The 249,956-nt window shown below is 37.7% G+C and overlaps 4 protein-coding genes across 7 annotated transcripts in view; 2 read left to right on the top strand and 2 right to left on the bottom strand.

Annotated features, from left to right (window-relative positions):
* Positions 1–25,602: 25,602 nt before the first annotated feature.
* Positions 25,603–142,201, bottom strand: UPF2 (UPF2 regulator of nonsense mediated mRNA decay). 2 transcript variants are annotated; one of them, XM_090266543.1, is made up of 22 exons: positions 142,142–142,201; positions 136,806–137,182; positions 133,311–134,090; positions 121,019–121,179; positions 109,504–109,701; positions 100,521–100,673; positions 99,141–99,244; positions 90,645–90,730; positions 75,494–75,602; positions 63,358–63,471; positions 61,105–61,221; positions 57,861–58,046; positions 55,584–55,787; positions 54,603–54,878; positions 51,727–51,910; positions 46,860–46,999; positions 45,219–45,314; positions 44,625–44,723; positions 40,741–40,908; positions 33,431–33,572; positions 32,216–32,336; positions 25,603–26,893 (listed from the first exon to the last, which is right to left on the bottom strand). In XM_090266543.1, the coding sequence occupies exons 2-22, from the start codon at positions 137,162–137,164 to the stop codon at positions 26,884–26,886; spliced, it is 3,807 nt and encodes a 1,268-aa protein (XP_090122669.1). In that variant the 5' UTR covers positions 137,165–137,182; positions 142,142–142,201; the 3' UTR covers positions 25,603–26,883. The 2 variants fall into 2 exon arrangements, with proteins under 2 accessions (XP_090122669.1, XP_090122670.1); XM_090266544.1 differs by lacking the exon at positions 25,603–26,893 and having other exon boundaries at positions 32,212–32,336; positions 100,521–100,670.
* Positions 142,202–157,241: 15,040 nt separating this feature from the next.
* DHTKD1 (dehydrogenase E1 and transketolase domain containing 1) lies at positions 157,242–204,956 on the top strand. Its single transcript, XM_090266542.1, has 17 exons — positions 157,242–157,489; positions 170,667–170,822; positions 171,905–172,116; positions 172,941–173,135; positions 174,802–175,071; positions 180,594–180,765; positions 185,659–185,857; positions 187,453–187,765; positions 188,728–188,812; positions 189,299–189,438; positions 195,398–195,548; positions 196,665–196,771; positions 197,593–197,757; positions 200,925–201,007; positions 201,356–201,525; positions 203,243–203,328; positions 204,142–204,956. The coding sequence occupies exons 1-17, from the start codon at positions 157,333–157,335 to the stop codon at positions 204,241–204,243; spliced, it is 2,763 nt and encodes a 920-aa protein (XP_090122668.1). The 5' UTR covers positions 157,242–157,332; the 3' UTR covers positions 204,244–204,956.
* Positions 204,957–214,370: 9,414 nt separating this feature from the next.
* Positions 214,371–249,956, top strand: part of SEC61A2 (SEC61 translocon subunit alpha 2) — a 38,844-nt gene continuing 3,258 nt past the window's right edge. The window contains exons 1-12 of one of the 3 annotated variants that reach the window (XR_016509073.1): positions 214,371–214,508; positions 216,529–216,596; positions 217,921–217,986; positions 224,033–224,111; positions 226,953–227,084; positions 227,207–227,316; positions 231,868–232,021; positions 232,980–233,140; positions 233,454–233,651; positions 235,633–235,824; positions 236,313–236,389; positions 248,023–248,117. Coding sequence is in view for 2 of the 3 variants with exons in the window: in XM_090266537.1 (XP_090122663.1) it covers positions 214,502–214,508; positions 216,529–216,596; positions 217,921–217,986; positions 224,033–224,111; positions 226,953–227,084; positions 227,207–227,316; positions 231,868–232,021; positions 232,980–233,140; positions 233,454–233,651; positions 235,633–235,824; positions 236,313–236,389; positions 238,479–238,665 (1,431 nt within the window). In the remaining variant the exon portion in view is untranslated. Of the gene's footprint in view, positions 214,509–216,528; positions 216,597–217,920; positions 217,987–224,032; positions 224,112–226,952; positions 227,085–227,206; positions 227,317–231,867; positions 232,022–232,979; positions 233,141–233,453; positions 233,652–235,632; positions 235,825–236,312; positions 236,390–238,478; positions 239,566–248,022; positions 248,250–249,956 lie in introns of those variants that run through there. The other 2 variants (XM_090266538.1, XM_090266537.1) reach the window with 2 other exon arrangements.
* The window catches only part of NUDT5 (nudix hydrolase 5), a 27,772-nt gene continuing 19,534 nt past the window's right edge, over positions 241,719–249,956 (bottom strand). Inside the window, exons 5-11 of the mRNA XM_090266541.1 lie at positions 249,945–249,956; positions 248,903–249,010; positions 247,518–247,613; positions 246,834–246,935; positions 244,442–244,450; positions 244,254–244,307; positions 241,719–241,958 (exon numbers count right to left, since the gene is read on the bottom strand). The exon at positions 249,945–249,956 is cut by the window's right edge and continues 38 nt beyond it. Coding sequence (XP_090122667.1) covers positions 241,849–241,958; positions 244,254–244,307; positions 244,442–244,450; positions 246,834–246,935; positions 247,518–247,613; positions 248,903–249,010; positions 249,945–249,956 — 491 coding nt within the window. The 3' untranslated portion in view covers positions 241,719–241,848. The remainder of the gene's footprint in view (positions 241,959–244,253; positions 244,308–244,441; positions 244,451–246,833; positions 246,936–247,517; positions 247,614–248,902; positions 249,011–249,944) is intronic.

Raw genomic sequence — 249,956 nt, 5'->3', positions numbered from 1 at the left:
CTAAGAGAGCTGTTGTGGAACAGGTGGCCTATGCCCGGGTCTCAGAGCCTGGCAGGGAAGGTGCAGGGATGGCATCCTCGTGGAGGAGGGAGCAGCATAATGAGAAGCTGGTCACATGCAGAGGGAGAGACCAAATAAGTCGACATATTAAGGATGACGGGAACCAGCTTTCCTCATACTTGAGTGGGGGCTACGCCATGGCAGGGAGAGAGCCAAGATGACCTCTTTGATGTCAGGTGGAAATGGAGATGTGGATATCCACTCAAGGTTTCAATCTACATCAACAAAAGTGGAAATAAACATAGTTGTAAATGGGTGTAGATGCATGTTCTCAAGCTCAGTCCACCAGCACCCCTGGCGCCCAGATACGGGCTTCGGAATACCACTGTGAAAGAAGAAATGATTCATGACACCTGTTAGGGACAGTGAGGCAGACCTTTCTGGGAGAGCTCCTGCAATGGGGTTTATGAAAGGGGAGAGAGATCAGACTCAAGCCTGACTCCAACAAGGACAAGTGGGGTTTATAACCCAGGAGCAGAGTTGGGGTCAAAGGATGGAAAATTCCTAATGAAAACAGCAGGAGGAGGGGTCATTCCTGCTGAACCAACTCAATAGAGTTCTTGCTGAAGGCAGGCCAGGTAATAAGGGAGGAGGAATCTGATCAGATAGTGAGGGTGGTCAGATACCACAGGGGGACTTTCGATGTAGCAGGGTTCTTGCTCAAACTGCATTCTACAAGGGCAGAGTAGGAAGTCCAAGCCAGGCCGAGAGCTGGGCAGGAGCCTGATTAAAGTCAGACCACTCCATCTCCACTAAAAAGAACCAGCGCTTCTGAGAGGGATGGCCAGTTCCAGAGCTTGGGCAGGGAAACTACAAGATGAGCCGAGGACATATTTTTGTGCCAGAAAGTCAGGAATTACTCAAAGAATGATAGGGACATGTCAAAAGGACACAGAAGCCAGCTTGAATGGGCTCCCACTGACTAAATCTGGGACAATTTAAGCACCAAGATAAATAATGATAATAATGAGTCATAACCCTTGGGATGAAATAGGAAACAAATCCACACATATGTAAATTGATTATGTTAATTAGTTACATTTACATATATTTAGAATTAATGAACGGTACTTATTTGATGAGTAAATGTATATCACAGACTTTCAAAGTAACCCCCCACAAGATACTTAATAATTACAAACAAAAATTCACTTCATTTGAGAACCTGGCAGACAGATTTGAATCGAGGGTTCAGTTACATCAGTGATGGGACTATGGAAATGTGTGCTGCCGGATAAGATCCAGTGAGAGCCCAGCATCACATCCCCGCTTATTCCTACCCAAGAGTCATAACCTGACTAACCGCAGCGTCAGAAAGCTCTAACTCCAGGAACCACTGAGTCTGCTGTGCTCAAAAGCATTAAGATGAGTAACTTTCAATCAATAAAAGACCAAGGAATACATCCCAGATTGAAGGACACTAAAGAAATGTGACAACTAAATGGGGCACATGATACTGCACTGTATCCTTTTGCTAAAAAGGACACAAGTGAGAAGATGGGAGACTTGAGTGGGAGATGATGATCACGTGGTAGGAAAGGAGCAGCACTGACTTTTCCACTGACGGCTGTGCTGTGGTCATGTGGTAGAACGACCTTATGTATAGAAAATACACGCCGAAATAGTCAAGGGTCATGGGGCATCACATCAACAGTGAACAGTAGTCCCTCGCTAGATTGTGGTTCACTTATCGCAGCCTCACTGTATCGCGGAATTTTTAAAAATATTATATTTAATTATTTATCGTGGATTTTTTACTATATCGCAGGATTTTGCGGTACTGTATACGTATGTTGTTATGTAGGTTTAAGAGTGTAGAATATGTTTGAGCACATAAGTAATGTTTATAAAGGTGTGGAAAAGGTTAATAAGGGAGTGAGAAAGGTTAATAAGGCACTAGGAATGGTTTATAAGTGTGTGGGAAGGGTTTATAAAGCCTTAAAATATATATAAATACTAAAATAAACATAAGGTTCCTACTTCGTGGATTTTCACCTATCGCGGGGTGGGGGTGGGGCGTCTAGAACGTAATACCCGTGATAAGTGAGGGAATACTGTATTCCCAAATGGCTCTGGAAAAATACTTATTCCCTACATGCAACTTTTCTGTAGAAGTTTGAGGCTATTTCCAACAGAAGAAGCCAGGAGAACCGCAGTCCTCAGATGGCAGGGTTTTCAAGGATCCAACAGCCTGGAAGGATTTTATGATGCCCCTTGCACAGAAGAGGGAATTGAACAGAGCAGCTGGTGAAATGGGCCTTTGCTCTCTTCTTTCATACATGGGGCAGAGAAGGAGATAGTGAGGATCCTGTTCCTTCTGCCCTGATTCTTTCTTGATCAGGAAATTCCACAATGAAAGCAGAAAAGAAAAAGTAATAGGATTTTGGCATGCACTTGATGGTCAGGGCTAAAACCTGGTGACTGGGAGCCCTCCACCTACATTTCAAGCCCTCTGGGCAAGAAAGGCCCCCTGTGCAGCCTGTTTGGGCACCAGTAGCACACAGGGGTCGGGGCTGGGCGGTGGGGAGTCAGATGTAGAAGGAACTCACCAGGGAAATCCTCCTCCTGGAGAGAGGTAGATATTACTTACAAAAGGACAAGGAGACAAAGACATGTATTGTGAGGCGCGGGTGGGGTGGGGGTGGGGGTGTCTGTCCGAGAAGCTAACCTGAAGAGAGAGGAGGCAAGGCCACCCACACTGAAATGCAGGAGGAGACACATGTGGCTGTCAGAGGGAGGTCGCCCGCTCTGCTCTTGACCATGAGAGATTGTCTTTCCTGTGGCTGGAGGGGTCAGGCCCCACGAGACCAACTTCCCCTCACACAACATGGTCCAGACAGAGCTAGACGCCAGAGTACCCTGCTTGTCTCTTAAAATGGGAAACAATCAAAGCTGCTGTGGTCCCATGGCTGGAACGTGACAGCCCCAGACTGAGCACAGGCAGGCTCGCTCCAGGAGCACAGAAGTGACATGACACCAGGCTGGAAATTCTTAGGCCAGCAGCAGCAGGGGGTTTCTTCCCCTTCAATCATGAGATGAGACATCAAATAAAAGATAGCAATCATCTTGGGAAAATACAATCCGCCGTAGAAATGAATAAAAAGTTTTCCTGGGATCCTGAGGACACATCATCGTGACAAGGTCCTGTGGAAGCAGCTGTTGTCATTTCTGTTTTTACATATGGAGGAACTGGTCCAGGGTCACTCTGCAACCTGGTAAGCACAGTATCTGAACGAGAACACAATCTCTTCCCCTGTCAACAGGGTTTTCTTCCTTCGTCAGCTGTTTTTACCAAGAGACCCTTCGTTTGAATAAAACAGAACCAGAGCTGGCCCCATTTTTCTAGAAGCACTGGCCAGTCAGCCAGCAAACAGGAAAGGAAGCTACCTGGAAAGATCTTTTCTTCTGTTTTCTTACAAACTCACCCCCAAATTTACTCCCCACTGTGATTTTGGACAGATGGAGTCTGGTATGTGCCGAGCCCTGATGGCATGGTGTTTATTACACACGAAGCCTTACAACCCGAAGGGTACTTGGGGAGTCTGAGGTTTGAGAGGCATTATTAGTAAGATACTAACTTGCCTGCTGTAACAAAGAGACCCAAATAATATTGGCTTAAACAAGATAAAAAAAATCTGTACCTCCATAATATAAAAGTCTAAATGGGTGGGCAGAGCCAGCCTGGTAGCTACACAACCATCAGGGATCCTGGACCCTTTGACTATTTGCTCTGCTGCTCTCAACATGTGCCTCCATCTTGTGGCCCAGAGCGGCTGCTCCACTTCCTGCCATCATGTCTGCATTCCAGCCACAAGGAAGGCAGCACGGGGAAAGGCAAGGGCACACTGCTTCATTTTAAGGACATGACCCAGATTTTACACACACCTCATTTTCATGCATATTTGGTTAGCCAGAATTTTGTCACATGGTCACAGTCAGTTAAAAATGAGGTTAAGAAACTGGCTCTAAAAACAAAGGAAAAGGACCTAGTACTATGAAAAGAGAATGCATATTGGGGCATCAGCAAGCAATTCTGCTGCACCTGCAGTGCATTTTAGCTGCTCAGAATGAACAGGAAAGTTTTTTTCCTCTGCCCTAGAACTTTCAGGTCTCAACTGGACCCAATTTTCTCTGCTCAACAGTGCATAATGGATCTGAGCAAGACTGGACCAGTGTCTACCCCCAGCCTCTCTCAGAAATCTGGCCTAACGTTCCACACGCTCCCTGTTGTCTAGTTCAGATCTGTTATGCTTTGGGCTCGGTCCCTGGAGCCTTCTGCTCTGCCATCTGGGAGAAATGCTGATGGGGCACCCCCCTCTGCACACTGATATGCTGCCTATCCCCATCTGGCTGGTTGGGGTGGGGGGGCGGTGATGACAGAGGGGTGGCTTCCCAGGAGAACCAAGCCTCCCTTGGCCAAGGGTGCTTCTCACACTCATCGACCAGCCCTCAGGGCAGCCTGGGCTGTAGGCAGGACCTGAGCCAGCCCCACGAGCAGGTAGAGAGGTAAAAACCCCACCTGCTCAGTTGTGGATCCAGTGTCAGTGGGAGATGCCCAAGAACAGTGGGAACACCACCCTCAGAGGCCAGGCTGAGGAGCCAGCTGCACACGTGGCTGGCAGCTTCACCCATGGGTTTTGTTTTTTGTTTCAGTGCAGTTGGGAGCATCCTTCCAGACTGAGGGAGGCCCCATCTGGCCTCAGATCTTGGTCGTTCAGTACTGTGTCAGCAGAGGAAAGACAGGGAAAGTTGGAGGCCTGTGTTTATCGACTCCATGCCCTGCAGGGCAGTATAGCATGGCAGTGAAATACATGGGCTTTGGAGTCAAGAGTTCCTAGATTCCAGTCCCGGCTCCATTGTTGGTTACCTTGGGACTATGGGTGAGTTCCCGGGTGTCTTCTGTCTTGGTTTCCCATCTATAGGACGGTGATCACTGTGCTTCTGTGATGGGACAGGTGAGTAATAAATGGGCTAACACATGTCACTATCTGGGCTGTAGCAAGCCCTTGATGAACATTAGCCACTCCTTTCCTTAATCCCTCTGAACTTCAGATTCCTCATGATAGAAATAAGGAACTACTTCTGTGATCAGAGCAGGACATAAATAATTAATTCTTGCATCTAGAGAAGATGCTCTGTATATGCATGTTTTCCTTCTTTTTTTCTTCTCTGCTTTCCTGGGTCTGGCTTCTCTATAAACAAGGGGAAGACAAAGAATTATCCCCACATGCTCCCCAGAGAATTCACCCTGGCACTCAACCCAGAGAGAGGTCCTGCGAGTACCTGGTTGGTCTGGTTTGCTTTTCTGTCAATCATGCTATGTCCTGGCCAATTTGTGGCCACGTGAGTGACAGAGCACAGCCAGAGCCAGAGGGCAGAGGAAGGTCGGCAGCGCCACTGTACGTGCTGGAATCAGAGGCTCCTCGCAGTCAGTGGGCCAGGAAGCCCTTTAGGCATCACAGGGATTGTTGTCACCATTAGCCCTGGAGCCTGGGGTGCGGAGGGGACGCTGGATGGGGGCAGATAAGGGGATTTCAGGAGGAAAAAGGATGATTCAAAAGGATGATTCCAGTCACTGTGCAGGGGGTGATTCTATCCTTGTTCCAGTTCCAGGAATAGGGCTCCCAGGACACGTGAGACTGGAGGGAGTCCTTAACAAGACCTTAGTGTATTTTTATTTACTTATTCACATCTCACCATAAATGCAATTAATCTCATTCTTCCAATGTCTACTTATTAATTATACTATTGGAAATCTTGAGAGTAATACATAGTCATCTGAGAGTAAATAGAAGCTTTGGGAAATAAAAGCAGATTCTGTCAAAAGTCAGTCTCTGTGGCTTTGACTTGGAGACAGTGGGAACTTTCTCCTTGCAAAGACGCAAGGCAGGTTTGTAGCAGACGGGGGTGCAGAATGCGGACAGGGTCCTGGGCCACCAGGGAGCCTCCCCCACCCACACCTGGCTCCCGGCAACCATGAGTACAGCTTCCTGATCCTTCGTGCCCAGGTCTCTGTTCACCCTGGCTGGTGCTGGCCCTCTCTCCTGGTTTCCAAGTATTCTTCTTTTTCTTTAATATTTTTAGTCCATCTTTGTGATCCTTGTCGTGTTATTTTGTTCTTGTAGCCTGTGCTCTCCACTCAGGGTTCATTGACAGTTTTTCACTGTGATTTCTCAGAGTTTTACACCTGGCTCAGTCATGTTTGCACTTCTTGAATCTTCTAAGTCCCTAAGAAAACACATGCTCAGAAATGCAGAATATTCTTGTGACTGCCCTTTAATTTCTGTGTTAGGTTCAGAATGGGTAGAGAATGTCTAACCTTAATTTCTAAAATGTTATGTAAATATTTGGAAAAGCATATCTGTATACCAGTAAGTCACTTTGAACCCATCATCTGTCAATAAGATTATCAGGACTTCCGGCCAAGATGGAGGCATAGACAGACACACTGCAGCTCCCTCCACATCTAAAAAAGAATACAACTACCTCAAAACTAGAAACAACCAGAAGTTCCAGAAAATCAAGCTTCATGGAAGTCCAACAAACAAAGATATAAAGAAGAAATACTCACCCAGACAGGTAAGAGGGGCGAAGCCAGGGTGGAGCGGACGCGGTGTGGTGGTGGCAGCCGCAGTGGCAGTGGCAGGCTGGTGGAAAGCACAGTTACATATTTTAAAAAGTGGGAAAGAACACCCGGGAAGTGCTCCCAGCTCCTTACCAGACCGCGCAGCTCATGGTCCCAGCACCAGGGAAAATCAAGCCTCATTGCTTCCGACTGTGCAGACCAGTGGGGGTTGGGGCGGAGGCAGAAACTGCCAATCTCTCAGCAGAGTCTACTTGTTTAAAGGGCCCCCATGGTCCTAGAATATTCACAGAACCACCCACTCCGGGAACGACGGCCAGGGCAGCAGCTAGAGGGGCGCCAGTCCCATACAGAAGTGGGAGAAGAGCATGGAAAAGGGTCGAGTGCTGGGCAAGCAGCATTGTTCCCTCTCAGATCCCTCCCCCACATACAATCCCACAATGTGGTGAAATGCATCACCTGTACTGATGAATCCCTAAGGCTCCGCCCCTTACAACGTAACAGGAGTGACAGCTCTATCTAAGACACAGAGGCAAACAAACACAGTAGCCTGTCAAGATGAGGAGACAGAGAAGTATGGCCCAAAAGAGGGAACGGATCAAGGTTCCAGTAGGAGAACTAAGTGACGGGGAGATAGCCAACCTAACAGATGAGGAGATAGACAACCTAACAGATGCAGAATTCCAAACACTGGTGATAAAGATGCTCACAGGCTTGACAGATATGCTTGAGTATGGTAAATGCATAAGAGAATAAGTGAAGGCTATGCTAAGTGAAGCAAAGGAAAATCCACACATAACCAATGGTGAAGAGAAGAAAACTGGGGTTCAGATCAATGATTTGGAACATAATGAAGAAATAAATAGTCAACCAGTACAGAATGAGGAAACAAGAATTGAAAAAAATGAGGAAAGGCTCGGGAACCTCTGGGACAACTTTAAATGTACCAACATCCAAATCACAGGGGTGCCAGAAGGAGAAGAGGAAGAGCAAGAAATTGAAAACTTATGTGAAAAATAATAGAGGAAAACTTCCCAAATTTTGCAAAGGAAATAGACATACAAGTCCAGGAAGCACGGAGAGTCCTGGGCAAGCTGGACCCAGAGGTGACCACATCAAGATACATCATGATTAAAATGCCAGAGGTGAAAAATAAAGAGAGAATACTAAAAGCAGCAAGAGAGAAGTGGAGAGTTGCCTACAAAGGGGTGCCTATAAGACTATCAGCTGATTTCTCAAAAGACACTTTGCGGGCAAGAAGAGATTGGCAAGCAGTATTCAATGTGATGAAAAGCAAGGACCACAACCAAGATTACTCTATCCAGCAAAGCTATCATTTAGAATGGAAGGGCAGATGAAGTGCTTCCCAGACAAGGTAAAGCTAAAAAGCTCATCATGACCAAGCCATTATTATATGAAATGTCAAAGGGACTTAAGATAAAGAAGATCAAAACTATGAACACTAAAATGACAACAAATTCACAACTATCAACAACCGAATCTAAAAAATAGAAACAAAATCCAACTAAGCAAACCAAAATAGGAACAGAATCATAGGTATGGGGACCATTTGGAGGGTTATCAGCTGGGAGGGGGAAGGAGGAGAAATGGGGAAATGGTGCAGGGAGTAAGAAGCATAATCGGTTGGTACAAAATAGACAGGGGGAAATTAAGAATAATATAGGAAAGGGTGAAGCCAAAGAACTTATATGCACAACCCATGAACATAAACTAAGGGGGGGTGGGATAGCTTGAGGGAAGTGGGGTATTGGGCAGAGGGGAGCAAAAGGGGAAAAAATTGGAACTACTGTAACAACATAATAAAATATACTTAAAAAAATAAAAATTAAATTAAAAAAAGATTATTAACGACCAGAGGGGGCTGGCTTGCCATCATAGAATGTTTTCATAGTCAGTGGCTGGGGTAATCAAGTGGGAAGTATGCTTCTTTGAGTCCTGGGAAATAAATTTAACTGGTGTATATGGAGAGAAGACTTTTTGTCTTTAAAGTTCAGGCACCTTTTTTCTACTCTACAACATACTTGTGTTTACTTCAATAGGTAATTATTTTCTCATCTAATAAAACTGATGTTCAGGAAGGTGTACCAGGCTATCCTATGGCTTTGTTTATCCCCTGGCACATCACCAATATCCCCAGAGATTCATGATTCCAGTGTCAGGAGCCCAAGACTAAGGTTATGTCAAGCTTGCAAAAAAGACAGAAAGGGGGAAGGAAAACACTGAAGTGTTGCCAGTCATTTACACTATAGTCTAAATGCACCCCCATTCCTGAGGAAATGTATTAAGGTCAAGAGAGAGGAGAAAGAAGGAGGATCATGATGGGTAAGGGCAGTAGAAGGGACAAAGAGGAGGAAGGGAAGCTGGGATTAGCAAAGTCTGCCTTCACCTCTGCATCTGGCCCAGGGCCAGCCCTGATCCTCTGACATCACTGAGCAAGCATTTGTTACACACCTGCTGGTCCCAGAACATTCCATTCTGAGGCCCCTAGCCAGGAGAAGGCTGCATGGAAGCCCCAGGGAGACCAAGGCCCAGCGGACACCTGATTGGGAGTCCAGGCCACAGTAATTATCAGCTTGGGTGGCTTCCCCTGGACATCCTTTCATCTCCAGGCACCTCTCCCCCTCATTAAGTCTCAGCTCCTGGGCTGCCTGGGCCGCACCCTCCCTCAGAAAGAAAGAGGCCCTGGAAGAAGGTGGCTAGACCCACCCAAAAGGTGACTTACCGGCCAGGCCAGAAACGCATCACAGCTCCTGGCCTTGTGAATTTATCCACAGGACCCAGAGGACGGGTGCTGGAATGTCTTCCTGCCCCCTGCGCTATCTTCACTCTGGCTGCTGCCCTGGCTGTCGGCTGCCTGCCTATCCATTTCTCAGGGCTCTGGGAAGGAGACCAGGCTGAAATCAGAGCAGCCTGTCCAGAGTGTCACCAGGACCACAAGAGCCCTTTCAGTTCAAGATGTCTTCTGGTCTGTTGGGAAGTGATGGGTTCTTATTAACGCCCCTGAGCCTCAGTCTCCAAGGAAGACAGGCAAAGCGTCCACTTATTGAAGGCAAGTTTATTGTTTAGGGCCAACAAAGCCCTTCTGAGGTAAGACTGTGACAAAGCCAAGTGCCTGAGACTCCATCAGACAAGGCCCTCCTGACTGCCCCACCTTCAGATGTAGACTTGCTGTTTTCACTACCATGTGATGCGGCAGATATCTTGGACTCAGTCCTGGGTCCACCTCAGGCGGGCAACACTCATGATTAAGAGGAGTACAGGGGCACTGGGTGTTTCTGTGCCTGGCATTGTGCTAAGGGCTTTATGCGGATCACCTTAATTCCTTCCCATGACAAATATGTGACATTGGTTCCATTATTATCTCCACTGAAAAATGAGGAAGCTGAATGTTGGAGAGCCCAAGGTCCAAGGTCACAGAGTCAGCAAGTAACCAAGTAGGGCTGGTCACAGAACCAGAAGTCTGACACCAGCTGACCCCAAGCCACCCAGCACCTGGTGGGTGGGGATCAGAACCTCCCGGGGGACAAAATGGGCTGCTGAGGCTTCATTTACACATCTAAGGTCAAAGGGCTGGGTCAGGGGCACCATGCAGATACCCTGCCCCAGGTGAGTAGCATGTTGGCCAAAGGCATAAAATAACTCATTCAAAGAGGTTACATTCTCCATTCTCACAGCTCCGAGATCTAAGTCACACACGGGACAGGACCTGAGGCAGGGGCGGAGGAGGGGGAGGCCAAGTCACAGCTGTGCTTGCAGGGGCACAGGGATTCCGGTTAGCAAGGCTGCCCTAAGAATGGAAACCTTCTACCACGTCAGCAGGAAGATGGCCTGCCTCTGCAGAGGCTGTTCTGCTCCTCACTGCACTCACTCCTTTAGTCAACCAAAGCCGGTGGAATGAGCACTATGCACCCTTGACCCCATTTCCCAAATCAACAGTCTCTTCCTGGAGCTGCCTCCGGGGATAGTGAGGTTGTTTGAAATCCAAAATCTGGGTCCTGCAGTCCCTGGACGTCATGCCTCCCCTACTCCCTCATGGTGGCGGCTCCTCATCAGTCAGCGGTGAAAGGCAACACTTCCATTGAAGGTGTAGGGTTGAGTGTGGGGTCCCACAGAATGTGGCCTTCTCTCAACCCCGTATGCAGGTTCCAAGAGAACTGATTTGTGTTCTGCAAAGTCTTTTTGGATATCTTTATAAAAAGAGGATGTGACCTATGTTAGCTGTGCCCTCACAGACATGGGATGAGTGAGGACCTGGGTGGCAAGCAGCCATCCAGAGCTCCCCTTCCTGACTTCTCCTGTCTTTCCTAGTCTTCTCAAGGGGCACAATAGCTTTGTTACGCTAAGTCATCAAAACTGAGCACAGGTCATGATAAGGCTGTACTGAGAACAGGCAGCTTGCTTCTTACTTCTTGATGTGACCTCTCCATAGCCCATGTTCTTATTCGGGGTGATGGTGCTCAAAGTGGCACCTGCTCTCATTACCCCAAAAAACAGGTCTCAGCTAGACTGCGGCCACTCCTCCCTCCTCACCCCTGGCCCCAACAGAGGGCCCTGATGCGGTGCCAGCCTCTCACAGCTCCTCCTGCCTGCTCTGGCCTGACCTTGCCCACCCAAACGCTAGCCCCATCTGCAAACACAAACAGGACAACTTATCTGCATTGCCTAACCAAAGTAAACAGCCCTGCACATGCCTGGTTCCTGCCTTCACCCTGAAGGTCAGCTGCTGGGCCAAAGGTATGCACAGGGATATTTTTTTTGTGACTATTTCCTCCTGGCAAGACTTCTGGATTCAGCTGCTTCAGTTGAGTAGTTACCTAATGTCATCATAGAAACCTAAGTATTGGAGGATCTTGAAGTGGTTATAAAGTCCATTCCCTGCCCCTTTCCCAAACTTTCTACCATTTTCAGAAACCCCATAATTGCCGTGGGCCATACACTGACTCACAACTTTTTCAAACAGGAAGTCTTCCTGAGGTCTAAGTTAAATCCTTCAAGTTTCAGGGTAGCCTGTTCCCCTCTGCTCTTGTCCCTCACATAAACAGAGCCACTGAAGGGGACGCCCATGGCAGGCCTCACCACATAGTCATAGTCATATAGCTAGAAGACACCGTCCTCTCCTCCACGTGTCCGGAAGATGCTGGGCCTGACTTCCCATTCTGACTGTGCCACTAACCAGCTATGTGACCTTGAGCAAATGGCTGAAACTCTCTGAGTCTCAGTTTCCTCATTAGTAAAATGAGGAGGCTAGACTAGAGGGGTTCTTAGGCCCTGTTATAAAGTGAATTGTATCCTATCCAAATTCATATGTTGAAGCCCTAAATAACCTCCCAATCAGACTGTATTTGGAGATAGGGCCTCTAAAAAGGTAAAGTTAAATGAAGTCATTTGGGTGGGGTTCTACTTCATTGGCTAGGATCCTTATAAGAGGAAGAAACACCAGGTCTCCCCCCCCGCCACACACACACACAGAGGAGAAGCCATCTGCAAGCCAAGGAAACAGGCCTCTCCAGGGCTTAACCTGCCAGCATCTTGATCCTGGACTTACAGCCTCCAAAACCGTGAGAACTAATTGTCTGTGAGACTCGATTATGGCACCCCAGGCAGACAGGTCCTTTCCCTGTGCCATCCTGGAGGCGTTTAGATGGCTTAAACCCTGGTGGGAAAATCAGTAACCCCCAATCCCTCCAGAGATTCTGAGCAGAAGCTCTATTTCTGATATCATCTCTGCAGTGAGTTTCTGCTTCTGCAGAGTGTGTTCAGGTATAGATCAATTGGCGTCCTTCACCAACCCCTGCGCATCATCCCTATCTCTACTGACAAAGGGCCCCTGACCCAGAGCCATGAAGAGTAGAAGGGCTAGGGCAACAGAGGCAGAAAGGTAGAATAGTGTACATGTTGTGTGTAGGGGTGGTTTGCTGCATGCTTCTCCTGGGGGCCTTTCCTGTCCCCTCGCTCATCCCTACCTCTAAGTCATCTCTATGACGAGCACTACTAACCCCTTTGAAGTCATGTTTCCTCATCCTGAAGTAGCATCCCCCTCCCAAGGTGACTGGGAGGGTTCCCTACAATGACATGTAAAGCGCTTAGTGTGTGCTTGGGTACATCAATGTTGCATAGATCCCAGTTACCATTATGACTTTCCAAAATGAGCAATGTGGTTTTGGCTGGCCACACCCTACTCAGAGACAATCCTCAGGACATGGGGACAGGGCCTGACCTTGGGTGCCTGCCTAAGCTGAGTTCTCCAACCTTCCAATCAGTTCTGTGAGTCACCAGTACATGACACAACCTGAGCTGGTCCTCATTCTTCGTGACCAGGGACCCAACTACACCCCTGGAGACCCTACTGGCCTATAACCCTTCAGCCCCAACTTCCAGCAGCTCCCCACACACCCTGCACTGCCGCCCCTGGCTTCTGCTCAGGCAGACGTAGCTGTGCTCTTGATCCAAATGACTCCAGCTGCTCCAGGAAGCCCTTTGTTTACCCCCTTCCTCTGCACACACAATATGGGTCCATCAATGCCACTAGGCTCTGGGATCCCTGAGAGGGGGTGGAATCGGATTTTCTTCATCCTTCCCCAGGGTCTGGAGGACAATATGTACCTAACAAATGTTAGTGGATGGTGGACAGACAATGGATGGATGGATGGATGGAAGGATGGATGGACTGAAAGATAATAAAGTACTGTATCTCTGGTTGCCCCTGCTTTCTCTCTCCTTTGAATGATTTTCAGGCTAATTTGCCTAAAGTCTGATTTGGATCACTGCATGACCCAAATAACTTCAGAGGTTGTGCTCTACCTGCCAAATACAGTTCAAACTCTTCAATCTGGAATCTGGCCCCTAACTACTTTTCCAGTTCTTCTCTCCTACTATTCTCCAGCCAAATCATATGAGCTGTTCTCTACACCCTTGTTACTAAGAGTGACCTTCTGTTCTGCAGCATCAGCTTTACCTGGGAGCTTGTCAAAACACTCAAACCCCATCCCAGACCCACCGAATCAGAACCTGCATTTTATCAAGACCTCAGGTGCCTCATGCTCAATGAGAGTTTGAGAATCACTGCTCTAAGGTGTCCCCAAAGCTCCTGCCAGTCATCTGTCAAATCCTGTACAACCTTTAGAGCTCAGCTGGCCTGTGCTCTACTACATGTAATTCCACCCCAGCCCATTTGCCCTAACCAAGCCCACCTAAACACACATACACACACACACACTCGCTGCTTCCTTCCTTGGAATGACCACAGCACTTAGTTTATGCCTCTCTTATTGCAGAGTTCCCATTGTTCCTGAGGTCTAAGCATTTGAAACTCAACCCTCTGTTGTATATTACAAAGATCTGGCGAATAAGGACCTTATTAGTCTATTTCATCCCATACTGTGTCTCAAAAGATGCCTTGCACCTAGCTAGCACTGGATAAATGCATTTAAAGATGAACAGATTATTAGAGGAAGGAACAAATGAAGGTCAGGTTCTTAACACAGGATGGTCCACAGAGTCGCCAGTGGTGGCAGCTGCCCCCGGCACCCCAGATTAAGAGTTCTACATGCTTGTTCCTGGCTTTCTTCCCTGGAACAGTGGAGAGTTTTTCCAGCCTCCCACCCCACCCCACTCCACATCCTGGAGTGACAGGAAGTGAGACACAGCCTGTGGTGGCACAGGACCCTTTGGAGGCTGCCTGGCTTCTCACCCATGGGTATGCTGGGAAGGAGAGGAGATCTAACTTGTTGGAGAAGCACAGCAAAGCCTGAGCTGTATCAGCAGTACTGAGTCCAACCTCTTTGGCAGTCAGTTCCAGTACTGGAATGTCAGGACACACTCAGACTTCTGACCTCAGTGAACTCATGCTCAATCTCCTTGGGAAGCCTTTCTGGATGCCCTGACCCAACTACCCCTTTCTCAAGCCCCTCGCACTTAGTACTTGGGTCTTCTCTGTATTATGTTGCATGGTGAAAAACAGAATGCTGTCTCTTAAGATCAGGAACAAGGCATGGACATCCTCTCCCACCACTTCTACTGATTATTGTTCTTGAGATTCTAAGCAGTGCAGTTAGGTATGAAAAGGAAATTCAAGAGTCCTGACAGGTGGTTCAGTTGACTGGGTATCACCCCATAAAGCAAAAGGTCGCCAGTTTAATTTCTGGTCAGGGCACATGCCTGTGTTGCAGGTTCGGTCCCTGGTCAGGGTGCATGCAACAGGCAACAGATCGATGTTTCTCTCTCACATCAATGTTTACCTCCCTCTGTTTCACCTTTCCTTAGCCTAGCTCTAAAAATAAATAAAGAAAATCTTGAAAACAAAAGAAAAGGAAATTCAAGACATCCAGATTGGAAAGCAAGAAGTAAAACTGTGTTTACAGGTGACATTATCCTGTAAGATGAAAAATCCTCAGGAATTCACAAAACAACTACTAAAACTAATTAAAGGGCTGAGTAATGTCAATGAAAAAAAAATTGCATTTCTATATATTAGCAATGAACAATCTGAAAACAAAATTAAAAAATAATTTCATTCACAATAGCTCACAAATAATAATGAAATTCCTATCGAAATCCCAGCAAAAGATTTTTAGACATGGATAAGCTTATTCTAAAATTTATATGAAAAGACAAAGGAACTAGATTAACTAAAACAATCTTGACAAAGAAGAATAAAGTGAGAGGAATCCCTACCTGGTATCAAGGCTTACTATAGAGCTACAGTAATCAAGACAGTGTGGTATTAGTGGAGAGAGAGACACAGAGATCAGTGGAATGGAACACGGAACCCAGAAAAAGACCCATGCAGTATGTTGTGTGGTTTTTCGAAAAAGCAGAAAAAGCAAGCCCATGGAAAATGACAGCCTCTTTAACAAATGGCACTGGAGCAACTGAACATCCATAGGCAAAAAAAAAACAAAAAAAAACTTCAACGTACACCTCACATCTTACACCAAAATTAACTCAAAATGGATCACAGACTTAAATGTAAAATGTAAAATTATAGGACTTCCAGTCAAGATGGCAGCATAGGTAAACGTGGCTCGCCTCCTTACACAACCACATCAAAATTACAACTAAATTATAGAACTACTATCATTCAGAACTGTCAGAAATCAATTTGAATGGAAGTCTGACAACTATGGAATTAAAGAAACCACATCCATTCAGACTGGTAGGAAAGGTGGATATGCAGAATGGGCTGGTCCCATACCCACATGTGGTGGATAAAAATTAGGGAGGGTTATCTCAGGAGTGAGGAGTCTCAGCTAAATAACAGGCCCATCAGCCCAGGATTCCACTGACAGGAAGATAAGCCCCCACAACTTCTGGCTGCAAAACCCAGCTGGGATTGAATCAGTGCAAGAAACTTTTTGAGTCCCAAGCAGTTCCTTTTAAAGAACTCACACATGAACTTACTCAGACTCACCCCCTCTGAGCTCCAGCACCAGGGTAGCAGCTTGAAAGGCACCAGTGGCACACAGGGAGGACCTGAAGTATCTGGCATCAAGGCGAAAGCTGAGGGATGGCTTTCTCCCAGACAGAAAGGTGGGCAGAGCCGCAGAGCCACAGAGCCAGCAGGCAGGTGCCACACCTGAGATTCCATCAGCCTGGCTAACACTGTTTGCCCTGCCCTGGCAATCCTGTGAGGCTCCATCCCACCTAACTTATAGCTGTCAACAGTACCTTTTCCATACGAATGGCTGGTCTTGGCTCAAGCTTCACAGCTTCCTAAATCCTCTCAAATAAGCAACAGCTGGCCTCAGCGAGCTCCAGACCCAGCACTAGCAGCAGCCAGCCTGGATTCACAGCTTGGCTTCGCCTGGGAATCTCAAAGCCCAGCACAAGTAGCAGCCAGAAGCAAGCATCTCCAAAGAGACTTGCAAATGAACACATGAAAAGATGTTTAATACACTAGCCATTCGTGACATGTAAATTAAAACTACAAGGAGATGCACAACTATACAGTAGCTAAAATAAAAAACAGTAATAAGACCAAATGCTGGCAATGGTGTGGACAAACAGGGTCTCTCCTACACTGCTGGGGGGCATGGAAGATGGTGCAGCTGTCTCGTGGGAAACTAATATCCACTTACCATGTGGCACTCAGGTATTGACCGGGCCCTGAGAAATGAAACTGTACATTCACACAAAAACCTGTACATACACTAAACTGTACACTTAAAAATGGTTACAATGATAAATTTTATGTATATTTTACCACAATTTAAAAATGGTACAAATATTCATAGCAGTCTTGCTCAGAACAGCTGAACACTGGAAACAACCTACATGTCCTTGAGGGGGCGAATAATTAAACAAACTGGTACATCCATACAATGGAATATTACTCAGCAATCAAGAGGAAATAGCTACTGACATGTGTACTAACTTGGATGGCTATCAAGGGTATCACAGATCCATACTTCATGATTCCACTTATATAGCATTCTCAAAATGACAAGACTATAGAGATGAAGCCAGATTAGCAGTTTCTAGGTGTGATGGTTAATTTTATACATCAACCGGACTCGGCTAAGGAATGCCCAGATCACTGGTACCCATTATTTCAGGCGCATCTTTGAGGGCGTTTCTAAAAGAGGTAAGCGCTGGAATTGATAAGAGTAAAGAAGATCACTTTTCCCAATGTGGGCCTCATCCAATTTGTTGAAGGACTGAATAGATCAAAACAGTGGAGAAATGGCAAATTTGTTCTCTTTGCTTGACCTGCAATATTCATCTTCTCCTGCCCTCAGACATGGTGCTCCTAGTTCCAGGGCCTTCAGATTCAGGCTGAAATATACCACTGGTTTTCCGGCTCCTCCGATTTTCAGAAGGCAGATTGTGGGATTTCTTGGCCTTCATCATGCTATAAACCAATTCTTATATTAAGTCTCCTCATATGTATCTACATATATATCCTATTGGTTCTGTTTCTCTGGGAACTCTAACTAATACATCAGGTGACAAAAGGTAAGACATCAGAGCTCCTCTGTGGCAATGGCACAGTTCTGTATCTTGATTGTCATACGGTTACGTGATTCTATATGTGGGATCACATTGTATAGAACTACACACACACACACACACACGTATATTTAAAAACTAGTGGAAACTGAATACAGTCTATAGCCTAATTATCACTACTGAATCAATGTCCTTTTCCTATATTTGATATTGTATGATAGTCATATAAGATATCACCATTGGCAGAGAAGGCTGAGGGTTTACATGACTGTACTATTTTTGCAACCTCTGGTGAGCCTATATTATTTCCAGATAAAAAGTTCTTAAAAAGTAAAACAAAATTAGGGATTCTTGTACTTATTTTAATTTCCCCCTCCAGTAATGCAAGAGTGTTGCCTAGCTTGTGCATTTGACCTCCATATTTGTTTTCCCATTGGAGGCAGCAGGAACTAACACTGGGAGCCAGGTGGAAACACTGGATGACTACGGAAGGGGTGAGAATACCAAAGTCACAGAGCTGGCAGTAGGGACCTAAACACTCTTCCACCAGCCATAGATCTCTCCCACCTTCCGACTCTCTCCCCACAGGCTCTGAGGGAGTGACCAGAAGCCTCTCTCCCATGGGGGCTGTGTTGGCCAATGGCACCTTCCTTTGGCTCCCTCTGCAGTGGGCAGTGAAACGGAGGGGAAGAGAGTGAACAAAGGCCTGGGTTGGGTGAGCTTTGCTGGGTGCTGAGCCTTTGGGAAGTCGTGGGGTTGCTGAGTGAGGCCTGTGCCCCTGGGAGGGGCAGTGGCAGGATGCAGTTGGAAAGGGAGGCTTCTAGCCTGATCCAGGGGAGCAAGGATCATGGGCATCTTCCACCTGGGCTACCTCAGTTATGTCTCCTGAGTCTCTCAGAAACAATGCGAAGCACACAAACAACAGTGAAATTACTGTACAGGGAAAGGAAAATCCAGGTCAGGCTGGAGAGAGAGAGAGATATCAGTTGACAGCCCCTTTCTCACCAGTGACACAGGGCCCCGCAGGGAGCACTGCCCTCACTCCTCAGCCCGGCCCAGGCCGGAGAGTTCTGGGAGGACAGAGCTCCAGAGTTTTCACATTGAACAATAGTTCTAGAAGGGCACCCCAACCCCCAGCCTGTGCCTCCTTTCCTTCTCCCAGGGCAATGTCATCTCAGCTCTCTGTCAAGATCTTTGCCTGGCTACCTATAGACTAAGAAGTCTCCAGAAACCTGGTCCATTTGGCCATGGCCATTTTTACTGGGAGCTTGTGAAAGCATGCGGTAGGCATGGAGCCGGGCTATGCAAACTGCTCGAATGGAGTGAGTGGGAACCTACTGACAGCCCACCCTCTCAGTGAATGCCTGCACCTGGGGACTGCCTGCGGGCACAGCCTCTCAATACCCCACCCACCCAATTTCTCAGGCCAGGAGCTCAACATTTCCTTCATACCACCCTTCCTGCAGAGCCTCCATCATCAAGTCCTCTCAGCTCTCCTTGGGAAATTTATCTTTAGTCTGTCTCCTCTCAACCATTACCCCCATCACCTCTCGTCCAGGCTCTTGCTGTCCCCTCTTCACAGCTCTCCCCAATCCTACTTTAGCCCATTCAGTCTCTCTCTCCACTCAGCAGTCAGTGACCCTTTAAAATTAGACCAAATCAATCTTATCACACCTAGAAGAAAATCTGACTTTCTCCCTCTGGCAGACAGTCTTCACCGATATGGGCCCTGCTCCTCACCGCTTTTTCCCTCAGGCACACGATTAGCCATGCTCATCCTTTCCTCCCTCATCTTGTCGGGGACATGCTTCCCCATCTTCAAGGGTCTGACCCTTGTCATCAGGTCTTGGCTGAGCCGCCTATCTTTGCAAGGAGGACTCTCTCCAGGCCCAATCTCAAGAGGCCAGGCAGTCACAGCACCTCACCCGGCACAGCATGTGGGTTGCAGTGTGGGCTTCAGGCAAGCAGCCCCTGAGAGAGAGGTGAGAGCACGGGGCATTCGTTAGGGAACGCCCTTGGGATCAACAGGTGTGGAAGAGGGGCAGGAAGGACAGGCAGAGGGGCAAGCTGGCTGTGATGCACGCTCAACTCCTGTGCGGAGCTCTGCAGTTGGAATGACCCTTGACTTGGATCCGGACAGGGGTCAAGGATGGCCATGCCTTTTACTCCTGCACTGATTGGTCTTTGCATGTGGGTCTCCCTGGGCCACCTCCAGCAACACCTGCGGCTGAGCCCATCCCAGAGGAGCTGACAGCGCAAGGCTGCCTGCTGCAAGTGCTCCCAGAGCAAGTCCTCCAGAGAAGGCAGTCTGGGCGGCGCATCACAGTACCCATCACAGTGATATTTTCTGAATTTTTCTTCATTATGTGTCTCTCTCTCCTCGAGGGTAAGCTCCACTGAAGAATTTTGCCTTGCGTATCACTGTGGCCTCAGCCTAGCACATGAGTGTTGAATGAACACTTTCCATTTAATTTTTACAACCACCCTGGAAGATCCATAATTTGATTCTCATGGTACAAATGAGTTAAATGAGGCTCGGGTTAAGAAACTTACCCAGGGTAAGTGACAGGACCAGGGTTCCAGTTGGCTTTTACTAGCTCACAGCTAGTACCCCTCCACCACAGTGGAATCATAGGGCAAGGCAGTGAGGTAGCTGGTCCGGTGCTGACGTGGGAGGCTGCACATTCCATGTGTGGCTTTAAACAAGATTATAAATTACTGAAGGATTTGGGTCATTCCCTACAATTCCTCCTAGTCTCAATGTTTAATCAATGCCCCCTGTGCACACAGAACTAATAAATGTGGGCTCACTGATTTGAAAACCAACCCCCACAGGCCCTGTGCTACACACAAGCAGGGGGTCAAGCTGATTAAACTAAAAAACAATTCTGCTTTCTCATTTCAAAACTACTTCCTGATTGGCTCCTTTCACTTCCTGTTCTTTGCCAATGCTCCCCCAGGAAGCCCAGCAAAAATCTGTCTTGACCTGGCCTGTTCTATCTGCTAAAGAAAAGTCAGCAGCCTGTGTGATTTTGAGTATCTCCATCTCTTCCAAAGAGCAACCTGGAATTTTGTCAGTCTGACACCCATCCATGATATAGCTCAGAAAATCACTTGAGGTGGATTGACCCAATTTAGCCCACTTTGTTGGGAACACTGAACTCAGAAGCTGCCGTGATACTTTTGGGCTCATGTGAACTAGGACCACCATGTATTTCTCCTTAATATTCAAGTCAACCACACACCTGTTATTAGAGAAGACAAACATAAGAAAGTTCATGAGAAAATAAAAGGTTTATGCCTGAATCTAAGTGACCAGTGATCTCTGGGGAAGAGAGACATTATTTGTCTCTTTGGCAAGGACACAGGACTTTGTCCAGGCCAGAGTGGCCTGAAGGGTGGCATCCCTACTGCTGTTCAGGCACATTTTCCTGTGGGCAATAAAGTGTAGTTTACTGTAAATACTGTGATTTTAGCCACTGAGGTTTGAACTTCATATTCACTCTCTGTACACTTGAAGGATTTATGAATAGAGTTCTTCAAGGGCAAAGTCAGCACAAAGGAGCTGTGGTAGTACTACCACCAGTTAACCTTTACTGAGCATTCACTATAACAGCCACTGTATTAGGACCTTTATGTCCATTATCCCCTGATTCCTCATACAACCCTAATAACTTACCTTCATTTTACAGAAGAGAAAACTGAGGTCTAGAGGTTAATAACTACCCAAGGTCATACAGGTAGAAAGTACCAGAGCTAGTACTCAATAAACATCTAATGAGTAAGTGACCAGTAGTCAGCCTGGTGCCTTCACTGCCCCTCAGAACATAGCATACATACTAAGGTATCTCTTGCCTCTGGGCCTCTACTGAAAAAATGTTCCACACTGAGTGCTCCCTAATGGAAAGTATATACAGGTGCACATAGCTCTCAGGGGAATACATGAAGCCCATCTGCTCACATCTTTGATTACAAACATTCACGGAACTAGAATGACATTCTCTGCCTATCAGTCCAGATGAGCAATCTTCTGCCAGTACCAACCCCAAAGTTACCATGTCACCATCTGAAGTCAGTGTGAACCGGGGAAATGGCAGAGTAGTGGGACCTGTTTCCACTTTCCAAATTCCTGAGCTCAACTGGTCAAGCCAGACAAGGCAAATCAAGCAGAATTTGGGTCAAGTGCATTAAGTCCTGTTCTGAATGTGGCAGGGCCAGGTGGTTTGAAACATGGCCACACATACTTACTGGGGGCTGAGCAGTTACCCTCAGAATTCCCATAGTCTGGAGGGAAGCAGTTGTTGAGCACTTCACAGGGGTCCCCCATTCCTAGCCTTGTACTCCTAGGTTTCCCAGAGGAGGCAAAGCCCAAACTAAATCTTGAGAGGCCAGTAGCACGAGCCAAGTAGGTAGTCAAGGACAGGATATTCCTGGTAGAGAAAACAGCAGATGCAAAGGTGTAATAACACTAGCTATCATCAAACAAATCCTTCCTATGCGCCACTTGTTGCCATAAGGGCTTTTCAGATAACATCACTAATTCCACTGAGTTCTTCACGTCCTGTCTGACCCTACTAGAAAGTAGTCAGTCCATGAGGACTGAATCTCCAGTGATTAGCTCAGTCCCTGATATAGAATGGGGTTAATAAGTATTTGCCAACAAATCTTTCTCTTCCAATGGTTACCAAGTATTTATATAATTATTTTCAAGTGTATATTTCTATGAGACATGATCTGTATATTGCACTGTGTGCCCATGAATCCAAAATAAAACTGACTATACAGTATCATGTAGGAAGCCAAAAAAAAGGGTAAAAACATGAGTACTTATACACATACATGCATGCACTCAATAGAATTTGAAATGCTTTTCCCAGTAATTATAAAATTAGAGCCACTTCCAAGGAACCAAACATTTGAGTAATAATCCAATTTTCAGTTACTCCCCAAGAAAGATGGGTATCTATTCAGATAACAGAAGGTGACTGAATTTCCTTTGGATTTCCACAACACACACACACACGCGTGCGCGCGCCTTAAACAAGATTTTACTTGTAACATGGTAAGGATTTCTAAATGTATTTTAAATAGCCTCCATTTCCATTTCGTATTCATTCAAAATGAGTCTGAGAACTGGGACAGCTATACCCAGGGGCCAGCCATAGAGTAAAAGTTTTAATTAGAGCTTATATGGATAAAGCATTAGAAATTCTTTAAAAACCAACTTTTGGAAATCCAGCCCTGACCGGTGTGGCTCAGTTGGTTGGGCATCATCCCACAAAGCAAAGGGTCACCGGTTTGAGTCTGAGGGTACATGCCTGGGTTCAGTCCCTGGTCAGGGCATGACTGAGGTAACCTATCTACATTTCTCTCTAACATTGATGTTTCTCTCCCTGACTCCCTCCTTTCCCCTCTCTAAAACTAAATAGATAAAATCTTTTTAAAAATACACTTAAGAGCTATATGGAAAATCACACATTTAAAATCTGAGAGAATCTCAATTTTGCATAATTGAATAGGTAGTGGCCTTCCCTCAGGTAATTATGAAGGATCCTGGAGAGTGCCATGATTTCACAGGACCCACCTCCTTGACCAGATCACTGGTCCAAGGATGGACACCTGTGCCAAACAGGACCAGCAGTTCTGTGGGTATGCAGATTTGGCTGCAGAGTCCATGCCATTTTTGTAGCTGCAAGACATAAAACTAGGACACTCCTGGCAGCCGCTTACAGTTAGTGTTACACTTGGAAACAGAACTGTGTCCCGCCCCTCGCCCCTCAAATTAAGATTGAGGCCCCAATCCCCAGAGGCCTTTAAGGAAGTAACTGAAGTTAAATGAGGTCTTATGGGTGGGTCCCTAACCCGATGGGACTGGTGTTCTTATAAGAGGAAGACACTAGGGATGCATAGAAGGCCATGTGAGGACAGTGAGAAGGCAGCCAATGCAAGCCAAGGCTTCACCAGAAACTGACAATGCTGGCATCTTGATCTTCGGCTTCTTGCCTCCAAAACTGTGAGAAATAAATGCCTGCTGTTTATTGTGGGATTCTGTTATGGCAGCCAGAGCAGACTAAAACAGTGAAGAAGGATAAAGCCGAGGAGGAGAGAGCACACATGAAGAGTTCAGACTGCATTTAGTTATTTCTACAGCCCAACAATATTCTTGTCTTGATTTGAAACTTTAGGATCCTTACAATAATCTCCTGTGAGTTAAAGACAATTTAAATTCGGTATCTATCACTTGCAACTAAATAACACATTGATTTCTGGGTAGTTGGAAGTTTAACCCTGAATGTAAAAAACTTTAAAGCCATTTTAGAAGGGAACCTGAGATATATTTCATCTCTGCCTTTTTTAAGAAAATATTTTGTTTTTTAAAAAAGCCATCACCTTAGGGTTTCCAATATGAGTATTATAAAGGTATTTTATGAATATGGCTGTAGTAATTAAGATATGAGTTCTGCCTTTCTTTGCTGTTGGCCTCACCACTCCAGACCTATTTCCTTCCTATAATGAAGCTATTTCTGCTCATTACAAAAACTCTGATACTACCAATGACTGATCTCACAGCACTGAAAGGAGTTAAGCCCCTGCACTTCTCAGGATGATCCCTCATCTGCAAACTAAGGGTTTCTTCTGATAGTAACATTCCACATGTTCCAGCATCACCACCCCAGGGCCTCCCAGGAATCGGGGCCATGCTCTCTCCTCTTTGGTGTTTCTGTGTCTTGCTTATGTGGTGTTTACTTTTCTAGTCTTGCTTCTTGTTTGGCTCTTCCAGATACTGTGTGCTATCTGTATCCTTTCTTCTTTCTGGCCACTGGTTTTCCCATGGGTCAAGTCTGTAATGACTATATGGAGACTAAGAGCATGCAAGGGCCTGGGCAGCTCTCACCCAGACAGACTCTTAGGTTTCCAGAAGCCTTTTTAGCTTATTAATCCCCTGAAGAGGAAACAAAGTATTAAAGGGCAAAATCCGCTGGCTAACATCTGGTTTGTTAACATCTGCTTCCTTTGATGGATCACAAGGTAGAAAGAGAGGTCCATAAAAACTGAAAAAAATTATAAGCATAACAGTATTTTCCAAAAATCAGGAGGCTTTACCCCTCATTTATTTCTTAAAAATATAAGCAAACTTCTTGGTTGTTAACACAGAACTTATCTTCTATATCACTAATCTTTAGGTCACCTTTGTTACAGTAATCTAACTGAATAAAGTACCTAAAACATGTTACACCTGTTAGTGATCGACTTTATTCTTTCTAGGTGACATATGAAAAGTGAATGAAGTTGTGCCTTGTGCGTGATATACAGGATAATGTTCCCTGGCTTCCCCTAGTCATTTAAAACCTAGAAAAAACATGAAAGTGACAAAACTTGTAAACCATTCTCCCCAAGAGGAGATGGTGAGGAGGGTTGGAAAACAGCGTTAACACAATTAAGGACTTTTGAAACTTGCTTTTTAAGTTAAAATTATATTTCTTTTCAAATTCTAATGACTCTCAGATGAATTTTAGATATCTGAGCAATAGTAGTTACCGGTATTCCTTTGGACTGGTTAAGTCAGCCTTGGAATGAATGCCTAGAAAAAAACAGAAAACAATGATTCCTGCGATTTGTTTCTGAGTTGCCTGTCTTAAAGAAGCTTTTATCACCCGTTACACACATTCTGGTAAAACCATGCACACTACTCATGTTAGGCTGTGCTGTGTCAACATTTTCCATCTTAACCACCTTTAAGCCTATTTATTCCACTGGACTCCACAGGCTACATTTTGTACTGACCCAAAGGCAGCTAATAACTCAGGCACCCAGGAAAACCATGCAAATACAGAATGCTGACGTGAGAGCAACACTACTAATGACATGCTAAAGAAACTGTCCCTGAGAGACTACCTTATAAAGGATGAAAATGACTTTGGAAGATATTGTTGTATCCATTTAACAGGTTTCCAAAACCCAAACCAAATAAAACGCAACCACAGCAGATCTAAATTACAACACTTTATTGCAGCATCGGCAAAGGTCAGATTTCTGAAGCTGGTGAAGATCGGGCAGCATTTCCATGTGAAATGTTACAACTTTACAAATTTTGTTTTTTATTTAATCCTACATGCAGAAACTAAAACATGGTAAAAGAAAAAAAAAAAAACCAAAATAGCTAGAAAAAAGATGTAATCAAGTTGCAGCATACAGATGTGTTCTTTAACTAAATTTACTATGCCTATTGAAAAGCAAACGAAAGACAACTATCCTAATAAATTAACAGATTGCCAGAAAGAGACTAAGAACCTTCACTTCTATTTAATGAAGGGGGGATGGGGGGGGGGGGGACAAAACAAAACGAAACAAAAGCAAAACAAAAGCTCTACTACTTCCATATTTTGTTTAGAGACAAGCTGTAAACCCATGAAGGTCAACAAAATCGTCTGATCCTCTTCTTGTCCTTTGTCCATTTTCTGTGACATGCTGACTGGCACGTTGTTTGTTTTCAATGATACTTACAATGGGCTCAGTACCCCTCCTTCTCAGGCTGGTGTGACTTCCCTAAACCATCTGAATCCATGCTCTTTGTTATACTAACAGTCTTTCACATTTTCTTTTACCCTAATAGGCAATTTTATATCACTTACTCTGATGGATAAAAATTGATTTTTCTCCCTCATCCCTTGTTCCTTTTGAAACAGATTCCTAAACAAAAGCCTTCCTGGTGGATTATCTGGTATTTGGATATCTTTCATCATTTTGTTGTCCTGCATGTAAGTTTTTACTAGAAGATTTTACTGCTTGTGCTATACTTTTCTACTGTAGTCCTGGAGCCCCCAAATGTTATCTTCTTCCAACATGGGATGTTCAATTCAGAGACACTGTAACTCAAATCAAGTTTAAAACTCAAGTTCATTTCCCCCATACCATTACCATTACAACTGTTTCTTCTCCGGCTCAGTCATCTCACTGACGCTCTTCTGGGTGTAACTGCTCAGTAGTCAAGTTAACCATCTCATTTCTTGACTGCCATTCTCAAGAGAAGATTAACCCTCACGTGATTTCCATTACAAAAGGCCATTTACGCCTTGTCTGGAAGCGGCTTGTTCCGGTGTTGGCAGAGGCTGCTGTTTCTGCCTCATGGCCCCAGCCTGTCCCAGGTTCAGATTCGCAACTCTCTAGACCGACATGCTGAGATGTGTCCACTGCTCTCGTTCAATTGCTGGAGGACTCCACTATCCACAACATCAGATACAGGACCTAATGAAATGACACGTGCTGCTGGGTCAACGTCTCCTAGGGGCACAAACAGGGCAACGTTAAAGAACTAGTACTGAGGACAAACCTCCAGCAAGAAAAGAACCCCTTTAATACCACCAGCCACTGTTTACTGATCTCCAGATTAATCAGTGCTTTTTAAAGAGCACACAAACCCCTACTGGACTAAGACAATAAGAGGCTGAAAAGGAGCACTAAAAAAAGCAAGTCTGACAGTGATCCAGGTGTCTTTCCTACAAATACTTTCTAAGATGCTGAGAATTCATGGTTTGTGTTGTGTATCCCAAAATTCATGTTAAAGTCTAACTGCTGGTACCTCAGCATGTGACCTTCTTTGGAAATCAGGTCACTGCAGATGTAATTAGTCAAGATGAGGCCACATCAGAGCAGGACGGGCCCCTGATCCAGTACAACCGTGTCCTTAGAGGAAGGGGCGGTTTGGACACAGACACACGCAGGCAGAATGCCATTATTAAGATGAAGGCAGAGGCTGGACGAGACTGCAAAGGCCAAGGGACACCACAGACTGCTGGCAAGCCATCAGAAGCCAGGAGAGAGGCATGGAGCAGATTTTCCCTCTCGGCCCTCAGAAGGAACCAACTGTGCAGATACCCTGACTGTGGATTTCTGGCCTCCAGAACTGGGAGGCTAACAGTTCTGTTAAGTTACCCAGCTTGTGGTACTTTTCTATGGCAGCTCTAGCAAACTAATAGTTTGTTTTTCACAAGGCAAGTACATTGGCAAGAAACTTTCAAAGAATAAAAATGCAAATATGAAATATTCAACTGTATATGCCCATAACTCATGCAGAACTGAACTAAATGGAAAAAAAGTCAGTTAACACAAGTATTCTTTCAGAGAAAGAGAAGGTAAGTCTTCTGAAATCAAGAGAAAGGAACGGTCTAAAACAGAATACTTTAAATAAGTGCAATGAATGATAGGAAAGAAATATTCATAGTCTTTGGTAAGACACATGCATCACTAGTTATAGTGTGGGGGGTTGTCACTTGACTTGTTTATAAGCAAACAATGATTCTAAGAGATTTAAAAATCTAAGAGCCCAAAAAGTACTTAGAATTTACATTCTGGATTAAATGTTATTCTAAAGGGTCCTCTATAACAAAACTATCATTTACTTAACCTTACAATAAGGACATAAACAGACTATCTAATTAATAACTGAACACTCTCCTTAAGATGGGTTTTAAAAAGTCTGATGGTATATAACCCATTGCTACTCAGAGTGTGGTCCACAACTTCAGCAGCTTTGGCATCACCTGGGAGCTTATTAGAAACGAATCAGAACTACAAGGTACTGATAAAAGTCAAGGTGAGTAAAATACATACTTTAAAGTTTGAGAAGCATGAGTGTAATCCATATGAATTTGCAGCATATAACCCATCTTAGTACTACCACCTGCCAAACACGCTAAGCTGCAGTTATTTTAACACTAGCAGAGTGGAAAACAACCTGGATAATTATTTACTTAGAGCACTACTGCTATTTTAACATATCTATAAGCAAATGTTTATCCTTTGTTAGAGCATTACTGACTGGTGAGAAGGGCGGAAATTTTAACTTCCAGCCCTATTTCAATCCTCATTAGGAAATGAAAAAAAGACATACTGACTGGTAAGAAAAACATTAAACTTCTTTGATAACTAGTTTCCAAATAAATTTCCCTTTACTGTATAATGTCAATAATATTAATACTATTTTTTTTTTAAAAAAAGCAATATCCAAGTTAAGAGTCAAATTAAAAAGAGTTTTTGAGACCGCAGTCACAGAATTTTCTTTTCACTCCTTTGTACAGGAATTTCCCACTCAGCATGTTCTCCTGAAGATATCTGGTGAACCACTGCTCTACGTACACATCTTCCTACTAAGTCTGGCCCAGCGTTAAAAATAGAAGAAAATAAAAAGAAGCCAAACCACCAGGAGACTCCACCCCATCAGTTATGTTCTTTCAAATGACTACACTTATTCACTGAAAAACCAGTTTAAAAAATGGCAAAAAAAATTTGGTGCTCAACAGACTCAAAAACTCATAGTTACACATCTGCTTCTTCCTCTACACTGAGATCCACAAGTGCACTGTAACAGCACTGGCTTTAAAAATATCACAATAGTTTGCACAGGGCCATTTTCAAGAGTGATGGACAAGTTAGGATTTTTTTTTTTCGAGTTACAATTTTAAGAAGAGATTTAAAACAGACAGGATAGCTCAAGAGTTGGGATTCTCACAAAATCAGAAAACAAGAGGGAGAAGAGCTAGGGAGCAGAACACAGGGGAAAAGATTATTAAATGACTACACATAGATCTGTAAAAGGCTCTTTGTCTATTCAACAAATATTTATTGAGTATTTGCTACATGTCGGGCACCAAGAGCTACGGAGGAGCTGAAATGGCTTTGTCTCTACCCTCATTCTTCAACCCCATGGGGAGCAGAGACAAGCCAGGTCATTTGCAGTGTCTGTGGAAAGACTGTGAGCCAGGGCAATAAATACACACTGACCTATCAGACTTTAGAATACCAAGGTGAGAGCTGCTGGAGGAGCAGGACTTATCCAGAGGAAAAGTACAAGGGCTCTAAACAGAGGAGGCAAAAGAATGATAAAAAGAACTAAAAGGCCAGCTTAGTTAGGCGTATGGGAAAAAACAGCAAGAGATAAAGCTAATAAAGTGAGTATACCTTCAACATGTTAACCACACTGAAAAGTTTGGACTTCGTCCTACAAGCCATGAGGACCCCCTGAAGAGCTCACAGAATCAGACAGCAGATTTCATTTTAGAAAAAACACTGTGAGTACAGCAGACAGAAATGAAACAGAAGGAGTTGAAATTGAAGACTGAGAAGTAAGTAGGTCAGGAGGCTGCTGGCAATAATGCAATAAGAGGTGATGGTAGCTGGATCTAGGATCTTACAGTAGAGGTAGAATAAAATAAGGAAGTGTGAGAGCCATACAGCAGAATACAGAGAATTTGTTAATTAACTACATATGGAAATTGAGGGAGACAGGAATCTAAACTAAAAATCTCCACTTTTAGTCTACACAACTGAGTGGGCAGTGTTTCCATTCACTGAGCCAGAGAACAGGGAAAGAGAGTGGCTTGGGGTCGGGGACACACTGAGGTTTATGTTCCTCTGAGACGTCTAGTGGTTTTTTAGAAGACAGCTAAGTATATAGTCAGAAACTGAGACCTGAGCATCTCCAGGCAGAGGCAAGTCCAGAAAAGAGTTAGGAGACCAGAGTAGGGGAAGTCAGGGAGGGAAGAGAAAGACCAGAAGTCAGTAGAGCTGAGTCAGGAAAGAGAGTGCCAAGGAGAAAAGGGAGGTCCACATGCTAAGTGCTCTGAGAGCTGAAGAGGTTCCTGAATGAAGCATTAGGAGGCAGCCTGGTGGCTCATGCAGTTTCAGTGAAACAGCAGGGAAGGTTAGCAGACCAGTTAGCCACACAGTGCGATAAAGAACAAATGTGGCCAATTCTTCCCAGTTTGCGTAATGGGGGGAGGGGAGGAGGAAAGGAAAAGAATGTTAACAAAGGATTTTTAAAAATGATTGAAAAACTGGCCACAAACTAAGAAAGGCGCACCTTTGTGTTCACATACACATCCATTACAGCATATAAGTTTATTATACATCTATTTCCCCATATTTTTGTTCCCTACTGCCTAAGAAATACTTGGTGCTTATTAAACTCTCAATCAATAATTTTAAAAGAAATATATGTCTAGGGCAGAATTAGCTCTTTCAAGTTACCTGTACTTGTTTTGCCCACTTGACTGTAAGATTGTTTTTTCCTGCTTTTCAATTTTCCATAGCACAGGACCGAAACCATGATACATGGATACATGTAAGCTGAGAGGAGCAAATCCTACTGCAGATATCAATTATGTATCAAACATCATACCTACTAATTCTGTAAAGTCACTCAATACTTAGAAATTAAGAAAAGGTGCTAATTTGCAATATCTGACTCTAGAAGGAATTAAGACATTAATAGAAACAATGCTGTTAAGACATGTTAAGCTGCAATAGGAACAGGTAAACTTGATAGAAAACATCAAGATAAAAATATTCTAATAGTTCTGTCTGCCATCAAAAGACAGAAAGAAGAAACAGAGATTATCAAGAACACTATGGTATACCTTTAAGGCCGCTCTAAAAAAAAATAAAAGCAGGAAACTAATATTTTCATGGCCTGTTAACCTCGCTCGCTGCTTCTACATTTTGGCAGCAATAAAAAGTTTCATTAAAGGATTTTAAGAAAGTTTGGATAATTAAATATAACCTAATATCTTATTATGCCTAATTAGATGTGATTGTAAAGCATTTCTCCCTCCCTCCCTCAACATTTCTGACTTGGATTTCTAAAAACACTACACTCAACAGATGTTAAAAAACAGATCCCTAAACTGTCATAGCAAACCAATTTTCTAAATTTCAATTTGATTCAAGTTGTCTGAGCATATAGTTAAAAAAAAATTATCAGGAACACACAAATATATTCAGTGAGTAAAAGACATAAGGTCTAACAACATCTGTATTATCCCTAACGCTGTTCTCCTCAACAATAAACTACTCCTGCTACTATTCCCAGCACACTCCCTTGTACATCTGCTCGCCTGTGCCCAATGACAAGGTGACATCTTGGGGCTATTGTATATCCTCAGTCTAAACACTAATACCTGGAGGGAGATCAGTAAGAGCAGCAAAGCCAATATCACTTTTGATCATACCTGACGACAAGACAAAAAACTGAGTTGATGATGAGTCTTTAGATCAGGTCCCAGAAAAACTGTGAATAATTTCATTCTTTAAAAACAGATGAACGAGGCCTTGTGAGTGAACATGTTCTCTGTGAAATTACTTATAGTTTTAATTTTTTTCATAATGAACAATTCAAGTTCAAGTAGAAATGGCAGGAATTTAAAAAACAAACAAAATACCTCAAAACAAACTCAACCTGCATGCTTGAAAGTCTAGGAAATAGATTTTAATTTTATAAATTATAAGATGATTTAACACTAATCTGAGAGATCCTAACACACACAATCTCTTGTGATTTCTCTTAAAGTAATCTATAATCAGACTTCTCTATAAATGCAAAAGAGAAAAGCCAAAATCAGCATGGCTAAAAATCAAGACTTAAAAAACAAAAAACCCTGTAACTTTTATAAATGTTTTCTTTTCTCAAATACCTACAATGCAAAGACTTACCTATTTTGTTAATAATTAAGCCTTCATCATTAAGTATAACCCAGAACTACCAAATTTATTCACATGGACATCATGAAAACTGAAGAGCTAAGGGAGAGATGAGAGAGACGGTCCTACCTCCCACCAGTCTTAAAGATTAGATCCGCATTAGGTGCTCCCTTTGGATGTTGGTAACGAGGCCGCCGCTCCCGATTGGTGTTTGCTGGAGCTGGGCGCTGGGCAAGAGACTGTAGCATTTCTGTCATGAGGAGCAAAACAGAAAGGGTAGTGAGCTCTGGTAAATGCCCTCCTCCCATGAAGCAAATAAAACCCTAAGGAGATCAACTTTATCAGTTCTGTCAGGTTGCTGACTAAAGAAATATATCCATTAAACAGACTAAAATGATTAAGAAGTACACACCAAGAGATGAGATGTGCTCTTTAAGATCCAATGGCTCCCTTATTGTCAATTTGGCCTCGATATAAGTGTCTTATGAGTCAGTAGAACAGTATGAGAAGCGGTACAGTATAAGCACAGTGTTTGAAACAGAATATTGGTTCAAATCCCAGCTCTGTCACTTGTTGTGGGACTTTGGATTCAGTTTCCCTAAATGTAAAATGTGGATCATATAATTTACAGATCTGTTGTGAAGGTTAAATGCTTTGAAAAAGTATATAAAGACAGTGTCTGGCCCATAGTAACTAAGCATTTATACCGATTGTTAGCTATTATTATTTATTATTAAAAAAATAAAAAAGATTGCTATCAGCAGGAAGAGGAGATTCTAGAATTGAGATTTAAACACAGAAAACCAGGTATTTATTTACATAACAATCTCTTGCACAAAAAGCAGTTTGTCATTACAGCATTATGTAAATAACCATGTTACTGCTCTAAAATGTAGGTACCATAGAAATGACAAAACGCTAACTTATGAAGTTATCCATTGGACATAAGGTTCCAGTTAATCCAAGAATGGTAAGTATGTCTGCATAAAACTAGAGCCCTAATTTCAGGATACCCTTAAATATGAAGAAACATAGGTTCTTCAAGATCAGGATTCCCAAAGAGACAAAATGAGATAATATTTGTTGAGTTAATTTGTTCACAGTTGACTGACATGATTAAAAATTGATTATTATCTCACTTGCAAATTATGACAATTACATTCTTGTTATTTTACAAATAAAAGAAAAAAGAAGATAGGATGGAATATAAAAAATCAACTTCTCAGACTAAATATATACAAACATGGCATGAAAAAATCGAGAATAACAACTTTAATAGTCTACATTTAAAAAGCCCAAAAGCCATAAAAAATTTCCGTTCCTGTCCTACAAATGATTTTATACCTTGATAATCTTCTTGTTCTTGCCGTTCATTGATATCTAGTGTGAGCTTTTTCATTCTCATCCTTTCTTCTTGTTCTGCTTGTTGCTGGTTCCAATGATTTGCAGCAAGTTGGGAAGACATGGGCACATTAAGGATCTTAAACTGGGGTGGGGGGGAGGGGGCATGAGAAAAAGAAATCACAAATGACTTGAGAAAATTAAGAGAAAAAAAATTTCAAATAAAATAGTAAGTAGAATTAAATGAGTTAAGAAAAATAATAATGCCTTCCTTTTTCTATAAATCAATAAAGACAGTAAAATCTAAGAACATAAACAGATAATACTACTACTACTCAACTAGAGACAAACTCATTAGGGTTGGATGGGAAGTGGGTGTCATCAAGCTCAACCTCCATGAAAAGCTCCTCTTTCCTGCACCCTGTTTGGAAGCATACACCTAGCAATGAGATCACTTTCATCCTGTAGACCCCAGAATGTGTAAGTAATTGTCAGAAAGGCTTTATATGGCAAGTTGTAATCTGCATCCTTTACATTTCTATTCTCTGGAACCAGTTCTGCCCTCCTGAACCAAACTGAACAAATCTAGTCCATCTTCAGTATTAACAGATCTTCATATTTCTAAAGATAGCAATGATGTTGGAAAGGAGGAAGAATTAAGCAAGTGACATACAAGATCTATTTCTGTTATGGGAGACTGTCCTTATCTATGGATTGTTTTTGATTTTAGAATGTTCTTGGGTTTAGAATTGTGCAAGGTAAACAAAACGAGATAGAATCTATGAATTTATGGGCTCTCTGGAAATTGTTGACTAAGCTATGTAACTATCTGAGCCATCAATAAAGATGTTTCATAACCTAAATTCTCTCTGCTGTGTATAACTTACACCCCTCACTTAAGAGACTTCCTTTAATACCTTGGACTAAAGTCATGTCTGATGCAGAAAGGAAGGATGTGGGAAACTGTGCTCAGGATCCTGGACCTCTCTCTGCATAATCTAAGCCTTTTGAATGCCTGCATCCTTGAAATTATTAGTAAAGCTTAACACTGCATAAGATCTCTGATTCATCTGAGTCTAATTTGACAATTTTATTCTTTGTATTATCTCGATGTCCTTTCTTGATGTTTATTCTCTTTTATAATGCACACAGTCAATGTTCTTAAAATGTTAAAACCAGAACACTAAGGAAAGAGACACTGAAGTGAAAAATATCATGTGTGGGTGTAAAAGTATCTACAAACCCAACTAACTACATTTCATTTTCATTACAATACATATAATTAAATATCTCACATATCAAAACAAAAATATATTTAAAGTAGTCCATTTAGCTACCAGCATAGTAGACCTCATCCCTTCTCTTCAAGGAACTAAGTTTGATATAACCTGCTCTTAGTGGTCTAGTACGAACACTTTGCAACCATCACTTTCTATTAGGAGCTCAAAACCATTTTTTAAAAAAAGAACAACTTTAGTGAGGTATATTTAACACATAGTATACTGCACATATTTTAAATGTACAATTTGATGAATTTTGACACATGCATACAAATGAGATGATGAGCTATCCATCACCTCCTCAGGTTCCTCTTGTCCCTCTTTGTTATCCATCTCTTCCTCTACCCTATCGCCAAGCAACTGCTGACTTGCTTTCTGTCACTATTGATTAGTTTGCATTTTCTAAAATTTTATATACATTGAACCATACAGTCCTGTTTTATCCAGCTTCTCTTACTTAGCACAATGATTCTGAGATGCATCTGTGCTGTTGCATGTATCAACGGTTCATTCCTTTTTACTGTAGAGTAGTAAGTATTCCCTAGTATAAATACACCATAATTTGTTTATCTAATTTGCTTATTGATAGCATTTGGTGTTTCTAGTTTTTGTACAAATGTTTGTGTGGACACACGTTTTCATTTCTTTTAAATAAAAAATGCTGGGAATATGTAGTGTGTTCTACCTTTTAAGAAGCTGTAAAAATATTTTCCAAGTGCTGGCTGGTGTGGCTGAGTGGACTGAGCACTGGCCTGTGAATCAAAGGGTCACTGGTTGGATTCCCAGTCAGGGCACATGCCTGGGTTGCAGGCCAGGTCCCCAGTTGGGGGCGTTTGAGAGGCAACCACACATTGATATTTCTCTCCCTCTCTTTCTCCCTCCCTTCCCCTCTCTAAAAATAAATAAATAAAATCTTTAAAAAGGGGGGGGGGAAATATATATATATATATATCTCCCCAAAGTGGTTTCACCATTTTACATTCTACTTGTAGTGTATGAGGGTTCTGGTTCCTTCACATCTGAATATTTTTACTTCCATTTTAATTTTCTTTTCCTAATGACCAAAACCATCTATTTTAAAACTCAATCTAGAATTATGCTAAAAGTTGACATCAAGTTTACTAGATTATATAGTATCAGAATTTTTTTTCTTGCTCTTTGAAAAAGGAAATATTTGCCCTCTATGAGTCTTTTGACTACTGTTCCATTCTGTAAGACTTTTCTAAGTTTAATGACAACTACTCTAGAATTACTTATAGAAGTTCTTTCAGTCCTTGAGGATATAATTTGTTTATGCCTGAAACTGAAACTCATTTAAAGTAAATAAATTATCCCTTTTGACACTATCTAATTTTACTCAATCTTTAATTTACTCTTTCAGGTAGAAATCTTTCTCCTTGATAAAAATGAAAGTGAATGGTGGTTTCTTCAGCCTCTCCAGAGCAGTGGGGTTTACCCTTACTTGTTTTCATGATCTTGAATATGGTCTTTTAAAAAAGCACCTCATATTCTTGAATCACATCTCCTTTAAAAATTGCTGATTGTGCTGTTTATTTCTAAATTCTAGTGTATATGGCTTGATCATGATCAATTTTTCCTTCTTCCACAAATATGAAATCTATACTATCTTTCTTCCTGCCCCTCCCCCAAGTTTCCTTTCATATCCACATTACAATCAGTTCTTTCATGAAATACATACTTGCCATGTAGTGCTGCACAGAATTTAAGAACATGGATTTTTGTAGTCAGGTAGATTAGGTTTATACCTCATCCCTTTCATTTACTAATATGACCTGGCTTATCAGTTAAGAACTCTCTTTCTCATAGGTAAAATGAGGAGAACATACGGTACTACCTTTTAGGATTGTTGTGAGAATTAAATGAGTATGTAAAAAATATGTAAAGTACACAAGATAGTGCCTAGCACACAGTAGGTACTTCATAAATATTACCTATTAGTAATGCATTTTAAAGTATTAAAGTTCAGAATAACAGTCTCACTTATTATCTCCTATACATTCTGAAAATAAAACTACTAGTAAAATAAAATCACAAGTCAATTTTTAAAAATCACCTTCTTAGCAAAATGAGACTAACAACCAATAGGTAGAAACTAAAATCCTTAACTACTACTGTACACCTGTCCTTACGCCTGTGTAGTAATCTACATCAGAATGTGTCTACATCCAATGCAACTTGCCCCAACTTTCTTATTTCCACTAACAAAAACAATTGAAACAAAGTCAAATAAAATGGCCATCATTCTCTATAATAAACCTTTTATTTTTCAAAATTCAGGAAGACACACAAAAAATAAATTAACGAAAAAGTTCAGCTCAAAATCAATTTATATGCATCTAATACGTGAAAAAAACATAATAAATTTATGCTTATTAAACAGTAGTTATTGTAGGGTGTCATGATAATTCATAATGAAATTATTTTCAGCACTATTTACATAGAAAGCATTCTGTTCTACTTGTATTTGAGATGGTAAGGGTAAATATATGCAAACACAGAGGGAGTGGCATATTACTCAATTAAACTAGCTCAGTAAGAAATGTAGGTAGATAACTTCTTGATCACCATGAAATTACAGCTGCGATTATAAGCTCTGTTTATCTGTCACATTAACACACTCAGAAAGAAAACAGGGCAGCTATTTTTTTCCATTAGGCTCCTGATAACAACATATGAAATTTCCTCCATAAACCAGTAATGTCAAGCTTAATGATAATGATATGAATTATTCTAATAAAACAGTATAAAATATTACAAAGAAAATTTCAGAATGATCTGATCAAAAATATGAAAAATATAGGATTTCTATTCATTTCTAAGACTAACAATTTCTTCTAGAAGGTTAAACATCTTCTAGAGAGAAATAATTACAAATAAAAGACAAAAACACTTTATAACCCAAGACAAGTTTTACGAATGATAAAGTTCTCAAGTATTTTGTGTTTTTTAAAAAATAGAAGAGATAGTAATAAATACAGAAAGTACAAGAGTCAAACTTCCTGATGTCACCCTCACCAAGTGTCTTTACCATAAAGCTGCTAAGATCTCTTAAAAGAGAGGAACTACTTTATAGCAAGCTAGACGGCAAAAAATTAGTAAGTCAAACTAGACTTCCTGGAATATAATGGGTAAAGGTGATTTACACTGTATTTAAAGCTACTTCACAACTAGCTAAAATTGGAAAAAGAAATTTATGTATGCAAATACATATATAAAACCCCAAGTTACAATGATAAACACAATCAATTACTCCAGTCAAAAGATATGTAAAACAAATCATGATTCCTTATAACTATTAACTGAAAGAAATGGTTAAGAAGTATTAAACTATAATAAATATATTGTGCATTTGTTTAAAACAATCAGATAGCTTTAAAACATCATATAATGGTTCCATTAATTTAAAATGTTTTGATAATAAAAACATTTTATTTCAATTTATTATTCTAATTCATAAATATCTGAATTTAGAATTATCAGCATTATCCTTTCTTTTCAACTATTGATTTTATTGGTGCAAATTTTCCTAATGACTACAGGAGAACATTATTTCTGAGCACAAATTTGTGCACAAAGAGGTCTTTCACTTAAGAACTAAAGATTCATATAAAGGCAACATATTTCACATTTCTAGAAAAACCGTTGCACCAAAAGGGCAAACACCCAAAAGTCAAATAAAGAAATAAATATCAGAACAAAATAATTTTCTTTTTCAGACCATGAAATACCAGTGATGTTTCTTCAAGTAATGTTCCTAAAATTGAACATTTTCCAAAATTCCAAATAAAATTTGAGTTGAAAACTTACTTAATAACCATGTATTCTGAATTCTCACTTCATGTTTGCTAATGTTAAATAAAGTTCAGTAAAAATGTTTCCTTAAAAATTAAACATTTCACATTTTAAGAAGAACTTGTACTTATTTTGTAGTTATGTCAGTGACACAGTATATAATCTACCCACTTTAAACTAAAAATACTCCTTCTAAGAAATAAGCACATAGTCTTATTTCAAACCATAGAAGTCAGAATTTAGAGCTGTTGAAATAATTTTTTTTCAACGCTCAAGTTTTTTTGAGATAGGTTTTGATTTAATTTATGCCTACTCATTCTGAAGAGGTAATATGGGTGTACAAGTTGACAAAGGTGTAATAAATTTCTGTGTGTGCCTCACAAAAGGGAGGGATAAATAAAATAACATTATTTGCTCTCATGTAATTACATCCCTAAGCCCTCTTCTAGCTAAGGAAAAAAAAAAAAAAAAAATCAAGGCTCAAGAAGTGTGCCAATGTAATACAAATGTTCAGTAGCTTAAAGGGAATGAGAACCAATGTATGGCTATCTGAAGTTGCCATGTACTACTGCCCTTCACAGTAAAAAACCAAACTAACTTTATTTTTTTGGTGCCCCAAAAATCTGGTGTTAAGGACTGACAGCTTTTAAAGAAAATAAAAAATAAGAAGCAGACCTAAAATGTGATGATGGAAATAGAAGTCTAGCTCAGAGAAGTTAGTCCCAAGAAAAGCAAAAACTCTGAACTTTGAGTACCCTGGTAACTAACTGGTGAAGTAGCAGTTTCAAGCACTCTGAGGAGAGCAGTTGCATACAAAGATCAAGAGAAGTCCTAATTTTTCTAGGGAATGAGTGGAGGACAGGAGATTGGGGAAATGGCAGAGCTTAACCTTGACCTGAGGGTGAGACAGGAGGAAAGCCTGATGACTGGAAAGGAATTACGAGGACAGTGTCTGAAAGTTACCGCGGGCCTCTGAACCTAAATCAAAGTTAACTATTAAAATAAGTCATGATGTAAATCCTTTCCAGCCATACATTCAATATTCTAATTGGTATACAGTTTTCATTATCTCAAGACTTACACTACAGCAAAATAATGGTATACTGTACAACCTTGATCCTTTGTGTAAACAAAAAATGACATGACAAAAGCAGAGATAAAATTTAAGCATCATCTCTTTGAGCTGCACTGGTAGGAAGGGAACAGAATTTACCTTCCATGATGAGCAACATCTCATTAGAGGTCTTCCGTGACCGTCCATCTGAAACACCAGTCTCCCTCTCGGGGCCTCCTCCCCACCCCAGTTGCTTTCTATCCTTTTTATTTTGCTTTATTTTCCTTCATAGCATGTTCCCAACCTGATAGTATGTATTTTATTGTCTGCCTCCCAACACAGAATGAAAAAGCTCTCATGAGGAGAGACTGTTTGCTGCTCTATGTTCTGCACATAGAATAATGTGTGGTGCAGAGCAAGTAAACAATTAATATCTGCTAAATGACTATGGGAGCCAGGTAGTGGACTGGTCTATGCGAAGTTGTAGTAGCTACCCCATTTTACAGAATTTAAGATTCCATTTTAAGATGCACCATTATTTTACATACCACTAAAACAGGAAAATGCTGCCTATTATCCTAAGATTCCATCAACCCTAAGAGACAGCTTGATTTCTGAAATGTTTTTACAGTATTGGTAACACATGATCTATTCTAGAATTAGCTCTTTCCACTATCTGCAATATATGATGTTTGTCTATCTCCCTCAGCAGGATGAGCTGTCAATGTATAAATCCCCGATGTAATAGTTTCGTAGTCAGGGAAATGATTCTGAGAGCCATCTGTGAACTATAGGAAAGAAGAGGGAAGCAGTCCAAGGAGAATGGAAAAGGATTCAGGGTCAAAAATAATGATTTTCAAGAGAAATCTTGACAACTAAGCATTTTCTTGAGATGTATCTGTCATTATCCTCTTTTCCTTTCCCACTCTCAGCATACTTAGGAAACCTTCCTACTGAAATAAATTTCCTTTCCATTCAAAAATACCACTTGGTACAAGTCAGATGTGTCTTCTATGCATATACTAGATAAAATTATTTCTACCACTGAATATTTTAAACGTTTCCAACTCTTTCCCCCTTGTAGGCAAAAAAGAATTCAGAACCTAGAAAACAGTTACTACTTGCACTTGATAACAATCCTGAATACACAGCGGGCAGTTTCTTACCTGCTGTTTATTGCCTTTTCTTGTTAACATGACAAATGGCATCGTGTCTGCGGACTCTGCCTCTCCTTCCCCACCACCAAGTGGAGGCCCTTTCCTCAGCTGACTTTTGAGATGCAAGGGAATAGCAACATCAAGTTGGTGCACCTTAACAGATTCGCCACTTCGTTGCTTTAAGAGAGAAATGCAAAAATATAAATACTCTAAGGTACACATGGATATATGTAAATATAAATTGCAAACAATGCATTCAGTGTTATATTTCTTAAAACACAGTCATTAGAACTTGAGTAATCTCTGTGAAATGCAGATGAAACTACTGTCTTCCTGGGTTCCCAAACCCTTGCAACTGGCTTGAAAGAACTGTGATTTGGCTCCTGGTTATCACTCTAGCCCCTCTAGGCCCAGACACACAATGTTATAGACTCTACAAAATTTCCCTGTTCCTCGAATGTACTGTGCCTTTTCATTCATAATCACAGGATACATCTTCCTTCATAATTTTTGTATAGCATAATTGCCCACTTCTCTGTGAGAATCCTCCATAAGACTTGGGGGTTTCATCACTGTATACCCTTTTCCCTAGTGTTCTATAGCAATGTTTTACACACAGCAAGCATGCAATTAATATTTACAAATAAATGGAATCTATGTATATTCAGATTAACATCCTGTTTTTTATTATCAATTATTTTTAACATTTACACTAGACTTGTCAACCAATTTATTTAAACGAACCTTCACTGAAGACTTACTATGTTAGGCTTGGAGATATTAATATTTTTTTAAAAGTCTCTATTCTCAAAGAACTTAAAAAGTTGTTAAGCAAGAGAGAAACGGATTAATTAAATACGATTCACCCAAGTTATATAACCTGTTGGAGATGGAGTTGCCTGGTTGGGAATAAATTGGTGCTGAGATTTCATGAAAGCTGAATAAAAATGGGACACTTGAGAACATTAAAGACTTCATACAATTTCTTCCAAGCAGATGGGATGTGGAGGAAATTTAGGCAGGGGAGGAACAGGTGGAAAAGTAAAAACAGAAAATGGCACAGTGCATTTAGGGAACTGCAAATTATTCCCTATAATGAATGAACACAAATGAGGAAAGAGCCAGATATTTAAAGCTAGTAGATAACGCTGAAAGGCCACGAAGGTTTTTAAATGGCTTTACTATGATTTAGTCTTTTAATATAGGCTCATTATTTGCAAGAGACTTGCAAATCAAGCAAAATGCTAATAAAGGTATAACATTTTATTGTTTTTGATCTCTAAGTTGCAATTTGTTAGAATTTGTCTGAAGTTCTCTCATGGTTAAGATTTTTAAGATTTATAAAAACTTTTAACTTAATATTTCAAAGGATCATGTTAGACAAATCTTGATAGACTAATCTCCAGAGGGGTTCCTGAGTGTTCAACCCTGAATCTGTTTTTCTCCTCCCTCCATACTTTTCACCTGGGTGATTCACTTATTGTCATAGCTTTAAATATGCTCTAACAACCATTCCATTTATGTTTCTCTTCTGTTCTCCAGACATCTCCATTTAGACATCTCCACTTAGGCTGCTCAAACTTACCATGGCCAAGTGGAATGGTTGCTTACTCTGCCCTTGTTTCCTGTCAGAGAGATTAGCCAGTGGTCCAAGCTAAAAAACTGAGTGTCATCCTTGACTCTTTATCTCCCACCTCTACAACTATCTAATCAAGCACCAAATAAATCCAGTTCATTCTACCATCTAAATAGCTTTCAAATACAGACTTCTCTCCAGGTGTTCTGTCATTATCCCAGATAGATAGCCATCATGTCTCACCTGGGATTACAACAGCCTTCTATCCAGTATCTCTGCTATTAGTTTGTCCCAGGAAAACTCTGACTCCAAAAAACCTCCGCTGCCTTGCGGCATACCTCTTCAGGGGAAAGGCTAAGGGAGTAAACCCCGACAGAAAATCCGGAGTCGGAGTCCCTAAGGCGGTTTGACGTTGTAGTCAACACCGGCAACTCCTGCGGCGCACCTGAAGCCAAGCTGTATCGACTCCGTCTTTCCCTTGGACCCTTCAGCTGCGAAGAGAGGGGGGGTCTGCTGCATGGGCAACAGCAGACCCTCCATATCACCCTGCCCAGGCTCTGTAGCTTCAGCTTCACTGGAGAGGACACTCCAGCGTCATCGCAAGATGTCGATTCAACACGGGAGGAGACAGATACCGTGTCACTCCCGAGTCGGACTGCACAGCCATTCTCGGCAGTGCAGATAGACTCTTAAGAAGCTACACCATCGTCTCTTGAGACGGATGGCTGCCGACGAGTTTGTCCCAGTCTGAGCCACCTCCATATAGGACCAGGCCACTCGAAAGGTGTCACAAATTGACTAGGTCCTATTAATATTGGTCTTTTAGTTTTTCAAACATTACGAGTGCTTTTCCACCTCAGGACCTTTGACAAATCATTCCTATATTTCACCTAAATGACTCAATTTTACCTGTCTTGTCTAAAAGTCATGACCTCAGAAATGCCTTCCCTATCTTATCTGAAGAAGGCCCTTCCCTTATTCTCAGCCAAAGCACTCTGTTCTTTTAGTTCCTTAGCATTTATTATAATTTGAGAGTGTGTATTTTGTTTATTTGTTAAATATCTACCTTCCCCAATAACACTACATTTCCTGAGAGTAAAAAGCAGGTCTGTTTTTTTTTTTACTACTTTAGAGTAAACCTGTTGCACAGTGTTAGGCACAGAATAGATGCTCAATAAATACTTGCTAGACAAATAAATAAGTGGCTACTACTGACTCATGTAAAATAGAAAAAGTTTCTTTATGAAGTAAACTGTTATCTCTTCAACGGGAGTATCAATTATAATGATTGTTTTATTTGAGCTGTGCTCCTAAATCACATGAATACAAGATTTACTTCATAATTTAAGAGCTTTGAAGATATATGGAGAATTTTAATATATTTAGAAAGAAACAAATTGGCCTAACATACCTACGATGGTAATTTGTACATTATCATTGCTTTCAGCCTTAGTAGCATTAATAAAAGTAAAACCCATCGTTTCTTCTCTAAAATATTACTCCCCAGCAGCACATAAACTCTGTAATATCTTCAGTCTTAATAATAATCCTTCTCTGACCTTCTCCAGCTACCTCCCCATTTCTCTTCCCCTTCTAGTAAAACTCCTCAAGAGTTAGCTATATCCAGTATTTTCACCTCCTCCCTTCTGATTTTTCCATCAAACCCACCCCATGGAGCTTTCATCCTACCATTCCAACAAAAGCACTCTTTTCAAGTTACCAAAGTGTTTAACAATAGCTACTGTGTATAAGGCTAAAGTAAACAGTCTATGAGACTTTTACCTCTAACTATAGAAAAACATAATTACTCTAAATTACTGGAATGATGAAGCTTTTTATAAAATCCAGTGTATTAATGTCGTGAATACATTAAACAACTAACATTTCTTTAAACATCAATTAACTAATATTTCTCTAAATATCTGTATGTTATTCAAATTATAAATCAAACTTAGGAATTTACAAAATTGAAATTTCCCCAAATGTTTATCTCCTACAAAGTATGACTCTTAAACAAACTGCTTTAAGTAAAGGGTCTTAGAAAAATAAGATGATTCAGAAAGAAAAGACAGAAGTTGGTACAATGAAATTACTCTATTCCAAGTCTTACATTTAATACATTTCCCCCCATTCTCAAAGAAAACTGCAAATCAGGAAGTGAAATGCAAGTACTGGAAGGTGCAAACTGTATAAATTAAGAAAAAACTGCTGCAGAGGCACATGTTTACATAGAAGAGATGCTCCTATTAAACGGTATTGAATGCACTGCAATATCTTGCAGTGAGAAGATATTCTGGACTAGAGCAACATTTCATACCTGAAGATTTTCTAGCATCATTTTATCCAGAGCCTGAATGAAGTCCTCATCTTCTACACACGGTACATGCTTAAGTCCACCTCCTTTGATCATTACCTCCTTTTTAAAACAAGAACAAGAAATGAGACCAGAAATTTTAACTGTAGTGTTTTCCATGGCAGAGACTTGTACTGATAACTTGTTCAAGATACTTAAGAAGTGAGTAAAATATATAGTATTATTAAATGTTAAAGAAAAGTACTTAGATAGGAAACCAAATTGAAAATAAACTTAAAAAAAAAAACCATTTATTGATTTTTAGAGCGAGGGGAAGGGAGGGAGAGAAACATCAATGTGATCAGGTTGGTTCTCACAAACTCCCTAGTGGGGATCTCGCCTGCAACTGAGGCATGTGCCCTGACTGGGAATTGAACCAGTGACCTTTTGATTCACAGGTCGGCACTCAATGCACTAAGCCACACCAGCCAGGGCAAAAAATAAACTTCTAAAGAAATATTTTTCAATAATCACAAGAAACAAAACTTTAGTGGTTAAAATTAAAATACTATGAAAATGTTGCACAATTTCAAGAAGCAAGTTTTCAGCCATACATACAGTATTTTCTTCATCAGTTTCATTCTCCTTATTTGAATCTGTAAGGTAATCTGTGTTTTCTTCCTCTTCTTCATCTTCATCATTATCAGAACCCTCCTGAAATTTTTTAATATTAGAAGATTAAAACATTTTGAAAAGGGTTACTACATTTTACATACCTTAAAAAGATTCTGAAATGTCTGTATAATTCTTTATTATTCTCAATGGTAGGGCAAAGTCAGCTGGCAATAGTTACTACATACCAGTAGCTGAAACCCCATTTCACTATCTTCCACTGATTTAATAATACAAAGATCCTTTGTAGAATCTCTTCCTTGAATTACACAAGGAATGAGTTTCCTGAATCTCATGTATTTTTCTCCTAACTCACTCAAGAGACTGAATTTGTCATAATTGTTTTTAATATCCACCAACTTCGCAAAGAAAAGCAATAAATAGTTCAACTTTAACATCATTACCAGGTGAAAGCAGTGACTCAATTTTATAAAGCACTGCATTGTATAAAAATCCTCAGTTTGGAAGGTGCTCTCATACTTCAGTTTGTTTTGTTTTACCCAATTCTAAAGAAGGAAGGATAAGCTTTACTGTTCCCATTTTTATACATAAAAAACTAAGGCTCAGAAAAGTTAAAATAAGACTTCTAAATCATCACACTCTTGCTCTGGCCGGTGTGGCTCAGTGGACTGAGCATGGGCCTGTAGTACAAAAGGTTGCCAGTTTGATTCTATTAGGTCACACACAGTCAGTTTATAGTTTCTTCTATACCCCTAAACTTATTCCCCAGTCTACCTCCACATCATAAAGCAAATCTCAGACATTCTATTATTTTAGCTGGAACTTTTAAAACTTAAGCAGGTTTAGAAGAAAAAAGAAAAAAATTTAAACTGTTAGTTTGAACCATATAAAAATGAGATTTTGGTAGGTACAGAACAGTAGAAGAGCAATTTCATATGGTTTAGCCTAACAGAGTCATAAAAACAACAGGGCATGCTATCATGGTGCATAATGAACTTCAGATTTCAGAAACCATTATATCTGAGAAAAATAAAGCTAAGTTATTAATATCTAGACAGTAATTTTGTTCTTATAAAACCCACAGGTTATAAGTTCGTATTCAAAAGAGAATAAGATACACAGAAGATTAAACAATTTTTTCTTCAAATTGCTTATTAAATAGAAGTCCTAACCATAATAACAGATACATGTCATTATATATACATCCACAGATTGTGCAAAACCAAGACTGAGCCCTAACGTAAACTGTGGACTTTGGGTGACGATAATGCGTCAATATAGGCTCATTAATGTAACAAATGCATCACTCTGGTGAAAGATACTGATAACAGGAGAGGCTGTGCATGTCTGGGGGTATGGGGTACAAAGGCAATCTCTATACCTCCCCCTAATTTTATTATAAACCTAAAATTGCTCTAAAAATAGTCTTAATAAAAAACAATCCTATGATGAGTACTTACTTTTTAAAAAACAATCCAAAGATTTTTATAACAGACATATACTATTAGTTATATTTAATATAATAAAACTAAGAGGTAGAGTTTATTTTATAAAGAAAATCTTGACTCATACAATCAAAATACTCCTGTACAAATGCACCTATTTGTTATAAATAAAAGTCATCACCTCTTCCTCTGGTTCATTTACTTCACTTTCATTTCCAGATTGTTCTTCTGTTTCAGCTCCTCCTTCTTCTTCTTCTTCATCCTCTTCAAGATTGTCTCCTTCTGACATAGAATCTTTTGAATCTTTGTCATTTGCTAGGCCTTGAAATGAAGGAAAAGCAGAAAATACATTCAAAAAAGATAAAGGCAAGTTTTCAGTATTATGCCACTTCATTTAAAAGTATGTATTAAAAAAATTCAACAGCCATTTCCCCAATACAATAGTAAAATAAACAGAATTTAAAACTATTTTGAGAATCATTTAAAAAACTGAGCAGAACTTCATTTCAACTAATACATTTCTTAGTCACTAGCAAAAAGAAAAATATATATACACACATTTTTTCCCTTTTCTTAAGAGTTTCGAACTGTTTATCTCAGTCTCATAAAAACAAAGGCAAAATGTAACAGCACATAAGGTGCCACCTCATCCATGTAAGATGCACCTTGGTCCCACATTTTAATCAAACATTTCAAGAACGTCTAAAAACTCAATGATATAAAATTGTCATTTTAATGGAGAAATCACATTTGGCTATCAATTTGAATGTCTGCAAATTAAGACTGAGAGAAAGCAAAGCAATACGGTGACACACCCAGCAGCTGTGTCACCACAAAGCTTAGCTTTTTCCTTCAGTAATAGCATTCTCCTCCTAAGGGAACTCCCTGGCTTGGATTTACATCCACCTCCCCATGTTCATCCTCATTTTACTGCCTAATAAGTTCTTAGCATTTGAATCCCAAACTACTGTCTTTACTTTCAAGAGGCATATAATATGGCCTCATCTGACCTGACTCTTACCCATGGTTTCTCCCAAGCCTCCTGCTATAGTGTGGTCAGACTCTTCACGGCCATTAAAGCACACTATCTTGTGATCTTGCGCATCAATACTCTTCTTACTGTAAAATCCATTACTCTTCTGCCTACTTGCACTTGGAGATTTTATTACAGCACTTTACACTTAAGAACATACCATGTAATAATTTTTAAATGATTTCCCAAATGTCACATTATATTAGAAGACCCGTAAGGACAAAGAACTTGTTTTACACCTGTATTCAAAACTTATCCGAAGCTGTATGATGATAAACACGCAATAGGTTTTTAGTAAATACTTGTTTATTCACAGAATCTTGGACAAGTAGAACAGAAAGAAATTTTACTAATAATGTGATTTAATCCATTTTATAAGGAATATTGAAGCCCAGATTTTGAATAACCCAACTAATAAAAGTAGAATATTACTCCAGTGTCCTAAATCTAAGCAATTAACAACTGACAAAAATATGAAAGTACAGAGTGATTAGGTACATTCAAATTTGGAAATAAAAAAATTTGAGAGAAGATGGTTGAGAGATACTGATTTTAAAAGAAAAATAACACAGAAAAAAATTTGATGTCTCAGACTGAAATTCCATTAAATATATTTTACTTATTCTTTATCAGTTTTCATAGATTTTATATAAGTAAATTTTATTTATTTATAGGGGCTTTAAGAAGCAAAATACTGAACTGTTATTTCAGTTATCAAAGGTAAAAAATGGGAAGTCAGAACTGTATAAATATAAACATTCTCAGTAAAAATATCACAGTGGTGATAAACTCACATGGCCTGAGATACCATCACTTGCTTTTTATACCCACTTAAAATATGCCTCATGGGAATAACTATATTGCATAAGTAGCATTGTTTTGATAGCCATACTTCTAATTTGTAAGGAAAATACATACTATTCCTAACATTTTCATTTGCATTGCAAGTTAGTTTCAAAAACAATTTATAAATATTATATTTTGCATTTGCTAGACTATATAACTATCCAGTTGCTGATCTCTAAATCACTGTCAATGTAAAATAAATAATGCAGATAAAAATGTATATGAAACAGATGACAAAATGAAAACGGTAAAATATTGAAATGTATGTGTCAGAATTAAGTGTACTTGGGGACAGAAATCAAATACGGCTCTCTTAAATTTCAGTGGCTTGGGGCTTCAGTTTTCCTGCTCATAATACAGATGATAATAATGGTAATACTTCCTTTCAGACTGTGTTTTAATTTATATTTCTCTATCAGACATACTGAGCATTTCTCCCATATACTTAACATGTTAGAAAAAGCAGAGTCTTTGATTTCTTGCTTGACTGCTTAACCTAGTGCTTTGACTTGAACTTTACTTAATTCATCTGTCAAATACCAGTACTGTACCATGATCTTCCTCTATTGTTCTGGCAAACAGGCAGTACTCAATAAATATACCAACTCTTTCCTGTCTTCCCTTATTTGATTATGTCATGTTCATTTTTCTAGTGGGGTATTCTATTCTTTTCTCAGTTTGTCTGTGTTCTTTATGTAAACGCTACTAACCTGGCAAGTAAACTATTTTCATATTAATTTTTTATTGTATAACTTTTAAACACCCCAATCTGTCTACAGGTGTGCTTTCTTCTATCATTTTAAAATTTGGGAAAATTAAACACCTCTGCAAATATGATAATCAGATCTGTATTTAATTTTTAAACAGTAAATATTCAACTCTAATCCACCTAGAGTTTGACGATACAAAATGTAGTTTTCTATCAATTTTTCTCCTAAATGTTCACCTGCTGGTCTTATCTTTAACATTCCTAGTTCATCACATATTAAATTGTTTTGTATTTAACTGGGGCAACTTCTGGGCCTTTTATTCTATCCTACTGATTTTATTTTATGAAATACATTCTTCTGATTTACAATATAATTTATTCTTATGGCTTATTTTCTTTTTTTCACTTTTATTTCCCTCTTTTTCGTTCCTTTTATTATAATTCTACCTAGAACTCCCAAACCAGAATTCAATAACATTGCTTATTTGTTGTTAAAGAGCATTTCCTTGCCAGTAATTCTAACTATACTTAAAAAAGCAAAATGGACTCGAAAATAACACAAGAATGTTATTTATAGTGGTGCAAATTAGAAACAATCTAAGTGTCAAATAACAGAATTAAATCAATTATAGCACATTCATAAAGGAATATATCCAGTTTTTTTAAAGAATAAGGATTTGAGAAATACTTAATGTGAAAAAGAAATTCCATAATGTATTATGTGGGAAAAATCCAGTTATAAAACTGTATAAAGGTGAAAAAAAAATTAAGAAAATACATTTATTACCTTTAATAATATTAAAAATGATTTTAAACATAATTATACAGGAAGTGTTCAGTGTTTTTCCATTAACTACTATGCTAGCATTGGGTTACTATAAAACCGGATGATGAATTTGCTAAGTGAACACAAAACACTACCAAAGGCTCTTGATACTATATTATATTATGGGTTTCATCAACAGGAAATATATTTAATATACATTTAGTTTTGCAGATCTTATCTTCTTCCTGATATTTAGACTCTAAAACAGCATGAAAATGGGACTTCATAGCATAATGATTCTAGTTGCCACCATCTTTAGTTTCATGAACCAATGGTGATCTATTTTTCCCTTTCTGTATTCTAAACAAGGACAGACTCCTCAAAAACTGCTGAAGTCCTTTCATTTAAAACTTTAGTCTATAAGAATAAAGCACACTGCTCTCTTTACTGCTACTGAACTGGATGACAAATTATTATTTCCTCATGTCCGCTATATAGAGTATCATTCATAAAGGTCTTTGAGGAAAAAGACTAGGACTCAACTATTTCAAAGCATATAAAGTAAATGAAATAATTAGATAAATAAGCACTTTACTTAAAATGATCATTTTAAACAACTACAAATCTGTAAAGGAAAAGATAGTAGATATTTAGGACAAAAAGCAAAAAGAATCACATATGCCTTTATGGGTTAAGTAGTAAGAAAGATTAATGGTTGCATCATCAAATACACCTTTAAAATCAATGCTCGAGTAGATAACAGCAATCATATTCTCCAAAAGAGGATTTACCTTTGGAGAAAGAAATCCTACTAATATTCTGGATGTAGTATGAAAAAAGTAGTTTTAGAGGAAAAAAACCACAAATGCCTTCACTATGAAAACTGATTCTTCAGATATGCAATGTAGTAAATTTATACAAATAGTGTAACTATTGAAGGTAAGAAACTCCTCATGACAGACTTAAAGTCCAAAGTGCTAGCAGGAAATAAAATACTAGCATAACAGTCTAAAGACATATGTCGCTTTGAAATTACTAAAATGAAACATGCTAACAACTATCTGCAAGTAAACCAGATTAGTAAAGTTACACCTTGTTCTAGTTATTTCCAATGACAAAGTTAGTAGGCTCCTTCCCTTGTGGAAGCTATTCAAGAGCTAACTCTTCTTCCACAACACCCTCAGAAGGACATTGAGTAAGTAAATAGACCAATCTTCCTGTAGCATGTTTCTCACATTTCCTCTGGTCTTAGAAATAGACAACTCTTCCAGTGAATAAGGTCTGAAATTCTGTAGGATAGTTCCAAACTTCTAACAGGCATTCCCCTTCTATAATTTTTACTCTACACTGTCTTAGGAAATAATGCTGTAATTATATACTATAATATAAGAGGTGCTCTATTTAAAAGTAGATTTTATATTAGCAACCAAAAATTCTAAAATTAAGAAAGGCCAAAAGGATTGTGTTTATCCATCACTATCACTGGATTCAAGTCTTGCATGACTATTAACCTCCAATTTGGGATTATTAACGAAATAAAAAAGTATGTCACCCAGGTCTTAAGTAATGCTATTATGTAACACAATATCAAAATTAGAAGTATACAAAGTAAACTCTTATAACATTATAAAGCAAATTCTAAAAATAATCTGACAAATATTATCTTCATTTTCTCTCTGTAATTAATTGCTTACCTAGTTTTATTAAGAATTCTTGTTGCAAGTCGTGTACCTGCCTGATGGATTCTTCCAGAGAATTACAGAGTTTGATCTTTGGTCTTAGCAGTTCTAGTGTATCACTGATCATGTAATCTATGTCAATAGGAAATGGATGATCTTTTGTCCAAACCTCCAAACTTTTCTTCCACCAAACATAACGCTGATAACGTAACAAATAAAAAATAAATTTAGCTATATGATATTAATAACAAAAATATTTTAAATAATAATCTGTATTGTGGTGTCACCTAGTTATAGTAACTAAGCTAAAAAGTTTTATAAGACACCTATCATTTTTATTAATGGTCAACAGCAATGATCTAATTCCAATTATTTCCCTCCATCTATACAGTTTCTAAGCCATTTAGTGACATGAATCTAAATACTGTTTTATTATAACTGTATATCTTTTGAAAGGCAAGGAAAAATTATGAATAAAATACCAAATAAATTTCCAGGTAATGAAACAAGTCAGAAACCCACTTCTAAACAGGTTTAACGTACTAAACTTTACAAAAACAACCTAATTCAAAGCCATAGTTTTGATAAAGTTCATTATTTTCCCTATGCTACCTGCTTTGATTTTTAAAAAGGTCAACGGAAGTATCTGAAGATATAATTTTTTAACATAAAAAAATCATTAATCAACAATCATTTACTGAATACCTACTGTGTATATAGCACCGTTTAGATATTTTCCCTCTCTTCTCCTATCCTGGGTCCCTCATTCTGTTTTCTACTTACAATTTATAAGATGACATTAGCTAAAGAGCACAACCCAAGAATTTACTTGTATGTAACAGGTATTCATTTCTCTGAGTGCTTCACTATTCCTCCCCAGTTTGTTCTAGGTCCTTGCTACCAAAAGTGTGGACCTCAACTGGGAACTTGTTAGAAATGCAGAATCTTAGGGCTTCATCCTAGACCGAATGAATCACAATGTGCATTTTAACACTATCCCCAAGTGATATGTAAGCATATTAAAGTTTAGAAGCACTGCTACAGGGGATCTTTCTATCCTACCTTCCAATACGTGTACCTGTTCACTATACGATCTAGGCAGAATACAATGACGTCATTCCCAAGCCTCATTTCTTACTCCCATTTCCCCAGGGTCATCCCTGCTGCACATTTCTGCTTGTTAATATGGAAAACGCTTTTGTCTCTTTCTGCTCTTAGGTTGGGGTAGCTCTTCTCTCTCTAAAATAAGGATTCTCTTCTGAAAGACATTCTACTTTGGAGACTGACAATTACAGCTAATACTTTGTAGCAAAATTCTGGTTTTCAATACAGGTAGTCTCAAACCTATGACAGGACTTTGAGACAACAGGAAATCTGATTCTCAAATGTGCAATTCTCTTCCCGCTGGTAGGAGAAAGTTAACAAACTGCTCTTCCCCAAGAGTATTTACCCACACTTAACACCAGCCATTATGTGGATGTATTTTTGATACCTCGTGTTGTAGTTTTAAGTTTTTCTTCATCATCACTGGGTGAATAAAAACAACACTAACAATATAATCATATAGAACTGAATGGTATTTTGTGTACTTTATTTCAGTAACATCTGGACAATTCAATAGTGAGTTGTTCACCCTAATCAGTACTTGTAACATTGTATTTTATGGGAAATAGTGTTTGGGTTCCAAACAACCAACCTATAAAATTAACTTTTGGAACACCAACTTTATAGAAGTTGTTGTAATGCCTCTGTATTTGTATCTGAATTTAATTTATACATACTTGCTCTAAATCATAAATCTACATAATTAACTAAAATTAAGATATGGAAAGCACAACCCAAGAGTTTACCAATAAATAAATAATGCTTCCTGTGTTAAAAAATAACACTTTCCCCAGAGTGATGATTTTTTCCTTAAAAAAAAAAAAAAATTTAGAAACAAGAATTTTAGATGTAAAAGCAGAACAGATTAGTGAGAAAAATGTATACTGTACCAAATTTATAAAGTATACCAAAATAACCCCCCAAATTAATGATCAATCATAAAAATTACAATGCAATTAGAATGGTTATACGATAAAATACATCAAAATTCTAAAATCTCTAAAGCATCTTTGCAGGAAGAGTAAATCAAATCTAGTCTAATTATGAACATATCTTATACAGTAGTCCCTCTCTATACTGCGGTTCACTTTATCACACAGCCTCACTGTATCGTGGGATTTTAAAAAATATTACAGTATTCCCTCACTCACTGCGTGTATTACGTTCTAGACTACCCCCGCAAAGTAAGAACCTTACATTTATTCTACACTCTTAAACCTACGAAACTTTAACAACATACATATACAGTACTGCAAAATCCTGTGATACAGCGAAAAAGTCATGGTAAATAATTAAATATTTTAAAAAATCCCATGATACAATGAGGCTGCAGTAAATGAACCGTGATATAGAGGGACTACTATATATTTAATTACTTATTGCAAATTTTTCGCTATATCGTGGGATTTTGCGGTACTGTATACGTATGTTGTTAAAGTTATGTAGGTTTAAGAGTGTAGAATATGCTTAAGAACATAAGTAGTGTTTATAAAAATGTGGAAAAGGTTAATAAGGGAGTGGGAAAGGTTAATAAGGGACTGGGAACGGTTTATAAGTCTGTGGGAAGGATTTATAAAGCCTTAAAATATATATAAATACTAAAATAAATGTAAGGTTCCTACTTTGCGGATTTTCACCTATCGCAGGAGGGCCTAGAACGTAATACCCACGATAAATGAGGGAATACTGTATATAATATATGAATGCTACGGTGTTTCTACTTGAATATTTTTGTAAAACAAGCAATGTATTAAATGATGCCAAACCATATATTTCAGCTTATATACCTGAAAATATACAAGGAAACAATCAAGTTTTCGTTTACTGGAACCTCTGTCAAAATACTGGCCACAGGTATCCAAAATAGTGCACACTAGTCTAATTCTGAAAAGGTGCTCAGGAGGGTCCAGGGAACTTGGAGAGCCGTCAGGGTTAACACCAAATGAAGTAAAAGAATAAAGAGTTCTAAAAATAACAGCTGATTCCACCATTCGGTAATTATAAAGTTCCCCTAGGAACTTGGCACTGCTGATACGTCTCTGATTAAATTTAGGTTGATTAACCTAAAAGAAAAAGAAATTTGCATTAAAGAATAGTAGTGAGCTTAAAGAGGTAAAATTCCCCTCCTTCACTTGACAGTATCAATTACTGAAAGAACACTGAACAGAAAAAAGTTTATTTCCTTCTTTTTTTAATAAGGTGGTCACTAGTGAGTATCCTTTTTCTCTAAGAAATGGCTATCTATAAAATGTTTTAATTTAAAAAACATGTTAAATATTAAATTTAGTATTAAGCTATCATTAGATTCTATAAAACAAGATGTAATTATCCCTTATCAGCCCAGCACAACTTATTTTCTCTATAATCCATGAATTAAGAAAACAATAAGCCTACAGAAAGGATTTGCATACAGAAAGTCTTACCAAATGATTAAAAGCTCTTCTAATTAATAAGTTTATAGGTTCCTATAACTGAAGTCCCAACAGTAACCCAGAAATAATAAAAACATATTCTTCTCTTCCAAAAGAAGCTTAAACTGGACTTGAGACAAAGGCAAAATAAATCCCAGAATTATTCTGAGAGAAGCCTAAGAAATCTAGTCCAACAGGGTTTATTAAGAAACCACTAATTCTGAAGAGGAAATAGTAAACACCACCATATGGAGCAAGGAAAGTTTTCAAAATGTTATTTTCCAATAATAGGATTTAAAATTTGTTTAAATTCTTCAAAAACTCCCACTTGGCAACTACAAAGAAAGTCCTTGTTACCTCCAATCCTAAGCGAATATCTTCTAAAACTCCATCCACAACATGGATTCCAACATCCTCTTGGTAGAGCACTAGTCCTGCTAGGAGGTTAGCCACACAATGAATACTATTATACTTCACATTCCAGATGTTTATCATACAACAAATAACATAGTCTTTCACTTCTTGGTCCTGCCAGGGCAACTTTCGCATCTGCCTCAAAACCTAAACAAAGAGAATTTTGTTTAAATTACTAAGATAAGCACAAAGTAGTCCAATATACCCAATAGTAAAGATATTTTATTATGATTATACAAATAAAGACCTTTTGAAATGGAAAATACTTTAGAAATCCTCTATTAGCTTTTTGACTTTATAGCTTAAACATGACATTTTTCTAATTATTGGCAAAATGTATTCACATTTTCTATACATCTCTCCATAATGCTCCAAAATTTCCTAGCTTCTAGGTCTTCAATCAAGTTAACAGTATACACTCACATACTAAGGTCACTGAAAAAAATACCCAAAGTTCACCAAAAATAATGTTTTCTTTTGTGTATCATTTGATGTAAATAAACTTAGACACTGTTTATATATCAAAACTTTCCAGTAAATAAATAAAGCTAAGGTGAATTGGTTGAAAGATCACTTCAGATAGAGAACACAACATCAAGATTGCCATTACACAGTGTCCTGTTTCCTCATATGTAAAAGATGGGGGTAATAAAAGCACTTCATAGTTTTTTATAAAGATTAGACAAGTTAAAACATGTGCAGTATGTAGGAAGGTGTCTGGCACATTTTAAGTACCCCATAAAAGTTAGCTATTACTATTTCAAAAACTCTCCTGGTAATGAGACAATCAGCAGAGCTCTACCAGTAATCAAGTTCTTTCCGTTTTTATTCTGAAGGAAAATGAATACTATTGGCAGATTGCAAAGTATTCCTTTCATTTCTATACACACAACCCATCTTTTAAGCACTAAATATGTTCTCATATCAGCTTCATTGGAAATATTAATGTCATCTTAACTGCATAAGCATTCTATGTTTTTCAAACTTCCCATGATTCTAAACAGCTGCCAAAATCCTTATTGTCTTAAACTATTTTTCTGACTCTGAAAGTTGGTTTCAACTTCCAAAGCTGCACTATCATTCCTATTACCTTTTACCCTACCCATGTATTGTTTCATGCCTTTTATCCTCCCCATGAATTTTCTTTGTCCAGAAGTTAATTTCTTCCTAAAAAGAAAAAGGTTCTACATTGTACTGTTTCAACTTGTAGAATTAACCAAGAAATGTTTTGTTCAACGTATCTTACTTAAAAGTGAAGATTCTAACAGGTTAACTACAATAATTAAGATAACAGATCAGTGGTTCCTAAACTTTTCTGGTAAGTGACCCCTGTTGAGGATCTAAAGAAAGCTACAGACCTTGTCTCCAGAAAAATACAGACAGCCCCAGAATTCAAAATTATGAAATTTCAGACGGTCATGGGCATCCTAAAGCACATTCAAGGTTAAGATACCTCTGTTCTGAAGCAAAATATTTAAAGGCAAATTCATTACAGAATACCAGAGACAAAGTCATAGTTTGAAATATACATACTCATAAAGCATCAAAACTCAATTTATAAGAATTATCATTTTAATTATCAAAAAAGGGAAAAATACATATGTCTCATATATTATGTATCATCATATGAATTCCTTCTTAGGATGACTTGTATAGAGTCAATCATAATGGAACTTGAGATCTAATTCCACCTCTCCTAAACTTCAATGCTGGAACTTCAATAGCTCTGCTTCAATTTTTCCATTTACAAAATGTAAATAATGCAAGGTACTTGCATTTCTTATCTCTATTTTGTGGGGCACTGAAGTAATTTATAAACAAACTCCTAGAAAAACTGAAATATATGTCTCTGACCTAAAACAATTTGGTGCCCAGGCTATAAGCCCACTGCTTTTAATACTCTTATCATCTGGATGAAAAAGAATTAATTTGGTTAAATTATATAACTATCACAAATCTCAAGTTGACCATTATTCCATGATTCTATTAAGATTTACCTTCTCATCCTGACCAGGTTGCTCAGTTGGTCAGAGCATCTCCCTGATAGGCGAAGGTTGCGAGTTTCATTCCCCATCGGGGCACATACAAGAATTAACTAATGAGTGCATAAATAAGTGGAACAACAAATCGATGTCTCTCTCTCTCTTTCCTCCTCTCCCTCTTTAAAATCAGTAAATAATTAAAAACTAAAATTAAAATTAAGGAAAAAAAAAGATTAACCTTCTCAGTCGTGACCTTGGAGAGATCCTTATATAAAAGTTTTCGGACATATTCCTGGAGAGGAGGACGTTTCTTTTTCACTGTTTTTTCAGCTGGAGGTGGGTTGCAGTAGTAATACGCGTTCTCCACCATTGTGACATATCTTGCATCAAGATGCATTGCTTGTTTCTTTCTCATCATTTGTTCCTAAAATAAAGTCTACATTAGTCAAAAATACTTTCATTCTAATGTTTCTTTATTCCTGACAAAACTTCAAGTTCTCAATGATAGGATTTCAGGATAAAGAGCTAGAAAAAGAAAAAAACAAACACACACTTTTTGTTATACCACCAATCATATGTTTAGAACAAATTAGTTCATAACTGCTTGGTCTTAGGCTTTGTCCAATAAAATACTCCACAGAACTTTGCGACTAATGTAATATATAACTCTGCCAAACTACATGAACTCTAAGCATAACAAGGCCATATATATGAGTGACTGAAATTAAGGACCAAAAATATGAATAAAGGGGGAATTCTGGCTTTGCCTGTTTCACATACAATGAAGAGCAAATTTATTCTCAGAGCTTGCATCATTCAGTACTGCACCAGATAAATCTGACACATCTCTACAGACAAGAACACTAAAAGCCCTCAAGATCTTGAATCTTGTCCAGAGCCCTCAGCATCAATTCAAGAGAAAGTGATTAAAAACACAGATCTAGTCAATCATCATCTACTTTAGGCTTTCTCAACTTGACATTTTGGACTGAATAATTCTTTGCCATGGGAGGATGGGGACTCTTGATCTTGTTGCCATGTGCAACCTTGATCTTTACCCAACAGACGCCAGTTGAGACCAACTAGCTGAAGATCTTCAAACAGCACTCCTGATTCTTAGTATCATACTAAGCATTAAGGGTACTGAATTTATTCAGTCATTCAACAAACATTTTACTTGGCACTTACTACGTGCTAGGCACTATTTCATGTGTTGGAACCTAACACTGAATGAGACATGTTTCCTACCTTCATAAAGCCTAACAGTCTGGTGTAGGAAGACAGAACAAAGAAGTCAACAAATAAACAATCATTTAAATAATAATTGTGATCAGTGGTATGAAGGGAAATAATAAGGCACTCAGATGGAGTGTCATGAGAAGCCTTCTTTTAGTAGAGTAGGTTTAGGGACAGCCTCTCCATGAAAGTGACATCTAAGTTATGAGCTAAAAGATGACAAAAGGTTGAGAAGAGCCGTGGGGAAAGCATTCACAGCAGAAGCAACAGCAAGTACAGAGGTTCTGAGGAGAGAGAGTTTTATGTTACAGAAACTAAACGGCCAGTGAGATACCCACAGGAAATTGCATGTGACGAGAGTTAAGACGTAGGGAGGGCTAGGTAATACCAGACTCCGAAGGCACAGTAAGAACTTTGAGTTTTAAATGTGCAGAGGCAAACGGCTGGTGAAACACTAAGGGCTCTTTATAAACCTAGTTTGTTGCCTATCTCTTCAGTCTTGACTGCAGCTGCTTGACTTAATGTGTCTTTCTTCTCTGCCTTTAAGACTCGGATTAGTCTCTAAAATAAACACCACTTTTCCAGGAAATTTTTGCTGACAAACCAAGACTAGTTAAATGCCTCTTCTACAAATGCCCATAATACCCTATGCTTACCCGTATTATTATATTGCATTTACCACCATGTATTCCAATTGCCTATATATTCCCCTGACCTACTCGATTTCATGACAACTCGGACTATCTTTTTCATTTTTATATCCCAAGGGTCTGACATAAGAAGAATTTGTGCTCAGTGAATACTATGAAGCTGTTAGGGAAGGTATTTCCTGACTCATAAGTCTGGCTTAGGTACCCCCTCCATGAGCCCATAATATTCTCTGTATACCTATATTAAAGATCTTACAACACTGTATTAGAATTAGCACTAGATTTGGACCACTTAGAGGATGGCAACTGTATCTCATTCTCTGTACCCCGCCCTCTAAACAGCATAACATGTCTGACACACAGGACTCACAAAAATGTTAAGATAAGTAAACAAGGCTCCTATCCTAAAAGCAAGAGAATCAATAACAACAGCTAGCTTCTTTCGCTATAAGAGGGGAAAAGATCCACTGAGCAAGAAAACCAGTCAGGCAGGAAGGACTTTGGTTATCAGCAATGTGATGTTCATCCATACCATACCACCATAATTAGTAAATATTTTTCCTAGCAAAAAAATATTTAGGATTCCATGTTATAAATAAGTAGATACTAAAAAACTAAGCCTTCCTAGTATCTCTATTATACTTTTTATTTAATTAAATTTACTGGGGTAGCACTGGTTAATAACATTATATATGTTTCAACTAATGCATTTTTATATGCAGTGTCTCATTTAATCTTACCAGAATGAGCCAAAGAGTAGGAAGAATTTTCTCCTTGTTACAATAAAAATTTGAATTTGCATTAACTATTATATGATTAATGTAACACAAACCTAGAGAGAATTTGGAAATCAATTCTATTTTATGGCCTTCACATTAATATTTCTGTTTAGGATAAACAGTGACATTTCTTCATTTTTAAATATCACAGGCAGAATATTCAGGCTCACAACTAGATTCTAAAAAAATAACATATCTGAAGAAAACAACACAATCGGGCTTCTGTAACAGCAATGCTGATGTAATGATGGTGTATGCCCAGGGACTCCTAAACCAGAGCTCTCCTGAACACTAACACCGAACCACACTACCCCTGACCAAAGGCTACCAGCAAAAATGCATGGATATTATCATTAAGCATAATAACTTAATTGCTTAATAAGGCTGATGGCCATTTCGGCATCCTTAATTAACTTAAGAAATAACTTCTCCCCGCAAGGTAATTTTTTTAGGCTTATATTTTATGCTTTTTAATTTTAAAATTTAATTTTATATGTTAAGTTTATAATTTATGTACTTATGGCATATCAAACTAATGTAATAGTATTAAGAGTACTTGCTCATTTGCATCATTGTCAAAAGTTATTTCTGGTTAAACTTAATCCTCTTTCACAATATTGTTAGCTTGCTGGCAACCAAGTGAGAAAAATTCCAATGAGCCTCCAGGAATGGCAGCTCATATGTATGAAATGTTCTAGTTGAGGTAAAAATGTTTATATTTATATGGCAGAGCAAGGTAACAGGCACTGGTTAATATTTTTAACCCCCGAAGTAAATCAAGAAATTCAACCTCTTGCTAAGATTCTCAAGCCCTTACCAAAAGTACACTGGTCCTCAAGTGAGATTCTGGAGATCTGAAAAGAAACCTTCCACATGTTTCCAATAAGGTACATGCCATTTCAATATGGTGGTGGGAGAAGTCTGACAGAAGCATCTGTAATAATAATAACAATGAAAAACCACAAAGACAATACTTCAATCCCAGTAGAGAGAAAAAATTACACTTCTAATGTGTGTAACAACTTTAAAAATGTAATATAAAAAACAAAAGTCTACTTTAGTTTAACAATTTTCATTGCTGGGCATCTTTTGAGTTTTGCCATAAAAATTTGATCTAAAAACTTCAATATATTTAATGCCTTTGTTTTTAGACAGACATATGAAATTTAATATCAAAGCCACATATTTAAATACATCACATACATAGCTAACATTTTCTAATGATTTTGTTTTGGTTTAAGTAATATTTACTTTTAAAATTCTGACTACAAAAAACATATGAAGTTTATAAACACAACACATTACCCTAACATTTTAGTAGTATTTATCCTCTCAATCTTTCTCTATGCATATTTTCTAAACCAAAATAGATTCAGACATATCACATCATTTAATATCTTTTTATTTTTGGCTAACATGAATATTTTCCCATGTCCTTACTTATACTATAGCATGATTTAAAAACGTACATAGCACTGTATAATATAAACTATACTAAAACTTAATTCATTCATATTTACTGGACATTCAAATTATTTACAATTTCTTACCATTATAATCAATAATGTGACAAACATTCCTATAAACCTGTACATACATTTAAGATTATTGCCTTAAAATCAACTTACAGGAATAGAATTTCTGTCAAAGAAATGTACAGCCTTCCTATATAATTTTTAATAATTAGTCCCAATAAATATACTAATATGGTAAACTATTCCTTTCAATTACAGCATAGTGAAAGCTTTCACAATCACTCTTAAAATGCTGTAGAGTTTCCTTCAATGTACTTTGTAGTGTCCTGAGATGCTTCAAGTAGACTTAGGAAACTTAACCCCTTGAATATTTACATTGACTGTTAGTATTTTAAACATTCTTAATAAATCATACACTAAAGAAATTTAATTTGTTTAACTCAGGGTTTTCCAAATGAATTTGAATCCATGGGACCCATTTTGTATGATATACCTAGAAATATCCCAAGGAAATCATTTGATTAAAAATATTATTGTTAGTAATGACCAATTCCAAATGTAGAATTATTCCATCTATGCAGCATCAACTTATCATATATAATTAGTTACTGATTACTAGTTTAAATTTCACTGTGGACTGAAAACAATCTGAATAATTTCAATCTTCTCTAATGAGCCAAGAATTTATGGTTGATTTTGATAAATGGTCTGTGTGTATGATAAGAGACTAAATTCTGATGCTGTTGGGTACAGTGCCAATTAGACCAATATTGTTAATTGTATTATTCAATTCTGTATATACAGATGTTTACTAATTCTGTTTGTTCTTTAACCTATTGGAAGGTGTTTTCAAGTGTGTCACTATGTGGATTTGTTTATTTCTATTCCTTGTCGATTTTTGCTTTATTTTTTCATTTTTTTAATTGTTGTTCTATTACATTGTCCCATTTTCCCCCATTGCTCTCCTTTGCCCCGCCCACCTCCCTCCCATCCCAGAGTCAATCCACCCTGTTGTACATGTCCATGGGTCATTTATATTAGTTCTGGCTTTATATATTTTGCAGCTACATTAGTGGTTGCATACTTACTCAGGAAGTAACATCTTCCTGTTAAAATTACCTCATCATCACTATCAACTAACATTCTTTATTTCTAATACAGCTTCATGCCTTAAAGTCTATTTTGTCTGATAATAATGCCACCAGGTATCTTTTGAATAGTCCTTACATAGAATATTTCACCCATCTTTTAAATTTAGCCTTTCTGATCTTTATACATATTTAAGGGCATGTGTCTTATAGGCAGCATATAGTGATGCTGTTTTAATCAAATATTATAGTCCTAAGGCTTTTTTTACGTGACATACTCTATCCTTTTATATTTCATGCAACTACTGTCCCAGTTGTGTTTTTGTATCTACCATCCGATTACTTGTTGCCTATTTTGCTCGTCTTAATGTTAAATATTCCTTTTTACTGCCTTCTTGCCTTTTGTTGGATTAATAAAATATTTCTTAAGTATTTCATTTCTTCTCATATTTGTAACTATCACAAAACTCTAACTCTATTAAAAAATTCAAATAATTCAGTACTAACCTTTAAACAATGTAGGGTATCATTTTTTGTGAACATCTTAAATTTAGTTAGTTCTCCAATAAAACGAACAGTTTTGTTCTTTGTTTCAATGTTGATCTGGTCTTTTTTTCGTACCTACAAATTAAAAAAGACATTGTTTAGATAATTAACATTTTGAAATCTCTGCGATAAGAACTTTTATTTTATTAACACTGAATTCACTCCAAATATTTTAAATAAGTCTGGGCATAATTTCTTGCTATATTCGAATTGTTTTAAGTTAAGGCAAAATAAGCTCTGTAGAACATCAGTGACAGGATGTGCTTTGCAAAACAGTTTCACGGTAAAATAATTCGGTGAAATAATGCATTTTATCAGACTTAAAGGGGATCTCAAAATAAGAAATCTGTTTTGACTTAAGTCAATGTTTCTAACATTTTTTTGGCAACATAAATCCCCCTTTTGAAATGTTAACAATGACTAGTTAACATCCTATTACATTCATATTATAAGGAATACATTTAGGAGATGCTGCTTTAAAAATAATGAATGTTAAAGAGCTCACTTAAGAGAAAATACTATTAAAAGGTTCAGTTAGTATATTATAGTGACAAACTATATATTGCTTTTCTATTATAAATTCTTTATAATGAAGTTTCCAATATAATAATTACTTTTATAACACTAGTAACAGTCATATTTCAAAGTTCAAATCCTTTGCAAATATAACCCCCTACAGAGGCACATATTTCAAGAAATACTGAATATAACAAAATCCTATTACAATAGTACAATGTGAACAGACACTTTGAGATAAATGTAACTGAATTTAAGCTCAGAATTAATTTTCATCAGAAAACCAAACCTACAGTCCTGAAATTTTTTATTTGAACAATAAGAACAATAATGTGGTGGTACCTTCAACTAGTTTGTTGTTCCTTACTTTTTCAGACTACCCTATATTTGTTTCACATACTAACATTCTAAAAGGAACAATGCCTGTTACAATTCTGATTTAATAGTTAGACAACAACAAAAGAACAGAACCCTATCAAATGACTTGACCAAGGATCAGTATTAAAATTCCAGTCCTCTGTTACTTGAGAACTCTACTACATTAATATGTGCTGGCCTAACCTTGCCAGTGGCTGGACAATGATAATAATTTATTATAAACACTAAACTTTCACATAGTCAGACAGCTAACACTTAAATAAAATGTATCACCTTCATTTTTTACAGATATTTTATTTATTTATATTTAGAGAAGAGAAGGGAGGGAGAAAAGAAGAATAACATTGGTGTGCAAGAGAAACATTGATTGGTTGCCTTTCACATGCCCCCAACTGGGAACCTGGCCAACAACTCAGGCATGTGCCCTGATCAGGAATCAAACCAGCGACACGCAAGTTTGCAGGACAGCACCCAACCCACTGAGCCACACCAGTCAGGGCTATCATCTTCATTTTTAAGGACCCAGTTTCCACAGCATGCAGAGGTAGGTATTTAAGACTTTTTAGATCTTTGGGGATAATTTTTGAACAAAACTGTTTACTCATTAAAAGAAAAAATCGGAGCTTACCATAGTTGTATTTAATCTAAAGCATCAATAAAACTATCAATTAAAAATAAAAATCGCAAAAATTCAACTTACAGGACTTTATTTTAATCATAACACTTAGGCATTCAAAACAGCTTTGGAATTAAGAGATGAATAAAAAAAAGTTAACTGGATTCTAGTTTCTAACATAAAAAAATTGTATTGAATAAACTTGACTGTTTTAGCCTTGCAATTTAGAGAAGAGTACAGTCTTTATAAAGACCCTTTCACAAATATGTTTGATAAGCACTGTATATATTATAAAAAGCTTCTTGTTAACTTTTCTTATTTTGTGAATTCCTAGGATAGATGAAGAATGTGGATCCTGGACCACATTTGCTAGGTTTAAATCCCAGTCCTACCATTTACTAGCCATTACTTAAACTCTATGCCTCTATTTCCTCATCTGTGTAATGGAACTAATAGAAGTAACATGCATTGTAGGGGTGTTGTGAGTCTTAAGTGAATTGGTACATGTAAAGCACATGCAACAGTAACTACCCGGACCAGGAAAAGTCCAATGAATATTAGCTACTGTTAATTTTATCAATCTTTGTATATTTGTATCACTAATACGTGGACACTAAATAAATGTTTACTGAGTAAACAAATAAATGAAAATGCTTAACGCTTACGTATGTATTGCAGTGATGAAAGAACTAAGGATGTATGGTCAGAACATCCAAACTCTTATGGTCATTCTGTGTCATTTTTTCTAGGGCAAATGATCTTGGACAATTCATATAAATTCCCTGAACATGTTGGCTCACTTGGTAAGATAAGATAAAAACGCAGATGATGATGATGGTGGTGATGGTAATAACGACACTTCACTTGATACTAAGCAAGTAATGTACAGAACAAAAGATTATACAACCTTTAAAATGATGTTTAAGAAATGTTTCAAATGACACTGTAGAATGCTTTTGCATGAGAAATATAAAATGAAAAATGTACATACAATATAAACTCCAGAGGAATAAAGGTAAAGACAATATACTAAAATATTACCGGGATTTACTTTCAAGTGATGAAATTATGGGGTTTTCCCACCTTCTTTCTACTTTATATGTTTAATATTTCCTAAATCACCTATACTGAGCATGTATTTATTTTAGATTTAAAGCAATGCAGAAACAAAGAACATATAAGAAAGTATTTAAAAAATGGTATATGGTAAGTGAAGCTGAATATTTAGGGAGAATAAGGCTGAGAAATACATATTTTAAAAAATCTCCTTGGGTGATTCTGGATGCCCAAGCTCTTAACAACTGCTGTGGAGTATCATACAATTTTAAGTATTACTGAGCATTATAGCTTTCAAAACATGCAGTGTAGTGTATTATCCACAATTATTCTTAAACACTGAGGTTAAGGAGGTACAATCTAACATGACAAAATTATAGACTTTTTAAATGAAGTATTAGAAATCAACAATTTCACTGCCTCATTGTTAGATGAAAAACAGGCTTTTCAAAAGACTGTAACTTATTAAAAAAAGACTAACTTATTCTCATTTAATATTTTCCAGTCTCATCTGTTGACTCCTTTTGATCAAAAGGTATGTCAAAATTCTTCTGCAAAAGTAAATACAAATGATTAACAATGTGTAATTTTTATGTTTTTTAGTTGAGTAATGTTTCATAAGATTTTACTTATATAATCTATCATCTTTTAGCAAAAACGGTGCTTACAGTTCATTTATTAATGACAGCTGAGACTGAGATCAATTGAATTAATATCCATTAATAAAAACTCCTCAGATATGTGAACATGTAACAAGTAAAAATTTCCAAGTCCTACCATTCATTATTTCCCTGTAGAGAGAACCCTCCTGCCTCCAAATGTCATCCAAGGAGACATTATACTTTCTGCCCTCCATAATTTGCTCATTTTGTTTTACATAAACTTTATTCCTGCAATTATTCAACTAATTTTTTGGAAAATCTACTATAGGCTAAACACTGAGTAAGAACTAAATCTATAAATAAGTTTTCTGTCAAAAAACTTTTTCATCTGAAGTCAGGTGGGCAAGACTTTTGATTTACTGGGGTGTGGGGAAAAATAATCTTGCAACCTCTATACTTCTATTTCTATATCATGATTTTCAGTTTATTTTTGTGTTTTATAATGTACACAAAATATATAAGATACAGTAGTCCCTCTATATCGCGGTTCACTTATCGCGGCTTCATGTAATGCGGGATTTTTAAAAATATTATATTTAATTATTTATCGCGGATTTTTCGCTATATCGTGGGACTTTGCGGTACTGTATACATGTTATTAAAGTTATGTAGTTTAAGAGTGTAGAATATGTTTAAGAACATAAGTAGGGTTTATAAAAGTGTGGAAAAGGTTAATAAGGGAGTGGGAAAGGTTAATAAGAGACTGGGAATGGTTTATAAGTGTGTGGGAAGGGTTTATAAAGCCTTAAAATATATATAAATACTAAAATAAACATAAGGGTCCTACTTTGCGGATTTTCACCTATCACGATACCCGCGATAAGTGAGGGAATACTGTATTTGCAAAGGCATATAATTTGAAATATGCCTATATTGGAATATAGTTACTTATTTTACTGAGAAGTTTAGTGAAAAAGATAAAAGATCATGAATTTTAAAATTGTCTGTCAGTGAGAGTTATATGCTTATCTTTATATAAAAGTTGTTCCTTCCATTATCAAAGAAGTATACCCTGCTGAAAATGTGGAGAACAGACAATTAGAAAAGAAAACGTATTTCTCACTATTCAGACAGTCACTGCTAACATACTGATATACAATTTGTTTCTTTACACATTTAACGTAAGTTTATTATGGGTAAGATTTTATAGCTTGCTTTCCTCTTCCTAAAAGGACTTTCTCTATGATATGAAAACTCTTTGGTAAATAGCACTTTCAATGGCTCTATATCATTTTCTTAATCCATTGTTGAACTTTTCAATTATTTTCCCTTCTTTTTTGCCCTATTACAATTCATAATGTGAATAAAACTTTGGGGATATATAGGATTGTGAGAGAACAGATTCTCTGAGTTGTCCAATGTCCTGAAACATATCGCCAAATTCCTCTCCAAATTTCAGTCATGTATATGTGAATGATTTCTCATTTCTATTACCTTTACTACTGTGTCAAATGAGCAAATCTGTTGTTTAACTCGAACACTAGAATTTACTTGAGTACTATACGTGTTTAATACAGTTTTGCTAACCAGCTTTATTTCTCAGGTGAGATTCTTAAGCAGAGAACAAATAGAATCAGATTGTGACAATGCAATGGAACAAGATAGAAGGCAGAGATGCGGACACCTGGTTAAAACACTTCCTCATAATTCAAGCTATGGAAAATGAAAGGCAGTGGCACTGGGTATGAAAAGGAGGCCCTAGATTTAAGGAGGTGTTTTAGCAGATAGGATCAATAGAATTTGGTGACCAGTGGCTCCTAAATGTCAGAGGGGCAAAAAATAGAGGTATGTCTATTAGCGATCAGATAACATATATTGCAAATTTACAGGAAGAATATAGAAGTGGGTATAACAGAAGGATAAAGACATTTTTGAGAAAAAAGTTGAGGTTATGAACATATTTAACTAGAAGTACATGAGAACTTACTAAGCACCAGAAGAGGGGTTTAGACAAGAGATATGTATTGGAAGTTGCTGGGAAATAGATGTTAACTGAACCCCAGGTAAAATGTGTTCTGTCAAAAGGGAGGTGAAGAAAGAAAATCTGGGGAACATCAACACATAAACTCAGCTGGAAAAAAGAGCAACATGGATGAAATGGATAAATTCCTAGAAACATACAATCTAAATCAGGAAGAATCAGAGAATCTGAATAGACAGATTACACCTAGTGAAATTGAAGCAGTAATCAAAAAAACTCCCAACAAAGGCCCTGGATGAGATGGCTTAATGGGTGAATTTTACCAAACATTCCGAGAAACTAACACCTCTCCTTCGTAAACTATTTCAAAAACATCAAGAGGAGGGAAGGCTCCCAAGCTCATTTTATGAGATCAGCATTACCCTAATTCCAAAACTGGATAAAGACACTACGAAGAAAGAAAACTACAGGCCAATATCTCTGATGAACATAGATGCTGAAATCCTCAACAAAATATTAGCAAACTGAATATAGTAATGCATCAAAAAGATCATATACTATGATCGAGTGGAATTTATTCCAGGAATGCAAGGTTGGTGCAACATTTGCAAATCAATAAATATGATTCACCTCATAAACTAAATGAAGGATAAAAGCCACGTGATCATATCAAAAGATGCAGAAAAGCATCTGATTAAATCTGATACCCATTTATGATAAAAATCTCTCAGCAAAGTGGGATAGAGGGAACATACCTAAACATAATAAAGGCCATATGTAACAAACCCACTACCAGCATCATACTCAATGGGTAAAAACTACAAGTATTCTCCTTAAGATCAGGAGCAAGACAGGGATGTACGTTTTCACCTCTCTTATTTGACATAGAACTGGAATCCTAGCCACAGCAATCAGACAAGAAGAAGAAATAAAAGGCATCCAAATTAGAAAGAAAGACATAAAACTGTCTTTATTTGCAGATGACGTGATACTATACATGGAGAATCCAAAAGACTGAAACTACTAGAACTGATAGATGAATTTAACAAAGTAGCAGGATACAAAATTAATATCCAGGAATCAGTTGCATTTTATATAGCAATAACAAATTAACAGAAATTGAAATTGAGAAAACAATCCCAAATTGCTTCAAAAAAGAAAAGAATACCTAGGATTAAACCTAACCAAGGATGTAAAAGACCTGTACTCAGAAAATTATAAGACACTGAAGAAAGATATTGAAGAAGATACAACTAAGTGGAAGCACATATCATGTTCATGGATAGGTTGAATTACATCATAAAAATGTCCATACTACCCAAGCAATCTACATTTTCAACGCAATTCCTATCAAGATTCCAACGACATATTTCACAGAATTAAAACAAATATTTCAAAAATGTATACGTAACCACGAAAGGCTCTACAGAGCAATAGCTATCCTGAGAAAGAAAAACAAAGTTGGAAGAATCATGCTACCTAATATCAAACTACACTATGATGGCCATAGTAATCAAAATGGCATGATATTGACATAAAAAGTCACACAGATCAATGGAATAGAATAGAAAGCCCAGAAATAAATCTGTACCTTTACAGTCAATTAATATTTGACAGAGGAAGCAAGCACATACAATGGGCTAAAGACAGTTTATTCAATAAATGGTGTCAGGAAACACTGGGCAGATATGTGCAGAAAAATGAAACTAGACAACCTTCTCACACCACACACAAGAATAAACTAAAAATGGATTAAAGACTTAAATGTTAGACCCAAAACCATAAAAATCCTAGAAAACAGAGGCAGCAAAATCTTGGACATAGCTCAGGGCAGTATTTATTCAGCTATATCTCCCTAGGCAAGGGAAACGGAAGAAAAAACTAAACAAATGAGACTACATTAAACTAAACAGTTTTTGTACAGCAAAGGAAAACATCAACAAAATAAAAAGACAACCCACAGAATGAGAGAACATACTTCCCAATACATTTGATAAGGGTTTAATATTGAAAATTTATAAAGAATGTATAAAACTCAACATCAAAAAAACAACCAATTAAAAAAGGGGCAGACTTCCAGCCAAGATGGAGGCATAGACAGACACGCTGCATCTCCCTCCACAACTAAGAAGGAATACAACTACCTCAAAGCTAGAAACAACCAGAAGTTCCAGAAAATCAAACTGCATGGAAGTCCAAAAAGCAAAGATATAAAGAAGAAATACTCATCCAGACAGGTAGGAGGGGCGGAGCCAGGGCGGAGAGGACACAGCGTGATGGTTGCAGCAGCGGCAGACAGCGGCGGGCTAGTTGAAAGCAGTTACTTACATATTTAAAAAAGTCAGGAGGGACACCTGGGGAGCGCTCCCAGCTCCTCACCAGAACAAGCAGCTCATAGTCCCAGCACTAGGGCAGAGGAAGAAACTGACAGTCTCTCAGCAGAGTCCACTTGTTTAAAGAGCCCCCATGGTCCTGGAACGTCGGCAGACCCATTCACTCTGGGAATGACAGCCAGGGCAACAGCTAGAGAGGCACAAGTCCCATACAGAAGTGGGAGAAGTGCCTGGAAAAGGGGCGAGTGCTGGGCAGCATTGTTCCCTCTCAGACCCCTCCCCCACATACAGCGCCACAGCGTGGTGAAACAGGTCACCCTGTACTGAAGAATCCCTAAGGCTCCGCCCCTTACAACGTAACAGAAGCAACAGCTCTACCTAAGATGCAGAGGCAAACAAACACAGGAGCCTGTCAAGATGAGGAGACAGAGAAGTATGGCCCAAAAGAGGGAACGGATCAAGGTTCCAGTAGGAGAACTAAGTGACGGGGAGATAGCCAACCTAACAGATGAGGAGATAGACAACCTAACAGATGCAGAATTCCAAACACTGGTGATAAAGATGCTCACAGGCTTGACAGATATGCTTGAGTATGGCAAATGCATACGAGAAAAAGTGAAAGCTATGCTAAGTGAAACAAAAGAAAATCCACACATAACCAATGGTGAAGGGAAGAAAACTGGGGTTCAAATCAATGATTTGGAACATAAAGAAGAAAAAAATAGTCAACCAGTGCCGAATGAGGAAACAAGAATTAAAAAAATGAGGAGAGGCTTAGGAACCTCTGGGACAACTTTAAATGTGCCAACATCCGAATCACAGGGGTGCCAGAAGGAGAAGAAGAAGAGCAAGAAACTGAAAACTTATGTGAAAAATAATGGAGGAAAACTTCCCAAATTTTGCAAAGGAAATAGACATACAAGTCCAGGAAGCACAGAGAGTCCCGGGCAAGCTGGACCCAGAGGGGACCACTCTAAGACACATCAGGATTAAAATGCCAAAGGTGAAAGAAAAAGAATCCTGAAAGCAGCAAGACAGAAGTGGAGAGTTGCCTACGAAGGGGTGCCTATGAGACTATCAGCTGATATCTCAAGATACTTTGCAGGCAAGCAGGGACTGGCAAGCAGTATTCAATGTGATGAAAAGCAAGGACTTACAACCAAGATTATTCTATCCAGCAAAGCTATCATTTAGAATGGAAGGGCAGATGAAGTGCTTCCCAGACAATGTAAAGCTAAAAGAGTTCATCATCACCAAGCCATTATTATATGAAATGTCAAAGGGACTTAAGATAAAGAAGATCAAAACTATGAACACTAAAATGACAACAAATTCACAACTATCAACAACCGAATCTAAAAAATAGAAACAAAATCCAACTAAGCAAACCAGAACAGGAACAGAATCATAGGTATGGGGACCATTTGGAGGGTTATCAGCTGGGAGGGGGAAGGGGGAGAAATGGGGAAATGGCGCAGGGATTAAGAAGCATAACTGATTGGTACAAAATAGACAGGGGGAAGTTAAGAATAATATAGGAAAGGGTGAAGTTAAAGAACTTACATGCACGACCCATGGACATGCACTAAGTGGGGTAGGATAACAGGAGGGAAGGGGGGTACTGGGCAGAGGGGAGCAAAGGGGAAAAAAATTGGAACTACTGTAACAAAATAATCAATAAAATACACTTTAAAAAAGTAAAATAAAAAAATAAAAAATGAGCAAAGAACCTGAATAGACACTTCTCTAAAGAGAATATACAGATGTCAACAGATACATGAAAAGATACTCAGTATTACTAATCATCAGAGAAATGCAAATGAAAACCACAATGAAATATCACCTCACACCTGTCAGAATGCCTATCATCAATAAATCAACTAACAATGAGTGCTGGCAAGGATGTAGATGGGAATGCAGATCAGCGCAACCACTGTGGAAAGCAGCATGGATATACCTCAAAAAATTAAACATGGATCTGCCTTTTGACCCAGTGATCCTACTTCTGGGAGTATATCCGAAGGAACCCAAAACACTAATTTGAAAGAACATAAGCACCCTATGTTCATTGCAGCATTCTTTACAATCACCAAGATAAGGAAGCAGCCCAAGTGTCCATCAGTAGATAAGTGGATAGAACAACTATGGAACATTTACACAATGGAATAACTACTCAGCCATAAAAAAAGAAGAAAATTTTACCCTTTGCAACGGTATGGATGGACCTGGAGAACATTATGCTAAGTGAAATAAGCCAGTCAAAGAAAGACAAATACCAGATGACTTCCTCATATGTAGAATCTAATGAACAAACTGAATTAACAATGAGCAGGATGACAGCTGAGGCAGGGGACGGGGCAGGAGGGAAGGAGGGATTGAGCAAAAAGGAGAAAGGACTCATGGACATGGACAACACTCAATTTATAAGAACAATCTTATTTTAAAATATACAATTATTATCTTCATTTAATAGGCAAGAAAACTGAGATTTAGAGTATTTAAGTAACTTGGCCAAAGTTACAACACCAGCATATGGAAGCCAGAATGATAGTTTCCTAAAAAGCAGAAGAGTCCAATAGTTTAGAATCTGCAGAGACATCAACTAGCATGAGGGATTAGGATGACAATGATGGTCTCTGATTTTGGAACAAAAAGATAAATGTCAGCAATAAAAGAGACAACTGTACTTTAAAAATCTAGAGCAAGAAGAAAAAAAAAAGAGAATGAGTAGGGGGCAGTTGAAAAATGTTCTTGTTGCTATTATTTTATTTCCATTTAAGAGGGTGAGTGCTAAGCATATTTTTAGCTTGATAAAAGATCATTGGCAAAGTGTACAGATTTGGGGGTGGGGAAGGACAGATCTTGGAAAAAATAGGAATGACCAATTACCTCAAGTGTCCTTTCCTTTCTCCACCAAGAACAGTGGTTACCAAAGTATACTCCTAAAACTGATATTCTTCTAGTTATTATCATTAACAAAAAAATGCCAATTCCCTCAACTCCCATCCCAATTTTCAGAGGTGGGAGGGGAAGAATACATGAATAGAATTTTAATTTTAAACTTCTCACCAAAAGCACTAATTATGCTTGGTGCGGCAACTTCTGTTTTAATTTTGGATTTGGCTGAGGGTATATGCATATAACTCAATACAATACAGTTATACTGTCTGCTAGTAAAACAGTTTCTTATTTGTATGATGAGATTAAATATATCAACAAGAATACCATGACTTCTGGCCCTGGGTGAGCGGCGCATTTGGTCAGTGTGTTGTCCTGTATACCAAAGGCACATACAGGAGACAACAAATGTCTGTCTGTCTCTCTCAAATCAATGAGCATATCAAAGTGTGTTCTTTGATGACTACATATTTAACCATCTCCATAAGGTTCACAATGTACATTTCCCTATTAAAGCTTTCTTGATCTCACTGTTTCTGAACTTCTTTAAACAAAGAAACCTGCCCTTACTTAATACTATGAAAATCTGAAACATACTTCAGCAAAAGCTGACCCAGAAGAATCTTAAACACCTATGGTAAGAAGCCTTTAAAGATGAACTGATACTCTTTCCTCTGAACTTAAGGCATTGACTCTGAAACAAGTCATTTGGCAATTAAGCTTGCAACTCCTTATAATATTACATATACTTGGGGTTTAAATTATTATTTCTCTCTTGCTTTTATTAGTGTTTATGCCTCATCTCCCCAACTACATAGTGAGATTCTTCATCACAGGAACTGTTCTGGGTGCTCAGCAATACTGATTTGTGCAAACCAAGTGCAAAAAAAGTCCATTCTGAGCATAGCAAACATTTATTTACATTCCAAGCAAGTTGCTATAAAGCTAAATTTTGTAAACACAATGTTTCCATTAGTTAACATAGACACGTGAATTTCATGTCTTTTCCAAGTCTACTATGTTCACTTTCAGTCACCTCTAAGGTATCATTCTACTCTTTTCAAGACTGTAGCACCTATACAAAATGATGTGGGTTTTGAAAAATCACTAACAGGCAGTCTATTAAGATTCCTGAGGCCAGAATGGGAAGAAAGTTGTCAGGTAACAGGTCCCTGGTACTTACCAGGGTATTCTTTAAAGAATTCACCACCATCCAAGGTAAAGATTCTAAAGGCAAGAATCAACAAAAACATGGGCTACAACAGCATTCACTAAGCTCACACCATTTGTGGAGCCTCATGTGTCCCAAACATTTGGACCCCCAACACCTAAACAGACATCCTATAGCCACTGTCCCCTGACTTGCCATGGCTAAATCCTATGTTTCTTCTGGGAACACCAATAAGGCCTACTAGTTTTCTTGACCTTGGAGAATGGTTTTTACTTTACAAAAGCAAAAAGTGCAGTACCTACAATGGGGAAACAAGGTAGCAGCAAAAGCTCACCTCCAAACTGGACTATCACAATCATTTGAAGCTTTGTTGAGTAAATTAACATTTTAAAAATTTGTAAGATCTATATTCTGAACTGTTAGACCACTATCAAATTACAAAATTATGCTTACCAATAAAGTAATCACATTCTGAAACTAAAGAATCCTCACTCAAATTTAAGTAAATATATATAAAAATTACAAAATAAATGCTTAAATACATACATGAAATCTGAAATCCCCCCTCAGCATGGAACAAAGATCCTCTGCTACATCAGACATGCAGGGATGCAATGTAGCAACCAATCTTGCATAAAATGGTAGCAAATCCAACCTGCAAAAGTTATATGTGATATGTGTAAAAGGAAAGACACCAGAAATAATTCAGTTAAAAATTTTAACTTCCTGATAAAGTCACAAATTAAATGGTTATAAAAACTAATAATTGTACAGCTTTGCCTATTTATTGCCATCATAATGAAGTACATAGGAATTCAATTTGCCGTCTAAAAGCTTATTAATAATCTGGCATTTTCCATTCAGTGCCTTATCACACATTTGCAATTGTACTTACTATGCAATTTTTGATAAAATATAAAATATCAAGCGAAGAAAACAAAGTTTTAACAATAAGTTAACTTTTTAATCATATAATTACTGAGTAAACAAATTAACTTAAGTAGTGCAAAACAAGAATCCTTTTAAACCATTTCCTTTACTTATCCATGGATAAATTATTTGAAACCCTTGATGTCTAAAGAAAAAAAGAGTAACCAATAAACAAAAAGGCATCTAAGGGTCAAAATCATATCGCAAACCCACATACTAATTTACAGATTTTACTCAGTATACAACCCACTCAGGTTCTTATGCAGTGCCTATTTACTCTTACTTTAGACGATAAATGGCAAACATGTGGTTACTCATGCTGCCAACCCCTTTTCATTATCAGAGCACTTTCTCATCAAACTTGGAAGCGGCTCCAGAATCCTGCTAAAAGTAGCACTCCAGGCAGCCACGATCAATCAGAATCAACACATGAGCTAAAATTTTCTTTTCACCCCTGCCATAGACATTATTTTATAAAACTTGATTATCCAATGATTCAACACTCAGCAGATCGGATGCTGAAGATGAGAAGCAGTGAGGAACTAATAAAACAGCTGCAGTGACAGCAGCAAGAAATGGAAGCTGACAGTGAGGAAGGAAGCTAAAAAATATAAAAATTCAACAAAGAGCTCAAACAACAGCCTGAATCAGCCATTTAGAATGCTAACAAATAATTCTATAAATCTTAATTACCCCTGAATCTATCACTATGGAATAATACATGAAAAAGATTTGATCATAAGAAAAAAGTCTGCATACAATGAAAGGCTTAGAATTAGATCTGGCAACTCCCAGTATGGACAGATTAAGCCTTAGCTGGAAGAAGGGACATAGTGAAGGAAGAAAGAATGCAGATAAAGTTGAAAGGTGGGGTCAATCTTGATATGCATTCAATGAATGAATGCATAAGTAGAGCAACAAACTGATGAAAGAAAAAAAGAAAAAGAGGGAGGGAGGAAAAAGGAGGTAGGCAAGGGGTTGAGGAGGGGGGAGGGGGAAGGGGAAGGAAGGAAGGAAAGGAAGAGGCAGGGGAGGGAGGGAGTCAAGAGGAAAGTGCTCAAATTCATGCCTAAGAGCCTCAAAAACTTAGTTTCTCTTTGACCATTAAAATTTCTTTAAAAAATTATCATTTATTTAATCCTTAAAAAGTGCCAGGCCCTGTCCCAGGCATCTAACACACATTATTTAACTTGTTGATCCTATGAGGTGGACATTATAATCACTATTGCAGAAATAAGGGAATGAATGCTGTGAGAAGTAAACAACATGGTGCCTCTATAGTAAGTAACTCGGTAAGTTTTTTAAATGCATCATACCCTTTAAAGAAACAGTGAAAAGTACAATCTATTATGTAAAGATTTAAATAAAAATATTTAATGTTAAATTTTATTTTAAATATTTTAAAAATTATTTTAAGTGTTACCTACTGAAGACTATACTCCTGTCACACAGAAAATGCAGGTATGTGGGTCACATGACTCCTTGATGATATTACAAAAAAGGGGTATTACTGTAAGGGACTCATAAATAAGTAATAATTTTCTGAATGTCTGCTATTGCAAAAAAAAATAGTGCTTAGGACAAACATTTAATTTTCTTGCATAACACAGGGATTTATACTAATACCAAATTAACTTTCTAAATTTTCAAACTTAGAATACTGTATTTTAATATATTATATTTATGTTGTTAAAATATTAGGTCTTAGGTCTTTCTTTTTCAGTTCATAATCAACTGCCAAATAGGACTTGAAACCTATGCTTAGGTTCATAGCTTCCAATTGCGACAACTACAGGTTAGAAAAATTAAGATACAAGAGTTAAGGTCATAGGATAACAAAAAACAATACACCAGGAGTTAGGAGACTTAGGGTCTAAATCTTTCAAATAGTTCTTCTGTGACCTCATAAATTGATCTGACTTCACCTATTATTGTCTCTTGCTCACCGCTATGTCTCACTGGCCCCTCACTAATTCTCAACATAGTGGACAAGCCTTCACCTCAGAGCCTCCACTGCTGGCTGTTCTCAGCTAGCTGGAGCACAGCTGTTATTTCCCCAAATATCCATTTACGTAGCTTACTCCCTCAGGAAACAAATCTTAGCCCCAATGGCATCCTCTCATTGAAACCCATTGTGAATACTCCATTGAAACTACAAGTCCACCCAACCCCAACCTCTCCCAATCCGTGTACCCTGAACTGTTTTTTAAAAACAGAATTTATCGCCTTCTAACATATTATATACAGTAATTTATTTTACATTTATTGTCTTGCTTGTCATCCTTCCCCATCAGAATGTAAGCTCCATGGGAGACAGTTGACCAGCTTTCAAAACAGTACCTAAATCATAGTTGGTGCTCAGGAATACTTTTTAGATAAATGAATGTCTCCTGTTATCTTCATGTTTACTGATAGCTTTCAGTCTAGTCTTCATCATATTAAGAAAATGTCATCCTATTTTTTAAGGATATTAAGCTAGACCAAGTTTTATATTTTATGAAACAAAAACTCATTTATCAAATATCTTTTATGCAATTAATGAAATAATCATAGTTTTTCCTTCTGATTTAATATACATTAAGAGGTTGCCTATTCAAAATATCTTTTCATTCCTAAGGCCAATCCTCTTTGATCATGCTAGGTTTTTATTTCTAATATACTATTATTAAATATGATTTGTTAGTGGTTTACTTAGAATTTTTATATTCAAAAGTGATATTAGTCAATACTCTTAAGTTCCTTGCTTGTTTGTGTTATAGATTTTGCCTACTGATACTATGAATTGGCAAGTTTTCTTTTTATGTTCTGGAATGAATAGAGTAGAAAAATTACTTGTCCCATAAAAGACTGAATGAATGCACTAAAGCTATCTAGTCTTAATTTAGTCTACATTTTTTCCAAGATGACTATTTTGTCTTGAATCAATTATAAAAATGTTCACTTTTTCCAAAAATTATGTTTCACTAAGATTTTCAAGTAGTTTTAAAATATTTCTTGCATGTCATCTGGCTCATTTCTTAAGCTTTTTAATGTTCTTTTTCTTTATATTTTCTAGACTATTTAGATTTTTTTAAAGAAAAGTTCGAGTTTATAAAATTAACTTTAATCTTGGTTGTCTTTTACAAGGGGTGGGATTCCCCCTGCAAAAAACAGAATTATCTTCTGGAGGGCGGGCTTCTTGTAGTACAGACTTCCCCAGCTAGGTGACTGTTCTAGGAACCCATCTGTATCAGTGTACCAGCTGGCACTGGGAGAGGCTGTGTTCAGCTTCTGTGAACTTCTTTGGAGACTCTTTCAGCGCGTTTGCCCATTTCATGATGGGTGATTTTCGAGTGTACCTGCTCACACCACACTGAATGTTCAGCAGTTTTTGACCAGAAATGGCATGACCCCTGTGCCACACCCTCCCTATTCACCCAATCCCGCCCCTAACTACTGTCTTTCTCCTCCTGGATGAAAAAAATCCTCAAAGGGAAACGTATTGCCAATGTGGAAGAGGTGAAACAAAAAAACAGCAAAAGCACTAAAAGGCATCAAAATCGACACATTAAAAAACTTTTGAGCAGTAGAAAGAAGTCTTGGTAGTTGTACTGCATCAAATGGAGAGTACTTTGAAGGTAACTGAAGTTTAAGCATGTGAGAATACACAATTTTTACAAATAAATTCCAGGGTTTTTTGGGTCCCCCCCTCATGCAATATATTTTTCAATAAAACTTGAAATTATAACTTAGCATAAAAAATTGTTAACTAGGTAATTTGCTTTTCCTTCTTTTCCTGGGCACTTACACCTTGTCCATTCTCTCAGAACTCTCTACCCTACTAAACTCAACACATCCTTCTCAAACTAATAAGTTCCTAAAATTCCTCTTTTTCCGTTGTACTTTTACAATTAAATGGTTGAAACTAAATGTCATCCTGCCCTATTTAAATCTTCAAGTTCTATGACTTCAGTCATTACTTCACAAAATAAAATCCCTTATATGTTGTTAATAATGTAATATAGGTTCTCAATGATCCTGTGCAAGTGTGCTTTTTTTGTCTTTTCTACCTTTCTACAAATGCAAGCCTGAAAAAAAAAATGGAATGCTAAATTCTATATTAATCACATTAAAGTTATTTAACATAAAAGTAGAAAATTTTAATCGACACAAAGAGCAAATTTCTGAAATTTAAGCTAGGTATATATTTTATTTAATTAGATTTTTCGGAAAGTCAATTAAAAAAATAAACTTACATCCTTCCTTTGAAAACTGAATTTTTAAAAAGATTTTATTTATTTATTTTTAGAGAGAAGGGAATGGAAGGAGAAAGAGAGGGAGAGAAAACATTGATGTGAGAGTGAAACATTGATCAGTTGGCTTCTCATACATGCCCTGACTGGGGACCAAACCCAAAACCCAGGCACATGCCCTGACCAGGAAGCAAGTCAGCAACCTTTCACTTTGCGGGATGATGCACAACCAACTGAACCACACCAACCAGGGCTGAAAACTGAATTTTATAATGTTCTAAGAAAGTGATAATTATTTTACCAAGAGTTAATGAGTGAACCATTTAAAAGAATGTGGTTTTTTTTACACAATAATAAAACAATGCTTATACTTTCAAGGTCCCTTGAATCACATTTATGTATCCTCCTAGCAGTTAATGATCATCAAGTTAGTAAAGATCCAGTTACAAAATACAAGTAATAACAAGAATGCAGAAACAAACACACATCTGTTACTCAGAGGGGTGGAGGGGTGGATTCTTAAAGGTTTTTATCTCATAATCGATCTGTTTTCTAAGAGAAATGTCCAGCTTTTTTTTCCTCTTTAAAATCTAAAGAATTTAACTGTTGAAAGTTACTAATTTTATGTGTTCAAAAATGCCTAGGAAAAAATAAATGCAAGAAAACACTGTTACCAATCAATTAACGAATACTAAAGGATTTTCTTTATAGAAAACACTAAAGCAGATGATGACTCAAAGATGAAATATAATACACAAAACTGGGGTCATTTTACTCTGAAATCCACATCCAAATGCTCTGAGACTTTTTTTCACAATGATGTTCCCGATGCAACAGTGCCATCAAGTGGTATACTGTACCATACTAATAGATTTCCGACAAATTCATTTTTTTTTTAATTTCTGAATTTAGCAAGAAGGAGGGGAGAAGGTTTACATAGAAAGTCTCTCACAAAATTTCAAACAAACTCTCCTAAAAACTGGGTCAGGAAAAGCTGTTCAATAATTGAGTGAAGCACCCCACCTCTGACCATTATTCTGTTAATATTAATCTAAAGAAAGTCTGAACATCCAACTGAGGAAATCTGGTTCAATCTATACGGCTTCAAAGTCACTAAACCAAAACCAGGCTTGTCCATATTTAAAACAAGGAACTAAGAGATTCTTAGGAACTTTCCCTGATTCTGACTGACTTTACACTCCTCAGAATTCTGCTTTAGGTAAGAAGCCTTCTCAAGTATCAAGAGTATTCTAATCTTAATACTTAATATGCATACTTATGATGCAAACACATCAAATTTCAATTACATAAATGTATAAATTAATTGTAAAATGATACGTAAATATTCAATTAAGGGAAATTCTAGATTTCATTTCTGTGGAGTCCTTCAAATAAATAGGCTGGGAATATATAATGCCCGCCTTTTGAGATTATTTTAACCGCTATTTCTTAATCAAGGAAAAAGATAACTGAAAGTTAACACCTTTAAAAATTATAAAGATGGACTAAATCAAATTTTAGAACTTGTACTGTATATGATATCAAGACGGTAAAAGACAACTCATAAAATGGAAATTATATTTAATAAGGGACGTGTACAGAGGATAAAGAACTCTTACAATTTAATAAAAAGAAAACAGAACTAAAAAGGAGGTGCAAAAAATTTTAAACAGACATTTCTCCAATGAAGACATACAAAAGGCAAATAAACACACGAAAAGATGCTCAAAATCAATAGCCATTAGGGAAATACAAATCAAAACTATAAGGAGACACCACTTCATACCCATTAGGATGGCTGTAAGAAAAGAGAGATAACAAGCAGTGGTGAGGATGTGAAACTGGAATCCTCAATCATAGCTGCTGGGAATGTAAACTCTGACAGTTACAAAAATGTTAACCCTGTGAGTGCCATGTGTAATTGCTAAAATTCATGTGAGAAATGCCAGGCTATTTTGCTGAGAAATGCAGAGTTTATGAAAAATGTCTATAAAAACATTACTATTCATAATAATTTGCTGAAAATTTCACAATAGTAAATACACTCTTCTTTTGTAAGCAGTGTTCTTTGATGCAATTTAGCAAAAAATTTATTGCATTACAATTATTTTAAAACAATTATTTTAGAAAAAATAAATTCTTTCCTTCAATATGGCTTTTGAAGTATAATATATGGCATAATATAAAACCTATGATAATTTGAAAAAACACATAGCAACATGGATAACAAGCAAAAATATGCCAAATATTGCATAAATTTTTGGAAATAAAAAAAGAAAACTTCATAACCTATAAAAAAAATGAACACAAACAGCATTCACTAAAGACATATATCAATAGATAATAACAGTGTAAAACAGTTTATAAACAAAAATGAAATGCAAAAGCAATTTGCAAAAGCTTCCGTTATCATGCACACTGCATAGTTTCGACGATTATTGCAAAGATAAATGAAATTAAAAGGACCATTTAAAATGTAAGTAAAAATTATAACAATTAATATGTCAGTATTTGAACAAGAGGAAAAATTCGAAAAAAGCTATATCAATATATAACCTGAGGTACAAAAAAAAAAAGAGAACAAAACATAAAATACGAATTATTCCATTGTTATTTACATTTATAGCCAACGAAAAAAGTCACTGGGAGCGATGCTAGCACTTTTGGGAAAATCTGTCAGCGTTGCTCACAGCAACGTTGGCACTCCAAGGGTTAAACATAGAGTTAGCATTAAGACACAGCAACTCCACTCCTAGGTGTATATATATATATATATCCAAGAGAATTGAAAACATAAAATGTACAGAAAAACCTGTACTCAAAAAATCACAGTGGCATTATTCACAATAGCTAAAACGTAGAAACAACCCAGATGTCCATCAACTGATAAATGAATGGGCAAACAAAATGTGGTATAATCTATACAATGAAATATTATTCAGTCTTAAGAAGGAAGGAAATTCTAATCAAGGCTATAACATGAATACATCTTGAAAACATACTTAATGAAAGAAGCCCAGCAAAAAAGGCCACATATTATATGCCTTCATTTATTTAATATTTCCAGAATAGGCAAGTCCATAGAGACTGAAAGTAGATTAGTGGTTTCTTATGGTGGGAGGAGGATGCGCCAAGGGAGACTGGGATTGACTACTAATAGATATGAGGTTTCTTTTAGGGGGATAAAAATATTTTACAGTTTGATTGTAGTGATAGTTGCACATATTTAGAACACTGAATTGTGTACTTCAAATGGGTGAATTGTATGGTATGTGGATTATATTTCAATAAAGCTTTTTTTTTCCCAAAAGAACTATAAAGAATTGTATGTGTTATATAGTTTAGTGCTTCATAAACCAAACTCTACTCACTAGGTAAGATAGCTAAATTCTCTACCAAAGACTATATATATATATATATGACTTCTGGTTCTTCATAGTCCTAGGCACTCAAATAACTATTAAATAATTCATTCTTGTTTTGTTAGCACATTTTTTGGTCAACTCAAGCTGAATGAGCTGGATGGAAGGAGGAAATCCTAGCCACAGAAAAGGACAGACACTCAATAGGATTCATGTCCATTAGGAGGGTGAGGAAGAGAAAATGCCACACAAAAAGGGAGGCAAACCTTACTAACAGGTCCTTCCCTACAGGGAATAGGTGGGAAAGGGAGGATAATGAAGCCTGGCAGAGAGCAGGAGCTAAAAGAAGGTGTTAAGTTTTTCCTTGCCCCTCTCTCCCAAAATGTCCCAGCTTGCCCCTAAGTCCAGAGGGCTCACAGAGTAACCTGCTACTATCCCTAATACCACCTAACTGGCTACCCAGGAGAATATTCTAGCCTGCTCACTCTAAACCAAACCCCTTTTGTTCCTTTTTTAGCTCTCCCCTTGAAGGCTATCAGTCTTCTCTTGTATTTAAAGAACGGAGAAAGTTCTGTTGAGTATATGGAGTGTAACGAAAGGGAATGAGAAAGAGAATGAGAAGACTTAGCACTTGACTACTATCTTTCTACTCCAGCTTCCCAGGGAGTAACCTATAATCCTCAGGGTCAAGCCAAATCTTTCAGGCAAGGCAGAAAGACACCTGAGGGTCAAAGACAGAGATGACTTTCAAAATTAAAGGCTTTACTGACCAATAAAAATATACGACCAAAAAACATCAACTTAGTTCAAGGTTCTCTCTAATAGGCCATTTAAAAGATGTGTAAACAGAGGCCTTGTTTTATCTAAACACTGAAATATTCAGAAAAGACCAGAGAGTACTATTTACAATCGAAAAGTATAAAAATTAGAAATCTGCTCATATTCAAATTAGTGTTTTTATATAATTCGGCTGATTTGAAAGGTATATAAAATATAGAAATGCCAACAAAGAGTAACAATCAATGCTACTTATAAACTCCTTTATTAAACAGACTGTTCTCTATCAGCCAAACCATAATAAATACTTCTTTGACTGTTCTCAGTAAGGTAACTAGAGAAATAAAATTTAATGACTAAAACAATTCCCTGTATTTCTGAAGCAAAGGCAACAGTGCTAACCCAATACTCCATGCACTTCTCTACATTTTCCAAATGCTGTTGTCTGGTCAACGAGCTGAGAGTAAAAATGAGGTGTCACTTCTTGTCCAAGGTCTCTAGGAATGAGCTAAGTTCACACACTGCCCTCCCACGCCATAGCAATCCTGGAAGCTATGGCAGCAATATAAGATGAAGTCTGTAAGCTTCACTTTCAAAGGAATTAAGATATATAGCCTATAAACACAAATGTTGCAGGTTTGACTGAAGCTGTCAAATCAGTCCACTTTGGTGCATTAAGGTAAATGAGAGCAAAAGCCACAAGTGAGAAGTGAACAAAGAGCTAACCCAAACAGGGCATATCTTCAAAATGTATTAAAATTTCTTTATTATTATTATTACTATTATTAACCAAAATTTAGTTTAAAACTAAAAAGAAGAAAAAAAGAAAAGGAAAAATTTCTTAAAACCTTACCAAAGTTGACCAGAAAAATATTGCCATGAAATACAAGAAAATTCTGGTCAAACATTTTGTCAGGATTTTTAAAATACTGAATAGATCCTTAAAGAAGAAAAAAAGGAAGGGAGCACAAGGGGGAAGAGATTTTGCAGAATGCTGAGTAAGAGGCAGAGGGTGGAAAAAGACATTGAAAAAAGTAATCAGTGAGATTATGATAGCTAGAAAATAAGCAAAGAACAGTCAACATATGCATAACTGGAGTATCTAAAAAGAGAAAACAAACAACAACAAAAAAAACATACAAAAATATTGACAGGTATTAAAAAATGAAAATCAAGAAAGCTTCCCTGAAATATTTAATATGAAAATAGAAAGGGCATGAAGAATGACCGGAATGACCAACACCAAGGCATATCTATCCTAGGAAAATCACTGGACTTATTAGAGAAAGAATTATTTGGGCTTCCATATAAATGACCAAATCAATTATAGAGGAGAAAAAGAGAAGAAGAAAAAAAGCAGGTTCCAAATGCCAGATGACTGGGGTAAACCTACAAAATATTTAAAGGAAAAAGGTATGAGCCATGGATCCTATAATCAACTAAGCTCTCCTTCAGGTAAAATGTCCACAGACACATCATTCTGAACATACGAGAACTCAAGGGATATTTTTTCTCAGGAATTCTTCTTGAGAAAATTATAGAAGATGAACTTCAATAAAGCAAAAGATAACTGGGGAAACCAGAGAAAAAGAACTGGCAGGGAGCATAAAATATTTTAAACTGGAAATAAGATAAAAACAAATGAGGGGGTGAGAGTGAAAAATTAGAATGTAAATGTTATGTTCCCTATCAGGATATGTTATCAGCATAAAAATAAAACAGTAGGAGGAAGAATGGAAAACATGGAAAGTCAGAAAGTCTGCTGTGCTTACTTGTAATGCTGTAAAGTTAAATATCATTCAAAGCTGACATAATACAAGTATAAGCACATTTAATGGTAAAAAAATTAAAATATTAAGATAGCATTATTGATTAATATCAGATGGGGAGAAGAGAAAGTGAGGAGAAGAAGAAGGGGAGGAAACACAGGCTACTTTATCATTACTCATGGTAGGAAACAATGAAAACAGACTGTCTAAATAAACAACCATTAAGCAAACCTATAATCATGAAAGTAACTACTAAAACAAATATACAAACCGTCCTAAAATGAGAAAACACATATACCCACATGTGTTCACCAAGACAATAAAAACAGATCACATTAAGACTTAAAAAAATTAAACTGAAAAAGACAAGTAACAACTTGAACCAATGCTTATTTGTCTTAGCAAAAGTGTAAATAGCCTAATTTATCATGAGAAACATTTTCAGAATGAATCTCAAAGTAAAATTCAACAATATACATGAGATTCAACTAAAATAAAGTGATTTTAAGACTGAATATAAAAGGGCAAAAGTATAACAGAATAAATGAAAATAAAAAGAAAACAGAAACCATGACTTAGTACCAGATAAATTAGTGTTCAGGCCAAAAAAGCATTAAATAAGACCAAAAAGAACATTTTATAATGAAAAAAGGTATAATTCACAATGAGATATAAGTTTTATGTTCACATTGCAGTTATCAGGAAAAACAACACACATCAACTGTATTAAGTCTTTGATTCACCTCTCTCAACCTATGACAAGGAAAAAAAAATTAAGAAAGCATATGACCTTAATGAAATAGTTAATAATGCAAACAAGCCTGATCAATCCATTTAACTCTACACTATAAAAACAAAGAATGTAACCTTTTTAAAAAATGGTCATAGATGTTCATAAAAATTGACTATATAATAGGCCACATCAAAAAATTCCAAAAAGTAAAAATAATAGTATTGTCTAATCATAGTACAAAAAATATATGTTATTAAACAAGTCAGAAAACAACAAAAAGTTACGCTATCTGGAAATTTCAAATCTTTCTCAAACATCTCATTAGTTAACCAAAAATGAAAAACTGTAATTAGAGAATTTCTAGAAAACATAGAACAAGAAATAACCATATATAAAAACTAAGAGATAGACACAGATAAAACCGTGCTCAGAGAACAATATATTATTGCCAAAAAAGTAACAAAATAATTGAAAAAAATAAAAAATTAACAAAGATCATGAGTAAGAAAATAGTAAAACAGTAGAATACAGAAACAATAAATTCAGAAACTGTCTTCCTTCCTTTTGTTAAAAAAACAAAACACTAAAATGAATAAACCACTAGCTAACATAAACAAGAGGAGAAAAAAGAAAGAGGAAGTATAAATACAGCACTATTTGTAATGGTAAAGACTAGAATGTCCAAAATGGTGAAAATAGTACATTCATAAAAAGAAATAATGCATCTTTAAAAGAACAAGGAAAATCTTTATGTATTGATATGAAAAGATCCCCAAGACATAATGTTAAGTGAAAAGAGTAAAGTTCAGAATAATAAGTACAGTAAGTTGCCCTTGTGTAAAATCCAGGAAATACAAGAATCTATAACTGCATTTTCTTGTCCTAGATGCAAAAGAAACGTTGGAATGATACACAAGAATCAAGATAGTGGTTTCCTATTAGGAGGAGTGGGAATTGGGAAGATGGGGAGACAAAAACAGAAAGGATACTTTTCAGTAATGTTTTATACTTCTGGATTTTGAGCCCTGTGGGTGTATACTTATTTTCAAAATAAAATTTTCAATTTGCATATAACCAGCATTAACTCATCAAATACTTCAAACACTTAACTGTATTTCAACACTACACTTGGTGTTGAAGATGTACAAAATGAAAAGATCTAGTCCTCTGTTTTAAAGAGCTTATAATTTTTACAGCTTGGAAGGGATACAGGCAACAAAACAACATTGATGTAGTGTGCCTAATTCTTCAAATGAAGACATGTTGGAAGTGCTGTAAAAGAGCACCTATATCTACCCTAAGGGAAATAATGACAATTATTCAGCGAAGGCAGCTCTGATGCTAAGACTTAAAGGCCGAGCCAGAGATTTTTCAGAGGAATAGTAAAGGATATTGCACAGATAGAACAGAAAACACAGGCTTGGAAGTAGAAGAGTGAAGGGCAGTCAAGAAATCTTGTGGCACATCAGTTGAAAATTGCTGCCTTAATGGATTAGTCAATGAATGAAAAAAATTTAGAACATAATTTAATCTTTCCTGATCACTCAGGCTGATTATAAGAAACCTAAATTATTATATTTGTACATTTCAGATACATAAGACTATGTGATCTCTTCCTCGTGGATCCAGAATACTATGCATTCATTTTAAAGACCTGTATCTTTTATTTTTCTCTCCTCAAACTATAAATTGTCACTTCCCACTACTTTCAAGTCTGTGGTTTTTAGCAGATTCCAGCTACTACTAATTTGCAGAGCTAAAAGCAGATAAATTCAGTTATAAAGGATATAACTGGCATAAATCCAAGTAACAGTACATCGTTCTTGAGAACTTTTTTTGGAAGGAATTCAGGCAGTGGTGGAGTGGGATACAGAGAGGCAAGATACTCTTTTATAAGTAAACTACTTAAATATCATTGCATGAATAATTTTTTTAACAAAGCATTTTATTTTTGCTAACTTTGTTTTATTCTGTTATATAATTCCATGTGATTGTTATACATGTGTCTTCATTCAAATAAACAGTTGAAAGAAAAATATGAAAGTAAACATTCCACTGTATAAGGTAAAGGAAAGCATTATTTGGAAAAAACAGATACAATGAGGAAAAAAAGTATTTGAGTTCTCATCAATTCAAGGTGTCCACTCTTCTCCATTTACAAATACAGGGCAGGGCAAAAGTCGGTTTACAGTTGTCCATATGGAAAATAATATAGCAATTGGTAAATAATAATACAAAAATATAATACAAAAATATAATACAAAAATAAACTCTGTGTTTCACATACAACTATAGAACCTACTTTTGCCCCACCCTGAATATGAAAGGGGAATGTGTCTCACAATCAAAGCTTTAAAATTGGCAGTATTTTTCTTTCTTGGTTGCACATAAAATAATGGTACACTTCATAATTAATGGCACCCTACCTTTGATGAAATACAATATATAATTTCATGTAATAAAAATATCCACCTTTTTTACTTCCTTAAGATAATTCTTAATTATCTACTCATAATATTAGCATATTCCATCTCCTTTGCCCCACTAAAATGAAAAATCAAATGCTCATATTAATGATGCTGAGAGGAAATAAAAACCAATATGAAAGAGAAAAGTAGTGATTTGGCTTCACTGAGAAATCTTACCATTAAGAGATCATGGGCCCCTATTAATGAATGAATCAAATTAAGATCCTGCTTAAGAAACCTTTAGCCCCGGCTGGTGTGGCTCAGTGGGTTAAGTGCCAGCCTGCAAATTGAAAGGCTACCCGTTCGATTCCCAGTCAGGGCACACGCCTGGGTTGCAGGCCAGGTCCCCAGTTGAGGGTATGAGAGAAGCAAATGATCGATGTTTCTTTCAGACATTTATGTTTCTCTTCCTTTCTTTCTCACCCCCTTTCCCTCTCTCTAGAAATGAATAAATAAAATCTTAAAAAAAAAAAAAAGGAAAAAAGAAATCTTTAGCCATGGCAGGTGGCAGAGTTGGTTGGAGTGTCGTCCCGTACACCAAAAAGGTTGTGGGTTGATCCCTGGCTCGATCCCTGGCTGAGGTGTGTATGGGAGGCAACCAATCGATGTTTTTCTCTCACATCGATGTTTCTCTCTCTACCCCTCCCTCTCTCTCTAAAATCAGTAAGTATATCCTCGGGTGATGATTTAAAAAATAAAAAGAAGAAAAAACCCTTAGAATCCGTATCTTTTGGGGAAAAGTTATCTATCTTAGCCATGTTGTATTAATCATCATAATAGTTAACAAAATTCTTTAACTATTTATTGTTGAAGAAACAGAAATTAATCTTCTCCAGGTTCCTAATGTGAATGATCTATGAGTTGTCCTGAAATATGGAGGTGTGTAGGGCATTTAATTTAGTGTAAAGCATTAAAATTATTTAAAAGCAGCATACTGAATATGCTTCTTGAATTCCTAGCAACACAATCACTAATGTGACTTCCAATTCTAAATAAAAATTACAAAATAATTTGAATTTTTTCATTTAAAAACAACTCCAAGAATCAGACACAATTTGTCTGATCTTTACATAAAATAAACTCTCCAAAAACTGATATACCATTTATTATTTTTTCTCCTCAGATGCAAAAATGTAAACCAATTGATTCTAGCAATGATTGTCATTATTATTCTTAAGTTACATTTTCTCTTAAAAATAACAAGAATGCAGAAGAAATATTTCCACTTACAGCTAATGAAAAAAAGAACATAAATCAATGAGAAACAAGTTCTACAAACTATGCTAATAACATTATTATTAAATATTTCTGTTGACAAGGAATATTTTTAAAGATGTAATTAAATAAAAACTTTGAATTTACAATAATCACTGCAAAGTAAAAACTCTTAACAAATTACTATTAGAAAAAATATATATATACCCACCTTTGTCTGGGAACTATAAAGAGAGCCCGTACCAACTTCTTCCTATTTGCTTTTGTGTTCATGTTCATGCAAAAATCCATTGCTGCCTATAAAAGAAAAAGCAAACTTTTTTCTTTAAAAAAAAGAACAAAAAACTTTACTTAGCTAACGAAAGCAGAAACCCTGGATTTCCACTTGTTCCTAAACATTTAAAATGATTTTAAAACACTAGTATTGTAAGCATATCCCAAACTAAGAGACCGCTGAACTTAAACTTCTGTATAATTATATATTTAAAAATATATAATTCATAAACTTTTAAATTACAACAAGGTGTTAGAAACAGAACTTTAAGTGAGCAGATTGAAGGTCATTCGATGTCTGGCAAATAATTATATTAAATGTACAATCAATGCTTTAACCCCATAAAAGTAAAATAAATCAATGTTAATATAAAGAAAGTTTTACAGAATTATAAAGTAGCAAGAACAGTTACCAAGAGCCAAAAAAAATTACTAATGCTAATAAGGATAATCAAAAAGGAATAAAAATGAAGTAGGTGAGCAAGACAGGCATAGATTATTCCCAGGAACATGTTAAGAGTAAATGTCTCAACAATAACAGAAAGGTTCAGTGTCAGCAGTCAGATCTGGTAACTTAATTAAAGAAATCACATTACAGGACTATAATAAATAGCCACTATTTTTATTTACTATAGCAATCCACCAGTCTATATTTTATTAACAAAAATGTATTGAATATTTCATCAACACATCTAACATCTAACATAAGTGTAAACTACAGGCTAGGAGAGGTGTATGTTCTGGGAAACAACAATATGAATAACTGACATTTTTAAAACTACGGTCATGCATGTTTTTTATTGTTTTGAAGAATTTCAGTATAGTTGGTTTAAGAAAATAACAAGCTCAGTAACACTATAAAAGTGAATAAACTATTATCAAATATCCTTCTCAGTTTCTCAAATATTTTCCTTCCATAGGTTCACATGATTATTTTATTATCCATCTGAATCTTTCGGTAGATTTGAGGATCAGATACAAATAAAAGATTCTCAGATTTCTCTGAACTATAAAAAATTTCTACTCTTTGTTGTAGATGGTGATGTACTAAAACACCTCCCATTTGGTTAAAACTTTTGATGAAATAAATGGCACAAAAGGGGATGATAAGATTCGAATCTAGGAAACTAGCTCACATTGAAAGTATTCACCAAGATTGAAACTTTAGACCAATATTAGTCAAGAGAATAAAAGCAATTTATATTTTTCTTCTGCTTATAAAGGGAATATAATAAATACTAATGAAGTTTAAATTTTATAATGTTAAAACTTATTACAATTAATTAGAATACCAAAGAGAAAAAGTGAAAATAAAGTAAAAATTCCTTCAAGCAATTCACCCATAAGAAACAATTTAAAAATTTTGGACCTACTAATAAAAATCCCAAAGGTCATGTATTCTTCAGATAAGAAAATTGGTCCAAAAACAAGGGAAACACACACACACACACACACACACACACACACACACACACTCACTCACACACACACACACACACACAGCCCCAAAACAAAACAAAAAAAATAGAAATAAATAAAAAATAAAACAACTCTCATATCAACATTTTTGAGAAATATTTTTTAAATGGCTAGTAATGGCATATGTTTCAACATAATTAGGAAACACACACAAAAAAGTACTTCAACCCTCAGCAAAGTGGGAATAGAGGGAGCATATCTCAACATAATAAAGGCCATATATGAGAAATGTACAAACAACATCAGACTCAACAGGGAAAGACTAAACGCTTTCCCCCAAAGATCAGGACAAGACAAGGGTGGTTCACTTTCACCGCTTCTATTCAACATAGTACTGGAAGTTCTAGCCACAGTGATGAGACAAGAAAGAGATAAAAGGCATCCAAATTGGAAAGGAGGATGTAAAACTATCATTGTTTACAGATGACATGATAGTGTACATAGAAAACTCTAGAGGCTCCACCAAAAAACTATGTAACCCAATACATAAATTTGGCAAAATAGCAGGATACAAAGACAATATTCATAAATTGAAGGCATTTTTGTATACAAACAACAAAATATCAGAAACAGAAACTAGAAAAAATATCCCATTTACTATAGCAACAAGAAAAATAAAAGTACCTAAGAATAAACTTAACCAAGGAGGTAAAAGACCTGTACTTGGAAATCTAAAGAACACTGAAGAAAGAAATTAAGGAAGACACAAATAAATAGAAGCATATACCGTGTTCATGGATTTGAAGAATTAACATCATTAAAATGTCCATTCTACCCAAAGCAATGGACAGATTCAACCAAATCTCTATTAAAATACCAATGACATATTTCACAAATACGGAACAAAATTTTATATGGAGCTATAGACGACCCCAAATAGCCTCAGTAATTTTGAAAAAGTACAAAGTAGGAGGGATCACAATACCTGATATCAAACTATATTATAAGGCCACTGTAATCAAAGCAGTCTGGTACTGGCATAAAAACAGACACAAAGATCAATGGAACAGAATAGAAAGCCCAGAAATAAATCCAAGTCTCTGTGGTCAATTAATACTTGACAAAGGGGGCAGGAGCATAAAATGGAGTAAAAATAGCCCTTTCAATAAACAGTGTTGGGAGATCTGGACAGGTACATTAAAAAAAAAAAAGAAAGAAAGAAACTAGACCACCAACTTATATCATACACCAGAATAAACTCAAGATGGATAAAAGACCTAAATATAAGTCAAGACACCATAAAAGTCCTACAAGAAAACATATGCAGTAAAATTTCAGATATCCCATGTAGCAACATCTTCACCAATATATCCTCAAGGGTAAGGGATATAAAGGAAAGAGTAAACAAATGGGACTATTTCAAATTAAAAAGCTTCTGCAGACCTAAAGAAAGCATCAGCAAAATGAAAAGAGAACCAACCTTATGGGAAAACATATTTGTCAATTAAGGCTCGGACAAGGGTTTGATCTCTAAAATATATAAAAAACTTATATGACTCAACAACAGAAGACAAACAATCCAATTAAAAAATGGGCAAAGGACCTGAACAGACATTTATCCAAGGAGGACATACAGAGGGCCCATAGGCATATGAAAGGATGCTCAACATCACTAGCCATCAGAGATGCAAATTAAAAGTACAATGAGATACCAACTCAAACTAGTCAGAATGGCCATCATTAACAAATCAACAAACAACAAGTCCTGGCGAGGATGTGGAGAAAAGGGAACCCTAGTGCAACTGTTGGTGGGAATGCAGACTGGTGCAGACACTATGGAAAACAGTATGGAATTCCCTCAAAAAACTAAAAATGGAACTGCCTTTTGATCCAGCGATTCCACTGCTAGGATTATACCGTAAGAATCCTGAAACACTAATTCAAAAGAACCTATGCACCCCTATGTTCATAGCAGCGTGACATACAATAGTGAAGTGCTGGAAACAGCCTAAGTGCACATCAGTAAAGGAATGGATCAAAAAACTGTGGTACAGTTACACAATGGAGTACTACATAGCAGAAAGAAGGAAGGAACTCCCTACCCTTTGCAAAAGCATGGATGGAACTGTAGACTACTATGCTAAGTGACATAGCCAGGCAGTGAAAGACAAGAACCATATGATCTCACTATAAGTGGAAACTAATGAACAAAAACAAACAAATGAGCAAAACAGAACCAGTGACATGGAAATAAGAAACAAACTGACAGCGACCAGGGGGAGGAGGATATGGGGGAAAGAAGCGGAACAAAGAACAAGTATAAAGGACCCGTGGACACAAACAACAAGGTGGGGACTGACTGTGGGAGCAGGAGGGTGGGTTGGGCAGGGGAGAGCAGTGGGAAATAAATTGGGACAACTATAACAATAAAATTTTTTTTAAATGAAGGGAAAAAGAGCACTTCAATAACTATTTTAGAACTTTATCCTTTTAAATACATATGTACTTTGTATACAGAGAAGGAAAACTCTGACTCCAAAAAACCTCCGCTGCCTTGCGGCATACCTCTTCAGGGGAAAGGCTAAGGGAGTAAACCCCGACAGAAAATCCGGAGCCGGAGTCCCTAAGGCGGTTTGACGTTGTAGTCAACACCGGCAACTCCTGCGGCGCACCTGAAGCCAAGCTGTATTGACTCCGTCTTTCCCTTGGATCCTTCAGCTGCGAAGAGAGGGGGGGTCTGCTGCATGGGCAACAACAGACCCTCCATATCACCCTGCCCAGGCTCTATAGCTTCAGCTTCACTGGAGAGGACACTCCAGCGTCATCGCAAGATGTCGATTCAACATGGGAGGAGACAGATACCGTGTCACTCCCGAGTCGGACTGCACAACCATTCTCGGCGGTGCAGATAGACTCTTAAGAAGCTACACCATCGTCTCTCGAGACGGACGGCTGCCGACGACGACTTTGTATAATCTAAGCAAATTTTATAAAATTAAAGAAGTCAATAAACACTTTTCTTACCATAATAATCAAAGGCCAGGTGAAGGGAAAAAAACTATAATGCTCAAGACTCTACAGATTTAGAAGTTAGTAAAGCATACCAATGCCTGTTACACATAATAGGAGATTCAATAAATATGCAGAGTTAAATACCACAGAAGTAAGAAAACTGCCAGAATTAATAAACCTGAGGAAATTTTAAAAGATAATAAAAGCTTCACATGTATGAGGCGTGATCCCCAAAAAACTGGAATTATCTTTTGAAGGCCAGACCCCTTGAGTACAGGCTTCCCCAACTAGGCAAGTGTTCTAGGAGCCCAGCTGTATTAGTGCACGAGCTGGCATTGTAAAGGGCTGCGTTTGGCTTCACTGAACTTTTTTTTTAAGACTCTTTCAACACATTTGCCCAGTTTATAATGGGTGATTTACAAGCGCACCTGCCCTGCCCACACTGCATTCAGTCACCACCAGTTTTTGACCAAAAACCTGCATGACCCCTGATCTCCACGCCCGCCTCCCCCATATGAGTGGCTTTTGTTTGTTTCCCCAGATGAAAAAAGTCCTCAAAGAGAGAGGTTTAGCCAATGTGGAAGAGATGAAAACAAAAAATAGCAGAAGCACTAAAAGGCATCAAAATCAACAAGTTCTAAAACTGTTTCGGCAGTGGGAAAAACAAAAGTCTTAACAGGTGCGTTGAATCAAATGGAGAGTACTTTGAAGGTGACTGAAGTTTAAACGTATGAAAAAATAGACAATTTTTTAATAAATAAATTCCAGGGTTTTTTTGGTGTCCCTCCTCGTATATTAACTCTTAGAATTAACCACTCCTGCCCTATGGGAAAAAATGAAAGAAAAGGGGACGTCTATACTATCTGGCTTGGTTACAACTGCTGCTTGACAACTCAATAAGCAGTTTTTTAAAAACTTGTTTCAAAACATTTCAGGTACTAGAAAGACAGTTCAACAAACAATTTTTATTTTATTAAGTAAAAAGTTCTTCTGATCATCAAATGCATGTGGAAATAAGCATTACCATGAATGACATTATCCATAATAGTCACCCAAAGGAAATCTTCACTTTGTGTTATATATTGTTACCTTAATTATTGAATTCAAATAATTCTTAAGATTTTTCTACCTATCTCCCAAATACTTTTTCCTCTTAACACATCTAGAACTTTGACAACATATACAGAAGAAATTCCTGTCATGAGAAAGCTGGCTCCCAGAGGGGGTCCAAAAGGGAAAGGGGGACCTATTTTTCATATGACCCTCAGAAAGCTAACTCAGAATTTAATATATGGTCGTTACTGGCAACAGAGCTGAATACTGAGCTGGGTACTAAAGGATACTCTCCAATAAAGATTCATAACAATACTGTATCTAATATACAAAACTGATGAGATCCTTCCCACCTACATCTTTCATTATAGTGTGAAAATGGAATGTGGGGGTGAAGCAGGAGTATCAAGATATCTCTCTCTCACCTCCTCTGTTTATATCTAAAATGTATGTAAATTTAGCAAGAGAAAGAGTCAAGCATATCCTCAACTTAAAAAATAAGCAATTGTTTAAGAGGTGGTTTTTGCTATACTCTATAAAAGAAGGAGAAAAAAAGGAGACTAATTCTTAACACAAATAAATTTGTAATTATAAAGTTTTTGAAAACTATACATTGATCTAATTACAGTAGTCCCTCACTTATCATGGGTATTATGTTCTAGATCCCCCCACGATAGGTGAAAATCCATGAAGTAGGAACCTTACATTTATTTTAGTATTTATATATATTTTAAGGCTTTATAAACCCTTCCCACACTTATAAACCTTTCCCACTCCCTTAATTAACCTTTTCCACACTTTTATAAACATTACTTATGTTCTTAAACATATTCTACACTCTTAAACCTACGTAACTTTAACAACATATGCATACAGTACTGCAAAATACCACAATTTGGTGAAACATCCGTGATAAATAATTAAATATAACATTTTTTAAAATCCTGCAATACAGTGAGGCCACGATAAGTGATACAGAGAGGGACTACTGTAATGCAAAAAATAAAGCAACTTGGAGTTTTAAGCCTTTCTGATTATATAGTTACTGAAATGCATCTAAATTATCTCATGAACAGCTACACAAGTTAAAATATAACCTAACTTCTATAGTTCCCTATAAGAGACCTTCAAAGCATTATGGGGAAAAAGAGATAAAAGATCACATTACACCTGACAAAAATACAGTCTAAAGCAACAATTTTCAAGCCTTGAGTTTCAAGAGCCTTTTATACTCTTAAAAACTGTTAAAAGAGTCCTGGCTGGTGTGGCTCAGTGGATTGAGCGCCAGCCTGCAAACCAAAGGGTCACTGGTTTGATTTCCAGTAAGGGCACATGCCTGGGTTGGAGGCCAGGCCCCCAGTTGGGGGCATGCAAGGAGCAACCACACATTGATGTTTCTCTCTCTCCCTTCCCTTATCTTTAAAAGTAAATAAAATGTTAAAAAAACTGTTAAAGATCTGAAAAAAGTTCATGGCTTACATTTATCAGCATTTACTGTATTAGAAATTAAAACTGAGAAACTTTAAATGTACTAATTCACCTAAAAATACCAATAAATCTAATAAACCTATTAATTTTTAGCATTTTTTGGAAATAACTATATTTGTCAAAATAAAAAAAAATTTAGTGACAGACTGGCACTCTTAGAAAATAGAGGGAGTCTCAAAACTACTATGCATGCCATCTGCCGTGATGTGTCATTTTCGATGAAGTATATGAAGAAAATCCAACTTTACACATACATATAACTTGGAAAAAGAGGTGCATTTTAACATCCTTTTCAGGATTTATAAATATTTTTTGATAGTACACCAAAACTTGACAGGTGGTGCTTTCTTAAGTGTTAGAAGAAATGTCGAATCTGAAACCTTATTAATCAATTTTTCATGCTGTTAGATTAAAACCTGTCTTGTCCTTTGAGTGGATCTTTAACACCCAAGCAAGATTTTGTTAACACTGTGTACTGGTCACTTAGAACAATGGCTCACTGACCTATGCAGACCTTCCAAACAGATAGATAATATTTGAAAATTACATTATTTAATATCACCATCAATCCCATCAGAAAAGTGTCATGAATAGTCTCAGAAAAAAACTGGGAAGCTGTCAAGACTATGGTGGTGAATATAGTTTTCTAAAATTCTAATTTCTGTTGAAAACTCCAATTTTTCATTGGCAATAAATACTTTCAGTTGTTTTCCTTTAAGTGCGAGCTCCACCTTGTTCATGTTAGAAAAATGTTGGTTAAACACCCAAGTTTGAATAAATAATCAGTTTGTTCATCAGTTTCTTCAAGTAAAAATAAAAAAAAAAATCTAGTTCAGCTCACAACTTAAGCACAAGTGGTTTTTCTCCAGACAGCTTTCAGACAGAAGTGCTTTACATGTCCTTCCCATTTCGTCACATTAAAGGAATCTATACTCAAAGGTTGAAATGAAAGAAAGGCATTGATTTGTATAGATTCATCAAGGAGATTCTTAAGTGAAAATGGAATTTTTAAAAATTTCAAATGCATGGCAGTGAAGACAAAGGCTACTAACTAGTTCAGTTTGCTACCAGTGTATCTTGATTTATGCAAAAATGTCAACAGCTTTACCCATCATCACTTTTGCAAATATCAAAAACACCCTAACATTAGTATGAAAAGAATTTTGACTAACAGACCCCCTAGAAGTGCAGGAATCAACAGAACATACTTTTAAAAATTTCTGATCTTTAAAGAGGTGAAGAGGTGTCAAGCAAGCAGGATTCTAATGACAGTTCCACTCAAACTGAACATCTATAGGTTGACTCCAACTTTATGTGTTTATTTTGGATACTAATATAAGGTCCCATTTGAAGAACTGGTTCATTCTATGGCTAAAATAGTCCCAAACACACAGACATTACTAATTAGAGCTATCCTACAAGGTCTATATGCTTGAGTGAAGTTATATTGAGACAATCATACCTTGTCTATCAGATCTCGATTGACACAGTTGGGCAATTGCTGGAGGAAAGCATCTACTATCAGCTTGAGATGAGATCCAGTGCTGGCTTCTTCATCTTCTTGTTCTAGGTTATAATAAAAACATGCAGTTATTAGTTAGTTATGTGGGAAATAGTTAATCTAGAGGACTTCCCTTAACCATGAAAAAATGAAACATTTTTTGAGATATTGCCCTAAAAAGTTTGGGTATCTCCAGGATCACAACTCCAGGTTACTACTACCTTTCAGAAATCAACAATAAAGCAGCAAACTTTCGCATTAGACACAAAATCTTAGCCATAAATTGCATGTAGTTTTATAGTAAATCTGTTTCTTTTATCTGCCAAACAGCCCTTCCCACAAGTCTTCAATTAACAGCACTCTCATTGCTGCCTTTCGAAAGAAACACAAAGAATTCTGATGGAGAAGGTTACTGTCAGATCACAGCACACCACTATTCCCCTGGGTCACAGGTAAGGATGACAGAAGATCAGCTAAGTCCTTTTATGACACTTATATACGGACAGTGGAAAGAATCTCTCTTTTCTTTGATGTCACTAGCTGGTATGATCTGAGCATGGGGCAGCCATCAGCCACCATGCCCACCCTCCTTTCATGACATGGAGAAAGAATCTGCAGTAGGAAATAATGAAGCCAATAAAGAGAAAAATAATAATGACAGAAAATATCCTTCTAAATAAAGAATCCTAACTAATAAAACTAACAATATTTTCCAATGTTAAATATAAAAAGTACCCAATTATAAAGACAGAATTATCACAGATGAACTGATAAACCAGTTCTTTTACTTCTCAACCATTAGGATAACTAAAATATATTTATATTAATATTGTAAAGATTATATCATAGAATTAAAATAAATTTAGAAAATGCTAGGAAGTAGAAAAGCATAAGAGATACCTATTAAGATTTTTAACCCTGGCTGGTATAGCTCAGTGGATTGAGCACCGGCCTGCAAACCAAAGGGTCACTGGTTTGATTCCCAGTCAGGGCACATGCTTGGGTTGCAGGCCAGCTCCCCGGTTGGGGGTGCGCAAAAGGCAACCACTCATTGATGTTTCTCTCCCTCTCCTTCTCCTTCCCTTCCTCTCTCTCTAAAAATAAATACATAAAACCTTAAAAAAAAGAAAAAAGATTTTTAGAATTCAGATGATCACTAAGACTCACAGTCACATAACAAGAGACATTCAATGTTTCTGTTCTAAATCAAATTCCAAAAAAGGGATGGCTTGGAAACAAAAGGAAAACAGGAATTAATAAGTCAAGATCCATATTCTTAGGTTAAAATTTTGGGTAGAAAAATTAATCAATAATTAAAACTTGGTGGAAAATAGTGTTTACCTTGCTCATCAAGAAGTTTCTTTGTAAGATCTTCAGCTTCATCTGAACCCTCTAACTCCAAGTTGTCATCATTAATTTCTAGGTTCTCCAATTCAAGTTCCAAATCATCAGGATTTGATACCTCCTTGTTATCCTTAGGTTCCTTTGCATCTGCTTGAAGACAAAGAATCAGTGGCTCTCAATTAAAGTTATATTAAAATCCCGTTTCAAAAAATAGATAGGATACACAAAATTTGCATCATTTTTCTTAGAATCTATAATATATACCTGGCAACAACTGAGTATAAATATATTCAGACTTTATAAAATACATTATGCCCACTGAGAAGCAAGACCATAATTTCTTTGATTCTGTATGTCATCTGTTCACTGAAAGAATAAATAAATGGATGGTGGATGAATGAATGGACGAATAGATAGATAAAGACAGATAGATGGGGACATAAAATGGTATGTGGACTTGTGGTAAAGATGAGGGGGAAATAAAGTTGATTAGATACAGTGAAGTCAGATTAAGGAGAGTCGCAAACTCCAAGAAGAATTCAGATTTCTTTTTGTAATTTATATTTTACTGATTATTCTGTTACAGTTGTCCCAATTTTTTCCCCTTTGCCCCCATCCACCCAGCACCCCCCCCTTCAGACAATCCTAACACCCCGATAATGTCCATGGGTCATGCGTACAGGTTCTTTGGCTACTCCATTTCCTATACTGTCCTATCCATCCCCATGGCTATCCTGTAACTACCTATTTGTACTTCTTAAACCCCTCACCTCTTCGCCCATTCCCCCGTCCCGCCCCCCTCCCATCTGGTAACCATCAAAACACTCTCCATATCCATTATTCTGTCTGTTCTCCTTGTTTGCTTAGCTTGCTTTTTAGATTCAATTGTTGATAGTTATGTATTTTTGCCATTTTATTATTCATAGTCTTGATCTTTTTCTTAAATAAATTCCTTTAACATTTCATATAATGATGGTTTGATGATGATGAACTAAGTCCTTCAGTTTTTTCTTGTCTGGGAAGCTGTTTATCTGCCCTTTGATTCTAAATGACATCTTCACTGGGTAGAACAATCTTGGCTGTATGTCCCTGCTTTTCATGACTTTGAATATTTCTTTCCAAGCCCTTCTAGCCTGCAAAGTTTCTTTTGAGAAATCAGCTGACAGCCTTATGAGAACTCCTCTATAGGTAACTAACTGCTTTTAAGATTCTTTTATCTTTAACCTTTGGCATTTTAACTACGATGTGTCTTTGGAGTGGGCCTCTGGGCATCCATCTTATTTGGGACTCTCTGTGCTTCCTGGACCTGCATGTCTGTTTCCTTCATCAAATTAGGTAAGTTTTCTTTCATTATTTTTTCAAATAGATTTCCAATTTCTGGCTCTTTCTCTTCTCCTTCCAGCACCCCTGCGATGTGAATGCTGGAATGCTTGAAGCTGTCCCACAGGCTGCTTACACTACCCTTCTTTTTTGCATTCTTTATTCTTCTTGTTGCTCTGGTTGCTTGTTTTTTGCTTCCTTATGTTCCATGTCACTGATTTGATTCTGGGCTTCATACACTCTACTGTTGTTTTTTTATTTCAATTAATGTTTACTTTGTTTCTAACTGGAATTTTTTTATGCTGTTGACATCCTAAGTTCCTGAGCATCCTTACAAGCAGTGCTTTAAGCTCTGCATCTGACAAATTGTTTATCTCCATTTTGTTTAGTTCCTTTTCTGGAGTTTTGATCTGTTCTTTTATTTGGGCCATGTTTTTTTGTCTCCTTGTTTTGACAAATTTACTGTTTGTTTCTATGTATTAGGTAGAGCTACTATGATTCCCTGTCTTGGTAGCATGGCCTAATGTATTATGTATCCTTTAGGGTTCAGTGGCACAACCTCCCCTATCACCCAAGCTGGGTACTCGAGGTGCACCCTTCGTGTGGGCTGAGTACACACTCTTCTTGTAGTTGAGCCTTGTTTGCTGTTGGTAGGCCAATGGGAGTGATTTACCCAGGTCAATCAGCTACAAGGACTGGCTGTGACCACTGACCACCAACCTCCACTCTCCATGGAGGATCAGCTGTGCAGAGGCAGGGTAGTGGTGCTCTGATGTGGTCTGTAGCTGTCCACTGGGTATGTTGGCTCTGGAGTTCCTGGGTGTGCAGGCCCCTATGAGTCCCAACCTGCATTCTGCTCTGGGCCACCCTGCATAAGCTATAAAGTAATCGGAGATGACTGCTACTTGTACTAGGCTTGCAGGTTCCCAAACTATGAATCTAGGCTGGCTGCTTCTAGTGTCGGGCCTGCGGCCACTTAGCAAGAGGCATGGGGGCTGGGGCTCACTGAGGCTGGCTATTGCCCGTTTGAGAGAATTGAGGAAGTTGTGAAGCATGAGCCAAGACCAGCCATTTATATGGAAAAGGAGCTTTGGTATTCTGTAAATTGGATGGGATGGTCTGGGGATATCCAGAGTAGAGCAAACAGTGTTAGCCAGGTTGATGAAGTCTCAGATATGGAACCAGCCTCCTGGCTCTGTAGTTATGTGGAGGGGTTAGAAAAAGGACAGTGTCCTTTGCCCACCTTTCTGTCTTGGAGGAAGCTGTCCCCAGCTTTCACCTTGATGCCAGACATTTCAGTTTCTCCCTGTATGCCACTTGGGCCTTTCAAGCTGCTACCCGAGTGCTGGAGCTCAGAGGGAGGGAGTCTGAGTAGGTCTGTGTGTGGGCTCTTTAAAGAGAAACTGCTTGGGACTCCAGAAGTTCTTTCACCAACTCAATCCCCGATGATTTTTGTAGCCATAAATTGTGGGGAATTATTCTTGGCACTGCAACCCTGGGCTGGGGGGTTTGGTGTGGGGCTGGGACTCCTCACTCCCAAGTTATCCGTCGCGAATTTTTATCCACCACACTTGGATATGGGACCAGCCCATTCCACATCTCCGCCCTTCCTACAAGTCTGATGGATGTGGTTTCTTTAATTCCGTAGTTGTCAGACTTTTATGCAACTCGATTTCTGACAGTTCTGAGTGATGGCTGTTCTATAATTTAGTTGTAATTTGATGTGGTTTTCTAAGGAAGTGAGCTGCGTTTACCTATGCCATCATCTTGACCCAAAGTCCCTCCATTTCCAGAATTTCTCTTTTATGCAGCATGACCTTTGCTGAATTGTGAGCATTAACACTTACATGTGATTACCAACAATATACAACATAAATTTGAAAGGACAGAATACATAGAGACCAATTAGGAAAATAGCCTTCTGATTTAGATGTCAGGGGTTAGAAGAAATAAAAAAACAAATACAACAAAACAAAGAAAATGGCCAGGAACTGTTAAAATACTAAACAAATAAGAATAATAAAAAAGAAATTGAACGTAATTCAGCAAGATTGGTATAATGTTGATAATTACTGCTAGGTAATAGGTAATTGCTAGTTTACTACACTAGCCTTATTTTTATGTTTGAAAATCTTTGTAAGTAAAAAACAAAAAAATTCCTGAGTTCAAGAATTTATGCTTACAGGGATGAAATTACAGTATAAATGACTAGAATTGTAACATTTCTCAGCCTCATCTTCTCCTAGTCTTCCAATCACATAATTTCTGCATTGAAAGTAGAAATGTTTTACAGATACTTAATACCATACCATATTTGGCAGAATCAAAACTCTAGTACAGACTGCTTTTGCTGCTTCTAAATAGAGACAGACTAATATTTTCTCATTCTTCTTTTCATTCAATTAAAATTTTAATTTCTACTACATGCTAAGTAGTGTTCTAAGCACCAAGAATACAACTTTAACTGTCTGAGACAAAAAACCTGCCCATGTGGCACATATATTCATCCTCCAGTGTTCCCTGATGTCTGCTTATCAAAAACCAACATTTACTAATTAGCTACTATGTATTCAGAACTATGCTAAGCTGAACATTCAGAAAGAGCTTAAAATGTGACCCTTATTGTGAAGAAATGTAAAATCAATCTGAAGAAATTAAACTAACATGCACTTGGGAGTCAAGCGGGGTAGTGAGGAGAGGACTGCAAGCAGAAAACAGAACACTATGAATGCCATGAGGTAAGAAGACTGGCTTCTGCAGAGACTGAAACAGAGAAAAATGTAAGAGTAATGTGGAAACAGACATAGTTGGAGGGGAAGACTTTAACTGAACTACGCAAGGTCCTTGAGACAATGTTAACAAGTTTACATTATTTTCCAAATAAATGTAAAGCCATTAAAAAATATTAGATAGGAAAGTAAAATCAATCTTTTAGAACGCACAGAAGCAGCAAGAGCAAACACAGGGCAGCCAGGTAGGAGCCCAGGTTAAGAGATGATGGTAGCTTAGATTAGAATAGTAGCAGTAAAGATAAGGCACATCTTAGATACATTTAAGAGGTTAGATCAACTAGACTTGATGACTAAGGTGACTATTCCCTCCTCTTCTACTGGACCAAGAAATACTGACATTTAGTAGAGAGAATGAAAGCAGAAGCTCAAGACAAGTAGAAAGAAAACTCAGGAGGGTTTAGTACCACCCAAGGCATGGGGACAAAGTAGTCCAAGAAGAAAAGAGTAAACTGTTAAGTGGCTTGAGAGGTCAAATGAGACAAAACCTAGAAACTGCCCTAGAGATACAGTAACACAAAAGTAATTGGTAACTTTGGCAAAAATAGTTTCAGAGTAGACGTGGCACTGAAGCCAGACTGGAATATGGACTGAAGAACGAGAAAGTTACGAAGAAAATGAAGACTCCAAGTATAGCCAATTATTTCAAGAGGATTCAAAAAAAGATAGGACAGTAGCTAGAAAGGGACTGGAGGCCCAGGGGTCTCCAGAGTGTTCATAATTTCTCTGTTTTTATCTGTTTTTTGTTTTCAAAAGATGAGAAAATGTATACTGAGCTCAGGATCCAGTAGTCAAGAGAGAGAGAAAGACTGATTGATACTAAAGACAGAAGAGGCATAATGGATTGCATAGGGTTCAGGAGAAACAGGGAGAAAAGATTCAGAGTAAAAAGAAGGACTGCCCTTTGATAGAAGGTGTAAAAGTTCACCATATCATCCAGGAAAGAAACATTCTATAAGTCCTAAGGCAGGTAGATGTATAAATAAGAAGGTGCACAATGTCAAGGGAGATCTGCCTGATGGCTTCTATCTTCTCTATAAAGTACTACGTCAAGCAAACTCTTCTGCTAAGGAGGGAAGTAGAATAAAAACTAGAGAAAAAATGAAAATGCATTATGGAGTGTGAAAGAATGAGCTGAGGACAGAAATGCTGTCAAGTTTCCAAACAATGTTGAGGATCTGGCTAAGGTTGGTGATCATTAATTTATAAAGTTATCAACCTATCTAACTGATCATCCCTAGGAGATCAACAGTTTGGATACAGAAACCAATATGAAGGATGACTGAATTCATCTAGGGTTGAAGTTGACAGGTAGATATGAATGAAGGACAGAGGGGGAAAGAAATGTACAAGAGGGAGATATACTAAAGATGTACTACAGTATTCCCTCACTTATCGTGGCTATTATGTTCTAGACACGCCTCCCCCAACCCCCCACCCCGCGATAGGTGAAAATCCGTGAAGTAGGAACCTTACATTTATTTTAGTATTTTTATATATTTTAAGGCTTTATAAACCGTTCCCACACACTTATAAACCATTGCCAGTCCCTTATTAACCTTTCCCACACTTTTATAAACACTATTATGTTCTTAAACATATTCTACACTCTTAAACCTACGTAACTTTAACAACATACGTATATAGTACCGCAAAATCCTACGATATAGCGAAAAATCCGCGATAAATAATTAAATGTATTTTTAAAAATCCTGCAATACAGTGAGGCCGTCATAAGTGAACCGCAATATAGAGAGGGACTACTGTATACACTATTCTAGAAAAGGAGGGCCCACCTCAATACCTCTTGTCAAAATCCAAACCAAGCTTCAAAGTCTGTCAAAAAGGTCCGTCTAAGTCTCCTACAGGGTTTTATCTGATCTCCAAGCATGTGAACTGCCTCCACTGTCTTAACTGTCACAGTGCTTTGTACTATTTTTTTTATAACCCAATCCTATTCTATTTCAAATTATAATTCTTTGAGTCCCTGGCTGCTGCCCATTAATGTGATAATAAGTACAAAGATACAATGCTCATATTGATCTCTCCTATAGCACTCAGTACATCATCTCACAAGAGACTGAGACCTTAAACTTACTTCCTGAAAGAGAAACAAATATTAAAACCCTTTAAGTCAAACTTGCATGATAGGAAAAAAACCCAAGATAGCGGAAATCATACAATATTGAGGTGAGTAATATTACAGGAGCTAGTCCTCCTGGGCAGGAGGGGCTTCAACAGTATCTATGAGGAAATGCCTAAGAACTTTAATGGCAAAACTGGGTAGTAGGTATTTAAAATGAGTATTTATATATATATATATATATATATATATAATTCCCTTTACTTTTTGAAATACTTGAAATATCTTAACAACTACTCTTCACAAAGTATAAAGTAAAATTTACCTTAAGGTAAAACATCTTTATATCAACCAAGAAGTTTTACTATTTCATACTACCACAAGGGCTTCTTATAAGGTTTTCACACCATAAAATGGCCCCACTACCTTTTTCACAGAAACAGTCTAATTTTAAGGTTCATTGTATTTTAACTTAAGACAGTGAAGAAAATGTTATAAAGAGTAAGAATCTGTTTTACTGTTCTTCTAATTAGCAATCCTAGCAAGCACTACCTCACCCCATTCAATATATTTTGTATATGAAATAAAGGACAAAACTTTTTTTTTAATTTAAGTTAAAAAACCTTTGTGTCTGGGTAATAATAATTTCAATGTGGGTACATCGATGGTAACAAACTGTGGTCAATTTGCGGGGGATGCTGTGCCTGTGTGGGGCAGGGGTATATAAGAAATCTGTACATCTCAGTTAAGTTTGCTGTGAACCTAAAACAGAAAGCTCTAAAAAAATTAAGTCGACATTAAAATAAACATCACTTTTGTGCATGGAAGGACATTATCAAGAAAGTAAAAAGACAAACTACAATGGGAAAAGTATTTGCAAAACATGTATCTAATTAGGGTTTGATATTCAGAATATATAAAAAATTCTTACAGTAAAAGGATACCCAATTAAAAAACGGGCAAAGGTCCCTGGCTAGTGTGGCTCAGTGGATTGAGTGACCAAAAGGTTGTCAGTTCAACTCCCAGTAAGGGCACATGCTTGGGTTGCAGGCCAGGTCCCCAGTTGGGGGCATGAGAGAAGCAACCACACACTGATGTTTCTTTCTGTCTCTCCCTCCCTCCCTTCTCCTCTCTCTAAAAACAAATAAGTAAAATATTCTTTTAAAAATGGGCAAAGGACATGAATAGACATCTATACAAAGAAGATATGGAAATGGCCAACACACACATGAAAAGATGTTCAACATCACTAGTCATTAGAATAATGTAACCAAAATCACAATGAAATACTTCACACTCATGAGAATGGCTATAATCAAAAAGAAAACTTGATGATTGTTGTCAAAGATATGGAGAAACTGGATCCCAGTGTACATTGCTGGTAAGAATGTAAAATGATTTAACCACTGTGGAAAACAATGTGGAAGTTCCTCAATGAGTTAACACAGAATTACCACATGACCTCATAATTCTTCTCCTAGGTATATACTCAACAAATTGAAAACAGGAACTCAAACAAAGATATATCCGTAACAGCACTATTCATAATAGCCAAACTATGGGAACAGCATAAAAGTCCACCAATGGAAAATGAATAAATTGTGGTATATACACACAATGGAATGTAATTCAGCCATAAAAAAGAAATGGAGTACTTAAAAATGCACAATGTAGACATAACCCCAAAACATGATGTTAAGTGAAAATAAACAAAAGATAACATGCTATGTGATTCTGGTTACATGAAATATTCAAAATAAATCCTCAGAGAATGCAAATTGGTAGATGCCAGGGGATGGAAGAAGGGAGGAATGGGAAGAAACTGTTTAATGGGTACTTGAGTGACAGAATATTTTGGAATTATGTATCATAATATTTATACATCAAAAACAAAGTATACTACTTCCTAATTTTAGGAAAACACAAAAATTACTAATCTTAACATAAATTGTAAAGCAATGAAACACAGTAATTAAGAGCATAAGTCATCGATAGGGCTTAAATTTTAGATCTACCACTTACTAGCTGTGCAAGTTATTTAACCCTGAGTAGCTATTTAACCTCTCTGTGACACTGTTTCCTCATGTAAAAAACAGGGATAACAGTAGCTGCCTCATAGAGTTACTATGAGGATTAAATGAAATCTTATGCACATTTATATAAAGTGCTAAAATGATGTTTGGCACAAGTGATTATTAAATAAAAATTATTAGCTTTTATTTTTAATGGGTCCCCTAGGAAATAGATCAGAATACAGAAGTAACTTTTAAAAAAATTATCGCTCTCCAAATCACTGTTACCATGCCCTTCCATCTTCTCTTCTCTATCTCTACAGTTTGGCAGAATTCCCTTTAGAAAACACAGTGTGACTGGCATTCAGGACTTTCCACCATATTAATGATCTCAAAGCTTCTGATGTTTCTAAAGTAACTCTTCCTCACAAAGAGTTAGGGATACCTAGCCTAGAAAGAGAATTACAGGTAAACAGCAATAAAGAGCTAACACTGTCCCTAACAATCAAACTGGGGGAAACTCCTGTCTTATTAAGAGCTCAAATGAATTCATTGTATTATAAATAAACATATTCAAATTATTTCACATTAACTGTTGAAAGTAGGTCAATTATCAGTCTGTCACGTGTCATTCCATAGTATTCTGTCATGCATTTAATCTAATGACTCAATGTTCATATTATAAAACAAGTAACTAAAAAATATTTTTTTACAAATACTATTTTAAAACTGATCTTTATAGCACTTAATGTAAAAACCCGTCCTCCAGAATTTACCTTTAGAATCATCTTTGTTGCATTCTTTATTCTGACAACTTTTTTCATTATCTTTAAACAAGATGGCTGGAACAAAAGCTTTCAAATCAATGAGGTTCTCATAAAAATTCCGAGCATCTTCATCTTCCCATATACCACCTTCCAAGTCATATTCTCCAGGTTTACCAGGTGTAAATATATCGATTCCAGGTCCATGCTCTACAACAAAATAAATCACAGGGAATTAAAACTATTTGAGGTTTAGCATGCCAAACATGACATTTTCAATTTTATAACTAACAAATCTTGAGTGTTCAACAGAAGCTTCTTCCAAGTACTCTGGACTGTTCACATAACCATCCTTAACATCAAATCAAAAATTGTTTTAGGTAAAGCTCTAAAAGAGAACAGACTAGAGGACAGCACAGGATAAAGATGCTTTTCTCTTCAATGATTAACAGCAATTAATATGAGACTAAGTAGCCACCTGATGTATTAGGCCTACCTTCAGGAAACTTAAAACCAAAATAAAACATATATAAGCCTGGCCATTCCTAAAACATCAAGCTCCAAGTCTCACCTCCCCATTAAGCTTTGTGGTTTTTTTGTTGTTGTTGTTGACTCCCAACCCTCTTAAATCACAATAATCTTCCCAAGTAGAACATAAACCCTTAATTAAGAAGCATCCTGCCCTGGCTGGTAGGGCTCAGTGAATTGAATGCCAGCCTGCTAACTGGAAGGTCCTAGGTTCGATTCCCGGTCAGGGTATATGTCTGGGTTGTGGGCCAGGTCCCCAGTTGAGGGTGTAGGAGAAGCAACCATTGTTTCTCTCACCCGTTTCTTTCCCTCTTTCTCTCTCCCTTCCCTCTAAAAATAAATAAATAAAATTTAAAAAAAGAAGTGTCTCTTCATATGCACCCCTTTATTCACTGCAACATTACTTACAATAGCCAATGTATGGCAGCAACCCAAGTGCCCATTAATAGATAAGCACTGTAGCCCTAGCCAGGTAAGTCAGTTGGTTAGAGCATCATCCTGATACACCAAGGTTGAGAGTACAATCTCCAGTCAGGGCATATATAAGAAGCAACCAATGAATGCATACATGAGTAGAACAACAAATCAATGTCTCTCTTGCTCTATTTCTCCCTCCCTTTCTCTCTCTAAAATCAATAAATAAAAATAATGTTAATGGTTTGAAATAGGTAAGTGGATAAAAAAGTTGTAGTATGAATATATAGCACAACAGAATTATGACCATACTCAGCCATTAAAAAAGAATGAAATCTTACCATCTGTGACAGCATGGATGAACCTAAAGGGTATTATGCTAAGTAAAATATGTCAGAGAAAGACAAATACCATGTGATTACACTTATATGTGAAAAATAAACAAAACTAAAACAGACTCATAGACCCATAGAATGGACTGCTGGCTGCCAGAGGGGAGTGAGTTTGGGGGACTGGGTAAAAGAGGTAAAGGGATTAAGAAGTATTGTATAGCCCTGGCTGGTATAGCTTAGTGGGTTTGGATTTAGTGCCTGCCTATAAACTGAAAGGTTGCCAGTTTGATTCCCAGTCAGGGCACATGCCTGAGCTGCACGAGAAGCAACTGATCAGTGTGTCTCTCTGGCACATTGATGTTTTTCTCCCTCCCTTCCCCTCTTTCTAAAAATTATTTTTAAATTTTTTTTTAAGAAGTATCATACAATTTGTTAGTTACAAAATAGTTATGGGAATGTAAAGTTCAACATAGGAAATATAGTCAATAATACTACAATAACTGTGCATGGTACCAGGTGGGCTTTAAAATATCTGGAGGAACACTGTGTAAAGTATATGACTGTCTAACCACTGTTCTGTACACCCGAAACTAATACAAAATAATAGTGAATGTAAATTGTAATTTAAAAATAAAATTTAAAAATAAAAGAAGCATCCCTTCTTTTGGCATAATCCTTGGTATAAGGCAGATTGCCATAACTGGTCAATTGATAAATAACTGGAAAAGGACAAAAAAGATAAATATCATACAGAGATATGGAAAATATATATAAATTTACATACACATGCACAAGTCTACCTTTATACAAAACTGTATATTTTTAAACTCAGAACATTGAAAGTAATTAATTTCCTACTTCATGATCTTGAGACCATTCAGGAACTTACCTATTCTCACTGTGCTTCTCTCCACACAAGAATTATAAATAGGAGACTGATCATGCAGATTAAAAATAACCTTAAGGAAGACTAGATTATTCACTAAAAGTTATTAAGATAAATAAGAATAACATCAAAAACAAAAACAAAAAACCACTGGCTCCCTAACTCATTAATTATATGCCTTAGAACAAATATATTTAAACATAAAACACTAAACCCATGTACAACAATTTCTGTTTAATGAAAAAATAAACAAAAGCAAAGGATAAACTAGAAGACAATACTGGCAATATTTACAGAGAGGAATTAATATCTGCAATATAAAGAGCTCCTATAAATAAAACCCAAAATCCCAATAGAAAAATGAATAAAGGCTCTAAAGAGATGAGTAAGAAGTCATATGAAAAGATCCTTAACTTCAGTATCAATCAGGATAATGTTAAAACAAACTTTTTATCACTTTGATCCATAAAAATTCTTAAAATACTGGTATCAACAAATGTTGACAAGACAGTAGAAAAGTAAGCACTCTCATATCTTAACTAGAGTACAAACTGATATATTGCATTGGGGGAGAGCAACTGGTCACTACTTATCAATATTTAAAATAAGCATAACATTTGTGCAAGATTCCATCTAGGAATCTATACTTTAGAAATAACAGAAATATAAACTAAGATTTACAAGAATATTCATTGTAATGCTGTAACAGAGCAACACTGGAATCTACATATCAATATAAGAGCTAACAAACTGCATATATACACTATGTATGTAATATTAATCAGATGTTAAGAAAAATGAGATATACTACCTGAACTGACTCGGAACTCTCAAAAATGCATTAAAGGAAAAAAGGAAGTCACGCAAAATAACATCCTATATAAATTAACAATTAAGCTGCATACAGGTATATGATTATGTATTTTTGCATATATATTTTATATATAAAATAAAGTCTAGAAAGATTAATATAAAACCATTGACTAGGTTATCTTGGAGAATGGGATGGATCTGACAGGAGACTTTCACTTTCAACTTTATAATATACATGAATATTTTGCAAGTCATAAAAATAATGTATTTGTATAGTATTTTAAATTGTAAAAAAAAAAAAAATCAACTGAGAGGAAAAAAAATGCTACAAAGTCAAAAAACACAGAAAATTAGGGGAAAAATATTGCAATGTATATACAAAACACTAATTTCCTTACTATGCCAAGTACTTTTACAATCAATTTTTAAAATAGATAAATATTTGATTTTTTAAAAAGGGGTAAAAGATTCAAGCCAGTATATCACAGGGAAAACCATACATATATAAAACAGCCAATAAACTTAAAGAAAAGATGCTTAACCAGTCAGAATGTAAAAATCAAAAACTGTAATATGGTACAGGTGTAAGGAAACATTCATTTTCACATACTTAGTGGCATGTAAGTGGCATGCAAGACAATTTGGCCTCATATATTGAAACTTAAAATACATGTAACTTTTTAACTCAGAAACTCTAGTTCTAGGAATTTATCCCCGAAACACTAGTAGACATATAAAGTCATAGGTACAGAAATTTTATTACAACATTGACTATAATAGGTAAAAACCCGATATGACTTAAATGTCAATCAAGAGAGGTCAAGGTAAATACAGCACAATTATACAATAAAATATTATTATCTAGCAATTTAAAACAAGTAGATGACCAGATATAAGCTGATACAGAAAGACATCTAAGATATATGGTTAACTTTAAAAAGTAGTTGCAGAGTAGTACATATGATACAATCTCGTTTCTCAGAGGTAAAAAGAATATTCTGACTCAAAAATGTAGGCCTCCTCCGGCCAAGATGAAGTACTAAAAAACCAGGAAACAATATAATACAATGTTATCAAACATCAGACATCAAGGTAGCACAGGAAAGTGATTCCTGAGAGAGAAGAAACTGAATCCTAAAATTAATGGCCCTAGCTTACTTCCCGGTAAAATTTTCAAGGCCACAGCCCAGAAAGGGAGAGGTCAGAGAGACCCCAGCATTCTCTATGAGTTGAGGATGATGAAGCTGAGAATCTGGCAAGACTCCACTCAGGTGGCAAAATTTTGCAAGACAGTGTACCACAGAGAAGAAGCACAAGGATCTGCAAAAGGTCCCCTTGAATATTCAGTTGAATAATGATCATTCCCTATGTGTAAGGAACCTAGATGAAAGTGGGAAAATAATAACTTATGAACCTTCTAATTCATGGGAATCAATACAGAAGAATACTGACTTAGCAACAGGAAAAATCAGTACTAGAAGAAAGGCTGCTCTGATCCCACCTAACTAAGTAGGCCTGGAAAGAATGAAATTGTTTCCGAGTAACTTAACTATGCCCTGAACAAAGTTCAGTATTTCTAAGAAAAAATATCCAGCACACATCCAATAATATACCAGGCATGCAAAGAAGTTGAAAAATTACCAGAAATGTATAGGAGATCAATCTGTAAATCAATGCAGAAATGCTATTATAGAATTGGTAAAAAAAAGACATTAAAAGTTACTCTAACTATATTTCATATTCTTAACAAGATAGAAGATAGACTGAGCATGTTCAAGACCATGAAAAATATAACCAACTTCTAGAGATAAAAACTACATCTCTACATGAAATTAACAGTACACCAGACTTCCGGCCAAGATGGAGGCCTAGACTGACACGCTCCATCTCCCTCCACAACAAAGAAGGACAACAACTACTGCAAAACCAGATAACCAGAAGTTCCAGAAAATAAAGCTACATGGAAGTCGAACATATGAAGTTATAAACAAGTGGCGCTCGTCCGAACAGGTAGGAGGGGCGAAGCCAGGGCATAGAGGTCAAGCTGTGCTGATGGTGGCATCTGCAGCAACGGGCAGCAGGACAATGGTAAGCACAGACACCCGTATTTAAGGGGAGGCGAGAAGTGCCAGGGGAGCACCCCCGGCTGCAGTCCAGAGCCATCAGCTCGCGATTTCAGTGCCAATGAAGGCAGACCCCCATTGTCTCGGAGTGTGAGGCCCAGATGGCGTGGGGACGGAGGAGGAGGAGGCTCCTGGTGGTCTCTCAGCAGAGAGAGAACAGCAGGAATCCATCTTGGACCCCCCCGCCCCCACACAAAGCGCCAGTGTGGTGAGAAGGGTCCCCTGGTAGTAACCAGTGATCAGGGCTCCGCCCCCTATACCGCAGGAGGTGTGACAGCCCCGCCCAGGAAGCAAAAATCTGCCAATATGGCAGGTATGATAGAGATCCCAATCATGCAGCCGACCAGAAAGCAAATACATGAAGTAACAAAACAACAGATAGATAACTTTTCTGAGGCTCAGTTCAGAGCTACAGTTATAAGACAGCTTATAGAAATAACAGCGGGACTTAATCAAGACCAGGAAGGAATGAAAGCTAGTCCTGCTGAAATGAACGAAAACACATATAAAACTAGTGGTGAGGGAAGGAAAACCAGGGATCACATCAACAAATAGGAACATAGGAAAGGAAAAAACAGTCAACCAGTGCAGAAAGAGGAAACAAATGTGAGGAAAATGAGAAGAAGCCCAGAAATCTCTGGGACAACTATAAGACAGCAAACATCAGAATTACAGGGTTGCCAGAAGGTGAAGAAAAAGATCTAGAAATTGAAAAATTATGTGAAAAAATAATGAAGCAGAACTTCCCTAACTTGGGGAAGGAAATAGACTTACAGGTCCAGGAAGCATTGAGAGTTCCAAATAAACTGGACCAAGGGAGAACCACACCAAGACACATTATAATCAAAATGTCAAAAATTAAAGATAAAGAGAGAATCTTAAAAGCAGCAAGAGAGAAGAAGAGAATTATGTACAAAAGGATCCCAATTAAGACTATCAGCTGATTTCTCAAAGGAGGCTCTGCAGGCAAGAAGCGGCTGGCAAGAAATATTCAAAGTAATGAAAAGCAAAAACCTACAGCCATAATTACTCTTTCCAGCGAAGCTGTCATTTAGAATAGAAGGGCAGAGAAAGTGCTTCCAGGACAAAGTAAAACTGAAGGAGTTCATTAGATCCAAACCACTGTTATATAAGATGTTAAAGGGACTGGTTTAGAAGAAGGAGGATCAAAACTATGAACATTAAAATGAAAACTGTATCACAACAACCAACAACAGAAGCTAGGGTATCGAAACAAAGGCAAACTAAGTAGGCAACGAGAGTGGGAAAAGAATTATGGGTATGGGGAACATATAGGGGGGAGGTCAGCAGGGAGGGGGAAGAGGGAAAAGGGAGGGAGGGAGATGATGCAGGAATTAAGAAGCATAGTAGGAGGGAATGGAGTAGACAGGAAGATGTTGAGAAGAACTATATGCACAACCAATGGGCATGGACTAAGGGGGGGGGGACAACTGGAGGGAGCGGGGGTCACTAGGTGCAGGGGAGCAAAGGGAAAAGAAATTGGGACAACTGTAACAGCATAATCAATAAAACATATTAAAAAAGAAAAAACCAGTACCTTAGACACTGGAAAAGGAAAAAGTTAATTTGAGATGCAGCAATAGGAACTATCCAATACAAAAAGAAATACTGAAGAATAAAGGACTTCAAACCACCTAACATAACTGTAAATGAATCTCCATAGGAGAGGGGAGAGGAACAGAATACATATTTAAAGAAATGATTAAATTTTCTAAATTTGATAAAATTTAGATTCAAGACGTCCAATGAATGCCAAACACAAAAAAATAGACAATTACACCAAGCACATATAATTAAGTTGCCTAAAATCAGTGATAATGAAGAGAAGTTAAAGCAACCAGAGAAAAAATATACATTATGCAAAGAACAAAGATAAGAATGATGGCAGCTTTCTTATTCACAGTAATGCAAGCTAGAAGACAGCAGAGCAACATCTTTTAAAGTACTGAAAGAAAGAAAAAAATCTCACCCTAAAATTCTACACCTGGTGAAAGTATCTTTTAAAAATGCTGACAAAATTTTGTCAAGATCTATTAGCTGTGGAAAATGCCTAAAAATACTTGTAAAGTCCTTTGGCATTAAAAAAAGAAAAAACTGAAATTTCAATAGAAGTATATCAAGCAAATACCAAAGGATGCTAAACACCATGAAACAATTTGGGTTCTAAAATACAATAAATATACTGAGAAAATCCTGAGAAATCTGCCAGATTCAACCAAAAAACAAATTCTAAAGTGGAACTTCTCACTGATCAGGAGATACAAAAATCAGTAGAAATTATGTACATGATTATATATAACAAAATAAATGTATTCACAGTATACAATAGGCATTTTTTGAGGATGTAAAACAGAAAACACCTTCTTCATTATAAAAGGATAATTTACAAACACCCACAAGTCCCTAACATCCCATTCATGTTTGGTGATCGCGACACCACAGATGCAAGAACCCAAGCACATCTGGTCTAGACCCACACAATGTGCAGCAGAAGGCAGTGGTGACCACTGCAATATTTTCTTCTTCTTTTTTTTAATCTTGCGTTTTACCTTGAACACTAAAGGAGACAGTCCAAAATGAAATATGATAGTCTTGAAAGAAGACTTCCAAGTCAGAAACCAGTCCAACAGTTACTAGGGAAGAGCATCTGTTGCTAATGATACAACTAGATCAAAGCTGAAATGACATCTACCTGTTGATGTGCACAAAATCAGGAAAAAACAAAACAAACGATGCTGCACAACATATACAATCAAAACTAGGAACGTAAGAAGCATGAACTAAGGTAAACTGGAAACTGCAAACCAAGAAATGGAACATCTAAACACTTAAGTGCCTAGGGTTAGCTAACTAAAATGGATTGGATGCAATATTGCCAGTTGGGCAACTACAAAGTGTTCTAGTCTGGAAACAATAAACTTAGAAGAAATGAGGAGCTTCAATACTGAGGCAAGATGTAGCCAGGAAGTTAGGGGTTACAATGCAAGGTCTGACCCAATAATATCAATCAGACTTCCAGAAAACATGATTAACATAACCATCATTCAAGTCTATGTTGCAAATACAGAGGTGGGAAGAAGATGAAATTGAAAGCTTTTATGCAAGTATCCAAGAAGAATTTGATCACACACCAAAACAAGACATACTGACAATTATAGGTAACTAGAACACAAAAGTAGGAAATTAAGCAGAATCAAATGTCATCAGAAAATGTGGATTGGGGGTAAGAAATAAAGCAGGAGATTGGCTTATAGATTTCTGTGAAGCTAACAACTTTTCCTTTGCAAACACATGCTTCCAATAACCAAATAGATGACTGTATACACAGACACCGTAGGATGGCTAACACAGAAATCAAGTGGACTATGTAATTGAAAGCAGGTGAATGAGAAACTGCATTCTCTCTGCCAAAACAAGACCAGGAGCAGATTGTGGCACTGATCACAAATTAATAACAAACAGAGTAAAGCTAAAGAAGAGCACTAAAAAAATATAATATAAATAGCATTCCTGATGGATTTAAAGTCCACATAAAAAAACACAAAAAACAAAAAACAGGTCTGCACCGTTTAACTTAACTGACCAAGAACCAAAAGAACTGTGGACTGAAACCAGAAATATTATTAGGGCAGAATGTGAAGACAATGGAGGAAGTAAAATAGAAGGAAAAATCAAGATGGATGATAAAAGAAAACTAAAAATTGTTAGAGATAAATGAAAGGCAAAAGTAAAAGGTAACAAGACAAAAGCAGGGTTAAAATCCTGAATTAGGTTTTTCAACAATTATCACCTAAAGAGAAGGATATAGAAGAGAACAGGATATCTCTAGGAGAACATTTAAAAAATGAAAGGAAAATCCAAACCTAGTTTAGGAATGCTGAACAACCAACAAGGAAGCACATTATCTGACAGGAGAAAATGAAGGGAGGGTGGAAATACTATACTGACAATCTATACAGAAGAGACAAAAGGATGACAGGTACCTTTGAAGATAATTACTATGAGGAAGAACCTGTAATTCTAGAAAGCTGCCCTCAAAGTACTGAGAAAAAAAACACATCACTTGTGTTTGATGAGATACCAACAGAATTATTCCAAGCCACAGTGACTGAATATGTTTAAATCCTAATATGGAAAACGAAACAACGGCTTACAGACTGGAACTGTTCAATATGCAGTGCAATCATCAAGAAAGGAGATAGCAAGTAGACAACAGGACCACTGCTCTAATTTCCCACACAGGTAATGTGATGTGCAAGGTGATACAGTAAAGGCTTCTACCTTACATGGAGCAAGAAATGCCAGATGTTCAAAGATGGATTCAGAAAAGAAAGAGACACTGAGATCTAAGTGCAAGCACTTAGTCTATGTTGTATAAAATATAAGAAAGCCTTTTACTGTGTTGATCATGACAAGCTATGGGTTGCTCTGCAAGAAATGGGTGTGTCTCAGTACTCAACTGTCCTGATGTGTAACCTGTTTCTTGAACAGGAAGCCACTGTTATGTCAATAAGGAGAGAGAATGATCATCTATATGGTAATGTGTCAGACAAAGGTGCATTTGATTTCCCTATTTGTTTTATCTGTACGTAGAACATATCATATGGAAAACTGGGCTAGACTCAAGAGGAAGGAGGAGTGAAAACAGGCAGAATAAATAATAATAACTTAAGATATACAGATAACATCATCTTACTGAGAGAAAGTAGCAATGATTTGAAACGACTCCTGATAGAAGTGGAAGTACCAAATAGGACTGCATTTGAACATTATAGGCAAAAATCATGACTACATAAGAAATACACAACTTGAACATAGACAATGAAGACATTGATATTGTTAAAAAGAGTTTGCTTACCTTGGTTCACTTATCAATTCAAATGGAGACTGCAACTAAGAAATCAAGTGAAGGCTAGGATTCAAAAGGGCAGCAATGGAAGAATTAGTAAAGCTCCCCAAGGGCTAAAATGTTGAGTCATTAGAGACAAAGGCTAAGTAAAGGCCTTCCACACCCTTGTCTTCCCTATTAGTATGTATGGATGAAAAAGCTGAACAGTGAAAAAGGCTGACAGAAAAAAACTGATTCATTTGAAAGACGGTGCTGGAGGAGAGCTCTATCAGTACCATGGACTGCCAGAAAGACGAATAACTGGGTCCTAGAGCAAATTTGCCTGAAAATCACTGTAGGCAAAAATAACAAAATTGAAGCTGCCCTACTTTTGGGTACATCATCATGAGAAGGCAGGATTCTCTAGAAAAAGACAAGAGTGCTGAGAAAAATAGAAGGCAGCAGGAAGAGAGGAAGACCAAATATGAGATAGATTGGCTTCATAAAAGCAGCTGTAGGCCTGAGCGACAGGGGCTGAGCGGGGTGGTTGAGAACAGAACACTGCACATCACTCATTCACAGTCTCCAGGAGCCAGAGCTGGCTCAATGGCACATAACACACATACTGTACAAATACTTCACTGTTAAGATTTTTAAGTAAATGGGAGTGCCAAGTGGTTTTAAGATAATTCCAAAAATAAAAATAAAATACAAGATTAGTAATTCAGCCCTGGCTGGTATGGCTCAGGGAATTGAGCGCCGACCTACAAACCAGAGGGTCACTAAGTTTGATTCCCAATCAGGGCACATACCTGGGTTGCAGGCCAAGTCCCCGTTTGGGGGCACACAAGAAGCAACCACATACTAATGTTTCTCTCCCTTTCTTTCTACCTCCCTTCCCTTCTCTCTAAAAATAAATAAATAAAATATTTTTAAAAAAAGATTAATAATTCATTAACATCTACCTAACATAAATATAATTATCAAGTAGTTGGCATGACATGTTAAGAACCCTACCAACTTAAGAAGAATCAAGAAGGAAGTTTAAAACACCTTTGAAATAACGTGAAACACAACTCACCTCACAAAATTATGAACAATTTGTAGCACAAAACTGCAAGGTAAGCTTTAGTTAGAAATAACAACTTAAGACAAGTTCAAAACAAACAGATTAAAAATATGGATAAATGTAGAAATATTAGAATTCCAAAGGTCCAATCCATTTTATCACCTATTTGATAAAAAGTGAATCTTTCTATAAACTCCAAGTATGGCTTAAGACAGGTCCCTATTAGATATAATCCAAGGATTATCTGTTACAAAAGAACCCAAAGGAATTCATCATAATACCATGAGTTAATTATGACTCTTTAAGTTTAAAGCCTTTTCCACTCAGAAGAGCATTTCAAGTCATTTTTCAAGGTTCTTATTATGTCTTGCTACTACTTCCTTTCAAACATTTTAAAGGCATTTAAAATTTAAAAGCCTTAAATTTTCAATAATACACATCTGACAATAATAGACTTTAGTACATGATAGTACTTAATAAAAATCGTAATATTTGTTTTTAAGGATAACTTACCTTCTGGTGTTGGTTTGTCCTGAGGAAGATCCGGCATATTTTCATCCAAAAGGTCTGCCAAGGATTGAGAATTTGCCAGCAGCTTCTGATAAGACATAGCAAATTCCTCATACTGTTTATGTCTGTCTTCACTTAGCTCCCCTTTAGAATGTAGAATACGCCTATAAACAAATAAAATAATCCAATAATCTTATCAAAATAGATGTGATGATGTATTATTATACTGGTAATGAATGTTCCACATATAGCAGAAGCACATTACTGACAAGTTATTTTTATTACTTAACATTTTTAAGATATATCTAAAAACTAAAATTTGTATAATCAATTTCACCTAAGCAATTACATTTTAACACTGGTTGTTCAAAGAATAAGTATCACTAACAATTATGCCTGTAAACATAAAATTTAACAATATGCCACTAAATAGAATGTATTTAGTCTTTTGTTATAGCCAGTCTCGAGACACAGTTAACCAAAAATACTTAACATAACCTAAACAAGTTAGTTTTCAAAAACAACAGGTTACAGAAGTATCTTTAAACTTTCACAAAGATTTGAATGGAGATTATCTTTTGAAAAAGCTTTTAACTTCCACATAGCCGTTTCTCAATTTACTGTGCAAGTAATGGTTATTGATTCAAGCAACATATACTAACTGAACAACCCACTTAACCAAGGCCAGACCATTTCTAGGAACAGAGGACACAATTTTTCTTCCACTCTGCAAACAATTCACTAATAAGCCACCCGTAATTAGAAATGCAAAACTACTGAAATTTTTCAAAATGTATAAAGTAAAAATCTTACTGTATTAGTACCGATGGTTGAGATGTCTAGAGCTGGATACAATTTTTTAAATAACTAAATATTTATGTAGTAGTTTAACATCTGAAATTTATAAATTTATAAATCTTAATGCAAATACAATATAGGTTTCAAAAAGTCAATTATAAATTGTAAATTAAGTCATTTTCAAAAATAATGTTTATAAGTTTTTTTTAATTCCTTGTCATTTGAGTTTCCTGATGAACAGGGAAGAAAATGACTTAGAAGTGTTTTTTTGTGATGTTATCTTCCTAAAAGTTACAGAAAATAAAGTAGAAAATCCATGCCTACACTTATTCATTTCTGCTTATTTGAAACAATTTCCAGACTTCTGGCCTATTAGGATCTAAAATGAGAAACTGTCACTCATTTTCTTATGATTTAAATATACATTAGACCATATAATTCTATGAACAAATTAGTAAAATGTCAAAATATTTATCCATAATATTCCAGGCTATAAAGCATATCTCTAAAAATTAAAAACATCATAGAGAAGTTTCTCTCTCCAAACGTTTATTTCAGACTAATTTTATCGGCAAAAACAGTTTCTTTTGGTTTTATGAATAAATTTTAAAATTAAAACAAAATCCCAAAGCATTTAAAAATATTCAACCCACAAAAGAAATGGCTAACGTTACTTTGAATGAGCTTGTTAAATTTTCAATTAGAATGTCATTTTGGAAGTTTTAAAAAGCCATTAAAATTAAATAAAATAGATGATTTGAATAAATACTCAAAAGCAGGCTACTTTAAATGTTTTACAATGATTAGGGGAAAAATGTTATGTTAAAAGGAATAATAACTGTTTTAAGGAATTTAAAAACCTCTAATAACAATTAAAATGCAAAAGTATTTCAGTACTTAAGAAACTGGAAAAATATCTCAAAACAATGTAATCTGGAACTTTATTTCTTTAATAAGTTCTAACATTCTGGTCATCTGAATATACATCCAGTTATAAGTTATAAAATCATTAAGGGCTTAAGAGTAGTAGATGAGCAGCAGCAAGATGATAACTATTTTATTAGAAAAGAAAACTTTTCCAATACCAACTTCACTTTCAAATATTTGCCTGGGTATTTGCATTGGATCAATTAAGTGACTTAAATCTATTAGTTTCCTTTGTATGCATTCCAGTTCTTTCCTAGTCCTCCTAGAACAAATTTAAAACTTTGAACCTTCAAAGATACTCCTCTCCCTCCCACAAATCTCAATTCCATGATCATTTTTTTTAACAGTGCTAATTTACTTAACTACTGATCCATACATGTTTAGGTTACTATCTAGTGAGAACAGTCCCCAGGAAAAAATGCTTAGATTTTGGTTTGTTTGTTTTCTAATTATACCTTAGAGCAAGCATTTGATAAGAGGGACAGGATACCAATGAAATGCCATTATGAAAAGTTCTATTATCCACACAATTTTTATAGTTGTATCTATTTTCCTTGACCATGTATTTATTATACATTTACTAAACATCTGACTAAACCCACAGCATGTAGTAAGGCACAGAAATAAACCCAAGATAGGTGCGTGAACTTTGAAAAATCCTAAAAGCAGTTTGCAGTTCTAATGAAATTAAAATGAAACATTTTTTTTAATGAATGTGCTATATATATATATCAGTGTTTTTAAAAGATTTTATTTATTTTCAGACAGGGGAAGGGAGGGAGAAAGAGAAGGAGAGGAACACTGATGCATGGGAGAAACTTCAATTGGTTGCCTCTCGCATGCCCTCAACAGAGAACCTGGCCCACAACCCAGGCATGTGCCTTCACAGGAAATCAAACTGGCGACCTCTTGGTTTGCAGGCCAGCGCTCAATCCACTGATCCACACCCGCCAGGGCAATGTCAGTTTTTTATAAGTTTATGAAGCCCACAGGAAAAGATTTTCAGTTTAAACTTTTTGAGAAGACCTACACGAGGAAACTAAACATTATACAGGACATTTGAAGAGTACCTCTTCTGTACATTAGTATAAATCTCACCAAAATTTCTTATGTGAACTCCCTGGGAATATATCACTAAGCAAAACCAAGCTAAAAATATGATTCATCACATATCATTTTAATTGCAATCTCTTCAGAAGCACATCTATTACAGAGAGTTGAACTGAAGGCATACTTTTGAGACTGTCATAAATTAGAAGTCAGCAAACTTTTTCTACAAAGGGCCAGATAAATATTTTAGGCTTTGCAGACCACATGGTCAATTCCAACTACTCAACTCTGCTGTTATAACACAAAAGCAGACAATTTATAAATAAGTATGACTATATACCAATAAAACTTTATTTACAGACACAAATTTGAACTTCATATAATTTTAATATTTCACAAAATACTCCTTTTGATTTTTTTCAACCATTTAAAAAGGTAAAGACCTCTTTTAGCTCACTGGCTGTACAAAAACTAGTGATGGGCCTAATCTGGCCTATGCGCCATAGTTTGCCAATCCCTGTCATAACTGGGGTTAACTTAGTATCCTTTTTAAATGTATTATAAACTAGTTCATTTCCTCTCATAATATCACTACACAATAGGAAGGTACTGGCTCCATAATGAAGATATGAAAAGTAAGCAGTGAAACAATATTAATTCCAAGTCATATTCATTATAATAAAAACACAAGAAATTATAGACCTCCTTCACCCAATATAAGAGAGACATCATTCTCTGGAAGCAGACCTAAGGTACATCAATCCTTGATTTCTTAAGTGTTTTTATATTACTAATTTAATATTGTAAAGCTGACAGAAAATATCAAGTAGTCCATTCTTGAATCAAGTATTATTATTTCATAAGAAAAGTCAGAAATACCTCTAAAGATTCTAGTATGAAGACATATTCTTGTTTTCAATTTTTAATTTTTATTATTGCTTGGCTTTCTTTTTTTTGCATATTGTTTACTGTTTTGTATAGTTTTAAAAATGAATTTTTAAAATAAGTTATGCAAGTTTAAGAAGGCTGGCATACAAATTTTCAAAATCATGAAAACGTACAAAGAGAAATTCTCATTTAAAAGTCTTTCTGAAGGATTAGGCAGGCAATATATTAAGAGTAAACTAACATTTATTGTGTACTTACAATGAGCCCAATATTAATAAGTGCTTTCACACACGTAAATTCACTGCATCATTCACCTTCACCTCCTATGTACAGTGCTATTACTATCTGATTTGACAAAAGAGAAAGTGAACGCAGAGAGATATTATAAGGTAACTTGTCCAAAGTTACAGAATGAGTAAATGACAGACCTAGGATATGAGCCCAACCAAGTCTGGCTTCAGAGTCTATGCTTATAACTCCTGGGTTGTACTGCTTTTCAAATTTGAGTAAAATTATCCACTTTGTACTTAATATTGAAATTAGAATGTCTCTCAAATGCATATGTCAAAGGCAAGCTTTCGATATACTGAAGGTACTAGTTTCATATCCTCTTTTGGGTCCTTCTTTTGTTTGGATATGACTTGGTAAGTGCTGAGTGGCTATGTATTTACTAGACACTTTAAAAATAAGTACTACATGCAGATGAAAATGAGTACTATGGAAGTTGTGAAAAATACAGTATGAAGAGTTAGGAAAAAACCTGATTCTGTTACTTGCTGTCTAAGTCACATTGGCAAGCTCTTTAATCCCTAAATCTCACCTATTGCACTCAAAATAGAGGTATTTCTTCCAAGGGTACCATGGTCAATTAAGATCACACATGCAATCTATTATTAACAATATAAAACAGTATTTTCATGAGAAAAAAAAAAAGCCAGAACACACTGTTGAAAAGGCAAAAACCTGCATTCCAAGTATTAGTGATATTTTGATCTTCTATTAGTCAAAAAAGAAAAAAATCTTGACAAGAAAACAAGTCTATTTTAGCTTTGACCTTATGGAGTCATGCAAAATAATACAAAACACATGGCTAAAATCTTAAAAAGTAATCTTGAAGCAGACCCATGAAAAACTACCAAGTTTTACTTTTCATCTCCTTAAGCACTGTCAAATTTTCATGAGAATAACTTAAATTTCATGACAATTAACTTACATTTTATTCTGGTTTCATTTTAGAATTTGGTTATGGATGTGTTATCTTGTGTGAAAAGATACTAAAGCAGTTATGCATATACCCAGTACAATATTTATTAAACAGCTATGTCAGTCTCTGAATTAGGATCAGGAAATATCTGCAAGGAGGTAAAAATTATAGAGCAGTTATAAAGTTCTTAAAGCCTCTAAGTCTAAAGCACAATGACATAACATCTTAATAGTGCTTAAATACTACACAGTTTATCAAACAATCTACCTGTAAAGCAACACAGAACTTACGAGGAAGCAAAGTAAAAGGTAAAAGCAACACTATTTAGGTCAATATGTTTTTTAAGTTTCAACATTAGTAAACTAATATCTCATGAATTTGCGTCAATTAAAAAGAAACCTCTCATGACCTGGCCAGTTAGCTCAGTAGGTTAGAGCATCATCCTGATAAGCCAAGGTTGCGCGTTTGATCCCTAGTCAGGGCACATACAGGAAGCAACCAATGAATCCACAGATAAATAGAACAACAAACCGATGTCTCTCTCCCTCTGTTCCCTTTCCTGTCTCTCTTTAAAATCAGTAAATACAAATTAAAAAAAAAACCTTCTCCAATATATATTAACAATCAGGGAAACGCCTACATTCTACCTACTTTTAAAAAAGAAACTTGAAGCAGATCACTTACTTCTGCTGAATTCAGTATGCAATTATAAAGGTCATAATTCACTGGTATTGAATAAACTTGCCACCATTCCCACCAATTAGGGACAAAAAAGGGAATTAAAACATTTTGGCATCATTCAAGCAAAAATTCTGGCTACCTTAATTCATGATTTCACTATACCGTTACACAATTACCACTGTTATATCTAATAAAACAGAGAAGGAAAACTCTGACTCCAAAAAACCTCCGCTGCCTTGTGGCATACCTCTTCAGGGGAAAGGCTAAGGGAGTAAACCCCGACAGAAAATCCGGAGCCGGAGTCCCTAAGGCGGTTTGACGTTGTAGTCAACACCGGCAACTCCTGCGGCGCACCTGAAGCCAAGCTGTATTGACTCCGTCTTTCCCTTGGACCCTTCAGCTGCGAATAGAGGGGGGGTCTGCTGCATGGGCAACAGCAGACCCTCCATATCACCCTGCCCAGGCTCTGTAGCTTCAGCTTCACTGGAGAGGACACTCCAGTGTCATCGCAAGATGTCGATTCAACATGGGAGGAGACAGATACCGTGTCACTCCCGAGCTGGGCTGCACAGCCATTCTCGGCGGTGCAGATAGACTCTTAAGAAGCTACACCATCGTCTCTCGAGACGGACGGCTGCCGACGATCTAATAAAAATTAAATCATTTCTTCAGCCTGGCTCAGTTGGTTGGGCATCATCTCATAAAGCAAAAGGTCGCCAGCTTGATTCCCTGTCAGGGAATTGCACATTAATGTTTCTCTCCCTCTTTGACTCCCTCTCTTCGCCCCTAAAACCAGATATTTTTTTAAAAAAATAATTTCTTCAACCATTTTTTATTAAACACCCCCCAAAATACAAAGTCATATTATTTCTATGAGAATAATATCTCAAAGTACAAAGCATTTCAAGGATAAAAAGCACTGAAAGTAATAAAAAGCAAAACCTACAAAAGTACACCAACTAACTCTAAATTGGCAAATATTACTAGATGTTTTTTATAATGTGTAACTATTAGCCCTGGCTGGTGTGGCTCAGTGAATTGAACACCAGCCTGTGAACCAAAAGGTCGCCAGTTCAATTCCCATTCAGTGCACATGCCTGGGTTGCAGGCCAGGTCCCCAGTGGGGGTGCACGAAAGGCAACCACACGTTGATATTTCTCTCCCTCTCTTTCTCCCACCCTTCGCCTCTCTAAAAAATAAATAAAAACAGAATTCTGGTCAAGATTGCAGCATAGGCAGACATGGCACACCTCTTCACACAACTACATCAAAATTACAATTAAAATGTAGAACCACCATCATTCAGAACCAATAAAAATCAAGTTGAATGGGAGTCTGACAACTGTGGAATTAAAAAAAACACATCCACCCAGACTGGTGGGAGGGGTGCAGATGTGGAACAGGCTGACCTCACACCCACAACTGGTGGATAAAAATTTGGGAGAGATCTCTCAGGAGTGAGGAGTCCTGGCCCCACACCAGGTACCCCAGCACCAGGTTCCACTGCCAGGAAGGTAAGTCTCCACACCTTCTGGCTCCCCAAACCAGCAGGATTGAGTCTGTGGAAAAAACTGCTGGAGCCCCAAGCAGTTCCTCTTAAAAGAACCCACAGATGGACTCACCTACTCAGACTCACTCCCTCTGAGCTCCAGTGCCGGGGTGTTGGCTAAACGGCACCAATGACATACTGGGAGAGGCTGAGTATCTAGCACTGGGGTGAGCAGAGGCCTTTGTCCCTCTTCTGAGCTCTGGCCCTGCCAAGCCATGGATCGGGCAGGCTGATGCCATATCTGAGACTCCATCAACCTAATACTGTTTGACCTGCCTTGTAGGTCCCCAGAGACTCTGCCCAACCCAACTTAAGGGCCCACCCAAACTGCTTTTCCATATGAATGGCTGGTCCTGGCTCACGCTGCACAAATTCCCAAATCCACTCAAACAAACAACAGCTGGCCTGGCACTAGCAGCAAGCAACCTAGATTCACAACTTGGCTTCACCTGGGAATCCCCAAGCCCAGCACAAGTAGCACCCATCTCAGATTGCTTTGCAGCTCAGCCAGGGTGGCCCTGGGCATAACACAGATGGGGGCTGACCTTGGCCTGCACCACCCAGGAAACCCCCAGGGCCGGTGTAACCAGTGAACAGCTAGAGACCACGTTGCCAAAATGAGGAGACAAAGAAACGTGGCCCAAATGAAAGAACAGATCAAAATTCCAGAAAAAGAACTAAACAAAATGGAGATAAGCAATCTATCAGATGCAGAGTTCAAAACACTGGTGATAAGAATGTTCAAGGAACTTAGTGAGGACCTCAGCAGCATGAAAAGATCCAGTCAGAAACAAAGTATACACTAATTGAAATAAAGAACAATCTACAGGGAAACAGCAGTAGAGTATACAAAGCCAAGAATTAAATCAGTGAGTTGGAACACAGGAAGCAAAAACAATCAAAACAAGAAGAAAAAAGTCCAAAAAAAAAAAAAAGGATAGTATAAGAAACCCCTGGGAAAACTTCAAGAGGTCCAACATTCGTATCATTGGGGTGCCTGAAGGAAAAGAGAAAGAGGAGGAAATTGGAAATCTATCTGAAAAAATAATGAAAGAAAACTTCCCCAATTTGGTGAAGGAAATAGACACACAAGTCCATGAAGCACAGAGAGTTCCAAACAAGATGGATGCAAAGATGACCACTCCAAGACATACTGTAATTAAAATGCCAAAGGTTAAAGATAGAATCTTAAAAGGAGAAAGAGAAAAGTAGTTATCTACAGGGGAGTTCCTATAAGACTGTCAGTTGATTTCTCAAAAGAAACTGCAGGCTAGAAGGGACTGGCAAGAAGAATTCAAAGTGATGAAAAGCAGGGACCTACGGCCAAAATTACTCTACCCAGCAAAGCTATCATTTAGAATCGAAGGGCAGACTAAGAGCTTCCCAGACAAGAAAAAACTAAAGGAGTTCATCATCACTAAACCATTATTACATGAAATGTTAAAGGGACTTATTTAAGAAAAAGAAGATCAAAACTATGAATAAAATGGCAAAAATATATATCAACAATTGAATCTAAAAAACAAAGGAAGCAAACAAGAACAGAGACAGAATCCCGGATACAGAGAGCATCTTGAGGGTAGCCAGATGGGTGTGGGGGGAATGGGTGAAGAGGTAAGGGGCTAAGGAAGTACAAATAAGTAGTTACAGAATAGCCATGGGGATGTAATGTACAGTATAGGAAATGGAGCAACCAAAGAACTTATCTGCATGAGCCACGAATATGAACAATGGTGAGGGAGTGGGGGGTGCTGGATGGAGGGGGAACAGAGGGGGGAAATCAGGACAACTGTAATGGCATAATGAATAAAATGCAATTTTAAAAAATTAATAGAAACATTAAAAAAAAAAAATTCACCCAACTTGAGAATCAGTTGTATTGCTTGCTAATATCGAAATCCCTCAGAGGCTTAGAAACAGAACTAGCCATCAATACCTATGGTATCAGCCCAGATAACATGAGAAAAGAACAGATGAGACTCAATGAGTCTCATTCAGTCACAGTACCGCCTTTCATTCATCCATTAGAGTATCTTTAAGAAAATACCAGTGATGTTATTACTCTATTATTTAAATTGGTTGAATGAATTTTTAAGTATAGACTTTACTGATTATAGACTAAGACTTCACAACCTCTAAGAATGGTGCCATCTCCCAAGCTAACTGAAATAACCAAGAGCATTTGGGACTTAGTGACTGAAATAGTATATTTGATTCTTTTAAAACCATCATTATCAAGATATTGAATAAAGGCTTAAAGTAATTTAACTGCATGAGTCTCAAATATCCACTTAAGATTTCTAGTATTATCATGCCTAAGAGAAATGGCACTGGGAAAAACTATTGTCCATATTTTATTCCCATGATGTAGAAAAACCTCAAAACACCTACTGGATGATTGGGAGGGAAAAAATGTTGGAAACTGGTGATTATAACCATACACTGTAATGTGACCTCTTAAGTAAGGAGACTAACATTAGGCTAAGTAGGGACTCTGCACTAACCCATTCCTCACGCCTTCTTTGCTCAGTCAGGTATTTAAATCACATCACTCAAATTATTACATGTGAGTGGAGAGTTTCCATGACAAAATGATTACTAAATGCTAAGATCATTTTACACTAGGTAAATAACCTTCTCTAATAATCACAGGTTAACAGTTCTGTATTTAAATAAGAAAAATTTCTAGAGAAAGGTCACAGAGCTGTGCTTTTTAACACTGTATTATCCTGTTCAATATTTTCATGGTGACTTGAATAATGAAAAAACAGGTCTGCTTATTCAGCTCAAAGTGATCAGTGGATAAGTACAATTAATAAACTTATAATCACTAGGCTAAAATGATAGGTCAAAAGCATCTGAAGTTTGTAAGAAATAAGTCTGTAAGAAATAAGTCTGTAATTAGGTTTAAAAAGTTCTTTCACTAGTTCAAGGCAGAGGACTGGCTTGGCAACAGTTCATTTGAGAAATTAGGCTTTCGGTGTATATAAGCCTAACAAAAAGTCAAAAGAATTAGACAGCTATAAAAACTAATGGAATTTTAGGTCCTATGCAGAAAAGAATGCATCCAAAACAAATGTCTTAAGAACAGTGAAGTGTCTGGAAATCATGGAGCACACTGAAAGAACCAAAGGCACTTAGTCTGAAGACAACGAAAGGGAAACATCTGATCAGTCTGCAAATATAGGGTGAAGCAACAGTAGGTTTACAGTTGTTCGTATGGCAAATCATACATACAAATAAATAAATGGTAATAAAAGAACAAACTGTGTTTACAAGAGTAAACCTACTTTTGCCACACTTGTATTTGAGGTATTATCATGATTAATATCTGAATGAGAAGCCAGGGCTTCTCAAACTTATCTGTGGTAAAAGAATAATTTTTTTCCAGTCATTATAGACACTTATAAAATACAGTTAATAATACCATGACAATGGAAAATTGCTATAAAAATATCTAAATGCTTAGTCTCAGTTTCTATACTTAATTCATTGTGAACAGGTAAGCAAGTCATAGCTCCTCACTTTGAGTAGCTTTATTCCATCTGTAGTAGAAAAAAGAAGTAAATCAAAGGGAACCATTTTATGGAGAGTTAAATTTCAGCTTGAATTCCTAGCAAATACATGTGTCAAACACTGGAAAGGCTCAAAGCCCTACTCTCACTTCAGAAGATTTTAGAGAAAGAATTTATGTCAAATAACCTATGAAGTTGATTCCTGCACTGAAAGGATGATTAAATTAAATCACTGTATTAAGAATCTCTCTTGCATCTATGCTTCTGTGAGGCCAATCAAAAGCAAATATACACAAAACCCTTAAAGTAGCCAATAAAAAGTAATCAAAGTATACTTACAAAATCAATTTTACTGTATTAAGTAGAACATATGTGAAAAAGGAAAAAGACAGGGGAAAAAAAAAAGAGACAAAACACTATGTAAATTATAATTAAGAAACCTTAAATATGTGAGAATAGAGGACCAGTTTTCCTTTTTTACTCATTACTGACTATATAAATATTCTGACTGCCTCTTCAAAGTTTAAAACTGCTCTCACAACTCAAAGCACAAAACAAAGATTCTTTTTCTTCTTAAGAAACACACTGAGGAACACCACTGCCATCTTAGATTCTCACCTTTGAGTGAACCCTCTGCCACCAAGGTTTAGCCATATAGACTGTGCACCTATCTTGACCATGACCCAACTGTACTACTGGCATAAACTATTAACAGTCTTCTCATCTGGCTAAATCAATTGCCTTCCAGTGGTAACTACTTAAACCAGTCAGTCTTTCCCAACTACAGTCTAACGGAAACAGAAAAGTGTACTTCCCCATATTAATTCCTGATCAACAGCAATTTCAGACTTTCAAATATAAACTTTAAATAGTTGCAAAGTATTCAGGCAAAGGCTACAGCTGTTGCCTCCTTTCTGTAACCCCTGAGCCTTCCTCCGAATTCACCATCTTACATAAAAGCTGATAATGGCCCCCACTACTACTATCAACATCTAGTTTGTGGAGGCTTCTTATGTACAGATGCTACACAGTAATCTATAGCATCTTGTTAACAACAAGGTGGCACCCAAATCAGGTGTCTTCACTAATTACCACATGCACATACACTTCTCTGGAATTTTAAGTGGATGTCCCCAGGAGAAAGCCTCTTGTAATTCCTGCAATTGCACCTTATATAGTTGCATTTAAATATTTTTTCACAGCTAATCTGGTGCACAATTTTCCAAATTTCTGATCTAAAATACCACCAATAATGAATAACGTTTTTTTTTAAAGAAGCAAATATTAGTAGTGACATCAATAAATTAAAATACAAAACAATGAAAGCAAACCTGTTATAGAAAAGAAACAGTGAGACACACAGGATAGCAAGTAAGTTAAAATGACAGAAAAAGAAAATTTATCCCTCAACATTGAGGATGATTCAGAGGAAGAAAACAAATCCAAAGTGAAAATTACCATATACTTGCCAGATTTCTTTTAAAAATCAGACTCAAAATCTGATAGACTCACATTTAAACATGAGTATTTAGACTGTTACACTTTGAAATATTCCTGGAATGTTAAGAAATCACCTGTGCTGAGCCCTTTTCCACAAGTTCGTTCGGGGGCATGAAGACTTTAAACATTTTAAGTATGAGCTCCAAAATAAATTCTCAATTCTGAGAAACATTTGAAAATCACCTGTTTTGTCTCTCAGTATTCTGTAGCTCCCTGTGGTCCCTTTTCAGGTGTTTGGTCAAAGATGTAAAGTATTCTTTTAAAAGATTCTGGAAAGGTTGTTGTTTCTCTGGACTAATTATCTCACTAGGAGGAAAAGTCAAATTAAACTTCTCTGCAGCACTCTTTACTTTCCTTGGTACAAGTCCAGCAATATCATCTCCACAATGTCGACAAAAACTAATCACCACAGAAACATGAGTATGTGATTCCCGATCAGCATTAATAATATTTTTTAGCTGTTCATAGATTAAAGAAAGACCTTCCTTGTCGGTAAAAATCCCAACTATTGTCAATTCTGCAATGAAACGCAAATCAGTTCTTAATTTGGTAATGTTCGGTGTTTTCTCTTCTTTCCTTGCTTCAAAATGTTTTTTCCAAACCTGCAGAAGTGATGGGGCAAAGTCGACATAGCGCTGGTGAAACAGAGAACATAAGTGCACAGCACAATTCACATCAGATATTTTTAGTTTTGCTTCCACAATAGAAGCTACAGCTTCTGCAATGTATTTGCTTAAATTTAGGCCATTAAAATCATGGGACAAGGAGTCTCTCTGTTGTTCTGTAATAGTTTTAAGTTTCTTGACAAAAGCGGTATTTTTCTTCAAACTTGAGTCTAGACGGCTAAAGAAATTTTCCTCTGGTCGGCTGTCTGGAGCATTTTGGTTTTTGCTACGAAGTTCCTTCCTTAACTGATGTCGTTCCCAAGCTTCTTGATGAAGCTGAAGAGATTCTTCTTTTTCTCTATATAAAAAAAAAGTAAATATAATACCATTTACTTCAAAGCATCATTGCCAAATCCCGTAAGAGTGAAAGCCAATGAAAAAGTAATCACATAAGCATCAGAATCCAGTAAGAACAAAAGCTGCAAAAAGCCCTTTCACTATTTTTAAAGACATTTTATTAATGACTTGAAATAAGAACCCACTATACTGATAAAGCAGAGATGTTTAACTAGATTAAAAATCATTCTGTCAACTCATAAACTCAATGAATAAAGCACTTCTGTTATTTATATCTCAATAAAGGTGAAAAAACAAACAGATAAAATACGTGATGCTTAATATGAAAAATATAAAATAATATGCTTGGGAAGGCTATAAAACTTAAAACCGGTAAATGAATTGGGAAAACAGGAAAAAATAATTGTCCCTAAGATCACTTTGGCTAAAGAATAAACATTATAAAAGAATACATTAAAAATGTTTTGAGAAGTACCATTTTTCCACACTTAAGTATTAACCAAACCTTTTATAAAGCCCTGGCCAAGTAACTCAGTTGGTTGGAGTGTCCATCCTTACACCAACAAAAGATTGTGGGTTTGATTCCTAGTTAGGACACAAGCCTAGGCCTTGGGCTCAGCGCAGTCCAGCACCTTCGGGAAGGCAACTAACTGCCAATTGATGTTTCTCTCTCACATAGATGTGTCTGTCTATCTCTCTGTCTCCGTCTCTCCTCCTCCCACTCTCCCTCCTTCCACCTCACTTCCGATCTCTCTAAAATCAATAAATATATCCTCAGGTGAGGATTAAAAAAAAAGTACCTTGCTACATTTGGGTCTTAAAATTCAAGTATAATTTTTAAAATTTGGAAAGGAACCAGAAGAGAACTGACTGTAGGATAAAAGCCATTTAATAAAAGGTTAACAAACTCACTTTATCCTGAAAAGAGGTAAAAACAAATTTACCTATATTTTGATTAAAAAGATGAAACATGTTTAAATTGCAGAAGTAGTGAAATAACTTGGGCAGGAGTGGGAGAATGGCGACAATCAGACTTTGAGGTTTCTTAGATACCAAAATATGTAACTTTAAAATAAGTATTTCTTAAAAAGTAGATTTTCATGCCCTGACCCGTGTGGCTCAGTTGGTTGGACACTGTCCCACAAAGTAAAAGGTCACTGGTTCGATTCCCGATAATGGCACATGCCTGGGTTGCAGGTTCAGTCCCAGGTTGGGGCACGTGTGAGAGGCAACCGATAGATGTTTCTCTCCCTCCCTTTCGCCCCATTCCCCTTCTCTCTAGGAATGAATAAATTAAATCTTTTTTAAAAAAGGTATATTTTCATCTTTTTGAGGTAATCTTCCCTGAGCTACCCTATAATTCTGATTTTTTTTTCCCACTACAAGTCACAATATATTAACAGGGAGTTGCATCCATCACTGAATGGGAAGAGGAACACATGAGCATCTCTTGGAAGTCTCCCAGCCACACACACAGAGAGGATTAACAGTGAGTACACTTTTAGAAACTATAACTTGAGCAGGAGTGCATTATATATATGCATTAAGTAACTCAATTTTCATCTGTATTAAAAATACTTTAAGATATATAATGAAATATGTACAGGCGAAATAATGTGATGCTTTAAAATACTCCAGGGGAAAAACGTACATAATTGTTGAAGCTGCGTAGAGGGGGAAGAGGGGATGTCATTATTCCACTCTATTTTCCCCCCCAAAAGTTGAGTCGTCCCCCACAAAAGTTGGGTTTTTGGTTGTTGTTTTAAACTCTTTGTATTAGAGGGGAGAGGGAGGGTTTCACTGAAACTGAATAGCCTTGTGATTAAAAAAAAAAAGTAAAATATAAAGTAAATAAGAAACTCAAGAATCATGGTTCTAAATATTCCAAAACTAGAATACGTAACTACTGCCTTCTAGACTTAAGGCTCCAGTTCCTCATTAAAAATAGAATCGAAGTACTGTACTAAAGAACTTTTGTAAGAAAGTAGGTGGCTAAGCTATTCTAGAGATCCATAACAATTTATGTTTGCAAAAAGCTTTTTAAATTACATATGTAAAGAGAAGAGCTCCTGCTATTCAACAATTGTCATTTGTGCTACATGCTTGTTGTCTTCCTATGAGGACTACACCTTGTTTTCCACCATTTACTATACTACTTGCATAGATTTACAAGGTTAAAAATAAATTTATAAAGATAAGAATGAGAGGCATTATAGAATTGTACTTAAGGACAAAAATTTTAAAGTCAGCCCCGCCTAGGTTAAAAACCCCACACTCTACTGCTTACTGTGACCTCTGGCAACTTACTTAACCTCTTTAAGTTTTAAGTTTTGTTAATCTGTAAAATGAGGATCATAAAACTTCATTAGGACTGCCTCAAGGATGCATACATGTACTGATACACTTTCTAGTTAGTGCCTGGCACATAGTAAGAACAAAACAAATAGTAGCCATGAAGAACTAAAAGAAAGTTTTTTTAATAAAACAAAATCTAGATTACCTATACCTCAAGAAATATTTATTAAAGATCACTATTATTTAATTCAAAGAATTAAAGCACTGTTGTAAGCATGCCTCTAGTCAGTGAAACTACCAGAACATATAAGATATTCCCAACTCTTAAGGAACTGCACCCCAAAAGTTTTACTTCAAATAATCATTTATCCAAAACAGTTCCACCTTCCCCTGTCTCAAATCAATCAGCAAATGATCTTACTTCAACTGGGCAGCTTCTTCCTCTTGTTGTCGTTTTGCCTGTTCTTCTTGCTTCTTTCTCTCTTCCTCTTCATGCTTTTTTTCTTCTTCCTCTTTTTTCTTTAATTCCTCTTCTACCTTCACCTTTTCTTCTTCTTTTTTCTTGCGTTCCTTGTCTTCTTTTTTCCTCTTATCATCTTCCAGTTTCTTCTTTTTATCTTCAGGGACCTTAATAACCTCCTTCTTGGCAGGGAGCTTGATCTCCTCTTTTGGTTTCTCCCTGTTGCTCACTGGCCGCCTTTCACCACAGTCCTTTTCCTTGTTGTTTAGCAAAGATTCTTTTTCTTCCATACTTGCTGGCTTTTTACGCTCAGCTGGCATTATGTTACCCAGGACAATCTATAAGAGTAAATGAACATCAGTATTGTAGGTGCAGTGACTTTTTTAATAATTTCACACTGTATCTTTAAACAAAACATATTAAGGCAACTTGACAACTGTGAGAGATTAAATAAATGCATGCAAAATAAATATTACTTTTGTGAGAAAATAATTTATCAGACACTTTCCACATTCTATCATAATTAGTTATGCCCAAGTACTTTTTCATTAGCAAAAAAGTCAAACACTCCATATACTCATCACCCAAATTCAACCATTATCAACTCATAACAATGCACTTAATTATTAATACTTCAGTATGTATCAGACATTTTAACACATTGAGTATAGGTGGCGAGAATTCTCATCATTTGTAAAAGGCATTTAAATTCCCCGGTACGCAATGTGTTAAATCAGTATTAACCCCAATGTTTCACATCCGTTAAGAGCCACTAGTGACACTATTTCATACAACAGTCAATAGTATTTAAGTGGAAGCATGAGTTTTTGTCTCCTATAAATCAACTGACAAAACAGATAACAGAATTCACAAATGTTACCTCATTCTTCTAACCTTTTCAAACTTTCAAATACAAAAACTGTTACTACTTCAAATTAGACTAGACCTTTAAACTCTTCATTAGTATTAGTCAAGGTGAATATATAATTAAACACAATTATAAAAACCTGTACATTCTGTTCTTTACTTTCAGCACTACTGTCATTATGGGCAAGATAATTCTTTTGTTTCAGAGTTTTTTTGGTTGGATAGGGGGGTAGGGCAGTTAACGCTATCCTGTGTATTATACCAAGTTAAGCAGCATCCCTGCATTCTATGCAGTAGATGTCAGTATATCTCCCCTAGTTCTGACAACAAAAAATTACTCCAGATATTTCCAAATGTCCTCTGAGGGCAAGATCACCACCAATCAAAAACCACTGCACTAACCATATGTGGCAACTAACACATGAATTAATTAAAATATAAATAGAATTTGAAATTCAGTTCTTCATAGCCACTATCCATACTTCAAGTTACCGATTCCACATGTGGCTAGTGGGTACCAAATCAGACATTTACAGATATAAACCATTTTCATCACCACGCGAAGTTCTAATGGATAGCATTGGTCTATAACACAGGCTTTACTGTATACAATTAGCTGGAAATAAACTCTGGAACAAAAAAATATATATTTCCCTGCAAAATTCAGGATTTTTCATTTCTAAAAATGAACATCTCTACTTAGAACTAGTGTCTTACTATTGCCCTGACTGGTGTGGCTCAGTTGGCTGGGTATCGTCCTGCAAAGGTCAGCAATTGATGTTTCTCTCTCACATACATGTTTTTCTCCCTCTAACTCCCTCCCTTCCCCTCTCTAAAAATAAATAAAACTTTTCCTATAAAAACAAAAAGAATTAGTGTCTCAATATAATTTTTTATGGATAGTGTTCCATGTTTTAACTAAGTCATGTGCAAGTTGTATGAGGAAAATCCAAATATTTTCTATTTAACTTCCTAGTTTTTTATTAAAAACTAAAGACACACACAGTATTCAGATATTTTCAAATATAGGTTTTAAGTTACAGCAATAAAAACTAGGTTAGCAAACAAAATATATGCAATAACATTTTATTACTTAACACACAAAGCACTTATTTCAGCACTTTAATAAAATGTTATCACAGAAAGACCAACTAGGACAATAGAAGCACTTTAATTTTTGAAGGCACATGTCAGCCTGTACCTTTTCTGTCATCTCTTCCTTCCCCTTTCTCTTTTACTCTCTTACTTTCCTCCACTCACATGTTCTATGCCTGTGTTTTGACAATGACACCCAAAACACAAAACCAAATAAACAAAAAGGCTGTTAATCCTAGTCAATTATTGAATATGCAAGAGCATAACTACTTATTTATGTAGCAAGACAGTGTAAACATTTATATTATCTGGGCAGTATAGTTATCAATTCTTACACTGTTCAATTAAATATCCATCTTTAATGTGAAAATATCATGCCCTAAAGCAAGCAAACTTTCAAGAAAGAATAATGCTAATAGCTACAACTCACTGGTCCATATTAAACATATAATTTATCTCATTTAATACTAAAATCTTTATGAGGTGGGTATTATTTTCCCTACTTATAAATGCGTAAACTGAGACTTGACCAAGTAACCTGACCAAGGCCTCCACAGCTGGTGACAGAGATGGAATCTGATAAAGCCATATTCTTAACCAAAGTTATTATGAACCTTGAGAGTACCAAATGATAAGTTGGAAGACTTTATGACAGATAGTAAGAAAAATCACAGAATTACGTATATCAGGATAGAAAGAGCCCCTGGTAACAGATAAGGAGTTTTTACATTAGTTTTTAAATCTTAGCTGATTCTAGCTAAAATGTTTGGGGACAAGATAAGTCTTAAGTTGCCAATACAATCTTATTTAGGGGTATCTGTCATTATGTGCAAAAAAATGTTTAAATGTTTATATAGATTTTGTATTTTGATATTAAACATTAACAAGGAGTACTCAACTAAATTGCATCTAAATTTACAATTAATGTCATTTTTGAAGATATAGATATTAACTTCTGTTAAAACATTAAGAAATATACTTGAAATCTAACAAACTTATAAAGGATCATCATAAAGGCTCAACAAACTCATAAAGGCTCAACAGAGTCTCCCATTTTTGACTCCCTAGTCTTCATTTATGTAATAAACATTTAAGTGCCTACTCGTATCAAACCATAGTAGGCACTCACGAATTAGATTGTGTCCTAGAGCAATTAAAAGATTCTAAATAAGACCCTTAAGTCTTGGTAGTGGTATCTTCTTTGAATCATTTCATCCTTATACTACAAATATATACTAGGTATACTTGGAACTAAATTTCACTGGGAAAAAAAAAAAAGACAAAAATCCAAAGGTTCATGTGAAGGTAGCAATGCAAATGTAAAAAAATAATATGGGCTCTGAAGTCAGAAAAGTGTTAAATTTGCATCCCAACTCTGCAACCTGTTAACTGGGCAACAACAGCTCTGAGTCCGTGTATTGATAAAATGTTAATTTAATGCTAAAATGTCAATTTTATCAATAAAATGTCAATTTCATCAATAGTGTTACCTTTCTTATAAGTTCTTAAACTTCCAGCACCTTAGCTAGCATAAGGGAGGCATTCAATAAATGTTTATTTTCTCTCACAGAGAACACTGAAAAGTTCATCATATAGGACTACTAGATTTTCATCTCCAATTTTCAATCTTTACATTGAGGTGTCAACAGAAGAATGACATGTCCAAGTCTACACTAGTTTAGTGGGTCAAGACTCACTTATCCAGTGCTCTTTCCCACTATATATTCTAACTGTAAGATGTAAAAAGCCAAATAAAATACACAAATGACATAATTCAGATCGGTATGCATTTGTATAATGTCAATTTAAACAGAGCATTAAGTTGAATTTAATGAAATGCTAAACTTCTTTTATTTCTAATAAATCCATGCTTCAATAAAGAGCCAAATATTTTATCTGAAGTGTTTCAAAGTTTTTCAAGTAAAAACTAGACCTTTAAATATTCTAATACCAATGAAATTATTGATCTTTAATTAATTAGCTCTTACAAATTATTTTACTGAGCACAATTACATTCAGATGGTCCTTAAAAGGAAGCCATGCTTTAATTTAAAACCACCTTCTTAGCTTCCAAAATAGTGTTTTACAAGTAAAACAGGTACCAATGGAATGTACTGGGGGGAGAGTGCAGAGAAAGGGGTGTTTCCCTTTTAAAGATATTCCTTTGCAAAGTACCATATGGACTCTGTATGAAATCACAATCAGGCTGCTCTGAAAATATTTCAGAGTAAGAGAATGCCGTTTACCTTTTAATTCTGTAATATTCAAATTTTCTAAGGGAAGAATAGCACAGAAGCATATCGACCAGTCTTTGAATGTAAAGAACATCCTTAGTATAAAGGACTCCTTGAAAGCTTTTACAAGTTTCACCAGAGTTCAAAAATGGTTCTCTTAGTAAGGTGTGTAATTTTTATAAATATCTAAAACTTATAATAAATGAAAAGGATAACACTTTCACTTTGGTCTGATGCTTTCCTACGTACAAGTCCTAAAACAAAAAGAGAGCTGAAGGTCCAGTCCAGTGTGTATCCCTAAGCCTGTGAGCTGGCTCTGCTTGGCCAACCTGGAAACCCAATATCCTGTGATCTCCTCAGTTCCACAGTACTAAGAGCCTAGGGATGAAGGCAAAGTGAGAAATCACCAGCTTATGAAACTGAAGTGAAGTAAACCGAATAATCTATGCCCACCATCCCCAAATCTACCAAAGCCTCTTCCCTTAAACACGCATCTCCCAGAAACCCCTTCTCTCGCTCCACATTCCTCTATCTAACACGCTTCCCCGCCACAACTTCCCTTCCTACGGGTATCCACCGTCACCTTCAACGACCATCCTTGCCCCAACCCTAACTTCGCACCCCACATAACTTCGCACCCCACACTCCCTCACTACCGAAGACCCAGACTCTCTGGCTGGTCTCCCTACTCCACATCCTCCCAAAGGGGCAACCTCCCCACTTCCTCGCCCTCACTTCCCTCCGGCTCCCAAAGAGCTTTCCCCAAGCTCCTCTCGCTCTATTCCACACCCCCAAACACCTTCACTCCGACACAGCAGGATCCCCGCCTCCAGCCGCGAGGCCCAGTCCCAGCATGTGGGGCAGTTGCCCCTCATGCCTGCCCCAGGCCAGGGGCTCCCGCGTTGGTGAGAGCCTCCGAGGAAGGAGTCTGAGGAAGACAACGCTGGACCCGCGGTCCTCTCCCGCTTGCCACCCCCGGAATGCTGGGGTGAGGAGTCGCCTCTTGGGTTCCCTAGGGAGTAGGAGTCCAGGCCGTTGCCCCCGAGCCTCGCTCCTTCCCGGTCGTTGGAGCGGAGGTGACGGAGGTTCTCCAGGACTCACCTCGAGCCTGTTGTCAACATTAGCTCCGGGTTTCCCAGCACCAACTCCAGCACTCAGGCTCTCCCCTCCCCTCCCCCCACCTATCTCGCAGCCGAGGGCCCGCCTTCCCTCAGCTCCCCCTCCTCCCTCCGCCCGCCGGCCCTCCCGCCCGCCACTCACCAGCGCGGACAGGCTGTGAGTGGGGGCGGTGCGAAGGGAGGGGGAAAGGAAAAAGCTGTCCTCTAAATTGCCAGATATAAAACAGTCGGGGTGCCCATCCCCCTGCATACCGATGTCCTTTGCTTAGCTACGGGGTGGGAGATCACGAAAAAGGCTCATATATGTGCTTCACACGTAGAGGTTCGTTTGAAATGATCACTTGAAGAGAGGAGAGAAATTTCTTTTTAGGCAGGCATTCAATAGGATAGCCACAACTAGCACCTCAAGCCAGGGCCCCAGGTGAGGGGAGGAGTGTTCAGAGGGCCGGAGGCAGGAAGTGGATTGGTCGCCAGGAAAGGGAAAGCGCCGGAATTGTAGATGCGCAGGCGCAGGGCTACGGGGGAGGATAAGGGAGGTGGGGGGGCGGCGAGAATGGACGGGGCGGAGCTAACAGGAGGTAAGGAAGGGCGGTGGAACAGTAGGAAAATTACGGAGCGCCAGGAAGGACAAGTTTGGCCACGTGATTCTCGTGGGAGTTTCCTGCGGCGAACCTAAGGAAGAAGTCTAAGAAGGGAAAGTTTGATTGGACTAATTCGAGGGGCGAGGTTGAAGATTTAGGAAATTGCAAAATGAAAAAGCTGAAGAATATGGCTGGTGAGGAAGGCAGTTGGTTAGGAATGGGTCTAGATTTAAGAATGCTATAGACAGACTACGAAAGTGTCCTGGGGGAATTTCCAGGAGCAGTCTTAGGATCGACACAAAAACATGTCAGCGTGAAGAAGAATCAAGGCTTTTTCTATACAGGTCTTAGAAAGTGTCCGATCCCAGCAAGCAAATTTTAAAAATTACAATGGAATTATTTGCCTTTGGTAATTGAATGAAATCGTTCGTTGTTTACTTTCTTTTTGCTTTTTGTTTTTAATGGTTAGTCTTGTCATTACTTCTGAATGCGAACCCAAGTCGACTTTTTAAAATAAGTATCAGCTTATCTACACAACTTACTCCCTTAAATTACTAAATTTGTGTATCTGGCCTCCGATTTTTATGGAAACAGTGCTAGGATCTGCCGAAAGGATCTGATTAGGTGTCCGTACAATTGTTCAGCTTTGGCTGGTCAACAAAGGTACGAATCTGATCTTGATTGTTGTTTGACATTTGGCGCCCCACCCGATTTCCAAGCCCACAAAATGAGCTACCAACCTCAAATGCTTGACTCAGGTGTGGTTTCCCTTTTATTAAGCTTTTTCCCATTTGCCTTTAGTGTTTTGCTTCCCATTTATTCTTAGCACGCAAATTGCTCTCCCAAACTGAGTGTTGATACTTCCTGTATTTGTGTTTTCTTTTCTTTTTTCTTCTTTCATTTCTTTCCTTGTCTTTTCTTTTCAAAGCACTACTAATAGCCCTGGCTGGTGTGGCTCAATGGACTGAGCGCCAGCCTGCAAACCAAAGGATCCTGGTTGAATTCTCAGTTAAGGAACATGCCTAGGTTGCGGGCCAGGTTTCTCATTGGGAGCGCGCCAGAGGCAACCACACATTGATGTTTCCCCTTTCTCCCTCCCTTCCCCCCTTTCTAAAATTAAATAATTAGAATCTTTCAAAAACAAAAAAACAAAAAACACTGCTAATAGGTTAATCATTTAAAAGGTAGTAAAAGAGAAAGACAAGTGCTGTTATCTGTCCCATTATAACTGAGAGAACTGCCCTCAAACACTGATGATAGCCACCCACATTTCAGTTTCCTTTACCTATGCTAGTGATTGATAAATCCTTATTATCCTAAATTAAGTCAATCTTTGCCTTTCATCAGGTGTTGAAAGAAGAGAATGGCATTTTTATTATTTGCTATTTTACATTTTTTATTTTAATTATCCCTTAAGTATTATGATCCCCACTTTAAATGACCTGAGTCACAGAAAGACTAAGTAATTTACTCAAGACCACAAAACTAGTAAGTATATTATCTAATACTACATTCAAGTCTATCTCCAAAAACCCAAGCTCTTTCTGCTATATTCCACTGCCTTTATGTATGCTTTTACGTTGACTGAAAATGCTGCCAATCTTTTTTTCCAAAGAAAGATGTCAAGCTAGCCATCAAAAACCTTATAAGCCCTGGCTGGTGTGGCTCAGTGGATTGAGCTTGTTTGGGACACTGTGCTTCCTGGACCTGTGAGTCTCTTTCCTTCCCTAAATTAGGGAAGTTTTCCTCCATTATTTTTTCACATAATTTTTTAATTACTTGCCCTTCCTCTTCTCCTTCTGGCACCTCTATGATTAGGATGTTGGCACGTTTAAAGCTATCCCAGAGGTTTCTAAACCTCTCCTCATTTTTTTTCAATTCTTGTTTCCTCCTGTACTGATTGACTTTTTTTCTTCCTTATGTTCTAATTCATTGATTTGAACTCCGGTTTCCTTTCCTTCACCTCTAGTTTTGTGTGGATTTTCCTTCATTTCACTTAGTATAGCCTTCATTTCTTCTCTGACATGCTTATCTTATATCTTTTGGAGAGGAGAAGGGAGGGAAACATCCATCAGTTGCCTCTCACACACCCTCAACTGGGGACCTAGCCCACAACCCAGGCATGTGCCCTGACCGGGAATCAAACCTAAGACTGACCTTTTGGTTCGCAGGCTGGCACTCATCCCACTGACCCACACCAGCCAGGGCTCTTTATGGCCTTTTTTTTTAAACGAGAGATATAGAGAATGTATACTAATGGGAATGATCCAGTGGGGAGGAAAATATTAATGATGCAGGAGAGAGGAAAAATGGTAATGTAGAAGAAAATCTTTGCGGCAGTGAGAAGGAATGGAATCTAAAGTACAAGTGGAGCCCTGGCCAGGTAGCTCAGTTGATTGAATCATCTCCTCCCACCCCCACCCAGGTCAGGGCACATACCTAGGTTGCAGTTCAATCCTTGGTCTGGGCATGTACTAGAGGCAACAGATCAACGTTTCTCTCTCACATCAATGTCCACCCCACCCCACCCCCACTTCCTCTCTCTCTAAAATCAAGGAACATATCCTTGAGTGAGGATTAAAAATAAAAATAAATAATAAAGTACAAGTGGAATGAGTGCCTTTGAGAGAAGCAGAGGCATTTCTACATGATCAAGAGAGAAGAAGAGGGAAGCATGTACAGATTCACTTGTAGATTTGTAGGTGGTACTACGTTCTTCTTAATTGGTACTATTTTATTTTCTCACTGAAATTGGAGGCAAGGTCAGCAACTAAGAGCTGGACAGTTAGGTTTAATCAGGATTGTAGCTTTTTTTTTTTTTTTTTTTCCATGACAGTATTGACAGAAAAAGGGAAGAGTAAAGAAAATGGGGGGGGGGGGGGTGTTTGCAAGAGAATGGTTTAAGGATGGATCATGAAATCCAAGCAGGGTTACAGAGAGAAGTTAAGGGACTGTGTGTGTGTGTGTGTGTGTGTGTGTGTGTGGTGTTAATATACAGACAGCAGAGAGGACAAAGAAAACTGTGTGTGTGTGTGTGTGGTGTTAATGTACTGACAGCAGAGAGGGCAAAGAAAACAGTGACCAAAGAGCCAAAATATCTATGAGTTAAAGGAGACAGCCAGAGCCCTGGCTAGTGTGGCTCAGTGGAGTCAGCACTGGCCTGTGAACCAACCAGTCACCAGATTGAATCCCAGTGAGGGCACATGCCTGGGTTCTTGGCCAAGTCCCCCAGTTGGGGCCTCCCAAGAGGCAACCACACATTGATGTTTCTTCTTCTCTCCTTTCCTTCCCCTCTCTTTAAAAATAAGTAAAATCTTTAAAAATAAAAATAAGTTTACATAAAAGTCTAAATTAAAAAAAAATATTTTTTTTAAATAACGGAGACAGCCAAAATATCTATGAGTTAAAGGAGAATTAAAGGAGACAGACACCTGAAGAACTGCAGTAGATGGAGGTATAGACAGAAGTAAGGAGTCCAAAGGAGCTGAGGCTTTTGAAAGAGGATGGAAGAGAACTGGTTTAGAAGCCACAATGGAAAGCAAAGAATATGCATCTCTGAAGTCACACTACATGAGTTCAAATTCTAGTTCCAACATTTACCAGCTATTTGAACTTGGGCTAATTCTTTAACCTGTTTAGATCACAGCCTTTTATTCTTAAATATGGTAACAATAGTACTGTAGTAGTTTTCCATAGTGTTTTGTGAATAGTAAATGAGGTAATTCAAATAAAAGCACTAAGCACTCTGTGCTATTTCTAAATCATTTTAGAAACAATAAACACAACCTAAATGGCTTTGCAATTTGAATAAATGGTGCTTCAAAACAGCCCTTTCTTTGCCCTAACACTGTAACAATGAACTATAAAATGACTTAAAAAGAAGGGAAAGTCAAATCACTGCTTATAATCTTATTTGTCAATTAAATATCTTACAATAATATTTATCAGTTATGTATCAATAAAACGATAAAAAGAAAGGATAAAGGGAGTGTTCTCAGCTATTGTAACCAATAATGACAGATTTGTAAATGTCATCTCTAATTTCAGTTTCACTTCAATTTGTCCAGTAGAATAATCATTCTCAATATTCTTTGGGGTGGTTAATGGGTAAGTGGTGAGAAAGCTAATTCTATGTCATCTAATAGGTCTTAATTCTTTAATTCCTGACCTATATTGCTAAGTCTTTGATGTGGATGAAAATATTCCACATACTTCAAACCTAAAGGGTCCAAAACTAAACGTAATATTGGCTTTTAAGTACATCTACTTCATTTTCTATTTTTATTCTTTTAGTTAATAGTGCTCAAGGAGACTCAGATATGCCACCCCAAAATGTGCCACTTCATGGTAAGGATTATTTTGAGGTGAAGGCAGTTATGAACATATTTAGGAAGAGTTCTCTAGAACTCTCACTTGCCTAAAAGCAGGGCTTGAGCTTCCCTTTGTGTGAGTGTCTACCTGCTCCTAGCCCCCAACCCTCTGTGAGGAAGAAGAGAGTAACTCTCATCAGGGGAGATAGAGTGTCAGTAACCACATGGCTTTGTTTGTGCAAGTAAAATAACTATCTTTCATGTTCCCCCCTGCAAGGGCAGGTCCCTTGTAGTACAGGCTTTCCCTGCTAGGTGTGTGTTTCAGGAACGCATCTGTATCAGCATGCCAGCTGGTGTTGTTGTGAGAGGCTGTGTTTGGCTTCAGTGAGTGTTTTTTGTGGGTTTTTTTTTTTTTTTGAAGACTTTCAGTGTGTTTGCCCATTTCATGATGGGTGATTTACGAGTGCACCTTCCTGCACCACACTGAGTGTTCAGCGGTTTTTGACAAAAAAAAAAAAAAAAAGACATGACCTTGGTGCCCCACCCTTTCTATTCACCCAATCTCACCCCTAGCAACTTTTTTTTGTTTCTTCTGGATGAAAAAAGTCCTCAAAGGGAAACATTTTGCTGATGTGGAAGAGGTGAAACAAACAAAAAAAGAAAATGGCAGAAGCACTAGAGGGCATCAAAATTGATGAATTCAAAAACCATTTCGAGCAGCGGAAAAACGTCTCAATAGGTATTGGATCAAATGGAGAGTACTTTGAAGGTGATTGAAGTTTAAACATGTAAGGATAAACACACAATCTTTTATAAATATCGGGTTCTTTTGGGTCTCCCCTTGTATATTTCCTAGTCACTTACCTATGATTTGTCATCCCTTGAAACCCAAGCCCCCTTCCTTGTTAAAATGTATGTAAGCCCAAAGTCTAACTGCCTCTTTATGTTTCACTTTTTTTTCTGTGAACTCCTATGTACATACACGTACATATTAATAAAACTTGTATGCCTTTTCTCCTGTTATTCTGCCTTGGTAGTTTAATTTGCACCCTCCCACTGAAAGAACCTAAGAGAGTAGAGGAGAAGTTTTTTCTCCTCTCTTCTCCTCTACAAATGCCTTCTTGAAAGAGGGAGAAAAACCTGTGTACTGATGCAGGCATGTGTAGTATTAAACCAGAGTGAAAAGAACAGTCTATTTTAGAGGAAACAATCATAGACTATGAAAGGATAACGTCAGTGCCATTTGCTATGTGGCACCATTTGCTGAGCAAGCCTATGACCTTGTTAAACATGACTGCCATTTTTCTCTTCTGATCCTATGTCCCCAGGACTGGAAATTGCTGGAAAGCAAGAGCAGAACTAACTGCTCCCTACAATGGAACAAACTGCAGCCTCATATTACAATGCCTCAACAGCCCAGGGGCCACACTGCAGCAACATCCCCAACACCCTTTTTTTAATCCAATTATAATCCAATAAAAGCTGAAAGCCCCTGCCTATCAATGTTGGTGTATCTTTCCATTCCATGCCCCTCTCCTTTCTTGGAGAGTGAATAAAAACTACCCTCTACACTTTTCTTCTCTTTGTGAATTCTTTTACAGCCCACATCACTGACTACCCTAACAGACTAGAGTTTTATTTTTGTTTACCATGCAATTTACCAACTCTTATCAGTCCAACTACAGGATTTCATACCCTTTTTTCTGTGATTCAAGCTTTTAACACAGAGAGGTTGAATGGGTGAATGGAGAGAAATAAGTAGACACCTCTTTCTTAGTGTGTGTCAGGCATTAGTCAGTGAGTCTAGTACAGTGATTTTCAACCAGTGTGCCATACAAGGCACGCTTCTGTGCCACAAGAATTTTTAAAACATGGAGTGCCTGACTGTCCATTCAGGGGCACTGACCTCTTCTCCCTTAGACTGTCAAATGAAAAAAATGACAACAGCCAACGCAACAAGAGCTGTCCGGTGTGAATGAATTAAAATTATACCGATTTTTTTTCTGTCAGATCAGCAAAAATATATTGTTGGTGTGCTGCAGAATTTTAGTAATTAGTTTTATGTGTGTCATGGGGTGAAAAGGTTGAAAATGGATGATTTAGTAGATACTGTTTTCCGTGTTCTTATAGATGGGAGAACTAGGGCTTAGCTTGGTTAAATAATGTACCCAGGATGACACAGCTACTACTAAATAGAATCTCTGCTTAGGACTGCCTGATTCCAAAGTTCATGCTCTTATTTAATATTTCCTCCCATTCTAAATGTTCTCCTTACCTTATATAACCAAATACCACACACCGGATAATACAGGTATCTCCTTTTACACAATCAGAATGTAGAATAAGAAAAGACATGATTTTATAACCTAGTTATAACAAGATGGACCAATATATATTAACAAAAATGTCTGCCTAAGTCAGACCAGTGTATTGTTGAATCTTTGCCCATAAAAGCACAAATGAAAGGGGCCTGGACTGGGAAGTAAAGATCTGGTCTTCTGTCTTAGAGTTCAGCTTCTGCACATGTAACATAGTGAAAGTAGGGCAAGTCATTTGTAACCTGTCTGGAACTCAGATGCATCATTTAAAAAATGAGTAGTTTACATTTTATGATCCCTAACTTCATTATTTTAATTTAATTTTGGCAATACACCTTATTGCTTCCAAGTGTTTAAGAATCCAAGTGAAAAATGGTTGCCTTCATAACCCAGGATGATAATGTCACACTGAGAAATATAAATGGAAAAAAAAGTGTTATTACCCAGTCTTCTGGCATCATTTTACTTCTTGTATCAGGTGCCAAGGGCAAGGTAAAGGAATGGGTGTCATTTCTAGATTATTTTTCTTCTGGAAGGTTCTGCACTGCTGGTATAATATATACATTATACTTCCCTAAGTTTTCCCCCTGGAAGCTGTAAAAATAGCCATTTCATTGTGTTTTTCCCATTTAGTCTCATTTATTTTATTATTTTTTTATCCTCACCAGAGGACATTTTTTCATTGCTTTTAGAGAAAGGGGAAGGGGGAGGGAGAAAGAGAGAGATAAACATCATTTTGGTTGGCTTCTTGAATGTGCCCCAACTGGGAATCGAACTCAAGACCTAGGTATGTGCCCTGACTGAGAATCAAATCTGTGACATTTTGGTCTACACAATGACACTTCAACCAGCTGAACCATACCAACCATGGACCATTTCTTCCAATTTAATAGGGATGCCTCTTAGTATTAGTTATTTCATATCCAACATTCAATATCAGTTTAATAATGATAAGCTAATGACAATGCCTATCTGTTTGGAGGCAGAATGTCATAGCAGCCAGTGGAAGAGATATATGAAAGAGTATGTGATTGTTAGTCAGTAAGAAACAATGCTGTGCTTCCTTCATGCATACATTTCTAAAAATTGCTCACATGGGTATGGTAGGTGGCCTCAAAGATGGCCCTCAAAGATCCCTACCTCCTGGTATTCACACCTTTGTATAATCCTCTCTCCTCAAGTGTAAATTGGATTGAGTGACTTCTAGTGAATATGTGCAACAGAGATGATGGGGCATTAGTATCAATATTAGTTTTAAAAATGTAGATTCATTTTGGGCTCTCTCTTCAGCTGCCATCTTGCAAGCTACTCTTTGGAGAGAACCACACAGCAAAGACCTGAGGGAGGCCTCTGGCCAACAGCTAATGAGGAACTCAATCCTGCCAACTGAGCAAGCAGAGGAAACATTGAGTCTCCCCTAGTTAAGCCATCAGGTGATCACAGTCTCAACCAGCAGCCTTAATGCAACCTCCTGAGAAGCCTTGAGCCAAAAGCACAGAGCTAAACTGTGTCTGGATCACTGACTTACGATTTCTGTGAGATAATATATGGTGGTTGTTTCAAACTACTACATTGTGGGGTAATTTGTTACAATAGAGAACTAATATGATAATTATTTTAATATTAAAATGTTCTATACACATACTTATATAAATATATTTTTATAAGTATGATATATTTCACAACTTGGGGCAGGGGGTGGATCATTAGGACAAAGAGAAAACCCTAAATATTAGCCAGAGGAAAGAAATTAAGAGAATGTTTTTAAAGGAATTTTTATTACTCAGGGAGGAAGTGAGATTAAGTCACAGAAATAGAGAAAGAATGTTATTTTTCAGCCGGTCATGTATGCCCTATTCTCACATTGCGACCCACCATTTTGAGGTAATAAATCCTTGGTAACTTGTTACAAAAACACACACACACAAACACATACACACACACACGCACACAAAATGGTGAATAGAAATTGAAGATTATAATTTAAAACATGTTATTTTATTATAGACTTTGTCAAGAATGACTATTTTAGAAGGATGGAGATCTAAAATAATGTTCTTTATAATATAACAAGCATCATAGCAATAAGGAAGAGAATGGAAAGTATTAGACCTCAGGCCTACAAACTAGATTTAGATCCTATCTCCATTGCTTATTAATTGTGCATGCCTGGGGTCTATAGGACCTCTAATCTGCAAGACAAAGGTGATACTCAACCATATTAAAGGGTTTTCCAAGCTCTATATGTCCAACTACTTACCAAATATCTGCATTCAGAAGTCTCATAAACATTTCGACATCAGTATGTCTAAAATAGAATTAATCCTGCCTCACAGACTTTTGTTCCTCCAATGTACCTTAGAACAGGGACACTGATAAAAGCAAAGGCTGACTTACTGAAGTTCTTCAGAGGACAAGAACACTGAGATGGGATCCCAGGTTCTGGACCTGGACTGTGGAGTTTAGGGGTTTTTATGCCTAGGGAATACGGAAGTTGCTGGGGTTAACCAATCAGGGTGTAGGTCAGCAAGGTTTTCCTTTTTTGGAGCACTGATATCCTGGTATAGTACCCATCACCCAAGCGAGGGTTTCTGGGGCTGTACAGCACTGATGGGATGTAGGAAGGGACATGGCTTGGCTTTAGATCTGAAAAACAAACAAAAGGAATGACATTAACCCTGGTTGATGTGGCTCAGTTGGAGTGTTATCCCATAACCAAAAGGTTGTGGGTTTGATTCTTGGTCAGGTTAGTTCCTGTGTTACAGTAGAATGAGTAGCAGAGGGAGAGTTAAGGCAGGACCCTCACCATTGTTATCTAAAAACAACTTAATAGAGGAGGCTAGAAGCCGAGCAAGACATGTCTCACGCACTAACCCAGCAGTCCTAGGCCTGGTCTGATAATATTGGAGAAAAGTCCTTGGAATTCTATATATTGTTTCTACTATCTGGGAAGGAAAGCCTCTGAAACTATGTTTACATCCCAAGGCCTGAAAGGCAGGAAACGGCCCATAGGGCCTAAAGAAATAAGCCCATTAACATTGGGTATTCACGCCCCCGTCCAGGAAAGCTAGCACCACATTTATCTGTCAATCAATATATAAATTCTTCACCCAATCCTCCATCCCACCAACTATATAGGGCCCCAGAACAAAGGACTCAATCTCTTGGTGCTCTTGGCTCTCTGGCCCCCAGGCCTCTGGCCACACTAGGGCAAGCTTGGCATTCCAGCCTTTGGCCACCCTTGCTTTTGCTCTCCAATCCACTAACAAATTTTGCATGCATGCTAATAGACTTGCTGATCTGTAATTCTTCACTGCATCACTGAGAAGAACAAGGGTTTCTCTGATAACACCTGGACCATTGTTATATTGCTACCTGTTGATAACTGCTGTAGTTCTGGCAGGACTTAACTCGATGGAGCAATTTGTTCCAGCAGGAATTGACTCAATGGAGCAATTTTAAGGAACATTTCATTCTACCTGTTTCACTACTTTTGTTATCAGACAGCAGGCCTGTTATCAGCCAGGAGTGTGTGGGTTCATGACTTTGTGTAGGAAAGATTCCACAATATGAGTTCAGGTAACTATGAAGATATGTTTATTAAAGCTGGGGACAGTAAAACAAGAAAGGGCTTAGCATAAAAGAAGCAACAAGAGAGTCTAGGCGGGGCTGCCTTAGCTCACTGGGAAGTCAGAAAAGGGGCCTTGGGGACAGGTGCAGGGGGTTAACCTGAGTCGAGCTGCTGCTGCCTATTGCTCCCCTAGTTGCAAGTTTTGGAGTCCCTTAGAGTTTAGGAGAAAAGAAGTGAGGGAAGAATTAGGGGAAAGGGAAAAGGGTAAAGAGAATGGTGAGGGCTGCTCCTCAGAGGGAGAAAGTGCTGGGTCCTTAGTCTTGAAGCTTTTATCTCTCTTCCTGGAGGGGAATTTTAGGGGAGGGTTTCAGCAGAATATTCCTTATTTTTCCAGGTGTCATCTTTCAGAGTCATGGTCTCTACTGATTGGTCAGCTCCAGGGCAGGGGTCATTAGTCACTGTATTAATAGCCAGTCCTGGTGTCACCCATCTGGTCTGCTGCCTTTCTGGGCCTGGAGCTGAAATACAACTGAGGCCTAGATGTTATCACTAGGGAAGTGAACTTCTGTGTCTGGCTGTACATTGTTAGGCCATTGTGCTCAGCTGTTTCAGTTTCTCTAGTCCAGTTGCGGAGGAATTTTCCTAGCTTCTTACTATCCTGCCTGCTTCATTAACTCATGTACTCAATTTTTTTTTACTGAGCACCTACTGCTTATTAGCATATTTGGCACTGGGAATAGAGTAATGAAAAAAACACAGGTAATCCCCACACTCTTGTAGCTTACAGTTTAGTGGGAGGGCCACCCACAAGGGAGTCACATCATACTCACATTAAGCTATATGAATTTAATCAATTATGTAATTATGCTTGGGAGGAAGAGTAGAGAGAGAACAATTAAAATACTCTAACTGGATAAGAATTTAGATAACTATAATTATGATATATCTGGTACTCAAGAAGCACTTTCCAAATTATACTAATGAAATAAGGAAATGGGTGGAGTGCTATGAGAGTGTACAATAAAGAGAACCGAACTAGCCAAGGGGGTCAGGAATACTTTTTTCAGGAAGTAACTCTAAGCCCATGGAGAAGGAGGGTAGGAATTAACCAAGGGTCTGTGTTGTTGGGGGTGGGGTGAGGAGGAGAAAGCTTTTCCGGCAGAGGAAATGACATGTGTGAAGACCCTTAAATAGGAAAAAAAGTGTTCAAGGGACTGAAAATAGTGTCACTGGAGCATAGTGAGGCCTTGGGAAGTGTCATTCCATAAAGGTAAAAAAAGGGGGGCAGGCAAAATCACAGCAGACTAGGGGATGCAAGCACAAGTGGCTGAAGGCTTCAGGCATGCAGACTATATAAAGGCAAGAGCGGAGCAAACAAAACTGACACACACATGCCATCTAAAGGGGACAGCCTCTACTCAACTCTAGCTGATTACTGCCATAAAGGAAAGTGGATTCAATGTGGCCAGATCTTCTAGCTTTAAAAAATAAAACTGGAAAATTTCAGGAAAGCTAGACCTTAATATGTAATCTTCCACATTGTTTTCAATTTATAAGTTTATTTAGAAAGCTACAGCGGTAGTAAACGTGAGCCAGCTGGGCTGCGTCGGCTAAGGAAACAAGTTGCAGAGGCAGAAGAAGGGTAATCACCTGGGGGGAAGAAGAGGCCAAAGAAATGCATGGGTGTGCTCCTGAGGGGAAGAGCATGCTAATCTTCCACATTTTTAAAATAGCATTCAATTTTTAAAAGATTTTATTTATTTATTTTTAGAGAGAAGGTAAGGGAGAGAGGAAGGGAGGGAGAGAAACATCAATATGTGGTTGCCTTGCATGGGCCTCCAGTTGGGGACCTGGCCCACAACCCAGGCATATGCCCTGACTGGGAATCAAACCAGCAACCCCTCGGTTCACAGGCCAGCACTCAATCCACTGAGCCACACCAGCCAAGGCTATTAGCATCCAATTAAAAAAAATTAAGACATTATGATGGCAAACAAAGCGTACATCAGCAGTTTAGTTGGGACATATGGGCCACAAAGTTCCAAAATGATGATATTTTAACATATCATGGAGTTTGGTACATCATGAGTTCCTAGTGATACACTAAAAAGTACAGATGTCAGTAGATCATATTCCACATACGTGGATCCTGAGTTCAAAAGAGAGATCTATGCTGGTGATTGACATTTGGTATTATTCTTATATTATTGTTCATTAAAGCCATGAGTGTGAATGAAATTGCAAAGGAAAGGGTTTGGAAGTGTGGAAAAGCATGGCACATTGAAGTTTCTGGCTGGAAAATGGTGAGATAGGGATTTTAAGAAATGAGTCAAAGTCAGTGATCTTTAAAGAACTTTAAAGCTATGTTAAAACATTTAGACTTTATTCAAAGAACAGGAAGCCATGAAAAAATTTCATGCAATAGCAATATGAGATATTAATTTTAAGAAATAATTCTGACTTCGATGTGGAAGAAATATAGCTAACACCCAAGGCAAGAAGATCATTTAGGAAGCTACTGTGGTACACCTTGAGAGGAGTTGGTGGCCCCAACTAGGGAGAGTAGATGGATTTGAGAATTATTTTGGATATATTTAGGGTCCAAAGATGGGATATGTCCATTCTTATATTTGCTAGTCCTTTTTTCCCCCAGTGTAGAGTCCATGTTTTATTATTTCAGTTTTCTAATGTTAAATGTCTTTGCCTCTTGGCCTTTCTATCACATCTGCCTGGAAAAACTCTAGCCCCAAATGAATCCAATCATCATCCTTCTGACCTTCTCAGAAGCACTAATTGAGAAAGTCACAAAAAAGTAGAAAGCAGTATCTCTTTCTGTTCATGGTCACCAACCACAACTGGGTGATCCCAAAAAGTTTAAAACAATTCTCTACATTTTACCACTCTCCTCAATAAAAATGTCATACGATCTCCACCTTTCTCAGCTCTGATTCACCTTCCCACTCCTCAGCACCTTCTCAGGTAATTCTTCAGGGGAAATTAAAAAGCTTCATATTTCTCATAGAAGAAACTCCCTCAGAATCCCTCCACTGAATCTATAATCTCTGTCTGATTTTACATTTATTTTCTCGTCTTTTAATCTGAATCAATGGAGAACATGCCTTTAACTTTGCCACTGTGGTGGGGGAGGAAGAGAATCTGAATTCTTCCCTAGTCAGTCTTCCATCATTCCATTCCTATACAGCTTACCCCATACTCCTAAGAACATTACACATATGAGCCCAAGATATCTGTCTACCTCACTCATTGAACCATTATGGCCACCAAATACTCTACTAGGTTACAAAGATTAAGATACAGTGTTCGCCCCTAATTGGTTCCTAGTCCAGTAGTAGACTCAACTCAACACACAGTATGAGAAATGTTATGATGCAGACATACGCAGGTGCCCTGCAAGCACAGGAACAGCATCCAGCATGAACAGGTGTGCCAGAAGGACCTCCAAGTGGAAGCTACACCAAAACAAAACCTTAGGGAATGACGTTTGTTACCGTGATTAAGGTGCTTTCTTTACAATTTTAACATGAGAGAGTTCAGAACACGTTTGGAAGATGTTACAAAATATTAAGTAAAAAATACAAGAGAGAAGGATAGTACAGCGGACTGAGGTCCATGCAGAGGTGGTAGGGGAGGGGATCCAAGCACAGACGACACTAGAAAGGAGGAAAGTGAGTCAGAATAAAATAGTTTGGGAAACTGTTAGAGACAGACCAATGAAGAATCTCAAATATCTCTATACTTCTGAAATCTTCCATGCCCCATTTCTTTTCACTCCTATTCTATCCCTATTATACAGGCTCCTCCTCCCCTATTTTGTACTTTCTCCCTCAGTGTTTCTCAAGAAAAAAAGGAGAGGTATTTATCTTCTGGCTCCTTCTTATGATCTTTCCTTTTTGTGTTCCTTGATCTCAGTTTCAGCCACTTTCTATGAACACAGTTGCTAATTTTTCCTTTCTGTGTGACAACCTACATCATGTCTGTGCGGGTGTGCTCTGCAGCTTGCAGCAGAGGGGTCGTAGGTAAATATTTCCGGCGGGAGACTGTAGTATATACAGAGGTACAAAGTTTTGTGCCAGAAAGTCCGTAATGCTTTCCTCTTCACTCCACACTTTTTCCCAAACCCAGGGCTACCCTCAGTCTCTAGGGCCTCACGAGTCCCGCCGGCTCACGGGGTGTGGTGGTGAGCTGCTGCCCTCAATTGGCTCCGAGGGGCCGGACCCCGGCCAATCAGGCGCGGGGGCGTTGTCCAAGGGCGGGGCTCCTGACTCCAGCCTCCCGCGACGCGCGTTCCCGGGTTCCAGGTGTCTTTGGAGGGACACTCTCTGCTCTAGGTGGCTGCTTACCCTCGTCCTCCGGACCAGGGGACCTGGTGGAGCATGGCCTCGGTCACTGTGGCAGCAGCAAGACGGAGCCTCGGTCGGGCCCCTCCGCTCCTCCTCCGGCGCAGCTACCAGACCGAAAGGGGTGTTTACGGCTACCGGCCAAGGAAGCCCGAGAGCGGGGAACCCCGAGGCGGCGTGTCGCGCCCGTCAGGTCCGAAGTGGGGCCGGGCCGTGCGCGTGGGGGCTGGGGATACAAGGATCCTTCTAGTCAGGCCTGCGGTGGGTGCTGTCGCGGGGAGGCCGGGCTTCAGGGGGTCTGCAGTCTGCGCGCAACCCTGTGAGGAGGAAGGTAGGGCACGGAGCAGAGAGGGGCGGGCGTGGGCGTTGTCGGTGGCGGGGTCACCCTCTGTCCAGCGTCTGTAGCTGAGGGACTTCGAGGTCAGGGTCTCAGCGTAGGTTCCACGCTTGAGTGATCTTCCCGTCTTCCGAGTTCATACTGGTTTTGTGAGCTCTTTTCTATTTCTTGGTTGTAAACTTGAGGAAATTCAGCTCTTCGCGGAGGCGGGACTGCGGGAAAGGAAAAGTTCTAAGCTCCCCCAGCTCCTGGAGTTTACCCAGGGATACATTCCAGGGCCATGTCCAAGACTTGTGTTAGTGGGAATGTGGGGATCACGACGTTACTGCTAGCGTGAGGAGGGCAGTTGGTGGTCTTGGACCATGGCATGGTATTTATTACCTGTCTATGTCCTCTAGATAGCCTCTTACTTTAATTTTAGAGTTCATAACTTTACTGAGTTTAGAACCATGTTACTGGAGTTTTAATGGATTGAAGGACGTGAGTATCAGTTTTTGGAACCTCTTTCTTCTGTTGCATGCTCATGTGCAAGAGAATGATTTTGATTACTTGATTTATGCTCCAAAGTGATTGTATCATTTTCATCTGCACAGAAGAGAAGGTGAATACAGATCAATTATCAGAATAAAATCATTTGGTATCTTTGGTTCAGTTATTAGATTAACATTGGGGATCCCCTCCATCATCTAAGCACCTGACCTTTCAATCTACATGACACACTGGAATCTCAGTATTGTACTCTTGACCTCAGGGGACATTTTGAATAAACCTGATTTCTCTCTCTTGAATGCAGTGGGGTCTCTTTAGGGAAGGTATTTGGTCAACTACATGGTTAATCCCTTGAGGAAAAGACTATAGGTTTCTTATTTCTCTTTATTTAAAAAAAGATTTTATTTATTTAATTTTAGAGAGAGGGGAAGGGAGGGAGAAAGAGGGGGAGAGAAACACCAGTGTTTGGTTGCTGCTCCAGCCAGGGCTAGGTATCTTATTTCACTTTGCAAAATGAGTGTCAAAAATTTTATATGTCAGTTTTCAAACAGAAGTGTGTGTTCAAATTACTTTAAATGCCAGTTTCCGGACCTCCTTCCTACCCTCTTTAATTCAGTGTTCTGAGATGAGGTTCAGGAATATGTGTTTTTATCAGGCACCCCAGATAATTCTCTTAACAGGAGGTCCATGCCATCTACGGCCAATACTGTTATAGTCAATGAGAGATATATTTGTAAAATGTGTTTGACAATCTCTTCTCTTTTTTTTTGACAATCTCTTCTTAATTCAAGATCATGTCAGTGTGTGCTCAGAGCACAATTATTATGATATCATTTGAAATTTTCCCTCACAATTTGTCTGATTCCTATAACAGCCTGGAAGCTGAGAATTAACTTTGCCTTGGAAAAACCTGGGCTGGTAGTACTTAACTGGAGTACTATATGCAAATAATCTTGGTAGATTTGGGCTGGTGTGTTTTGAAAAAAGTCTTTGGAAGAGTTGATTTTATATATAACCACCCCCTTCCCTCATCACCAAATTCCCCTCCCCCTTCCCACTAGTAATGAACTTGCTTGGTGAAATTTTGAAAGTCCAGTATTGAGTTAGAACTGCAGGCCAAGGGTGTGATCTTTTGTGTACTGAGAGGGAAGAGTCAAAGCAATCCTAGGAAACAATTATTTGTTGCACAGATACAGGATCTGGCTTAGGGAATTTTGTTGCTAGGGGTAATGGTTTTATTTTCATTTTCCTTATTTTCTTAAATACTTTGAATAAAACTTAAAAGTAGTGAGCCATTTTGTAACTTTCTTCACAATTACTACTACATGTACATCTATGACAGCTTTCTTATAAAATTCATAGGTCTGCAGTCTTTTTGCTTCTGGTCATTCCATGAGCAAATTTCCCAGTGAAAGATCTCATCTAGACCTAATATTTAAGCCAGAAAATTTTAGCCTTTTATTTACTGCTTCTGTGTTCTACCCATTCAGCTCCTTAAATTTAATGGTGCTTACCTTGAGATCAACCAAAATAAAAGGCTTGAGTAGGATGGCAACATCCTTTATTGGATCTTGAAGTCTCAGCAGGCGACTCTTGTCTACCAGAGAATGCTTACTAGAAGGTACTCGATGAGGGATTTTTTCTGTTATCTCTTATAAGACACCATTTTCAGAACCACCATTTCTAATTACTTCTAATTTTCCACACTTGCCAGGGCCTGCCTTATAGGAACTGAGACCACAGACAGTACCTACATGCAGAGTGAATTTCCTGCCATCTGTTTTTGCTGATTAGCTAGCTGCAACTTGACCTCATCTTTCTCCCAGGGCTTTCCTGAAAGTGGCAAGAAACAGTGAACACATGCTACTGAGTTACAGGCTTTGTGGGCATGTAGTCTGCCTCTTAGGTTATTATAGGTGACATTTTACCAAATGTTTGGTCAGATAGCATTACACTGCTCATCAGCTTTCTCTTCTGAACTATATGGGTCCTTCATACCCACTGCCTGGCTGTTAAGCCAGTCATGAATTTTAGGTTCTCTTTTAGCAGCAAATCACCTTGAGTACCAAATTTTGTATTAGATACAATGAGTTCAAGGGCTGTGCCAGGGACCTGGAGTAATAATGACAAGTAAGATAAGTAAAAGTCTAAGCTGGTATGACAGCTTTGCTCTGCAATGTCATAGTGGGTCTATGTTGTTCCTTCACCATCCTGTGGGTGTTGCTTTCAATTCTGGTCTGAGATGGCTCACCACTATATCCACATATTGGCCAGTAGGAAGGAGGAAAGGGAGAAGGGAAGAGAACCAGGAAAGACGCAAAAGTTGTATATATCACTTCTACCACCTTATTGGTCAGAACTTAGCCATGTGGCCATAGTGGCTGTGTAGAAGGCTGGGAATGTGTATGTCTATTTTGGGTGGTTATGTACTCAACTATCTACTACCATGAAAAAGAAGGGAAAATGAATATTGGGAATTAGAGCAATATTTGCTACAGTTATATTGTAGAACGTGTTCATCTCTTTCCATTCAATTCTTGAATTTAGCTCAAACACCATTATCTCTGGCGAATGTGCAGTCCTCTCCATCAGGTCTGGCTGTGACTCCTTATGAAAGAGAAAGGAAAATGGAAACTGAGAGTCACAGCAGTCTCTTCTACAGACATATTGTAAAATTCTGGGGCAAACACTCCACCTTCAACTTTTTCACCTCATACTTCATATCAAATTTTAAGCATTATATTTCTCAAAGCCTTGCTTCCTTTATATTTTTACTAATGAGGATCCTAGTCTAGTCCTTTAATTCTGGTCTGCTACCAAAAAAAGAAAAAAAACCCGTTTAATTCAATGGTTCTTAACCAGAGTCCATAAATCCCTATGATAAGGTTTCAGAGGGTCTGTGAACTTTGCACAACTCTGTTTGTGTATCTGTTTCTAGGCAAAGGGCTCATGGCTTTTATTAAATTCTCAGAGAGATCCATGACTTCAAAAAGGTAAAACTGCTATCCTAGTTCCCTTCTTGCTTAGTCCAGCCTCTCTAAAACATTGATTTAATTGAGTCATTTTCTTATTCAGGTCTCCAAAAGCTCTACTTTGCCTCTCAGAATAAAATCCAGATTCTCTAGCTTGGTATTCAATGCCCTTCATTTGTCTTGACCCATTCTGCCTTCTTTTTTTACCTCCCACATAAATGCCCCCACATTCCAGTTTTTACCCAAATTCCTTTCTTATTCTGTGCCTTTTTACTCTTTACCCGTTCTCCATGGCCCAGCTCCATTTCCATCCCCTCTATGATATCTTTCCAGACAACACCAGGCTTTCCAGATCTGAACTTCCTCAGTTCTCATTATGGAACCATTTGGACCTTTTTGAACTTTTTCTGTATGTGGTTTTATGTAGGGACCATCTTTATATATTATATCCCACTATATTACTATTACTGTATTAGTAACAGTATGTACTGTGTTTCAGAAAAAGTAATAATTTTTTTGCTGATGAAGACAATTAAGAGTTGTTGAGATTTTCCTTAAATTCTGTGTAACTGAATGCTTGTTGTCAGTTCCATTAATTAGGACAAGAGGCTGATGAGGCCAAACACATGGTTTGATGGGCTCTAGTCTTTTTCATGTCACCTGTCGCTTGTCCTAAAAGGTTGGTTGAGAAGAATGATTGAGTTGGTGTGATGGATCACGCACATAGCTTTTCAGTACTGGCAAAGTAAATCAAAGGACAGACCCTACTGAAAATGACATATGTCACCCTCTAACATAAAAGGTGATGCAAGAAGAGGGAACAGCTATGGTCAGGGTTATGGTGCCTTCCTTCTCCCCTCATCCCTTCAGCAGCTATCTTCCGTCATATGTCTATCTTGGCTGAAAATCATTGCCTTCATAGGATGACTACATCATTCACTAAGACTTCCATTGTATTAGGCTTTAAAGAGACATTGAATTTGCTTCTTGTAAAGTTTTGGATGGCCGTGGTTTCACTAGTTAAAATTTGACCTGTGACGAGTGCTCTTTGTGGCCAATGATGTGTTAATAACAGTGTGTACTTTAACCTCTGTAAACCTCAATTTCCAAGTAAACTTGAATTTATTTATCAACAATCTCAATTTAAAATGGAGGTGGGTTTAGGAGTGGTGATTTATGGATATAAATTTAACTAAGGAAGATTTGGGTGATAAAAAATGGCAGAATATAGTGATCATCAGAAGATGAGAGCCATAGGATTCCAAATAGCATTTAGTGGTTACTGACCTTGACACTGAGCGTTAGTAATTGAAGTGAGAGGTTGGAGGTATGTTGCATATTACAGATAACAGGAGCCTTTATTGGATCATGGGAAAAATAGTTAAAGAAAATCCTACTGCAGTGAAGATTTTTTAAAATCTAGATAATTCTGGAGCACAAGTGCAGACCAAAAAGGCTAATGATATTAGCTCTTGTACTTAAAAAAAAAAAAAGTCTCTAAGACTTCTAGTTTTCTTATCTCTTTTGCTATAGGCTCTGGACTTCCCTATTCTGTTTAAAAAAATATTTTTCACTTACAGTTGATATAAAGTATTATATTAGTTTCAAGTGTACAATATAGAATTTTTGTTATAGCACAATTATAAAACACTAGATTGAAGTAGACTATTCTTGAATTCAAATTTCTGTTTCTTTATTATCTGTATCACCTTTTGCAAGTTACTTAACCTCTGCAGTTTATTCTTCTGCAATAAGGACACCTGTTTCAGAGTTGTTGCAAGGATCAGGTGATATAATGTGTGTGAAAAATCCAGCACATCGTATAGCAAAAGTTACTACTCAGTAAATGGTCACTGTGATTTATTATCAATCTGTGACCCTTACGTATCTATCTTGGCAGTGATTTAAGAAAGGATTAGGGGAAAAATGGAAAGGACCAGAACAAGGTTTCTATTTAAAGTCTTGAGTTTTTGTTTTTGTTTTTCTAAGAAGTAAGTATCTGGCAAAATACATTTATTTTGTAAAGATATTGTGTTTGAGATGGGGAGGGAGGATATGATGATATGAAATGAACTCAGTTGCACAGTCTAGGTCTGTCTGAGTTTGTTGCACAGAATATAGTATTCTGGTAAAAAGTCTTGACTTTGATGTGGGTATCTGTGAAGTTCCTAAGTTGAAGCTGGAGGCAGCCATCTCATTTTTATAGGATTCTAAGGGACTCTGGTTATAAAATTCCCTTTCTGGGAGTCTTCAGTGTTTCCGTAGGTATCTAACATTTCCACTTGCTTTAAGCATATGCTGCTTTGAATGGAAATAGACTATGGATATGATCTAGATATTTTGGGGGGAGGCTGTTTATGACCAGATGATGAAAATGAGTTGTATTGAATTTTAGTTTAAGCACTGAGTTTAAACACATTCCGGGCCCCCACCATGCTTGCTTACAGCAGAGAATAAAGTAATTGATGTAGATATGCCTATCATAATTTATTTTTTACTTACTGTACTAGCTAAAATTCTCTTGGTCACAAGCAACAGAAACCAACTCTGGCTATTTTAAGCAAAGAGGGGACTTTATTTTAGAGATACAGGGGTATCTCCTAGAACTGAAGGATATGTGATGTAAACCTGAGAATATTGGCAGAAGCTGTGTTGGGTTCATAGGGCACAGCTGTTAGTGTGCTCAGCTCCAATGTCACCCATAACGTGTGTTTGGCTGTCCTTCAGACCATGCCACATTTGGACTCAGCATATAGTTGTACTCAAGGCTAAGGTTTATTACAGTGATGTAACAGGGATACACAGCTGGATCAAAATGGAAAAAACACAGTAAGAGTCTGGAGGAACCATTCTGCAGTCTTTCTTGTGCTCTCTCTCCCATGAGGGGTGGCAGAATGCACACCTTGTCAAATGACAAAAACACTGCAACATATGTGAAGGGAAGCCCTTTAGAGTCTTGGCACCCAAGGTTTTTATTGGGAGATGTTCCTGTAAGCACCCTCTATGCATGTCAAAATTCCAGACTCCGACTAGAAAAGCACGTATTCAGCATAAACCATATTTTTTGCACAATCTAGGCATAATGGATTACCCTTATCAGTTAGAGACAGGTGAGGACATTTCTGAAATCTAAGTTCCCAGACACCAGCCAAAGACCAACCTTATAAGCAGGCTTTTCTAAGTATAGCTGTCTCAGGCTAGCTCTTTTCTCATAACTTATTTCCCAGTTCTGAGTCTCAAGTTCTGGAAAGATCAAATCTGATCCACCTTGACTGAAGGTGACTTTGGAATCCATGAACTTGTAGGGAGGCAGAATGGAGTGATGTAGACATTGCCACTAGAACCCACATCCTGGGATGGGAAGGAGGGTGCAGTTCTCAGAAAAGAGGGCTCCATGTGAGCAGGAAGAATCTACTGCAACTCTCGAGGGCTCTGGAAAACATTCACTATGAGGGTTCTGTGGATGTTAATATGAGGAATCTCAGGGCTTCCTTCATTCAGGTAATAACACATATTTCTTGAGCATCTACTATATGCCAGTCTCTTGAGCCAGAAGCATGCCTCCAATATTTTCTATTTTGTTTTGAAGACATGTGTGCATCTGTCCTGTTGTTGTTTTCCCTGTTTTCTCTGACTTCTTAGGGATATAACTTAAATTCCTCTGGACTTTTGGAGATATGAGTTCTAGGTTGTTTGGACAGTATTATACCTAACATAATGGTATTCTTTTTTCTGTTTAGTAACCCTTATATTTACACAATAATATGAGTTGTTTTAATGAAGACTATAAACATTCTATTGCTTTGCTCTCGTCCTCTTAAATATTTTTATTTCTTTTTTATTTTATAGCCTTTAAATATCCTAATTTAATTATTTTCATTACATATTTTATTGTTTTAAATATATAAATATTTTTTAACAAATACTTTCATTATTTGCTACAGAAGAAAAACAGCAGAAGCACTTATATCCAATGGATTTGAAACTAGAAGTTGATCAGTTAATTTTTTAGAAAGTCATTGAAGCAAGGTTTATCATAAAGGTGTGAGAGATGCTTCAGGTTATTTTAACCTAAATGTTTATATTTTTCTTTACATCTATGCAAGTATTTAAAGGGAGCTTGTGAAAGCAATCTGAGTGCAAAATCTTTCTAGATGTTTATGATTTCTCTTCTAATATTTTACTTTTTCCCCACAGCAATAGGCTTAGGAACAAATACAAATGATTTTTACCAGCATTTAGTATACTGGTGAGGTCAGACATGCAGGTGCACTGAAGAGAACCCACTAATCAAAAGCTTTCAGAATGCAATAGGCAGCAAGTATGTTCAATGGACACAATTTAAAGTGTTCTAATGTACATGTCCACTGTGGAAAACTTAGAATATATGATAAACAAACAAAAAAATCATAAATTTTGACATAGGGTTGTAAGAGACTCTGGGTCCCTTGGAGTGGATGAAGAAGTTACTCAGACACTCTCCATCTGAGGAAGGAAGGAAGGGGGTTTTCTCTAGTGGAAAATCGCCCTCGTTTTTTTATTAGCCAGGGTTTTCATCCACTTTCAACATGGGGAAATACTTAAGGAAAATATGCAGCCCTTCCCCAAATGGTAGGGAGTGAAAGGGAAATGCAGATCAATACAGGGTTGAAACATCCAGGTATTTTACACAAGGTCAAAAGCGTTTCCTCTTAGTTAATCATTCTGTTCTTCACATTTTACTAACAAGGATTGGCCCTGGCTGGTTTGGCTCAGTGGATTGAGCGTCGGCCTGCGAGCTAAGTGTCGCTGGTTCGATCTTCCAGTCAGGGCACATCAGAGAAGGAAAACTCTGATTCCAAAAAACCTCCGCTGCCTTGCGGCATACCTCTTCAGGGGAAAGGCTAAGGGAGTAAACCCCGACAGAAAATCCGGAGCCGGAGTCCCCAAGGCGGTTTGACGTTGTAGTCAACACCGGCAACTCCTGCGGCGCACCTGAAGCCAAGCTGTATTGACTCCGTCTTTCCCTTGGACCCTTCAGCTGCGAAGAGAGGGGGGGTCTGCTGCATGGGCAACAGCAGACCCTCCATATCACCCTGCCCAGGCTCTGTAGCTTCAGCTTCACTGGAGAGGACACTCCAGCGTCATCGCAAGATGTCGATTCAACACGGGAGGAGACAGATACCGTGTCACTCCCGAGTCGGACTGCACAGCCATTCTCGACGGTGCAGATAGACTCTTAAGAAGCTACACCATCGTCTCTCGAGACGGACGGCTGCCGACGACGACTAACAAGGATTTGAGGCTTTACAGAGAAAAACAGAGCAGGTGCAGGTTCCCTTTTCCTTAAAAGCCACTTTGTATTTCTATTTTATGTTTAAAATCCCCTGGAGGGTAGGATTCAGAGCAGGACTGGAAGACAACCTGCCGGCTAAGGGCCCAGTGGGGGGCGGCTCTGCACAGTGGTCAGAGTCTTTTAAACGAAGCCTATCTGCTTCCCACATCTCCCCATGCCAATCTATTCCCCACATAGGGTAATTACTAAGTTTTTGGTCTGTTTCTTTTACTTATATGAAATATATACAGGATGTAGCAAATAAAAGTAGATCAATGAGGACTTCTGGCCAAGATGGAGGGGTAGACAGACACGCTGCGTCTCCCTCCACAACTAAGAAGGAATACAACTACCTCAAAAGTAGAAATAACCAGAAGTTCAGCAAACAAAGATATAAAGAAGAAATACTCATCCAGACAGGTAGGAGGGGCGGAGCCAAGGCGGGAATGACGCAGTATGGTGGTGGCAGCAGTGGCAGCAGCGGAGGCAGCAGCAGGCCAGCGGAAAGCGCAGTCACACGTTTTAAAAAGTCAGGAGGGACACCTGGGGAGCATTCCCAGCTTCTCACCAGACCGAGCAGCTCATGGTCACAGCACCAGGGAAAAACAAGCCTCATTGCTTCTGACTGTGCAGACCAGTGGGGGTTGGGGTGGAGACAGAAACTGCCAATCTCTCAGCAGATTCCACCTGTTTAAAGGGCCCCCACAGTCCTAGAACGTCTGCAGACCCACCCACTCTGGGAACGACGGCCAGGGCAGTAGCTAAAGGGGCGCCAGTCCAGTGCGGAAGTGGGAGAGGGGCCTGGAAAAGGGGCGACTGCTGGGCAGGTGGCATTGTTCCCTCTTGGACCCCACCCCCACATACAATGCCACAACGTGGTGAAACACATCATCCTGTACTGAGGAATCACTAAGGCTCCGTCCCTTACAACGTAACAGGAGTGACAGCTCTACCTGGGACACGGAGGCAAACACAGGAGCCTGTCAGAATGAGGAGATAGAGAAGTATGGCCCAAAAAGGGGAACAGGTCAAGGTTCCAGTGGGAGAACTAAGCCACGAGGAGATAGCCAACCTAACAGATGAGGAGATAGACAACCTAACAGATGTAGAATTCCAAACACTGGTGATAAAGATGCTCACAGGCTTGACAGATATGCTTGAGTACGGCAAACGCATAAGAGAAGAAGTGAAGGGTATGCTAAGTGAAACAAAGGAAAATCCACATAAAACTAATGGTGAAAGGAAGGAAACCGGGGTTCAAATCAATGATTTGGAACATAAGGAAGAAAAAAACAATCAACCAGTGCTGAATGAGGAAGCAAGAATTGAAAAAAAATGAGGAAAACTTCCCAAATTTAGCAAAGGAGATGGACATACAGGTCCGGGAAGCACAGAGAGTCCAGAGTGAGTTGGACCCAGAGGGGACCACACCAGGCACATCATGATTGAGATGCTAAAGGTGAAAGATAAAGAGAGAGTCCTGGGGGCAGCAAGAGAGAGGCAGAGAGTTGCCTACAGGGGGGTTGCCTATAGGACTATCACCTGATTTCTCAGAGGACACTTTGCAGGCAGGAAGGGACTGGCAAGCAGTATTCAATGTAATGAAAGGCAACCTGCAACCAGTATTACTCTATCCAGCAAAGCAATCATTTGGAATGGAAGGGCAGATGAAGTGCTTCCCAAACAAGATAAAGCTAAAGGAGTTCGTCATCACCAAGCCATTATTATATGAAATGTCAAAGGGACTTACTTAAGAAAAAGAAGACCAAAACTAAAATGACAACAAACTCACAAGTATCAAGAACTGAATCTAAAAAATAAAAACAAAATCCAACTAAGCAAACCAGAATAGGAACAGAATCATAGGTATGGGGATCATTTGCAGGGTTACCAACTGGGAGGGGGGAGGGGGAGAAATGGGGATATGGTGCAGGGATTAAGAAGCATAATCGGTTGGTACAAAATAAACAAGGGGAAGGTAAGAATAATATAGGAAAGGGTGAAGCCAAAGAACTTATATGCACAACCCATGGACATGAACTAAGGGGGGTGCGATTTCTAAAGGGAAGGGGGGTAATGGGCAGAGGGGAGCAAAGGGGAAAAAATTAGAACTACTGTAACAACATAATCAATAAAATATACTTTAAAAAAAAGTAGATCTATAATTGTGAGTACATGAAACACAGAATTTATTCTTGTATTATTACTTATTAATTATTATATTATTTTTCTTACGAACAACTGTAAATGACTTTTGCTCCACCCTGTGTGTGTGTGTAAATATATGTGTGTGTATATATATATATAGTATATATATTAAAGAACTTTTAATAATGGTTGTCTCATAAAGGCCACTCCTTAAAAATACACTCTTTCCTTGACTCTCTGGCATTGCAAGATCCTGGTTTTCCTCCTAACAACCTCAGCCACTTTTTGGGGTAGGGCTCTTTCTCTTTGCTCTCTAAAATATTGGTACTCGATGGGTCTGGTCTGCTCCGGATCACTTTGTCAATCTACTTTCTTTCTGGGTGATCTTCTCTGCTTTCCATGGCTTCCAGTAACATCTAGAAAACTCCATCTTTAGTGGGATAAGTCCAATAGTAAATATAAAGGGTTACCATCACCATTCTCATAGCAATCTAGTAGTCTTTTTGAAAACATACTCTGGGTAAACATCAGCTTACATAGAGCACTGCTCCAATTCCTAAATGCTCAACAGCCAGGCTTTTAATGGTACTGTAGAGCACTTACATGGGAGTTGGCACAAAAGGACAGTGCTTCAGACATGATCTGTGTGGATTTTAGCCACACATATGAAGATCTCCTACTTCACAGAATAGCAAATGAAAACTAATACAGTTCAGACTAGAACCATATGGCAATATGAAACTAACCTCCCTTCAGAAATCAGTTCATTTACTGGGATTGTTTGATTAGCGTATTAGACCTAGTATGGATCCTCCTAACCACATAGTTAGTGTAAACACATCTTTTACATATTCAATACATCTGTTCTTTCTTCTAAGCCTGTGCCAACACATACACATTGAAGTACACTGAACACAGATCCAGGCACCTATGTAACTCTTAAATCATTGCATGGCAATACATGTTGAAAAAATGATCGTTAAGTATTTGAAAATATGCTAACAGTTTTCTTTGTGTTCTGAAAATAAAAATGAAAAATTTTTAAATTTTCAGAAAATTCTGTGTCCTCCAGAGCACATCTGCTTATTCTCAGGGATTTGTGCCCAGTTTGTGTAAAACTGCCTTGACAAACTAAAGGTTAACTGAATGTAAGCCTGAGGGATTTTCCCTCCAAATTTTAGGACTTAAATGTGGAAAGAAAAGGAAAGCAGCTTTTGGCTCAATAAGAAATCATCTCAGATAGAAGTGGATTCACGGAAAGATAGTGACTGCCCTTTAAGTAGAGACTAGGGGATCACTCATTTAAGGGTTTTACAGAGGGGATTTTTTTTCTTTTTTTTGCATTATGTGTTTTCCTCAGCTAAGATTTCATGAGGCTATGAAATAACTATATACCTGGGGTCTTTAAGAAATAAGAATGAACAACCACACATTGGTGTTTCTTTCTCTCTCTGTCTCCCTCCCTTCCCCTTAGAGGGAAAAGGGGTGGGGGTAAGTGGAAATGGGGAAAACGGGAATACATGGGGAAAGAAAGAGACTTTGCTTTGGGAAATAAGCACATGGTACAGTGTGCAGATGATGTTTTGTTGAATTATACACTTGAAACCTCTATGGTTGTGACCAATGTCACCCCAATAAATACAATTAAAAGCAAAAAATAAAAATAAAAATGAGAAAATAGGAAAAAAAGAAAGAAATATAATATTGATTATATAGTTCTACTTATCTGTTTTTTATGTAAGGTGTTAAAAATATCCTAAACAAAAATTAAGAGGACTAATTATCTGTTATCTCAACATTGTATGATTTTTTTTTTTCAATTTGGGGGATTCCCATTTAATATTTATTCATGTGCATAGTTATTTTATAAATGTACACTTATAGTTCTAGTTATAGTAACTTTAGTTATCATGAGCTAAATTTAAGGAAATAAGTGTGTTTTACTGAATTCTGATAGTCTTTAATCCTGAAAACTACTGGCAGATGTGATAGGTAGGAGCAGTGCATTAAAAATATCTAAAGCCACAAAGGCTTCTCTGAAAAACTGATTTTTGTGGTTTGTGGGCATTTCCTAAACTGCTTGTATTACTTTCTTTTTCCTTTAAATTAGTTGATCATGGACTTGCCAGGTTGGTGACAGTATATTGTGAACATGGTCATAAAGCTGCCAAAATCAACCCCCTCTTCACTGGACAAGCCCTGCAGGAGAATGTGCCTGAAATCCAAGCTCTTGTGCAGACCCTGCAGGGGCCCTTTAATACCACAGGTAAAGCCCATTGACAGTAGACCTTCTATGTATGTGGTAGTCGCCTGCCAACAGAGGTGGGGCTCCTTTCTCTCTTCTTGAAGAAACCCTATGCCCAACTGGAGAGCAATATCAGGGAGGAGTCTTCAAGTTCTAGAATGCTTTTTTGATAGGGCCCATTTCCTCTGCATTCAAAAATCTTTGGACAAATGGCCAACAGGTAGATGAAAAAGTACCCAGGGAAATGCAAATCAAAACCACAGTGTGATATCACCTCAAACCTGTTAGATGCTGGCGAAGATGTGGAGGAAAGGGAGTCCTTTGCACTGTTGGTGGGAATGTAAGTTGGTGCAGCCACTGAAGAAAACAGCATGGAGATTCCTCAGAAAATTCAAAATAAAACCATCATATGATCCAGCAATTCCATTCTTGGGTATTTATCCAAAGGAATTGAAATCAGGATCTTGAAGAGATATCTGCACTCCCATGTTCATTGCAGAATTGGTTAATCAATATCAAAGATCCAAAGTTTATTGTAAGAAACTATAAGCAATATAAAGTAAATGTTTGTTAACTCTTGTTGTAAGTTTAGGCAAATGACTGATAACTGATTTGGTGCTGAGCTAATGACATATTGCAAACCTTCCTTTGAGTATCAGGGAGATTTTCTTTTACCTTAAAATGTTGGTTTGCTATCAATATTAACTCAAAAGAAGACCAGTTGTTCAATAGGTATTATTAAGAGTTGAACATTTTAGTTGATTGATATTTGAGATAAAGGTAGAACATAATATTTGTAGCTATAAGCAGGTGAAAGGTAGGTTTGAAATTTTAGTTTAAATGACTATAAAATCAAAATTTGAAATAAAACAGTATGGCTCTCTCCTTGTGAAGATCTTTTTTTCCCTCTTCTAGTTTTACTACCTTAGGGCTTTTGACCATATTTTTAGTTTTGCTTTTAGAAATGTGTAGATTAACGTTGGTAATGACCCAAGTTACTCAGAATGAAATGCTCTGAATTGAAGTAATTATTTAGGTATATTCTATAATTAGTTACATGGCTGATTCTTCTTTAAGAGAATCCCTTTGATTCCATTTCATAGGATTATTGAACATGGGGAAGGATGAGGCCTCTCTAGAGGAAGTATTAGCCTATCTCGACCAAATCTACTGTGGGCAGATTTCCATTGAAACCTCCCAACTTCAGAGCCAGGAGGAGAAAGATTGGTTTGCCAAGCGGTTCGAGGAGCTGAAAAAGGAGACATTTACCACAGAAGAGCGAAAACATCTGTCCAAACTAATGCTAGAATCTCAGGTATAAAAGCAACAGCTACTGTCAGTGGAATTGGTCAGCTTATTTCCTGCAAAGACTTATAAACGCTGAAGAGAGGGAATTAGGCAGTAAATCTCTGAATGTACCTCCACTTACCCCCCATTGTCTCAACACAACAGACAATATAACACATACTACTTTATTCTATGTAGGAAAAAGTAGATCACTAAACAATGGAGCTATTGGTTCTCCTCAGAGTCAGAATACTTTTTATATACATACTTGTCTATTCACTCTTTAAAAGATCACAAAATCCTTAAGATCTTCTATTTTTATTAGCTGAAGTGATTTAAAAAAAAAGAGAGAACTATGCACAGAAGACAAACCAATACAAATCAATGGAATTGAATGTTTGTCAGGACTATGATTAGGACTCAGGCGTATCAAGATGACAAGAAATTTATTCCCGATAATTCAGATAGTGGGTAGTTTGCAGCCTTGATAAAATAGTACTGTAGAGCCTGATACTAAAACTCAGGTACTGATTGAGGCAGCAGAATCTGAGGCCTGATCCCTACTCTGGAGGAACACACATCTAAGGAGGTTCCTCTTGGGCTAAATTATTCTTCCTCTCAGGTTATTTTCTCTGCATCCCCTCTTGTGGTCTGGTGTCCTTGGCAAGGCTTTCCTGCTGGACTCTGGGTGACTTACATCTTTCTCTGGGGCAGGTAGTGAAGGGGCATGGCTGTGGCCACTTGAGGTATTGCAGGGGGGTCTTCTTAACAACACATATAAATGAGTCTGACTTTGACCTAAGTAGTTGGCTATCTTCCTGTAACTAATGTGTCTGGTATGATGTTCCATAGGAGTTTGACCACTTTTTGGCCACCAAGTTTGCCACAGTGAAGCGATATGGAGGCGAAGGAGCTGAAAGCATGATGGGCTTTTTCCATGAGTTGCTGAAAATGTCAGCCTACAGTGGGATCACCGATGTCATCATTGGGATGCCCCATAGGGGGAGACTTAATTTACTGACAGGTCTTCTGCAATTCCCCCCAGAGGTAAGATACTGTCTATGACATACGACTGTAACAGAATAAAACCGATGGTAATGATTCCTTTTAGAAAAGTGACTAAGCATGTGAATCGTTGCTCCAGGACATAGCTTAGTTAATTGATGTATCCCAATCCTGCTGGTTAGAGCAGGTATTTAGTTTGATTTTCTGCATATCCTTATTTGGATTCTTTCTTCTTTCAGGGAAGTTAAAGGTTAGTTTATTTCCTCAAGGAGGATATGAATAATCTGCTCTTTGATGCACGCTTTCCTTACTTCATAAAAATTATTTGAACAAACACAAGGTCTGTGCAATTTTATACAATTTTACCTTCCACTTATTTGCAGTATTTATAGCTAATAGGTTGTGCTAAAATTAATGATGTACATTGTTATCTTAAGAGACCACCCAAGTGAGTGGTTTTATAGGTAATTGGATCTTGGTATTTTTATTCAGTACAAGTTAGCTGCTCTGCTCTGTAAGTCTATCAAAAGACTTGAGAGCCAGGCCTGAAGATCTGATATCAGGGAATACCAGAGAGATTTGATGTTAATAAGGTTGTGACCATTATGAATGGATAAGCCTCATTACTGTCTGTGGCCAGAGGATTAAAAATAACTACAAATGTTAAAAATAACTACTGTCAAAGTTAGATGGAGTGAATAAAGCCCAAGGAAGGATGTGCTGTTCTTAAGAATATTAGAAAATCTATGTGGTATCATGGCCAGGGGCCAAGCTTTACCACTGTTACTCATAAGTCAGTGTTTCTGATGTTAAGAGATTGATAATCAGCTTTTAAAACACAGGTACCTTAGAAAAGGTACAGGATCAAGTGATTGACATATGGAGGCATGTTCTTAGATAAATGCAGAAATTGTTAAAGCACAAATGACATTTCTAAAATATCTCAAAGAAATTACTCAAAGATGCAAAAATTATTATAAATGACCATATTTGTGAGAAAGATATCTGTATCTACACTGTGTATGTTTCGTAGATAGGTAAATAAGAAGCTTTTGCAAATTAGAAAAGCTTTTTGAGTCATTGAAACAGTTTGTCTAATTGAGAATAACATACTGTTTTGGTAAATACTTTGGTTTGAAACCCAACTTTGTTACTTATTAGCCAAGGACCTTTAACTATTTAGTTAATTTCTCTTGCTTGTTCTTTTTAAAAATGGGTAGTGACATCTATCTCATAGAAGACTGAAAATGAAGTGAGAGAATGTATGTAGAGAAGTCCTTTGATTATTGAACTTATGTAGTTTTTTAGATGTAACTTGAGCTAAGAGTATATGTCGTCCCATCCATAAATGGGATTAAGTTCTATTATTTTCCTCTCTACTTTTAATGAAATTAATTCAAAAAGTTCTTTTGAAAATATATTTTAACAGGTGTATTTAAGAAAAATTATTTTGCTTATTGTGAGGCAGAGGTAACTTACTATATCATGTTGGACTGCTCATAAAGTGTTAGTACTTCATTTGATTGCCAAGATCTCCAAATAGTTCAGTGCATTCGAGCAGTTAGAAGTGTGTGCTTATCTTTAAATAATGCATGGTAATAAAAGCATGTGCATAATTTTTTCTGTTGTATAATTTAAACCAGCCAGTTCTTCTCTAGACTCCATTCTGATAAAAAGCATTTTTTTCTTGTATATGTATCCACAATAGCTGATGTTTCGCAAAATGCAAGGCTTAAGTGAATTTCCAGAAAACGTCCCAGCCACTGGAGATGTCCTGTCTCACCTGACCTCCTCGGTTGACCTGGACTTTGGTGCCCACCATCCCCTGCACGTGACAATGCTGCCTAACCCATCACACCTGGAAGCCGTTAACCCTGTGGCTGTCGGAAAGACTCGGGGAAGACAGCAGTCTAGACAGGATGGCGACTATTCTCCAGACATTTTGGCTCAGCCTGGAGACAAAGTCATTTGCTTGCAGGTACTTATCACTTCAGGAAGTGAGACCAGAGGTTGGGAAGACAGGGGAAAGAATGTCCAAGTTGGTAGGTCTGAAAGGAGATAGCAGACATTCAAGATTAAACTGAGATGAATTTTGGGAAAAAATATTCTGGGGTCATTTTAATAATTAATAACAGATATGAGGTCTAGTGTCAAGGCAATTGACTTTAGACTGGTTTTCACTGTGTTTTTTCTTTCTCAAGTTATAAATTAATTAAGGGGTATTGACTGGCATACCTGCTACTGCTAGGAAGAGGGATGTCATTTCCTCTCTGAAAGTATGGCCTTCTAGAAAACCATAGGGCACCCAAATAGCTAACAAGGCTATAAGAGCCTGGATTTATTTATTTATTTACTTGTTTGTTTTAAAATGAGGGTCTTTGGTACTAAAGTAAAGAATACAAATTATTAGTGTGGGTCTTGCTCCCCCTGCCCCCTCCCCTGTTTTTCATAATCTAAAAGGTGTCTTTTAGGATTTGGATTGAGTCTCATTTTTTTCTATGAGTGTTTATTTAAATATGAACTTTTATTTATTTATTTTATTTTTTTTTTTTAATTTTTTTATTTTGGTTTTTCAATTACAGTTGTCCCCTTTTCCCCTAATTTCTCTCCCCCACCCAACCCACCCCCTCTCACGCAATCATATCCCTCCCTGTTGTCCATGTGTCTTTTATACAGGTTCTTTGACTAAACCCTTCCCTTATTTATTCCCCTTCTCTCCCTCTCCCCTCCCCCCATTGACTGCTATTCTGCTCTTTGTTCTATTTAGTTCCTTTGTTTGTGTTGTTCTTTAGTTTCCTGTATTAGGTGATATCATATGGTATTTTTCTTTCTTTGCCTGGCTTATTTCACTAAGCATAATTCTCTCTAGTTCCATCCATGTTGTTGCAAATGGCAGGAGTTCCTTCTTTCTTTCTGCTACATAGTATTCCATTGTGTAAATGTACCACAGGTTTTTGATCCACTCATCTACAGATGGGCACTTAGGTTGTTTCCAGCACTTAGCTATTGTAAACAGTGCTGCAATGAACATAGGGGTGCATAAGTTCTTTTGAATTGGTGTTTCAAGATTCTTCGGGTATAATCCTAGTAGTGGAGTCATTGGTTCAAAAGGCAGTTCCATTTTTAATCTTTTGAGGTAATTCCATACTGTTCTCCATAGTGGTTGCGCCAGTCTGCATTCCCACAAACAGTGCAGTAGGGTTCCCGTTTCTCCACATCCTCGCCAGCACTTGTTGCTTGTTGATTTGTTGATGATGGCCATTCTGACTGGTGTAAAATGGTATCTCATTGTGGTTTTTATTTGCATCTCCCTGATGGCTAATGATGTTGAGCATTTTTTCATGTGTCTATGGACCTTCTGTATGTCCTCTTCGGAGAAGTGTTTGTTCAGGTCCTTTGCCCATTTTTTAATTGGGTTGTTTGTTTTCTTGATGTTGAGTCATATCAACTCTTTATATATTTTGGAAATCAGTCCCCTGTCTGTGATGTCATTGGCAAATATGTTTTCCCATATGGTTGGTTTCCTTTTCATCTTGCTGATGTTTTCTTTTGCTGAGCAGAAACTCTTTAGTTTGATGTAATCCCATTTGTTTATTTTTTCCTTTATTTCTCTTGCTTTAGGAGATGTATCCATGAAGAGATTGTTACGTGAGATATCTGATATTTTCTTGCCTATGTTTTCCTCTAGGACTTTTATGGTGTCACGGCTTACATTTAAGTCTTTAATCCATCTTGAGTTTATTCTCGTGTGTGGTGTAAGTTGGTGGTCTAGTTTCATTTTTTTGCAGGTCCCTATCCAGTTCTCCCAGCACCATTTGTTAAAGAGGCTCTTCTCACTCCATCTTATGTTCCTTCCTCCTTTATCAAATATTAGTTGACCATAGAGGCCTGGGTTTATTTCTGGACTCTCTATTCTGTTCCACTGATCTATATGTCTGTTCTTATGCCAGTACCAGACTGTTTTGATCACAGTGGCTTTGTAGTATTGTTTGATATCTGGTGTTGTGATTCCTCCTGCTGTGTTCTTCTGTCTCAAGATTGCTTTTGCTATTCGAGGTCTTTTTTGGTTCCATATGAATTTATGGAGTATTTGTTCTAGGTCTGTGAAATATGTCATTGGTATTTTAATAGGGATTGCATTGAATCTGTAAATTGCTTTGGGTAGTATGGTCATTTTGATGATGTTGATTCTTCCCATCCAAGAACATGGTATTTGCTTCCATTTATTTGTTTCTTCCTTAATTTCTTTCTTCAATGTTATGTAATTTTCAGAGTACAGGTCTTTTATCTCTTTGGTTAAGTTTACTCCTAGGTACTTTATTTTTCTTGTTGCTATAGTAAATGGTATTTTCTTTTTTGTCTCTGTCTCTGCTATTTTATTGTTGGTGTACAGAAATGCCTTAGATTTCTGTATAAATATGAACTTTTAACTAATTAATCCTGGATATTGGTAATGGAATCTTCAAACACAACAGAAATCTATAAATCTATAAGGCAGTATAATATTGGCTATGTATACTTTTTCATGAGACAGAAACTTGTGGAAAATTCTTGGGGGTAGGCAGACTGGATTTTATTATGATATAGTGTTTCAAAAAAGAAATCTTCAGGTCATTAGCCAGATATTCTCTTTACCTTTGTCTTAACTCATGATACTCTAAAACATTTGTCATTTACATTTTCCCACTACATTAAGCAGATCTTAAGGCTGATTTCTGACATAAGAGAAAGGATGGCATTTTCTTTAAAGTGATGAGAAACTGCCCACTTTTGTGTACTTTGTGCCCCAAAATATTTTTTCCTTCTCTGTCTATGTATGTCTTCCCTTGCTCAAGTACGTGATTCTAATTTCTTATGGGAACTCTAAATTTGGAGGTAATAAAATCATGGTGAATGAGGTTCCTGATGTTATTTTTTCTGCCTGTCTTCTGATTATCTTAGTCCTGGACCTGGTGAAAGTGGATTCTCATGTTTCTGCCCACTCCTCCCCCCAGTCATGGTTGGCTGAGCAGTTTCCACCTCACTCAACATTTGTTAGTGATCATGAACCTTTAATCCTACCACGCTTGATAGAAAATAATGGACTGGTTTCTTTATTTAAGAGGGAAAATAAAATTACCAAATGATAGAGATGTGCTTTAATGCTGAAGATCCAAAGACCAGGATAAAGTGATGCAAGTTAGGAACATATGTTATATTCTCATCAATGCCTCTACTGTAACATTTCTGTAAAAGAGCATAAAAGGCATGCATCTCTCTTCTTTGCTATATTGCCCTCTTCTTAAATACATCCTTGCCCTACAAGAAATCCCTCAGCAAGGGGGCCTAAGGGTGAGGAACCCTTTCCCCCTGTGTGGGCCACCATGTGGCTCCCAGTTGGACTTGACAGTGTAGAAAAGACAAGGACTCTGGAACTAAGAAGTCCTGAGTTCAAATCCTGCCTTTGCTGCCTTGTAGGTTGGCATGCTTGGTTCTGTTACTTGTGTTCTCTGAATATCATAGGTAAAATAAGAGTATATTACATTCCTCTTCGTATTCTGAAGATAAATGAGAACATGTACATAATAAATTTCTTAATCCAGGAGAAAGGCTTCAAGGGGTGAGTAAATAAGCAGAAAAAAACAGCGGTATCACAATCACAGAATATCTAGCATCTAGTGCAAGCCATGTGAAATATATTCTTTCTGCAGCTTCATTTTCTCATCTGTGAAAAGGATAATAGTGACTTCCTTACCTTGTACCCCTTACTAACCTGGCTGTTGAGTGGATTAATAGAGATAATGTATAGTAATGTGGAGATAATGTAAGGGTAAGCTATTACTAGGTATAAATATTCCAAACTGTCCTTTATCCCTACAGAGCCTAGCAATGGGAAGGTGTGGACTGGAAATTTCACTTGGGCAAAGGAGTGCTTTCTTTATTACCCCAAATATTCTATTTATATAAAAACAACTCCCTACAGGACATTAACAATGTCAATAAAAATGAACTTCTGAGTATTTTTTCTTAATTCATATTTAGGTATTTTAATTCTGTTATTATTAGAGTCACAAAGATTGCCTTAAGTTAGGACATATGAGATCATTTTGTTCTAAAGAATAGAAGTTCAGCATATTGACTGTTTAAAATTGTCTTTTTAACACAAACTCTGTATGGCTTATATTCTCAAATTTTAAGACCTTCTAAAATATACAATTTCCTCACTATTTGCTTTTAGCTTTTCTTAAAAAGAAATTCCTTCTCTGCCACCTTTCATCCACCAGGTTTTGTGATACTATGATCTAGCAGACTTCAAATGTTCTGGAAGAGTAGCACATTTTAGATAGTCTCTCATGATAACATTTTGTTTTTTTCCTCAAAGCCTTCTGTTTCTAATGTGTGGTCTATCCTGTGCACCCCCACCCCAACCCGCAGCACACACACCTCCTGTCTTGGCTGTCATATCACTCTCCTTTACATTCACAGTGGTCCCCAGCACACTCATAATCTCTTTTTGGAGGGTGTAGGGGGTTGAGTGGGCAAGAGGGAGAGTTCAAAGCCATGAACTGCTGCTGTTCCTTGTACCTCACAGCTATTTCCATGAAAGTTTTACTAGGGCTGATTTTCCTTCTGCACCTCCAATAGCCCTTCCTCCGCTGGTGCTGCTGCATGTACTGCACTTGATGAGTATACTAAAAGTGATGTGTATAGGTGATGACACCCTGGCTGGTTTGGCTCAGTGGATTGAGTGTCGGCCTGCGAGCTAAGTGTCGCTGGTTCGATCTTCCAGTCAGGGCACATCAGAGAAGGAAAACTCTGATTCCAAAAAACCTCCGCTGCCTTGCGGCATACCTCTTCAGGGGAAAGGCTAAGGGAGTCAACCCCGACAGAAAATCCGGAGCCGGAGTCCCTAAGGCGGTTTGACGTTGTAGTCAACACCGGCAACTCCTGCGGCGCACCTGAAGCCAAGCTGTATTGACTCCGTCTTTCCCTTGGACCCTTCAGCTGCGAAGAGAGGGGGGGGGGTCTGCTGCATGGGCAACAGCAGACCCTCCATATCACCCTGCCCAGGCTCTGTAGCTTCAGCTTCACTGGAGAGGACACTCCAGCGTCATCGCAAGATGTCGATTCAACACAGGAGGAGACAGATACCGTGTCACTCCCGAGTCGGACTGCACAACCATTCTCGGCGGTGCAGATAGACTCTTAAGAAGCTACACCATCGTCTCTCGAGACGGATGGCTGCCGACGACGATAGGTGATGATATGGGGTGGAAGGAGCAGGTCAACTGGTAGTGGCTGCAAGAGGAAAAGAACTGATTTAGCATCTTTGAAAGCTGCTTTAGGTCAGCATAACCATTCTCAAAAATCCTACAACCAGCAGATTTTTAGGACGGCAGAGGAACAATGAGAGATTGGTTATTTTTATTCCTGTTATTTGAAAGCTATTTATTCCAGTGTGAAAACCTAAATTTCTCCATTGCTTATGTTCCTTTTCTTTTTTTCTTCCCTATAATTTAGGTTCACGGTGATGCATCTTTCTGTGGTCAAGGGATTGTTCCTGAAACATTTACGCTATCTAATCTCCCACACTTCAGAATTGGTGGAAGTATCCATCTGATTGTCAATAACCAGCTGGGTTACACCACTCCGGCAGAAAGAGGAAGGTCTTCCTTATACTGTAGTGATATTGGTATGTTACACAGGATTGTTGGTGTTACTGGGTCAGACAAGGGATTTCTAGAGAAACTTCTAGTGCACTTTGAACAGTGAGCCTTACTGGTTATCTCATTTTAAATTTTGGATCAAATACAGTCAGTAGTCACCTTTAGTGTTCTGAAGTTAATAGTCCTTTAAAACTCTGAATGTAATCTTTAAATCCAAGGAAACAAAACTAGAGTGGAACTTGGTGCAATTTCAAATTGCTTAAGTATCCATTTTAATGATCTGGTGGAAACCAGAGATCAACAAAATTAGTTAACACTAAAGTGATTGTCTTTAGGATGTTCGAACTTGGAGAACTCAAATCTCAGAAAGATGTTAAATTTGATAAGTGTTTAATATCCAAAATATACAAAGAACTAAAGCAACTTAATTACAAAAACAATCCAATTAAAAAAATGGGCGGAAGAACTGAATAGACGTTTTTCTAAAGAAGACATACTAATGGACAACAGGCATATGAAAAGGTGCTCACCACTGCTAATTATCAGGGAAATGCAAATCAGAGCCACAATGAGATATCACCTCACACATATTGGAATGGCTATCATCAAACAGACAAGAGACAACTGGTGCTGGTGATGATGTGGTAAAAGGGACCCTTAGAGACTATTGGTAGAAATATAAACTAGTCTAACCACTATGGAAAGCAATATGGAGATTCTTCAAAAAATTAAAAATAGATCTACTATAGTATCTAGCAATTCCACTTCTGCATATATATGCAAAGGAAATGAAAACAGGATTTTGACAAGATATCTGTACTCCCATATTTATGGCAGCATACTCACAATGGCCAAGATATGGAAGCAACCAAAATGCCCATCATTGGATGAATGGATTTTATAAATATTGTATATATACACATAGAATATTATTCAGTCATGAAAAAGGAAGATATCCTGCCATCCACTTATGACAACATGGATGGACTTCTAGCACATTATGCTAAGCAAGATAGGTCAGGCAGAAAAAGACATGTATTGTATGATATCACTTATATGTGGAATCCTTAAAAAAAAAGTCAAAGCTATAAAAATATAAATAGTGGGTGAAATGGTGGTTACCAGGGAATTGAGGGTAGGGGGAACAAGATTGATGGTGTTTAAGGGTACAATCTTTTAATGAATAGTAGATAAGCCATAGAGATCTAATGTACAGTACAATGAATATAGTCAAAAATACTGTACTATAGTGGTATAATGTGATAAATATTGCTTCAATGGAAATCATACACAATATGTAAATTATCAAAGAATACACTGTATACCTTGAATTTATAAATTTTAACATGTCAAATTTATTAAATTTGGCCAAGTAGTCTGGTGAGATATCAGATGTGAAGAAGCAAGGTTTACTTGTTTTAGCCTGTGGAAATTGGCAGTATTAAGAGAAATGGGCTTTTATTACCCACTTCCTATTTCACAAAGTTATAAGAACTATCAGATGGTAGGAACTATACTGTTTTAGACCCAGAGCCTGGCCTGGATGCCTTTCAGGGCTATGTGAAATTTTTGTGATTAGTTATAGATACTGAAGACTCATTCTTGAACTTCTCCTTGGAGAAAATCCATGTTTTTTCTAGCATGTATCCTCTCATGACCCTTTTATCTTAGGAGGAAACATAATAGTAATAGTAACAATAACAAAATAAATATGTACCATGCACTATTAAGCACTTTATATACATTTACTCATTAATCTTTACAACAACACTAAGAGGTAGGACTTATCCCAGCATTATAGATAGGGAGACTGAGATTCATAACTCTATGAAGGTCACACAATAAGTCACAGAGCTCTGACTTGAATTTGTTCGTGTTAGTTGGACTCCCAAATTGTTTTTTTTAAGTATAATTTAAAAAATATTTTATTTGTTGATTTTAGAGAGAGAAACAAAAGGGCGGGGACAAAGAGAATGAGAGAGAGAGAGAGAGAGAGAGAGAGAGAGAGAGAGAGAGAGAGAGAGTCATTGACCTGATGCTTTATCCACCTATGTATTCATTAGTTGATTCTATTTTTAAGTTATATTTTATTGACTATGCTATTGTAATTGTCCCAATTTTTCCCCTTTTTCCACCCCTCCAACCAGCACCCACCACTCCCTTAGGCAATCCCCACACCATTGTTCATGTCCATGGGTCATGCATACGTTCTTTGGTACTTTATTTCCTTTACTGTATTTTAAATCCCCATGGCTATTCTGTAACTACCTATTTGTACTTCTTAATTCCCTCACCTCTTTACCCATTCCCCCACACCCCCTCCCATCTGGCAACCATCAAAACACTCTCCTTATCCATGATTCTGTCTGTGTTCTTCTTGTTTGCTTAGTATTTTTTTAGATTCAATTTTTTATAGATATGTATTTATTGCTATTTTATTGTTCATAGTTTTGGTCTTCTTTTTCTTAAATAAGTCCTTTTAACATTTCATATAATAATGGTTTAGTGATGATGAACTGCTTTAGTTTTTTCATGTCTGGGAAGCTCTTTATTGGCTCTTCAATTATAAATGATATCTTTGCTGGGTAGAACATTCTTGGCTGTAGGTCCCTGCTTTTCATGACTTTGAATTCTTCTTTTCAGTCCCTTCTAGCCTGCAAAGTTTCTTTTGAGAAATCAGCTGACAACCTTGTGGGAACTTCCCTATAGGTAACTAATTGTTTTTCTCTTGCTGTTTTTAAGATTCTCTCTTTATCTTTAACCTTTGGCATTTTAATTATGATGTTTCTTTGAGTTGGCCATTTTGCATCCATCTTGTTTGGGACTCTCTGTGCATCCTAGACTTGCATGTCTATTTCCTTCACCAAATGATTTTGAAAAAAATCATTAATTTTTCAAATAGACTTCCAATTTTTTGCTCTTTCTCTTCTCTTTCTGGTACCCCTATGATGCAAGTGTTGGACCTCTAGAAGTTGTCCCAGAGTCTACTAAAACTATCTTCATTTTTTTGGATTCTTTTTTCTTGTAGTTCTGATTGGCTGTTTTTGTTTCTTCCTTACATTCCAATTCATTGATTTGATTCTCAGCTTCATCCATTCTACTGTTGTTTCCCTGTAAATTGTTCTTTATTTCAATTAGTGTACCCTTTGCCTCTGACTGGATCTTTTTTATACTGCTGAGGTCCTCACTGAGTTCCTTGATTATCCTTATAACCAGTGTTTTGAACTCTGCATCTGATAGATTGCTTATCTCCATTTCATTTAGTTCCTTTTCTGGAGTCTTGATCTGTTTTTTATTTTATTTTATTTTTTTAATTTGGGCCATGTTTCTCTGTCTCATTGTGGCAGCCTCCCTGTGCATGTTTATATGTAATAGGTAGAGCTGCTATGACTCTGTGTCTTGGTAGAGTGGCCTAATGTAGTAGGTGTCCTGTAGGGTCCAGTAACACAGCCTACCCTGTCACTCAACCTGGGTACTTGAGACGTGCCTTTTGTGTAGGCTGAGTATGCCCTCCTCTTGTAGTTGAGCCTTGGTTGCTGATGGCAGGTCAATGGGAGGGATTTACCTAGGTGAGTCAGCTGCAAGGACTGGCTGTGACCACTTGGCCACCAACCTCTGCCCTCTGTGGAGGATCAGCTGTGTGGGGTAGGGTGGTCTGTAGCTGTCCACTGGTTGTGCAGGTTCTGGGGTTTCCCGGGTGGTCCAGGCCAAGGTCAGTTCCTACCTGTTTTGCCCAGGGCCCGCCCCCCTGCCTGAGATATAAAGCAATATGAGATGGCTGCTACTTGGGCTGGGCTTGGAGATTCCCAGGCAAAGACAAGCTGTGGATTTAGGCTGGTGGCTGCCAGTGCTGGGCCGGGGGCCTCTTAGCAAAAGGTATGGGATCTGGGGGCTCACTGAGGCCAGCTGTTGCTTGTTTGAGAGGATTTAGGAAGTTGTGAAGCATGAACCAAGACCAGCCATTCATATGGAAAAGCTGTTTGGGTGGGCTCATAAGTTGGGTGGGGCAGAGTCTGGGGATTTCTGAGGCAGAGCAAACAGTGTTAGCCAGGTTGATGGAGTCTCAGATATGGCACCCACCTGCTAACTCTGTGGTTCTGTGGGCAGAGGGTTCAGAAAAGGCCTCTGCTCGCCTTTCTGTCTGGGAGAAAGCTGTCCCCCAGCTCTTGCCTGATGCCAGATACTTCAGTTCCCCGCTGTATGCCACTGGTGCCTTTCAAGCTGCTACTTAAGTGCTATAGCTTAGAGGGAGTGAGGCTGAGTTCGTGTTTGGGTTCTTTAAGTGGAACTTCTTGGGATGCAAGCAATTTCTTCCACTGACTCAATCCCTACTAGTTTTTGCAGCCAGAAGTTGTGGGAAGTTATCTTCCTGTCACTGGAATCCTGGGCTGGGAGGCCTTGTGTGGGGCTGGAACTCCTGACTCCTGAGGTATCCCTCCCAAATTTTTATCCACCACACGTGGATGTGAGACAGGCCCGTTCCGCGTCTCCACCCCTCCTACCAGTCTGGATGGATGTGGTTTCTTTAATTCCATAGTTCACACTTCCATTCAACTCGATTTTTGATGGTTCTGAGTGACGGTTGTTCTATATTTTAGTTGTAATTTTGATTTGGTTTTGCAAGGAGGTGAGCTGTGTTTACATATGCCACCATCTTGATCAGAAGAGTATGTAGTTTTTTCCATTTGTTGATTTTTGCATGCTCCCTGACTGGGGATTGAACCTGCAACCTTGGTGTATTGGGATGACACTCCAACTAACTGACCTACCCTGCCAGGACCAAGGTTTGGGTTCTTAATGACCAACCCAAACTATCTTTGAGGATATTCGCTGCCTCTCCACTCAGGCAACAGGACTCAGCACTGAGCTAATGTCATCTAGGTAAACTGGCCCCCTTCATCTTGGTCTCCTCGCCTCAGGGAAGCCTGTGGGCTGTGCCATCATCCACGTCAATGGAGATAGCCCAGAGGAAGTGGTCCGTGCCACACGACTGGCTTTTGAATACCAGCGCCGATTCCGGAAGGATGTGATTGTTGATTTGTTATGCTACAGGCAGTGGGGCCACAATGAGCTGGATGAGCCCTTCTTCACCAACCCGGTCATGTACAAAATCATCAGGTACAATTACACACCTTTATTTAATATGCCTTCTTCCCCATAGTGCTCTCATTATGCTTTTTAGTGACACTCTCAATTAGAATGACTAACTTTCCCTGTGTGTCTGGGATATGAAACTTTTAATGCTGAAACGGAGACAGTCCTGGGCAGACTGGGATAGTCACCCTATGGGTGTCAAGAAAGCCCCCCATATTCTTCAAACTCTACAAGTTTCCTCCATGAACAGACAAAAGGGACAACCTAACAATTTCACTTAGCAGGTGGAAAGACAGAATAGGAGGACTTAGGTAGAATCTTGCCTGAAGTTACTTTAGTATGGCACTGACAGGGTCAGACACAGAACCTCCATGGTCCAGTTCTGCAAACTATAGATGGGGACCTACTCTGTGCCTTGGCAGGAGGTTACATGATGGATTTTAATGAATGTCAGAGCTGCGCTATCCATTTAGAAGCCACTACCTGTAAGTGGCTACTGAGTGCTTGAAATGTGTGTTAAGTCCTGACTGAGTTGTGCTGTGAGTATGTAATCTACACACCACATTTCAAAGGCTTAATATGAAAAATGTTGTTAACTATCTCAATAATAATTTTTGTATTGATTAGATGTTAAAGTGACAATATTTTGGATATAATGAGTTAAATAAATGTGATTAAAATTAATTCCACCTGTTTATTTTTACCTCTTCCCCCCCACCCCTAGGAAATTTACAATTCCACATTAGCTTGCATTCTATTTCTGTTGGACAGTGTTGAGTCTGAGGGTTAATGTGACAAAGAGAAATGTCCCTGGAATTTCCTTTTTAGATACTAAAAAGTAAAATAGATCCTGCTTCTTTATTTCCTCATAGACATAAAGTGGGGAAACAAGCTTGGTGACATTTTACAAGTCATTCTGGTCATAGGTAGCAGACTGTTCTTGGAAAAAGAAATCTGGGTTATCTATTTAGCTCTGAGTTTAGCAGCTGAATTACTTGGTGTGCCCCCAAATAATCTATCCTGCCTACCTTTCACTTGGGTCAGGATTAAATATGATAATATCTATATCTGAATAGACCTTACATTTTAAAGTGTTATACAAATATAGAGTGGCATTATTATTACTGTTGTTATAAAATCCAGGAGCTGAATAGGTAAAGGATTCTTGAAGACACCTAAACAGATATTGTCAATTTGGGTTTAATACTTTTTAAAACAAAGTGGTGCTGAATGGGTAGATTATGTAGGTCAGTCCTGTAAAGAACTAAATTTACCAAGTCATAGAAAAACGACTAATTATTTCTATCTGGATGTAGACAGAGTTCATAAGGATAAATTAGTTTTCTCTTGCTTGCCTGGATGAAGTTGTTACTCATCACTGTCTTTTTGAAAAAATAATCTATTGGAGTGGAAGTCATGTGACATAAAATGAAACATTTAAAATTTAGTGGCATTTAGTACATTCAGTGTCATACAACCACCCCTTCTTTCTAGTTCCAAAGCATTTCCTGCATGTCTTTTTACAGTGATGACCCTCCACAATACCTTTGACAATGACTTTATCTATCTCTTTGATTTTTACAAATCAGATTGATTTTTTCCCCCTCTTTCTTGGACAGAGCCCGAAAGAGCATTCCAGACACATATGCAGAGCACCTTATTGCCAATGCACTCATGACCCAGGAGGAGGTGTCAGAAATCAAAGCCTCCTACTATGCAAAGTTAAATGACCATTTAACTAACGTGGCCCACTATAGACCCCCTGCCACGCACCTGCAGGCCCACTGGCAGGGCCTGGTTCAACCCGAAGCTCGTATTACCACCTGGAACACTGGTGTGCCCCTAGACCTCCTGCGGTTTATTGGTGGCAAGTCCGTGGAGGTGCCGGAGGAACTCCAGATGCACAGTCACCTTCTGAAGATGTATGCTCAGGTGGGAAGTCCTGAAATCTCCGGTTATTGTTTGTTTGTTGTTCAGCAAAGGGATTGATGTTGGTCTGGTCATTTGGTTGGCTAATTTATCTGACAAATATTTATTGTGTGTTCTTGTGTTCTAGGAACCAATCCTAGTAGTGTTTTGGTATTGATAGTCAGTTAACTTAGATTTTGTCTACTGTTTTTCCTTCCTTCCTCCCTTCCTTCATATATGTTTAATACATTGAATGTACATGTACTACACGCACATTATTAAAAATACAGCCAATATCGGAATGCGTGTTTTGGTTTTTCTTACCAGAAAACACCCTCATTCTTTTGGATGGCTTAAATAATAAGATTCAACTATTTAGACCCTGGATTCAACTACTTAGACCTTAATCATGTGGAGGTTTTACATATTGTCTCATGTTAAATATAGATGTGACAAACACCCCTGGTTTGCCTGGGACTTAGGGATTTCCTGGGATTCAGGGCTTTCAGTGCTAAAAACAGGAGAACAAGGAGTTAAAGGCCTTCAGCTTTCTTAAACTTGGATGAAAATACTTTGCCCTCTGAAGTATTTTTAAAACACTAACTTCATTTCAGGGTTTTAATTATAGGTATAGGACTATTAAAACAAACTATGTTTTCCTCAACCAGGAGAAGAAGTAGAATGTTAGAAATACAGCTTCTGAATCCTTACCTGCTGCCGTTTCTCAGTCATCCACAGGGTAAACAACTAACCTGAGCACCGCATGTTTTGCCTGTTTTAAAATGTCATATGAAAAAAAAACCACACAAAAAAAGAAAAAAACAAATAAAATGTCATATGATTACTATCAGATTTTTATGTAGTCTTTCTGTTTTGTTTAACATTATTTTTTTTGATACTGCCCATTGTTTCATTACATTTTTTGACCTCTGAGAAAGGATATAGACTCTTAAAAGTTTCTTTTTTCCTCTCCTTCAATTTTACAGTCTAGACTGGAGAAGGTGAAGGATGGAACCAAGTTAGACTGGGCCACGGCAGAGGCTCTTGCCTTGGGCTCATTACTTGCTCAAGGTAAGAAGTTTCTGTTTAGCTGCACAACTGGTAGGGGATGCTTTAATATGACATTTATTACATGTAACCTCTGCAGATTTTGAAGTGACAACTACCTCTTATTGTTTTCATTGACTAGAGAGATTCTAAAACATGTCATCTTTTCTTATCTGACAATATTATTTAATCTTAGTAAAAGTCATGCTGACAACCTTCATCAGAGACTAGAGCTATTGTACCTAGAAAAAAAGGGCTCAGGGTTGGATGTATCAGTAAATCATTTTCCTCTAAAAATTGTAAGGCAAATGATGACTCTCCATTCTTATACAATCTCACCTTGACTACAGAGTTTGAATATGGGACTGGTATATTTTAATAAGGATTACCTATTATGCTAAAGAAATCTCTCAGGATGAGCTGATATATAAAAATTCAGGATCACCGTGTCTTATTATTACTAGGTTATTCATGGGAATCTGGGATTTTTTTCCCTCTTGCTTGTTTAAGGTTTTAATGTTCGTCTGAGTGGCCAGGATGTTGGCCGTGGAACATTTAGTCAGAGGCATGCGATGGTTGTTTGCCAGAAGACTGCTGACACCTACATCCCTCTGAACCATATGGACCCTAATCAGAAGGGGTTTCTAGAGGTAGGATATTTCCTTATCTATTGTAAAACCCAATGCTGATGATTGTAGTTACAGGATTCTTAGAGCAACTAGGGATTCTATGCTTTTTGAAGTAAAGGGATGCTGAATGGATAGACGATATAGGCCTATAAATTTGGAACGGAAGTAACATGCTAGCAAGTAGACTAGAGTTTTTTACTCTGGCAACTTCTCTGCAATCATGTAAATGTCAAATAAGTGTTAATTTTGTCAGTCAAAAATTGACATTATAGACTGTATATTGCTGGATTCATTAATCCAAAGATGTGAATAATTAGCTGATATTTCTTTCCTATTTTTTTTAAAGCTATTTCATAAAGTTACTTTATTCCCTAAGGCTTAGTAGGCTTGATGAATATATCTATTACCATATATTTCCATGTGTCAGTCAATGAGTTATATCCATTAGAGTCAAGAGCAGGGGTTGTGTCGTCTCATTTTGGTCTCTCCAACAACTAACATATAACTGGCACAGGATGTTTATTAAAATAAGTTATCCTTTAAGGTTCAATTAGTGGCATGTCCTCTTTTTTTCTACTCTATCCATTTGTTTGAGAGTATAATCTTGAGATCATTGACATCAATATTTATTAAAAAAATTACTTTGCCTCTTTTAAGAGGAAGCTGTCACAAAGATTTCTTTTATTATCTAATAACATGTACTTTATATGAAGACCCTGGGAGAAACACCTGCTTGATCTTGGTTTGTCTTTATTTTGTGTATACCATGAATTCTGCAACTGACCAGCATTCTCTTATCAATAATGACTTCCATAAAGTCAGAAAATAAAACAATGACATATGCACTTTTCAAAAAAATATATAATGGCATCTATGAAGGTGGGGAGGCCACAGTAGCCTTGGTAAAAGTGAGTAGGTTGTCAGGCTATGTCTTTTCCTCAACTCTGTTCTGTTTCTCAATCTTAATTTCTCTTTTTTCCCTGCACTCACTTTGCACTGTCATGTTCTATATTATGTATAATTACAAGTCATCTTAAATACTTTTTGGAATAAATAAAAGCATTGGTAGATTTCAGTGATAAGGTATATCAATGTACAAAGTATAATAGATGCATAGGAGAAGGAGCAGCTTATCTACTTGAGGAAATCAGGGAAGGTTTGGCAAGGAAGCCAAATTTCACTAGGACTGGAAAGATAGTAGGAGTTGCCTATTCTAACATGGGAAGGGAGAACATTCGATGTGGACACAATAGCACATAAAAAAACTGAGAAGTGAGAGGACCCAATATGCCCAGGGAACTACAAATAGCTTCATATGACGAGATTAAACTGCAAAGTAGATACAGAAGTAAAAACAAGGAGATAAGCCATATAGGACTACCCACATTGAGAAAGACTTTGAGTATTATGTAAAAGAGAAACGCTGCTGGAATTCTGAATAGACGATCTGATTTTCATATTACCAATAGAAAGATCATTCCTGATAACACGTTAGAAGCTTAGGTTGAAAAGAATAAGAATTTAGGACAATTTCTACGCAGGCTTCTCATCCGTCTAGGCAGGAAATCACAGGAACCTGAATTAGGGCAATAACAGTGCAGATGGAAGATGGGGTCAGACTTGAGAACTATTCAGAAAATACTAGCTAAAGGACTTCATGGTAGATGTATTGAATAAATAAGAATGACTAGTCTCAGTTTTCTGCTAGCTTCGTGACTTGGACAACTAGTATATGATGACAGCATTCACCCAAACAGAGAGAGAAGAGGGAAGAGGTTTGGAAAGGAAAGATAGTGGATTCAGTTTTGGACATTTGACTTAGAGCAGCTGAATGACATAGGGTTTCTATCAGGTGATTAGATTATTATATCAGGAGCTAAGGAAGGAATCTGGTCTTGAGATCTAGATTTGGAAGTAATCAGGTTGTATGAGTGTTTGAACCACAGGGCTGGGAAAATATCCCTGAGAGAGAGCAGAGTGAGAAAAGGGCCAAAGGATAGAGTCTTGGGAAAAACAGCATTTAAGTGGCTGTTACAGGAAAAGCATTTCCATAAAGAGCATCTAGGAAGGACTAGAGTCACCGTGTCATTGAACTCAAGGATGGAGGAGTCAGATAAGAGGAAGAATAACATGGTCATTGGTTTGCAATTGTAAAGTCAAGGGTTGACCTCAGGTAGAGCTTTTTTTTTTCTGTACCAATTTGGCTATCCCATTTTTATGTAGAGCTATTTTAGTGGAGTAGCAAGAGCAGAAGCCAGCATATACTCGTCGTCGTCATCGTCGGCAGCCGTCCGTCTCAAGAGACGATGGTGTAGCTTCTTAAGAGTCTATCTGCACCGCCGAGAATGGCTGTGCAGTCCAACTCGGGAGTGACACGGTATCTGTCTCCTCCTGTGTTGAATCGACATCTTGTGATGACGCTGGAGTGTCCTCTCCAGTGAAGCTGAAGCTACAGAGCCTGGGCAGGGTGATATGGAGGGTCTGCTGTTGCCCATGCAGCAGACCCCCCCTCTCTTCGCAGCTGAAGGGTCCAAGGGAAAGACGGAGTCAATACAGCTTGGCTTCAGGTGCGCCGCAGGAGTTGCCGGTGTTGACTACAACGTCAAACCGCCTTAGGGACTCCAGCTCCGGATTTTCTGTCGGGGTTTACTCCCTTAGCCTTTCCCCTGAAGAGGTATGCCGCAAGGCAGCGGAGGTTTTTTGGAGTCAGAGTTTTCCTTCTCTGATGTGCCCTGACTGGAAGGTCGAACCAGCGACACTTAGCTCGCAGGCCGACGCTCAATCCACTGAGCCAAACCAGCCATGTATAAATTATATAGCCACCCTATTTATGTATCAAGTGAGGGCAGATACTCAGCTCAAGAGCAAAGTTAAAACAAATCTAACCTGAGAACTGATAGGAACAATTCATCTTGTGGACCAATGCACTTCACTCACAAAGGTAAGTGGACTTGGTTCTGTCTGACGTTATTGTAGGGTACAGTAGGGTAGTGGTTGGTCTGGAGTCGGTCTCTGGGTTCAAATTTCAGCTCCAGCACCCCCACCTTCAGCAACTTCTTACCTCTCAGCCTCAGGATTCAATGAGACACTTCCCTGGAAAGTGCTTAGAGGAACTCTTAGGGGATGACCATCCCATAAAATATCAGATGTATGAGGAACTGCCCAACATGGGGTGAGCGGTGGGGAGGGGACCAGCATATACTAGTTGAAGGCTAAACAATAGTTAAGGAGGTGGTGGCAAGTGAATTAAATAACCCTTTCTAGAAGCTCGACTGTGAAAGGGAGCAATAGCTGGAGAGCACTGATGGAGAGTATTTCTTGTTTTGATTTTAAGCTTTTAATTGTCTGTCTGCACAGAGGAGAAAGACAGTGAGGAGAGGTGGGAGAAGAAGCCAAAGACCAATGAATTTAGAATATGAATGGGCATATCAGCCTTGGGTAGGAAGAGAGATGAGGAATGAGGTGAGGACAGTGGAGGTACAGGAAAATTGGCTACTACAAACCCCACACATATGAATCTGAGAAGTTCAGCAGTCTTTTTAAAAATTAATGTTTTATGTAGATTATAACTGAAATCAAAATAGAAATCAGAAACAATAAATTGTGCATAATCCCACCATGCTAATAAGTAATCTCTTTACATTTTTCTGTTATCACAGAATTTTATAGTTGTAAACATTGTTGATGACTTAAAAAAAAATAAAAGCTTTATTGAGATATAACATATAGAATTCAGCCTTTCAGACTTAAATCATGATACCATAAATGTCCTACTGGAAAACATAGGCAGTAAAATTTCAGATATTGCATGTAGTAATATTTTTGCTGATATATCTCCAAGGGCAAGGGAAATAAAGGAAAAATAAACAAATGGGACTACACCAAATTAAAAGGTTTCTGCATGGCTAAAGAAGTCATCAAAATGAAAAGGGAATTGAGTGTATGGGAGAACATATTTTCCAATGATACATTGGACAAAGATTTAATCGCCAAAATATATAAAGAACTCATGCGACTCAACACCAGGAAGACAAATCCAATTAAAAATGGGTAAAGGACCTGACTAGACACTTCCCCAAGGAAGACGTATGGATGGGCCATAAATATATGAAAGGATGCTCAACATCACTAGTGATCAGAAAGAGGCAAATTAAAACCACAGTGAGATACCACCTCACACCAGTCAGAATGACCATCATCAACAAATCAACAAACAACTTGTGCTGGAGAGGATGTGCAGAAAAGAGAACCCTAGTGCACTGTTGGTGGGAATGTAGACTGGTGCAGCCACTGTGGAAAACAGTATGGAATTTCCTCAAAAAATTAAAAATAGAACCGCCTTATGACCCAGTGATTCCACTGCTGGGAATATACCCTAAGAATCCTGAAACACCAATTCAAAAGAATTTATGCACCCCTATGTTCATAGCAGCATTATTTATAATAGCCAAGTATTGGAAACAGCCCAAGTGCCCATCAGTAGATGAGTGGGTTAAAAAACTGGTACATTGGCACAATGGAATACTACACAACAGAAAGAAAGAAGGAATTCCTACCTTTTGCAACAGCATGGATGGACCTGGAGACTATTATGCTAAGTGAAATAAGCCAATCAGTGAAAGACAGATACCATATGACCTCACTTATAACTGAAATCTGATGAACAAAATAAACTAATGAGAAAAATAGAATCAGGGACATGGAAACATGGCACAGACTAAAAGCTGTTAGAGGGGAGGGGGAGGGGGTGGTGGAAGGAAGGGGAAGGGACTAGGCAAAGAACATGTATGAATGACTCATGGACATTGACAATGGAGAGGGGATTGACTGTGGGCTGGGTGGAGGGGGGGAAGTAATAAAAAGAAGAATTCAGCCTTTCAGTCTGTGCAATTAAGTGGTCTTTAGTATATTCAGAGTTGGGTAACCATCACCACTATTTAATTTCAGAACATTTTTATCACCCCCAAAAGAAACTACATACCTTAGCAGGCATTCCCCATTCCTTCCTCTGCCCAGTCCCTGGCAACCACTAATCTACTTTCTGTCTGTATGGATTTACCTATTGTAGACTTTTCATATGAGTAGAATCATATGTCATGTGGGCTTTTGTGACTGGCTTCTTTCACTTAGCATCATGTTTTCAAGGTTCATTCATGTCGTAGTATGTATCAATATTTTATTCTTTTTTTGTTGCCAGATAATATTTTACAGATATATAACTTCTAATAATATTTTAAAGAAATTTTTGAAAGAAGCACAAAATTACAAAAAATTTGGATGTATAATATATAAGGAACTTTTTCTCATTCTGAAACACTTGAGACATCAAGTTGGAAACTTCAGGTTGCCTACTTTTGAGGCACTAGATGTATATTTCCTACACACAAGGACATTCTCCTACATCACCAAATTATCACCATCCAAGTCAAGAAATTAACATTGCAACATGACTGCCACCTGGTCCTCAAACCCTGTTCAGAATCATGTTGCATTTAATTGTCATGTCTCTTTAGCCTCCTCAAAGATATAATTTTACATTCTTTTTTTTAAAATCTTAATGTATTATGATGGTTCTGTTAATCTATTGTGCAAATAGGATATTATGGATTCTAACCTAATGTAAGCCTTTTTTGTAACTTTCCCTCTTTGTTTTATGACTTTTTTTTTTAAAGCTTATATGACAGTTTTACTCTCAGCTCCAAAAGTGGGTCATTTGAGAAATTAATTTTGCATATCCTTGAAGAAAATCTTCAGTGCTACATTCCATCCTCTTTCACCTTTTCCTCTTTTTGTCCCAACTTTCCCATATGCATCACTCAGAGGGCTTTTCCCCAAGTTATGCGGAGACACTGAAAACAAAGCTTCTGTCCCTGCCCCTCCTCCCTCTTGAGTGGTTTGTATAAATGTGAGGCTTCCCTTTCCTGATTCAGTCACTGCTTCCCTGGGATGACAGTGTCTCTGTTCTCTTTCTTTGCATCAGGTCAGCAACAGCCCACTCTCAGAAGAGGCTGTCCTGGGATTTGAATATGGAATGAGCATTGAGAGCCCTAATTTACTGCCCCTGTGGGAGGCTCAGTTTGGCGATTTCTTCAACGGTGCCCAGATCATCTTCGACACGTTCATCTCTGGAGGTAGGTATTGGCATATGGGTGTGCAGTGGACACATGGCACCAGCCTCATGGGGACAAATGAATGAAAGGGGCTGTAGCTGCTTATGAGACTCCTTATGCCACATACCCTGAGGAGATCTGGGGGTTGCCCTGTCATCCATTGGGGCATGGCAACTATCAGAAGTAAATAAGCTGCCGAAGAGCTGGGTACCATGCAGGGAGTGACTGTGCAGAGAGCACCTTCCCATCTGCAGGGGAGCGTTTGGCTGAAGGGAGCAGGACCTGCACCTACCACGTCCTAAGCAGTTTGACTTTTGGGTGCACTCTGGGGCTTGTTGAGTAGCTATGACATGAATCACAAGCAGGCAATGGTGAAACAGTGAGGATTTGTGGTCAGAGTGAATGAAGCCTTGAAAATCTGCTTCCCTCAATCCAGGGACACTCAAGTATCTGAACATTGGAAGCTGTGCATCTTTACTATTTTTAATAATCATTTATAAAAGCAGTAGCTGCTTATCATAAAAATTCAAAGTGTTTAAAGTACAAGTGTGAGTCTCCCCCAGACTCTCACCCCATTTTGGGGGGTAACCACTCTTGGATTTTGAGTGTGCACTGTAGATCCTTTCCTTGGTTGTGTTTCTCTGTAACTGTGTGGTTGTGAGTAAGAAACATGCAAATCAATGTCACTCCAATAAATGTAGTTTAAAATAAAAACAATAAGGAGGAGACCAGGCTTTGATATGTTCAGAGACTTTCCAAAGTGCCTGTGTCCTCAGCTGGGGGACAGTGGCCTGTGTTTTCAGGGGTGCTACGAGGAAAAGTAGGAGCTGCCCAGTCTTGGTAAGAGTTGCTCCTGAAGTGGAGTCAACACAGCAGCGCTGTCCTGGGAGCCAGACATTCACCGTTGAGTCTGTCTTCTACTTGCTTAAGCCCAGCACATGTGTCATTTTAGGATTTCGGTTGGTAGGATGGATGTTTTTTCCCTTAAGTATGGTGTAACAACGCTAGACAGTACATGGAATGAAAACGGTTTTAGGGAGTTATGCAGCAAACTAACATTTATTCACTACCCAAGTCAGATTAGACCCTTTCATTCCTGCTTCATAGAGGTCTCAGTCCCTCCCACTGCTTTTCCAGGAGAGGCCAAGTGGCTCCTCCAGAGTGGCATTGTGATTCTGCTGCCCCACGGGTATGACGGGGCTGGACCCGACCACTCCTCTTGTCGCATAGAGCGTTTCTTGCAGGTATGGCCAATACTTTTTGGATTCCCAGGGATGTTTTCCTGCTTGCGAGGTGCTTTGAACTAGAACTACCTCTTGCAGATACTTAATATGCACCTTAAATTGTCAGACATTGTACTATTGGAATGAAAAAGATTTAATGCTTTAGAAGTGGCAAGCCTGGCAGCCCCATTGCTTCCAGTAAGTACTGTAGGGGCATCTGCTCCAGATTTTGCCTTTATTTTTCCCCAGGGTTGCCTATGCACACCCTCTCTCCAGACTGGAGGGAATTAGCAAGAATTGTCAGGATTTAATCAAATCACTTTCTTTTCTCTCCATTGCTTCTAAAGTGGACATAGGAGCCATGCCTCAGCTTTCTGTCCCACCAGGATCTTCTAAGATTTAATTCCTTGCCTTCAACTTTTTAACCTTGTTAGCTGCCTTTGATTTTGTTTTTTCTTTAAAACAAACAATCCAAACTATAATTGCATTTATTTCATTGGGAGAGTGAGATTCTGACAGTGCTACCTTCCACAATGTCACAATCTTAGCTCCACAGTAACCAGAATCTATATTTTTAAAAAGATCCCCTTGAGATGCTTCTTGAAATCAGCTGTCTTTGGGAATAACAGTGTTAAAATACCCAGACTCAGGCAGTTGTGGGGAGCTATCAGACCATTCTCTGCTTAATTCTTCATAGGCTATAAATTTACCTTCTGGTATTTCCTATAATGGAAGGAAATATCTTTTATCATTGAGAGCCCTGTGGTCCCTTTGGAGAGCAGATGTTGTTATGATTGGATGAGATGATCTGAACATTTTCTTTTCTTTCATTTCTCTCCCAGATGTGTGACAGCGCAGAGGAGGGGGTGGATGGGGACACCGTGAACATGTTTGTAGTAAACCCCACGACTCCTGCTCAGTATTTTCACTTGCTCAGGAGACAAATGGTCCGGAACTTCAGAAAACCTCTCATTGTTGCTTCTCCAAAGATGTTACTCAGGTTCCCTGTAAGTGGAAAAAGCTGGTTGGGAGCCTTTCTCCTCTTGTCATTTTTTAAAAAGATTTTATTTATTTGTTTTCAAAGGGAGGGGTAGGGAGGGAGAAAAAGAGGGAGAGAAACATTGATGTGTGAGAGAAACATCGATCAGTTGCTTCTCACACACCCCCAACCTGACCCACAACCCAGGCATGTGACCTGACCGGGAGGGAATCAAAGAGGCAATCTTTTGGTTCATAGGCTGGCACTCAGCTCACTGAGTTACATCAGCCAGGGCTTGTCATTCTTTTTTACTGCATTTTTTTTTCCTGTTTTCTGTATCTGATTGTAATTCTAAACTACAGAAACATCTTTTTTAGTTTTAGTTGGCTTTGCTGCTCTCTCACCTTTCAAGAACAACTGGAAATACAGGTAGCTCTTACTTTTTGTAATGAAGGACAGGATAGCAGATATTATCACACTGGTATCCTGGTCTGAGAGAAAACAATTTTATAGGAAAAGTTTAAAAGTCCGAATAGTTTAAGCACTACTGTGTTGATAGTAGCAAGTTGGGAATTTAGAGTATTTTGATGAAAACAAGTGGTGTTATTCATTGACTTATGTTTAAACTTTTTCTGTTAAATGATTTTATCACAGGTAAATTCCTGTTTCAATAAGCATGGCATCATAACAATATAGCTTATTGTACACTGCTTTAAAATTATACATTTTTAAAAGTATATATTTTCTATTGGTTTACCTGAACTAAGTGTTAAATGCACAATCTATTTTTTAATCACAAATGTTAGTTTTTAAATGGCAGAGGTTAAGGTAATAGATACTAGTAAGCATATATTTATCTAATCTGCTATATGTTTTTTCAGTTTTATATGAGAATCTTAATTAGGATGATTATGCAAAAACCTTATATTTATTTGGATGCTACTACTGAGGTGAAATTTGGCTGTTAAGGACTATCTTGTACTTTGCACAAAGATTTGAGAGTGTATATTTGAAACTGAGAGACTTTGAGGAAAGTTGCAAGTGATTTGCCCTGACTGGTGTAGCTCAGTGGATTGTGCATCATCCTGCAAACTGAAAGGTCACTGGTTTGATTCCAGATCAGGGCACATGCCTGGGCTGCAGGCCAGATCCCTGGTTGGGGCCATGCAAGAGGCAACTTATCGATGTTTCTCTCCTTCTCTTTCTCCCTCCTTCCCTCTCTCTATAAAAATAAATAAATAAAATCTTTAAAAAAAGATAATGTTGAAAGTGATTTGCATTTTTAAGCAGTGCCTAGTGTTTGGAGGGAAGTAAGGCGATACTCTCATGGTTGGCACTTCTGTAATTCTAGAGTGAATACCTCCTTAAATTTGGCAGGCACCTTACCTGTCTTACCCTAGTTCTGACTCTGGGAATCAATAGCAAATGTAATGATAGTAAATATCTCAATATAATATATGCATATTACCAAGTCTTAAGTGAACTATTAGAAATTTTATTGAGAATCTTTTTTGCTGTTTGAAACTGAGATAAAAATTTATATTCTGGCGCTAATATTTCATCCCTTGCCTCAAATCTAATATATAACTTACCAAATAAAAGAAGCCTTATATGGGAGCCTTAAAAAATATTAATAGGCATCCTATAGATTTTTAAATGAACAACAACTCTTACTAAGTAGTCAGATATCTTCATTAAAAATATGTTCTTTTATTTATTAATGAGTATGACCATTATTCAATTCTGATTTCATTCTGAAAATTTGATTATTGATACAAATGATCTATCAGAATATGTCAACCCTCTCTTTCGATGGCCTGTTTGGAGGCGACTTGCCATGTGACAATCATGAATCAGGGCTATATGGTATTTGTGTGTCAGGTGGTACCTAAATCCCATTCCAATTTCCCACCCAGCTCTGAATCCCAGCTACTTTTGTTTCCTGTCCTAGGAAGTGAGGACTGATGAAGGGATCTGGTTCTGAATAGAAAAAAATTATATTAATTAGTAATAAGAATAGTTGAATAGTTATGATTCATTTTTTAGGTTGTATCACAATATCCCAGCATCAGTGTGGCTGCTCACAATGGTCTGAGTCAAAATGCCATATACTGCCCTTGTTGGTGTGGCTCAGTTGGTTATAGTGTCATCCCATAACCAAAAGTTTGCAGGTTTGATTCCCAGTCAGGGCACATACCTAGGTTGCGAGTTTGATCTCCAGTCCGGGCGTGTATGGGAGGCAGCCAATCGATGCTTCTCTCTCACATCAATGTTTCTCTCTCTCCCTTCCTTTCTACTTTCTTTAGTCTCTAAAAGCAATGAAAAAATGTCCTTGGGTAGGATTTAAAAAAAAAAAAAAAAAAAGGCCAGATACCTATTTGGGTCTAGACTGCAAGGAAACTAACTAGATGATAACAAAAGGGATCAAATCCCTAACCTTGACTTCATCAGTTTTGTACTCTTAAGTTCTTTGCAACAAGCATTTATTTAGATTGAGCTCATTAACAAAATTTCTTTTCATTACAGAAATATTCACTTATTTGTTCTGATGAATAGGTTTCACTTATAAATTATAACAAAAAACTTAAAGACGGACATAGTTGCCCTACCTTAGCTATTTTGGTTCATAATATAAATTCTATAAAATGCTATTTCTAATTCCAAAAATAAAAGCATACTTTTAAAAAAAGATTTTATTTATTTACTTTTAGAGAGAGGGGAAGAGAGGGAGAAATAAAGGGAGAGGCAGCAACATGCAAGAGATACATTGATTGGTTGCCTCTCACACACCTCTAACCGGGGACCTAGCTGGCAACCCAGACTTGTGCCCTGTCTAGGAATTGAACCAGTAACCCTTTGGCTTGCAGGCCGGCACTCAATCTACTGAGCCACGCCAGCCAGGGCTAAAGCATACTTTTTATTAACAATAAAATCATATGATCAAACTGAAATTTTGATTCTTAAAATTTTATTGTGGTACCAGACTAAAGGCAGTCTTATCTAACATCAGGAAAATAATTTATTCTTAAGTATTCAGAACTGAATTTTTTTTGGAAAGCTATTATATTTATTAGTACATATGTTTACTTATAGGCCTAGGTGAGAGTTTTCTTGGTCAAGATGCTTTGTAAATAAAAGCATCTTCAGCTACTTTCCATTGTTTGATAGATTTGTGACTTTTCCCCTCCTCCTTAGGCAGCTGTGTCAACTCTCCAAGAAATGGCACCAGGAACAACATTCAGACCAGTCATTGGCGATTCATCTGTGGATCCAAAAAAGTAATTTGATATGTATTTCTGTTTTTATACTCGGGAGTTCAATTTTAATTGGTGGGAAAACTAGCTCATGTTAAGAAACCCAAAGTGACCCATATCGCCTCCTTTGTAATATAAATCCTTTAAGTGAGTGGGGTAAGAGTTATAATATGCATGGAAGAGTGAACTTTGGAGGCATATATGTTGCTAAAGAAAGCTGCCAGGGCATCGCATATGACTGAATTCAACTATAGAGCCCTACCGCTTCATTAGTGAAGTGTTTAAATCTACACGATTTCCCCTTTCTTCTGATACAATTCTTACTTTAAGGTATTTCTTCCCCCACCTTTCTGTCCCTCTTCTGCCCAACAGTGTTAAGACTCTAGTGTTTTGCTGTGGCAAACACTTCTATGCTCTGCTGAAGCAAAGAGAATCTTTGGAAGCCAAGAAGCGTGAGTTTGCCATTATCCGAATAGAGGAACTCTGCCCTTTCCCGCTGGACTCATTACAACAGGAGATGAGCAAATACAAACATGTTAAAGGTAAAGGGTTCTTTGACTTTTAGATATCTGAAAGCTATTAGAACTATCAAATAAAGAAGAGGTTATGGGGGCAGCGAGAGTTATTAGGAAATTTGATCTCATGGAATCTGGAGATGTGAAAATAATATTTCTAGAGCCAGTGTCTTCAGGTCTTTTTCGGTGTTTCTTTCAGTCTCCCCTTGTCTCATCTAAGACATCTAATTTCTTGAGAGTTTGGAGGGAATCACTGTCACTTATGATAAATCAACTATAATTGTAAAAGACAAGCCTATCAACAAATGGAGCTAGAATAATTGGATGTCTTTACGCCGCTTATTTGGAAATTAAATCAAAATTGATCAAGACCTAAATATAAAATGTAAAACTACAAAACTTCTAGAAGAAAATGGAATAAAATCTTTGTGACTTGGGTTAGACAAAAGTTCTTAGATATAATACCAAAAGCGTGTTCCATAAAAGAAAAATTGGACTTTATCAAAATGAAAAACTTTTGCACTGTGAAGAGCACTGCAAAGAAAATAAAATGACAAGCTACAAACTGGGAAAAAATATTTGCAGATAGATTTCTGACAAAGGACTATCAAGAGTGTTTAAAGAGCTCTTAAAACTCAATAGTAAGAAAATACATAATCCAATTTTTGAAAGAACTGAACAGGCACTTGACCAAAGAATCAGATGGCAAATAACTAAATATATGAAAAGATGCTTAACATAATTAGTGATAATAGAAATGCACATTAATCCAAAATGAGATATGGCTACAGATCTATTCAAATAGCTAAAATGAAAACAAAACAAATTGACTACCAAGTGATGATGAGGATGTGAAGCAGCTGGAATCCTCATTCACTGCTGGTGGGAATGCAAAGTGGTACCACCACTCTAGAGTATAGTTTGTCTGTTTCTTGTACAGTTACATGTAGAGTTACTATATCACCCCATTGTCCCACTCCTAGGTGTTTACCCAAGAGAATGGAAAATACCTCCCCAGACAGATCTGCATGTGAATGTTTTTAACAGCTTTATTCATAATTGCCTTAAACTAGAAACAACCAAAATGTCCTCCCATCTGTGAATGAGGAAACAATCTGTGTTATTGGCCCTGGTCAGGTAGCTCAGTTGATGAGAATGTTCCCGTATGCCAAGGTTATGGGTTTGATCCCATGTCAGAACACATACAAAAATCAGTCAATGAATGCATAAATAAGTGGAACAACAAATCAGTGTTTCTCCCTAAAAATCAATAAATTAAAAAACAAACAAACACCAGTCTATGGTATATCTATACTCAAGGTCATAGTTCTCAACAATAAAAGAGAGTGAACTATTGCTACTGGCAAAATCACAAATGGATTTTGCTAATTCAAGGAAGTCAGACCCAAAAGGCTGCATACTGTATTATTCTATTTATCTGACATTCTGGAAAAAGGCAAAACTATTGGGATAAGGGAAAGATCAGTGGTTGCCAGAGGCTGGTGGTAAGAGGAGGAGTTTAGTATTGTACAAAGGAACAAGATGAAGGAATATTTGGATTGATAAAATTGTTCTGTATCATGATTGTGCTGGTGGATACATTGCTGTGCATTTGTCAAAAAAAAAAAAGACAAGCATAAATATGCCATATTGGAAAAATGTGTGTGTATAAACATAATGTGTGTCTGTGTTTATGTTGTATATGTTTACTTGAGGTACTGAGATGAATTTTCTTCTTTTATAGATTTTATTTGGAGTCAGGAGGAACCTCAGAACATGGGTCCATGGTGGTTTGTTTCCCCAAGGTTTGAAAAGCAACTAGCCTGCAAGGTACTACCTCTGCCACTCTTATAATATTTTGATATCTTGTTTTTCCTAGAATACCAACAAATAGTTTTATCCCCTATTGTCAATCGAGTTCTTTTAAAAATAAACTAAAATGTAAAGTCTAGTTTTAAGTTATTCTTTCAAAATAAAATGCTGAGTGTTTATCAAGCTATGTGTACATACCAGTATCATGTAAAGCAAAAAGTGACTATACTTAGAAAAGTAAAAGCCCTTACCTGTGGGCTACTTTCCCACTAGTCTACTCAGCATTCTTGTCCTTGAGGTCAACATTCATGCCATTGGAAAGCTGAGTGGTGAGCTGACTTGTTTTATAATGTGGGAGTAGAGACACCCAATGATGCCTGTTCCAGACCCATCCACAAGCTGGGATTCCCCAAAGGCCAAATTCTTGTTGATTATACTGTAGGAAGGGAAAAACAATGAGAAGAGCAATTGTGCTTCTGTTTTATATTTCTATTCTGCTTTGATTAGAACTCTGTTCACTCATTTGATACTAGTTGGCTAGGCCCAAATCATTTTCACATATAATAACTCTAATTTAGGAAACTCTACAGCTAAGTCCAACTAATAATTACTGAAGAATAGAACAAATTTGAGAATTTATATTGCCTTATTATGCCTGGAATTTAGTTGGTTTTTAGTTGTGACAATCTATTCTATGTAAGTCATTATTTTTCCAAAAAGATGATGTAGGTTAGACAAGCTAAGAAAAATACATCCACCTCCTTGGGTGAACTAAATAGAGCTCTAATCGGGTCACAATGTCATTTTATTTTTTTTCTGCTCCAATGACAGCTCCGCCTTGTGAGCCGACCCCCTTTGCCAGTACCTGCTGTAGGAATTGGCACTGTTCATCTGCAGCAGCATGAAGATGTCCTCACTAAGACCTTTGCTTGATGATCTACTTTGAACAAGTACAACTTCCTGTTAAGAAAACTGTCATTTTCCATTAGGTAACATGAAAAACCTGTATTCCTCTAAAATGTTGGGACTGATGAAGACCATTTAATATGTGGAATAAGGCAAGGGAATCAATAAATCTGACAAATAACTTCTATCCTTAAAAGTATAATCATGTTAGAATTTGGTTAGATCTGAATGAGTTATAGAGCTAGGTTATAATCCATATTTTTCAGTCTTCACTCTTTCTTAATAACTGTGTATGCCCAGGGAAGTTCTTCAGCCTGATTTTATAGCTGCATATAGATATCTCAACATTACCTCTTGATTTGTTTGATGGATGGCATTTTCATTAATTTTTCCCCTTCTTTATTCGAAGTCCAATATATTCATGTATGTCATTTTTGGTGCTGTTTTCCAGCCACTGTGAAAAATCTTCACCAAACACTGTAGCAAAACTATATTATTCCTAGGCCCTGGCTTCTGTGGCTCAGTGGATTGAGCGTCGGCCTGCGAGCCAAGTGTCGCTGGTTCGATTCCCAGTCAGGGCACATGACTAGGTTGCATGTCAGGTCCCCAGTTGGGAGCACGAGTGAGAGGCAACCACACAGTGATATTTCTCTCCCTCTCTTTCTCCTTTCGCCTCTCTCTAAAAATAAACAAACAAACAAACAAACAAATAAATAAATAAAAAACCTATATTATTCCTGATTTGTGTTTTTCAAGATGGTTGTCTTACCCATTATCCTTAAATCTCTGGGTGTGATCTTTTATTTATTTTTTTAATTATATTTTATTGATTATGCTATTGCAGTTATCACAATTTTTTCTCCTCTGGCCCCCTCTGCCTGGTACCTCCCTCCCCTCCAGCAATCTCCCCCTTAGTTCATGTCCATGGGTTGTGCATATAAGTTCTTTGACTTCTCCAATTACTTTACTATTCTTAAAACCTCCCTGTCTATTTTGTACTTACCAGTTATGCTTCTTGATCCCTGTACCTTTTCCCCCATTCTCCCATTCCCCCTCCCCACTGATAATCCTCCAAATGATCCCCATATCTATGATTCTGTTCCTGTTCTAGTTGTTTGCTTAGTTTGTTTTTGTTTTCTTAAATTCATTTCTTGATAGTTGTGAATTTGTTGTCATTTTAATGTTCATAGTTTTGATCTTCTTTTTTTAAATAAGTCCCCTTAACATTTCATATAATAAAACCTTGGTGATGATGAACTCCTTTAGCTTTACCTTGTCTGGGAAGCACTTTATCTACCCTTGCATTTTAAATGAAGCTTTGCTGGATAGAGTAATCTAGGTTGTAGGTCCTTGCTTTTCATCATTTTGAATTACTTCTTGCCAATCTCTTCTTGCCTGCAAAGTTTCTTTTGAGAAACTCCTTTGTAGGTAACTCTACTTTTCTCTTGCTGCTTTTAAGATTCTCTCTTTATCTTTAACTTTTGGCATTTTCATTATGATGTGTCTTGGTGTGGTCCTTTTTGGATCTAGCTTGTTTGGGACTCTGTGTTTCTTGGACTTGTATGTCTATTTCCTTCACCAAATTTGGGAAGTTTTCCTTCATAATTTTTTCACATAAGCTTTCAATTTCTTGTTCTTCCTCTTCTCCTTCTGGCACCCCGATGATTCTGACGTCAGTATGGTTAAAGTTGTCCCAGAGGTTCTTAAGCCTCTTCTCATTTTTTTCAATTCTTGTTTCTTCATTCTGTACTGGTTGACTGTTTATTTCTTCCTTTTGTTCCAAATTGTTGATTTGAACCCTGGCTTCCTGCTCTTCACTATTGGTTTCATGTGGATTTTTTATTTCACTTAGCATAGCCTTTACTTCTTCCCTTATGCATTTGCCATACTCAATAATTTCTGTGAGCATTGTTATCACCAGTGTTTTGAACTCTGCGTCTCTTAGGCTGGCTATCTCTTCCTTGCTTAGTTCTCCCACTGGAGACTTGATCTGCTCCCTCTTTTGGGCCATACTTCTCTGTTTCCTCAACTTGACAGCCTCCTGTGTTTGCCTCTGTATATTAGGTAGAGCTGTCACACCTGTTACATTGTGATGGGTGGAGCCTTAGGTATTTGTCAGTGAGGGGCAACCTGTTTCACCACATTGTGGCACTATATATGGGGGAGGGGTCAGGGAGGGAACAATGCCTCTTGCTTGGCACTCACCCCTTTTCCAGGCACTTCTCCTGCTTCCCGTATGCAATTGGCATCCCTCTAGTTGTTGCCCTGGTGACGGTTCCTAGAGTGGGTGTGTTTGTGTAAGTTCTAGTACTGTAGGGGCCTCTAAATGGACACTCCTGAGGGACTGGCAGTTTCTTCCACAGACCCAAACCTCACTGGTTTCTCAGCTGGAAGCAATGAGGCTTTATTTTCCCAGTGCTGGAACTAGGAGCTGCAAGGTCTGGCCTGGGGTAGGGGTGGGGGTGGGGGGTTGGGATCACTCCCCAGGTGTCCCTCCCAGCTTTTATAATGTGCGACTGCTCTTGCCACCAGCTGGCTACAGCTATTGTCTTGCTGCTGTTTCGGCGCCGCACTGCATCCTCGCCTGGTCTCCCTATCTCTGCCCCTCCTACTGTCTGGATGAGTATTACCTCTTTATATCTTTGATTTTTGGGGCTTCCATTAAGTTATATTTTCTAGTTGTTTTTATTCTGAGGTAGTTGTAATCCTTTTATGGTTGTGGAAGGAAGCAAAGCATGTCTACCTACGCCTCCATCTTGGCCAGAAGTCTGGGTGTGATCTTTTAGAATAGTATAATATTATTAAGAAGTTTATGCTACAATGAAATTGATTCGTGGTCTATTTTGCCACATTATCTTTTTTTCCTAAATTGTTCGTGTGGTGATATTTTCATATTTTTAATTGACTCTGGGTGTCTCATATGGGGATTTCAGCCCCTGGTTAATCAGTCTTGCCTCTAAAAACCCCTGCTGTGGTGTGATGTTTATTTGTGGTGTTTAAGGAGCACTTTAACTTTGGCAGGGGGATTGTCCCAATACCAGGTACTTGGAGATTTCTAGGGATCACCAACCCAATCTCTTATTCTGAAATTAAATGGTACTGGGAAGCATAATTAAACGGCAGCGAACTGTGCAGATTTATGTGGCTTGGTGCTGCAAAGGCTCTACCATTGACCATTTTTGTACCATGACACTGTTTTTGTCAGAAATGATGGGGTAAGTACTGGGACACTGGGATGCTAGGATGCCCTCTTCACTTTTACTGGCTACTGGTAATGTCTTTCAGAATCAATGTAAAAGTTGTCCTGGTCATAGCAGTATATTCATGATTCACATCATAAATGTATACATTAGTGCATTGATTTAACATTTCTGTGTATTCATATCCCTTTTATTTCTATATACCTTAATGCCTCCTTTCTGTGTCAAGTCCTATTAATCATGTAACTTGGTGCCAGTCATGTAGATCACTAAAATTATAAAGGCCTATTTAATGAGAATGGTCATCAATGTTGTATATCAAACTAGGAAAAAAGAAAAGCACAGTGTCATTCTTTTCAGGTCTTTTGGTTTCTTGAGTTAAAAAAATTTAGAAGTGTAAGCTCACAATGAGAGGGAAAGCTAGATTTCTTTTTTTTTTAGTTTAGTGTAGCTCTCTCCAAATTTCTAAATTTATACTTCACAAGTCTTTTTATGGTTTCTTGTTACATCTTCTTCAACTCGAGCCACGAGCTGTGTACCTTATCCTTATTATCAATCACTGCAGCAATATGGGTCAGCATTTTGAATTCCTTTGCAGGGAGAGATCATTTGAAAAATTCCAAGTCAAATATTCCTTTGATAAAATATGGAATTAAAAATATAATATAAATATTTTACTTTATTCCTTTTAAAAATTTGATAAAGTGATATTTGTATCCCATTTATATCTATCATACTAAATTTCGTATTCAATGAAGAATAGAGCTCAAATTGGGTATTCAATGAATATAAATGTTAAGAGCCATGAAGAAATTTTAATTTTGTTTAAAATGATAGATTATTCTTTGTAAAATAAAATTTTATTCCTTATAAGAACCATTTGGCTCAGTTTTCCTATGTTTTCAATACATATACTATAAGGAAGTGTACTATAAAGTATAGCTTTTTTTAGGGTGACTCTAATACTTTTTTATCCTTACCTGAGGATATGGGTTTTTTTTAAGATTAATTTTAGAGAGATATAAAAGGGGGTAGGGGGGACAGAAACATCAATTGGCTGTCTCCTGTAGGCTCCCGGACTGGGGATTGAACCTGAAACCTAAATATGTGCCCAGACTGGGGATTGAACCCAAAACTTTTTGGTATATGGGACAATGCTCCAACCCATTGAGCCACCCAGCCAGGACTAAAGTTTTATTATTTTAAAAAAGTCTTTGAATGACAGTAGAAATAGTATCCCTTTCACAAAATTGAGGAAATATGGTTTAAAGAAATTATGGATTACATAGGAAGTCACAGATTTAAGAGTGGAGACATTGGGTCCTCAGGTTCCAAAAGTTTTACCTACATTTCTCTTGTATATACTAGAATATTTGGTTTTCATCTTCAGCTTCTTGTAGGATTCAGGCTAAAACTATTATATTTTTGAGAAATTTAGATAAAATGTTTAAATCCTCAATAGTTATAACACTATTATGCAAAAAACACTCGAAAATTACTCTATGGAAGTAGTAGTTCATTGTTCTGTTTGTATTTAAATATGGAAAAGCACAATCTATAGTAGACTGTTATTTCCCCACTGCAAATTGCAAAATCAGTTAAAAAAATTTTTTTAAAGATTTTATTTTTAGAGAGAGAGGAAAGGAGGGAGAAAGAGAGGGAGAGAAACACCATGTGTGGTTGTCTTTCACATGCTCCCAACTGGGGATCTGGCCCACAACCCAAGCATGTGCCTTGACTGGGAATCAAACCATAGACCATTTCGTTTACAGGCTGGCGTTCAAACCACTGAGCCATGGCAGCCAGGGTTAATTTTTAAAAACTTTTAGTAAAAGTATATAACTTTATTGTTGTTTCCCTGTGTCTTCTCTGACTCATATAGAGCACCAGCCATAACTAATGAAGAATAAGAAATGACCCTATAAAAGTAAATAGTATTTCCTCACAAATAGTTTTTTGGACACCTATTGCATCTATGACATTGTTCAGGATATTAGAAATACATGGGAGTAGAGGACTTCCGGCCAAGATGGAGGACTAGACAGACATGCTGCATATCCCTCCACAACTAACAAGGAATACAACTACCTCAAAACTAGAGACAACAAGAGTTCCAGAAAATAAAGGTGCAAACAAAAATATGAAGAAGAAATACTCATCCAGACAGGTAGGAGAAGCAGAACCGGCATGGAGCAAATGTGTGGTGATGATGGCAGTGGCAGGCCAGCAGAAAGCACAAACATTTAAAAAAGTCAAGAGGGACATCTGGGGAGCACTCCCAGCACCAGATCAGACTGCATAGTTTACTATTCTATTGTCGGGGACAATAAAGTCTCATTGCTTCTGACTTTAGAAACCAGTGGGGGTTGGGGCAGAAGAAGAAACTGCTGATCTCTCAGCAGAGTCCACTTGTTTAAAGGGTCCCCATGTACTAGAACATCCGCAGACCCACCCATTCTGGGAACAACGGCCAGGGGAACAGCTAGAGAGGTGCCAGTCATATACGAAAGTGGGAGAAGTGCCTTGAAAATGGGGAAGTGCTGAACAAATGGCATTGTTCCCTCTCAGACCCCTTCCCCACTCATAATGCCACAATGTGGTGAAACAGGTCGCCCCGTACGGATGAATACCTAATGCTCTGCCGCCCCAAATGTAACAGGCATGACAGCTCTACCTAAGACACAGAGGCAAACTAACACAGGAGCCTGTCAATATGAGAAGACAGAGAACTATGGCCCAAAAGGGGGAACAGACCAAGATTCCAATGGGAGAACTGAGCAATGAGGAGATAGCCAACCTAACGGATGCAGAGTTCAAAACACTGGTAATAACAATGCTCACAGACTTGACAGATATCCTTAAGCATGGCAAATGCATAAGGGAAGAAGTGAAGGCTATGCTAAATGAAACAAAGGAAAATCCACACTAAACCAATGGTGAAGAGAAGGAAACCGGGGTTCAAATAAATGATTTGGAACATAAGGAAGAAAAAAACAGTCAACCAGTACAAAATGAGGAAACAAGAATTGAAAAAAATGGGGAAAGGCTTAGAAACCTCTGGGAAAACTTTAAATGTGCCAATATTCAAATCATAGGGGTGCCAGAAGGAGAAGAGGAAGAGCAAGAAATCAAAAGCTTATGTGAAAAAATTATGAAGGAAAACTTACCAAATCTGGTGAAGGAAATAGACATACAAGTCCAGGAAGCACTGAGAGTCCCAAACAAACTAGACCCAGAAAGGACCACATCAAGATAAATCATAATGAAAATGCCAAAGGTTAAAGATAAAGAGAGAATCTTAAAAGCAGCAAGAGAAAAGCAGAGAGTTACCTACAAAGGGTTACCTATAAGACTGTCAGCTGATTTCTCAAAAGAAACTTTGCAGGCAAGAAAGGACTGGCAAGAAGTATTCAAGGTGAAGAAAAGCAAGGACCTACAACCAAGATTACTCTATCCAGCAAATCTATCATTTAAAATGGAAGGCCAGATAAAGTGCTTCCCAGACAAGGTAAAGCTAAAGAAGCTCATTATCACCAAGCCATTATTATATGAAATGTCAAAGGGACTTATTTAAGAAAAAGATCAACACTATGAACATTAAAATGACAAACTCACAGCTGTCAACAACTGAATCTAAAAAATAAAAACAAAAATAAACTAAGAAAACAATCAGAACAGGAACAGAATCATAGGTGTGGGGATCATTTGCAGGGTTATTAGCTGGGAGGGGGAAGGGGGAGAAATGGGAAAATGGTGCAGGGACTAAGAAGCATAATTGGTTGGTACAAAATAGGGGAAAGCTAAGAATAATATAGGAAAGGGTGAAGCCAAAGAATTTATATACACCAGCAATGGACATGAACTAATGGAGGGTGGGATTGCTGGAGGGAAGTGGGGTACTGGGAAGAGGGGAGTAAAGGGAAAAGAAATTGGGACTACTGTAACAACATAATCAATAAAATATACTTAAAAAAAATACATGGGAGTAAAAGATACAATGGGTTACCCTCTGTTATCAATGGACCAACAATTTATTTGAAAAGCCAAGGTATTTTACTTGTAGAGAGAGCGATGTTTTTGTTGGATGTACTAATACAGTGTAGGATGTCAAGGAAGGGTGATAATCCTAATAGGTTTAGATTAGGTGGCATATGTAGTTACACACGGAAAAATCATGAGTAGCATGTAGTAGTAGAAAGACTGAAGAATGTTGGAAGAGTAATTAATAGAAGTTATCTAGAGTGTCAAAGCTTATTCCCAGGCTTTTACTTGAAACATGGAGTTGTCCCAGAAATAGACAGTAAGAGTGGTACAGGCTACTCTTTTTCTTCTGTCAATTAGATTTTCAATTTAGTGCATATTTATTGAAAGGATGTTATATTCATGAAATTAGTGTCAAAACTATATTTAAGTCAACCATTTGAAGGCTACTATAGATGATACAGAAATTAGGTAAGATCCTCTCTGCCAACTAGAAGTTTTGGTGCAGTACAGAGATTAGACAGGTATGAAAATGACTAATACTGTACCAAGTAAAATGAGGTAAGAATGAAGTCATAGGATATGAGATGATGACTATGGCAGATTTCATTTTCCAAAAGAAGCTAGAGTAGTATTTTGTGTCACATATGCTCTCCCAGAACCTTGCCACACCCCTACCTATAGTTGGAGTCTATTTCCCTTCCCTCTTGAAATTGAGCAGGACTTTGTGCCTGCCTCTATAAATACAATGCACTGAAAGTGATGCTGCATCACCTCTGAGGATGTGACTTTGCAGCCAGGTACCATGTTGTGAGGAAGTTCAGGCTACGTGGAGAAGGCCTATGGAGATGTTGGAGCTGACAGCTTCACCTGAAGTCTTAGCTGGCAGCCAGCACCAAATGCCAAACTTGTGTTTGAGAGAGCCTTCTGATTGACCAAGTATTCATCCTCGGAGCTGTCCTAGATGACCTCAAGTGGAGCAGAGACCCATGCAAGCCATGTGTATGAGGGGGGACCCAAGAAAACCAGAATTATTTTCTGGAGGGTGGGGGCCTTGTAGTACAGTCTTTCTCCGCTAGGTGAGTTTTCTAGGAACCCATCTGTATCAGTGTACCAGCTGGCGTTGCTCTGAGATGCTGAGTTCTGCTTCTATTAATTTTTTGTTTTGAAGAATCTTTCTATGTGTTTGCCTGTTTCATAATAATGCACCTGCCCACACCACAGAGTACTAAGCAGTTTTTGACCAAAAATGGTACAACCCCTGTGCGCCACCCTCCCTATTCACCAGACCTTGCCCATGGGCCTTTTTTCCCCCCCAATGTAAAAAAGTCCTCAAAGGGAAATGTTTTGCTGAAATGGAAGAACTGAAACAAAAAAAAAAAACAGGAAAAATACTAAGAGGCATCAAAATCGAAGAGTTCAAAAATTGTTTTGAGCAGTGAAAAAAATATCTTGATAGGTGTGTTCCATCAAATGATAAGTACTATGAAGGTTACTGAAGTTTAAATGTGTAAGAATATATACATAGTTTTTTATGAATAAAGCCAGTTTTATTGAGTCCCCCCATATATGTGTGTGTATTTGCATATAAAAGTGTGGTTGTGTCAAAGATAAAACCAGACACTGATTAAAGTGGTCAGGAGAGATTTTAATCAGTAATATACTGTTGCATTAGGGAAAACAGTCCAGCATGAATTAAACTCAACTTTGATTTGTCAAAGTAATTGGGCAATTTAGGAGAATGGGGGAACTGAAAGGAGATGACTGGGCCTCCTAGAGTTGGGGAAGTTGAACATTACAAAAAGCAGGAAGGAGGATTTGCTCTATATAAAACACATCTGGATTTGTTAACTGGAACTGATGGACTAAGGCTGGGAGACAGAGACCCTCTCTTCAGATGTTGCCTGGAAAAAGGTAAATTCTTTGGTGGCCTTGAGCTTTCTCAGGCATAGGCTTTAAGCAGGGGGACAGGGTGAGCCTAGGGATGGAGCTGTTAGAATATATGTTAGTGTTTGCTCAAGTCTTTTTTTGTTCAAGTCTCTGTAGGCTAACGTACAGCCTAGTAAAGAAAGGGCTCAGAGAACCCTGGCTCAGGAAGACTCACCCACACATAGATCTAAGCATTATAACAGATCATTGGATTTGGTGATTCTAGGTCATTAGTGACCGTTGAAATAGCTTGTTTCAGCACCTGTTAGAGGAGTTACACTGCAGGGGGATTAAAATTTGAGTAAGGAAAATACATGAGGGCCTCTTGCGTATTAATCTTTAATTTCACACATGTATAAAGTGGTTATTATTATCCTTACTTTACCCACGTAGCTCAGAAAAGCTAATTGCCCAAAGCCACTGAGAAGTAGATAAGGAAGTAAAATCGAGAAGGTTGGCTGATTTCTAAAACTTGTATACTTTCTGTTATACCATGCCATCAAAGAAGCAGTAAGAAGAAACCAGTCCACGGGACAAAATCCTGACCTGTGTAATTTGGAGAAGTTGAAGGAGCCTACGTTAGTAGAGTGGGGACTTCATAAGCTATTACTTCTAAAGTGTCACAAATTTTTAAAAACTTCCAAGAGGTTCCGATATGATGGAAGCAAATTAAAAAGGGTGTTTGGGTCCCGCTGGCTTTAGGGGTCGGCTCATGTCCAGGCCTGGGGACGGAATCCCTGGCCGGTGCTCCTTTGGCCGGGGTCCTGACCCGCCCCGCCCCGCGTTGTGTCCTGGGGACTGGGTCCCACCTGGCTGTCAAGCAGACCATCATTCCTTGACACAGAGCTTGGACACCTGCTCACAGTGTTAAGGCCACAGCCGCCACGGGCTTGTACAAGGTCCCAAATTCCCAGCCTAGCTGGAGCACGCACTTGACCTGCGGGTACCAAGGCAACGTGGAGGACGTCAGCCACGCAGGCTGTGAACGACCCTCACCTCACCAGGGGGCGGGGCTACGCAAGCGGGCACTTGGATCACGTGATCCAGGCGGAGTTTGCGCACAGCCGGCCAGGTCGCGTTGGGAGCTGGACCTGGAACGGAGGCCCAAATCCTAAGATCGTGGGGAAGGCAGCACCTAGGCCGCGGTGACCCGGTCCGCCGCCCCTGCCGCCGCCATGGGCAGTGAGTAGTGGCGTCTTGGCGGGGCTCGCGGGGTGGCGTATGTAGCGGGGTTCTCGTTGAGGGCGCGGGCCGGCCAGCCTGCGGGTGGTGGGGCTGGTGCCCGCTCAGGATCGCAAGGTCCGCAGACCTGGGAGGCGTGAGTCGCTGCGTAGGACATGGGCGGGAGGCCTTCGCCGAGGCTCCTCCAGGCTTAGGAGGCCTTGCCTCGGCCAGCTGCTGGAACCAGGCCCCGCAGGCCCCGTATCTGCGCTCCGTAGGTGGCGAAGCGTGGAGAACGGCGTGGGGAGGCCACTGGTTTGGGGGGCAGGGAGTTAGAGAACCGGCCAAAACCTGGACCACTTTGAATTTTTCAAGAGGTTAGAAAGCTCATTTTTTTATTCCCAGATCACCCTTTTTTGGAATGTTACTTGTGATGAATAAAGCTCCCTGACTTGTTTAATTTTAGAAAAGTGATGCGTGGCATGTATTTTAGGGGAGGAAAGGAGTGTGTTATGTAGCATAGCGTTTTTTCTAAAAATTTTATAAGTCATTCTGTGGCGTTTACTGAAAACTCTGTGTGTAAGGTTGTTTAAGCCTTAAGGGCATCTGTTGCCCGCCCTTTCCTTAACATTCAGCACAACATGTATTACATAGTTCTTAAGGTATTTGTAGAATGTATGGGAAACTGCACACCCAAGCTGTGCACCCATTGGCCAACTAGTGGACTTTTGCGGGAAGCTAGAAAGGAAGTAGAGGAGACCCTGGCCTTTAAGTTACAGTACAGTATAATGGGTAAAGTTCTGCAACAAAGAGTCGACATGTAGCATACAAAAGCATTGCTTGAACATGCATACTCCCAACAGATGTGGTCATGGAATGCCAGAAATCTGGGAGGAGGGTGGCTTGGATTGACGTGGGACCTGAAAGGGATAAAGGGATTCTAGGATGTTTCCCGATGAGATTGCTAATTTGTTTTGCATTAGAGATGAACACTTTTATAATTGAGAGATTTATGTAAAATTTCCAAAAATAGTCCAAATTGTTACTTGGGTTACAAACATTTGTCCATGAGGATTTCAGAATTCTATCAAATCAGTGAGTGCCATCATTTTGAGAGGTTTTATACAAAAGATAGACTTTTATCTAACTACTGAAGTGTAATTGTCAGTTTTAAAACAATTTCATGATACCAGTAGAAAACCCAGTGTGTAGGGGAAGATCGTTATAATGAATAGCTAGTTGTGGCCTCTTGTGTTTTCTGCACATTGCAGATGCTGGCCAAGACTCAAGTCTGAGAGATTATCATCTTCCTCCAGTTTTTGGCAGAGCTTGACTTCAGTCATGCCAGAAGATGGTGTCTCTCCTTAAAGAACCTTGGTTTATCTCTTATATATTACAAGAGTAGTCTGGGAAAACAATACTGTCTGATGAAATGTAATTGTTATTCTCTGGGCTATTTCATTTATTGTACATAAGCAACTACTTTGAGACTATTACGTGGGAAAGCAACCAAGCAATGAATAGCGATAATGAAATGAAATAAAAGTTATCTATAAAGGTGATATCATGGTCTTGATCACTTACTCATTGTAGCATCTTTCAGTTTAAATTAAGTCATTTCTGCAGTTTCAGCTCATTTCCTGCTGTACTTTCCTCTTCTATTTCTCCTCTGATATCTCCTATTTTCTTCTTGAATGCATTGTGTTGTGGGTATCATAGTAGGCTGCATTTATTTGCTCTTTTTTTCATTGAACTATTCCTTTATGTATAAAAAGGTTGGATACAAGCACGAGGAAGCAAAGTCATGTTTAAAGGATACTGGTGTTACCTGTCTTTTACTGACTGAGCCCTTAAACCGTTGGAATTATTTTTCTCTTTCTGTATTTGAAATAGAGAGCATTATGGTTAATTTTGGGAGTGGGGAATGGAATGGATTGCTGTTAAAAATTAGAGAACATTGGCATTTGATTCTGTAGAAAATATACATCTCTTATTAAACAAACTTTGTAATAGGGATATTTACTCTTTTTTTCCCCCACAGTCAAATTTTTAGAAGTTATCAAACCCTTCTGTGCAGTTCTACCAGAAATACAGAAACCTGAAAGAAAAGTAAGTATGATATTTTAGTAATATAGAGGGTACCTAAAGGACTTATTCTGCTAAACCAGCAAGATTGATTTATTTTCCCCAACGCTATTGTGGTTGTTATTGGAAAAATATTACCTCTTCCTCCTCCCTGTAAGAGGCACGAAGTGAATAAAACTAGTATAGACCTGTTTAAATCTAGATAGTTTATCTCATGGTTTCAAAATTAACTTCTTTAAGTTCTAACATTTCTAAACCAAGTGTTTATTTGGTCTGTGTGTTAGACAAAATAGAGTGTTTCTCTGTCTGTAGTCATCTTTATAATTCTGTAGTATGGGGTGTGCACTGTGCTTGCTAATGATGTGATCCACTGCACTATGAATGGCCCTATCTGCTGGGTCTGTTTCGATGAGTACAGCTGTTTTACATAAATGAATTGCAACTGTGCAAGTATATACCTTCCATTTTTTATTCACTCAATGCAAAGAAAAATCAAGAATGCATTTAGAACATAATTGTGACTCCATCAAATTGTTCTTCCCTCAGAGATAAGGTATTTAACTTCCAGAAATTTTATTAATCCCAAAGTTGCCACTTCCCAGACATTCATGATTTCTCATGAAACTAGTTTACAGGCATAGGGACGTAGAAAGAGATAAGTAAAACTTTTGTTAAACTTGTTATTTAGAAGTATGTTCTTTTTTTATTGCTTTGAGGTTATAAAAATAGATATTCATATAATATTACACTCATTCCTAGATTTGCACAATACTAGGTTAACTGAAATGCATACATATTGGCTTGTGTCTTGCTTTGCATCATTTTTAGTTTTAGTTAACACAGTATAGTGTGATGAGGACTACCTGTATTTAAATTACTGCATTCTTGAGAGAAGTAAAGAAAGTTATGTTTGAGAAGTTCAGTCATTTGCTTTAGCTGCTGCTAAAGAGTATGAGAGAACTTATTTTTTTATCCTCACTGAGGACATTTTTCCCACTGCTTTGAGAGAGAGACAGAGAGAGAGAGAGAGAGAGAGAGAGAGAGAGAGAGAAAGAGAGAGAGAAAGAGAGAAACATTGATTAGTTGCCTTCTAGTGAGCTCCCTGACTGGGGATCAAACTTGCAACCTTGGTATGTGCCCTGACTGGAAATTGAACCTGCCTTTTGGTCTATGGGATGATGCTCCAACCAACTGAGCCATACTGGCCAGGGCAGGGGTGAGAGTATTTTAAGAGTTAAAAATAGCATGTTGGGGATGATGGTGGAAATACTGGCTATGCTTTAATTGGGATTTTTGCTTTATATTTGCTTTTTCTTGGTTTTGATGGACCTTTATATTTCCTTATAAGATCCAGTTTAGAGAGAAGGTACTATGGACTGCTATAACGCTCTTCATTTTCTTAGTATGTTGTCAGGTATGTAACCATAATATTAAATAAATGTCTGTACTATTCTAAGGTTTTGATTGGTTAGAATTTGAGAAATCTATTTTAGTTAAAAAATATACTGAATTATTTTTAGCACCATTATTCTTTTTAATGAGTCGATTATGAAAATAGTTATCTTGTTCAACTTTGTATTTCTTTTGGTTTACTAGTGGTTTGAACATTTTTTCTTTTAGTTTTTAGTAATAGTAATCTTTACCCGTTGTTCCCTTGAGATTTTTTCCTTATTGATTTATGACAGGTTTTTGTATAAAAAGTGTTAACCTTTTGACATATATATTGGACATATATAGTCTTTCCATTTTGTTTGCCGTTTATCATGTTGTAGATAGCATGTATTAATTTAAAAAAACCCCAAAAGGCAAATTCTAGAACTCCAGGGATATACTGTGTTTATAAATTAATAAAATTCAATAATGCTTTAAAATTTTTTTCTTCAGAGATTAAATTTAGAAATTGTGACCTCTCCATGTCACAGGGCTGTTGTGAGGATTGAAATAGATAATTTAGTTGAAAGTTCATTTGAGGATTTTGAAAAGCTATTGAAATACACAGAAGAAGTTTTAAACAATTGTATTAAGAAGCAGTAAAACCTATTAAGTCTATAATTTGGGGAAAAGCCTAATATATTTTTTTGAAGAATGAAACAATTTGATCATTATTTTATTGTATTTAATTTAAAATTGATTTGGGTGGTCAGGGAGAACTTCTAAAAAATACAGAAGAATGCAAAGGAAAGGAATAATCATCTATATTCCTAGCATATGCTGTGAACATCTTCGAAGCTCCCCTTTCCTCCCTTTAAAATAAATCAGATTTAAGAAGGTTTAATTTTTGTATGGTAAAAGACACCTGTTTTTTGTTATTGTACATTTTGAAGTTTTAACAAACGTGTATCCCCACATACTTAATACCTCAGTGTATATAAAACATTTCTGTCACTCCAGAAAGTCCCCTGTAACCTCTCTCAGTAAATCTTCACCTCCACCTCCGATCTCAGGCAACTTCTGGTCTGTTTTCTCTTCTTGTAATTTGATTAATCACTTCTTATGTTTGATATAAATGGTATCCAGTATTACTCCTTAGTACCTAACTTTATTATCATCTTTTTGAGATTCATTCATGTTGTTGATATAGCAGTGATTTATCCCTTTTTATTTCTTAGTAGTGTTCTGTTGTATAACTGTCACAATTTGTTTGGCTAGTCACTTGTTGGACAGTTGGGCTCTTTCCAGGTTTTGGCTGTAGCAAATAAAGTTGCTGTAAACATTCATGAACAAGACTTTTGGAGACATGTGTACATTTCTCTTGGGTGAATACCTAGGAGAAGAATTGCAGGATTATATGGTAAATATATATTCAACTTTGCAAGAAACTGTCACACTCTTTTCTAGTGGTCGCCCATTTTATGTTCCCACCAGCCATGTGTAGGAATTCCAGTTGCTCTGCATCCTTGTTTACTCTTTAAAAAAAAAAAAAAATATATATATATATATTTTAGGCACTATTTCCTTTCACTGCTTTCTACTATACTTCCACTATATATATATATATATATATATATATATATATATATATATGTATGTATGTATTTTAAAATATATTATTTTTAGAGAGAGGGGAAGGGAAGGAAAAAGAGGAGAGAAACATGGATATTTGAGAGAGATGCCCCCAACAGGGGACATGGCCCGCAACGCAGGCATGTGCCGCAACCGGCAATTGAACCAGCAATCCTTTGGTTCATCAGTCAGCACTCAGTCCACTGAGCCACAGCAGCCAGGGCTGGATCCATGTTTCCTGCTCTTGCTGTTGTTGAGCATTTGTATATTAGCCTTCCAGTGGGTGTGGCTTTAATTTGCATTACCCTCATAGGTATTGAGGTTGTAACTTGCATTTCCCTGGTAAATTACACTGAGGAACTTTCTCATGTACTTATTGGGTACTTGTTTATCTTTTGTAAAGTGTCTTTTTAAATTTCTTGCCCAACTGAAAAACTTGGATTATTATACCATTATGAATTATATGCATTTAAAATATTTTCTGTATGAAGTCCTTTGTCAGATATATATGTACTGTGAATGTTTTCTTTTTTGAATTTAAAATTTTAAAATGTATATTTATTTCTCAGAGAGAAGGGAAGGGAGGGAGAAAAAGAGGGAAAGACACATTGATGGATTGCCTCTTGCATGCCCTCAACTGGAGACCTGGTCTGCAACCCAGGCATATGCCCTGATCGGGAATCGAACCAGCCACCTTTTGGTTTGCAGGCTGGCGCCCAGTCCACTGAGCCACACCAGCCAGGGTGTGACTATTTTCTCCTAGTCTATGGCTTGCCTTTCCATTTTCTTAATATCTTTTGAAGAGCAGTTTTTAATTCAGTGAAGTTCATGTTATCTTTTTCTTTGATGGCTCAATGGCTCATGGTTTTTGTTTCCTACCTAAGAAAATTTCGCCTATTCTAAGGTCATGGAAATTTTCTTCTGCATTCTTCTAAATATTTTGTAGTTTTGCCCTGACAGTTGTGGCTCAGTTGGTTGGACATTGTCCCACAAAGCAAAAGGTTGCTGGTTCGGTTCCCGGTCAGGGCACATACCTGGGTTTTGTACTGGGTCCCCGATCGGGGCGTGCGAGAAGCAACCAATCAATGTTTTTCTCTCACATTGATGTTTCTCTCTCTTTCTCTTTCCTTTCCCCTCTCTAAAAAACAATAAATAAGTAAAATAAGTATATTTAAAAACTTTATAGCTTTAGCTTATATATTTTGGTCTGTGATCTATTTCAAGTTAATTTTTGTGTGTGGCATGAGGTCAGGTTGGGGTTTTCCTGTATAGATGGCCAGTTGTTGAAAAGGCTATCCTTTCTCCTATGAATTACCATGGCATCTTTGTTGAAAATCAGTTAACCCAATACGGATGGATCTGTTTCTGTACTCTGTTCTCTACCATTGATCTGTGTCCATGCTTATCATAAACACTCTTGACTGCAGCTTTATACTAAGTCTGTAATCAGGTCATGATAGTCCTCCAACTTTGTTCTTTTTTTCAAAATTGTAGGTTCTTCATATGTCCATATAAATTTTAGAAGCAGCTTATCACTTTATAAGAAAGACTTCTGGGATTATGATTTGTATTGCATTGAATTTATAGATCAATTTTGAGAGATTTGCCATCTTGACAGTGATGAATTTTCTAATTCATGAGTCAGCAAACATTTTTCTGTGAAGGACTAGATAGTGAATATTTTAAGTATGACATTTCTCATGACTGTTTCATGCAGTAAATTTATACATTTTATGTTAGTTTATTTTTCTTTCCATAGTATATTTACATAGTTGCCAAGCTGTGTCTTTATTTCCTCCAGCTTAGACAGTCTGCTCAGTGTGGGTGATTTCTTGATTCGCTTTCGCCTGAACCTCAGACAGCTTTATTTCCTCTTCTAGCCACAATTTTAAGGGTTTGGTGTCTTCTGTTCTACGCCGTTTTCTTTACTCTAGGAAATGGTGGAAGGTAAGATAAGCTGAAGTAAGTGCAGTACATGCTGCCTGGCTCTGTCCTCTCTTCTTAAATTTTTGTTCAGTTCTTGTGAGGATTCTCCCCACCTGACTGAGCAGGGCTCTGTTCTATTTGCAACTTCAGAGCATTGCCCAATTCCCAGTTCAGTGTAGGCCTGTCATCGTCAGTCCCATCTGAGAGAGATGGCCCACTTCTCTCATCATTTCTTTTCAACTCCTGTTTCCTCCCCTCCTAGTCAAAGGAGGCAATACAGGAGTCTGTGCAGCCTGCTCTTGTCTAAGATGGAATTGAAATGGAATTCCAAGCGGTTTCTTGCCTTCCCTTTGTGATGGTCAGAGGAGCATTGTGCTGACTCTCTGTTCCTCCATTGTCCCCTCTTTTCTTCTCCTGATGACCACCAAGTGCTTCACGTTTATCGTCCCTTTTCTTGTTTGTTGCCTTATGGATTTCATTTTTATTTTCCTTTTTAAATTCTTGTTAGCTTTTACTATTTCTCCTATTGTTAAATATGTGTTTCCTTGTGCCAGGGAGGAAAATCCTGTAATTTAATTGTAACCTACCATCTTAACCCAGAAATATCTTTCTTGGTTTTCAGTTCCCACTATCTTTGGAAATTCCTAATGCTAATTTTCTATTTGTCCATATGGTTCGTTCAGGGTTTCCATTAAATTATGAAATTCCTGTTTCTCTGAAGTACTATGCTGTATTTTGTCAAATTGAAACTTATTATTATATGTAATATAGTGCAGAGTCTGGATCTCTGCAACTGTGACAGTCATAGGAAATAGCTCCTGGTGTCATCCAACTATCGTGCATGGGTCTGTATGTGTATAGAGGAGGTTGGCTGACTTCTTCATTATCCCATATGGAGTCTAACCGTGGAGGTGTATTTGCCCGTCTTTACCAAATGCAATTAAGGAAAGTAATTTGACTGACTGACCTATTTCCCACTTAGGGAGTATTGTGAAATGGACTGTCTGGTAATGTTAGTTCGTTTTTATATAAGAACTTCCTTCCTCTCCATCCCTCATGTTATCTGAGGGTGTCTGCATATCTATGCTTATTTCTTCATCAGTTTTGTTCCCAGCTAATAAATTCAGACATCTAAGCTTCTTGTTTTTATTAGTTTTGCACCCCAGCTAATAAATTCAGATGTTCAAAGAGGTTTAGGTTGACCAAATGGCTTGTTTAAAATTTACAATTAAACAATCAGCCTCATTTAGAGAAGGTTTTTGAAAACTGGAAATGTATTTTCCTTTGTGTCTGTTCTCCTCATGGTGTGAGAGGGGTATGGCTCAGTGCTATGTTCTAAACATTATGTGCTTATTTTAGAAAATTTTTGATAAATTGTGAAAAACGTAAAGAAGGAAAAGTCAACCATAATCTCACACCTACAGATAACCATTGTTTAGGGCATAAAAAATAAGTACACCTTGTTACCTTCTATAGATATTTTTAGAGTGTTAAACTTTTACTTTATTTAAAAACATTTTTTTTAAAGATTTTATTTATTTTTAGAGAGAGGGGAAGGGAGGATTGGTTGCCTCTCAAATGTCCCCAACTTGGGACCTGGCCTGCAACCCAGGCATGTGCCCTGACTGGGCATCGAACTGGCTACCTTTCGGTTCACAGCCTGGTGCTCAATCCACTGAGCCACACCAGCCAGGGCTAAAAAATTTTTTATTATATTTTTTTCCATTACCATTTAGTCCCCTTATATACCCCTCTTCCCTCAAACTCTTACTTTAAATATACAATTTCATGCCTTTTCTTCCATATACCAGGGTTTCTCAACAATGGCAGTCAATTTTTGGCTGAGTATTTGTTGTGGTGGGCTGACCTGTGCGTTGTAGGATATTTGGCAGCATTCCTGACCTCTACTTGCTAGATACCAGTAGCATCTTCCCTTGCGTTGTGACAACCAAAAATGTCTTCTAATATTATGAAATGTTCTTAGGGATGGGGTCAGGGGAGCAAAATTGCCCCAGATTATAACCGCTGTTTTATAAGTGATATTACAACATAAGCACGTCCTCATTTTGTAACAAACCTCGTAAGTGCATATTTTAGTGGGTGCATAATTTTTCTACTGAATATATCATCTTCAGTCTTAATTTGGAGTGTGACCTTGGCTGTCTTTAGTACCCAAAGCTTTGCAAAATTATTCTGTGACTTGGTAGGTATACCCTATAGTTTACTGCTAGTATTTTTTTAAAATTGTGGTAAACACAGAATTTACCATCATAAGCACTTTTAAATGTACAGTTCACATTGTTGTGCAACAAATCATACTGATAGGAGTATTTACTAGCGAAATGCTGTAAGTAATGATTTCTGTTGTTTTTATTTTCATTAAAAAACTTTAAGGTATGCTTGTTTTGTTAAAAGAACATGAGAGTTTATAGATTTTTTAAAAGTATTGCAAAATATGTGAATGACTTACAAAATAAGTTCAGACTTAATTTAGATAATATATTTTTATAAAATATTTTTTCATATTATAGATACCACTGTTTGGAATCATGTCATCAGATTCTGCAGATCCTTTCTACTGGATGAGAGTTATTCTTGCATCCAACAGAGGTATGTACTTCTTTCCTTTTGCCTCTGTACTAGTACTGACATTAAATAGATCTGAAAATGTGGAAACTGTTTTTTGACTCCACAAGGATTAGGAGGATTTGATAAAAGAAATTCATTGCCTGGGAGAAGAGATAAATAATAATTATAGAACCATGTGTTTAATTATAGAAATATGTACAGAATATAGATGTACATACTCAGATAATGGAATGATTAGCACTGTCAAGAGCTTCAGTTCTTAACCTTTTCACAGATTTTCTATTTTTTCCATTTTTTCCTTTTTCCTATTTTTTTTGTCAAGAACATTTCCATGCCATTAACTATTCTACATTGTTTTAGATGATTTTCTATGTAATCTTAGGTATTCCATTATAAGAGTCACAAATCTTCTTAAGTGTCATTTAAAAAAATGAGCTAGATATGTAATTTTGGGGCTCGGTATGTAATTTTTAATTTTGCATTAAAATAAAATGTTTAGTGTAAGTTTTAAAAATAATTATTTGGACAGAAATCTTGGATGATTTTTTCAACAGATTTTTTTTAGAATTTTAATTTCAGAATTTACAGAAATTTACATCCTTATAGTATTTATAGTAATTTTTTAAAAGTATATTTTATTGATTATGTTGTTATAGTAGTTTCAATTTTTTTCCCCTTTGCTTCCCTCTGCTTAGTACCTCCTTTCCCTCCAGCAATCCCACCCCCCTTAGTTCATGTCCATGGGTCATGCATATAAGTTCTTTAGCTTCACCCTTTCCTATATTGTTCTTAACTTCCCCCTGTCTATTTTGTATTTACCAGTTGTGCTTCTTAATCCCTGTACCATTTCTCAATTTCTCCCCTTTCCCCCTGTGAGCTGATAACCCTCCGAATGATCTCCATACCTATGATTCTGTTCCTATTCTGGTTTGCTTAGTTGGATTTTGTTCTTATTTTTTATATTCAGTTGTTAGTTGTGAGTTTGTTGTCATTTTAATGTTCATAATTTTTCTCTTCTTTTTCTTAAGTAAGTCCCTTTGACATTTCATATAATAATAGCTTGGTGGTGATGAGCTCCTTTAGCTTTACCTTGTCTGGGAAGCACTTCATCTGCCCTTTCATTCTAAATGATAACTTTGCTGGATAGAGTAATCTTGGTTGTAAGTCCTTGCTATTCATCACTTTGAATACTTCTTGGCAGTCCCTTCTTGCCTGCAAAGTTTCTTTTGAGAAATCAGCTGGTAGTCTTATAGGCACCCCTTTGTAGGTAACTCTGCTTTTTACTTGCTACTTTTAAGATTCTCTCTTTATCTTTAACCTTTGTCATTTTAATTATGATGTGTCTTGTCTTGGTGTGTTCCTTTTGGGGTCTAGTTTGTTTGGGTGGGACTCTCTGTGCTTCCTGGATTCTGTGTCTATTTCCTTCACCAAATATGGGGAGTTTTCCTTCATTATTTTCTCACATAAATTTTCAGTTTCTTGCCCTTCCTCTTCTCCTTCTGGCACCCCTTTGGTTTGGATGTTGGCATGTTTAAAGTTGTCCCAGAGTTTCCTAAGCCTCTCCTCATTTTTTTCAATTCTTGTTTCCTCATTCTGTACTGGTTGACTGTTGTTTTCCTCCTTATATTCCAAATCATTGATTTGAACCCCAGTTTCCTTCTCTTCACCATTGGTTTTGTGTGGATTTTCCTTCATTTCATTTAGTGTAGCCTTCACTTTTTCCCTTATGCGTTTGCTATACTCAAGCATATCTGTTAAGCCTGTGAGCATCTTTATCACCAGTTTTTTGAACTCTTTGTCTCTTAGGTTGGCTATCTCCACCTTTGTTAGGTTGGCTATCTCCTTCTCGCTTAGTTCTCCCACTGGAACCTTGATTCATCCCCCCTTTTAGGCCATACTTCTCTGTCTCCTCATTCTGACAGGCTTCTGTGTTTGTTTGCCTTTGTATCTTAGGTAGAGTTGTCGCTCCTGTTACATTGTAAGGGGCGGAGCCTCATGTTTTCTCATCAGTACAGGGCGAACTGTTTCGCCACATCACCACGTTGTGGCGCTGTATGTGGGGGAGGGGCCTGAGAGGGAACAATGCCGCTTGCTCAGCACTCGCCCCTTTTCCAGGCACTTTTCCCACTGTGTATGGGACTGGCGCCCCTCTAGCTGTTGCCCTGGCTGTCATTCCCAGAATGGGTGGGTCTGCGGTTTTCTAGGACGGTGGGGACCCTTTAAACAAGCAGACTTTGCTGAGAGACCGGCAGTTTCTTCCTCTGCCCCAACCCCCACTGGTTTTCACAGTCAGAAGCAATGAGGCTTGATTTTCCCTGGCCCTTGGACCGTGAGCTGCGTGGTCTGGTCTGGTGCTGGGAGCTCTTCCTAGGTGTCCCTCCTGACTTTTTAAAATGTGTGTCTGTGGTTTCCGGCAACCTGCCACTGCCACTGCCACCGCGTCTGTCTCTCCCACACTGTGTCCTCTCCGCCCTGCTCTGCCCCTCCTACCTGTCTGGATGAGTATTTTTTCTTTATATCTTTGTTTGTTGGACTTCCATGCAGCTCGATTTTCTGGAACTTCTGGTTGTTTCTAGCTTTGAGGTAATTGTATTCCTTCTTAGTTGTGGAGGGAGAAACAGCGTGTCTGTCTAGGCCTCCATCTTGGCTGGAAGTCCCCTATAGTAATTTTTATTAAGTACATTGTTACAAGGTTGTGTTAGTAGAGTTTTTTAGTAATTTAGTGTTTAAGGAATGAAAATTCGCTCGTTAACATTTAAGCATGTATTTATGTAGATGTAATTAAGGACTGGGACATTTATTTATAAGGTAATCTGTATTTTATATAGTACAGATACTAACTTCTTTCCCCTTCCTTTACAGGCACTTTAATGGAATTAGGTATCTCCCCAATTGTAACATCTGGTTTGATTATGCAGTTGTTAGCTGGAGCCAAAATCATTGAAGTTGGAGATACACCCAAAGATAGAGCTTTATTCAATGGAGCCCAGAAATGTGAGCATTAATACAACTAAAGAGCCTTTCAAATGTGGGGATTTTGTGGTACAGATGCTTTTCTACAGTCTTTTTTTGTCTGTGATTGTGACATGTACTCTTTTTCTCTCAATTTTTGTCAGTATTTGGTATGATCATTACCATTGGGCAAGCCATTGTGTATGTCATGACGGGCATGTATGGGGATCCTGCTGAAATGGGTGCTGGAATCTGTCTCCTTATAATTATTCAGGTAAGAAATTCTATTTTTTATATAGAGATAACAAAACAGATCCCCCTTTCCTAACAATTCTTTAGGTGATTTCTGTGTTCATTTTCTTTTGAATTATTTAATTATAATATTTTGATTATTGAAGTGACATGTATCGGTTGTGTTGATGTGAAAATTTAAAATTTAATAGCCTCAAAGCTGTGTAACATAATGAATTATGGATCTGCTGCATTTCATCAATTCTAAGATGCACATTTTGATGTCTGAAATCAGGATGTCTTTTTAAAAATATTTTTATTGATTGATTTTAGAGAGAGAGAGAGAGATTTCTTGTTCACTTAGTTATGCATTCATTGATTAATTCGTGTATGTGCCCTGAACAGAGATTGATCCTGCAACGTTGGGGTATTGGGACAACACTCTAACCAACTGAGCTACCCACTAGGGCCTAGGGTGTTTTCTTACAGTTGATAGTGTCTTATAGTTGCTGTCAGCCAGGTGGCAGTTATGATAGTTGCTTTTTCCTGCATGTGTATCAACTTGATTATAGCTGTTCATATTATCACGTCTGTTGTGTATAAAACACATATTTGACTTTAATTAGTTTTTAGGATATCTTCCAAAACTGCTGTGATTTGTTTCTGAAATAAAAAGTTACTGTATGTACACAAAGGCACAGAAAGAGCAAGCTAGATTGCATCTAAAAATAACTTTTTTTGGAAGTAGAAAATAAAATTTCTTTGTAATAAGTTGTGTCATACTTAAATTGGCAGTTTATTTTTCTTTCTTAGTGATATGCTAAATAATGGCATTAGAAATAATACATTCAAGTCAGTGAAATACTATATAAATACCTGTTCATGTATTTTATGAATTTTTTAAAGGATGCTTTGGAACGGAATTTTTGAAGGCTAACATTATTATTATTCTACTAAGTATCTTCAAGTATGTAGTTTGGTAGCTATTTCCGTAATGTACAATCCTTTAAAGTCATTTAGAGAAATTGCCCAAGAATGGATTGTACTTAAATTATGCAGTTATTTATTGGATTTCTTAAAAAAAAAAAAAGTTTAAACATTGGGTATCTGGAGTCCTGCTTATCTTGGAAATGCCTTTTGCTTCACTCTATGAAATTAGGATTAATTCAGGAAATTTTTTCTAATGGTCAGAAGGCTCTAGGTCAGAAAAATAGTCATAAATGAAATCAAAATAGTTACTAGTTTATTTTTTTATGTATTAAGAAATATGGACTCTGGCCGGGAAGCTCAGTTGAGTAGAGTGTTATCCTGATACATGAATGTTGCAGGTTCAATTCCCAGTCAGGGCACATACAAGAAGCAACCAATGAATGCATAAATAAGTGGAACAACAAATCAATGTTTCTCACTCTCTCTGTCTCTAAAAAAAGGGGAGGGGGGTGGAAGAAATGACCATTTCAGACTGGTATGATTAACCATCATTTAAAAAATATATAAGAACCCTTATTTAGGAAGATATCATATAGAGAGCATGATTCAGAACAAGCAGAGTTAGTGTGTTCCGGTATTTATTGGCATCATTAACAATAGAGAGTTTTTTTCTGATGAAATTAGAAGTATTTTGTCTTTTGACAAGGGGAGGAATTTTTAATGAATAATCACAGTTTGGGGGCAGTTTCCTGAGCCCCTGGGTGTTCTCATTTGGTATAAATTACATTTCTTGAAAGAATAACATTGTCATTATTTCTCCATTAAAAAAAAATCTTGATAGGCAAATTTATAGCCCTTGGGAATTAGAGGAAGAAAAGTTGGAATGAATGGAAAGAGCAGATTGTCTGAAAACTGAATTTCATATCTTTCAGTGCTTAAAGTTTCTTCATATGCTTTTGGCATTGTCCAAGATATTGATATACCAATTGTTGCCTTATGTTTTATTAACATTTGCTTTATTCAACCCATAGTTTAGAATAAACCTGATTTTTAAAAAGTGCTTAGAATGGCCCTGGCCAGTGTGGCTCAGTTGGTTGGGTGTCATATTGTAAAGGGAAAGGTCTCTGGTCTGATTCCCAGTCAGAGCACATGCCTGGGCTGCAAGAGGCAACCGACGAATGTTTCTCTCCCTATCTTTCTCCCTCTTCCCCTCTCCCTAAATAAATAAATGAAATCTTTAAAAAAAATTAAAAATTACTCAGAATTGGCATTTACCTCTTAACATTATACATCAGTAAATTTTAAAAAGTATTTTACTAAGGCTGGATTTAGACTTTTATGGAACCTCAGCTGAGCAGTTATGGGTTAGTTAGATAAAGTATTGACATCTTTAAGAGTCAGTTTTAGATTAAGGTGATATAAAATGGAATTAAGCCATTTTACTTCTTCTTTTTTTCTTTTTTTTTTTAGTATTTCAAATCCAGGAATAGTTATATTCCAGGAATGAAACAAGTAAAGTGAATATATATTAATTTGTTTGCATAAATTCTGGTGTTCAAATATTTGTGTTATGGTAAATTCTTCTAGTGTTAATGTATAGGAAATATGTCATGTTTAATCATGGATGGTAGTGACCCATTTGCATCTTTTTAATGCATTGCTAATATTGAAAATGTGTGGGCACACTGAAGACATGATTGGATCAGTGTGTTTTTACCTAGAAACATAGGTTTTAAAAACTTCATGTTGTTATGTAAGGTATTGCTCACCTTCATTATTCTTGTTTCATTCACATGGTCAGTGTCTTTCAACTAGTGAGTTTTGAAAATCTTAAGTAGTGGGTCTTGATTAAAATTTTAAAAAAAGAGAATTGAAACTATCAGTGTGCATGGCATGTTGTATAGGTAAGTATTGTTTTGTCAAACTTAAGTTGTGTGTCTGTGTGTGCATGCATTTGTAGGATTGAAATGTACTGTTATTTTTATTCCTGCCTTAGAGATTCATATAGAGTGTACATTCTGCAAGAGCATGCAGTTAGTATTCAGTTTTTATCACTGTTCTAGTCAATGAAATACTATAACTTCATGGTGTCTAATTCTTTTCATAGGCATGTACTCTTTTTACCATTTTTTATCTTATTTCTTTAATTATAGAAACCATTCCCTATTTAGGTTTCTCTATAATTCCTTTTTTCTGTTAGAAAAATGAGTTTTATTTTCATGGAATATATACAGATTACTCATCATCTGATGGACATTGGTCTGAAAATGTGGTTTGGAGAATTATAGTTAACTAAGAGCTGCTCATGTGATTCTGGACAAGTAATTTAATCAGTCATTTAGTCAGAAGCCCATGATACTTTTTGGTTGGTTGATAGTTTATGGACAGCTATTATTCCCTTCATCAGCTTGGATTTCTGTATGATTAGGAGTATTTATCTTTACATAATTGTGGTCAAAATAAAGTCTCAGTAGTAAGTCATAATTTCTTTTTGTCAAAATGTCAAACTTTATAAACAGTAAAGGGTTTATGAGCTCATTTAAAAGTTTTGAGAATGGTACTCTTTTCCAATCCATTCAAAGTTAAACTAAAAGACTGTCAGTAGACAAGTTAGACATTGTACAACCACTGAAAGGACAGTTAAGCATGCTTAGTATGGTGTACTGTAGTTTGCTCTCTCTTCTAACAGGGTTATGTCAGGGACACTGAAGAGGGATGCTTCAGAGCTGGGAGGAATAGAAGTGGCATTTCCTCACTTCTGTAGGATGGTGTCTTTATAGTGGGGACAGGCATGAGAAGCATATCTCCTTCTTGCTTGATTAGGTTACTGAAGTGTGGGCAGTAGTCATATGACCAACGTCACTTTCAAGGCTAGGGCTTATTTTTAATTGGTGCATGCTTTTACAGAAATGTCTTCTCCAAAAGGAAAATTAAGAATTTTCAATCTCATATAAATTAAAGTTAGTATACTTTCACTTTTTAAAAAAATATGAGCTTAAGAACATAGTAAACCCTTAACTGTCCTCAAATTTACATTCAGACTTTGTCACTACATGTATAGAATATATTTTTATATTGTCGTAATCTGTGTGTGTATTGTACTCTGCTTTTTGACTTATTCTATAGACATTATATATAATATAAATACATAATATATACAATATTATATATAATGTTTTAAAAACATATCAACCTAGTTCACATATCTTTCCTTTCATGGCTGTGTGCAGTTGCAGCTTGTTATACCATAATTCATTTGTCCTTTCACTTACTTGGAGGTATTTGGGATATATTCAATTTCTTGAAGTCTAAATTTTACAACTTGAACATTTTTGTTTCATAGTGGTCTTTCCAATAAGCCTTATTTAAAGGAATAAGCCATATTTCCCTTATTGTAAAGAAAACTGTTTAGATGGTAATGTCTATTTTAAAAGTTAAAATGTGGGCTACATAACATAGCAATATTTTCAATCTTCTGATGTTCAGAATTGGCTTCTGACTAAACCAAAGTGGGTTAAAAGATGCAGAGAGTCATAATAGTAATATTGCAACCATTAGATTTGAATGTTAGAAATGCCCATACTTTGAAAGTAGGCATTAGTGTTTGTCTCCCCTTTCTTGAGTTTTTTCTTGCTTCTGCTTACTTGCATTTCTTTCCCCACAGTTGTTTGTTGCTGGTTTGATTGTGCTGCTGTTAGATGAGCTGCTACAGAAAGGTTACGGCCTGGGGTCTGGTATTTCCCTCTTTATTGCCACCAACATCTGTGAAACCATTGTCTGGAAGGCCTTTAGTCCCACTACTATTAACACTGGCAGAGGTACATCACATAGTGACTGCAACTGCACTGCGCGAGTGTTGCTGGATGGGTACGGGAAAAAAGGAACTCGTCACAGAGTAGTCATGCCTGTAGACATCTGGGTGTGCTCTCTCGGAGGACAGTTGATACATATTGTTCAAAAGTTAATAGGCATAGATTTGTGGGGTATGGAATATTACTTTAAAAAGAATATCTAAATTTCAGCCTCTGCTGATTTAAAATTTCAGTGGTTGCAAACATTTCAAAAATTTTATTTGTTTAAGCCATTGCTGCAGAACTCATCAGTTTGACTGATTTCATTATTCCTGGGGGGATCAAAAGGTAGTAGATTAAGATTTTTCAGATGAAAAGACTGATATTCTTTGTATCATCAGGGAGCACAAATACTTGGCTTGGTAATAGCGCCTAAATTTTGAAATATATCATTATGTCTTTTCCCCTTACCCATATCTGCTTCTCTCAAATGCCATCCTAGATTTGTAATGTTAACATGTGAACTGATCCCAGCCTTAAGAAAATAGCAACAATGGTTTGTTAATGTTCCTGGTAAAATAAACTTAAAGGCAAGTTTGATAGAGTAACATGTATCTTTTGATTCTGACCTCTTTACTCTGCTTTGCTGCTGCTGCCCCTCCCCACCCTCCTGACACTTTCTTCCCTTCCCAAAAGTAAAGGAGAAGCAAAACATTATGAACTAAATATTTTTTTGGTTTATTCTCCTTTGACTGTTTCATCAAGAATAGTCTCTTGAGAAAACTTCAGATCAATACTAAAAAACACATTTTGCCTTAATGATTTAAATACTTTTAGAAGCTCCACATATGGCTGTATCATAAACACATGAATTATTTTGACTCATATTTTCTGCTTTGTGCTGGAGTGTCAAGGTTATTTGTTTTGACCTTTGGGACACATTTGAATGATGCGTTTACAGGTCATTTCTCTCTCGGTTTATCAGGTACCGAGTTTGAGGGTGCAGTCATAGCTCTGTTTCATTTACTGGCTACCAGGACCGACAAAGTCCGAGCTTTACGGGAAGCTTTCTACCGTCAGAATTTACCCAATCTCATGAACCTCATTGCTACTGTTTTTGTGTTTGCTGTTGTTATATATTTTCAGGTAAGTATACTCTCTTTCCTGAAGTAAGTGGGATGTGGATTTTTATTTTGCTCTTAAAGAGAAGAATGCCATTTGAAATGTTAGTATCTAATAAGTCAGTTTCAAAATCTAGTCAAGCAAGCAAATAATTCATTTCTTGAGACTGAGGTGAAAAGTAAAAAGAATGAAAATGAAATAAAAAGGGATTTCTGTTTGTGTGTGGAAGGGTTAAGTTTTATTATGATTATTTTTTCATACTCCCTACTGTTACTGTTTTGACTCTGTGTATGCTTTATGTATATGTACAGTTCCTCTTCTAATTTTCATTTTTTAGGGATTTCGTGTTGACTTGCCCATCAAGTCGGCCCGGTATCGAGGACAGTATAGCAGCTACCCCATCAAGCTCTTCTATACCTCGAACATCCCCATTATTCTTCAGTCGGCCTTAGTGTCAAACCTGTATGTTATTTCCCAGATGCTGTCTGTGCGATTCAGTGGCAACTTTTTAGTAAATTTACTAGGACAGTGGGCAGTGAGTATTTTGTTATTTATTCTGTGTTCAAATTTATTCTAATTTGCATTTCTGGTTTATATTTTTAACTGAAAGAGATGAGCCATAATTGAAGCAGTTGGTATAATGTTTTCTGAGTCACTTACCTAGAAAGCATTTTCACATCTTGTTTGAGTGACGTTTGAGGCTAAAATCACAGTGGCTCTTATGATTATCTGTTTTGTAATCTTATTCCACTATTGTCTAGAATAATGATTTTTAAAAAGCTACTTGTTTTCTTCCTTTAAAAAAAAAATGTTTTTTTATCCTTGCCTGAAGACATTTTTTTATTATTATTTATTGAGAGGGGAAGAGAGAGAGAAAGAAAGAGAAAGAGAGGGAAACAACATGAGAGAGAAACATCAACCGGTTGCCTTGTCATATTTGAACCCGCAACCCGGGCTTGTGTCCTAACTGGAAATCAAAACCATGGCCCGTTGGTCTGTGGGACAGTGCTTCAACCAACTAGGCCGCACTGGCCAGGGCCAAGAAGCTATTTGTTGATAATGTATGGGATACAGAAATTATTCTTTCTTGTTTCCTCATTTTTCATGGTCCGAATAGCAGTAAACTAGTTTGTGATTAACTGGGCCGGAGACAGGCATGTAATTACTAGACTGAATAGAGAACAGAGTTGCTAGAAATAGAATTGGTCAGTAAATAGAATAGTAAATTCTGATTTCCTTTTACAGGTCCTTTTTATCATAGCTTCTTCTAAAGCATTCCAGCTACACTGCTATTGAAGTGTTGTAGGATTGGATTTGATTGGTTTAAATTCTATCACCTGACCAGGGAGTAGTCTTGCCTTCCTTCTAGAATTTGTGATCCACTAAAGAATATTATTATTTTTAGTCATTAAACTAATATATGGTGCTTATTCTGTGTAATCATCTTATTATGCTGTCTTTTGTATTATAAGTTAATAGTGACAGATACATTTCTGTTTTTACTGAAGCTAATTTCTAAAGAAATTTAAAGTTTAATAGGGTAAGACAGTGGCTCTTGAATGTTAGTTGGAGGAAATAGGATTCCCTTTATGTATAATACTCTTTTTCCATTTATTTAACAGAAATGAGATTACCCGTTATAAGGGAAGGAAACTTTTTTTCCCCTTGTAAGCTAATAGTCCAATAATAATTATTACTATAATTTCAAAGTAATAAATGCATTGAATGGTTATATATAGTGTGTTGTGACCTTGACTAAGTTTTTTTTTAATAGAATTATTGTGAAATTGAATTTGTCTATAAGCAGTGCATTTGATTTGGGAATAGCAATTCTAGGGGCACAGTAAAAGAATCAATTGGAAATTATAAATTCAGGAATTAGATATTTTAATCATTTCAACCAGAAATTGCTTTCCCGTACCATATATCCCAAAACCTACTTAATATGAGCAAACATATGCTGTTACTATAAACATTCTTAAATATTTGTGTGGATAGAAATCCCATTCTATATATTAAAATACTTTTATACTATACAACAAACAAGATAAGGTTTAGGCACTGAGTTGTTAGACTTCTGTCAATATTTCATTTGATTTTATTTTTAATAGAATACTTTGAAATGAAAGAATCATGTGTAAGGGCCGTCTTGTGTTACATATTCTTATATAGTTCAGAAAGTTTCAGATTCTAAATGTAATCAGAGATTGACTACCAATGTAATGTTTCTTCAAGGAAGGAAGAAAGATTCTTATAGATGTGTTATAATTTTTTTAAAAATTGCTTTTCTCTTAATAATATATCTACATATTTATGTAAGAGTTGCTCACTATATAATTTTGAAGGAGGGAAGATATTAGATACAAAAGCAAATCCTCAGGTTATATACAGCCATTAGCTGTAGGTGCTTTGAACTGAAAACATTGTCATAATTTTTGAGGAGTTTAAACAGTTATAAAAACTGAATGCATGACAAGTTGGGTTGCCCATTTGTTCTTTTCATTCTTGTTCTGTAGGATGTCAGTGGGGGAGGACCTGCTCGCTCTTACCCAGTGGGAGGCCTTTGTTACTATCTTTCTCCTCCTGAGTCCATGGGTGCCATATTTGAGGATCCTGTCCATGTGGTTGTTTATATCATCTTCATGCTTGGATCATGTGCATTCTTTTCTAAGACGTGGATAGAAGTGTCTGGTTCCTCAGCCAAAGATGTAAGTATTTGGCTTATTTCAAAATAAAATTTATGAATTTTAGGTGTCAGAGCAGTAGTTGATACTCTTAATTGCTTTTGTAATTAAAACTTTAATTCAGACATTCTTAATGAGGCAGTGTTACCCCCCAGGGGGTTAAAAATTGGTTCCTGGTAGGTGAAACATTTATGGATTTTATAATGGTTTGTGACCCTCCAGAGCTCCACCCAGCTGACAAAATCTTAGTCCTTAGTATTAATTTTTCTTGAGGGAGGTGATAGTTAAAAAAAAAGAAAAGACAAATGCTGGTTTAATGTATGTGTATGGGTAACGTGGTTGTGCTGTATTGTAACCTCAGACTCCTCGAGTTTAATAGCAATGGTAGGACAGTGCCCGCTTCAGGGTGGTTGTAACTTACTAGAGTGTGGAAAGCACTTCATACAGAACCAGGAAGAGTTAACAGTGAGGCATCAAGAGTTTCATTTTAAAAGTTGTTTCTCTCTTGACAGGTAGCTAAACAGCTTAAAGAACAGCAAATGGTAATGAGGGGCCACAGAGATACCTCTATGGTTCATGAACTTAATAGGTAAGGTCATTAGATTTCATTCTTGATGGGGGGGGTGGGGAGTAGAGGCACGTGTACTCAGTTTTTAATCTTTCATTTCTTGCCAAATGTTATTCTTTGTTAAATTCATATTGGAAGCATTTCTACTTCACACAAAAGGAACAAAATTTCACACAAAACTTAATTGTACTCCACATCAAACTGACATCTAAATTATTTAAATTGGAATTGTGTTCCCCTTCACAGCCCAGCTAAGTATTGAAATGTAGATAGGAGATTCTCATTGTTGTCTGGTGGTGATAAAATCACATGGGAGCTTTTAAAAACTACAAATACTGCACCTCCAGGAATTGTGACTTATTTGGTCCGGAAGGGTCCCAAGCATCAGCTTTTTGTTAACAATTTTCTTAGTATTCACATACTATTTAAATCACTCATTTGAAGTATATGGTGTAGTGTTTCTTTTTCATTATACTGTTAAGTGTGTAATCATTACACTTTAATTTTATAAACATTTTCACCACTCAGAGAGAAACCTTGTGCCCATTAATTATTTCCCATTCCTACCACTTTCCCATCCCGACAGCCCCAGGCAACTTTTTACCTTCTGTCTCTATAGATTTGCCTATTCTGGACATTGCATACATGTGGAATCACGTAATATGTGGTATTTTGTGAACAGCTTCTTTTACTTAGCCTAGTGTTTTCAGAGTTCATTATCTGTTAATAATATTCTGTCTGGATAATACCATTTTGTTTATTCATACAGCAGTTGCAGAAATTTGGGTCGTTTCTACTCTTTGGCCATCATGAATGTTATGAACATACTTGTAGGTTTGTGTGGACATTTTCATTTCTCTACTAGTGGAATTGTCAGGTCATATAGTAACGGCCAAATTATCTTCCAGAGTGTACGTGTATGAAGGTTCCAGTTGCCACACATCCTTTCCAGCACTAGTTTTGGCTTTTTGATTAGTATGTAGTCACCTAGTGGGTAAGCAGTGATATCCCATTGTGGTTTTGATTTGCTTTTCCTTGATGAGTAATGATGTTGAGCATCTTCATGCCTTCATCAGCCATTTTTGTGTATTGTCTTTAGAGGACTGTCTATTCAAATCTTTTGCTCATTTTTTAAATAGGGTTGTCTTTGTTACTGAGTTGTAAGATTGTTTTAAAAATTGTTTTGGATGTCTCTTTAGGTATGTTATTTGTAAATATTTTGTCTCTGGGTTACCTTTTCAATTTCTTAATCATGCCCTTTGATGCACAAGTTTTTAATTTTGATGAAGTTCAGTATGTTTTGTCTTTGGATGCTTTGTGCTGCTTTTGGTGTTGTATCTAAGAAACCACTGCCTAACCCAAGGTCACAAGGATTTATTCATTTTTCTCTTAGGAGTTTCAGCTCTTACATTTCAGTCTGAGATCCACTTGGAGCTAATTTTTGTGTTTGGTGTGAGATATGGGTCTAGATTTCTTCTTTTGCATGTGGACATCCAATTGTTCCAGAATTTTTTGTTGAAAAGTCACTAGTATTTTTGTTTAAACTTTAAGAACATAGATTTCAGAGAATAGTATAATGAATCTGCATCTACCCAAGTATATCCATCTTCAGTAGTTAATATTCTATCACTCGTTTCATTTACCATCCTCCTATTTTTTTTTTTTTTTTCTGGAGTATTTGAAATACAGTCCCATTATAGATAATGGGTGGTTCTAAAATGCAGCCAAGGTTGAGTTACCGTTGGAGTAGTATTATCCAACTCTGGTCTCATAATCATGATTTTTAGAATTCATTTTCAAATACACTGTTTAGAAGAAGGAGCTAAAGGTTCTCCATTTTAAGATAGTAAACATTTTAATACTTAAATCTCGTTGAGGATTGTAATCTGGCATCAAAATCATGTGTTGCCTTTCTTGGCTATTTACTGGTTTCTCATAATTAGGGAGAAAGTCATTCCCTTAGTCAATTTTCATCAACACGTAACTGCTATGGACAACCCATGAGTACTGCAGACTGTTCCCTGTTGGATTAGATAATTACATTTCAGTATGTTATTGATTGTTACCCGTTTCACTTCCCTCTGCTGCCTGACTTGGTTTTGTCTTCTAGGTATATCCCCACCGCGGCTGCGTTCGGCGGTTTGTGCATTGGCGCCCTGTCAGTGTTGGCCGACTTCCTAGGGGCCATTGGCTCAGGCACTGGAATTCTGCTTGCGGTCACTATTATCTATCAGTATTTTGAAATATTTGTTAAGGAACAGGCTGAAGTAGGTGGGATGGGTGCTCTGTTTTTCTAAATGTTCCAATACTTTTTGTGTGTGAAGGGAAAACATTTTGACACACTGTTTTTGTCAAATAATGCTGGCTTCCCCTTTCTCCCCTCATTTTTTTTCAAGTGCTAATTGTCCCATTTCTGAAATGGGCACCAAGCTAAGCCTGTGTGCAGCATTAGTACCAGCTGCCTTAAAACTGAAGTTTACATTATTCATTAGAAAATACACATGTAGTGTTGCCTGTGATGCTGGAAACCAATGTACCCGCCTTACTGTGTTCAGATGTGATGGTGAGGTGACATGGATCAGTTTTACACACAACATTCAAAACACTCAGTACTCCCCCCACTTATTTAAAAATAATTGTAGTTCAAATTGCCACTTTCCAGTATTTTGGGCTTAGTCAATGAGTTCTGGAACATTTATATCTGTTTTAGATATAATTACTTTTTATACTTTTCAAACTTATAGTATCCATGTTACAGCCCTCCCTTCCCCATCCCTTCCCTTTTATTTGTCCCTTCTCAAAGCAGCCACTTAGCCCAGATGGGCAAAATCAAGCTTCTTACAGCTTCTGTCACTAGAAAAACTGCTTATAATTATCCCTGTTTTCCACCCTTTCTCCCAGTGACAGCACAGTTGGTGCTGTTTTTACTGTATTGGCTATGCCTTTGAATTCCAAGTCACTTGAGAAAGCTCTTTCAAGATACTATGCCCCAGTTTTTTTTAAATCCTTAAAGCAAAGATGTAATTCTCAAGCAGTGTCTGTAGTTCAGTGGGGGTGAACAATGAGTAATTCATGCTAGGAATCTGTGTACGTTGTTGTACTTTATAGCAGCAACATGAGTGTAAACAATAGACTATAAACTTTTATTTAGTACAACTGTTTCAGTTGTGTTGGAAAAATAAAAATCTGATATTAAATGCTTGGTGTAGGTTCTTTATATTCATACAAAATTCATCCTGAGATGCCTGTTGCAAGAAGTTAAATGTGATTAGTGTTTAATCTTAAAATATTGAGCAACTTAGGGTTGCTCAGTTATGTCACTGACATTTGGAGACAGCAAAACAGTAGTCTCAAATGATACCCCGACCCCCATTTGAAATAGCAGTTCTTTATTAAGAATTCACTTTTAAAGTATGTACTTTATTGTCCAAAAAGAGATCAAACTTAATTTTTGGAAGACTTCCTTTTCAGAAGTATGGTTTTCCATCATTGTTTATCTTCTTAGTAAGCACAGGAAGTAGATCTTATTTAACTTAGGATCACAGGCAAATAACTACCAGGGCAAAGGCAGATAAAGTAAGATAATAGAAAGGATGGTCAACTGGTGAACATCTCCAAAGGGCTGCAGACTATCATTACCACAGGAATAGGGATCTAGTGTTGTTATATCCGATTTTTTTTTCAAGAGAAGGTAAAAAATTCAGCTTTTATAGGAAACCTTCAACTTTTAAATTTTGACAAATTAACAGTGCCAGCTGATGAAAATGCCTAGACTTCAAGTTCTCAAACTAATTTCCAAAGCATAGCCTTTGATGTTTATAGGTAACATAAATGGCATTAGGGTTATGTTCAAGGATTTAGCTGTCATTTCTCCATTGCATTCTTAGGAGTGAAAAGCAGAAAGGACAGGGTCTTGTTATGAATGTCTCTGTCTACAGGTTAGAGTATGTTTCGCAGTTCCCCTATAGAGTGGCTTAGGAAGAGCTGGCTTGTTTGGAGAGGTCTTTGCTAGAACCTGTGTATTTTATATGTGCCTTATTTCTTGATTTTGGAAGAAGGAAGTAACCAAGGGAAATTAAAGGACTTGGTTCTTGAGAGCTCAAGGAAAAGGATTAAGATCTCTGGATAATTATGATCCCTGTGTTTAAAAGTGAGGATTTAAAAAAAGGGGTTACAGGCACAAGGGAAGGCTACTATATTGGAGCAAGTAGTTGGGGCTTAATTTTCACAATATATATTGGGAGAGTAGACTTGATTTATATAGTTCTGTGGTTCCAGAATTCTTTCCATCCTTAAGAAGTACATTACACAGACAGATCTTATATTTATGCTCAAAAATTTCTCTGGTAAAGTCAGTGAACCTGTAGACAAATGGAATGTGTTGCAGCATTTTTGGCATCAGTATCCTGATATTATCTGTTTCTGAGGGGCCTGGCTAACCCCTGGGTTGAGGGCTCAATCCTGACAGAGCTGGCCAATGAGAACCATCCTGAGACTTCTACTGGGGGCTAGGCTGAAAAGGTAGTCACCCTGGAGTTGTTGGAGGCCATAAAAGTTAACCCAAGATTCCAGTTCAGCAAAGAGGTAAGAAGATGGCCCAGTAACCCTGGTAGATGTTTTGGACAACAGGCTTTAGGCATGGCGTGAGTCAGAAACAATCAGTTTTTCCTCTAAAGTAGTTCGTATTGGGTTTCTGGTACTTGCTAACCTTGCTGGCTACACACAGGATTGAACACCAAGACAAATGCCTCAAACCATATAAATCTTATTACCATGGATTTGGTTTTTTAGAAATTTCAAATACTTTTTGAGGTAAGGATAGGAAATGAGATTCTAAAGTGTGTTTACATGCTTCAGAGGGAAAGGCCCTGTATTTTCATTAGTTTCTTAACCTTGTTATAGTGAATGGAATCAATCATTTTTCATTACATAAGAGCTGGTTTACTTTCAGTATTAGGTGAATATAATGACAATAGCTAAATGTAAGCATTTGCTTCTCATAAATGTTACTTTCATCCTCTGCTATGCAGATTAATTCCATATAGCAGAAAATTCATTTAGGAGGTTTCAAGAAAGCCCTATATAGGTTTGTTTTAAAAGTGTTTAACAGTAATGCAGTAAATGGTTATTTGCATACTCAGCTATATAATTTTATATTGGGAGTCTGGGAGTGGGAATCGTTGATTTAATTTAGAATTCAGGTCTCTTCTATAGTATACCTGTATCTCCTGGACTATATTAGATAGTGGCTGAAGTTTTAAAAAATGGATTAAGCAAATCTGCATTTGTTCTTTCCCGAATGAAGGCTACAGCCTACCTATAATTACAATTCCATACCACCACATGCATGTATTCTTTCTTGTTTTTATTTTATGAAAAAGGTTCTTTAAAATCTCCATTACACTTAACTGAATACAAGGTCTTAAGTGAAGGAGGCCTTGTGGCCTCATTTGCAAGAACATGGCTGTGCTCCTCTGGCCTTAAAATTTCAGGAAGGGCACTTCAAATGGCTTTGTGTTTGCATGTTTCAGCGCCAGAGCATAGGAATAGACCCTAGCATCCACTGTCAGATGTTCTTCAGCTACCAGAGCTACAGGAAGCAAAGCACACAAGTTAGACAATGAAGTTAATAAATGATAATACCCCTTTATCATTCAGTTAATATTTATTGAGCAACTACTATATGCCAGTCCCTATGTTAGATACTGGTGATACAGTGGTGACCAAGACACTCTGCTTTCAGAGATCTTACTGTAGTGGAAGAATAAAGGATACAGAAAAGCAGGGTTACATTTATAGCTTGAGACAAGAACAACAGAAAATTAAGAATAAAGACAGAAAAGCACATATGTCAGAGATGATTTTGTGTGTGAAAATAGCTATAAATGAACAAGAGGATCTATAAAGCTTTGCTATCAGAGTTTGCTATTATGAAGCTATATAGTGATCACTCAGTAGCTTATTGAGGACATTCCCTCTGCTAGGGGATACATACTTTGCACATGCAAATTAACTGTGCATGATAGGATTAGAATTCTATCAAGAATGCGATCTCAGAATCTTATTACAAAGGGCTTCAATGAGAACTTCTGTTTCACTCAGATGGGGTTATCATACTTCAAATCTGTCTCTTGTTTTCCTAGCCACTTGTTTAAAACAAGCTGAGACATTTTAATCATCAAAGGCAGGGTATGTCCTACTCTGCCTGCAGGTGCATTCCTTGTAGCAAACTGAACTCAAAAATCCTTCCTACTTCTCAAATGTATTATGTTGAATGAATTATTTGATTACTATATATTTCAATTCTAGTAAAGCTAGGAAAACTGGCTCTTTTACTCCTCCCCTCTATATAACCCTTTCTACCTTCCTTCCCTTTCTTGCTATTTCCCCTTCCTCTAAGGCCAGAAGGGAAGTTAAGTTAGGTGGAAGGGAGAAGGAAGGAATTTAAAAAATAATTTTCTAATATAAAAAGATAGAGCATGTAACATTTAAGCATTATGTGTCAACACTGTCCCATTAACTTATTCATGCTTCTTCAAATGTAGGGGCTATCTACCTATTGTTCCTGTTCTACGAGAAAAATTTAGAGAGGCTATGAAACTTGTTCAAAGTCATAACTAATACATGATCGGCTGAGCCTCAAATCTAGTCAAATCTGTCCGACTCAAGTTAAATCTTACCTATAATTGATGGTCACAGCTTTCTCTGAATAAGTACCTAATAAATTATTGAGCCCTGGCTGGATGGCTCAGTTGGTTGGCGCGTCATCCCATACACCAAAAGGTTGCAGGTTCAATCCCTGCTCAGGGCACATACGTAGGTTGCAGGTTCCATCCCTGGTCAGGGTGCATATGGGAGGCAACTGATTGATGTTTCTCTCTCTCTAAACTCAATGAAAATATCTCCGGGTAAGGAGTAAAAACAATTCAATAAATCGAGTTTTTTTCAGTATGAGTGTTTCTAACTTTGAATCTGGAGGTGGTTTTTACCTCAGGTCTTGTTTCTAAAATATCAAAGTAGGAAAAAGTAGGAATGGAAACTTTTCTAGGAACTTGAAATCACAGCAGTTCTTAAAAGATCCACTTTACTTTCGAACAAACAACATAGACATTAGGAATAAGATTGTAAGCCAGTGGTATGAAGGGTGCAAGAAAGAGACTACTCTCAAAGCCTCAGATCTAACAGTGCTTCAAAATTTTGAAATAAAAATTGAATGAGTGAATAGGCACCTACCCAGCTTCATGAAAGGCCTCTGTCATGTCTTCAGTACAGCACATCCTCATACAGTTATATCAGAGGACATCTGTCCACATAACCTGACCTTTCTTTTTTTTTAAAAGAAAACCCCTAAGAGGTAGGCTGGCCAAGAATTACACAATGTAACTGTATGACCAGTAATTTAGTAAGGGTCACGCTGCTAGTTAGTATGGTTCATTACTTAAATGTGTACATGTAAGTGCACACTGCACTTAAAAGGAATATTGTTCAGTTCTTTAACTTGTACCGTGCATGAAGAACTATAACATACTAGCTTATTTGAAATCAGCGAAGTGTTATCTATTTATACCTCTGCATTTCCATGGATTCAAGATTTGAGGTATAGACTAGTTTGGGCTAATTAGCAGGAATACAATCTTGACTATTCTATAGGAGAAAAAAGGCCCCCGCTGGAAGCTTTGACTGACATGAATGTTTTGCTCACATTTTCAAACTATGCAACCAAGAAAGTAAAAATTATTATTGGTCAACTGCCGTTTTAATAATTTTTAGGTATTTGACTTTAAGGAGGAAGAATTTAAAAAAACAATTATATTTAGTTCCCCTTTGCTGGGGATGGGGAAGGGAAAACTAGAGAAAGTTGGGCAATAATCTCAAGAATGCTTACCTTCAAGTCTCTTCATCAGGTCATTCTTTGGTAAGGAAATTACTTCCACAAATTCTAAACAAACAAACTGCAAGTGAAAACAAAGCTGAAGAAGGGGAGAGCCTACCAGAACAACATAAAATGCTTGTAGCCATTACCACTACTTTAAGCCATATACACGGTCAGCCACTGGGAGTTGAATAACATACCTCCATCTCCTGAAAAGAAACGGGAGAACATTTTAGCAAGGCCTAGAATGGTAAAACATTTGAAAAATTTTGTGTGAGACACATCAAAAAGGCTATATAAGGTGCTCAGAAGAACTGCCCCACATACTTGTCTGACCTGGGAGCCGGAGGAGTGGGATTGAGAGGAAACTGAAAAGTGAGTCAGAGACAGAGGGAGCAGTATGAAGCCTTTTCTGCTCAGTGCCTGCTGTGGTTCCCTCCAGCAGTGTGGAGGGTTGCGGGGGGTGGGTGTAGGGTTGGGGGAGGAAACACACAAGCATGCTCTTGTTGCTGTGGTAGGCTGCTGCCCTTGCTCTCCCTGCTGGGCCAAATCTGAGAGTAGTGGTCCTTGGGTAAAATGACAGGTGGATGTGGGGGTGGGTGCCTGTCAACTTCAGAGGGAGAGAGTAAGGAGAGAGGGGAACATTTTCTGATTGCTTAAGGTACTGGAAACTTCACCCACTTCCACCTTTCTTTCTTCCCTTGCCCAGGAATTTTCCCCTTTTCCTGAATTCTCTTAATCTATACAATCACATCTCTTAATCTATACAATCTGAGTTCTAACTCAGATCTTATCTGTCTTTTTAAAAAAGGCAATAAGAGTTTAACAAATTGGGTCACAAAATTCACCATTTTAACCATTTTTAAAGTTACAATTCAGTAGCATTAAATAGATTCACATTGTTATGCAATCATCAGCACTATCCATCTCCAGAATTTTTTCATCATCCTGATCGGAAACTTGATACCCATTAAACACTTACTTCTCCATCCCTGTTGACCTCTATTCTGCTTGCTGTCTGAATGCATTGATGTTAGGTATCTCATATTGGCAGTCACACAATATGTACCCTTCTAAGGTTTCTTTCACTTAGCACAATGTTTTCAAGGTGTATCCAAATTATAGCATGTATCAGCACATTTTATTCTTTATGGCTGAATGTGATTCCATTGTATGAATATACTACATATTATCTATTCATCTTTTAATGGACACCTGGATTGTTTCTACCTTTGGGATACTGTGAATAATACTGTATGAATTTTGGTGTGCAAGGTATTTGTTTGAGCCCCTGCTTTCAATTCAGAGGAGTATAATTGGGTATATACCTAGGGCTGTAATTGCCAGATCACATGGTATTCTATGTTTAACTCAGGAACTACCAAACTCTTTCCATAGTATGTTCTGTATATATTTGCTAGTTTAAAAACTGAGCATTAAATGCCCTGGCTGGTGTGGCTCAGTTGGTTAGGCTCTGTCCCACAAACAAAAAAGTCTCTGGTTCAATCCCTGGTCAGGGCACATGCCTGGGTTGCAGGTTCAGTCCCAGTAGGGGTGTGTACAGATGTTTCTCTCCCTTTATTTCTCCCTCCTCCTCCTCCCTCTCTCTTAAAAAAGTGAAAAAGAAAAAGAAAAGCATTAAAAATAAGCTACAGTGGAATACTTAAAACATTTTGGAGCAATTAGAGGATGAGAAACATACATATATAATTTCTTGTGTATGGATCAACACCCCTTTTATGGGGGTGGACGAGGAACTGGAACTGACAGGGGCATTAAAGTTTCTAATTCCAAACTTGCTAAGAAATACAGAGCAAAGGATTTCCTAAAAGCTTTTCTAAATATGGAACTCAGTAAAGAAGAATTAGTAAGCTATTGTCTTGTTACAATTATTCACGCCATTCTTAAAAATATAAAGACAGAAATCGGTGATTTTGAAGACTTCATTGTTTACTATTTACTCCTATAGCTAATATTACTGAGAATAAACTCCATACAGAAAATAAGGAAATGTATAATTTAACATTTTATATTAAAAAAAAATCAAAGAAGTGGGTAAAGAAAAATGCTAAGATACACAAGATTATGAAAATAGCCAAGAGTACTGATGAAGCATCTACAAAAGACCATTATTCTTTTGACCAATCAAAAATCAAACTAGTAACGAGAAGTTAAAAGATGTTTAATGCAATTCATTTACAGTAGTCCCTCTCTATATTGCGGTTCACTTATTGCAGCCTCACTGTATCGTGGGATTTTTAAAAATACTATAATTATTTATCGCCGATTTTTCGCTATAATACAGGATTTTGTGGTACTGTATACATATGTTAAAGTTACATAGGTTTAAGAGTGTAGAATATGTTTAAGAACATAAGTAGTGTTTATAAAAGTGTGGAAAAGGTTAATAAGGGACTGGGAACAGTTTATAAGTGTGTGGGAAAGGTTTATAAAGCCTTAAAATATATAGAAATACTAAAATGTAAGGTTCCTACTTCACAGATTTTCACCTATTGTGGGGGGGGGGGTGTCTAGAACGTAATACCCGCGATAAGTGAGGGAATGCTGTACTTTAATGTACCCAGCACTCACCTGGCTTTGGCTTAGGTCTTACATTTTCAGCCTCATCTCCATTAATAGTCACTGTTACGATGTGTGTGGTACAGTTTGACAAACCTGGATCCATTGAGACAGCTATGGAGAGAAGCAACAGGTTATCTTTACAGACACCAGTCAGAGGTCATGTTTCATGACTTAAATGTCTTTAGAAGAAAACTAGGCTTGTCATTCCTTTAACACAGAATTTATGCAGGAAAACTAGTTTTCTCCAGTCACTTAGCATATGCTGCAGGACTATGGAGCTTATAAATCGTACTCATTTTCCCGAGAGTTCCTGAGTAAAGTTTGATAAGTCTGAGGGATTTCATCACATTAAGAAAAATATCTTCTAGAAAGGATCATGGCACATGGATAAGGTGAGTATGTAATAAAGCTTAGAATGTAGGAAACTCTGGAAGGCAACATAATTTCCTAATTTCTTCAACTTCAGGTCCTTCCTGCTCAAACTTGCTCTCATTTGGAGGGGAGGGGAAGTTCACATGTAGATGGTGCCCAAATCTAACTAGGATCTCTCTTCAGTGAATTAGCCAAAATAAAAGCCATTTGAATTCTGACCATAAAGAACATGCAAAGAATTAATCCTTTAACACACAGAAGAAACTGCTTGGCTAATTTTCAAGTTTGTCCCCACTTGCATACCTGGAAAGCAATACAAACCTGGAGAACATTCAGCAATATCACCTTTATAGCCAGTTTCTTCCTCCAGCTCTCTCAGCGCAGCTGCTTCTGGGCTTTCATTGTCATCTATGAGACCTGGAGTCCAAAGCATTTGTGAGGTGGGAGAGGAAAGTCACTTTTCTTTGAACCTCTCCTTCTAACATAGCTGCTGAGCTATGTGAGAAGAATCTGAGGATTGCGAAAAGTGGTCTTACAGACTTTTACAGAAAAAAGGGCAAAAGAAGGAAACCCTGGGCAGATTAAGCTGGTTCTGACAGCTCTCATCTGTTCTTACTTAGACCTAGATTGCTTTCACGGGTCAGCACTAATGTTTGTCTCCAGCACAGGCAGTACCGATCTGTGAGGACAAGTGTCATGGTGGTGGCTGAGTGGTCCAGGTTTCGGACCTCGTCTGTGACTACAGTACAGGAAGCCTGTTACTTTTGTTGTTTCCTCTTCTGTAAGATGGAGACAGTATTACCTATCTTGCCTTCCTCCCTCACAGAGCAATATTGAGACCCTGTAGTGAAGTGCTGAGATGAAGATCACCTCTGAGGGAGAAGAACAGAAAGGACAGAACTGCAGGCTGGTGGACTCTAGGTAACTACCATGGTCACTGTGAGGAGTAAGTAGAGAGAGGCCAAGTGGGAAGAGGACAGGAGCAGCTGAGTCACTTTCCTGAAAGGAATAAAAGATTGCAAAAAGAAAGGTGAAATATAGGCTATTCTGTTACTTTTAAAGTTATTAATTTCTTCAGTGAAATGGCAAGTAAATGAGGAAGAAAATAAAGTTAAGTATAGTGTGGGATGGTGTTTGAAATTGTAAAACTTAAACCACTAATGATACATGAAATCTAATCTGATAGGAACAACCCAATTAAGTCCTATAATAATGCATGGCATAAGTTATAGATAGCTTAACTTATTATGCAACTGAAAAAATGTTTTAGTGGAAACTAAGATAATTTCCTTGGCCTATATGCATATGGGAGAGTCAAGTTATCTTTTCCACTCAGTTTTTGGAGTCTGGCCTAGTTATTACTGTAAATTTCTTGTCAGAGGCAGATGACTAGTGATAGAAGGTGAAATAAATTGACAAATTAGGGGGAAGCAATTACTCAAAAAGGCTTTTAGAAAGAATGTGGGAAAGAGGACAGGTGGCTTGGAAAGGTGAGCCCTGACAACACACCTTCCATTGCCTCCTTGGGTGAATAGATCATAAGAGTGTGGCTGGAGGCACCTCACTGCAGAAATGGTTTTGTTAAACTTAAAAAGCCCATGGACAGATACAAAGGTGTTAAATGTCTAAACTCTGCAGTACTTAGGCCCTGCCCTGGCTCAGTCCAGCAAGTCCCAAGCAGCAGTTTCCTGTGTTTAGTGACTCACCTGCAGGGAATTCTAGGCAGTAGCCTCCCATGGGTGGTCTGAACTGTTTCACCAGAATGATACATTCATAATGAAGAGTTCTTTGCAGCACTGGGATAATTGTTACACCTGTCACAGGAAATAAAACAAAGAAGTCTCTAATGAAAGGTCAGTCACACCAGCAGTCTCTTCACAGCAATCTAACTAAAACCTCATATTTTAAGAAATGCTACATTTGAAGTCTACCTTATAGTTGCCATTAGCAACAAAGTTAAAAGCTTCAGTACTGGCAGTTAACTTGGAAATTATTCTCACTTAAAAATTAATTTAAAAAAAAAGTAAATACACTAATGTATTGCTTATAGTTAGTTGGCTGTAAACAAAAACAAATCCCCACTGGGTTCCCAGCAGGGAAAACAGCATTGTGCAACTACTCTGTTTGCTCCCAGTAAAAAACCAGAAATTGAAAAATAAAAGTGGAAAAACAGGAAAGATGTATTCCCCAACTTTCCCTAGACCAGAGATGAGTTTCAGGATTTTTTCTGGGACCTTTGCAGTCAAAGCATTCATTCCTGAAAATGAAAGTGAAGTGAATGAATAGTTGTTTCCCAATTCCACTTCCTCATCAATGCAGAGACCACATGGTTGACAGCAGGAAGTAGTGCAAGTTTTCCAAACCAACCGCTCTCACCTAGATCCTCTGAACTGATTTACAAAGGATTTCTGTAAGTCGTAACATATCTACACACAATATGTGGCCTTCCATTCTACTGATTTATGCCTGGCTATAAATTTTGATACACCTTCCCCTCAGAAACACTGTTTGAAGCTTGGATAACAGAAGCCAGAAGTTATTTATAAAGAAAGCTTAATTTAGTTATACAGCATTGCAAAAACAAATACTAGATTTAAAGATAAAGTATCATAGTTTGAGATAACTCTGCTCTGAGATCTTGGTTACAGTAAAAACAAAACAAAATAAAAACCCTCCTGCCCCTTGCCTGCTACAATAATGTGTGGTAACTTCTCTTAGGAAGAGTTTTAATAGATTTGCACTCATTACCATCAGCCGACT

This window comes from Furipterus horrens, unplaced genomic scaffold (genome assembly GCF_987537825.1).
Source record: "Furipterus horrens unplaced genomic scaffold, mFurHor1.1.pri manual_scaffold_2, whole genome shotgun sequence".
Classification (NCBI taxonomy): Eukaryota; Metazoa; Chordata; class Mammalia; order Chiroptera; family Furipteridae; genus Furipterus; species Furipterus horrens.
Note: the sequence above shows the minus strand (reverse complement) of the source record. Positions and strands in the feature narration are given on the sequence as shown.

What these genes read in the sequence shown, in the direction of transcription:
- UPF2 (XM_090266543.1), bottom strand. Translation starts at nt 137,164, where the DNA reads ATGCCAGCTGAGCGTAAAAAGCCAGCAAGTATGGAAGAAAAAGAATCT. An exon ending in TGAGGACCAGTGTACTTTTG is followed by an intron (nt 58,047 to 61,104) that starts GTAAGGGCTTGA and finishes ACTTTATTTTAG; the next exon opens with GAACAAATGATGAGAAAGAA. An exon ending in GAAAAGGCAATAAACAGCAG is followed by an intron (nt 33,573 to 40,740) that starts GTAAGAAACTGC and finishes CCCCCACCCCAG; the next exon opens with TTTAAGATCCTTAATGTGCC.
- DHTKD1 (XM_090266542.1), top strand. Translation starts at nt 157,333, where the DNA reads ATGGCCTCGGTCACTGTGGCAGCAGCAAGACGGAGCCTCGGTCGGGCC. An exon ending in TTCTGCAATTCCCCCCAGAG is followed by an intron (nt 173,136 to 174,801) that starts GTAAGATACTGT and finishes TATCCACAATAG; the next exon opens with CTGATGTTTCGCAAAATGCA. An exon ending in TTCTGAAGATGTATGCTCAG is followed by an intron (nt 187,766 to 188,727) that starts GTGGGAAGTCCT and finishes TCAATTTTACAG; the next exon opens with TCTAGACTGGAGAAGGTGAA.